General features: G+C 48.3%; 7 protein-coding genes across 13 annotated transcripts; 3 read left to right on the forward strand and 4 right to left on the reverse strand.

Moving 5' to 3' along the window:
* Window positions 1–424: 424 nt before the first annotated feature.
* Window positions 425–50,068, reverse strand: LOC307100638 (putative adhesion G protein-coupled receptor E4P; the record flags this gene model as incomplete). The annotated part of the gene is made up of 16 exons (XM_079773126.1): window positions 425–549; window positions 4,463–4,558; window positions 9,402–9,582; window positions 10,691–10,782; window positions 11,370–11,436; window positions 13,412–13,647; window positions 15,369–15,563; window positions 20,149–20,316; window positions 21,282–21,463; window positions 21,618–21,725; window positions 22,231–22,366; window positions 23,004–23,044; window positions 25,289–25,441; window positions 28,429–28,551; window positions 30,364–30,414; window positions 50,038–50,068. The coding sequence occupies 16 exons, from the start codon at window positions 50,066–50,068 to the stop codon at window positions 439–441; spliced, it is 1,971 nt and encodes a 656-aa protein (XP_079629252.1). The 3' UTR covers window positions 425–438.
* A 14,813-nt stretch (window positions 50,069–64,881) lies between these two features.
* ADGRE1 (adhesion G protein-coupled receptor E1) lies at window positions 64,882–117,151 on the reverse strand. The gene is made up of 22 exons (XM_079770816.1): window positions 117,065–117,151; window positions 115,317–115,349; window positions 106,944–107,090; window positions 104,612–104,767; window positions 104,372–104,491; window positions 101,924–102,070; window positions 99,899–100,048; window positions 96,665–96,805; window positions 96,433–96,579; window positions 95,291–95,379; window positions 94,920–95,003; window positions 93,184–93,361; window positions 90,397–90,516; window positions 89,057–89,256; window positions 87,928–88,098; window positions 85,917–86,111; window positions 84,278–84,513; window positions 79,243–79,309; window positions 76,632–76,723; window positions 72,295–72,463; window positions 72,073–72,177; window positions 64,882–67,353 (listed from the first exon to the last, which is right to left on the reverse strand). The coding sequence occupies exons 1-22, from the start codon at window positions 117,093–117,095 to the stop codon at window positions 67,348–67,350; spliced, it is 2,784 nt and encodes a 927-aa protein (XP_079626942.1). The 5' UTR covers window positions 117,096–117,151; the 3' UTR covers window positions 64,882–67,347.
* Window positions 117,152–138,749: 21,598 nt separating this feature from the next.
* Window positions 138,750–200,667, reverse strand: VAV1 (vav guanine nucleotide exchange factor 1). 5 transcript variants are annotated; one of them, XM_079770147.1, is made up of 28 exons: window positions 200,571–200,628; window positions 200,176–200,196; window positions 164,276–164,392; window positions 163,770–163,828; window positions 163,584–163,652; window positions 163,266–163,374; window positions 163,078–163,173; window positions 162,126–162,194; window positions 161,812–161,915; window positions 161,157–161,256; window positions 160,634–160,729; window positions 160,315–160,383; window positions 159,741–159,827; window positions 159,553–159,638; window positions 159,013–159,145; window positions 158,598–158,707; window positions 157,787–157,888; window positions 157,450–157,547; window positions 157,344–157,366; window positions 157,114–157,159; window positions 155,396–155,532; window positions 154,983–155,048; window positions 153,467–153,498; window positions 148,154–148,270; window positions 145,341–145,428; window positions 143,344–143,458; window positions 141,912–142,063; window positions 138,750–140,479 (listed from the first exon to the last, which is right to left on the reverse strand). In XM_079770147.1, the coding sequence occupies exons 1-28, from the start codon at window positions 200,571–200,573 to the stop codon at window positions 140,426–140,428; spliced, it is 2,358 nt and encodes a 785-aa protein (XP_079626273.1). In that variant the 5' UTR covers window positions 200,574–200,628; the 3' UTR covers window positions 138,750–140,425. The 5 variants fall into 5 exon arrangements, with proteins under 5 accessions (XP_079626273.1, XP_079626274.1, XP_079626272.1 ...); XM_079770148.1 differs by lacking the exon at window positions 200,176–200,196 and having other exon boundaries at window positions 200,571–200,667; XM_079770146.1 differs by lacking the exons at window positions 200,176–200,196; window positions 200,571–200,628 and adding an exon at window positions 199,944–200,163.
* A 618-nt stretch (window positions 200,668–201,285) lies between these two features.
* Window positions 201,286–212,209, forward strand: SH2D3A (SH2 domain containing 3A). Of its 2 annotated transcripts, XM_079770504.1 has the most exons (10): window positions 201,286–202,048; window positions 204,541–204,677; window positions 206,516–206,865; window positions 207,208–207,284; window positions 208,734–209,212; window positions 209,335–209,450; window positions 209,593–209,767; window positions 209,849–209,960; window positions 210,507–210,692; window positions 211,334–212,208. In XM_079770504.1, exons 2-10 carry the CDS (start codon window positions 204,609–204,611, stop codon window positions 211,492–211,494), a joined length of 1,725 nt encoding a protein of 574 aa, XP_079626630.1. In that variant the 5' UTR covers window positions 201,286–202,048; window positions 204,541–204,608; the 3' UTR covers window positions 211,495–212,208. The 2 variants fall into 2 exon arrangements, with proteins under 2 accessions (XP_079626630.1, XP_079626631.1); XM_079770505.1 differs by lacking the exons at window positions 201,286–202,048; window positions 206,516–206,865 and having other exon boundaries at window positions 204,605–204,677; window positions 211,334–212,209.
* A 22-nt stretch (window positions 212,210–212,231) lies between these two features.
* Window positions 212,232–224,690, reverse strand: TRIP10 (thyroid hormone receptor interactor 10). Of its 2 annotated transcripts, XM_079770502.1 has the most exons (15): window positions 224,584–224,690; window positions 223,326–223,441; window positions 223,183–223,239; window positions 222,088–222,235; window positions 221,950–222,012; window positions 221,609–221,713; window positions 221,389–221,517; window positions 220,679–220,825; window positions 220,371–220,565; window positions 219,169–219,336; window positions 218,798–218,907; window positions 213,305–213,437; window positions 212,953–213,098; window positions 212,744–212,862; window positions 212,232–212,644 (listed from the first exon to the last, which is right to left on the reverse strand). In XM_079770502.1, exons 1-15 carry the CDS (start codon window positions 224,605–224,607, stop codon window positions 212,496–212,498), a joined length of 1,809 nt encoding a protein of 602 aa, XP_079626628.1. In that variant the 5' UTR covers window positions 224,608–224,690; the 3' UTR covers window positions 212,232–212,495. The 2 variants fall into 2 exon arrangements, with proteins under 2 accessions (XP_079626628.1, XP_079626629.1); XM_079770503.1 differs by lacking the exon at window positions 219,169–219,336.
* Window positions 224,691–233,047: 8,357 nt separating this feature from the next.
* GPR108 (G protein-coupled receptor 108) lies at window positions 233,048–237,675 on the forward strand (the record flags this gene model as incomplete). Its single annotated transcript, XM_079773072.1, is given in 8 exon segments — window positions 233,048–233,096; window positions 233,099–233,177; window positions 233,284–233,357; window positions 233,777–233,829; window positions 234,127–234,245; window positions 235,467–235,516; window positions 235,713–235,796; window positions 237,644–237,675. Coding segments are annotated over 8 exon segments (540 nt in total).
* Window positions 237,676–243,613: 5,938 nt separating this feature from the next.
* On the forward strand, window positions 243,614–280,308 carry LOC307100051 (complement C3-like). The gene is made up of 41 exons (XM_079772352.1): window positions 243,614–243,736; window positions 244,494–244,686; window positions 245,064–245,229; window positions 245,331–245,401; window positions 248,001–248,095; window positions 248,196–248,278; window positions 248,372–248,462; window positions 250,785–250,887; window positions 251,000–251,129; window positions 251,354–251,469; window positions 251,562–251,711; window positions 252,155–252,364; window positions 252,478–252,681; window positions 253,030–253,191; window positions 253,582–253,711; window positions 253,957–254,028; window positions 254,172–254,372; window positions 256,946–257,054; window positions 257,303–257,388; window positions 262,554–262,696; window positions 262,786–262,998; window positions 264,669–264,735; window positions 264,830–264,916; window positions 265,618–265,821; window positions 266,811–266,886; window positions 267,194–267,353; window positions 268,320–268,418; window positions 270,679–270,835; window positions 272,768–272,931; window positions 274,489–274,647; window positions 274,796–274,855; window positions 274,973–275,060; window positions 275,173–275,224; window positions 277,160–277,247; window positions 277,353–277,445; window positions 278,320–278,425; window positions 278,638–278,727; window positions 278,946–279,029; window positions 279,760–279,843; window positions 279,934–280,069; window positions 280,156–280,308. The coding sequence occupies exons 1-41, from the start codon at window positions 243,663–243,665 to the stop codon at window positions 280,295–280,297; spliced, it is 4,998 nt and encodes a 1,665-aa protein (XP_079628478.1). The 5' UTR covers window positions 243,614–243,662; the 3' UTR covers window positions 280,298–280,308.
* Window positions 280,309–286,427: the final 6,119 nt, after the last annotated feature.

Raw genomic sequence — 286,427 nt, forward strand, 5'->3', positions numbered from 1 at the left:
AGGGGGAGGAGGGGTGTTTTTGCATTCCAAGAATGCAACCCCCCTTTTAATATGTATTCATATGGGAATTACGTATTGAATTATGCAGGTGTTTGAGCAATGTATGATCCTTAGAAGCATGAAATGCAACAGAGAAGCAAGAGGATTGTGAGCTGAACCCAGGTGCTGGCCAATTAGTCTTGGGCAAGGTGGCAACAGCTGGAAGAGGGAAATCCACTCATTTCCCTCGTCATTAAAAAGGATCCCTTGAGCACTTAATTGCACGTAACATGGAATTCTGGGTTCCAGTCTAAGAATGTTCCCATGTTCCCCTTTCTGTCTGTGGCAATAAAAGCCAAAACAGGGGCAGGCAACACAACTCGTTTTCACAGGGAAGATACCCATGATGGTGCCTGTCCAATCCATATGTGACCACAGTGGGTGCCGTCCATGAGCAGCTCAGTGTTCTGTTCTTTGCCAAAAAACAGTGACAGGATGAGTCCGGGGCTGTGATTGGACAGACACAGTGTCTCTTCTGTGGATGAATTCTGATGACTTCCCTGGCTCCTCCTACTTGGGGGAGATAATATGGAGAAAAGGCTGAAGAGAAATTCACACCTCAGAAATTCACTACAAAGTCTAGCATGCAGGGGCTGACAAGCTAGAATTGCTAAGGTCCAAAGATGAATAAAGAGATCCTACCATCTGACTCTACAGCTCCACACCGCGCCCCCACCACCATCATAGATGGCCTTTTTATTTATTTCATCTTTTACAAACAGGTACAGTGCTTCTAAGCACTTAATACACAGGCAGCGTTCTAAGCACTTAATACATAGGACCTCATTTCATTCTCATGAGATAGATACTACTACTCCCATTTGATGGATGAGGAAACTGAGGCACAGACATTAAGTGGCTTGTGCAAGTTCACAGAGCCTGGAAGTGGTACAGTTGGGGGTTTGAATCCAGGCGCTTTGGCGTCATTTAAACGCAACAGTGATGAATCCCTTAAATGCTACAGATGCGTAATGAAGACTTTAAAGTTCAATGTGTGCTTTTTAGAATGCAAAGTGTTGTTCAAAGATAAGGAATTATAGCCCTGGTCGGTGGTTCAGGTGGTTGGAGTGTTGTCCTGTAACCAAAAGGTTGTGGATCTGATTCCAGGTCAGGACATATACCTAGGTTTGGGGTTTGATCCCCGGTCAGGGTGAGTATAAAAGGCAACTGATCAATGTTTCTCTCTGACATTGATGTCTGTGTGTGTGTGTGTGTGTGTGTGTGTGTGTGTGTGTGTGTGTGTGTCTAAAAATCAATAAAAGCATATCCTCTAGTGAGGATTAAAAAAAGATAAGGGGCCCTGGCCAGTGTTGCTTGCTGGTTAGAGCATCAGCCTGTACACCAAATCTATGCTATGGATTCCACTATGTGATATGGTTTTGGTGTCCAAATGTGTGTTGGGACACTTCATTTACACAGCTGAGATAGACATGTCCTTTAACCATTGGTGATTTCGGACAAAAGGACTGTGAAAACAGGGTAATGTTAGGACGCAGTCAGTAGCCACATAGCAGAACTATCCTTGAGGTGAAACTGTGTGTTCTATGAACAGCTGTTCCCTAAAGTTGTTCATCAGAAGTAACAACAATTCTGATAGCAACCAAGGAAAGTTGTCAACATTTGGAGGGAAACAGACCTGTGTTAGAATGCCTCTAACTGACTGAGTAGCTTTAAGCAAACCATTTGAGCTTTCCGTGTTTCTTTCCTCATCCTTAATCAGGAAATGTAGACACAAATTAAATTGATGGACCAGGCATTGCTCCAGGCAAAAGGAAAACAACAGTAGCCCAAACCATGAAACTTACAGAGTAGAGACTGACTAAAACCAAACACTTTGATGTCTTTAAAATAAATAACATATAATGAGATACAGGTATGCAAAGAATTTGTAATTTTAGAGTGAACTTTTAGAGTGACATAGTAAGGGTCAGACTTGACCACTTAGGTAGCCACCTCCCTGTGTGTGGGTGTGACAGATATAACTTACCCCATATTTTTCCTGTACTCCACCCATAGGAATGTCATAGTAATAGTGATAATGATAGGAAATAAGTAAAGAGTGCTACAATGTTATAGCAATAGAAAATAATTAAAGAGTGTTATAGAAAATGTAGAAAAATTACTTCTTGTGAAATATTTATGTGAAATATTAAAGAGCACAGGGAATGACCACTCTGGCCAAGCCCTAGCCGCACCATGTAGATAAGACCATAGCTGAATTCTACCCTTGGGAATGACATACGTAAACCTGATAGACACCTTCTGAGTGACAATGTAACTGATAACCAGCTTGTACTCTGATTAACACTTGTGTGATAACATATGTTACTGATGGCCACCTGAACTGCCGTGGGTCAGAACAGGCTTACAAACAACGAGTCTCCGGCTTCAGACATCAATCATCTTTTTGATCCACGCTCCATGCTGCCTTGCTCCATGTCAGACAGCAGAAGAACGGCCGAACCTCCGATTGTGAGACTTTGGTCGCCCTCCTCCCTCTGACTTGACCCAACCAGACGGCCAGCCACCCAAAGATGGATCCGCCACTGCCTGCAGAGGATGCCACTCTTACCCGGGGACCCCGTTAAGTCTGAGCCCGTGGCACCAGGAACCTTGTGAATAATAAAGTGTGCTGTGTGATTTTCAACTGCATATTTTGTGTGGCATAATTCCTCCAGTAGTCTTAATTATCCTAATATATAAAAACCCAGGGTCTGTAACAACCGAAGGCTCAACCGAACACCAGAAGTCAGTCCTGCAGTCAGTGCTGGGTTGCTGTGGCGACCCAGCACTGACTGCCACCACTGTGGGCACAGCGACCCAGCACTGACTGCCGAGGGGGCTGCGGATCAGGCCTGGAGAGAGAAGCAGGGTCTGATCTGCAGCCTCTGTGGCAGCTGTTGATCAGCCCTTGCCTCTCTCTCTTTCTCTCCGAGCCTGGCCAGGAGCCACATCTCTCTTTCTCTGCGGGCCTCCACGGGGGCTGCTGATCAGCCCCGCCTCTCTGATCAGGCCCAGAGATAGGCCCGGAGACAATGACTGGCTTAGAAACCGACCAATCAGAACCAAATCTGGGTGAACTGCAAGGAGCCAATGGCTGCCTAGGAGGCGGAGCTTCTAACGCTAACTGGCATAGAAACTGACCAATCAGAACCTAATCTGGGTGAACTGCAAAGGCAGAACCTAAGGTGGGGGCTGAGGAGGGGTTTTAAGGGCAATAGCTATTTGGTGTAAGGTAAAAGAAAGCGGTTCAATTTTTTTAATGACTGGTTTGACAGTATAGTGCATATGGCTGGCTATCAGTCCAGAGATATGGATTATGTATTTTTGTCTGCCAAGAGCATCTCCTCCTGCTGAAAATGGCTTTCCCTCCACCCCCCATTTAAGCAATCGTAGCCTATATAATCTATCTATACTAATAAAAGGGTAATATGCTAATTAGACTGGGTCGACCGGCCATCTTCTGGATGTCCGACTTCCTTCCAGACAAAGCCATGGTGGTGGGGGCTGAGGCAGAGGCAGTTAGGGGTGATCAGGCCAGCAGGGGAGGGCAGTTGGGGGCAAGATCAGGCCAGCAGGGGAGGGCAATTAGGGGTGATCAGGCAAGCAGAGGCAGTTAGGGGCGAGATCAGGTCAGCAGGAGAGGTCCATTGGGGGTGAGATCAGACCAGCATGGGAGGGCAGTTGGGGGCAACCAGGCTGGCAGGGGAGGGCAGTTGGGGGTGAGATCAGGCCGGCAGGAGAGGGCAGTTGGGGGCAAGATCAGGCCAACAGGGGAGGGAAGTTAGGGGCAATCAGACAGGCAGGCAGAGGCAGTTAGGGGCGATAAGGAAGGCAGACAGAGGGGTTAGGGGCAATCAGGCAGGTAGGCAGGGGCAGGTAGAGGTGATCAGGCAGGCAGGCAGGTGAGCAGTTAGGAGCCAGCGGTCCCAGATTGCAAGAGGGATGTCCGACTGCCGGTTTAGGCCCGATCCCTGAGAGGGATGTCCGACTGAGGTTTAGGCCTGATCCCACAGTCAGACATCCCCCGAGTGGTCCCTGATTGGAGAGGGTGCAGGCTGGGCTGAGGGAACCGCCTTCCCCTCCCTCCCCCCCATGCACGAATTTTGTGTATCCAGCCACTACCCTTAGGAATGCTAAGTATTAATATAAAATCAGATAATAATGCCTACCGTTGGTCCTGCTTGCTTAGAGTAGTCTCTTTGCTAGCAACTACTTAATGTCCGAATACCTGCATGGTTAAGTTTATCTCAAGGGACACCTTGGATAACAACCCACATACTCTACTTGGACATTCAGCTTCATAATGCAGGAACCTAATGCAATTTCTCTTTTCTTTCAGATCAAGAAACGAGGATGTTCATGGCAGCACAAGATGTGGGGTTCAGACAAGTGTACAGCATTGCAGAGAAGCTGGTCTTACCATTCTGGTGTGGGTAGTAGAGGCAGAGACCTCAGTGCTTTCGGTTTCAACTCCTTTCTGCAACCTACTAAACCATTTCTTGTATTCCATTCGCACCTGTAAGTTTGAGGAATATAGAGGATTGTGTTACATTCAGAGCTTGGTTCAGAAAAAAACAGAATCCTAAAATAGGAGACTAAAGACTAGGCACTGCTCTCTACAGCTCTTTCATTGGTTTTCTGTATAGTCTTGACCAAACTCATATTGATTTATTTTAAGTATATTTTTATTTATTTCAGAGAGGAAGGGAGAGGGAGAGAGAGATAGAAACATCAATGATGAGAGAGATTCATTGATCAGCTGCCTCCACGCCCCCTACTGGGGATCAAGCCCGCAACCTGGGCATGTGCCCTGACTGGGAATGGAACTGTGATCTACTGATTCATAGGTCGACACTCAACCACTGAGTAACACCAGCCGGGCTGATTTTTAATTTAAATTTTACTTTCCTCAGTTGTAGAAAAGGTGTTTACTAAATGTCCAGCACCATAAGGACTCTATATGGTGATAATAATGAAAGTGATGATGAGGATGGTGATGGTGATGGTGATAAAGGTAATGATGGTTGTGATGATGGTAATGATGATGATAATAAGGGTAATGATGAAAATAATGAAGGTAGTGATGATGATGGTGACTACGATGATGGTAGTGATAATGAAAGTGAATAGAACCATGTTAATGATGGTGATATGATGGTAATAATGATGATAGCAAAGATAATGATGGTGGTGGTGGTGATTATGGTGTAAATGATGATGATGAAGATGAAGATTAAATGATGATTGTTAGGTGGAGGCAGGGGTGAAGTCCAGAGCCAATGCATGCATCTGCAAGGTAAATGGTGACAGAGATAACTGGCGCCTTCCTAGACCCCTGGCCTGAGGCAGAAATTCCACACCTCTCTTGCCCTCCACCCTCCCCTCACTAAACAGCTGTATAAAGGAAGTACCTATGCCCCCTTTTGGCGAGAACTTCCCTGGCCCACCCTCGGACCAGCGAGAAACCTCCCCCCTTTTAATCGCCTGGACTCTGTCTTGTTTCCTGCATCACAAACCTTTCAGTGATGATGGTGACAATAATGATGATAGTAAAGGTAATGACGGTGGTTATTATAAGGATAGAAAAAAGCCTTTCCTTTTCTTTGCTGTGGCTTTCCACAACTTATAAGAAGCACCTGGTAATCAAATCCCAAGATTTTTTTTTTATATAGCAAAGGTGAAGATTTATTGAAGAATAAGTACAGATTCCCACATGGGGAGAGGGAAAGAGTCCCACAGAATGGACTCCCACGTAGCGGGGGGGGGGGGGGGGGGGAGGGTCCCACTAAGTTCCTTTCCCTATGGTTTATAAAGGCTGCAGTTCCTGGTGCCTCGATATCCCCTCGGATTGGTCACTATTCCCTTAGACTGGTTACTATAGTAACTCCTGGGCTCAAGGGTCAGACCTCACATGGGACATGTGAGGTTCTCCCCCACCCCCCTCCTTCCTTATTGTTTTCCTGTTCCCTTTGGGCTTTCTTCTTCTTCGGATGAAGGGCTTCCTTCTCTTTATTTTGTAAATATAGACCTTTGCTGTTCCCAGCTCCCTCATTCTATGGAAATGTACCTATTGCAGCTTTTCAGCTCCCCTATTCTATGGAAATATACCTTCCCCTGCTCTGCAGCCCTGTGCTTTCTCCACGGTCCCCTTAATTTCCAAAATTTCTAAAATTTCCTAAACCTGTCCCAGTTAGGGATTTGGGGAGCCAGTATGACTTGAGAAATTTACTGTACCAGGGTTACAGGGAGGGGCTATACGTAGGAGTATCTTGTGGCGTTTCTGGGTTCCAGTAAGGACAGAGAAGGTCTCATCCAGGTACCAGCCTAGGATTCAGGCGACACTTAGGAAGACAGAATAAAAATGGAAACCCCAAGATTGTTGGCTCCTCTGATTCAAACAGTTCCTCTGTTCAAACTGTGGAACAAGATAAGCTCCTCTAAAGACTATATTCTTGCATCGCCCTCCTCCCTGCTGTTTTCACAACCCAGGGATAATCCGCACCAAGGAACCTCTAGTTAGTAGAAAGTTCCCTTCCTTCCTCCCATTCAAACAAGCCTCTTTTGAACCTTCATAACTTTTGTTCTACACGTGTTTTACATTGGGAATTATTTTCCTGGGAAAAATACTGATAGGACATCTGCTGGACTGTGTTCTGGAAAGCAAACAAACTGTAACTTTTCAAGACAACCCCCCTGGTATCTGCTCAACTTCAATACAAACCTCCTCCCTTCCTTGTTGCTTAGCAACAAACAGCCACTGCTTAAAAGAGCAGACCACCCTTTCTTCCCTGGCCGGTATTGACTAGCAATACTTGACCCTTTTCTCTCTTGGAGAGTAAAATAAATTTCCTCTCTGCATCTCTTCTTTCAGTTGTGAATTCTTTCACAGCCCGAGTCACCAGCCAAACTCTAACAGTGATTATGATGATGAAGGGCACCATGTATTGGAAGTTAGTTGTGTTTAATGCACTTACATACAAGACATCATTTAACCCCTACATAAATCCAATCAGTAAATGACTTCTTGTCCCCACTCCCCATTAAAGATGAAGAAGTTGAGACTCTTGGAGGTATATTAACTTGCATAAGGTCTCACAACCAGCACTCAGAATCTTGTCATTCTTACTCCAGAGCCCTGATACTAAGCCACCCAAAGTGACTCCACAAATTGTCTTCCTTTAACCTCCTCAACAGGGTATAAAAAAAGACATCTGAATATTTAATACTCAACATTAATTTACCAAAACACTTTAATTGTATTTTACTTCTTTTGTGTGTAAAGAGTACCAAGTGAAGCAGGAATTTGGGGGGAACATAGGTAGGCTTAGGGATTTTTTAGAATTGGGGTCCAGAGAAAAGCTCAGGTCTGCAGACTGGGAGAAGGTTCATTTCCATAACACAAGGAAGCTAGGTGCAGTTACATTTCCATAAGACAAGGAGGCAGCAACAGGTATATTTACGTAAGACAATGGAACTGGAAGTAGCCAAGAAAGGTCTATATTTACAAAATAAAGAGAATAAAGCCCAAAGGGAATAGGAAAACAATAAGGAAGGAGGGGCGGGGGACCTCACTTGTCCCATGTGATGTTCAACCTTTGAGCCCAGGAGTTACTATAGTAACCAGTCTAACAGAATAGTGACCAATCAGAGAGGATATCAAGGCACCAGGAACTGCAGCCTTTATAAGCCATTGGGAAAGGAACCCAGTGGGACCCTTTCCTACCTTCCTGCTTGGGAGTCCATTCTGTGGGACTCTTTCCCTCTCCTCACGTGGGAGTCTGTACTTGTTCTTCAATAAATTTCCACCTTTGCTATACCACTTTCTGTCTGTGGATTCATTCTTCGATTCCAGCGGACAAAGAATCCGGGTTCCAGTCCAAAAATTCGGTATCACAAGCATTAAGAAGGCACTAACAGCCCAACCAGCGTGGCTCAGTGGTTGAATGTTGACCTATGAACCAGGAGGTCAAGGTTTGATTTCCCAGTCAGGGCTTGATCCCTAGTGTGAGGTGTGCAGGAGGTAACTGATCAATGACTTTTCTCTTACCATTGATGTTTCTATCTCTCTGAAATCAATAAAAGGCTCTAACAGACAAAAGAAATTAACGAGCCATTAAAATGTCTTTTTGTCACTTGCATCTTAATTGCTGGTAGTTCCACTCACTACAAATGAAATAAAAAGCCAGGAAAACCATTCCCAATCTTCTATAAAGAGTAAAATGACAATAATGCCCTTCACTGAGAACTTGGTATATGCCAAGGTCATTACTAGGAGATTTATATTGAATTATCTCATTTAATTATCAACCCTATGAGGTAGGTACTGCCACATTTTCTGATGAGAAAATCACAGCTCAGAGAAGGAAGCAGCTTGCCCAAGGTTACACAGCAACCCACTCATTGGAAAAACTGGGATTAAACTAAAATCTCTCTGAGTTTATCATAGATTTTGCCAAATATTACAGTGCTCTCCATGCAGTACACTTCACTACAGGAGAATTATTCATCCTCTCTCTTGTGCATTCAGGTTTGGCCATGTGACTTGCTTTGGCCAATGAAAGAGAGTTAAGCTTTCCTTTTGCCATGAGAACACATAGGGGCTGCCCCCTCAGCATACATCCTCAAATGAAGATAATGTAGTTCATGTAGCTATGTAACATAAGCAAGAAATAAATATTATTGTTCTCAGTCACTGAAATTAGGGGAGGGAGGCTATTAGTTACTGTAGCATAATCTACCTTATCCTAACTGATAACATGCTCTGCTGCGAACTGGTTTGTGTCCTTCACCCCCAAAATTCATATGATAAAGCTCTTACCCAACAATGAGGGCCAGTGGCCATCATTGTCTTGGTAGGTGACCACTGATGGTTATTTGGAGCTGTGGCCTTTATGGAAGTAATTAAGGTTAAATCAGGTCATAAGGGTAGAGCCCTGATCCAATAGATTTAGTGTCCTTATAAAAAGAAGCATGAAAGCTCTCTCGCAATCTCTCACCCATGTGAGGACACAGCAAGAAGGTGGTCATTTGCAAGCCAACTGGGGGCTCTCACCAGAACCTGACATTAGTAGCACCCTCATCTCAGAATTCCAGAATGCTGAGGAGATAAATTTCTGTTGTCTAAGCCACAGGGCCTCTGTTTTTTATGGCTGCCTGAGCAGATAACTGCATGTTCTTAAGAGATATGCTCAAATGATCAATGTTAAGAGGCTAAATGAAACCCAGAGCACATGGCAAACCCAAGCAGCACCTAAATCTTCTTCTCAGAATCAAGGCAACCCCAAAATATAAAAAGTCAGAAGAGGACAAGAAATGAACAGCTGTTTAATAAAGCTCGGAGACAAAGGAATTAACTTTACCTGGCGATTAAGGAGACAGTATACCACAAAAAGCAAAACCCCCTGCAGGACATTGATGATGGTGAACATGTAGGCAATGACTAATCCGATTGTCTTCCCAACTTCATCAACCATAAAAAAACCAAGGCCCCAAGAACAGCCCAGGGTAAACAGTTGAGCAATGGCTTTAAATGTCATGACTCTGAAAAGGAAAAAGAGTAGTGATTACTACCATTTATCAGGGACTCACTGCTTGTTGGGCACTGTGCTCAGTGCTTTGGGTGCATCACCTTCTTTAAACTTCCTAACAACCTCGGGTGGTTAAGCAGCTTTCACAAAGGCACGTAGCATAAGGATGAGGCAGAACCCATGTTTCCAATTATTGCCCCTGAGAATAACTCTTTCTCCCACTCTTGGAAATGATTTTCCTGCTAAGTCTCTTACCTGGACTTATTGGAAGATTTGTGGAAAGTGCATTCTAGAAATTTCTATTGCAAAAAGTGGATGATGAAGATATCAAGATTATGTCTAGAGTAAGTTGTCGATGGCCATGGGCTAGGCAAGCTGATGTGTGTGTGTGTGTGTGTGTGTGTGTGTGTGTGTGTGTGTGTAAAGAGAGATATGGAGAAACTACCAAGAAGGCTGACATTCCGGCCCTCCAGGATCAAAGAAACTGAGGCTGAGATGTTAGGTTAATTTCATACTTACATGGGATCGATGGCAGGATCTGAAGTTGGACAGAAATGCCTTTGAGTTTTGTCCACATGGCTCACCAATGCACGGTTTGTACCCGCTCTTGGGTACGCTGAACAGTTTGTTCCTCTTATCAATGGGGACATTAGTAGTGCTCACCAGAGAGATTGGCATCATGAGCATTCAATGAACTAATCTTGGTAAACGTCCAACACCTATCAGGTTCCTAGTTAATATTAACTGTTGTCATCAGTATTTTTAATAATTTAGGTTAGCACCAATGGGACTTGAGTTTTTACAACCAAAGACAATGGAATCCCAAAGTGGGTGAACTTTCAGAATGAAAAAGATAATGTTGATAGTCTTAGCATTAATTTTATATGAAGAGTGAGCTACACAAATGAGGTGCACAATGAATATTTCTTGAATAAAGAGATGAGGGAGTACATGAAATCACCTAAAAATTGTAGTTTTTACTTCTTCTATAAGTTGTCCCTGATGTATTCTTTATCTAGTGCCAGGAAATTTTATATCACATTTTTGTATCGGTTTTTCTCTCCCAGGCAGAATTGTCCTGTAGGAAAATCTGGAAACCACTGATTTTGGTAACTTCTTACCTGGTGTCCTGAATGGTGGAAACTTCTTTATTGAGGGAGGAAAGTTTGCTTCTCAAAATCCACAGAATTTGGAAGTAGAACACCAAGTTTATCTGTGGAAACAACATGGAAAATTTACTTGAAATTTCCTTTTGAGGCCATGTCATGCAACCCAACTTGAGATGAACCTAAGACTCTTTTCCCAAAAGATACAGGCTTCATAAGGATGGTGTAGACACATGCTCTCGTGTAAACAGCACACAATATATAACCTGTAGCCCTTGGTGCTTGATTATGGTGACTATGTAACTTATTATTCAAACCAGGACACTTTGAAAGTGAAAAAGTGCTATGAATATCTATACCAGGATAATGGATGTAAATGAAAGTTCCTAACCAACAGAAAAACATGTTACTCTATGCAGAGTAGACACTTGCTAAATATTTGTTGAATAAACGAATGTAGAATTTTTAGAAGAATGCCTGGTAGAGGTTTATATTATATCAAAGCAACCAGTGAGCTAGGCAGAAGCCAGGGAAAGACACATACAGACAGCATTTCCAGTAAGAGAGGGTTGATCACATTAGGTTATATTTCCTTATCTTTATCTCATTTCCCCTTTAACAAATAACAAACACTCCCTATGCTTGGCCAACCCAGGGCAGGCACACCAATACATAACCATCAGTGGTCACCTACCAAGACAATGATGGCCACTGGCCCCATGAAGCTCCAGATGAACCCTTCATCAATCTTGAGCCAGCAGCTGTTGAGAGAAAGATAAGGATCCCCCGCTTAATTCTCAGACGAGAAGCTATTTAATTCAGGCTCCTCTCACCAGATCTGAGCAGTGCCAGAAGCTGTTTAGTTCAGACCTGGGTTTCAGATGGAATCAGACCTGAGTCTCCATCTGATACAGGCTACATGTTCTGAGTCTCAGTTTTCCCAGGTATAAAGTGGTGCTAACAGAAGTATTTTAAAAATTTAAATGATTACTGTGGCTGTCTACCAAGCCTTGAAGTCAGGTTGGGTCAGTTCTGTGACTTAGTTCTTCTCCTTCAACATTGTGTTAACTATTCCAGGCCTCGCTACATAAATATTAGGACCAGTTTGTCAAATGTCCAAAAAAATAATTTTCTTGGATTTTGATTGTGAATGCATTGTGAACCTATAGATCAAGTTGGGAAGAACTAACTTCTTCTTGAAGATAGGTAGTCTTACCACCCATGAACATGGACTACCTCTCCATTTATTTGAGCCTTCTCTGATTTCTTTCATCGTTTTCCTCCTATAGAACTTGTAGGAAATATGAAATGAGGTCATGTGTACACAGTTGTTGGATACAGTTCCTGGCAGTGTTAAGGCTCAGTAAAGGCAGGTATCCTAATAACAGTGAGTACTATAATAATAAGTACTATAATAAGAAAGAGAGTAAAAATAATTTTTTCACTTCAAGAGTGTTATATAATGAGAATCATATGGAATGTAACCTTTGGTGGTGATTACATCTCTATACATGTGATAAAATCGTACAGAACTAAACACACGGAAGTATGAATACGATCGGTGGATTGCTTCAGTGTCAATGTTCTAGGTGCGACCAGGAAGCTTTTGGAGGCGTGGATATGCTTGTTACCTTGATTGTGGTGATGGTGTCACAGTGTATGCATATGTCCAAACTCATAAACATGTATTCATTAAATATGTATAATTTTCTGTATATCAATTGCATCTCAAAAAAGCTGTAAAACAGTAATAAAAATAATAATGTAAATGTAGTTATTAAAACTACAATCAGACTCTGTATTTTGTCATGGCTTATGTTAGCAATGGTAGTATAACTTATTCTGAAAGGGAACCTGGCAGTACAAAACTGGCAAAGATATCAAGCAATCGCCAACACTCATTGGTCAGAAAAGCTCCCACTCTCAGTTCTATTCCAATGGTTGCAAAACTATGACCCAGGGGCCAAATTCAGTCTACCCCTTGTTTTTATAAATAAAGTTTTATTCAAGCACAGCCATACCCAGGCATTTACATATTGTCTATGACTTGGCTGCTTTCATACTACAAGGGCAATGCTGAGTCATTGCCACAGAGACCACATGGCCTGCAAAGGTAAAAAACAGTTACCATCTGGCCCTTTATAGAAAATTTGCCAACTCCCTTCTACCCTTACCATCTCCAGAACCATTCTGGCAGAACATAGGGATCAAGCTGGAGATAAGGTATTCTCTGACTTCAAGACAGACAGCCTCCTACTTGTGTTTTGTTTTGTTTTGTTTTGTTTTGCTTTAGCACATGCATACCTACTTCCTATCCTAAGCCCCATTGCCAAAATACTAGGCTTTGCAAACTTCTTTAGTGAGGCAGCAAAACATGGCTGTTAAAAATACTGCTTTGGGAATTCTGACTTACTTTCTTTCAGATATGACCTTGAGAACGTTTATTAGATGCACTACGGCCCAGATGTCCTGCGCATGACCTGACAAACAATGCCAGCCTCATGGAGGAGTAGATGAGAGTCTGCAGATAGAGAGCACTCTCTCTGACACAGCACAGGACTTTGAGATTTGTTGTTATTGTTATTCTTTACATTCTGTTCTTTCAGAATCCTACAGAACATAAAACCCACGGATTTTTAATGTGGGGTCATCAGTTTGCTCTCTTGCCCCTAAATTTCATGAAGTTGTATTATGGGTACCACTTCCACCATAAACGCCATCCATCATCATGCTTACTGAGTGTATGTTCCATAATTTTTGTGTCCTGCTATTGCAGACACAGCCACAATCAGAGCTGGAATCCCATAGCCTGCAGGGTACATGAACCTCTTCTTGAATCTGCCTGCACTGGTGTAGTTGGCCACCTTGAGGTTCCTGACAGTGAGGAAGAGATGCAGTCCTTCGAGGAGCATCCAGGTAAAGGAGGCCAAGTAGAGGTAATGCAATACCCCTGCGATGATGGAACACAGCACCTGGAAGGGAGAGAAGAGTTAGGAATGTGGTGCCGATGTAGTCTGTACCTGATTATATCCTCAGCACTTATCGGTTTCCTGGCTGGCTGGAATTTTAATTCCAGCACCTGTGACACTTTGCCTGGGGCAACACATTTTCTGGAGGCTTTCACTGGCCATTGAAGTCTGCTTGTCCCATGCGTGAGGCAGGCCAGAAACACCAAGGAATCAATGTCACCAGAGCAGCCCTCAAACTCATGACAAATGAGTATTGGTATAGAAATGCTCCATTGCTCTTGCCCTTTGGGAGGCTGTGATGGTTAATTTTATGTGTCAGCTTGACTGAGCTAAGAGATGTCCAGATAGCTGATGAAACATTTCTGGGTGTGTTTGTGAGGGTGTTTCTGGAAGATTAGCATTTGAATCAGTAGATAAGCAATAAAGATTGCCCTCACCAATAAAGCATCATCCAAGCCATGAAGAGCCTGAATTAGAACAAAAAGGTCCAGGAAAAAGAGAATCCACTCTCTCTTCTTGAGCTGAAATGTCCATCTTCTCTACCCCTTGGACATCGGCAGTCATGGTTCCAATGAAATGTTATTTACAAAAACAGATTGTGGGCCAGAATTGTGCACTGTAGTTGGCCAACTTCTGCCCATTTTGAAATGAAGAAACTGAGGCCCAGGAAGTTGACATTTCTCCCAAGAGCACAAAACTAATAAAAAACAAAAATGTATTTGAAGCCCATACTGTCTGCAGAGGCCATACTTACTCTTAACCATAGCATTTTACTGCCTTTTGTGGGGGTGGGGGAGTGGGGAATGCTGCTTTCATAACCTTGTGAAGGCGAGATCATAGTCTTTAGGGTTGAAAGGATCCTTGGAGAACATCTGCTACTAATTCTTCCTGGATGTGATGATATGATCGTGATCATGACAAAAATAAAAGCTAGCGTTGTTCTCTGGTTGACTAATCCAGACTCTGCGTTCTATCTTGCTAGAGCCCTAGGCTGATGCCCTTGTTTTAGAGAGGGAGATTAAAAAGGGGAAGCCACTTTAATAAGATCGTATAGTGAGCAGGATGAAGAGTTGAGATACAACTGCTGATTGTGTGGTAAAGACACTGTCCACCAAAAATGCAAGCCTCCCTCCACCCGTCAATTCCAGAAAATAGATTTGTCTCTAAGAAATTACTTCCCAGCCAGAGATTATATTTCCCAGAATGCCTTGCAGTTGGGTGTGACCATGGAATGTGAGAGGAAGTGATGTGTACCACTTCCTGAGGTGGCCTATATAAACCTCTCTCGTGGGATTCCACCAAGCTCTTCTCTCTTTTCAGTCAGCTAAAATGGAAAGGACCCCAGGATGACCTTGAAACCACATATGAGCTAGAAGAGCCTCCATCAGCCTGAAGTTAGAGGACAGACACCTTTCAAACATGTTTGCTCACCCTCTACAGATACATACAGGTAAAGTAAACTACTCTTGTGATAAGCCACCGCTTTTTGGAGTTCAATTGTTACAGCAGGTATTGTAAACCGGTCTAATACCATCAGTCTGACTCTCAATCACCTCACTCAATGCCCATCAGAAAGTATGGGTCTTACCAAAATTACACAGGAAGAGAACTGAAATCGGGACTCTTGCGTTTTCCCCCAGGTGATTATTGCCTCTCTTCCAGTCTTTCCTCAAGACAAGATGATAGATTTGGTTACTACAAGGAAATTTGATTAAATTACCTACCTCAGGCTCAGTTTGATCAATCCCAGTGAGGAAGAGGAGGTGGGCCAGGAAGAGGCAGATGCAGAGCTGCAGGTGGAGGGTGGTGCTGATGTTCTGGATGGGTCGGCACAAGAGGAAGGTGAGGGCTGCCAGGAGGAGACACAGCAGAGACAGACTCAGTCCCACGTAGGTGATCACAGTCAGAATGGGATCCGCCTAGGAGCCACCAAAGGAGGGACCTGTTATAGTTTCCAACTCTGTAGTTATGTTCCTGATAGAGAGTCAGATGGGCTTCCTTGCTCAGGCCCTCAGAGGAATGAGTGAACCTCTTTGAGACTTGCTGTTCTCATCTTCAAACAGGGGCATATATAAGAACCGAGAGGCATCAATGTGAGAGAGACACATCAATTGATTGCCTCCTGCACATACCCTCACTGGGACCGGGACCAGGGATGGAACCTGTAACCCAGGTACATGCCCTTGACTGGGAATCAAATCCATGAACATTCGGTGTGGAAGCTGATGCTATAACCAGTGAGCACACCAGCCAGGGCTGGTTAGACTTTTTTAAACTTAAACGTGATCCTCCCCCACGATGATTCTAGTATCCACCTGGAACCATACATAGTTATTACAATATTACTGACTATATTCCCTATGCTGTACTTTAACTATTAAAGTATAGTTAACTATTTTGTAACTGCCAATTTATAGTAATCCCTTCACCCAACCCTCAAACCCCCTCCCATCTGGCATCTCTCAGTCTGTTCTCTGTATCTATGAATCTGTTTCTGTTTTGTTTGGTCATTAATTTTGTTCTTTAGATTTTACATATAAATGAAATCATATGGTATTTGTCTTTCTCTATCTAACTTATTTCACTTAGCATAATACCCTCTAGGTCCATCCTTGTCACAAATGGTAAAGTTTCACTCTATTTTATGGCCGAGTAATATCCCATCTCTATTATAAAAAGCAAGTGGCCCTAACGCCGTCACACTGTAACAACCAAATGGTGGGTGGGCGGGGCTGTGCGCACGGGTGGGTGGGGCCACTTGATTTCACGCACTGGGCTTTTAGTTGTATATATGTACCACATCTTCTTTATATAGTCATCTATTCATGGGCTCTTAGGTTGCATCCATATCTTGGCTATTGTAAATAATGTTGTAATGAATATAAGGATGCATAGATCTCTTTCAAGTAGTGTTTTGAGTATATTTTGAAACAACCCAGAGGCAGAATTGCTGAATTATAAAGTAGTTCTATTTTTAATTTTTTGAGGAACCTCCATACTATTTTCCTAATGGCTGCACCAATTTGCATTCCCACCAATAATGCATAAGGGTTCCCTTTTTTTCCATATCCTTGCCCATGCTTATTATTTGTTAATTTCTTGATGATGGCCATTCTCACAGGCATGAGGTGATATCTCATTGTGATTTTTAATTTGCATTTCTCTGATGATTAGTGATGTTGAGCATCTTTTCATATGTCTATTGGTTATCTGTATGATTTCTGTGGAGAATTATCTATTAAATATTTCACACCAATTCCATCTCGCTGAAAATTTTCTGTTGGGAAATCAGCTGACATTCTTATGGGACCTTCTTGTAGATAAGTAACTGCTTTTCTCTTGCTTCTTTTAAGATTATCTTTGTCTTCAACTTTTGCCATTTTAATTTTGACATGTCTTGATGTGGACTGCTTTGACTTCATCTTGTTTAGGACTCTCTGCTCTTCCTGGACTTATATGTCTTCAAATAGACCTTCAATCCCTTGCTCTCTTTCTTTTCCTTCTGGTATCCTTATGATGCAAATCTTGCTAAACTGATGTCAGTGTAGTCCCTTAAACTATACTCATACTTTTAATGATTTTTTTTTCTTTTTGCTGTTCCAACTGGGTGTTTTCTGCTGCCTTGTCTTCCAAATTGCTGATTCAACCCTAAGCTTCATCTAATATGCTGTTGATCCCTAACCAATTTGGCTCAGTAGATAGAGCATCAGCCTTCAGACTGAAGAGTCCCAGATTTGATTCCAGTCAAGGGCATGTATCTTGGTTGTGGGCACATCCCCAGTAGTGGGTGTGCAGGAGGCAGCTGATTGATGTTTCTCTCTCATTGATGTTTCTAACTCTCTATCCTTCTCCCTTCCTCTCTGCAAAAAATCAATAAAATATGTATTAAAAAAAAATAATAATATGCTGTTGATTCTTCTGGTCTATTTTTTTATTTCAGTTATTGTAGTCTTTATTTTTGACTGGTTCTTTTTTATAGTTTCTATTTCTGTTTTTATGCTTACTATCTCTTTGTGGACGTTTTCACTAAGTTCTTTGACCATCTTTATAACCAATGTTTTGAACTCTGCTTGGTAGATTGCTTGCCTCAATTTTATTTAATTCTTTTTCTGGAAATTTCTCCTGTTCTTTCATGTTTTTTGTCTTCTCCCTTTGACTGCCTGAGTCTGTTTCTATGTATTAAGTAGATCTGCTACATATCCAAGTCTTGGCAAAATGGCCTTATGTAGTAGGTGTCCTGTGGGGCCCAATGATGCAGTCTCTTTGTTCACCTGAGCCAGGTGCTCCACGAGTGTCCCTTATGTGGATTGTGTGTGCCCTCCTATTGAAGTTGAGCCTTGATTGTTGTTGAAATGTCAGTGGATGAATTGACTTTCAGGTTCACTGGCTGTGAGGATTGGCCACAACCACAGCACATGAGCTGTTCTCCAGGGGCTGACCCCATGGAGTAGGATTTGCCCCAGAAGATCCTGGTGCCTGCTGAGACCATCTTTGGGTGTGCCACTTGTGGAGCTAATTAATGTGGTCTGAAGCTAGCCACTAGGTGTGTTGGTTCTGGGGCCCGTTGGAAGGGGCTCTGGTGCAGACCAATGTCAGATGCTGCCTATGATTGGCCTAGGGCTTCCTATTAGGAGCTACAAAGTGACTGTGGTTGGTAGCTGCCTGTGTTAAGTCTGGATGCACATGAAAAAGATCACACTGAGAACCGAGGCCAGCTTCCACCAGTACCAGACCTGGGGCAGGTCATCAAAAGTCACAAAGACCTGCCATCACCTGCTGGCTGCCCATAAGGCTCAGCCACCAAAAGAGCCTCAGGTAGTACTTGAGTTGGGTGAGATAGGGTCTCAGGGAGTCACCAGGTTGGGGCGAGTGGAGTTCACCAGGCAAATGCAGGTTCAGGTTCAGATATGTTGGAGTAAGCTCAACACAGGGACAATGGCTGTCATCCCTCCAGCCCTGACTCTGAAGCCACATAACTCAGTTTCTCTCTGTATGTATCTGGTGGCCCTCTGCCAGAGGTCAAGATGAGTGCCCACAAGTGAGATTTTGTGGGTCCTTTAAGAGGACACCTAAATTTCAAGCAGCCTCCTGTCTGACCTGGACAGACAGAATCCTACTGATTTTCACAGCATGATGTTTCATGGGCTTATCTTCCCAGCACTGGTGCTCTGGGCTGGGAAGCCCAGCATTGGGTTGAGACCCCTCACTCCTCAGTGAGGGCATCAGCAGCTGAGATATCCTATGGATTCTCACCACCACACATGGGTTTGGGGCCAGCCCACTTTATATCTTTGTCCCTCCTACTTGTCTCAATGTGGCTTCTTCTTTATAACTATAATTATAGCTTTATAGCTTTAATTTATATCTTTGTCCCTCCTACTTGTCTCAATGTGGCTTCTCCTTTATAGCTTTAACTTCTGTTTAGCTAGTCTTCAGATGGTCCTCCAGGTTGATTGTTCTATAATTTAGTTGTAATTTTGATGTGCTTATAGAAGGTGGTGAGCACAGCCTCCATCTGCTCCACAATCTTGAATGGAACTCTACACTGCTTCTTAATTTAAATAAATTAAAATGAAATAAAATTTAAAATTTGGTTCTTCAGTCACAGTAGCCACATTTCACATACTCAATAGCTAGCTACATGTGGCTGGTGATCCTATTGGAAAACACAGCACTCAGAAGTAGTTTCCATGAACGTTAGTATTTCTTTGTCTGTCTTGTTCCAGTGCCTGTAACAGCATCTGATGCATAGCAGGCAATCATGTGTGAACTTGGCGAATGAAAAAAATGAGGTCATTTTATTAATTATGCAATAAAATGATTGTCATACAGTAAATATTCAATAACTGGAAGCTAAAAGAAATAGGGGAAGAAGATAGGTAAATTTCTTTAAACCTGAATTATCCTAGATATGGGTGGAAATTCAAGGGGCTTTACTTTTTCGTTGGTGACAGTCAGTTGTCTTCTTCTGGTCTGACTATGAAGGTTTAGATATAACTCTCTCTTGCAGAGGAACAGATGTTTTTTTCTTTTATCCCAGATCGGCTTGGGGCTTTCCACCAAAGGAGCTGACAACCCAACTTCCCAATGTCTGAGGGCTTCCTCTACTAAGTTGAGCTCACTCTGTCATGCCCATGGAAAGTGTCGGAGAATTATTGTCTCCTGGATGTAGCTTTCAACTAACAACTGAAGGGAGGTGCTGTATAAATACCCCAGCTCTCTCACATTTAGTTAGAATGAACTACACTGACTTCCAGAGTCCTCCAGAGGGACAAAAACTCCAATTATCCACAGTGGCTTGATAGTACTCTCTGCGTGGCTTCTGTCCTTTTTCCCATTTCACTTCCTCAGTCCCCTGCCGGTACTTTCTGGAACTACCTCTCAAGTAAGTTATTTCTGCTTGACTCCACATCTTAAGAGTCTTTTTATAAGACATGGAGTAGATGACCTCCCAGGTTCCTGGACACACTCAGATTCACAGGAAGGGACCATGAATCTTGGTACCTGAGGAACAAGAGCCATGAGGACAGCAAAGCTGGAAAGGTGGAAGCACTTGCATTTGGTGTAAGAATCATTGCTGCTCACATGAGTGCAGCCCTCCGTCGACCAGCTGCCTCCCTCCTCTGATCCTTCCCAGTACACACACAGATGTTTTCTTCTCGCACCACCAGGCTGGAAAGAGAATAGCATAAAGTGGCTCTCTTTCTGGTTTTACTGTTTTAACTTCATAGGTTGATCAAGGATTCACTGGGTTGGAAACTGGATGCGAAAGCCCCATCATCTAGAACCCATGTGGTGAAGAGTTTTATACTACACGTGTGTGAACTTTATTCTCATTGATTCTGCCCTGCTCTGGTCATCTCAGAGCCCTGGGAATTGACCCTAATCTACTTTCCCAGGTTGCCTGTCATTGGTAGGACCAATGAGAGGAACTAGTGAGAGATCATTGGATGAGAGCTAAAGAAGCCCAGGTATTTCTTCTATACGTCTTTCTCCAGCAGGGCAATCCTCCTCCATGCCTCCAGCCTTCACTGGGCTCAATAATGCTCATCCCCCCATTGCTTTTTTAGGCATAATCCTTCCTATATAATAAAAGGTTAATATGCAAATCAACCGAATGGCTGAACAACTGGTTGCTATGACGTGCACTGACCACCAGGGGGCAGATGCTCAACACAGGAGCTGCCCCCGGTGGTCAGTGTGCTCCTACCGGGGAAGAGCCACTCAGCCAGAAGTCCCCGAGCCAGGCTCACAGCTGGCAAGCGCAGTGGTGGTGGCGGGAGCCTCTCCCACCTCTGCAGCAGTGCTAAGGATGTCTGACTGACAGCTTAAGCCCACTCCCCACGGAAAGCAGGCCTAAGCCATCAGTTTGACATCCCCCAAGAGCTCCTGGGCTGCGAGAGGGTGCAGGCCCGGCTGAGGGACACCCCCCCCCCACACACACACACACCACAAGTGCAAGAATTTTGTGCACCGGGCCTCTAGTTTGTTAATAAAAGCTTCTCTGGAAGCCTCAATATTTATTGTCAGTTCTCTGAACCCTGTATGATCAGAGTTGGATTAGGTTACCTGCCAGGATCCTGATAAGACACCCATTTAAGGTAACACATAGAGAACCAGCCCTGGGTTTTGCTCACCTGAGAATGTTTGAAGGTCAGGAACACAGGTTTAGACAGATAAACTTTTTCCTTTACACCAATGGTGCCACTCACAACATGAGAGTTCAGTTTTATGTCCAATGTTCCTCTTCTATCACTGAAAAAGGATCCGTTCAGAATATCCCCAAGAGACTGGTAAGTGATAAATGCAACTTTACTCTCTGAGAAAACAGAAGAGAAATCTCTTTATAGGGGGCTTATAGTCTGGTGAATTGGAATAAAAAACTAAGTCACCACATCTTGGCCCAGTCACCTAGAAATGAGACAACAGGCCTAGAATCTGAAGGCCAAGGGACTCCATCTTAGACACAGTACCTCTTGTGGTTCCTTTGAAAGCATCATTGCAGTCGATATCCATTGTGTTATTTCCAGCTTCCAGAACAGTCTTCTTGTTTGTGTCATTGCACCTCTTGGTTTCATAGACTGGAAACATTAAGAAAGTGAGTCCTGCTTGGCTCATTTCTCATGCCTAAGGAACTGAAGAACCCCCTTCTGTGAAAGATCCCTTACTGGTGATTTCATTTTCTGCATACTGGGTAGACCAGATGGTACTCCCTTCCACTTCTCTGGCTGTTGGGAATTAAATGGTCAAAACTGCCTGAGAAACACACACTACCCAACCAACTCAGAGCTGAAACTAGGGCGGGCAAGCTCAACCTCTATGGTCGAATATTTAAAGGCAAAAGCAATTTTAAAATGTGTACTGAAGAACTTAGTGGGGCGGGGGGGGGGGGGGGGGAGGCAGGAAAACTTAAGTTTTTAGCAAAAGAAGCTTAGCATCTAAGATTTCCAAGGAAATAGTCCCTGGAGCAGACTTTCTGCATTTGGGAAGAATCCCTTGAGTGAACTCTCTCCATGACATATAAACATAAAGTCTGACAAAATATCCCCCCCCCCCCCAATAAGAAAAATGCTCAGTGTTTCTTACCTATATCAAGCACAGAATTTTCATACTTTCCTGGAGAAGCAAAACTCTCATTCCATATGGTCAATTCTATGTTTTGAAGTAGTTGGGTCGCCTTTTTTGCAATGTACTCTTTGCTTTCATTTTTCTTTAGAATTGTCTTTCAAAGAAATAAAGCTAGTTAGGTAGACTCTTACATAAACTTAAAAAAAAACAGGAATGTACATAAGTGTGGTTGGGTGAGCCCAGAAGACAATAACATTTATTAAGGTGTAGCTAGGCTCTGTGCTGTCAACCTGATATGACTTTTCTCGTTTATCACTGGCAGCCCTGTGAAGAGTGTATCCTTAGCTTCATTGTATTTTTGAGAACATGAAAGCTTAAAAATGAGGTATCTGGAACCTACAAAGAGTTTCTTATGGAGGAAGATAGGGAATGGGAGGTGGTGAGGCGATGAAATGAGGCTCTAGATGTTTGCTGCAGATCTTCGAATGACACCTTTGCCAGGGTTTCTCAATCTTCTCAACTGACATTTGAGACCAGATAATAATTGTGGGAGGATATCCTGGGCATTATTAGATGTTTACCAACATCCCTGATCTCCACTTACTAAATGCCAGTAACACCATAGTTGTGCCAACCAAAAATGTCCCCAGATTTGTCCCCCTGGGACAAAGGACAAAATCACTCCTGTGCTGCATCTTAAAAGTCATAGGGAAGCTGTGGCAGCATTTGACCAGAAGAATGACGTGGAAGACTAATTAGCTGTTTCCCAAACCTAGCTTCACCTTACTCACCCAAATGGTCTGTGATGGCTGTGTCTTCTCACCAGCGTCCTCTGGGAAAGAAAAGTAGCCATTGAATCAAATATGGGAGATAACACACCCTGGCTCACATCCCTTCTTCTAAGCACCCTCAAGTTGGGTCCTTCCTTGATGCTTCCACATCCTATCCTAGTTTCCCTCTAAGAAGTCCCAAATGCCTTCTACAGTAAAATAAAAAGAGAATTAGGATGGGGCTTCCAGTTCAATCATTCAGTCCATAGTATTTATTGGGCAATTACTGAAAGCCGGGCACAGTGTTAAACCTGATGGATAGAGGTCGACATAGTGGCAAAGGGAATTCCCTTCTAGAATTTGCAGGCTGCCAATAATGGCAAACAATTAATTGATTACAAGGGTCCAAGATGTTAACAAATAGAACGAGATGACTTGGGAGTATACAGAAGAGGCCCCAGAATATCAAGGGTGCAGAGAAAGCTTCCCCAAGGAATGGATGTTAATTGAATTAATAATATAGAAACATATATTATTATAATATTAATAATATTAATAATACTTGCCCTTGTCTACACAGCATGGTATATAAAGTGGCTTCATACACATTAGCTCATTTAAAGGAACTCAAAAGGTTCTAGAACAGAGTTATGTAGCCTAACAGCTAATATTAATTGAGCCTTCCCAAGTGCACGAAATATTTTACATGCCTTAACAATGATAGGTAAAGTATATTCATTTCCTAGGGCTGCTGTAACAAAATACTACAAACTGGGTGGCTTAACACAATGGCAATTTATTATCTCATGGTTCTGGAAGATAAAAGTCCAAATCAAGGTGTCAGCAGGGCTGTGGTCCCTCTGAAGGTTTTAAGATATATTCTTTGCTGTTTCTAGCTTCCAATGGCTGCCAGCAATCATTGCTGTCCCTTGGTCTATGGCAGCCTAACTCCAATCTATGCTTCTATCATTACGTGATCTATCATTACATGATCTTCCAAATTCCCTCTTATAATGACACCAATCATATTGGATTTAGGGCCCACCCTAATCTAGAATGATCTCATTCTGATTTGCTTATATCTGCAAAGACCCTATTCCCAAATAAGATCACATTCATAGTTTCCGTGAGTGGACACGAATTTGGGGGAAGGTATTTCACCCAGTACGTGAGGTAAGAAGTCTCTGAAATGATCTCTGCCTCACATTCCTTTATTCACATCCTGCTGTGTGAATTCACTCCTCCCCCCCCCCCCCCCCCCCCCGACTCAACTCAGAGACTCATTTCTAATGAACAGAATACAGCAAAAGGGAAAAGATGTCACTTCTGAGGTTAGGTTATAAAGGGCTAGGATTTCTGTTTTGTTCACACTCTCTTCCTGGCTATTCTCATGTACTTGTTGTAATAAAGCAAGCTAGAGAGGCCAATATAGCTAAGAACAGAGGGCGACCTCAGAAAGACCATGAGGCCCTCAGTCCAATCATTTTAAAAGAACTGAATCAGCCAGGAATTGTGTGAGTGAGCTTGGAAGCAGACAAACCTTCAGATAAGATTGCATCCCCGACCAATACTTTGATTGTAATCGTGAGAGACCTAGAAGCAGAGGACCAGGTAAGGCACGCTTCAATTCCTACCCTACACAGTCCAGGAGCCAATAGATATGTGTTGTTTTAAGCCGCTAACATTGGGGTCATTTGTTAGTCAGCATCACATAACTAGTATAGTAGATGCTACTCCTATTCTTCCCACTTACAGACGAGGCATAAAGAAGTTAGTCATTCCCCAAAAGTAAGCAGTACTGTAAGAAGTCAAATCCAATCTAACTCAAAATTTGGAATTACACCAGGACTTCAAATATAAGGCAATAGGTTGTGGATAGTGAGGGCCAGGATTTTTGTTGTTGTTGTTGTTGAAGAAAGAAATTACAAATAAGGAAAGAAGGAAAGCTAGATCAAGCCCTGGGGTTCCACTGGGATTGGAGCTATCAGTATGAACTCATGGATTTTAGTATATAGACAGATAAAATGAGTGAGAGAGAGAAACAAGTAGAGAAGTCCAGTAGAAAATTAGAGGTGTCAATTTGGAAGCCTGGGAAAGAGACATACATTTGTAAGGCAGTGATGTAGAGATGATGATTGGTATCATGGGCTTAAACCAGATCTCCTGGGAAAAGATTACAACGATGGGTTGAAGGACAAGGGCCAGGATAGATCTCTGCAATCTTACCCTGGCCTGACATTGGTGGAACTCTCAAAAGCCTTCCTCGCCCCTCCTTGTTCATGTTGGAGAGCACTGGAGGTTCTTACCATAACAATCTGCATAGTTCAATTTAGTAAACCTAGCCACCCAGTTGAAAATAGGAAGATTTGGGACACAGCTGCAGTAGTAACTTCCAATTTCATTTCTGCAATATGATTTCTGCTTGCACTTTGCCAGCCCGGTCTTACACTCATCAATATCTGTGAATCAAGAGAAAAATACCATTTTTCATTCTCATAAAATTATACTATTTTCCCTTTCCCCTTGGAATCTCTACTACCCAGTATCATTCATAAATGGACATCTATTCTCACATAAAATGGCTTCATATTATAAAGATGACAACTCTCCTTAAGTTAATTTACAAATAAAATATGATCCCAATAAAAAATATCTACAAGTATTTTATGGAATGAGATGTATTGCTACTATCATGCAAGAATAGCCAGAAAAACTGAGATAGGGATTGGCCTTCCAACACATCAAAACATACTACAAAGTCAGCGTCCTGTGCAGTGTGTTCACTGGTTAGAGCGTTTGCCCACGGGTTCAAGTCTGGTCAAGGGCATGTATCTGGGTTGCAGGTTCGATCCCCAGCCCCAGTCAAGGCACATGCAGGAGGCAACCAATCAATGTCTCTCACTCCCTTTCTCTATTTGTCTCCCTTTCCCTCCACACTCTCTCTCTAAAATAAATAAATAAATAAATAAATAAATGGAAAAAATATCCTCAGTAAAAATTAACACAAAAACAAAATAACAATGAGATACTGGTGCATGAAGAGAGAGACTAGTAGAAGAGACTAAAGGTCCAGAAATAGACCTAAATATATATGGGGCTTTAGAACCTGATAATCATTACATGTCAAATCATTGGACAACACATTCTGCTGAGCCAGTGGGAAGACAGGCGCTCTCAGGCATTGCTGGTGAGAATACAAATTGGTACAGCCTTTCTGAAATTAAATTTGGAATATCTAGTCAAGCTGCATATGGATTTAGCTGTTGACTCAGCCATCTCACTTCTAGGACTGTACCCTAAAGACATACTTCCACAAATATTAGAACAGCCTAAACATCAAAACAATTTAAATGCCCATGCTCAGGAGAGAGTTGAATAAACTATGGTTTGTCCCAAAGCTATAAAAAAAGAAAATGGGGAAGATCTCTATGAACTGATTTGGAATAAATTCTAGGATACATTTAAGCTAAAAAAGCAAAGTGCAAAAGGGCATCTATGGTGTCCTATCAAAGTGTCATGGTCCCAGAAGACAAGGAACTCTGGGGATCTTTCACAGGTTACACAAGACTAAAGATCACGGAAATCAAAGCCAATGTGGGATTCTGAAATGGCTCCTGGAACAGAAAAAGGCTGGGGCAGGGGGCCAGGGGAGGGGAGGGACATTAGGGGAAGAAATAAAGAAACTTGAAAAAAGTCTGTATTTAGTTAATATCATTGCCTGGTTTTGATCATTGTACTGTGGTCATGTCCTTGGTTAACCTCAGGGGAATTGGGGGAAGGAAATACAGAATTAACTGAGCTGTTTTGGCAATATTGATTTAGGTCTAAAACCATTTCAAAACAAAAAGTTTAAAAAGAAGAAGAAGAAGATATATCCAGTATTGTGGTTCCACTCATAGGAGTACCCTAAGAGGAAACAAATTAACAGACACAAAAAGTAGATGGTGGGAGCCAGCGGCTGTAGGAGGGGATGAGGAGTTAGTATTTAATGGGAACAGAGTTTTAGTTTGGGAAGAGGAGAAAGTTCTGTGGATGGATGGTGACAGTAGCTGCACAACACTGTGAATGTACTTAATGACACCAAAAGATACATCTAAAAATGGTTAAAAAATCAATTTTATGTTGTGTATATTTTGCCACAATAAAATAAAACAAATCCTAGTCCACCATTGTATGCTTCACCTTCTTCATTGACACTAATTCCATGCATAAGATGTTCAGTTCCACCAATCAGATATTCAGGAGTGCTATTTTTCTTTGATATTCAAATGGACCTTTAGAATTTGTGGAAATGAAAAAGAATTTTGGCTGGAGCAGATGGGCGTAGTGAGAAGTGAAATTGGAACACTAAGCTGGGGCCAGATCATGGTAGGTAGTGAGTGCCAAGATACTGATTGATTGATTTATTTGTTCTGTTGGTCAATGTTTTTATTGAACATCTGCTATGTAACAACACTATTCTCTGTCCTAGGCATACCACAATGAACAACACAGAGATGATCCCTCCCCTTGTAAAGTTCTCCAGTAAACCAACATATAAAAACACCAATGCTGAGCTTCAAGAGCCCAGGGTCCTGGGAACTCTACCTTTCTCTAAAGAAAAACCAAGGATTATCAAGCTAGCATCAGAATGACAGCAGGAGGGTGCATAAGGATAGGGACTTCTTTAAGGACTCTGGGACTATCCTATATAATAAAGAGGTAATATACAAATTGACCATCACTCCAACAATAAGATGGCCACCCCCATGTGGTCAAAGATGGCCACCCCCATGTGGATACAAGATGGCCGCCACAAGATGGCCGGCAGGGAAGGGCAGTTGTGGGTAAACAGGCCAGCAGGGGAGGGCAGTTGGGAGGGACCAGGCCTGCAAGGGAGGGCAGTTGGGGGCGATCAAGCCTGTAGGGGAGGGCAGTTAGGAGCAACCAGGCTGGCAGGGGAGGGCAGTTGGGGGCAACCAGGCCTGCAAGGGGATGGCAGTTAGGGGTGACCAGGTTGGCAGGGGAGGGCAGTTAGGGGTGACCAGGCCTGCAGGGGAGGGCAGTTAGGGGTGACCAGGCTGGTAGGGGAGTGCAGTTAGGGGCAATCGGGCTGGCAGGGGAGCAGTTAGGCATCTATCAGGCTGGTAGGGGAGTGGTTAGGGGGTGATCAGGCTGGCAGGCAGGTGAGCGGCTGGGAGCCAGCAGTCCTGGATTGTGAGAGAGATGTCCGACTGCTCGTTTAGGCCCGTCGGACATCCCTCAAGGGGTCCCAGATTGGAGAGGGTACAAGCTGGGCTTAGGGACACACACACCGCCCCACCCCCCATGCACCATGGTGTAAGAATATTGTTGCATCTTTGCAGCACTAACATCCCTACATAACTCAGATAACTCAGGGAACGGGGTATAGAAGGATGTCCCTGCCCCCTTCCAAATGCCAAGATGAATGTGGATTGCATCCTACCTTCACATATCTCATAAAATCCAGTGAAGTACCTCCTCCCAGACCTGGACTGATATCCATCTTTGCAAGCACAGTGGGTTCTGTTGGAGCAGCTGGCATTGTCAGGGCATGTATGACAGGAAGCTGCAGAGAACACAAGATCCTTTAATTCATTTGTTTACTCATTTACTCAAGAAATATTCAGTGAGCACCTAGGATTACCAGACTCTGGTCAAAAGAATGTCCTCCTGGGAATATCTCTGTTGGCATCCTTTTTGCACCCATCCCACAACAGAACACACATGCTCACGGTGCCCAGACCACCTCCCACCTCTGCCACCAACACTTTTTTGACAGTAGAACTTCTCCAGCACCTGTGTTTCTTTACCTGGGGCTATCTTTGGCGCCCACAGTCCTCTTTGCTCTCCACGTGACAGTAGCAATGCTCTCTCCCCACAGAAGCAGCTCTCTCAATCAATGGCTGACAAAAGTCAGTGCATTGAAATAAAACCAGTTATCTTATTATCAAAAATAAACAGAGAGTAGGAGGTGGCAAAATTGTAGTCCTATTGCATTGCTGGTAGGAATGGTGCAGTAAAATGGTGCAGCTCTTGTGGAAAACAGTTTGGCAGTTTCTAAACTAAAAATTATAATTCCTGTCCTGGCTGGTGTTTATCAGTGGTTAGAGCATCAGCCTGTGCACCAGAGGGTCTTGGGCTCCATTCCCAGTCAAAGGGGGATACCTGGGTAGCAGTTTTGATCCCCAGCCCCAGTAGGGGGTGTGCGGGAGGCAACCAGTCCATGTGTCTCTCACATTGATGTTTCTCTCTCTCTCTGCTCCCTCCTCCCTCCCTTTCACACTCTCCAAAAAAAAAAAAAAATCAATGGAAAAATTTCTTCAGGTGAGGATTAACAAAAAGCAAAAACAAAAAAAATTACAATTCCCATATGACCTAGCAATTTCATTCATGGGCTTATAGCCAAAAGAACTGAAAGCAGGGTCTTCAAGAGATATTTGTTTACCCTTGTTCATAGCAGCACTATTCACAGCAGCCAAAAGAAGCCACCCAAGTGCCCATTAATGGATGAATGGATAAACGAAATGTGGTCCATCACATAAAAGAATATTATCCAGCTTTTAGAAAAAGAAATTCCAACACATGCTACAATATGGATGAACTTTGGAGACATTGTGATAAGTAAATAAGCTCATCACAAAAGGACAAATGCTATATGGTTCCACGCATAAAGTCTCTAGGAGTCAAATTCATAGAGCCAAAGTAGAATGGAGGGTGCCAGGGGCTGGGGGAAGGGGAATGGGGGATGAATGTTTAATTGGGGGAGATAGCCTTGAGGTTCATGTTTCTTACTATGTCCAACAGTCCCCATGGGCTCAAGCTCCAGTTGCCCACATGTAACTTGCTATATAATGGACCCTATATTGGCTCCTTGCCTTCTAACCTGACTTCTCACTCCCAAATGTTGCTTCCTAGGATCACCTTCCAGATAAATTACTTGCTCAGGATTTGCTCTTGGGGGTGCCCAACACGAGACATGGGGGGCAAAGGCAACACTATCTCCCAAAATTATTTGGGACACAGGCTTTTGGGGAAAAAAGGACAAAATCCAACATCCACCAGCTGTGTGACCTTGAGTCAACTACTTCTCTAGAGGGCCATTGGTCAAGTAGGGATAATGTCAAAACCATCTTTGCAGGAATGTCATGAGAATTGAATCAGTTGGAGCATGCAATTTGCTTAGCATTGAGCCTGGTGCAATACAAGAGCTAAATAAATGGGTGACAATGGTGATAGTGGAGGAGTGGGAGCTCCAAGGAAAGGGCAGAAGGCATCAGGGATTAATATTCTCTCTCAATGAAAGGACACCTTCCCTCCTCTGGAGTTAGGTTGCAGACCCCAATTTCCTTTCCCTGGCCTTTGACAATCACAGACTCACCTCCAGAATTCTCCACTTCTGATCCTGACAGAGTTAGCAGGACACTGAGGCCTAGAGTAGAGAGAGAAGGGGATAGTTCAGTTGGGGGATGCTCTGGGGCTCTGCTTGGCTGAGGCCTAGGTGAGTTTGGGGTTTTATTTGACATTATTCACTTTACCGTAGACTCTTCCAGGCAAACTATAAACCCAATGAAAGGCATCATTTATTACTGCAGTATGAGAGGTACATCTGATTGCAGCTGTAAAAGTTTGACACCCAATTCTAATGTGCCCTGGGGGGGGGAGAGTCCATACCATCAAGCAATCCGTGGGTACCAACTGGGTGTTTTATGATTCAACTCAATTCTGCCACTGTCTATCCAGAGACATCCACAGATTAAGGGCTATCGATTGGACATTCCAATGACCCCCTCCTTGGGTTTGATTCATTTGCTAGAGTGACTCACAGAACTCAGAGAAACATTTTACTTACTAGATCACTGGTTTATTGTAAGAGGATACAACTCAGGAACAGCCGGATGGAAGAGCTTCATAGGACCAGGTATGGGGAAGGGGTACTAAGCTTCCATGTCCTCTCTGGGCACCATTCCGGAAGCTCTCCGAAACTCATCCTTTTGGGTTTTTACAGAGGCTTCATTACATAGGCATGATTGACTAGCTAATTGGTCATTGATGACTGATTCAACCTCCAGCCCTTCTCCATCCCTGGAAATCAGGGGGTGAAACCATGAGTTCCATGGCCAAAATGGTGGCGTAGGTAAAGGCGGGGGGGGGGGGGGGGTGGCGGAGACACCAAACAGGCTGGTCCCACACCCACATGTGGTGGTTAAAAATAGACTTTAAAACAAAAGACAAAGAAGGACCCAGCAATTGCATTTTGGGGTATTTATTCAAAGAAACCCAAAACCACTAAATTGAAAAGACATATGCACCCATATGTTCATTGCAGCATTATTTACACTAGCCAAGATATGAAAGCAACCTAAGTGTCCATCAATAGATGAAGAAATGGTGCATATATACAATGAAGTATGACTCAGTCATAAAAAACAAAAACTTGTCACCTGCAACAAAATGGATGAACCTAGAGGGTATTGTCTTGAGTGAAATAATTCAGCAGTGAAAGACAAATGACGTATGACTTCACTTATATGTGAAATCTAAAAAACAAAATAGAAACAAACAGATACAGAGAACAGTTTGATGATGGCTAGAAAGGTGTGAAAGACTGATGAAAAAGGTGAAGGGATTAAGAAGTACAAATTGATAGTTACAAAATAGTCATGGGGATATAAAATACAGCGTAGGGAATATAGTCAATAATATTATAATAACTATGCATGGAAGGAACCTGCAACTGAGGTACGTGCCCTTGACCAGAATCAAACCCGGGACCCTTCGGTTTGCAGACCGACGCTCTATCCACTGAGCCAAACCAGCTAGGGTGGTCCACTCAATTTTAAAAGGCAAAGAGAAAACAGGTGAAGTTAATTTCAATAATATATTTTATTTAACCAGCTATAGCCAAAATGTTATTTTAACACACAATCACTATGAAACAGATTATTCGTAAAGTATTTCACATTCTTTACTGTATGTATTAAGTCTTTGAAATTCAGTATGCATTTGGACTGGACTTATTTCGAGTGCTCAGTAGCGACATGTGGCTGTGGCTATGGTACTGGATAGCCCAGTTTTAACCTCTTAATAACCAGTGTATTCTCTGGAATACGCAGAGTCTGAAATAGCATAGACTGTAAGAATCCCAGGGGTCCAAGACTGTGGCCAATTTGGAACAAATCAGGATGTTGTCAGGATGATCTATTTTGAGGATGACCTAAAAATGTCTACCATATGACTAGACCAAATGTCTACATATTGAAGCTGGAGATGAACTCAGAAATGCAGACAACTTTGCCACAAATGTATGAATAGCACTCCCCCATGGTGGGTGGGCTGAATAACCAGCACTGGGAAAAGGCTTTGCCCTTATCCCTCTCACTGCGAGCAGGCTGAGTTGGAATCCTTTGCTAAATTCTGGAGGCAGCTGCTTTCATGGCCAACATCAGCCCTAAAAGGTTTAAGTGGGACGAATAAAATCCAGGTAACTTGGATTTGTAGCCTATGGAAGGGGGAGGAGCAAGGATTAGTTGGATTATCACAGAACAAGACAAGTCCCCTGGACAAGAGATGGTCAACACCTGCTCGTCCTACCTCCTCTGCTCTATATTACTAGTATTGACAAAAACATCATATTTAAGGATTCATACTGATAGGGGTAGAAGGGCAGAATAAAAATCATTGTTTGTTTGTTTTTGTTTTGTTTTCCATTCTTTTCTTCCTTTCTCTTACCTTCCCCTTCCTTTTTACTAACAGAATACTTAATTGATTAGTTAGCTATATATGTTTAACCATATGTTCTGGCTAAGATTTGTTACAGTTCTCAGTTGACCAGGGAAGAACAAAGAGACTTTTAACTCAGCCCTGAACTTCCATCCCTGGCCACCAGGAATGAAGAGAGCGATGGAGTAGGTCTCAGAAACAATGGGATGACGCACACCTGATCACCGCTTGACCAGTTTCAAAATGCTGGCCATCCTGTTCTGGGGACCAGTAAGGAAGACATTCATCAAGACCTGTTGTAGTAATATAAACAAATGTTTAAAAATGTCTAAAAAGGTTTTAGAATGTTTGAGTTAACCTTCCTGAAACTTAAAAGTTTGATATTGAGGACACATACCCCACTACCTTGAACGTGTATATCCCATAGATAAGGATTTGAACTTCGATTACTGACTTAGAGTGACTTGCTATGATAGACCTATGTTCACATAGCTATGTCAGGGGTACAAGTGCTAATCAGCAATTACACAGGTGAATCATGTATGGCATTACTGAGAAGGCCAGCCAACCAAGAAGACAGGGAGCTTACAATCACCCAAAACCTGTTCTGTGGAAGGCGTAGGGGACAGGATTATAAAGGGGGATGGGCTAGGGTGAGGCTGGGAATGGAATGCAGCCACATGCAGCCCTGGAGGTCCGCAGACGTCAGCTATTGTTCTTGGTCATCAAGCGATAAGAGGATGTCTAGATGTGGGGTCGGCCTGACCATGCTTAGTGGTTCTGCTTGCTTGCTGGGTGCATTGTGCATTGTCCACAGCTGAGTCACCTCCTCAATCCCTTTTGCACCAGCCTACGAAATGATACTTAGAAAAACGTAACCCCCCATGTTCACATAAGTATATGTATTCTAGGATTTAAAATTAATATGATTATTTTTCAGATTAATTCAGGTGCTCTATCAGATTATAAATCCCCCCTCCCCATCATTTGTCCAGTAACAGGACTAGCTATAATTATAAGAAATATTAATCCTGCTCTGTTAACCGTGATTGTTCTGTTCTGATTAGAGAAAGCACATCCTAACCTGAGAGCTGTACAAACCCTGGGATATGGGAGCTAACGTCGAATGCAGTCTATTTGAAAGGGGGCAGCAATAGGATTTGGGGAGCCAGCTGGTATTGTGAGAAATATGAATCCCGCTCCGTGAACCACGGCTGTTTCCTTCTGATTAAAGAAGGCCCGTTCCACCCCGGCTGGAGCCGGCCCGGAGACGCAGCCCTTCCTCCCCACGGGGAGCTGCCTGTTCCCCTGGAAGATGAACACCTTTGCTGCAGAAACAGGAATCGCCAGCCCTTTGCAGAACCCAGCCCTTTGCACACCCACAGGCCTTGGCCGACTTCAGCCTGCTCACCTGTAACTGCCCACCTGGCACTCCCATTGGCTACGTCCCCATGTGACCCCAGCCCTTGCCTGTCACTCAGCCCTTTGAAGACCCCCAGTCCTTCTGCATAGCTGTACACGGCCCCTGTGCCTACTTTCCTTTGTGCGTTTACTGTGTAAGCAACTGGCTCATGGCAGGGCGCAGAGCAGACTCCCGGGGCTGACCTGCGGCTCTCCCATGCTGCCCGCAGTTCTGGAAGAAACGCTCATCTGTGATTCAACCCTGTCTCTGCTTCATCGGCTGGATAGGGACAGGCAGCACGGACCCACTGTTTGTCCGGTTACATAATCTCCTTTTCCGAGAACTGCCTGTAATCTTGGAAAGATTAACAATTTAGTTGCTGAAACAATCGGTCCTGAGGCGCCCGCCCTTTGCCCATCCTTTTCGACCCTCCCTCCACCCCTCCCCAAGCCCGCATTGCCTGCAACCTGTAACCATTATATACCTTCCCTACTTCCCCAAGCCTAAGTCCTACTTTCCCATGTAATCTTTGTCCTTCTACCCAATATAAGCAGTTTATGGGGAGGGGTACAGCAGATTTTGTTTGTTTGTTTTTGGATGACCTGCTGCTCTCTCATACTGCCAGCCTTATCGGAATAAACACTCATATATGATTCAACCCCGACTCTGCAATTTAATTGGCTAAAGCAGTAACAGGCAGCCCGGGCCCATTGGTTGTCCAGTTTCAATATGCTTGCTTACATGTTCTTTCAAAACTCCTAGCCTGTATTTGACTCATCTGATGGTATTTTTTTTTTTTTAATTATTACTCCAAATGTAACCGGACAACCAAAGGGTCCAGGCTGCCTGTCACTACTTGAGCCAATTAAGCAGAGACAGGGTTGCATCATATATGAGCGTTTATTCCCATGATGTTGGCAGTATGGGAGAGCAGTTGGTCACCCACAAAAAGCTGCTCTGACCCCCTCACCAGTTGGCGGGTTATATACACATGAGGGAGAAGATAGCTACGTGCAGCTGCGAGCTACAAATCTAACATGGACAGGGGAGGGTAGAGTCTGCAGTCCGGCCATCGTAATATTAACATAAAAAACCATTAAAACCTGTAAAGAATTTTTGTGAGTTTATTTGAGCCAAACTGTCGACATATGCCGGGAAGCAGAACCTCAACGAATTGAGATAATGCTCCGCTCTGGAGAATGGCGGGTTACATTTGTATTTATACATTGCAATCAAAGGAAAGGGACGTAGGTGGGTTACAGGAAATCCATTGGTGATAGACTAGAGAGGCGGGAGAAAGCAAAGGCGGGGGGGGGGGGGGGGTAGGGACCCCTGGGATTGGATAAAAAGTGAAATGATGGACACATACTTAGGTGGGTGCAGGAACAATTAACATGAAAATGAAGGAATTTGTGGTATCTGTCCTGGCGCCCACCACGTTTGGTTGTGCCCCAGGGGCTCCAGAAAAAGGGAAGTTACAAGTTACCCAGACATTTCAAGGGTATGTGATCATAGATGCAAAAAGACAGATAGGCTCAGTGAAGGTAAAGGTCCACCTTGTCAGGGAAGATACCTGCCTAGGACATAACTACCCACCATAACTTCGTTTAGTTAAAGTTTAATTTCAGACCATCCTTTGTGGTTACTTTAGGTCTCTGAGTTTGCAAGACTGCCTTGCAGGCCTCCCCTGGGCTTGTCAGGTCAGCATGTGGCCCCTTTCATCCACAAGAAGTCTGATAACAAGGTGGTTAATCTTCTATGACAAATACTCATTAACGATTACTCGTTTATTTCAGCCCTTTGTATTCAGCAGGTCTCTATGAAATAAACCTACGTTTCTATGAAAATTGAAGCTTTTGGGGTTTTTTATGTTGCTTTTTTTGGGGGGGTGGGGGTGGGGAGTGCTCATAAACTTAAACCTGGCTCATTTGGCCCGGATTAGCCTTTGACTTGTTCTATGATGTTACAAACAGCTCAGCCCGTTCCTGGGACCCAAGAATGGTCAGCGTTCCCGAGGAAAACTCCCTGAGGGGGTCAAGGTCTGGGCACAGCAACCAAACCAAAGCGTGTCCCGTCCTTGGTCTGTTCTCAAAATGTATTTCCCTTTTGAGTCATGGGCCCATCTGGGCTTTGGGGTGTCTTATCTCTCACTGGCCTGTTTCATCCTCCAGTTCCCAGGGTCTGTAAGAAAACTTCTTATCTGGAGTTAGTGAGGTGAATAATTATTAGACGACCGTGGCTCTGTTCTTATTAATGCCCTTCCCCCTAACGCCAAGACCCTAAAGCCCAAGGCTGGGTGAGTGCAGGTCTTTGTAATACACTCACTAAACGAAGGTACGCTCAGGGCGGCCATCCCAGCAGCAGACTTGAAGTGTCTGTCCCCTTATCCTACCGCGGGGGGGTCCCGTCTCCCAGGGTAAGAGGGCTTTTTTCTCCAGCCCGGTGGGGGCAAGCCAGAAAGGTGTGGGAGTTACCCTAGGCGCCGGGCCCAGCCCCGAGGTTGTAACCACAAATTAACATTCCAATGCAGCGATCAGGAGGCTCCGCGTTCTATCTGTTTGGAGGCTGCCGCTGACCTTCTGGTGTCCTGAGAGAATGTCAGTGAAGCCCCGTTATTCTCTCCCATTCACAGTCTAAGGGAAGTTGATTTCGGGGAGGAGGGAAGGCCTGGCGCCAGCCACGAAAACCCGCGGAGGTCGGCAACCCAAACTACCAAGTCCTGGGAGATAAGGCCTCCGGCAGAGAGAGAAAACCTTGGGAAGGGAAGCCACCCTCCCTCCGCCCCTCCTCCTTCCAGACCCCCTTCTCTGGGGGCGCGGCCTTGCCAGCCCCACAGCCCCTCCCCTGGCCTCTGTGTTCCGGTTTCACCTCTCCCCGACCCCGGGTGTCTGAGGACCAGAAGAGTGTCCCGTCTCCCCACTTGCTGGCAACTGGCGTCAAACTCCTCTCCTCCACCCCAGCCCGTGTCTCCCGAGCTCGGCGACAGGCAGAACCGGACTTGGCCACAGGTCATTTCTTTGCAGTTTCAGACTTGACGAGCCCTAGCCAGGAGCCAGTGGGAGCCCCGGGTAAGTCCCCCAGATTTCGGAGGGGAGTCCCCGGGCTGCCGGGTGATTGTACCCCGGGGGCTGCCTCTTTCTTGGGCCAGTCGCCCCCGACGCCCAGCGGAGGGGAGGGAACGGGTTCCTGGGCACTGACGGGGAAAAGGCCCAGCTGCCCCGCCATCTGGGCTCATTCGAACCATCTGGGGTTCCGTGGGAACCCGTTGGCGCCACTTGGGCGGGTGGCAAGGCGTTGTGAGGACATCCAGCCCCCCTTCCCCTTGCTCGGGGATCTGTGGGGAGCACTCGCTCTGGTCCGGCTGTGTGTGGACTTCTGGGTTCCGGATGCTTCTCTGGTTGTGAGAAGGCAAGTGGAGAGCAGGTAAACCTCCTTGGCTTGCATCAGCCAGCCGCCCAAACTGCAACGAGTGTGGGAAGTCCCCAACTTTACCCGGAAGCATATATAGAAAAGACTAGACACCCGCTGGGGGTGCTCAGCCTCCGGAGGGGACGCTGCCGCTGGGACCGTTGTATAGATTGTGGAGGGTTCTTGACCGGGTTCGTGTCTGTGCTTCTAGGCAGGTGCAGCCCTACCCTGTACAACTGCCTCCTTCCCGTTTCACCGGTTCTGTCCTCGGCTAAGTGACCATGGGAACCACGCAGTCCGTCCCGAAAGACAGCCCCCTAGGCCGCATATTAGAGGGATGGCGTGTCCACGGACATAAGCCAATGACAAAGAAGAAAATGATTTCCTATTGTAATAAGGTCTGGCCAACGTATGTTTTGGGGTCCGAAGAGCGGTGGCCCCTGAATGGCTCTTTGAATTACTATACTATTTTGCAGTTAGAGTCCTTCTGTAAGAGGTCTGGGAAATGGGGTGAACTCTCTTATATAGCGGCTTTTATGTATCTGCATAAGAAGGATGCAGCCAAGGAGGGCAATATGTTAATGGTTCCGTGCGGAAGCTCTCTGAAACCTCCCCAGGCAGACAGTGAGCCGAAGCCTCGGCTTGCAGACAGTGAGCCGAAGCCTCGGCTTGCAGCAGACAGTGGGCCGAAGCCTCGGCTTGCAGACAGTGGGCCGAAGCCTCCCCTTGCAGACAGTGGGCCGAAGCCTCGGCTTGCAGACAGTAAGACGCAGAAGGGGGAAAAGAATGAGGAATCGCCTCCTTCGGCCTCCCAGAACCCAGGGACACAGACACCAAGGCAGAGAGGGGGTGGTTATCCACCGCTGCCGCCCCCAGGGTCCCGGGTAGATCTTGGAAATCCGGGAACCCGGGCCGCCAAGGCTCTTCCTTCATGTGATGAGCAAACCGTCTCCCCTTCTAGGACCTCCCAGGGCACCCAGTGCGGACCAGGGGCTCCGCAGACTGGGGTGGTGGTGCCGTATCAGCAGAGACAATTGCCAGTTGGAGGCCCTGATCCAAAGGGCCAGCCGATGGGATATTATTGGGCCCGTACCCCATTTTCAGTTTCAGATTTACTTAAGTGGAAAACTGTTAATCCCTCTTACCGAGAGGACCCCCAGAAAACAACTGATTTCTTTACATTTATTTTCTCAACCCATGAACCTAACTGGGCCGATGTAGAGGCGCTCCTGAACATCCTGCTAACAAGTGATGAGAGAAAGCTAGTAAGAGAGAAGGCCACAGAGGAAGCCTGGCGGCTTTATATAGAGAACCCCAACAGAACCCCTCACCCAGCCGGGGCAGTGCCTCTCGTAGAGCCTCATTGGAATCCCAACAGCGGAGGCCTAGTGCACCTGGAGCATTACAGGAGATGCATACTGGAAGGGTTAAGGAGAGGGGTGACTAAGAAAAACTGCCTCGACAGGGTACTGGCAATACAGCAAAAACCTGACGAGGACCCTGCTGACTTTCTAGAGAGACTTTACCAAGCCTACCGTAAATACACCAATATAGACCCCGAGGCAGCTGAAAATGTGTGGCAGGTCAGTCTGTCCTTCATCAACCAGAGTGCCCCATATATTAGGAGAAAGCTTGAAACGCTGAATGGAGCATTGGCGATGAACCCGCAGCAGCTGGTCAATATTGCCACGTCTTATAGCAGAAGGATGGAACCGCAGAAGCAGGTTATTATTCTCTTAAGGTCTGGAGGGGGATGGGAAGAAACGAGGCGGAGGAGGCCTCTAGGCCCAAACCAATGTGCTTATTGTAAGGAGGAAGGGCATTGGAAAAGAGAATGCCCTAAGTTAGTTCTGAAAGCATTCAGGAATGCTCTTAGAAACAGAATGATTGGGTGGCATTCGGACTCCGATGAGGAATGACGGGACCCAGGGGCTCCCTTGGATATCACCCGGCCCGTTGTTCTCTCCCCACAGGGGCCCTGGGTACAATTGAGGGTAGGGAACCAACCCATAGACTTTTTTGTGGACACTGGAGTGACTCACAGGCAGTCCTCGGGTTACGTCAGACTCGATGGACGTTGTTACGTCGCCATCTCCCATTTATTAAAAAAAAAGTTCCGTCATTTCGACATATATATATGTGCTTTATGTTTTTTATTATTTACAGTATTTACCACAAGTAAAGGTCAGGAATTGTTAACGTTTAAGTCTTTTTTACTGTTTCACTTCATTACTTCTGTGTATGTGCTCCATGTGAGTGAGTGATGTAGGCGGGTTTGAAAATCGCGTTATGTCGCGATGTGGGAACAGATCGCCGACGTAACCCGAGGACCGTGGCAGTGTCGGGGGTTTCAGGAAAACCGTGGAAAGCAAGCTGTCCTTCCAGGGGTCCTCAGACTTTTTAAACGGGGGGCCAGGCCAGTTCACTGTCCCTCAGACCGTTGGAGGGCCGGACTACAGTTTAACAAAAAACTATGAACAAATTCCTATGCACACTGCACATATCTTATTTTGAAGTAAAAAAAACAAAACGGCTAAAACCACCCCCATGTGGCCCGCGGGCCGTAGTTTGAGGACGCCTGCTTAAGCCCTTAGAATGCTGGAGGGAGGCCCAAAGCTGACACACAGCTTTCCTCACCTGCGAGGCTGCCGATTCCTCTGTTGGGTGGGGATTCGCTTTGCAAGTTCCCTGCTCCAGTGACTTTCTCTCCAAGAAGCAGCAGCTCCCCCTGCAGGTGCCCCCGGAACACACACTAAGGCTCCAGATGTTCCTTGCTGAAAGCAGAGGCCCCCAGAGGAATTTTCCCACCCGAAATCTCTGAGCAAGTAAGACCCTGTGGGCCCACGGGACTGGGGCCAGCAGAAAATCTTTCCCCAGTATCTGTTCAGTTAAAGGAAGAGACCGTTGTGCCTGGAGAAAACTACCCACTAAAAGAGGAAGCTCTAGAAGGGATACAACCATCCTGCAGGAATTTCTAACAGCTGGATTAATTAGGCCTTGCAGATCACCATATAATACACCAATCCTGCCCGTTAGGAAGCCAAATACCGTTTTGTCCAGGACCTCCAGGCTATTAATGAAGTTACTCGGGACATTCATCCAGCTGTCCCCAACCCAAACCCCTTGTTGACAGCTGTGTCAGGGAACAGCAGCAGTTGGTTCTCTGTTTTGGATTTAAAGAATGCCTTCTTTAAAAAATAATAATAATAATAAATTGTGTTTTTTTTATTGATTTCAGAGAGAGGAAGGGAGAAGGGGAGAGAGATAGAAACATCAATGATAAGAGAGAAGCATTGATCAGCTGCTTCCTGCACACCCTCTACTGGGGATTGAACAGAAAACCCAGGTGTGCCCTGACCAGAATCACTCGTGACCTCCTGGTTTATGGGTTGATGCTCAATCACTGAGCCAAACCAGCCGGGCAGGATGCCTTTTGTATTTCAATTGATAAGCAGGCACAATTACTGTTTGCCTTCGAATGGCAGAACCCAGTGAGTAAAACTACTACCCAGAATGGTTGGACTGTGTTGCCATAGGGAAGAACTGCTAGCCAAAGACTTGAGAGGCCTATAATTGGACTCTATCGACAACTCTTATGAGACTTGTTTGAAAAATACTATCAGTCCTGCCATTGTGGCTCAGTGGTTGAGCATCAACAATGAACCAGGAGATCACGGTTCAATTCCCGGTCAGGGCACATGCCTGGTTTGCAGGCTCGATCCCCAGTAGGGATTGTTCAGGAGATGGACAATCAGTGATTCTCTTTCTTCCTCTCTGAAATAAATAAAATTATATTTAAAAAATAAAAAATACTACCAAAGTCTTTAACCATCTTGCATCCTGTGCGTTTCAAGTTTCCCCTCACAAGACTCAGATTTGTGGACAAGAGGTGTCTTATTTAGGGTTCAACTTAAAACCATGGGAGAAGCCCTAGCTGGTTTGGCTCAGTGGATAGAGCATCGGCCTGCAGACCAAAGGGTCCTGGGTTCGATTCCGGTCAAGGGCACATACCTCAGTTGCAGGATGCTCCCCCGCCTGGGCCTGGTTGGGGGTGCATGCAGGAGGCAATCAATTGATGTGTTTCTCTCACATCGATATTTCTCTCTGTCTTTCCCTCTCTCTTCTAATCTCGCTAAAAAAAAAAAAAAATCAATGAAAAAATATCCTCAGGTGAGGAGTAACAAAAATAATAAATAAATACATCTATAAATAAGTAAGTCTCTTTGGGGAATCTTTGTTAAAAAAAAAAAATGGCAGACCGAAAAGAAGCCATTGCTGCCACTAACCCTCCTGAGGACCAGAGACAACTCTGGGAGTTTCTTGAAATGGCAGGATTCTGCCACATTTAGATTCCTAACTTGGGGCTAATAGCTAAGCCACTCTATGATTCTTTGAAAGGGCTTGACATAGCCCTCCCCTGGAATTGGACACCGGATGGCAGAGGGCTTTTGAGACACCAAAGGGAAAAACTGACCTCAGCCCCTGCATTAGGATTGCCCGACCCTCAGCAGGCTTTCAAGTTTATGTACATGAAGGGCAGGGTGTTGGACTCTGAGTGCTCATCCAGATGGTGGGAAACTCCCCGAAGCCGAATGCGTATTTCTCTAAGGAATCAGGATGTCCCCTGCCTCGGGGCGGCAGCAGCAACCTGAAATGTCCTTCAGGGAGCAGAAGGGTTTACCCTGGGACAGCCCATCATGTTCGTGCCCCACCAGGTGCTAACTGGGCAGGAGCAGAAAGGGGGCTACTGGTTAACAGCTGGATGAATGGGCACATACCAGGCCATCCTGTTCTGTTAGAGAACCCAAATGTCACCTTGCAGACACCGAATGTTACTCTGTAGGACCCAGCCACTCCCAACTATGAAGGCAGGCTGGGACCTCCATATAATTGTTTAGAAATTATTGACCAGGTTTACTCCAGATGACCAGACCTGTCAGATCAGCTGCTGATAGACTGCGAATGGGACTTACACGCTGACGGAAGCAGCTTCATGGAAAACAGACAAAGAAAAGCCGGGTATGTGGTGGTGACCTATGGCAAGGTAATGGAGGCACATGCTTTACCCACAGGCACCTCAGCACAGAAAGCTGAGCTAAGTGCCCTCACCAGGGCACTGGAACTGTCTCAGGACAGACGGCTCAGTATATATACTGACTCTACACATGCCTTCATGCTAGAACATGCTCATGGGGCAATATGGAAAGAAAGAGGACTTCTCACTTTGGGGAACAGACATTAAACACCCAAAAGAGGCTCTAACCTTACTTGAGGCGGTAAATTTGCCTACTCAAAGTTGCCATTATGCATTGCCCAGGGCATCAGAAGGACAATTCCCACAAAACTGGAGGGAATTAAGAAATGGATAAAGCAGCCCAGGAGACTCCCTTGATTGGGGCTCTAATACCCCACTTAAACTTGACAGAATTCACACCTCATTACACAGGGCCAGACAAAGAATCGGCCATGAGTCGGGGTTTGCTAACACTGACACTAGCTGTTATGGAGAAGCGGTGCCCATGGCATGATCCTGCTCCCCAAAGCTCTGGTATACCCAGTCCTGAGACATCTGCATGAAGGAATGCACCATGGATGGGATACACTGGCTGATTTCATCCGCCTTCCTTAAAGGGACCGAGTTTGCAGAAGACTATTCAAAGAACAGCTCGGGGTTGCTAATTAGATGCTAGAAATAACCCCAAGAGAGAACGCAACCCAGCCGAGAAGGGGGAACAATATAAAGGAAGATGCCCCATTCGAAGCTTGTCAGATTGACTTTACCAATTTGCCTAAAACCACCGGGAATTGCAAATACTTGCTGGTTATTGTAGACACCTTTTCCGGATGGGTTGAGGCATACCTGACTAGAACTGAAAAGGTGACTGAGGTAGTGAAAACTCAAGGAATTAATGAATTCCCAGATTCGAACTCCCTAACAGTATTCAGCACAGGCCATCATTTATCTCTGAAGTCACCTAGAAAGTAAGTCAAGCACTGCGGATCCCATGGAGAGAACACAGGTGTCCTGAAGACCTGTCTACTGGAACTGGCAAACAGCCATGAACCACACCTTGAAGAAAACTTTGGCAAATCTGTGTCAGAGGCACATTGCAGTGAGACCAGGTGCCTCCTATTGCCGTACCCCGGACCAGCGTAGCCCCTAGAAGTGGGCTCAAATTGAACCCTTTTGAAATTATATATGGGAAACCCAAACTCCTGTTCTAGGGACTCTCCCCACTGGGTTAGAACAGGAAACAAAAATTAAACACGCTGTGTTCAACATCTAGGGCAAGTTTTGTTAACCTTGTATAAGTTCGTTCTTTCCAGCTCTTCTTTTCCCACAGAGGAAACTGCCCGCCTCCCCCCGCCCCCCCTTTCCAGTCGGGGACAGACTGAAGACTTGGAGGACCCAAGGACCAGAACAACAACCAGTGGACGGCTCTAGCTTGCAGGAGTGAGACGGGGAGCTGACATGCCTTTTCCAGTGACAGAACTCTACTAAAGCTAGGTAACAATGTCACCCTTCCTATTTCTTACATTACATGCTCTCCGGCTCTGCGGGCATCTGCTTGGACAGATAATGCCTTTGTTTGCTTCTCCCAAGTTATGGCTTCCTTGGCTTATCTGTCACCCTGTTGGATTTGTCATCCTAAGCCTACTGCCGGCTTAGACCATAGTGACCCATTAGTTTTTCCTGTTGAGGTGTCTCCTCCATCCCACCCTGCACTGTTAAGGCAGCAAAGCCTGGGAGCTCCTACTATACCCATCAGCTTAGCTTCCAAGTGCAAACAGCAAAAGCCACTCTCCTTCACAACCCCCTCCTGTGTTAACATGCCTGTAAACATTACTGAAAATTGGAAACGGTAGCCGTGGATTTGAAATAGTAACCTCCATGTTTCCTAAGGAAAGGAATTCATTACTCTCTTGCAGTACTACAAATACTTGGTTTCCTGGAGATCCCAGGATTTGAACCCCCCACATCTCCCTTGGTTTATTTTCATTTTTGTTAACCTTCACCAGGGATTTTTTTTAAAAAATATATTTTATTGATTTTTTACAGAGAGGAAGAGTGAGGGACAGAGAGTTAGAAACATCGATGAGAGAGAATCATCGATCAGCTGCCTCCTGCACACCCCCCACCGGGGATATGCCCGCAACCAAGGTACATGCCCTTGACCGGAATCGAACCCGGGACCCTTCAGTCTGTAGGCCGACGCTCTATCCACTGAGCCAAACCGGTTTTGGCTTCACCAGGGATATTTTTGCCATTGATTTTTAGAGACAGTGGAAGGGAGAGCGAGAGGAAAAGGGGAGAAAGGGAGATTCGGAAGTCAGAGAAACATCGATGTGAGAGAGACACATTAATTGGTTGCCTCCCACACCCAGATACATGCCCTTGACCAGGAATCCAACCCAAAACCTTTTGGTGCCCAGGCCAACACTAACCACTGAGCCACACCAATCAGGCCCACGTCTCCTTTAAAATATTGGGGCTATTTTAAAGAAAACCTTACCGGAGACTGTCCAGACTGGCTAGTAAAGATGGCCTTTGCTCCAGCAGCATCTAACTCTTTAATGCAGTGCGCCTCTGAAGGATATATCTTCATTTGCAGCTACAAAAAACAACCCTGGGGCCTATCCCTGCCTATGGACCAAAACAGACTCTGGCCAGCGTTTTCTTAGAACTCTAGTTACACCCTTGACTGTCCACCCACAGGATGAGACATGGGTCGTTTTTTTTTGTGGTTTCCAGATGAGGACTGAAGAATAGATAGCTCAGACTTCTTGCCCTTCAAAGGCACATTACATAAAGCCTCCTGAAGGGTTCCCAGCAGGACTGAGTGGCGGTTACCCCAGCAGTAACCCCTCATTAACATGATCTTGATTCCCTCCTCTCCCTTCCCTCTCTGACATCCCCACTCACACCCTCTGCCTCCTGGGATCTGCTTACGCCCAGTCATTGTCTCAGTTCTGCTTTGGGGTTGAGCAAGGGAATGATAAACGGGAAATTGGGCCCCCTCCCATGCTCCAGCTCTGCCTCCCGTCCTGTGGGAAGACTATGAACTGTAAGACCTTGGGAGCCTGGCCAGCATCTCAAAGAAAACAGCTAGCAGTTTTGAGCTCCTGCAGCTTGCGGGTGTGTGTGTGTTGGGGGGAGAGGGGGCGCTGGGGGGAGCACATCCCCCACCCCCTGCAGGTCCTGTTTTTCCGTAAAACCTTGTGTTGGGAAAGTCTGAGTGGTGTGAAACGATAGCACGGGCCATGGCATCCTATATAATAAATAGGTAATATGCAAATTGACCATGCCCTTGCACAAGATGGCCAGCCGGGGAGGGTAGTTGGGGGCAACCAGGCTGGCAGGGGAGGGAAGTTGGGGGCAACCAGGGCTGCAGGAGAGGGAGGGCAGTTGCGGGGGACCAGGCTGACAGGGGAGGGCAGCTGGGGGCAACCGGGCTGGCAGGGGAGTAGTTAGGGGCAATCAGGCAGGAAGGCAGGTGAGCGGTTGGGAGCCAGCAGTCCAGATTGGAGAGGGTGCAGGCTGGGCTGAGGGACCCCCCCCCCCCCACACACACACACCCCTAAGTGCACAAATTTCACGCACTGGGCCTCTAGTAAGCCATAATAAGCCCGAATCTTTCACAGCCAGTCCTCTGGTTATTTTTTGGGGGAATCCAAGGACCAAAGGCTGAGGTTTTCTCACCCTCAGCACTTTGCGTAACAACTGGCATAGTGGGCAGGTTGGATTCCAGAGAAATTCCTGTAGAGCTAAAGGCTGGTGAAGAGGATGGATGGGAGGCAGTGTGAAATGTAGTGTGGGGAACCCCACTTTGGAAAAGGAGCTCCCTGTGGCATGAGGGGACCACCACGTGAACTTTTTGGGGAGATCCAGAAAACGCCAGCAGGACCGCTTTCAGTCCTGGTAACAGTGGCGTGGAAGTGCCACTGGCAAAATGAAGGAAAAATTTTTAAATGAGTCTTTTGAACACCTTGAGTCTTCCTTTAGGAGACTCAGAGGCTGCTGTGGTCCCGGGACTTGGGGGATCAGGGCTGCCCCCCAGCCCTGTGCCGGAGCAGTATGCAGGAGGGGAGCGTGGGGGGAAGAATATGGCACACCTTTACATTCAAATTGTTATCTTGGAATGTGACATCTTTCAGAAAAGCCGAGTTCTTTGTCAATTGCATTTTAATCAGATCTATAACCATGTCATTTTAAGTTTGTCATTCACAATCACTGTTTTGCTCTGATGCATTTGCAAAGAGATTTCATTGTAAAGACCCATGGAAAGGACTGACTTATTCTAAAATGGAGTTTTCTGAGAATAAATTTGCAGATCAGGATTATGGGAAAACAGACATGTTCTGGATAAAGAAGAATTGATCAGATAGGCCTGAATGAACTGAGGATAATTATTGTTTTATGACTTTGTTAAAAATATTGCTGTTTTTTTAAAAAGTGTTTTGTTTTCCAGATATAAGCACCCTTGTTTTTTCCTTAGAGCAGTTTGGTAAATTGTACCTTTGTAAGCAATACAAGGCATTTGTATGTTTTCCCTACCTGATCCCTCTAGAATTCTGAAACTCTTAATAAGTGAGTATTACTTAATTGTCATGGCAATATGGTTGTTTGCTCGCATTCAACAAACATCTGTGCGCTTTATCACAAGACGCAGTTGAAAGCTGGTTTTATTGACCAGGACTTTGACTGGCTTGTCATGTTTGAGGGAGACATGCGTTAGACTCTGAATGTCACCAGAAAACTTTAAGGAATTTAAGAATCACTTTGATTCCAAACTTGAAAACTCACAGACAAGAGTATGTGATTGCCAAAAGAAAAAGGATGGGGGGAGGTAAAAGGGGTACAGGGGAAATGAATGGTAATAGAAGGACACTTGACTTGGGGTGGTGAACACACACTACAGTGTTCAGAGGATGTGTTGTAGAACAGTGCACCTGGAACCTTTGTATGTGCTTATAAGGAGAGGACGACAGTGGGACTGGCGGGAGAAGCACCAGCGGGCTTTTGAGGAGGCAAAAGAGCAGGTAAACAGGTACAGGCGCTTGGTATCTATGATCCAGCCCTACCTGGCGAATTGGATGCACATGGAACCCAGGAGGGGGTGTCACGGGGTCTCTGGCAGAGACAGGGGAGACTCCGCCTCCCAAAAGGATTTTGGTCCCAGGTGTGGAAAGGGGCTGAAGAAAGATGCAGCCTAATACAGCAACAGCTCTATGCCACCTACCACCCCCTGCAGGCAACAGCCTATTCCTGGAAGCTTTGCTGTAACGGGTGCCGACCACCTATCCCATCATGGGGTGGCTGCACGACGTGTCTCACACCCTGAAATCGGGCGCAGCACAGACTCGGGCGATAATGAGATGGAGTGTTTTCCTGCAGCAGAGACCTGTCCATTCGATGTCCCCACTTAGCCAGGAATGGCAGACGCGTTGGGCCAGTCACCTTTGTGTCAGAAGGAGATGCTGAAAAGGCACTCAAGGGAGAGCCCATTGGCCCTTCGCCAGGGAGAGCAGGTGCGGTTCCAGTGCCACCTGAAGCCTGGTGTACTGCTGCCCCATGCAAAGGACAGCCCCCTGAGGGGCATGCCCAGGACTGGACTATCAGCAACAGACCCCTGTGGGGGCAAACCATGTGGCTGACGTATGTGCAGACTAAGGAGGTGACCCTGTATCATGTCACAGGACATCAGTCATTCTGTGTCCAGGGAATGATGAAGCGAATGCACTTGCTCCCGTCCGATGGCTAGAAGAGGCCCCAGCAGAAGACCTGGCTACACAGGAAAAGGGCACATACCAGTCAAAACCCTGTGAGCAACAGCTAAAGCCTGGGGGCTCCCATTGGAAACGACGGACATTACAGCTTGTCAAGGCTGTTCTGTGTGTGCGGAGCAGCATCCGTGCCCCTTGCTGGCAATGACCGGACATTACATGCAAGACTGAGCTGAGAGCCACAACATTGAATGGCGACTGCACCACCCTTGCAATCCAGCAGGAGCTGGGCTGATAGAACGCTATAACAAACTCTTGAAAATGCCCTGGAAACCGAGGGACGGTCGTTACAAGGATGGACCACAGGACTCTGACTTGCTGCTAACCATGAATGAAAAGCCCCGACCAGATCAACCTGCAGCAGCAGAGGTGGGTGGCCCACCGAGAGTGCAGATGCCAACAACAGAGGATGCTAAGACAAGACCTTGTTGGGGAGCGGAGAAGAGCCTGTTGCTGCCAGCACCCCCAGGACATAACCCTGGAGCTAGTGTATTAGCCTGGCCCTGGGAAACTCAAACTGGCACCCGCTGGTGCGCTCTCCTAGCCCCACGGGGAGGGTCTTGCCCATAACTGGCAAGTGGCCGGCTACTATTCCAGCTGGCAGATGTGTAGTCCTCTCACAGCTAGCATTCCAGTCAAAGATACGGGATAGGAGGCCAGGGAGACATCTGAGCGAGCCACTGTTCTTACACAGGATAGAGCGATGGCCTGTGTACTACCCACTGGACCTGATTTGCTTCTGTTGGTGTCTACTAAACATCTGCCTTACTCTTCTGAGTTCAGTGCAGGCTAACAGCTTTGCAAGGTGGGCTGATGAGGGGGCTCCCCGGTCCAATGTTTCGGGCTGTTGGGTGCCCCTCTCTGCTACTGCTGGGCTGCCTTGGAAACAAATCCAGTCAACCGGACAGAACGGTCCTGTCTCAACATGATTTGGAAAGTTGTCTTGGGACTGGGGATCTGCTTTATCCACTCTGATACTAGTATGTATAAGTCCGTTATTCCTTGCCTGTGTGTTACATTGTTGCTGTAAAATATGAACGCAGCGTCTCCTCCTCCCTCCCCAGGATATGTGCGGAAGATATAACGGGCAGATTGTACGGGAGTGGAGAGGGAAGGTACCCATGTTGGGTTGGGATGTATGGTAAAAGGGGAACATGGGCCCCTTCCCAGGCTCCGGCTCCCCCTGCCACCCCTTGGGAAGACGATGAAGTCGCATCAGTAAGAACTGTGAGACCTTGGGAGCCTGGCCAGCTCCTCAGTCAAGAAAACAGCTAGCAGTTTTGACCTCACACAGCTTGCTCAAAAACGCATGCCCCTCCCTCGGCGTGCCTGTTTGCCTCTGTTTTCTGTGCTGGGGAAGTCCGGGTGATGGTGGAACAATAGCACCTGCCGGCCGCCCCCGGTGCAGCCCGTCCACGGGCCGGTTGGACTTGGTGGTTCTACTTCCCGGTGGCAGCGGTGTGATGGTACCCTTCAGGTCAGCCCCACTGTTGTGCATGTAAGCCCTAATAAACCCATTTCTTTCATAGCGACTCCTCTGAGGTACTTCTTTGGGGAGCCAGGAGCCATGCACCAAGGTTTTCTGGGCCTGAGCTCTTTGCATAACACCGGCTAAGACTCGAATAGGACAGGCGCACAGTCATTTCTGGAGAAAGTGCCAAACGTGGGGAAGCAACCGAAGCTAGGATGGGCACGGGGTCATGGGGAGGAGAGGGAGGGGGTCTTTGTCCCACTCACCTGAGAGCAGGGGCAGGCACCTGCCCCTCATAGCGCTGAGACACCAGGGACGACAGTCTGCGACGCTCCAGCAGGGCGTGGCGAGGGTTCCTGGAATGAAGAAGCCCCGAGGAGATCAGTTTCTGATGGTCACGGGGTTTAGGAGCCAGGGGGCTGATGTTTGCCAAAACCCTTTAAGTTCTGCCCCATCTTTTTTTTAACAGAACAGGATTATATTTAATACACAAGTTTGATACAATCAAAAAGTAAAATACCAGAGTAAAATACTAACAAATGGTATTTCATTTGCAATGCATGAGAAATAGTTAACATCTTTAGTCATAAACAAGCTCTTACAAACCAGAAACGGACACTATAATAATGCAAGGAAACCAGGGGGAGAAAAATGAAAAAATACAAGTGATGATTAAGCATTGAGCATATATGATTTTGCTGAGCAGTGATGAATAATTTCTCTGCAGTATCAGTGAGCAGAATAAAGACACCTAATATTGTACAGTGTTGTGCAGTTTGAATTCTCATAAACACCAGGAGGCAGATTAATGAGAAGGGTCTGTAATGAGGGGGAAAGCTACGTTTTGAATCTGTACATAAATTTGAGTGTGTTTAGCCAGAGCAATTCCAATGCATTGGAATTAGTTCAACAAGTTAGTTGAATAAATTCAAAAGGAATGATACAAAGGCATGTTTAATGCAGAAAAAAAATGTGTGGCCAGTGTAAAAGCACCTAAAAACTACTTGCCTATCAATGTCTGAGCACCACCAATTGGGTACGCACTAACTCTATTAGTAGTAGATGATAGCGTAGGGAGTACAGTCCGTTATACTGTGATCTGTATATATGGGGCCTGGTGGGTACCAGAAATATTGAGGGGACACTTTACTTTTCAGTATACCTGAAAGTAATACAAAATAATATTGAATTGTAACCTAATTGAAAAATAAAAAGACATGATATGGCATGGGGGGAGGGTAAAATTAAAATGAAAACAAAGGTACATAAGGTAATAACTACATACTTAACTAATTTTTATGTTGCCTAAAATCTAAAAGGAAGATTATTTTTAATGAATACATTTTAAATCTCTATAATAAGCAAAATAGAAATATATGGGAGCCCTGGAGGAGGCCTCGCAATGGCATGCCCAGGGCCTCGGTACTCAGGTCTCCAGCTTCCCACCTCCTGGACTCACTCCCACAGCAACAAGGACAGCAGTCAACATGCTGCTCACAGTCCCCCCCCCCCCCATGCCACCCGCTAGATCACCTTGGACATGAGCTTTCTCACTCCTGTCAGATTGTCTGCCCATCTTTCCACTCAACAATTCCACACGTAGGAAATCACCCCAAGGGCAGGCTCCTGCAGGGCTGATCAGGGCCGAGGAGCTTACAGGAAACACGCTCACAGCCCAGCAGGTCAGGAACACAAGCCGCCCCTGCTGGGGTACCCTGCTGGAATTTAAAATCCTAATCCATTGCAATCCGCACCATCCAGCCTGGGAAGCTGCACAGGACCCACTATCCAGTAAAAAACACGGCACATACATTAAAAGGGACAAAAACATAACAAACCGCAGTGTCTTACTGGACCCCAAATCCAACGAACGATTTTTTTTAAAAAAGGCTGGAGATGTAAGGGCATTAAAGAATGATGGTGCATTTTCCATAGGTATAAATTCCCGCTCCGTTTCCTCACCTGTCAACTCAGGTGACTGCTCCAAAGGTATGCTAAAGGGGCTGTGTTTAAAGACGGATCTTTTGGAGATCTGCACTAAAAACTTTGCAGGTGAAATAATGTGACACATAGAATTTATGTCAAGATATCTGGGGAGGTTTGGGGAGCAAGTGGGAACAAAGATGAGATGAAATTGGGCATTTTTTTTTACAGCTGGGGGAGGGTCTGTGGTTTTCATGATGTTATTGTCACTAAATTAGTATATGTTTGACAAGTTCCCTAATAAAAGGGAGAGAAGAGATTGTCTTAAAGGTGTGCTGTTAAGTAGATAGATAACCAAAGGGCAGACATATGTATGCTAACATTTGTATAATAGGGGCGACAATAAAGAAGATGCTAACATTCTATGCAATTAGAAACGTGTACATATAGTTCTAACGTATTTACATAACAGGGAAACCATCTCTATTTTACACAAATGTTACTTATTCTCTACAATTTACTTGTGTGTGCACTTGGGCATACACAGAGTCATACAGGCCGGCCTTTGCACAAACATAAGCGCCTCAAATGCACGTATATGTATAATGAGTTCGTATTGTCATAAAACGTTCCTGGAAGTTGCCTGAGAAATTCATAACACCTGTTGCCTTTGAAAACTGAGAGGCTGGGAAACAGCATTCTCCAGAAGCAAGGAGAATTTCTCATTCTGCCCTTTCAAAATTTTGATTTTGAACCAAGTGAAGGTATTTTAAATAAGGAAGTCACTCCCCCCCATAACCTAGCATTTGTTAAAACTGAAGACTTGTGCATAAACTTTTGTTGACGCCTAATTATCTAAATTGTAATAGTTGCATTCCGTCCATCCTAGTTACGTTATTCTAGAGGAGAGAATAATGGAAGTACTAGACATCTCTATGAATGAGCCTTTCAAAGAAGACTTTAAAACACAATGTAGCAGAGTTTGCCATGAGAATATCATTTTTATATGTAAAAGGCACTGTTATCAAGTCATGTTGATGGGCAGCTGAGATTTAGGATAAAAGTCCCAGCGCACATTAGCAAAGGTAAGTGCTCTGTAAATCGGTTAAGGCACCCAAAAGTGATGCTAAAGGCACCGATGGGAAAAATATAGCAAAGGAGTTTAATTGGTTTCATAAAATGTCAGCGGAAAGAAAGGCAGCATTTAAATATGTGTAATGAAAATAATTCAATATAAATAAAATAATGTAGGAGGCTATTAAAAGAACATGGAAAACCACCGTGGCGTAGCATTACGATAACAGCAGGAACTGGAGCAAAATATGGAATATCACATGTAAAGAAATTATAAATGTCAATAAGAGAATGGCATTGTAAGTGATTTTAAATCTCCTCTGTTTAACTTCTGTAATTCCAAATTTTATACATTAGCAATAAGAAATTAATAATCGTGGAATATTTTAACAGGAGAAGAAACACAGTGGCTTAAAATACAGCTTCTTTGTCAGCTCCATCCCTTCTCTATTCCTGTTTTGACACAACCGTTCTGCTATATCATTGAGTTTAGAGTCCTTCAGGGCTTCCCTGTGAATCAATTCTTTCCTACCGGGTGCTGGCAATGCCCAAGACAATCTGAGTTTATTTATTTTTTATCCACACCCGAGTATATATTTTTTATTGATTTTTAAAGACAGAAGAAGGGAGAGGAAGAGGGTGAGAAAGAGACAGAGAGACATCATGTGAGAGAGAAACATCAGTCCATTGCCTCCCTTACTCGCCCTAACCAGGAATCAAACCGGAAACCTATATGTACCCTGACCAGAAAACAAACCCACACCTTTTGGTATTAAGGGATGATACTCCAACAGAGCCACACAGCCAGGGCGACAGCCTGAGTTAGAATTGCAAATCTGTAGTGACTGGTTCAGTGGCTCTGAGGTAATGACTTTGTCTCTGAGCCTCAGTTTTCTTACCTGCAAAATGGAGCTAAGAAAAACGTACTTCATAGTATCATTATCCTGATTCAGTGAGATGACCTTTCATAGCATGTGGCACCTGCCTGGCACGTGATAAATGCTGAATAAAGTGAACTGCGATGGGGACAGGACATAATGATGACAGTGGTGGCGATGGTGGTCATAGAGATAATGATAACAGTGATGAAGGCGATGATGGTGGTGATGGTGGAAATGGTGGCTGTGGACAACAAAGGGGCTCTGTAACAAATCTAACCAAATGTAAGTTCATAGGGTGATCTGGTTGTAAATTCCTAAGTGGGCAGGTCACAGTGGGTAGTCACACCCCAGGCATGTAAAAGGTTTATCTTTGTCGTAAGCAAGCCCTTGTCCCTTGTTTTTGTGCATCTAGGTTAGCACACCTTTGAAGCGCCTCTTTTTCAGTCCCCTGGGAAGTGTAACCACCCTCAAGGGAGCACATAATCTTGTTAACTACCCTGTAATCCAAGAGATGTCCCTGCCTTGCTTTCTCCCATGCTCCTGTAATCATCCTTACGTTCCCTCCTTTAGAACATTTTTGAAATGTCTACGACAGGCCAAGAGTTTACTAAGAGTGTTGATGCTATTGTTCTGGGCAGAAATAGAATATAGTTATGGCTACAGTTATAAGAAATATTAATCATGCTCTGTTAACCTTGATCGTTTTGTTCTAAGAAAAGAAAGTACGCTCTAACCTGGCAGGGAGTTGTGCGCCCCTGGGACTTGGGGGCCAGTCTTGGAATGTGGTCCATTTCCATTCGAGAACTGCCTGTTACCATGGGCAGATTAAAAACTTGCTGCCCAAACATGGATTCCTGCCCCAGCCCACATTGCCTACTTCCCCATGTCTGTAATTCCCATTCTTATTCCTTTTGCCCACTTCCCCATGTGTGTAATCTTTGTCCTACCCAATATAAGCAGCTGGTTTAGGAGGGGGAGCAGAGCAGATTTTCCTGGGTGACCTGCTGCTCTCCCGTATGCCAGCCAGCATTACTGGAATAAATGCTCATCTATGATTCAACCCTGGCTCTGCTTAATTGGCTCAAGTAGTGACAGGCAGCCCGGACCCATGGGTTGTCCAGTTTCACTATCATCTCATTGAAAGCTCACAAGCATTCTATGATGTGGATCTTCTCATGATCCCCACTTCTCAGATGAAGAAATTGACACTCAACGAGGTTCTATCATTTGCATCACTTGCTCAAGGTGATGCTACAACAAAAAAATGCTAAACTGAGGCTTGGACAAAGTTAGGCTGAATCTCAAGCTGTTGTGTAACCCCAACACCAAGATCCTAAACCCCCATGTCTCCTAGGAGCTAAACATGGGATACAAATAAATGAGGCCATTGCGGGGAGAATTGGGAACTGTGCCGAACTGGAGGTCATGGGCTCCACCTAAAGTCTTCCAAATCCACTTTTGCCTTAAATGCAGAGCCGGTGGGTATAATCTCTGACTGAAAATCAGATTCTGTCCAATCTTTGAGGAGTGATTCTAGGTCGCTTCCTACATGCCTCCCCTTCCGCCAACATTTGTTTACCTTTTGGGTTTGTGTTTCTCTTTCCTTCCAAGAACATAGTCTAAAACACACCATGGAAACTCCCAGCACAAAGACACCCTGTCTAGCCCCAACCAGTTTGGCTCAGTGGATAGAGCATCAGCCTGCAGACTGAAGGGTCTCAGGTTCGATTCCAGTCAAGGCATGTACCTTGGTTGCAGGCACATCCCCAGTAGGGGGTGTGCAGGAGGCAGCTGATTGATGTTTCTCTCTCATCGATGTTTCTAACTCTCCCTCTCCCTTCCTCTCTGTAAAAAAATCAATAAAACATATTTTAAAAAAAAAAAAAAAGACACCCTGTCTAGAGAAGGACAATTCTTTTTTGAGATCTCATTTGAAACCAGTTTAAATCGGTATTTTATGTGAAAGCGGTGATAATGTTTCCCAGAACAGCTAGACCTCTAACAGTGCTGCTTTGGATGTTTTTTGTTTTCTGTAAAACCACTTTCCTGAGGAATGATTGGCATGTAAAAAGCTATACATGTTCAAGGTACACACCTCGGTGAGTCTGGAGAGAAGTACACACCTATGAAGCCGTCACTACCATCAGGCCATAAACATATCCATCACCGTGTTAGGGGCCGAAACAGAATAGTGGGGACTAGCTCTAGCTATTCAGAAAGATTAATCATGATCTGTTAACCGTGATTGTTTTGTTCTGATTAGAGAAAGCACATTCTAACCTGGCTGAGTGTTGTATGTCCCAGGATCTGGGCGTTTATCTTGGAATGCTGTCCATTCTCCCTATCTGAGATCTGCCTGTCACCTTGGAAAGATTAACAACCTTGTTGCGCCCGCCCTTTGCAACCCCTGCCCATATGGCCAATAATCTGTAACCATTTTACCCATTTTTATTCCTTTGCCTACTTTCCCATGCCTGTGTTACCCATTCTTATTCCTTTTGCATACCTATTCTTATACCTTTTGCCTACTTCCTCATGACTATAATACCCATTCTTATTCCTTTTGCATACCTATTCTTATACCTTTTGCCTACTTCCCCATGGAATCTTTGTCCTTCCCCCCCATATAAACATTTGGCTTATGGAGGGGTGCAGAGCAGATTTTCATGGATGACCTGCTGCTCTCTCTCACATATGCCAGCAGTATTGGAATAAACGCTCAAATATGAGCCAACCCTGTCTCTGCTTAATTGACTCAAGTAGTGACAGGCAGCCCCAACCCATTGGTTGCCCAGTTTCAACCTCCCAAAGTGTGTCCCCCAGCCCCCCTTGTGATGTGTGTGTAGTAAGAGCCACCCTCTTAGCAGATTTTACGTACACAACACAGTATTGTTAGCTATGCATACTATGCTGTATAGATCTCCAGAATGTATTCATCTTCCATCGTTGAAACTGTTTACCTTTGACCATCACCTCCCGTATTTCCCTCTCCCCAGTGCCCGCACCCACATCCTACTTTCTGATTCCGTGCGTGTGACTACTGCCGCTCACAGTTGAGGTCTCACGGGTTTTGTCTTTCTGCGTCTGGCTGATTCCACATAAATGCCAAGGCTGATTTGCAAAGAGCTTTGGCCATGACCCACTGTAAGAAATACATTTTGCACCAGAGATAGCAGGAGAAAGAAAGAGAACTGAGCCAAGTTTCGCAAATCGATATCAACTATATGCAGCCTCTGATATTTTATAACGACAGCCCTTTCCTTCCTCCTAAAATGCTGGTTGGTACTCACTAAATTGGTTTCATGAGCCCCCTACCCTACCATGGGGTCACAGCAGATGGCTGAAAAAAACACCAACCTGTAGATCCGTTGGCCGTAGATAAAATAGACAAGCCTTTCCCTGTGTGCCTGGCACTGAGTGTGTGAGGTGTTTATGGGGGTGAGGTGTGTGGTGTGTGAAAAGGTTTGGTAATTCACTGTGGGACCCCGGGAAAGTCACTCATACTTTTAGATCTTATTTTCTCATTTTTAATAACAAATGAGTTATCTGCTGCATCTGCTTCAGACTGTGTCTTGCGCCTTTCTGATTCAGTCCCCCTTAAGCTCCTTAATCTCTTTGGAGTTTTATTAAAGCAATTCGGGCCCACTCCTCACACAAGCAGAATTGGGCAAATGGACCTGAAGGAGATGCCCCCAACGCAGCTTTAAAAAAAAAAAAAGCCACAGGACTTGTAATGAGGTCTCCTGGAAATTTTTTCAATGCAGAACATTTTTCTAGCCCCCAGGTTACACAGGAAATATTTTCTATTTACTATGAAAAAACACTTAGCCAGTTTCTACTTACCTACAAGATGAAAATCCCTTGATTCTCACCCAGTCTGGGAGCTTCTCAGAGCTAAGAGAAAAAGGAAGTACATGGTTTATTATCTCGACCTCCAGTTTCTCAAGGAGCCTCGTGGGTGGAGCAGGCTGGGGTGTTGGCAGGGAAGTTTGCATAATGCAGGGACCATTAGGTAGTACATTACCCGGGTGGACCATATAAAGTGCCTCAGAAAATGAACTTGGAAATGGTGATGGTGTCCAATGGGGAAACCAGGTAATGGAGAATGGTGCCAGCTTCCACCTACACCAAGGAAATGGATTCAGCTTCCAGGATGCTCCCTTAGGTTGGTGAACTTCTTAGTGAGAAACTTGAAGGCCAGAGTATGAGTCAGTGTACCTACCATGTTACCCAGTTTCCTTTTGTCATATTCCATCTCAGTTTACCACTTTGGGAAAATGGCATGCCTATATTCTTGGTCTTTGAGATAGGGTTACCCAATATAATCACACTCACCTACTTGGCTGGTAAAATTCTTGACTGGTCCCATTAGCATGGTGTCCTGAAATTTTCTTCTCATTTGTATTAGAAGAAACTTGGTAAGATCTAGCAAAAATATGGCCAATATCCCCTACTCTGACAAGTCCAAATACACACCCAGCGATTTACTCCTTATCTTGGTTTTAGTACATTTATTAAACATTGCCTTATTATCTCTAACATAAATATCTTCCTTTTTCAGTGTCCCATTTCTTTTTATAAAATACTTAAATTACCAAAAAATATATATTTAAATTATCACCTGTATATAGCTCTCTAGGTGGGCTGGTCCTCAGCCACTCCATGTCAAACTCAAAGTATTTGCTGCATGTGATACTCAAAAGGTTTCTTTTTCATGGCAAAGAAAGAGGGTTTAAGCCTACCCTTGTCAGCTAAGCTGAACTGAACAGTCTGAATGTTAACCTGAAATGCCTAAACCAACAGTCTCTGAAATTCTGAGCCTCCCAAGTGGGTGTCTGGTTATTCGTAACAAGTCCCTTTCCACCACAGCTGAGTTTATGTTACTGAGGTGCTTTTTGGAAAACACCTAAGGATGGGGGCTGGTTGCCAGGGTAACCAACCAAGCACAGAATAGAGGGTGGGAACTTTCAGTCCACCACCACGCCACACACACCATTTCACCGGAGGGGCAAGGGGCTAGACATTGAATCACTCATCAATGGCCAATGATGTAATCAATCATGCCTATATACTGATGCCTCCATAAAAAAACAACAGAACAGGGCTCAGAACGCATCTAGGTTCCGAGCACCTGGAGATTGGGAGAGAGCGGTGCCTGGAGAGGACATGGAAGCTCTACACCCTTTCCCACATACCTGTCCTTCCATCTGGCAGTCCCTGGGTCCCATCCTTTCCTAATAAACTGGTGACCTAATTAGTAACATGTTTTTCTGAGTTCTGCTCTAGCAAATTAATGGAACTCAAGGAGGGAGTCTTGGGAACCTCCAGTCAATAGCCAGTATGTCAGAAGCACAGTTGACAACCCAGACTTGAGATTGGTGTCTGAAGTGGCAGGGCCGGGGGCAGCCTCGTGGGACTGCGCCCTTGGCCTGTGGACGTTGTCTCCAGGTAGATGGCGGCAGAACTGAGTAGAATTATAGGACACCTCGCTGGTGTTGGAGAGTTGCTTGCTGGTATGGAAACACCCCACACACCTTTTATCTGTCCACACCTATATCAATAGTATCTTCATTTACCCATTTGTCTGGATCAACTGCTTCTTGCCAAGTAGACAACCAATACACACCCTAGCACTATAACCAGCTCTACCCACTCTAACCAGAAGCCAATCCTGTTTTATGAACTGTAACAAAAGAGGAAGCCACATTTCGAGGAAGAAAAAAAAAGGAAATATCATCTTCCATCAAACTGTGGAACTCAAGCAGAAAACATCAATGCCACTTCCTTCTTTGCCAGTCATTTAACGGTTGTTTTTCAGCAACTAACTTTCCGTGCCTTGAAATAGTGGTATTTCCCAGGAGGAGTTACTAGAAATGTGGCGAAGATGTCAAACTAGAATCTTGTACACCTGAAAATCACACCATGTTATTAACCAATGTAACTCCAATAAATTGAATTTAAAATAAATTTTTTATTTAACAAAGCTGTGCACTTTGGCTATTCTAAAAGTCACTGGATTGTACACTTTAATATGGTTAAAGTGGTGAATTTCATGTTATGTGACTTTTCTCTTAATAAAAAATAAAGAAATAGTAAGTAAACTACTGATCCCATCCAGGCTTAAGCAAGGAACTTGGTTGACCCATTTGGATTTGGGCAAAATCCTACCCTTTACCTATGGATTTTGCTAGACATTATTTTCTATAAAATCCAGACAACATTGGCTTTTGTTTTATCTCTGTGGTGATCATGTAATTATTACAACACTCAAGTTCATGGTGGGAAGGGCAGGATGTATTGTAATTCATGCAAAAAAAAAGCATATATTAATCCCCAAAATTTCATAACCAAAGCTTTCTATATTTTCTTTTCATTTCATGTAGAAATAAAATCACAGGGTAGGCTGAAGATGTTTAGGAATTACATGCCATGCTATTGAGAAAACATCATAATGGACAAGGAGTAAGGAATTGTAACTATTAAGACTGGGAGCACCAGATCATGAAGCTGTAGTCATCATTCAAGGGACAGACAGTCCACGGCAACCCACAGGGAGGGGACTAAGACTTTTCCCTCCTCCCTTTTTCTGATATCCTGTTGGTGTTTCCCATTGGCCAAAAGCCCTGGAAACCAGAGCCCAAGAAAGTTCATAGTTATAATCAGATATCAGCATTCGAGGCATCATCTGCATGGATTTGGAGGGGTTCACAGAAGACTTCCAGCCCACTTAGATCTTCATTACTTGTTTATTTACATTAATGAGAATGCAAGTTCCATGGCAGGAAAGACAATGTACAACTTGCTTAGCATCGTAGCCGCAGTTTCTAGAGTAGATACTGAATAAATATTTATAGGACAAATAAATAAATGACTTTGTGACATTTTCTTAACATCTTCGAGCCTCCTGGGTTTTCTGGTCTATGTGTCACTGGTGTTTGGGCTGGACCAGACAGAATTAAACACTCTGGCAAATAATTGGGATATACCTTATATCACCTCCCAAACCTGTAGGAGTAGATATGCATGGAGGTTTTGAGAAGATTCCACTGGAAGGAAAAGAGAGAGAAGACAGAAGGGTGGACAGTCTGTCCAGCAAACCTAAGTGGCTACTTGGAGGTCCCTGAAGTGAACGGGTAGAATGAGAGATGGTGCCGTGATATTTGTGAGTCAGAGGTGACTCTATGCCCAAGTACAACAGCTCAGGAGCCCAGGAGATGGTGGCAGCCCCACGCTAGGGTGTGAACCAGTCAGGATGAATCTCAGCATTCAGTGGACTTGACCTGGCCGTGGATGGAGATCGCTGTGCTGAGCTGGGCAGATACCTGAGGAGAAGGCATGAGAGGGGCTTGGATGAGGATGTAAAGAAGGATGGTGGAAACTGACCCTGAGCAGAGACCAGATAGTAACCCAGCAATACCCACAAACTCCTGAAATGAGATATTTCTGAGAAATAGGGAAGAGGAAAGAATACATTCTGAGATCCTGTGGTCAAAAAGCTCGCCGTGTAAACTGAGCCAGCCCATATTAGCAGCACAGGCAGATGCAGGTTGAGAGTTTCAAATTATCCATGCAATGGATAATTTTATCAACATTGGGAATTATTCATGAAGTAAGGGCACAGATGGGTATATAACAAATATTGATTATGAAGTGATACATCATTCAGGGGGTGAAATGGCAAGTACTCTTAGGTGTCGTACATTATAAAATTTCAAAAGAGAAGGCATGCTCCTCCCAAGATCAGCATTAGAAATATCTCCTGGCACTTTTTAATTTTTTTTTACAGATGAAAGCACTTTATTAATGGTATATATTCAAAAATAAAAGCCATTGCCTTCTAGGTTCAACAAGGCTAAGTGGGTACAAGCTCTCAGATCTTTTAGTAAGAGGAAGGCTTTCCCCGAATGTCTAAGACGTTTGCAGCATCATTTGAAACACTTTTTAAATGCAGTTCAAAATCTCATTACAATAAGCATCAAACAAGTATTTAAGTGATCAGTAAGACTTTTTCATATTAGATAGTTGTGGGGATGGGCCAATGAAGTAGGTATTTTTTTTTAAATATGTTTTTATTGATTTTTAGAGAGAGGGATAGAGAAATAGAAACATCGATGAGAGAGAAACATCATCAATCAGCTGCCTCCTGCACTTCCACTACTGGGGATCCAGCCCACAACCTAGGCATGTGCCCCGACCAGGAATCAAACCGGCCACCTCTAGGTTCATAGGTCAAGGCTCAACCACTGAGCAGCACCAGATGGGCCATAGTCAGTATTTTTTGTTGTTGTTGCTAATCCTCACCTGAGGATATTTTTTCCATTGATTTTTAGAGAGAGTGAAGGAGAGGGAGGGTTGGGGGGGGGGGTGAAAGAGAGAGAGAAAGAGAAATAGTGATGTTGAAAGAGATACATCAATTGGTTGCCTCCCGCACATGCCGTGACCAGGGCTGGGATCGAACCTGCAACCCAGGTACATGCCCTTGACTGGGAATCAAACCCGAGACCATTTTGTGTGTGGGCCAGGGCTGTAACCACTCAGGCACACGGGCCAGGACCGTAGTGGGTATTATTAATGTCCATCCTTAATTCCCTAATGGGGCCAGCTTGTCCCTTCTACAGGAAACTTGTCTCGGCCAAATGGAAGCTGTTAACACCTCTCCACCATGAGGGCATCACACAGCCAATAACTGACGGGCAGGAGGATTAAAAAGGCTGGTCTCCTTGCCTCTAACAGGACTGGTGCTGAGATGCTATTCATGCTCCAGAGCTCATCCTGGGATCAGGAAGAACCCAGATCCTCTCCGACCCCTTTCTGCTTTCGTCTCTTTCCCTCTTCTCAGAGCACTCCTTCGGTAAGTCATAGGCAACAAAATCCTTGTCTCAGGCTCTGCTTTCAAGGAACCTGACCTGAGTTGCCTATTGTCATTTTAGAAATAGTGTTTGTAATGAAATTACTAGAGTACTGCTAGTAGAAACTTAAACAAGAGTATTTGGGTGACTGCAGAAACAAGACATATCAGCCATGCGCTGCATAATAATGACGTTTTGGTCAACAATGAACCGCAGGTGCAATGGTGGTCACAGACCAGCTAGGTCGGTGTAAGTGCACTCTGTGCTGTTTATACAATGACAACATCACCTAACGATACATTTCTCAGAACAGATGCCTGTCTTTAAGCAAAGTCGGCTGTCTTTGTAAAACTGAGAGTCATCCTTCAAACAGTGCCCTGTTCTGACTCTCTTTCCTTGACACATTCATTTAACAAATATTATTGAATTAAACAGTGAACCCAATCTTCTGTTAGGTTATGGGCATACAGAGATAACGCAGTCAAGGAACTTGTGGGAAAGCTGGGGACAAAACATGAACATCTGATTGCCCAGCATGCTGAGTATTACAAAGAAGAGGTTGATAACTTTATGTACAATGGACCAGAAATTTGAAGACAGGAGGCAACCAGATGACTTAGAACCCACAGTGGAAAGCTTTTCTATGAGTAGATCTGTGGAAAACCGCCTATTGTCTTCACTAGCAGAGAGGTGTGGACAAGGAACCCAGAATGCTGGTGACCCTTGAGCCCTGGCAAAGGTCAGAGCTATGCACCCACTGTTTAGTCGAGACGATGGTAACTGAAGCAACTTCCCCACCAGACAGTTATGTACATCCTTACTGATAAGACAGTCTGCCTGTTACTGGAAACTGCCTGCCTAAGGGCTATAGGTGTATCCCAAACTGAATAGAAGGATGGTGAGGCTGGCACCCAAGTGGAAGTCCTTTCTCTTGCATTGGGCTTGCCTGCCTGGCCCCCAATATTTCCAAATTATCATTTCTTGTCTCATCTCTTTCATTTGCGTGCGGCCCCTTCTCCAGATCCTGAACCCTGAACCACGCGGGACGTGGATCCATCACATAGATCTTAAGTTATATCCAAATTACTGTACTTCTAATGTTTTACTTTTTGACAGTTGACGGATTTGTGCAGTTGTTTTTCTTTAACCAGACATCGAGACATCTAAGCTTCCTCCCATGGATAACTACTAGTAACTTCAGCATCTAAATAGAATGCTTAAAATGTACCTCAAAGATGTTTGTTACAATATTGTTCATAATACTGAAAAGTTGGAAATGATGCAAACTCAAGTTAAATACATTATGGCATGAGATCCATAGATTACCATGCAACCATCAGGGGAACAACGAAGTTCCAAAGGTTTGATGAGTTGAAAAGATGTTCTCAGTGGGACAAGTGGGAAAAATAAAGCTTTCAAAATAACATAGGCGTGCCTATTGTAGGTCACCCGCAGGGCAACTTCCTACTTGGCGTGAGACATCACGCACTGCTATGTCATGATTTTCCCTCTACTTATAGACATTTGTGACTACTAGATTATTACAATAACCAGTGTGGTATTTATTTGTGTGTGTGTGTGTGTGTGTGTGTGTGTGTGTGTGTGTGTGTTTTAATATATTTTTATTTTGATTTCAGAGAGGGAGAGATAGGAACATCAATGATGAGAGAGAACCATTGACTGGCTGCCTCCTGCACGCCCCCTACTGGGGATCAAGTCCACATCCCGGGCATGTGCCCTTGACTGGAATTGAACTTGGACCTTTCAGTTCACAGGCCGATACTCTATCCATTGAGCCAGACCAGCTAGGGCTATAATCAAGGATGATAAGCAAGGATTGCCAAGGACACAACCTGGGCATGTGCCCTGACCAGGAATTGAACTGTGACCCTTCTGGTTCATAGGTCAATGCTCAACCACTGAGCCACACCAGCCTGGAAAGTATTTTTTTAATGATTAATATTTTTCTAGAACTTGATTTTGAAAATATTATTGATGAGTTTGCTTCCAAGCAAACCAAGAAGTCAAATTTTAATAAATTATGGTTTGGAGGTTAAATAAAATATTTAAATTTAAAATAATGTTTTATATTCTAATATCCTTACTTTTCAGTTTTTCAATTATTTTGCTGTTAAGCGGGGAGAGGCACATTGTAGGTGGTCAAAAAATATCACTTGAGAGAATAGATCTCTATTTTTTGGACACCGTAAATCATTTGAATTACAGGAGGGCAAAGTTATTTCATATTTATGGAATTTGAGAACCATGCAGTTTTTATTCTGAGTCTCTTCTCCCTCTAGTGGAGGCAAGTGAGACCACAGAGGAAGTGTCGCTTGATGTTACAGTAAAAAAAAAAATTCCTGCAGTGGAGGTCACAGCTTTATTAAATTACATAGGAAATACAGGGTCCCTGAGGGCAACTGTTTTAGAGAAACATGTAACACTGGTAGAGACAAAGCCTTGTGTCAGAAAGAACTTTGTTCAAGCATATAGATTCACACATCCTGATAGCTAAGAGGAAATGAAGACTCAAACCCTTCTTTGTACTCAAATTGTTGCAATCAAATGCAAAATGTTGGCAATCCGTTGGTTGTTATCAGTCAGCAATGTTTATCAGTCAGAAATGCTTAATAGCAAACCACTCCTGAAACGCTGCTGTAAAACCATGATACTTGATTGTCGATCCTGAGGCCATGGGTGGGCATGTGCTGATTTTGGCTGGGCTCACTCCTGAGACTAGTCAGCTACAAGCTGGCTAGGTAGCTGGGTAAGGACAGTCTCAGCTGCTATAATGGGATGACTGAGCCCTCCTCCACTTGTTTTTGTGTTGTTTTTGAAAATCTTTATTGTTGAACCCTCCATTTGTTTTTCACATCCCCCCAGCAGGTTAGCCTGGGTATGTTCTCATGGTGGAGGCAGGAGTGCAAAAGCAAGCAAGGTCAGTCATGTAAAGGGCAAGAAGGAATGCACATCCAGTGTTGAAACCTCTCTTGGACTCCTGTTTGCTAAAATTTCATTGGCCAGAGCAAGCGTCAAGGCCAAGCCAGAGTCAGAGCAGGGAGTGGTTACAAAGTTACAGGGAAGGGGGTATGGAGAGATGGAGACCATTCTTGAGGCCACTGATGCACTCAACCTACCACAGTTGCCTATGATTAAGAACCAGGCCATTTCTTGCTTCAATATCCCTTACAACTATCCCCTCTGCTCTGAACACTCGGGACAAGCCAAGCATTCAAGGCCAACCTATCATAAATGATCTGGTGTCCCAGCTCCCCTCCCAAGCTGTCACTGCCTCAAATAACAAAGACTGAGCCTCCATCAAGTTTCATGATCAAATTGTCTTACACGTGATCATTACTGAACTAATTCAGTCCTAAATAGAAAGGTGACTCAAAGTAAATATTTAATCTTTTCTCTGCAACCCCAAACTAAGAGTTTATAGGATCAAAGGAGAAGAAGAAGAGGGTCAAGGGGTTGGGAAGAACTCCACGGTCAAGAGGTCGAAATCCAGCTCAGCTGCCTGTGGCTGTGTGATGCTGAGGAAGTTACTGAACCTCTCAGAGTCTCAGGTTCCTTGCCTTTAAAATGGAGAGCAATCACTTATTCATCCTATGTTTATGGAGACTCTACTAAGTATAATCCTCTGTACTCATGGAATCTATGTTGGAAACACCCTAGAAAAAGAACAATTCTAATACAGGGCTAAAAAGCATGGAGCGTTAGGGGAGACAGAGAGGTGCCATCTAATCCTACTTCAGATTCAGTGCATGCTTCCTGGTGGAAGTGATGATTAAGCTGAGACGCAAAGTGAGGGCAGAAATTTGTCAAATTTTCAGGAAAGTTGTCCTATGAAGAGGGAATGGCATGTAGAAGTCCTAAACTTAAGATGTTTCCTTTCTGGCTATCATCATGGCAAGCAGAAGAATATTCTAGTATACTCTAGAATATTCATTTATGGATACTACACAAATTCCCTGGGGATCTCGGTAAAATTCAAGTTCTGACTGTGCAGATCTGGTGTGGGATCTGAGATCCTGCTTTTCTAAGGAGGTGATACTGATCCATGGACCAGACTTTATGGGGTGTGGAGAGCAAGGTGGGACAGTGATATCTTTGTGAGCAGGGTAAATCCTGGCCTACTCAGAAAAAAGTTCCTGGAAGGAGGGGAAATGTTGGTTCTCTAAAAGGTCCCAAGAAACCAAAACACTTTCCAAAGGCTGTTGTCATCAAGGGCTTCAACCCCTTCAGGAGAGGCTAGAGTCCTGCTCACCAACCACTCCTACTTACCTACATAACTCTCAGTGCTTCTGTCAAAGTAGCCTATATGTCTCTGTGCTTTGTTTGCCCCCTGGGACTGTCGTGACAGTTTTACTGACCATTTCTTTGAAAGTAGGAATAGTCTTTGTCAAAGGGTAATAAGCCAGTCAAGTGGCAAATCCTTTACTGAGCATTGTGCTGTGTCAGGCAGGTAGCAGGTGTTAGAGAGGTACGGTTGGAGCCACACACCAATGAACATAAGAAAAAACCAAAATGGTAGCCGGATCATCTTGCTCATGCCATTGCACTGAGATCGGTTATTTTCACAAAACCCTGGAAAGGCAAAGATTTGCAGAACACAGAAGGTGAAACTGTCATCTGGAATGGAAACTCTCGCTTCCCACCAGGAACACAAAACGATGGGGAGACTGCCCACCGAGCCACGCTCTGTATCGCCCAGGATGTCCTTGGGCTGGTGTGATCTTGTGTTTTTGCGTTAAGCCAGGAAGAGAAGATTTCGGGACAGGCTCCTGTAGACACTTGCTTTCCTCCAATGTTGCTCCATTCCATATTGGAAAAGCAAGAAAAGGCTTTAAGCCTGTGAAGAGAAATCAGAATCAGCAGCAGGATTAGTACAAATATAATTCCAGGGGTCATGTCTATAAGGGGCATAGGTCTTCTAAATATAGAGATAATACAGCAACAAATATTACAAGGATACGCACTGAAATGTTAACAGTGATTATTCCCAGCGGGGCAGGCCTCGTTGGCAAACTCAAGAGCTAGTCTCAAACTCTTCACCAATGGTAACTCCCATTCTCTACGCTAGAAGGCCAAATAACTGATTTATCAAATGCCTTTACAACTATGTGTGGTCACGTGATGCAGTTCTGATCATTCAGGTGAATTGGAAATCCGCGGGGGTTCCTGGGGAACCTTCTGTATCCTGTTAAAGGGAGAGGCCCGAAAGGAGACTGCTGCTTCTGCGCATCCCTCTTCTTCCTGCCTTGACCAGGGTCACGATGGCTGGAGCTATGGCAGTCATCTTGCAACCATGAAAATAATTTGATGGAAACCCAGCATGCCGCTAGTGGAATGGCAATTTAGGGAGCGTCTAGATCCTTTATAATACTACCAAGCAATAGAACCAATACCAGCAACCCCTAACTCTGGGCTTCTATTCTTGCAAAGAAAAGCAATTCCCTATTTGACTAAACCACTGGATCTTATTTCGCGCGTTTGTAATATATCAGTGGGAAAAAAATAAAACATTCTAGTGGAGGGTGGAAGGCCATGAATCATAAAATAAATAAGGAGCTATAGCATGTTGGAAAGTGGGGTGCCATGCAAAAACAAAAAAACAAACAAAAAAACAGGGTAAAGGGACAGGGAAAACATGAACACCAGGGTAGAAGAAGAGGGAAAAGTTCTAAATAGCGTTGTCAGAGGAACTCCGCAGATGAGAAATGATGGAAATAAAGATTTGGAGGAGGTGAGGGAAGTGGGGGAGTTGGTCCTGTGGGTAGCAGGACAAGAAACATCTGAGACAGTGAGTTTCCAATTCAAAGTTCCTGAGGAGGAAGGGAGCCTGGCATGTTGGAAGAACCCCAAGCAGGCCATACGCGTGGAGCAGAGTGAAGTCGGGGAGAAGAAGAGTCAGAGCAGAAAGGGCTTTGTGGGCCATCTGGAGCACTTCGGCTTTTGCTCTGAGTCAGGTGGGGGCCATGGAGTGCTGTCGGCAGAGAAAGGAGGTGACCTGACTCCTGTGTTCACCAGTGCCCTCTGGCGGCTACAGGGAGAGCATGCCAAAGGTGGGGCAGGGAAAAGGTGGCACGGAAGCAGAAAGACCCCTCAGGAGGCTATTTCCATAATCCTGGTTAGAGGCCATAGAACCTGGACCAGAATAAAAACAGTGAGAGAAGAGAAGTCAGATTCTGTACACATTTGGAGGAAGCGTCAACAGGATTTGCTGATGGGTTGGAAGTGGAGGGTGAGAAGAAACGCAGAGTCAAGGATAACTCCATGGCTTCATGCTGAGTGACAAGACAGAGGGCAAATGGGCAGTGGGAGGGTCAGAAGCTCATTCGGAACATGCTACGTTGCTGACATCTATCTAAGTGGGGGCATTGGTAGGGGGTTGGTTATAAGAGTGTAGAATTAAGGACAGGGGGCTGGATCTCACTCATTTGTGGATAATAAAGAACATTATAATCTGATGAACAAAAAGATAGATACAGAGGCAGTAAAGCATCAAACAGACTGTCAAATTACAGCGGGAAGGTGAGGGAGAGGTGGGGGAGATAAGAGATCAACCGAAGGACTTGAATGCATGCATATAAGAATAACCAATGGATGCAAAACATTGGGGGGTGAGGGCATGTATGGGTGTGAGATGGGGGGGCAATAGTAAGATATGTACACATATAATACCTTAATAAAAGAAAAAAAAGGACAAGGGGCTGGACAACACATTTAAACTTTGGGGGTCATTGCCAATAGATGGTGTTTATAGCATGAGATTGGATGAACTTTGTCGTGCAGACAAAAATATGTGCTTCAACAGAAAACGATGCATTGTCAGAGGGACCCTATGTGGGAGTTATATATAGTATCCCTATATATAACTGTATATATATATATATATATATATATATATATATATATATATGTATATATGTATGTTTTTTTAAAAACATACCACAATTTTTATTGCAAAGTGGCCATTTTTATGAGAGTGGGGAGTTTGATCTCAGAACAACGTTCCATTAAGTTGATGACAGAATTAATACAACTTAATTGGCGTTCCTTTTGAAGGTGGAAAGTTACACTCAATACAAAAAAAAGGTGCTTTCAATGCATAGTGTTATATCCATGCTGTCATGTCACAAAAACAGCCTTGCCAAGGCAGGCATATGTATGAATGCTGGAGCCTCACAAAACTGCAATCAAATGCAACGATAAATAATACTGAATAAAGTTTACCATCTGACCAGGGGGTAATACTTTCCAGGCATTCCATTAGCTTACCCTTTGCAGTACTCTGAGCTAGTCACATTGACAATCACATTCAGCGGGGTGCTTGCTGCAAGGGGGGCATGTAACCAGCTGTTTTGGCTACGCTATCAGGGGAAGGCATTCCTTGGGTTCTACATCAAAGTAACAGTATTGAACAGTCTAATGGCAATCGCTGATAGGCTGCTAACATGAATGATAGCTCCTTCATCCATTGTGTGGGAAGGACCCAGTGGGAAGAGGAAAAACAAAAACCTAGTGCTGTTCCAATGGACTGAGCTGGAGAAAGGGAAGCTCCTTCAGATCCACATGGCACTTGACTGTCATTTTATAAGGGTTTTCCTTCAAGTGAAACTACCACGTTGCCTCCCAATTTCTCTCCAAGTGTTGAACGGTCCTTTATGTCATCCAAGCCATTCACTTGCCACTCATGTTTAATACCTGCTAATTTGTTCTTAATGGCATCGTTAGAGCCAGCATAAATCATCTTGCTTTTAAAAGGTGCACTTTCAGGAGCCCATAGTGCCCACGGCTGTAGCTACACGGCTGGGCTCCGCTGGGCAGCACAGGGAGGAGGAAGATGGGGGGGCAGCGGGGAGCGGCGAGTGCGGGGCATACTGCCCTATGTTTTAAACAACTGTCAGCAATGCAAAATAATTCTGTGGAAAAATCCATTTTACCTCCATTTGCACATTCATTTAAATATTTGTGAAATTATGTACATATGCATTATAATCCATGTATACATATGTGGGATACATATATATGTAAAATTATACACATTATATTATAATTTTATGTATATTTATTACTGCATTATAGTTTTATTATATATAATTAAATGGTATATTTTATATATATAATTATCAATGAGGGAAACAGGCAGATGTAATAACTTGCTCAAAATAGAATGCAAAACCAGCCATATACATATATATATATATATATATATATATACACACACACACATATATATATTACACAGTACATATTACATAATGCATATGTAATGTGTACAACATATATAATGTATACATAATCTTATATAATAAAAAGCTAATATACAAATGATCATCATGCCCTTGTGCCCTTGCACCAGGGCTGGGGGACCTGATGCTGGGTCGAGAGACCTGAGGCCGGGCCAAGGGACCTGAGGCCATGCCCCCTACCCTGGCATCGGGGCCAGGGGACCTGAGGCCACGCCCCCCACCTGGCGGGGCTTGACGGGGGACCTGAGGCTGCGCCCCCCACCCAGCAGGGTTTGACAGGGGTGGGGCCAGCCAGGTCTGGGTCTCACGCGATTTTGAGGTGCGCACGGGTGGGTGGGGACTTGACTCTGGGTCCCGCAGCACACCCCACACTCTGACAGGAGGGAGATTTTCATATACATTTCACTAATTTTCTTTCATCGCTGACACTTCTTTTATAGAGAAAGGGCAAATAGCAATATTAAAATATTTCCTCTAATTAATTCCCTTTTAACGTTCATGAATTTCATGCACCGGGCCACTAGTATATATTATATAATGCATATCTATATGTATAAAAGCCTAAGCAACCTTTCAGTCATTTTGAGCACAATGACCACCAGGGGGCAGACGCTCAACGCACAGAAATGGAAACATGGAACAGACTGACGAATCTCAGAGGGAAAGGGGGAGGGGAGAGAGTAGGAAGAGATTAATCAAAGATCTTATATGCATACTAGAGGCTCCGTGCACAGATTCATGCACCGGTGGGGTCCCTCAGCCTGGCCTGTGGGGATCGGGCTGAAACCAGCAGTTGGACATCCCCCGAGGGGTCCTGGATTGCGAGAGGGCTCAGGCCAGGCCGAGGGACCCCACCGGTGCATGAATCCATGCACCAGGCCTCTAGTGTTAATATATAATGTGTAAAAAGCTTGCATGATATATAATACACAGGTATTATATACAATGCATGTAAAATAGACATAACATATATTACACAATACATATACATGTCTGTACTTACTCTTTTGAGCCAGTTATAACATCTGCTTGATTCCCTCACTGATTAGTGAGTAGAATCAAGATCCTTAACATAAGCTCATTTTATAACTGTATGAGTCATGATTTTATCTTGGTTAAGTCACATAACTACTAAGAGGCAAAGCTCAGATTTGAACCCAGGCAGCCTGGCAGCTGAACCCCCACTCTTCACCAGTGAGCTAATACACGTGGACACACTTAGCTCACTGTAGGTACTAATGCACAGCAGTGTCTAGTATTGCTAAGAAGCAGGCGTGCCCTTCAACAGAACCTGTGTCAAACACCCAGTCTCTCACCGTTTTGGAAGTAGAGGGGATGGAGGACAGTAAGACCCCTGAGGTCTGGGACTGGGAGCTGGGTTTGGCCTTCCTGGTGATCCATCTCCTGTATTCTTCCCGGACCTGAAGTTAGAGACAGACATGGGGCGATGAGTCACTTCCAGGTGCAGGAAATGTGCTCCACAGGCAGGTCCCCTGGAACGGGGCAAGTCAGGGACAGGGAGGGCAGCAGCTGCATACCTGGCGGCTGAGCAGACAGTGGATGAGGAAGATGAAGGCTCCCTGCAGGCTATTGATGATGGTGAACAGGTAGGCCATGACACTGGCGATGGGTCCTACCTGGAAAATGCCCAACACCCAGGAGCAGCCCAAGATGAAGAGCTGGGCAAAGGCCTTGAACGTCAGCAACCTGGGGGAGAAGATTTGCAGAGGGTAAGGTACTGGGAGGTGGCTGTTGTCCTTGTGGGTCACGCTCCCAAGAGTGGTCTGAGGCTGCCACTCTATGACCCAACACCAGGGTGGGAATAAACATGGGGCAGAGTCTCTAAGACTAGAGGTAGGAAAACCAAATTCTACAGGCATCTGAAAGGCAACACATCTACAGATACACCTGGGCACAAAGATGTGTGAACACGTATTTAAAGCAATTGTCTGAAAGCTAGAAGGACCCACATGTCCATGAATTTGGGACACATTTTATCAATAGTAAAGCCATGGTATGAAATACTATAAAGCCCTTTTTTTATTGAGGTAAAATTCACATGACATAAAAATCACTGTTTTTACCATAAAGTGTGCTATTCGGTGGTGTTTAGCATATTCACCGTGTTGTACAAACATCACTACTACCCAGTTCCAAGACATTTTATCACTCCAAAGAGAAACCCATACCTATTAGGCAGTCATTCTCATTCTCCCCTCCCCCAACTAGAAACAACCCAGATGACCATCAAAATATGAATGGATCAACACAATGTGGCCCATCCCTGCACTGGAATACTATTCAGCCATGAAAAAGAGTGAAACGCTGACACTCGCTACAACATGGATGAACCTTGAACACATGATGCTCCGTGAGAGAAGCCAGACACCAAAGGCCACACAGTGTGTGATTCCATTCATGTGACATGTCCACAACAGGCAAAGCCAGAGAGACAGAAAGCAGATTATAAAATAATTTTTAAAATGAAATGAGAGTGACAATATACTATAGAGGATAAGGAATGGTTCATGCTCTGGGTCAGACTGCCTGCAAATAAATTCTAACTGCTTTATGCACTAACTTGTGGCTTTAGTAAGTTACTTCACCTCAGTGTGCCTCAGTTACCCCCACTTGATATAGAGATAATAACACAATGGCATTATGTTATAATAACACGGCAGTACTGCTTGTCCTACAAATTAAATAAGATGGCAAGACCCTAAAGGTGCATAGAACAGTGTGTGGCACAAAATAAGCATTTTTGTTAGTTTTAATCTTAAGTATTACAAGAAATAAACTATGTATTATGTGGGGGGAAAAGTGCTGGATGATATGTAGAGTATCCTGTCACTTATGTAAAATGGGGAGGATGTGTAAGTATAGAATTTTCTGGGAGAAAACTCAACTTGAGGGATAATGGCTGCTTAAGGTGGGAGAGATCTGGGGACCTGCAGTCAGGGAAGGAAGAGAGATTATTTTCCACATGTTCTCTTTGTGAACTCTGAGAAAAAAGACACCTGCTAAGAAGAGCTCCTGGTGGTTAACTGGGCTCAATTTTTTATTTTATTTTATTTTATTTTATTTTATTTTATTTTATTTTATTTTATTTTATTTTATTTTATTTTATTTATTTATTTTAAATATATGTCTTTATTGATTTCAGAGAGGAAGGGAGAGGAAGAGAGAGATAGAAACATCAATGATGAGAGAGAATCATTGACTGGCTGCCTCCTGCATGCTCCCTACTGGGGATTGCGCCCACAACCCGGGCATGTGCCCTTGGCCAGAATTGAACCTGGGACCCTTTAGTGCACAACGCTCTATCCACTGAGCCAAACTGGCTAGGGCCAGGCTCAAATTTTAAAAAACAGCCTAGCAGCCATTTCTGCCCAGGGGCCTCTCACATAAACTGCACTTCATGGAGACATTGGACTGCCTGCCAATAGGCTGAACAGCCTGCCTGCACTGTTTCTGCCGTCTGAGCCTGCCCTTATAAAGGAGTTCCCAGAATCCTACTTCAACCACTAGGAGTAAGACTTTCCCCATCCAGTCAGAGCTGCACAGTTCCAGCTAATCAAACTGTGAGGATTTGGAATCCTCATTTGCATGAGGATGGACCAATCAGACACCAGGGATGAGGAATTCTGTCCATATAAGCCAACTCCCCTCTGGCTCAGAGAGCAAACTTTTCCTTTCCACCCAAGCAGAAGGCTGTGTCTCCCTGGCTGAACGGAAGCACTGACGGTCTCTCAGCAGAGCAGAGCAGACCAGTGTGGTGCAAAGTGAACAACCTGGAGCAGAGCAGAGCTGTCGAGCCAGAGAGGGGCCTGGACCGACGCCGCACAGCCAGGCGGTGTCACAGCTGAACTGTTGTGCACTGAATGTTTCCTTCTTCACCACGCCCCCAACGGGGGATTCCTGATGGCGTTGAATTGGCACCAACAACTGTCAGCCATTGGTTGGCATCTTTCACACTACTTAACTCTTCTTATCGTTGCAAGTCTTAACTTCGACCTTTTAACATTAACTTTTTAAAAATAACATTTTAAAAATATATTCAAAATGGATGAGGGATTGGACGCTGACAGACTAACAAGCAGGTTGCTGACAATAAAACCTACGGTGTCTGGGTTTCAGCAGGTTCTTAAGATGAAAATCAGTTGGGCGATGAAGTTAGGAAACACAAATGGTCTGATAATGGAAGAAATAAAATGGAGCAAGCATTGCTAAGAGAGTCACGAACAGGGAGGTAGGAGGCTCTTAGGGAAGTGGGGCCCCTGCAAGGCTTGTGCCTGGGTTCTCAGAGCTGCTATTAAGTTGCAAATGGGCTGCTGAACTCAGCTCAAGGCTGAGCCATAAACATCCTGGAACTACAAATGGAATTTCCCTCCTCCTTGCAGGGTTTTTATTTCCCATTGCTTTTTTAGAGAGAGTGGGAGGAAAGAGGGAGGGGAGGTAGAGAGAGAGAAGAGAGGGAGACAGAGACAGAGACAGCAGTGTGTTGACATATTGATTGGCTGCCTCCTATAGGCTCCCTGACCAGGGCCAGGGATTGAATCTGCAACCCAGGTACATGCCCCTGACTGGGAATTGAACCCGTGACCCTCCCATGCGTGGGCTGACGCTCTAATCAGCCAGGGCCTCCTTGTTGTTTTTGCTTCCCTCAGTTGCATACTGAAACTAACAAATCCTGGTAACCTAGCCAGCAATCCTTCATTTGTAGGAGAGAATTACACTGGGGGGAGGGGGGTGTGTGTAAACTGTTGATGAATTTCTAATTAAATTTAAAAATACTCATGTTAGAGAAAACTGGTAATACAAATAAAATAGCATTCTGTTTTTGCAATTGTGCACATATAAGTATGCACAAAGTAATTGGAAAACGTGTCAACCTATGTTCAATATATGAAACACTTTTCCTGGTAACCTGTTAGCATCGGTAGCTAGTTAGTATTAATAAAGAAAGGGAACCAAGGGAACCAAACATGAAGCCTAACAAGCCAGGGAGCTGAATTGGATATTAAGCCAGCTTCACTAGGAAGTTACAGCATTCACAGCTCCCAGGGACCACCACATCCTCCACCCTGGGACTTAATCCCCGGAGGATGCAGAAAGCATCTCCCCGGGGAACAAAGCATCTCCCTGGGGAACGAGCGGCCAGGGACCGGGATTATCGCGGGGAGCAGGAGCAAACTCCTTTACTAGGCACGTGCACAGCAGAAGCCAAGATGGCACAGGGGGAGGTCCTTCTACCTTGAGGCATGAGCCATAGGAGCCTAGATGGCAACCACAGCAGGGAGGTACCAAGACTGGGAAAAGAATCAGACTGGATGAGGGCACAGAACCCTGGAAGGTCCACAGAAGGGATTGATTCGGGGGAGGGCCCAGTACAAGCCCAGAAAAACCCAGGAAGTAGGTTGGATAGTTTGAAAGCACTCTTGCCCATATCTACAATAATAAAAGCATAATATGCAAATCGACCAAACAACCGAACAGCAGACATATTATTTTCCTTCATCCCAATAAATCTTGCCACTACATTTAAACTTCTCCCACACAGATGCCCTTTGAAATTCCTTTCTCATGACACCACAAGAATCCATTTTCAAGAGCAACAACTGTGCTAAGTGCTTCATAAGCCACATAAAGTGTGCAACATCAATATCCCCATTCTACAGATGAAGAAACTGAGTTTCAGAGAGGTTATGTAACTTGCCTAAGGTCACATAGCTTGTAAGCGGCTGAGCTGGGTTTGAGCCCCAAATCTAGACACTACGCTATTCTGTCTTGGGTAGAAGACCAGGAAAAGGTACTCGTTTGTGGAAAGAAAGAAGGAAGACTGGGAAAGGAGAGGGAGAGGAGGAAGGGACCGCACCTGGTGTCTTTGAGAGTCGAGACTTCAGCATTGACGCTGGAAAGTTTCTGCTTCAGGATCCACAAAGTCCAAGTCAGGAGGATGGAATTGATCTACAAAGTCAAGCAAAAGGGACTGAGGGGTTGGCTACACAAACTGTTAAGAGGGGGGAAAAAATGGAACAAGCATTACTAAGAGAGAAACTTAAAAATAGATCCAGGAGGCTGCGAGGGAAGTGGGGCCTCTGTACAACTTGTGCCTCAGTTCTCAGAGCTGCTATGAAGTTGCTAACCTGTTGCTTAAACTCAGCTCAAGGCCCAGCCATAAACATCCTGGAACAACATAGGGAAACTCCTAGTTTCACCTCCTCGCTTGGTATTGAAACTAACCAAGCCTGGAAAGACTTCCGCTTTGGGGTTTTTGTCTGTATAGACCCTGCCTCTCTCTGTTCTCCCAATTTAGGTTGATATCTAAATAATCCGTGGCTCCAGGGCTGCAGCTCCTTTTGCTCAAACAAATGCTTTTCGTTTTTCGTCACAGTCTACATTCCATGTTGGTTGGTAAAACAGACCATGGCCAAACCATCTTTCAGAATGGAACGCTGACCCAGTCTTCGGTAACCACTCCAAGAAGCCCAACAATAAGTGCAGTAGCCACTGACTCAAATCAACCCGGACTCGGGTAATAATGGGCAGCCTCCCTAATTTCTGCCCTTGATTGCAGCTTAGGACCAAAAGTAGAAAGCCAGTGTGTGCCGTAGCCCCCCTGCAGGATCCCCCTGCTCACCGCCTCTGATCAGGGCACACCTGAGGCTCCCCTTTTCACCTCTATCAAGCTTTCCCTCCTCCGCCTGCTTTTGGAACTAACACATTGATGATCTGACTCCCTTCCTATAGCAATCTCTGGATACATAGCCTTTGCTGTTCTCATCTGGGTGGTCTTTGTGTATTTCCACTTGATGCATCCGGGAAGTTAGACTCAAGACAGGTGCCCTGTTATGGGTTGAACTGTACCCCACCCCCAAAAGATAGGTGGAAGCCCTAATCCCCAGCACCTCGGATCTTATTTGGAGATCTGGTCTTTGCCGAGGTGATCGCATTAAAACGGGGTCGGTGGAGTGGGCCCTGATCCAGTGTGACTGGTATCCTTATAAGAAGAGGCGATCAGCCCCAAGGAGACAGGCATGCACAGCGGGATGACGAGGTGAGGACACAGGAAGCAGACAGACATCTACAGGCGAAGAAAAGCCTGGGGCTACCCGTAGTTGGTGAGAAAACTGGAACAGATCCTTCCCCAAGGCCTTCAGGGGGAGCTTGGCCAGCCAACGCCTTGATTTCAGAGATCTAGCCTGCCTCCAGCACTGAGACCACAAAATCCCGCTGTTCTAAGCTACCCAGTTTGTGATCTTTTGTTCTGGCAGCTCTAGAAGAGGAATAACATGACCCTGGAAAATCTCATAGGGGTCAGAGCAAAACCCTCGGGAGGAATACAGCTACAAGAATTCCCAAGATTTAGATTGGTCACATATGAGCTCATAACTAACAATGACAAGTGACACAAGGCAACAAGCCACCAGGAGTGACAAAGATCATCTCCCAAGACTGTGGAATCTGGGTTGGCGTCAAGGAGGCGAGAGATGGTTGTTGCTCAACCTCCCTCAGGATGCCGGGATTGCCAGGAATGTGGGGAAGGAAACTGGCGGGGGTTGGGGTGGGGGGGGGGTTGGGGGGAGGGCTGTTGGGCTAAGGTTACAAAGTTTCACTGATTCAAGGTGAGGATTTCCCCAGATCTAATCTACAGCATGGTGACTGTTCTTACCTGCTATTTTCAACAACATGGATAGATCTTGAGGGTTATTAGGCTAATGAAATAAGTCACACGGAAAAGGACAAATGCCTATGATTTCACTCATAGGTAGAATATAAAACAAAAGTAACCAACCAGCAAAACAAAACAAAAACAAACTCTATGATAACAGAATGGTAGTTACCAGAGGGTAAGAAGGGTGGGAGAGAGGGCAAATTGGGTAAAGTGGGACAAATACACGTAATGAAAAGAAACTAGACTTTTGGTGGTGAGCATGCACTAGAATACACCAATGTCATGTTATGATAATACACCTGAAATGTATATACAGCACAACCAATGTTATGGCAATAAATTTAACTTAAAAAAAGGAAAAAATGGTAACTATGTGAGGTGATAGAAGTGTTAATTACCTTGATGGTGGTGATCATTTTACAAGACATACGTAAGTCAAAGTTTCAAGATGTTCGCCGTAAGCTTATAATTTTTATGCCAATTATACTTCAATAAAGCTGAGAAAAACCCTCTACCTTTTCCTTCATTCAACATCTGTGCTCAGAAGAGATTAATAGACCCATTTTGCTGAAACGCAAAGGACAAAGAAGACTGTGGTCCCTCCCAGGGGATTAGCATGCTGCATTAAAAAAAAAAAAATCACAAGTCGAAGATATTACATTCCAACTTGGAAATCTCAAGAATCAAGGCTCAGAAGGGAGAACGTTTGAGCGGAATACGTGACCTCGGCTCTGCAACTCCCACCGGCACTCCCTAATCTCCTGGTTCAGGTCCCTCCTCCAGAGCCCACAGCACCAAGCAATTTGCTTACCAGTATGATTGTGCAAACTGGCCCCAGGAAACTCCAGATAAACCCTGTCTCGGTATTCAACCAGCAGCTACGGAGAGAAACAGGAGGAGTCAGTGCTTGCCTCAGTCTTGACCTTCAAGTTGATTACTCCAGCCAAGTGCAGAAAATTGGGAGATGAGATGGAGATTTAAAAAAATCTCATGATGGGGCAGGTGGCATTTCAGTTTTCTTTGGACTCTAGCAAGTCCTCTATCTGACCTCCTTCCTGAGTAAGTGCTCCTGAAACGCTCACTTCGTGCTGTGGGGAGAGGCCATTCTCAATGCAGAACCTTTGTAATCCCTTTTCTCTCTTTTCAGGACTCTTCATGGCGCACCTTGTCATTCAAATGTCAGCTCAAAAGTCACCTCCTCGGAGAAGCCACTTCTGACAGCTCCTTACTAAGTATACTGTCCCTACTCCTGGTCCCGCTCTGGCAAAGCCTGCTGCCTTTTTTTATGGCGTCTATTTGGATCATAAATATCGTGTTCAGCTTGTTGACTGGCCGATTGCCGGCCTTCCCCTACTAGACTATGAGCTGCTTGAGAATTTAGACCTTGAACGTCTGTTCCTCTCTGAATACCCAGAACTGCTATGGACATGACATTCCATAACTATTTGTTGAAAGAAAGGATCTTGCCATTTGCACCAACACAGATGAAACCTGAGGGCATGATACTAAGCGAGATAAGTCAGACAGAGGAAGGTGAATGACGTCACTTATATGTGGAGTCTTAAGGGGGAAAAAACAAGCTCACAGATACAGAGAACAGATAGGTGGTTGCGATGTGGGGGTGGGGTGAGGGTGGGAGAAATGGGTGAAGGAGGTCAGAAGATGCAAGCTGTCAGTTATAAAATTAACTAGTCCTGGGGGTGTAGTGTATAGCATGGTGACTATAGTTCATAATGTTGTCTATTTTAAAGTTGCTAGAAGAGTACATGTTAACGTAAAAAAGGAAAGTTCTCACAAGTAAAAAGTGTGTAACTAGGTGAGGAGATGGGTGTTAGCTAGATTAATGTGGTGATCATTTCACAATATATAGAAATCTTTTATCTATATGCTGCCTTTATTAAACATGCACCTCCACAGTCAAAACATAAACCAGGCGTTACATGAGAGCATACTCTTCTGGTTTACAAATGACATCGACACATTCTCCAGAAACATACTGACATTCTACTCCAAATGTATGTTGGATTTCCAAAACCCACCCACTTCCAGTGTGTATACCACATGTGTATGTCGGATTGCATCCTGTGCTGTAAGGATGGGCAGTCTAGTTCCTGGAATCCAGGGAAAGCTGGCCTATCTAGGCAACTGATTGCTGTGACCACTGGGAAATATAAGACTTTCAGGTGACTTGGGGGTGTATTAGCTGTAAGAGAACATTCCTTTTTGTTCACAGTGATCCATATGGGGTATGACAGGTAATTAGGGAATCAGAGTTTATAATAGACTTCTATTAGATAAAGCCCTTTTAATCACTTCCTTCAATCTCCTGAATTACTCCATAGTAGCTATAATTGTTTTATGATTTCCTCTGAATGGTCAATTAGCAGTGATTCGCCTGTCTCCCTTTTCCCCTAGCAATAGCACAAACATAGTCATTCAATTGAGTTTATCTTTCTTTTTGAAACTCTACAGAGAGATTGGGGGATGTGACACTGTTGCATCCTTAGCAGTTTCGGTGGTAGACGGGAGTGAGTCTTGGACAAAGTGGGGACGCGCAGTCTCCTTTGCTCTTTCATCTCCCTGTGCTCTGCAAAGCTAACTCTTCCCAGAAAGCCTGGAGAGTGCCAAGCAGCTTTTGATGAATGCAAGGCTGGCTTTACTAATTACTTGTACGGCTTTTCCTGCCATGAACTAGTCACTGTATCATTGCGTGCAGTGAATGGACAGCTGTGTGGACCTTTAGAGGTCATGCAAAGATCCGGAACCTTTCCGTTTTCAGTGGTCACTGCTATGCCTCCCGGGGCTGCGTATGGCTCTCTCTGTTGAGTTTAATAATACAGAGGAATCGCTTGGCTTTCTGTAGCGGGTTATGCTGCTCTATGTAAGCGCATTTACGAAGGGATCCATAGTAGACACTGTGACAGAAGATTTTTGGAAATGTGTATCTGTGCTTCGGAATTAAGGTTTTCAAGCTAGAATGGCCTGGGCTATGAGGAGATGGACAGATTATTTCTGGAACAAAAACATCCATCATTCAAAATTATTATCTCTATGTAAAAACTGTGCATAGTTTTATTTGATTCTGGCTGAGTTTTTTAATGTCCTTCTTGGAGATTCCAGTGAGAATTGCACTTAAATAGTGGAGGAAGGGAATATGCTTGCTCTCTCCTGCTCTTATGAAAAAAAAAAAAAAAAAAAAAAAAAAAACACAGAACACCCATCTATATGAGAAAAACAAGGTGTGGTGTTTGTCCCGGTCTGCTTTTTCTTGACTTCATATTCTTGGCCTTCATGGTTGTAAAGTAAGCAAAAGCAGGGAACTAAAAAAAAGGGTTATGTGGTCATAGGAATCTTAACAAAACGTCAACCTAGTCATAGGACACAGGGACTTGGTCAGAGGGCAGGTTCTCTATGGGTCTGAACTTGGTCTCCTCAAACAGTAGAACTCTACTGCCCTGGTAGTCAAGTTTGACAACCACATGGTCTCTCCTGGCACTGAGTCTCCAGTAGCAGAGTAATAAAGGCAGGAAAATGTTTGCAACCTGAGACGAGGCTGTCCACACCCGGTCAGGACCGACCACTTACGCAAATACTGGCTATGCCCCTCAGCTATTACCACTTACGCAAATACTGGCTATGTCCCTGTGGACTCTGCTTCTCTGCCTGCCGGCCTCAGGGCATCAGACTAAAAGCGCTGGAGACTGCTCTCCTGGGAGCAGCCCCCACCCAAGGGCTGATGGGAGGGAGCTGGCAGGTAAGTGTGCCGGCTCCCTCCCCCTTGGGTGGGATAACGGTAGTGCACACCCTGCACGGTCTCCCCTTGGTACCTTTGGTATTGAACCCGGTGACCCCCAGCAGGACCTGCTCCTGAATTCACTCTGTGTGCGTTCCTGCTCCTCCCTGTCTCACTTCCCCACCCGCTTTCTCGTGCTTCCTGAAATCATCTCAAATCCTTGTCAATGATGCCTTCCTTCCCAAAACTTTCCCAAACCACCTACAGGTGTTGTCCAAATTCCATGCCTACCCCAGTCTCCCCCAGCCTTCTCCCAGCCCAGTCCATCTGTTATTCAAACACACCTCAAGCTCTCCCCCGTGGGCAAACTTTCATCCTCATCCACGCTGCTACCCCCTTTCCTCTTTGCTGTGTACCTTCCAGCAGAGCTTTTAAGACCCAGCTCCTGCCTCCTCCAGGAAGCCTTCCCTGGACTTTCCAGCTTTCAGATGCCATCAGCCTCTGGTCTGTGAGGAGGCTTATCCTACCTGCACCAGCAGGTGGCACTTCCTCGTGGCAGCCTTGCATGGTCACCATCTCCTGACAGGACAGTCAGGCCTGAACTCAGCTTGGACACTTCCTAGTTATGTGACCCGGGCAATTTCTGCAACTGTCCTGAGCCTCGATTTCCTCTGCAGCCACCACTTATTAAGCTGTCACTCCATGTTCGTTTGGTCTCGGGCTGCCATGCACAGCAGCACAGGTTGTGCGCTCCACAAACCCAGGGTACGATGTCTCCTGTGCACGATGGAGACGCTCCCATTTAACACGGGATGTTTGTTGGGAAGCACCAGCGATAATAGTGTCGTAAAGCTTATGAGGTTTAGGTTATGATGGGTGCTCACTGAGTGTGAGTTCCTTTTCCTCGCCTCTTATCCTACGACCTCACCTGAAGCAGGAACCATCATCAGGCAGCGGGGAAACCCGGATCACTGAACACCCCCAAACACGGCTCAGCAGCGTGCCTACAGCACGGGGTGATAAGCAGAGACCCCGGGACTGGAAAGACCCAGATCCAGGTCCTCACATGCCCCCTCTCACTGTCCCAGGGAGAAAGGTTTTCTGAGCCCTTTTCCTCATCTGTAAATTGAAGTAGCAGCACTCCTTCAGGGCCTGTCAGAGAACTAAGGAAGTAACACGGCAAGTTACCATCTCTGCCCTGTCCACCTCCTCCTTGTCCTAGAAGTCACCGGATTTTGTCCTCAAAGTGGACTCCGGGTTTTACTTACATAAACCGTGTCTGTGAAATCATGAGTTTGGTATTCTGGCCATTTTTTTTCTACTTACCTACAAAATAAATACTTTTTAAAATTAGCACGTACCAGCATACTACCTAAAATGATCTCGCAGAGAAACGCGGTAAACACACCCCACTTAGGACAGACAATAGCGTAACAGTGATGCTAACTGCGACATGAATAATGCCTGGCTCTGTGCCAGACCCTGCTTTAGATGTTTTGCAGATAACAACTCGTTTAACCCTCACAACAGCACCCTGATGTCATGCGGCGATTCGCCCCCACTGTACGGGTCAGGACATGGAAGCACCGCTAGGAGGGAGTGGAGCCAAGACTCAAACCCAAGAAGGTGGACTCCAGAGTCCATGATTTGAAAACTGTGCAACCACGCCCTGACCGGGTAGCTCAGTTGGTTGGAGCGTCGTCCCACACACCAAAAGGCTGCAGGTTCGATTCCAGGTCAGGGCACATACCTAGGTTGCGGGTTCGATCCCTGGTCGGGGCGTGTATGGGAGGCAACTGATTGCTATCTCTCTCTCACGTCAATGTTTCCCTCTCCCGCCCTCTTCCTCTCTCTCTAAAATCAATTAAAAAACATACAGTCAAGGTCACTGTGTACATCGCCACCGTTTACCTAGACTCCAGGGCAAACAGGAGCTCCTGGCTCTGCGCATGCGCAACCTGTGCTGCTGTACGCGGCAGCCCCGAGAGCACACAAAAGGCGCACTGACCGGTAGCCACGCTCCTGATAATGCCATTGCTCTTCCGTGGTCCATGTCATGATCACCACGAACCCTGGCAGCAGGGTCTTCAGGGAGGGAGGGGATGTCACTTACCGATTATGCATCCCGTAGCCCTGCGGCTGCACGCCGACCGAGACAGCCACCACCAGCCCCGGGAGCCCGTAGCCGAAGGCACAGAGATACCGCATCTTGACGTTGCGGGAGTTGAAGTAGTTCACCACCCTCAGGTTCCTGACCATGAGGAAGAGCATCACGGCCTCCACCAGCATCCAGAAGAAGCAGGCGAGGAAGAGGTAGTGCAGCAAGCCCGCGAGGATGGAGCAGCCTATCTGAGAGGAGAAGCGCGTGCACTCAGCACTCCCCGCCCCCTCCCAAGGGTCAGGTTCAGAGGAAGAGGGCAGGAGAGGGACTACTTTGATGGGCATTCCCCAAACACAGCCCATGCACTGGCTCATTCATTCATTCATTCATTCATTCATTCCACAAATATTTATGAGAGAGTCTCCATCACGGGCTGCGCCCGCCCTGTGGTAGGGTGACCAATCAGATCATCCTGGTTTGCCTGGGACATGTGACTGTCGATGAGTTTTCGAGGACATGTGACTGTCGATGCTAACACTGGGAGCATTTGGGGTAAAAACGGGTAGAGGATCACCCTACTTTAGGAGATGACTGAAGATATGGGGGCGGGAGGTTCACAAACTACAGCCGCTGGACCGGCCGCCTGTTTTATAAGTAACGTTTCAGGGGCACACTACTTTGATGGGCATTCCCCAAACACAGCCCATTCACTGGCTCATTCATTCATTCATTCATTCCACAGCCACGCCCATTTATGTATCCTCTAGGGCGGTTTTCAGACTAAAACAGCAGATGTGAGTAGTTGCAGCAGAAATCGTAGGATCCGTACAGCCGACTGTATCCTATCTGGGTCTTTATAGAAGCTTGCCCAGTGCTGGCCTATGATGGGAGTGGGGTGCAACCACCAGCATTTCGTTTCCAAAGGGACTGGGAAGCCAAGCATCCCGCAGGGAGAGGGGGCGCTCTGCACAAAGCATGGTCACCCGCCCAAAATGTCAAGAGTGCTGCTCGGGGGAAACTCCGAGAGCCTCCTTTGTTTCGGGCACAGGTCTGGGGGTCAACGGGCCCAAGTTCTTGCTTTCAAAGGGCACACAGTCTACTGGCAAAAGCAGATACACAATAAAACAATAAAGAATCAATATGGCTTCAAGTAAGTGCTGGGAAGGAATGCAACATGGAGTGGTAAGCTGAGTGTCTCCGCTGTAGCCGTACTGATGGCTGTAACGCTATTGCCGGTTATTTTCTGCCTTGAGGGGTGCTGTCCTGTGTGTTGCAGCATCCCTGGCCTCCACCCACGACATGCCAGCAGTACCCTCTCCCAGTGGTGACAGCCAATAATGTCTCCAGATAGTGCTAAGTGTCCCCCAGGGTGGGGGGGCAGAATCATCCCAGGCGAGAACCAATGGTTTAAAGAGTAAGAGGAGGGACCGCCACAATATATAATATGACCAAGGAGATGATTTTAAACTGAGACCAATTATAAGAAGGAGTCAACCAGAGGAGGTACTGGAGGGTGAGTACTCTGAAGAGGGCATAGCATGTGCAAAGGTCCTGAGGTGGGAACTACTATAGAGGGCGTTGGGTAGGGATGAGCAGAGGCAGATGTGGAGACCATGGGGCTGGATGGGGCCTAGCCTGAGGGATGTGAGACCTGGTTGTCGGTCTTGTCTACACCGGTGAGGAAGAGAAACTTGGCCAAGAAGAGGCACACGCAGAGGTGCAGGTGGAGGTAGGTGTTGCGGTTGCGAATGGCACGACACAGCAGGAACGTGGCGATGGCCAAGATGAGGCACACCAGGGAGATGATCATGCCCACGTAGCTAATGACGTACAAGGAGAAATCCATCTGTCAGGAAAAAGATACTCCACTCAGACAGAGAAAAACATTCTCCTGGGCAGGAAACGGAATGATGCAGACCCCTGACTTGGGCAGAAAGAGCTTGGGGAACTTTTCTTCCTCTGACATTAGCATAAATGAGATATTGCCCATCACCATTCTTTGGCATCTATAAGCATCCGTCAGCACCATTCCCACCCCTGACCCATTCCGCACCCGCATATTACTACGGCAGGATGTCTACACACTACACTTCCCAGAATCTCTTGGGGCTAAGGTCCTGGATGTCCTTCAGGTTCTCCCAGGTGATGCATGCATGGAAGTGTGGGAAGACAGAGACCAGCTTTCTGCAGTCAGGCGTGAGCTGTGGCTGGACACCACATTCCAACGGTCCAGTTTTTAATTCTAATAGGTGGGGAGTGGCCTGACAAAAGCAATTTTTATCTTCCGATTGCAGCGGCAGAGGGGTGATCCTGAAGCCAAAATCTGGGGGTCAACGGGCCCAGGTTCTTGCTCTCAAGTGGCAGCTCCCTGACTTCAACTGCTCCATCCCTTCCTGGGAGCACCCAGTTCCCTGTGTTCAGTCCCCTCCTGATTGAGACACCTAGAGCGGTTCCTGTTCCCTGCACTGAACCAGGACTGACGCATACATGTTCAGAGACGCCAGCTTCCGGGAGTGAAAACGACAAGCTGAGTCCTTCCATAAACCATTATTCATCAATCATTTTAAACGAATTTTAAACTTATTCCAGTGCCCTCTGTGCATCAAAGATATGTAGAGGTGTGCCAGGCACCATCTCATGAGCTCCTCTCGACAACGCGGTGACCCCGTAGCTAAGAAAACGTCTACAGTTCTGCTGGTTTCTAGTTGTATGAGCACGAACAAGACACTTAATTGCTCTGTGCCTTCGTTTCTTCATCTGTTCTAAAGGGGATACCAGTAGTAACTACCTTATAGGATTGTTTTAAGATTTTAGGAGCATTCAATGAAAATACTGAAATTACTCACAACTGTGCCACAAGCATATGACGTGCTGTGGAAGTGTTAGTTGTCGTCATTTTTTTTTCTTATTCTCAATTTTGAGATGAAAGAACTGGGTTCAGGCTCAGAGAGGCTAAGTGATTTGCCCAAGGAAACACAGCCAGGATGTGAAAGAGGTAGGACGTAAAACTAGGTCTGTCTTGCTTGGGATCTGATTTTCTTACGTCCTACGCATTGTATTTCTCTAAATAGCATTCAGGGCCCTCCCGGCAGAAAACTGAACCTCAGATCTGGCATGATAGGCAAGGATACTCACCCCGGCACTAAGGAGGCTGTCGTTCCTCTGTCTCAAATCTCCCCGCTCACCAAGTCTCATTTCATACTCTATTTCCTTCCTGATCTATCACCAGCTCTCACTGATACACCTGAATTCCCACAGCCTCTTGCACCATTTGCATAATTTAGTGGAAAGAGACCTCTGGATCCAGATTGTCCCGAGTTCAAATCCCACCTCCACCAATTACAAGCTTCATGACTAGGCAGACTGCTGAGCCCCAGTCTCCCATCCTGTAACATGGGTCTAAAACTAACAAGTTAAAATAAAGGGTCCAGTACATAGTAGGTGCTCATTAAATGGAAGCTGTGATTGGTATTGGGTCTGCACCTATTTAGGGTCATTTCTCATTTGATATATGAGTGTCCTGGCTTCCCAAGCAGACCACGAATTCCCTCTGTCCCCATGGCTCACTCACATAACACACACCATGAGGGGCACACTCAGATGTTGAGTCAATTTCTCCCAATCAGGAGTGGGGAACCAGGGCACAGGGTGTCAGCACTGACCGTGAGCTCCCCGGAAGCCATGATGATGGCCAGGTTGGCCAGTCGATTGCAGCTGCAGACAGTATACATCTCGGAGGCTTCCAGGACCACACAGCCAGATGGTGTCCACCTGCCGCTCCCCACGTCTGTGCTCCAGGAAACGCAGATGGGCCTCTCAGACTTCTGCTTTGGCTGAAAATGCAAAGGCTCTTGGTCACCTGAGAGCCCCTCTTGAATGGACTCAATGTGATCACTTAAGAGTCATTTGGGGCAAGAAGATGCAGGGATGTTCTGTAGGGAATGGAGGGAAATGCTGATATTTCCATGTGCAGTGATGAAAAGAAATGTCTTGGATGCCAGACCTGTCTCTACCACTGACTTGGTCATAGATAATGTAAATAGAGTCCACATGTATGTTCCTGCATCAACGCTACATCATCTAAACTAAATCTTACTGGTTGAGGAATGGAAGAACACCTCATAGAAAGAGAAGAGCTCGGCCCTGGCCAGGCAGCTCGGTTGATTGGAGCATCGTCCTGCACACCAAAAGGTTTCAGGTTCAATTCCTGGTCGGGGCACATACCTAGGTTTTGGGTTTGATCCCTGGTCAGGACATGTTATAGGAGGCAACTGATTGATGTTCCTCTCTCACCTTGATATCTCTCTCTCTCTCTCTCTCTCTCTCTCTCTCTCTCTCTCTCTCTCTCTCTCTCTCTCTCTCTCTCTCTCTCTCTCTCTCTCTCTCTCTCTCTCTCTCTCTCTCTCTCAAATCCTCGAGTGAAGATTTAGAAACAAAAAGAAGTAGAAGAGCCCTAACTGGTTTGGCTCAGTGGATAGAGCGTCAGCCTGCAGACTGAAGGGTCCCAGGTTCGATTCCGGTCAAGGGCATAGATCTTGGTTACAGGCATATCCCCAGTAGGGGGTGTGCAGGAGGCAGCTGATCGATGTTTCTCTCTCATTGATGTTTCTAACTCTCTATCCCCCTCCCTTCCTTTCTGTAAAAAAAATCAATAAAATATATTTAAAAGAAAAAAGAAGAGCTCATTCTTTTAGAATGGGCTTGCGTTGCTAGTCATTGGGCTCCTATGAGAAATGAGAGTCAAGCCTGTCCATCGGCAGGTGGGGGCCCAGTGAGGACCTCTTCACAAACCTCGATGTTCTCCAGAGTGTAGATGACTGGCTCAGAGAACCCATCTTTCTTCTCCCCTGTCATGACGCCCCCAATGATGCGAGAATTCATCTTCAACTTCCTCTTGGAGTTGGTCAAGGGGGTCTGAGGGTCTTGGAAGAAGCTCTCATCGAGCACAGACTCCATACCCGCAAAGGAGACAAAAGCCACCCCAGTGGTTCCTGCAAGTTCCCCAAGGGCAAAAAAATGAATAAATAAATAAAAAGGAATCATTTGCTCAGTAGGTATCACAGATGGCCCAACACATGCAGACACATGTATGCTTTCGTACCCTGTACATCTCTGCACCGTCACTGGCCTGCTCTGAGGATTGACACACCAGTGGATTTCCCGGTGACTCTCAGCAGAACCATAAAAAGAAAATCCCGAGGTGCCATCACCTGGAGAAATCTGGGCAACCTTCACAAAGTAAATTTGAATTTGTACTTTTAAGGGACGGTTTGACTCAGCAGTGGGAACTAACGTCCCTCCCATGTTTTTGGCTATTCTCATTCAGTCTCTTGGGAGGTCTCAATGTTGATGGTCTCCAGGGATGTGTCCTAAGCCTGTCCCCATGCCCTTCAGAGAGCACATAGATCAGAGGGTGGCTGACAATGACCAACAAGCCAATCAAGCCATTGCTTGGGGGTTTTTTGTTTGTTTGTTTTTCCTAAATAAAAGTTGTATTGCAACATAGCCACACACATTCCTTTATGTATTGACGTATTGTCTATGAATGCTTTTGCACTATGATGGCAGAGTTGAATAATTGTGACAAAGATTGTAGTGCCCTCAACGCCTAGACACTGTCACTAGAAGGACAGTAGGAGCCACATGTGTGATTTTAAATTGTCTATTGGCCACATTTTAGAAAAGGGAAAAACAGGTGAAATTAACTATAATAATTTTTAACTCACATGCAAAATAACATTTCAACATGCAATCAGTATAAACAACTATTAATAAGATATTGCACATCCTTTTTTTAAAATTTATTTTTTTGCACCAAGCCTTTGGAATTGGTATATCTTTTACATTTACAGCTTTACCACATTTCAAGTGCTCAATGACCAAATGTGGCCAGTAGCTGCTGCATTGGAGGGGGAAGCTCTCGATCCTGCAGTATTGTGAGAGTATTTATTTCATGTCTGATTTCCCTAGCAGATGGAAAGCTCCTTGAGGCCACGGACTATTTCTACCTCCACCATCAGGAGTCCCTCACTGCCTGGCACAGGTCTTGGCACGTAGTTGGTGATCAATTCATATTTGCTGATTGAACGCACCCAAACCACCCTCCTTGACTCTCACGAGCAGGTCTGTACCTGTGGATTCAGATTCTTTGATTGTGGAACAGCCAATCTTCATCTCATCCCCTTTGGCTTTCAAGTTAAAGGTCACATTCTCTTCAGCGCATTCTTCCTTGATAACTTTGCTCTCAATATCTAAAAGGAGAAAGGGAGGCTTTGCATGACATCAAGCAGAAAGTGGGTCGATGTGGGTTTCAGACACAGGTTCGCATCCCTGGTTGCAAGCCAAGGAGAGAACAGAAAGGCCAGTTGGTCCTGGGAACGCACTTGAGCCCCTACATCAGTGATGGCGAACCTATGACACAAGTGTCAGCACTGACATGCGTAGCCATTTCTGATGACACGCGGCCGCTGAGGCGGCCGCATGCTGAGGATGAAACATTTGCTGCTCCTGAGGATGAAACATTTGCGTGTCCGGAGTGACCTCAGTTGACAAAGTCCTGAGAGGGCAGGTTTCACAAAGTGGCCTGCCTGTTCCCAAGGTTAGTCATACATCCTGTCCCCCTCTTAGGCTTAGAGACCCCTAAGCACAATAGTTAGTAATCACACATTCAGCCCCCTAAAACTTAGTTAACCTTTAAGCACAGTTAATGTATAAGCGTAATTACCCTTCAGCAAGAAGCATGGCTAGACTATATGATGGTAAGGAATTTAGGTGGCGTCAGAGGTGTGTGCATAGGTATAGCCGTTAGGATCTTAGCCAAGATAAGGAGCTTTGTGTAAAGGTCAGTAGGAAACCTTAAACAAAGGGGTATAATCACGCTTACCACATTATAGGAATGATGTAATGTATGGAATGTAACTGACCCTGTATAAAAGTGTGGAGAAAAATAAACTCGGGATGGTAAGCGGGAAGTGCTTCCATCCTCCTGATCCCATCCTGTTCTCTGTCTGTCATTTCTCATCCTCACCCTCCTTGCAGGTACTGTTCGACTGATGCCGGCAGGCTCCGGCATTTGCGAAATAATGTTTTTTCCTCAAAGTGACACACTACCCGAATTATGCTCAGTTTTTTGGCGAAGTTTGACACACCAAGCTCAAAAGGTTGCCCATCGCTGCCCTACATGAACGATAGGTGGGTGGGAGCAGCAAACATGAGAAGCGAGCTCTCACATCGGAGGGGATGTATCGGGGAAAGACGGGGCTGAAGTCGACAGTGGTGAAGGCTAGAGTGTGGAGACACTCCTGCTACTCCAAATTTAGACGAGTTTTCCAAAGCCAAAGAGAACAGGAAGGGACTGGGATACGCCCAGCCTGTGGACAAGGGCTCAGGTTCTGCAGTCAGGTGACACGAACTGGGAGCCCCCGCCCTGCTGCTCACCAGCTGTGTAAACCTGAGCAACGTCTTAACCTCTCTGAACCTCAGGTCTCTCACCTGGAACATGGCCACAAGTACAGGACTCTTCATGAAAACACAATAATGGAACCAGAGGAACCCTTGAAAAATATAAACAATGCCACGCCTGTTCCCAGACTCTCCAATTCTGCCCCCCAGCTTACTTCCAATAAAATCCTGCGTCCCTACATTTATCTACAAAACCTGCCTCTCCCTTTTCTGACTCCTTCTCCTGCAGCTGTTACTGCCCTCTCCTCCACATCAGCCACGCTGGCCTCCTTAGTGTTCCCTGAACTCGCCACGTATTCACACATTTGCTCTTTCTCCAAATATAGGGTGTCCCCCAAAATGTATATATACACACACACACTGAATAATTTATAAAGGCAGTGTTTATTAAAATACATTTCATTTTCAAAAACTGAGCTATCCGCGGTTAAAGTGTGCATACATTTTTTAGGATACCCCATATTTACATGGCTCCCTTCCCTCAGGTCCCTGCCCCACTGGGACGTCCCCTAACTATGCTGTGTAAGACAGCAACACTCCCCCTCATCCTGACCCTCTCTAGCCTCCTTATCCTGCTGCATTTTTTTCTCTATAGCACTAGCTCTATCTGGCATACAGACGTCGGTTTGTCAGACTCAACTCACTAAAATGTAAGATTCATGAGGCCAGTCTTGTTCACTACTGATAGCAGTCCACCGAGTACTCTATTTCCACATCTCGACCTCCCAGGCACCCATCAGGATAGAAATTCCGAAGGTTGTGTGACTGATCCTCGGCTGAGTACCATGAGTGGGGTACCGCTGTAAAAGGTCCACAACGCTCAGGATTCCCAAGTGGTCACAAATCACATATGTTCAGGGTGTAGCAGTCAGGAGAGGATCAGTTGGGCCTCAGTAACAAATAATCCCAAATCTTAGTGGATTAAAAATAACAATCATTTCCCACCAATGCATTGACTTGGGATGGTGTTCTGTTTTGTCCTTACATTGAGACCTGCACAGATGGAGAAACTGTGATCTGAAGCATGACCTGTCGGTAGGGCAGAGGGAAAAAAAGCTCTGGAAGGTCTCACACTGGCAACTATTCCATTCACAATCCACTGATCAGGACTAGTCACAAAATCCCACCTAACTCCAAGCCAGGAAGTACCGTCCTACCATGGGCCCATTTGAACACAGCAAGTGACTATCATCCCTTAACACCTGGCATAGAGCAGGCACTTGGCAAGTACTTATTGAGTGAATTAAGGACACACTCCAAACGCAGTGCCTGGCACCACACACACAGCGCCCAGCACTCAATCCATGAGAAATGTTGATAATATGATTGGAGTTGCTTTGCTATGAGTTCAAAGGTTTGAAACAGTTGGGAAAATGGCATATGGAGAATCACATCGCCGAAGTCACTCCTCAAAACCAGCACCCAGGTGTGACCTTGCCATGAAGGATATGTCCTACCCAAGTGCTCCGTCTGAATAGTCTGACTGCCATTCGTTGAGGGTTTCAGAAAAGCTGCCAAAGTGGTGCTTTCCACACTCTCCAGTAAGACAGTGGCCAGCGTGGAGGTCTCGTCTTTGGTGAAGTTGGACCACGTGGATGTTTGTTCAAGCACAGAGGCAAAGCTCTCAGCCGTACTCTGCAAGGAAAAAGGTGCTTGCTTGCTTTTTCTCTTCCTCTCTCCTCTCTCCTCTCTCTCTCTCAGTCTCTCTGCCTCTCTTTCTCTCTGTTTTACTGTGTCTCTTCTCTCTCTCTCATCCATGAAATAGCAACTGTCCTCTCTCATCAAGAGAGTGTTTTACAGCCCTAGCCTTGTTTTGCTCAGTGGCTAGAGCATTGGCTGGTGGACTGAAGGGTCCTAGGTTTGATTCCAGTCAAGGGCACATACCTCAATTACAGGCTTGATCCCCGGCCCAGTTGGGGCAAGTGGGGAGCAACCAATTGATGTGTCTCTCACACACGTATGTTTCTCTCTCACATCAATATTTCTTTCTCTCTGTCTCTCCCCGTCTCTTTCACTCTCTCTAAAAATCAATGGGAAAATATCCTCGAGTGAGGATTAACAAAAATAAAATAAAATAATTTTTAAAGAGTAATCCAGCCGAAACCGGTTTGGCTCAGTGGATGGAGCGTCGGCCTGCGGACTGAGGGGTCCCAGGTTCGATTCCGGTCAAGGGCATGTATCTTGGTTGCGGGCACATCCCCAGTGGGGGGTGTGCAGGAGGCGGCTGGTCGATGTTTCTCTCTCATCGATGTTTCTAACTCTCTATCCCTCTCCCTTCCTCTCTGTAAAAAATCAATAAAAAATATTTTAAAAAAAGAGTAATCCAATCCCCTATTTTTTAAAAAAATAGATGAGTGGATAAACAAGCTATGGCCCAGCCATACAGGGGAATATTACTCAGCCATGAAAAGGAGTGAGGCACTGACACTCACTGCAGCATGGATGGACCTTGAACACAGATGCTTAGCGAGAGAAGCCAGACACAAGAGGCCACATCGTGTGTGATTCCATTCATGTGACATGTCCAGAGCAGGCACATCCACAGAGACAGGAAGTAGATTAGTCGTTGCTGGGTGGGGGGTGGGGGGATGAGGAGAGATGCTTATGCAGTTTCCTTTTGGATGGTAAGGATGTTCTAGAACTATAGTGATGATGTTAGCTCAACCATGTGAATGTGCTAAATGTCACTAATAGTTTCCCCAAAAAGGGAATGGAGCTATCGATAAACACAACATTAACAACTCTCAAAGGCACTGTGCTAAGTGAAAAAAGCCAGGCGCAAAGGGCTGCATACTCTGTGACCCCATTTATATGATGTTTTAAAAAGATAAAACTATAACGACAGAACAGATCAGGAATTTATCGAGCCTAGTGGTGGACAGAGTATGCGATTATAAAGGAGAAGCCCAAGGAAGTTTGGAGGTGGGGGTGGGGGTGGGGAATTAGAACTGTTCTGTGTTCTGATTGTAGTGGTAGCTACACCCATCTACTCAGGTAATGATAAAACATGTAAGATTGTCCAGAAAAGGGCAATTCTGTTGTATGTTAACTTTTATTGTTTTGTTCTGTTTTTTACTGTATGTTAACTTTTCAAACCTCACAACTTCCAAAAATTAAACGTGAACTCACAACCTAATCATAAAGAGGACTGAGAGATTCAAAACATGAAATACAATTACAACGGCGTCCTTACCTTCAGAGAAACGGCAGTGGTTTTATTTGCACAGTTCTCATCCAGGACGCTGAAGGTGGCATTCATGAGTGCACAAAACGAAACCTGTGCCCAGAAGGAAGAACGCTCGTGAGCATTGTCCCTCCCTCAAGCATTCAAGGTACAGACTGGGCCTCCAAGTCCACTGCATGGGGTGGCTGGCCCTCAGTCCCTGAGGCGCCGTGAGTCCCTGGAATCCTCAGGGAAATACAAACTCACCATATGATCCAAACTGGAGCCACAGCACTTTTCTCTTCCATGAATAAAACATCAGACACACATGAAAGCAGAACGTCATAGTGGGGTGAAAAGATGGGAGGCGTGTGAAAAAAAGTCAGTGGCTAAATACTTACATCTGCAGGCTCCACTGCTGCTCCCACTTGGCAGAGCAGGACCTGTTTATTGTTGGGGATCACATCTTCTTTACACTTGAAGGGAACTCCTAGGAATAGCACAAACGCAACCAAATCGGGCTTAACCACAGCAAGGTATGGCTGAAGCAAGTCTGATTATGCCACGCCCTGCTTCAAGTCCATCCACTGCCATATTCTACAACAGTGGAAACAAGCAAACTCACTCTACCACACGGGGACCCTGAGATGTTCTATAAAGCTCCAAAAACAAACAAATCTAAGCAAGGCATTGCTTAGGAATATATGCAAGGGGAGAAATCTTTATGTAAGCAGGGTAATTATGAACACAAAGTTCAAAATGATTCCCTCTGGGGAAGAGACAGGGGTATGGAATGGGGAAGAAGCAAGGACATCGATGATATTCTACTTATGTTGACAAGGGCCTCAGGTAGATTCACTTTATTACTGTAATTCATTGCTTCCATGTAAGTTACTTATATTTTTAACGTCCCAAACAATCCATAATTTAACATTTTTAAACCTCTTATGGTTTCCCGTTGTTCTTGACGAAGAATTTTCTGCAAAATTGTTTGCACGGTCCACAATATCCTACAGTGTCTGACCGCCGCCCACCTTCTCAGAGACAGCTAATGCCATTTCTCTTGCCCTTTCTCTGTGTTAGCTTCGGGGCCTTTGCGTGTGATCTTCACGCTTCATCTGGAAAATTCCTACCCTTCCTCCAAGCTTCAGCTGAAATGCTATTTTCCCAAAGCATATGAAATATCCCATTAGTCACTCCAAAGTGTTCTAAGATTCTTCAGTGGTCACATTCATCGCGGTCATTAAATAATTATTTATGTGCTCTCTACTTTTTCCCCTAGACTATAAGCTACGTGAGGGCAAGTATCGTGTCCATCATGTCCAGGACTGAATTCTCAGTGTATGGGTCAGTTTGATTCATTAACTAATTAACAGATGCTCTGAAAATAATGTATTGAATGAGTGAATGAATGAATGTGTAAATGAATGAACGAATAAAGAGAGAACATGTGGATGAGGTGAAAGTAAGAAAAGGATCCAGAGGTTGGGCAGAGTGAGCAAGACACAGGTTCCATTGCCAAGACACACAAGGAGATGATTACGTTTGCAGCTGAAGTTGCCATATTTCCAGGAGCCTTCCGGCTTCGGACGAAAGCCCACAATGCAGCCACAGCTGTAGGAGCCCAGGGCATTGGTGCAGACAGAATTGGGGCCACATGGTGATGGATCTTGCTCACACTCATCAATATCTGCAAAGAACGCGAGAATATCAAGCAACCAAAGGAACAAGGAGATGCTTTTTGTCCAGGGATGTCCACACAACCCTCCATTTACCTCTACATTCCACCTCTTGCTCAGTGAAGTTCAGCCGTCCATTGCTTGGTGCAAAGCCAGGGTGACAGGTACAAAAGTAGCTCCCAAGGGTATTGGTGCATGTTGCATTGAAAGGGCACATATCCGGGCACTCATCAATATCTGTGTAGTAGAGAAAGGGCGTGAAGTAGAGTTGGCCAATAATCCAACAAAAGTCATGCTTCCCATTCTGAAAGGTAAGAGTGTTCATTTAAATAATGGCAGCCCAACCAGGGACTACCTTTCCCAGAATCCTCGGCATTTGGGCGGGACCGTGCAGTAACCCACCCCCAACATTCTTTTAACATTGTTTCTGTTACCTATCATATAACTTCAGATAAACAGCCTGTTTGCTTAAGAATTCTAGGAATTAACTTCAAAAGAAGCAGACCCCAACCTCAGTGGTTCTCAACCTTTCTAATGCCGCGACCCTTTAATACAGTTCCTCATGTTGTGGTGACCCCCCCCCCCAACCATAAAATTATTTTTGTTGCTATGGTTGGGGTCACCACAACATGAGGAACTGTATTAAAGGGTCGCGGCATTAGAAAGGTTGAGAACCACTGCATGATCTTCCGGCCCTGGGAGATTTGCTGACCTTCAATCAGTTATCTGAACAGACTGTGCTGACTTGCACGTAGTCCCTTCAATGGAGAACTCTGAACCCCTTCCTTCTGATTTCTTTGTTCTGCTCTGGTTTTTTTGTTTGTTGGTTGGTTTGGTTTGGTTTTGTAATTCCTCTTCTCTCCTTACAAAATCCACTGCCTGCGTCCAATTGTTAAGATGGTCTTTGCAACGTAAGTGCACCATCTTCTCGGGCTGCCAGCTCTTGAATAAACCTACTTCCCTTTCACTGACCCTTGTCTCTTCATTATTGGCTTTCCAGTGGCAGGCAACTGAACCTGGGTTGGGTATCAGTGTGACCAGTCTTCACTTACAGAATGTGAAAAGTATGACATTTGTCACTTCTGGGCCAATATGACCAAGCAGTGGGTGTGCCTTCTCTCTCTTGCCCCACCACTGGCTGGGACCAGGGATTCCAAGGTCCTAAGGGATAGAAAAACCAAGACATGCAAGGAGGTTGGACCCCTATTATCATCTTGAGGAGAAAGGCTGCCCATCGGCCCAGAATATCCATATTGGATTGTTATGAGCATAAAAAATTTCTAAGTTAAGCTAGTGGTTCTCAGCTGGGGGCAGTTTGCTTCCCCAGGGAACCCTGGGCAATGTCTGGAGACGTTTTATTGTCAAGACTGGGGGAGGGGGTGCTACTTGGATCTAGGAGGTAGAAGCCAAAGACACTGCCAAACATCCTGCCATGTCCAGGACAGCCCCCCACAACAAAGAACTATCGAGCCCCAAAAGTCAATAGTGCAAAGGTCGAGAAACCCTATCCTAACAAATACAGAGTGGTGTCAGGGCACCGTGGCAATACAGGGTTATCTCTCCCTCTGAGGGTTTCCTCTCCCTCTGAGGGTTTCTGAGCCACAGAGAATATATGGAATTGAATGCCCCAGAGAAAATAATTAGGGGGGAGGTAACGACATCTCCATGTCAAGTCACAAACCATGAAGAATTGCCCTAGCTTGTTTGGCTCTGTGGTTGGAGCGTCAGCCCTCAGACTGAAGGGCTGAAGTTTCTATTCCAGTCAAGGGCATGTATCTCGGTTGCAGGCTCAATCCCTGGACCCAGTCTGGACAGGTGTGGGAGGCAACCAATCGATGTGTTTCTCTCACGTAGATGTTTTTCTCTCTCTTTCTTTCCCCCTCCCTTCCACTCTCTCTAAAATTTCATGGAAAAAAATATCCTCAGGTGAGGATTAACAACAACAAAACAAAAACAAAAAAAGAATAAACAAGCAGCATCCACTAGTCACTGAAGCAGGTATGTGGCACACAGCACTGGACATTACCATGGAGAGCCGGGACAAGAAGTCCTTCTGATACGAATGTAGACTAATTTGGAGTCATCAAAGTGGCCCACAGCTGAAAGCACGGGGAAGTGGTTTTCCTCTTGGTGTTACAGAAAACATCTCTAACCGAAGAGTGAGCTAGGCAAGCTCTTGTCAGAAGTAGCAGGGAGGGAATTTATATTTCACATATGGAGCTGGACTAGTGCATGATTTTCAAAACGTTTGGGCCAAGAGAACCTTTGTTCCTGTGAAGTGAAACCTGAGTAGGTAAGACAAATGAAAGAGGTGATCGTGTGATGAAAAGTGGGGTGGAAGTCCATGGTTTGGCTTTCTTTCTTTTTTTTTTAAATATATTTTATTGATTTTTTACAGAGAGGAAGGGAGAAGGATAGAGAGTTAGAAACATCGATGAGAGAGAAACATCGATCAGCTGCCTCCTGCACACCTCCCACTGGGGATGTGCTTGCAACCAAGGTACATGCCCTTGACCGGAATCGAACCTGGGACCTTTCAGTCTGCAGGCCAATGCTCTATCCACTGAGCCAAACCAGTCAGGGCAATGGTTTGGCTTTCTTGCCATTGATCGGGATTCTGAATAGGCTCCCAGGAGCCATTGGAGCTGTATTACTCTCTCTAAGGTCCCTTTCGATTTTATCGCTCTACTGTTCTGCTTCTAACAATGTCAGCATCTAGTGCCGATCAATAAGAAGAAATAGATTGTTTCTAATTAAAAGAAGCATGATTTCCCCTGGGGCTGAGGGATATAAAATGTGTTCTGCAGTGTAGTCGATACACTGAGGACGGCCTCCATCAACCCTTTCACTTCCTGTATGCATTGGAAGTATTCCCTCCCAATGTTCCCCCAGAGGGATGGGTGTTTATTTCTTTTTCCTCTGAACCTAGGCTGGCCCTGGGTGTGACCAATAAAAAGTGCTAGAAAACTGCTGAGCCTAGGCCTTATGAGAACTGACATTTCTGCTTTCTGCCCCTTTGAATGTTCCTTCTTGGAGACCAGCTGCCATGCCATGAGGAAGCCTAAGCAGCCATGTGGAAAGGCCCACGATGAAAATTAGGGGCCCAACTAAGCTCCCAGCCAGAGACCAGCACTAACTACCAGCCACATAAATGAGGCCATTTCGGACCTGCCAGCCATCCTGATACCCCAGAAAACCCATGTGGTCAACCTGTAAAATCACGAGCAAGAACAAAGGGTTGTTGTTATATGCCATTGCATTTCAGGGTCATTTGACAACCGTTGAGACTCATTCTGCTCATTCTCTCCTCCTCACGGCTGGGAGAATTACCTGTACATTGGAAAGCCTCTGGTTGCTTGGGGGTCCAAAAATCAGGCGAAATGAATCCAGGCAGGCAGGAGCAATTGTATTCTCCCGGGATGTTGGTGCAGACAGCATTGGGACCACAAAGAGTCGAGTTTCTGGAACATTCATCCACATCTAAGCAGAAAATTGGTCTAAGTCATAAAGATGAAGGATGCTGAAGCTATAACAGCAGTACACAGCCCACCAGGGACAGAGCCAAGGGGTTTCCCTGGCCCTGTCTCACCTTCTTACACATGTTTTCATTGCTATGGAGGGAAGTGTTCAAATGCATGTCTATAACCCACACAACCAGAGGCTTCCCATGGCTCAGGGTAAAACCCAAACTCCTCATTAGCACCAACACGACCCTGAGAGCCTGCTCCCAGCTAAGCTCACCTCCCTCATCTTCTGCTTCTACTCTCTGTATAATGAGGGATCCAGATTCATTGATTACCTGTAGATTCATGAAGACTCTTCTCTCTCACCTGTGTTCCCTCAGAACTCAAGCTCATTCACTCCTTCTTTCCCTGGTGAATGCCTGCCCCTCTCCAAGGAATCACTATATTATCCTATATAATAAAAGCCTAATATGCTAAGTGTCTGGTCATCTGTTCAACCAATCAAAGTATAATATGCTAATGATATGCTAAGGCTGCTCAACCGCTCGCTATGACGTGCACTGACCACCAGGAGGCAGACCCTCTGACCGGTAGGTTAGCTTGCTGCTGGGGTCTGGCCATCGGGACTGAGCGAGATGTGTCAGACACACCCTGGAGACCTCCCATGGTCCGTCCCCAGCTGGCCAACCTCCCGTGTCCCTCCCTGGCCCTGATCATGCACTGGTGGGGTCCCTCAGCCTGGCCTGTGCCCTCTCGCAATCTGGGACCCCTCAGGGGATGTCGGAGAGCCAGTTTCAGCCTGATCCCACAGGCCACGCCAAGGGACCCCACTCGTGCATGAATTCGTGCACTGGGCCTCTAAGTTAATAACAATAACAACTAAGATGTATCAGGGTGGAGGACTGGAGGACAGGACATCTTGGGTGTGAAGCCGCCCCGAGGCACAGTTCAGATGCTGACCCTCCTAACTCCTGTCTATTTGACCTTGGAAGAGTGACTCCACCAAAATGGAGGCTCCGTTTCCTCATCTCAAAAATGAATGTAAAATATCACCAACACTACCAGGTTCTTGGGAAGACCGAAGGAGGTCGGTCACATATGGAAGAGCTTAGGGCCTTGGCTGAGATCCTGCCTCCAGGCCTTTGTACCTGCTGTTCCCTCCTCCTGGAACTCCCTTCCCCAGATACCCAATATCTCACTCCCTTGGTGTCTTCAGATCTTTTTTTTTTTTTAATATATATTTTATTGATTTTTTACAGAGAGGGATAGAGAGTTAGAAACATCGATGAGAGAGAAACATCGATCAGCTGCCTCTTGCACACCCCCTACTGGGGATGTGCCCCCAACCAAGGTACATGCCCTTGACCGGAATCGAACCTGGGACCCTTGAGTCCGCAGGCCGACGCTCTATCCACTGAGCCAAACCGGTTTCGGCATGTCTTCAGATCTTTCTCAAATATCCACTTCTCATTGTGGCCTTTGCTCTAATAAAATCAGAAACCCACTCCAGCACTCTCTATCTGCCTTCCCTGTCTTATTGGTCTTCGTCTCCTTTAACTATTACGGACACATAATACATGCGTGCATTTATTTTTGTTACCTGTCTCCTTCCACATGAGATGATAAGTTACAGGAAAACAAATATTTTTGCCTGTGGTTTTCACCACTGTATCCACCATCCCTAGACTAGTGCCTCACATAAAGTACGTGCTCCAGGACTGTTTGTTGAATGAGTGCGTGAGTGAAAGAAAGAAAAAATGAATGATGATTGGCTTCACCTTTGTAGATGAGGGCTTTGAACTCAGCTGAGATCCACCCTGATTCCTGCCCCACCACTGCTGTCTTTGCAAACAGGCTTGGACCTGGATCACCAAAAGACCCCTTCACCTACCTTCACACATTCCCCCTGGGCCATGGAAACTCCTGTTTCCACTGCCGGATTCAAATCCTGTATTGCAGACACAAGAGTAGCTTCCAAAACTGTTGTGGCAGGTCGCATGCTCCGGGCAAGCTCTGGGATCGGCACATTGATCCACCTCTAACGAGTGGAAATGAAAACCCAGATCAAGCAGGTGAGGAATTGAGGCCAGGAGACTGCAAGCAGGAGACCCCCCTCTACATGTTCCTAACCGGGGGCACACAGTGCTGCTGCTCCCCAATACCCGTGTCCCCCCTTCTTCCTCACCTCCCGGGCAGTGAGACGGGCCCGGGGAGAATAACTTTTGGCCAACAGCGTGTAAGCAAAAGGGTGGCAAATAGTTTCAAAACATAACGATCATCGATTACAGAGGTGTTCATGGTCTTTCACTGCTCCCTGTACCTACACCCTGGGATGTGGGCTCTGCCACTCCTCTCTTTAAGATGTGGAGTTGTTTCCCCACCCCTGGATCTAGCTGGCCCAGTGACTTGCATGGGCCAACAGAATGTAGCGAAAGTGATGTTGATACCAGTTCCAAACTTATACCTCTATAGCAGCGGTTCTCAACCTGTGGGCCGCGACCCCTTTGGGGGTTGAACGACCCTTTCACAGGGGTCGCCTAAGACCATCGGAAAACACAGATATTTACATTACGATTCATAACAGTAGCAAAATTACAGTGATGAAGTAGCAACGAAAATAATTTTATGGTTGGGGGTCACCACAACATGAGGAACTGTATTAAAGGGTCACGGCATTAGGAAGGTTGAGAACCACTTCTCTAGAGGGTTGTTTGTTTCTGCTCATTCTTGGGGCTTCTGCCATATGAACAAACCCTAGACTGGCCTAACGAAGAAGAATAAAAGACAAAGTGGAAGAGAGATGGATGGCCCCAGATATGTGGACAGCCCAACCAAGATCAGCAAAACTGACCCCCAGCTGACCGCAGACCCACAAACAAATCCAGTTGAAACCCAAAGAACTGGCCAGCAAAGCCCAACCTCAACTGCCAAGACATGGAACTAAGAGTTAAATAAATGGAGGTGGTTTTTAGCCACTGACTTTCAGGGTCATCTATTAGTCAGCAATAGCTAACTGCTGCAAATGGACTGACTTCAAACATCTCTGGCTCCAAGGCAAGAAAATATAATGAAGTTTGAGCATGTCATGCAGTCACCCTCTCTAAATGAACATGGAGAATACAGACTCTCTGCCTCTTGGTGAGAATATTCTGACTGCAATGTGGGGGACAGAATCAAAGAGCAAGACAGAGACTGCTGTAAACCATATGGTGTTTGGACCAAAGATGGAGAAGAATGAAGAGATTCCAGATCATTTACCAGGTCAATCACTCAAGACATGATGACTGATTTAATATGGAAGGAGACAGAGGATCAAGGAAAACTCTCAGGTCTTAATTTAAATGCCTTTTAGGAGAAAGTTCTGAAGTTCGGGTCTCTCTACGACAGTGTCTCGACCTTAGCGCTACTGCCATTTGGGACGGGATCATTTTTGTCCAGATGTAGGTGTGAACAAAACCAACTCCATTTCTGCGTCCAGATCTCATTTTATTTTAAGTTTCATGCTGTGATTAACCTCACTGTCCTTAGCAAGCAGATCAAAGCCTTCTGGTTGATGAATATCTATGTTCCTTAAAATATAACCACAAATATTTTTGTTAGTAATGGCTGGAATGCCATGGCAACCAAGATAAATATCAAACTGGCCATCTGTCACAAGACCATAAGGAGATAGGGCCCCTGGCATTGCTGTACTGCATTCTTTGTCCCTTGGTCTTGTCAATCATTAGTACCTGACTTATACTATAAAAAAGCACCATAACAGGGGTCTGGAAGTGGGGAATAATCTGTGCTGGGCTGTCTGTTCTGCTCTGATCTAATCTTCCCATAAGAAAGTAACCTGTAATAAATTCTGTTATATTCTATGAAGTTGCCTGCTTCGTTCTTCAGTCTGAAGTTAACTTCTCGTTATGGCGGCCAGTGCACCGTTGCCCACCATCAGATAATTTTTGATTGTGGGAAGCTGTCCTGTGCATTGTAACGTGCCTTACCCTCTAGATGACAATAGCACACACAACCCCACCATCACCACCAGTTGTGGCCATAAAAAATGTCTCCAGACATGGCCAATGTCCCCTGGGAGAAAGAGCACTGGAGAGCCTCCCATACTCTCAAGTACTTCCTGACCCCACTGCTGAATTCATCGTAAGATCTCAACAGGAGTTCAAATCCCAGTTCTTCCACTTTAACGGCTGTGTGTCCTTGAGCAAGTGCCTTCATCTCTCTGAACCTCAGTTTTCTCAAGTCTTAAAATGAGGATCAGCGTCCCGATCTCATAGGATCATCAAATGAAGTGATGTTTCATTAAGAAGGTAAACGAAGAAGAGCAGGTCCCCCATACCTTCACAGAGAGAGTTGTTAGAGATGAATCCATCTTGGCAGTGACAACTGTAGCTTCCCAAAGAGTTGGCACACTCAGAATGCTCTGGGCAGACTCCACTGTCGAGGCATTCATCGATGTCTGAGGAGCAGCAGAGGAGAGCGAGCAGACAAAAGATTGGCTGTCTACGATTAAATACTCATGTGCCCAACTCAGTGGTAGCTATCCACCAAAGACCCATGCAGAGCCCAGGAGCATTACCTGTACAGGAGAAATAACCTGGATTTTCCGGGCTCCAGGTATCTCCGGTGGAAGAAGAGAAACCAGGCAAGCAGCTGCACTTGTACCTCCCCGGCAGGTTTTTGCAGACTGAGTTAGGACCACATTTTGAGGGACCTGAAGAGCATTCATCTACATCTAGACAGAGAAAGAGTCAGAGTTACAAATCTGCCTCATCTTGAATAAAAGACTGTATTTTCCAAAGATGGTTATAAAGTCTTCCATTCCTTATGCCCTTCATTCAGTGTGAATTTGGTACTCTTTTCATCAAGCAGCGGGTCTATGTTCCCTCCCCTTGAATCTGAGCATGCTGTGACTATGGTGGAAGTGACACTCAAGGTTATAAAAAAGCATGCATTGTTCTCTTGAGATGCTCATTCTTAGAACTCAGCCGCCATACTGTGAGGAAGCCCAACCAATCATGAAAAAGCAGCCCGCATGGAGAAGAACTAAGGCCTACAGCCCACAGGCCTGGTGGAGCAGCCAGCCAACAGCCAGCACCACCTTGCCAGCCATGAGAGTGGGCCCTCTTCAAAGTGGATCCTCTAACTCCCACATGAGCCAACTCAACTGACACTGTGTGGAACAGAGACAAGCTGTCCACACCAAACTCAGCCCCAATTGTGGATTCATTCATGAGCAAAATAAATGATTGTTATTGTTTTAGGCACTAAGTTTGCAGTTGTCTATTACCCAGTCGAGAACACCTTGCAAAACCACCTCTAGGAATTTACTCATTGAAGCACCCATAGAACTGTGCAATTGTGGTACCATGGGGGTGGCCCTGCTCTATCAAGCCACCCTAAATAAACACTTGCTATGTACCTGTCATGCAAATAAAACTTCAAGGCAAATCTCCTATAGCTCTCTCCTGGCAAATTGCACCTCTCCTAAAGAGAAATCTGGAACTCCACTGTCCACCAAGATAAGATCACGGGGATATTCATCCCAGCTTTGCTTGAAGTTATAAAACTTTAGAAACAACCTAAGTGTCAATAACAGGATGATTAAATCTGGAGATGACATAAAGAATAACATGTTCCTTCATTTGACAAATATCTACTGATACACTGTACTGGGGTCACAGACATAGAGTGGACAAAATCCTGGCTGTAGTATCTATCACTTTCTAGATGAGGAATGTGCATTTCACCCCAAATTTAAAAACCAGGGCCCACCAGCAATACTGAGCTCACTGAATAATCCATGAACAACAGCGCAAAGAAAGAGATGTTTGGGGCTCCCTGGGAGCTATGATGATAGGAATGATCTATCTTGTTCAGCCAATTATAGCCCATGGTCAAATTCGGTCCACCACATCCATTTTGTGTAAATAAAGTTTTATGAGTCACATCCATTCATTTATGTGTCATCTACAGCTGCTTTTGCAATACAGCTGGAGCATTGAGCAGTCATGACAGAGACCTGTATGACTTACAACCTCCAAAATATCTGGCCCCACACAGAAAAAGTTTACAGACCCCTGATCTTAATCAAAGGCACAGACAGATCTTTACTGTCAAGCGGAGAACTGGAGTCTAAATATAAGAAATGCAGACAAAGAACTTAGCTCATTCTGGGAACTATTTGCGTTTGTATTATTTATGTTAATAGTAGCTCTTGGGATTGTATATGTGCCTAGCGCACTGCAAACATTATTGCATTTAATCTTCCCAACTATCCTGGAGGTAGATCTATCTACTTTATAGATAGAAACATTGAGGCTTGGAGAGATTAAATTCATTTCCCCAACACCTCAAAACTAGAGTGTGGCAAATAAGTAATGTGTTAAGAGACCACCATTAGAGGCAGAAAGACCTGGGTTTGAACTTCAGTTCAACTGCATGATGCTACACAAGTCATTTCAGCTCTTGGAGCCTCAGTTTCCTCATCTGTCCACTGGAGACGCATCCCACTGACACTCGATCACATGGGGAAATGCACCTAGAGCCCTTGCACGGGGCCTGGCACTCAATAAGTGTTAAAAAATCTTATTATCTACATCGGGAAGGAGGGTCCCCAACAGGAGATCAGTGGATATTGGTAAATAGCATGATCTTTATTTTTTATAATGCTAGTCTCTAATCATTGAAAATTTTAGTGACCAGGAATCATTTTCATGAGAGAGACAGACAGAGAGAGAAAGAGAGAGAGATTGAGAGAGAGAGAGAGATTGAGAGGAAGAAGAAGAAGAAGAAGAAGACGAAGAAGAAGAAGAAGAAGAAGAAGAAGAAGAAGAAGAAGAAGAAGAAGCAGCAGCTTCCACCTAACTTTCTGCTGAATGCTAGAGGATTTTGAGGAGGTGTGCACTCACCTTCGCATTCCACTCCTGGGCCTCTGAAATGCGTCAGTCCGTTGCTGGACAGAAAGCCTCGTTTACAAGTACAGTAGTAACTTCCCACAGTGTTGGTGCAGGTGGCATAAGCTGGACAGGTGGTGGTGTCCCAACACTCATTCGCATCTAGGCAGCAAAAAAAGAAGATCCTGGGTTACATCACCAGAGTGGAGCTGCAGGGAAAACCAGTGTGAGAACAAGAAGGCAACTGTTTTGGGTCAAATTGTGTCCCCTGTGAAGATATTGAAGCCCTAAATCCTGGTCCCTGAGACTATGAACTTATTTGGAAATAGGGTCTTTGTAGATGTCATTAAGATGAGATCATACTAGAGTAGGGTGGTCCCTTAATCTGACATGATTGGTGTCCTTATAAGAAAGGGAGGAGAGGTACAGAGACATAGGGAGAAGACCATGTGATGACGGAGGCAGAGGTTAGAGTGATGGGTCTACAAGCCAAGGAATGCTGGCAACAGAAGAAGTTGGGAGAGGGGCAGAGAACAGATTCTCCCCCTAAAAGCCTTCAGAGGAAGTACCTGGATTTTTGACTTTTGGCCTCCAGAGCTGTGAGAGAATAAAACTCTGTCCTGTATGGCAGCCCTGAGAAACTGATACAGTGACCAAGGGTGCTCATTAAGGACCCTGAAAACCTAAGACCCTTCTTTCTCAAAATGTGGTCCAGTAGGAAGCCTGGTGGAAGCTAAATCTCAGACCCTGCCCCAGATCTGCTGAATCATAATCTGCACTGTAACAAGATCCTCGATGATCTGTGGGTCCATGAAAGTGTGAGATGCACTGACCTGGACCCTTGCTACTCCACGTGTGGTCGCAGATCAGTAGCCTCTGCCTCGCCTGGGATCCCCAGGAGAGCTTGGAATATAAGATGTTGATTTAGCAGGTCATAGACAGGGCCTGGATACACTGTAGCCAGTCCAGCCCTGGAACATGTGATTTCACCTCTGTACCTCAGTTTCCCTGTTTAGCCCTCACCCTCACATCCAGTGAGTCTCTCCCCCGTTGAATTCTCCCTCTCCCTCCCAAATATCATTTTGCATCTACTCACTTCTCTCCATCTCCACGGTTATGTTTGGTACAGATCTTCCTCTGGATTGTATAATTAGTCCCACATCCCTCATTGTGCCCTGCAATCGTCTCTGTATGCACATTTGATTATCCACCCCACCCCTCCCTATAATCCTGCCTGTTGCACTCAGAATTAAAATCCAAATTCTTTAACATGACCCAAAATCGCCCCCAGTGACCAGACCCAACCACATCTTTGAGCCTCATCTCATGTCAGTCTCCATTTCTAGCTTTCCCACCACGGGGCCTTTCTTTGCACGTGCTGCTGTTCCCTTTGCCTCTGCTTTGTCTAACCCAGTGGTCGGCAAACTCATGAGTCAACAGAGCCAACTATCAACAGTACAACAATTGAAATTTCTTTTGAGAGCCAAATTTTTTAAACTTAAACTTCTTCTAATGCCACTTCTTCAAAATAGACTTTCCCAGGCCGTGGTATTTTGTGGAAGAGCCACACTCAAGGGGCCAAAGAGCCGCATGTGGCTCACCAGCCGCAGTTTGCTGACCACGGGCCTAACCAGTTCCTATTTATTCTTCAGGTCTTACTTAAATGTCGCTTCTTTCAAGAAGCCTTCCCTGACTCCCCCATAGCTACTTGGGCTCCTTCTTTGTGACATTCATTACAATTACAATTGCTCAGTTATCTGTGTAACGAGCTCTTCTTTGCCACACTGAGATCCAGGAGGACAAAGCCACAGATAGGAGCAGGCTCCAGGTGCTAAGGAAGACGCTCGCTTGATATTATCATCCCTATGGTCAGCAGAATAATAATGGCTTCCCTGAGATGACCACGTCCCATCCCTGGACCTGGTGAATGTTATGCTACACAAAAGGGGGAATTAAGGTTGCCTATAGAACTAAGATTGCTGATCCGATGACCTTGAGATGGAGGTCATCCTGGGTTATCGAGGAGGAGCCAAATGTAATCACAGTGTCTTTATAAGTGAAGGATGAAGGAGGCAGCGTCAAAGTGATGCAATGAGAGAAAGCCGCGGCCAGCCGTTGCAGGCTGTGAAGATGGAGGATGGGGACACGAGCCCAGGAATACAGTTGACCTCTAGCAGCTGGAAAAGGCAAGAAAACAGATTCTCCCCCAGGACCTCCGGAGAGGAATGCAGTCCTGCCGACGCCTTCATTGCAGCCCAATGAGACCCATTTTGGACTTCTGATCTCCAGAACTGTAAGATAACGTTCTTGTTGCGTTAAGCCACCAAGTGTGTGGTCATTTGTTACAGCAGCAATAGGAAACTGATACAGTTCCCACTGCACGGATGTGGAAAACAGGCTCAGAGAGGTTAAGTGACTTGCCCAAGGACACACAGCTGGTAAGTGGCAGCGCCAGGCCTGTCAACCCCCAAAGTGCATGATTTCCACCCCTGCTACACAAGAAGAGGTAGGTCTGGCTGGAAATGGAATACATTTTCGTGCCCTTCCTAAGACAATCCTATAGAAAAACTTGTAGAATTGGTCGTTTCAAGTCTGTTGTCCTGATGGACTGTGAGCTCCCAGAAGGCGGCGATTTGTTCTCTTGTTTACTACCGTGTCCTGAATGCGTAGAACAGTGCCCGGTACACAGCTGTTGCTCATAAAGACCTTCCTGAGAAGGTCACATCAGAGCAAAGACCTGAGGGAGGTGAGCGAGTGGGCTAGGAAGCTATTTAAGGCAGAGGAAAAGGCAAGGATAAAGGACGATTTCATGGCATTCCAAGGGGGCTGGTGAGGTTGGAGCAGAGCAGATGAGGGATGGCCAGACCATGTAGGATCTGCTAGACCAGAGACAGACGGGAGCCCCTGGAGAGTTTAGAGCAGCGGAGGGGCACAACATGACAGGGTTTACATGACCTCTGGCCACTGGTGGGGAAGATGAGCTGGAGAGGGCCAGAGGCAGTGTGACAAGGCAGGAGGCCTCTGCCCTTGTCCAGGTGAGCGGTGGGAGCAGAGGAAGCAAGAGATTGTGGATTTATTCTGAAGGTAACGCCAATAGGACTTGCCAATGGACTGGGTAGGGGGTGTGAAAGAAAGAGAGGGGTCAACAATATTGCCGACATCAACTGGTAGGAATGGATATCATAGGAAAGCTCTTTATAAAAAGTGCTAGAAAAACATCATCGATGAATTATCATGATTAGGATCTTGAGAGCCGGGGTTGTGTTTTCTTTTGCCTCCTGCAAATGTTTTGTTGATTTCCCTTTCCTGCACTCAGATGGTATCTTTCTTCTCATTTCCAGTTCCTCTTTCATCAGCAGAGCCAACCTTTCTCTCGGCAGACTTCCGGCACATCGCCACTTGCGGTCTCCCAGCTCAGCTTCCCAAAGCTTTCTTCCTCTAGCTCTATCTGCCACGGCTCCAGTCCGCCCCCAACCAGAACAGCTGCCCAGTCCCCTGAGCCTGAGCACCTGTCCACCTCTCCAGCTCATCTCCTGCCCTGTCCCATCAGCCGTGCTCACCTTTGCTCGGTTCCCCAAGTCCTTTCCTGACTCGGGACCTGTGCACCTCACCCTGCAGACCTTGGGACTTGCCAACCGCTGTAATCAAGTGAGCCAACTCCTTGTAATAGATCTCTACATATATGAATGCCTATATCAAGATATGTAGATGTCCATCCTATTGGTTCTGTTTCTCTGGAGAGCCCTGATTAATACAAATACCTACTATATGCCAGGATTCTTCTAGGCATGGTAGACTCAACAGTGGAACAAGACACACAAAATTATCAACCATCACAGAGCGGATAATCCAGAGAGGAGCGGGTGAGTCACACAATGTCAAAAAATAGGGTAGTCACTGCGAAGATGACACAGGAGCTGAAACACAAAGATGATGATGGAGGGATCCATGTGTCTATACAGGGCAAGAGCATCCCAGGTAAAAGGCCCAGTATATGCAAAGGTCCTGAGGCAGGACTGGGCCTGGTGTGTTGGAGGAACAGCAATGAGGCCCACGTGGCTGGACAGAGTGAGGGAGGGACGAGGTGAGGGCAGGGATGGGGCGGGTCATGCAGGGTCTTGTGGGCCTTGGGGAGAACTTCGGCTTCTACCTTGAGGGAGGTGGGATCCCTAGAGGGCTCTGGGCAGAGGAAGGACAAGACCAACTCAGATGCTCACAGGTGCTGTCTGGCCGCTGCTGGGAGGGCAGGGAGCCGGGAGACCAGGCCAAAGGCCACTTCAACAGTCCATCTGAGACACACACGATGCTCAATCATGAGCAAAACAACTTAACTGGTCATCACTTAATTAACCTAAGCAAAAAACGTGACTTAGAGAGGCAGGGAGAGCTTTTCAAGTATAACCAGAACTTTCCTTTTGTAGGTCCCTTCCATGCATTTTCCGCAGTCCCCACAATAACACAGCCAGGTGAGGTGCACAGGTCTTTTTCCCGGGCTTTCAGGGTGTTAGCACCCAGAGTCCAGTGTCCTGGGTCCTCACGCCCCAAATCTGGGACGCCGGGATTGTTGGACAACCTCCTTTTGGTACCTGCTACCACCACAGGGTACAGATGTGGAAAGGGATGCTAGGAGCATTGGGTCAACCTGCCCCGGGTCACACCACGGGTCAGAATGCAAGACAAGGGCCCAGTGGAGTGAACTGCTGCTGGGAAGGAGTCCTGGTCGTTACCCTGGCTGTGCCCCCTCATTGGCTACCAGCTTTGGATGATCTGCAGCCCAGACAATAAGAACCAGAGAATTCCTATTTCTCTGAGGAGGAAATGGAACAGGAGAGAGAGGAGAAGAGGGAAAGGAGAAGAGGAGGAGGTGGAGGGGGGGGGGAAGGGCTAATTTAATTGAGCACTTACTATATCCCATTTTCAGCACTGCCTCTATCTGACCTTCCTTTATCCTCATCAAAACTCTGTGGGATTGGGTGAGCGTGGTTTCCCTTTGTGAGAGGGGGACGGGGGAGGGGACAGGGTACGGGAAGGGGGGGACGGCTCACGGAGGGGGTCGAGGTGGCCACAAGCGGGCAGGCATTTTCCGTGGCGGGACTTGGAGTCACGCGCTGCATTTGAATCGGGCAGCAGTTACGCCTCTGCGTTTGAGGGTGAACAGACGCAGTGGAGTTTGGAAAAAAGCACACACCGACCAGGCCTCTAACCACTCCAGGGGAGCCTGCGTGGCAGCAGCCTGGAACCCAGAGCCTGTCCTGAAGCCGGCATCTTACAGAGAGACCGACCGGGACGCAGCTGAATCTTGAGAGGCCTGAATGCCTCCGGGTGCCCCAGGGGGCCGCGGGGACTAATTCTCTTGGCAAACGTGTGGCCAGGCAAACGACCGTGCTCATGGCCCCGTTATCCTCGGTTACCGCCCAAGATCGGCTCCCAGAAGAGATGCAATGTGGACTATGAAAGGCACCTCCTCCAGATCACCCCAGGGATGGCCACCATGGAGCAGTTAGCAGGGTGACAAAGCAACCACCGCGGCTAGGCAGGCCGGTGGAAGGAAGCCACAGTAGATAGGCCAGTCATGGTGGAAGGAGTGGCCCACCTCACAGAGGAGATGTCTCCCTCCCAGTGGACCAGAGATGGTCATTCTGGAGGCCGCCAGCCTGAACACAGGGACGTGAGAGATGGCTTTAGAAGAAAAAGTGCCCACGCTCCCCGTGATGTCAGAGACCGGTCTCCTCATGAAAGAGAAACCCGTGTTTCAGAGAACCACCCATTGGCCGAAAGGACTCGGCACACAGCAGATCTGGCCCCAGGGTGCGTAGTAGAAGCTTCTCTCCAGAAAGAAGCAAAACGTACTCTTCCCATCCGTCTCAGCCTAGAGAACCCGTGCGTGCTGCTGCTCACGGCACACGGCAGCGTGAAGGAAAGCCAGGAAGAGGTCAAGAGAGACCTGTTCGGTCTTTGAAAACCTCGAGAGGCACTTCCCCCTCCAGTTCCTCAGCAGCTCCTTCATCGGAGGTGTGAGACAACCCCAGTCAGCTCACTCAGAAGGAAGCCGCTGAGGCTGCAGGCGGATAGAGGATCCCACCAGGCGGGTCCTACAACACTCTATCCACTGAGCCAGAATCGTAATGTAAATATCTAGCAGCCTAAGACCATCGGAAAACACAGATATTTACATTACGATTCATAACAGTAGCAAAATTACAGTTATGAAGTAGCAACGAAAATAATTTTATGGTTAGGGGTCACCACAACATGAGGAACTGTATTAAAGGGTTGTGGCATTAGAAAGGTTGAGAACCACTGACTTAAACATTTATAAGATTTTTTGCATTTTGTAGTCATTGATACCATGTGAAAATGTTAGAATTCTAAGTTGTGATCTTATTGACTTGTTGCTTGCTTATCTTAGGCTTTGTAAGTTTTAATATGTTTAAGTATAAGATCCAAATAAACTGAATACCTTGGTATCTTAGAGAATACTTGCTTTGAGTATAAATTCTCATGGCAGTACCTAGAGCACTTAAATCTCTTAAAAGACACCTCACAATAAAATCCTGTTTTCTAAGCAAAGGGACCTAAATTAATGTCTTCTCTTAAAATAATCCTGAAATTCTTGTGTGTGTCTTAAACATCATCATATATAGGTAATTTGAGATGAAGGATGAGGGCCATTTTAAAGCTGAACTTTCTTGTAAAATTTCTAATTGAAACAGAAAAATTTAGAATTTGAGGGAGTAGTAGAGCTACATTTTTATTTATTTTTTTGGCCATTGGCCCATATTCCCTATCTCCAGAAAGAAGACTAATAACATATCCATGATTAAACTATTTACTGATTATGCCTTGGTTAATCTCCTTGTAGTCTAAAGAGTTCTTTGTTTTGCTGCTTTTCTAAGAGGTTCTTAGCCCTTCAAAAGTGTTCTTGGAAGAAACAAAGCAGAGTAGGTAGTAAGCCTCGCACAATGACCTTCCACCAAGCAGTCTGTGTAAGCCATCCCTCGTGAGCTAGCCATCCAAACAACAGGTTAGGAATCTAACTGGGACGATTAGGATATTCCAGTCATTTCCTGATCACTTCCAGCTGTCCAGTGGCATTTAGCCAAAATATATCATTTTGTGGCATTAGTTAGGAAACCTTAAAAATTATGTTTGTTATTAATACCCAATGTCATTACCCTCCCATCCTCTTTCCACACTCTCTTCTCACCTGAATTCTGGCATCATTTTTAGTGGCCTTTATTGGTACCATCTTAACAGCTACCCAGAGTAGATAAACATTTTATTAAATATGGAAATAGCAGTATAAAATAATTTATCAGATCCTGTAATAGGTGCCTCAAAAAATGTATTATGCCATTCCACAAATTTAAAATTGAATTGAAGGCAACAATGATTTTCTTATGTTTCCTATATAAAACCACCTTGAATTGTTATTTTTTGCCATTTGGATGTTGTACATAGCCAAAACTCAACCCCACGTATCATCTCTGGTATTCTTTATTCATACGAGCAATGGTTATGTTTGTTTACAACCACCTTAGAAAGAATAAAAGCACTGATTTTGTTTCTCCCCTGTCCCAAGGGTCTCTTCTCCTGAAGTGTTATAGGTCCAGGATCCATTTTCTTTAGTCAGGATGTCACAATTTAAAAAATAAACTGAGAAACTACCATGGAGGTAAAAGAGTTGTTCACTTTTTGAAATTCATTCAATTATAGGACTTTTACTCACAACTGCATTTAAATGTAGGTTCAACAGATAACATTTAAATGTTTAAAGTGGTTTATAATAAGCTTGCCACTAGCATTATTCTGGTGTTAAATCTGTCTGTATGGTTTTTTGTTTTTAAGCTTTAAAGTTTAATTTTAGGATAGATTAATGCAGATGTGTACCAGAGTGTATATTTTACAATTAAATGTTCTTCATTAAAATTTTTTGTTTGTAAATTATCCATTGTTTTTGAGTATGCCCAATTGATGTGATAACATTTTCATTGTCTTATAAAGCCTTAGTGATCAAAAGGGGAAAGCAGATATTGTGAATCTTTTTGTGAATTTTAAAAGTGCAAAATAAAGCAACTAGATTTAAATAAAAATTTAAAAAAACACACAACTCTGGGATTCACTCCTCTTACCTTCATTTTCATGGAAATTAAAGTCCCTGAAATGTACTAAAACACCCGAGGTCCCCATGGTAATGGCACTGGAACCAAGATTCGAACCCAGGAAGTGTGACTCCAGAGCCCCCTCTGAACAGCTCCACATGAGGCTGAATCCTCACAACTATCCCACCAGGCGGGTCTTACTACACCCATTAATCAGATGGCAAAACTGAGGGACAGAGGCACTTATCCAAGGTCCAACTGCCTTCAATCAGGGGGAGTCTCTTACCCAAATCCGCCTGTGTTGACCAGGGCTGCCAACCTGCAAACAGAGAAAAGAGGTCATTAGATTAAGGTGACCAGACGTCCCGCATTTGGCGGGACAGTCCTGATTTTTAACAATTTGTCCCGCGTCCCACAGCGTTTTAAAAAAGTCCCGATTTTTGGAAAGAATGCACGACAAGCTAGGGAACGGCGGGAGAACGGGAAGGGAATATACGGTTTTCGGTGGCCATGTGGCTATTTAGCCAGAATATGAGTTTTATATTATTTTTGTTAACTTTATAATGTTAAACTTTAATAATAACAAATAATTGTTGAGAACTGATTATCGAGAACTGCTTATCAAAGTTCGCATTGTTGATCAGTTGTTAGAATTCGACCACCATTGTTTGGACTTAATGAACAATGGCATTTTTTGGGATTGGCAACGACGAAAACATTTTGTAACTGTCTCTCAGACAATACACATCGTACTGCGTGCTAGTAAGCTAGTTAAACAAGTGATGTCATTACACATCAGCTATTCAGATAATTTAGGTAAGTAATTTATTTATTTCATAAATACATAAATTTTCTTGAATTTAGCAGACAGTACTTGTATTATTTATATTTTATAGTGGCGGCAAAAAGTCTAGCACCGGCCTTGAAAGTGACACTTACGACTTACGTTACGGCAAATTCAGAGGAAAAATAATACAAGTTAGTATTGTTATTATTTAGAAAGAAATATAGGATTAAAATTAAAATAATTTTTTAAATATAGTTACTTTATAACAATCAAATTAATTTAATTTATAAACTAACAATAAAATATGTTCATGTAATTATGTACCTACTTACTGTGTTTTTAAGCAATATTTATATAATAATTTATAATATAATTTTAATTATTTTTTTTTAGATTTTTAACATAATGAGTAAGAAAAGAGGATGCAAATTCAATGATGATCTAAGAAGTGAATTTCCTTTTATTAAAAAAACCAAAAGCGATTACAATATAGACCAAATTTTTAATCAAGAACCTCCCCCCTCTCCTGGTCAATGGTGTCCCGCTTTACCAATGTTAAAATCTGGTCACCTTACGTTAGATGCACCTGAGATCTGGCCGGGACTCACCCTGCCGCCAAGCCAGTCCCCCTGTTTCCCTAAGTGCCAACAATTTCTTTTTAAAAAATATATATATTTTTATTGATTTCAGAGAGGAAGGGAGAGAGAGATAGATAGAAACACCAATGATGAGAATCATTGATTGGCTGCCTCCTTTCCCCTACTGGGGATCGAGCCCGCAACCCGGGCACGTGCCCTTGACTGGAATCGAATCCGGGACCCTTCAGTCCACAGTCTGATGCTCTAACCACTGAGCAAAACCAGCTAGGGCGAGTGCCAACGATTTCTGGGGCAAGTGATGAAAGCAGGAGGAGTGCGTATGTGACAAGGAAACGCGGGCTCTTCCTGGGGAGCTGCCTACATCAGCTCGTGAGATCTTTACGCTTTGCCAGGTCAGGAGGGGTGGGCAGGGAGCCACTCTTGGCACCCCCCCTCCATCCACTTTACCAGGTGGGCACGGCCACCCCCCAGCTGTTTGGCTGGCCTAGAAGCAGTGACTGACAGAGGCAGGGGCACAGCCTGGCCCCCTTGCCTCCCAGCAGGTCAGCCTCCCCGGTGCCACTCACTGTACAGAGCTCCCTGTGGGTCAGGCTGTGGCTGAGCCTCCCCGGAAAGCCTTCTGAGTTCGACAGAATCTAGCACACTCACCCCAGAAGAGGAGCAGGCTGAACGTCCACATCGTGTTGCTCCTGTCATTCAGAGAGGAGGCCCTTTCTGCATCCTCGGGCTTTCCAATAAAGCAGAGGATGTCGGGGGGGGGGGGGGGGGGGGGAAGGGGAGCAGCGGGTGGAGCCAGAGTTGCTCAATTACTGCCAGTGCCCCATGGGCCTTTTTTGCTGAGTTGCTGCCACTCATGCAGACAGTGTGCAAACTCAAATTCTCCTTTCTCCGCGGGGAAGAGAAGTTGGTCTGCTCTCTCTTTCTCTCTCTCTCTCTCTCTCTCTCTCTCTCTCTCTCTCTCTCTCTCTCTCCTTCCCCCCTGTTCTTTTTTGCTTTCCAACCAACATCTGTCTCCCGTTTCTTATCACCTTGTTTTATTGCAGCCGATACTGAATGAGCTTTGCCACCTGCCCCCAAAGAAGGAAGCCCCAAGCTCCAGGGCCTCTTGGCTCCGTTATCACGTACCAGGCCCTGTGCTAGACCCACAGCTAACAACATTTAACAACATCGACGCGTCAACATCGCAAAGTAGGAATTTCGACTCCACCTATTTTACCAAAAAAAAAAAAAAAAAGAAAGAAAGAAAGAAAGAAAAGGGAAGGCTTTGGAGAGGAGATGTGCCGTCCAAGACTGCTTAAGGACTGAGATTCGAATCCAGGGCCCTCTGCCAGGTTTAGAGATTTGACTATTTCATCTTCCTCAGCTCTCCACTGTGTCTGATCACATCCCTGCCATGGCCACGGTGCACAGCAGCCCTCCCAGCCCTTCCCAGCCCCAACTCCACACACACACACACACACACACACACACAATCTCATCCACATGGAGATCTAGGAATGCCTTCATTAGGGTCCCCCAGCAGCAGACGCTAAGACAGGATTCTAGTGAAAGTAGTTTCTCAGAAAACGCGGGCGGGGGGGGGGAGGGGGGGGCGGGGCAGGTGGGGAGGTAGTGAGACTGGGCAGGGGTCCAACCCACAGTGGGTGTTATCAAGCCACATACATGTGACAACCTGGGCTTAACCTCATTGGGCGCCTCTTGTAGGCGGCATAGAGCCCACTCTGCAGAGTTATCCCAACTGAGGGGCGAGGGAGCTGGGTATTTATCCACCAGCTACTGTCAGTCACGCCTTGAGCCTTGCGGCAACCCACGACACCTCGGGCCTGGTCTCCAGGGAGACAGAACAGGCTCCAGAGACAGAGGTCAGTCTCGTGCGCGCTGAGGATGTGAAGAGGCACCCAGAGCATCCGCCACGAGCTAAAAACGAGGTGCAGGAACCGCCCCAAGTTCCCTGGAAGAAAAGTGCCGCCGGTTCTTGCCTTCTCCCTTTTGCTCTCTGCAAAGCAAAACACCCCTCTTGGAGTTACGGTCACTAAGGCAGATGCACAGTGGTCCCCTGTTTGTGCACCCAGGGGTCCTGCCCCCAGAAGCTGCAGTTAAGAGCCAGTGTGAACATGTGGCAAATTGCACCAAGAGGGAGGATACACAGAGCTGCCTGATGTCTAAGAGAGGCTCTGGAGGAGAAGCGCAGACGCTGCAACCGGACTGCACGTCCCCAGGGGTGGGGTTCCAATCCCATCTCCACCATTGGCTAGTCACGCGGGGTCTGGGGAAAGTTCTCAATCTCTCTGTGTCTCAACATTCCCACCTGTAAAATGGGCCTGATGATAGTAACATCTACGTCCCGGGGCTGACAGGAGCACCCGAGGACTGGGTGTGTGCGGCACACAGGAAAGGCTCCACGTGTTGGCTGTTACGGTGACAGACCTGGGATCGAATCCTGACTCTGCAAGATATTCCCAAAGCGACCTTGGGTGGTGACTTAGCTCGCTGGGCCTCGGCTTCTTCATCTGGAGAATGGGCGTAACGTAGGCTCTGTTTCCGAGGATCACTGTAGGGGGAACGCAGTCCATGAGGTAATGCTGCCACCTGGGAGGGGCTGCTGGGCTTGTATTTTCATCTACAATCCTGCTCAGGGCATCCGGGAGTGTGGGCCCAGGAGGCAGACAGACCAACTCGGCCATTTTAACACATGTCCACAAATGCTTCGATCCTCCTCCCTTGAGTGTGCACTGGACTTAAGAGTTGTTTCTGAGGAACAGGATAAGGAGGATGCGACATCGTGTAACGTCTGAGGTTATGGCATCGGGGCCATCTGAGGTCATAAGAGTCCTTGCCGCTTCCCCCTTGCTCTCTCTTTTCAGGATCACTCGCGGAGTGGCGGGACGGGGAGCCGGTCACCATGTAGAAATGCACACAGTGCTGTGGGGAAGCCCACGTGGGGGGACTGAGGTCTCCAGACAGCAGCGGACGGTCACCTCCGAGAGGCCCCGATCCGCACGCATCCAGCGAAGCCACCGCCGCTTTCCTGACCCTCAGAAACTACGGGAGAATAAACAATGTGTCCTGTAAAGCGGTTCAGCTTTGAGAGTAACTGTTACACAGCAAGACATGATCATCCAACACACCACAAGCAACGGTCCCCGCCGGACAAATGAGGATAATAATGATTTCATGGGGTTTGAGGCTTAATGCGATACAAGTCATAAAACCCTTCCTGGCACAAATTAAATGCTCAATAATAGAAGTTATTATTGTCATTATTAGTCTCCACACTGCTAAGTGATTGTGGCTACTCACAGGAGAAGCCACCAATGTAGAGGCTTGAAACAGCACACATTCATGGTGTTATGAGCTCAGAACCCCAGATGGGTCTTCTGGGGCTGGAGTCAAGATGTCAGCGGGCTGCATTCCTTTTGGAGGCTCTCGGGGAGGATCCATTCCGTGTCTTTTCCAGCTTTTAGAGGCGCCCACATCCCTTGGCTCAGGGCTCCCTCCTTCACCTTCCAAGTCAGCACTCTATCACCTTCCAGCCAATTAAACGCTCTCGCTCGCTCTCTCTCTCTCTCTCTCTCTCTCTCATTAGATAGATGATAAGATGTGTCAATTAACCTTTCTCATGCTCTTTCTGTCATTCTCTCTCTCCCCCTCAAGTTCCCTCCTAAGAAGATGCTTGTCGTCACATTAGACTCACATGGATGGTCCAGAATAATGTCCCCATCTCAAGCCCCTTGACTTCATCTCCTCTGCCAAGTCCCTTTCGCCTGTCAGGTCACATATTCACAGGCTCTGGGATTCTGATGTGGACAGCTTGAGGTGGAGGGGTTTTCCCTACCACGGGTGGGGTCTGGGGTCCTGGTGAGTGAGGACACAGAAGCCAGGTACCCTTCAAACCCAGAGGAGGTGACCCAGGCTACACAATCTGGGCAGCTGAGATCCTGCAGGGACGAGGGGAGAAGAAGGGGAAGAACGGGCTGGAGGAAACGCACAGCTGCTTGCACAGAAGCCTAACCCCCTTGTGACTTTCCCGGCAAAGGGGAAATCTGGGGGCGCTCCCGATTGAAGAAGTCAGCCTGGAGGAGCCCCAGAGACGTCATGTATCCTCACCCTGAATGAGGGGGAATTCCAGGGCAACCCTCCCCAACTTGACCATGTCCCTTTTATGTTCTAAATCCTCCCATGGCTCCCTATTACCTAGGGATGAAGTCCAGGCTCATGACTACATCAAGACCCTGCCAGGTCTTACACTGGTCCCCACCTCTGGCCTCAGTGCTCCCCACCCCCCTGCCAGAAACCCCAGTCATCCTAGACTAAACGAAGCCCCTCTGTTGGGCACGTTGATGCCCGGTCCGGCCATCTGTTACAGCTGGAGCACCCATCCCACAGCTGGAGTGCTCCCTACTAACGGCCCTCCAGTCCAGTGGCTGCATGAGCCCTCAGACCTGACCACAGCCAAGAGCAGACGGTCACAAAGGGGCAAGGGGCCAGCCCTCACCCCAAGGGGAGATCAACTCCATGGTGTTATTCAGGCTCCAGGGCTGCCCGGGGCGTGAGGCCTCTACCCTACTCTGCTTCCCGCACTCCTTTCTGCTAAGCATCCTCCCTCCATTAACCCTGTGTGCAAGAATCCTTACGGGGGGGGGGGGGGGGAGGGTGTGGCTTAAGAACCCCTCCCAGCCATTAAACACTTAGCTGTTTCTGGACCCCCAGCCTGACATGGGTACTCACCTTAAATCCTGTGCATCTCTCCCACATAAATACCACCTCCACCAGGAAGCCCTCCTTGACCCCTCTGCGCTCCTCCCACACCAACACTCCGTAGGACCTATACTTGTTGGAATGTCTGTTTCCTCCCAAAGAATGGGAACATCCTGGGGACAGGGGAGGAATCGTGTTGGCTGTTGTATCCTAGAAAATGAAAAAAAACAAGTGAGGAAGAAGAAAGAAAGAGAAACGGATGAATCTCCTGACCTACCCAATCTCCTGCATCCAAGAGAGAAGACCAAGGATTTGAGGGGGTGGAGAAGAGCAGCAGCTGGCCCCTGCCGGGGAGAAGGGCAGGGGTCCTGGGAGGGAAGCAGTCCCTGAGGGCAGGGCCGCGTCCTCCCCCTGGGGTCAGGGTACCCCAGGCGGGCTCCTGCGGCTCCTGCGGCTCCGGCAAGCAGAGGCAGTCCGTCCACAGGACTGGAGGGCCAGGCCCAGGTTCAAGGACGCACCAGGAGGCCTCACAGCGCTCAGCAGAGTCATCCTCGCGGCGATGACTTATTGCAGCGAAAAGACATAAAGCAAGTCCAGGAAGGGAAAAGGTGCCCGGGCTGAAGCCCAGAGGAAAGCAGCCCCCAGTCCCAGTGGTCGCGTGGGGCCAAGGGGTGAGGGAGGGACAGACCCCCAAAGGGGCTCGAGGACACTTAGGGGGTGATGGGAACGCTTCGGGTCCTGATTGTGGCGGAAGTGCTCAAAACTCAGCCGTGTTTGCACTCTGAAAGGAAGCAGTCCAAAAATCCCTCTGACCAAGCTGGTAAGATTGGCTGCGAATAAAGAGTGCCCACCATTCTGCCCATTTTATTGCACGCTAAGGGACCAGGTGGTTTTATGCTCTGCAGAGGGACCGAGTTACACGCATTCTGAGTTTCTCCACTGATGTGTGATTCCTTAGGTTTTATCAGAGAGCTGGTCTTTTTAAAAAAATAAAAATTAAAAAAAAAAAATATATATATATATATAATTGACTTTTTACAGAGAGAAAGGGAGAGGGATAGAGCGTTAGAAACATCAATGAGAGAGAAACATTGATCAGCTGCCTCCTGCACACCCCCCTACTGGGGATGTGCCCGCAACCCAGGTACATGCCTTTGACCGGAATCGAACCTGGGACTTTTCAGTCCGCAGGCTGACACTCTATCCACTGAGCCAAACCGGTTAGGGCGAGCTGATCTTTTTTTAAAAAAGCTAAGAACCCCATCTAAATGTATACTTCCTTAAAAATAAAAGGAAATAACAAGACCGGAGCAGTTTCCCAATCGCACCCTGGCCGATAAGAAATGTTTCTTGGAAATCCTTCCTCTTCCACCGGCAGCGCCTGGCGAGCTCTGCCTCTGCGCAGCCCGCGCAGCGTGTGCAATGACTTGCTTGGCGATGGTCTGCCGTCCCGCATGCGCATGCGCAGGCGCACACACTCTCCCTCTGCGCATTTCTGCAGAAACTCGGCGTCCCGAATGCCTTTCCTTGTCGCTGCCTCTCGCCAGGGGCAGCAGGAGCAGCTGCAGGGACCGTGGGCCTGGACCTGAGACGGAGAACCAGAAGAGGATGTGCCAGTGCAGGAGCTCCGAGAGGAAACGAACTCACCACATTTGCTCTGCAAACACAGGGCCCGCGCAGCAGGCACCAGAATTTGAGGGAAGTAGGTCTCAGAGAATCTAGAGCAGAAAGAAGATGGGCTGTCAGGCCTAAGCCTCGGAGGAAGAGGAAGGTTCTGGAAGGAGAAGGGCCTCAGAGGATACAGTCCGAATGAGGGACGATATGCTCTTCTGTGAGCTTGGAGGACTGGCTTTCCTGGCGAGAGTACTAGTTGCATGGGATGTGTTTGCTGGGGCTGCCACCCTACCTACCCCCGTCCCGGTGGCTTGAACAACAGGCGTGTATTGTCTCACGGTTCTGGAGGCTGGGAGTCCAAGATGGAGGTGTCAGCAGGGCTGGTTTCTCCCGAGGCCTCCCTCCTTGGCGTGTAGACGGCCGTCTTCTCCTCCGCCCTCACAGGGCCGTCCCTCTGTGAGTGCCTGTGTCCTGATCTCTTCTTACAGGGACACCGGTCATATTGGATCAGGGCCCTCCAAATGGCCTCATCATCTTGACAACCCCTTTCACAGGCCACGCTCCGAGTACAGTCACATTCTGAGGTCCTGGGGGTGAGACCTTCAACTATGCATTCGGGGGGGGGGGGGTCACCATTCAGCCCATTACAGTCACATTCCAGCTCCAACCACTTCACATGTGACCTTGGGACGTGAGGGCCTCTCTGATGCCCAGCTTTCTCGATTACTGAAAACGACATAAATACCGTGAGGACTACATGAAGCAACCCATGGAAAGCGCTTAGCAGAGGGACAAGTGCACAGGAACGACTCATCTGCTACAATCCCGGTTCCGATATACTGCATACGTACACATACAAACGCGTGCATCTATTGTTTCTACAGGGTATTACAGTGGGGCTCTCTCTCAGTTAGGTTGCAGCCCCCAAATCTGGAAGAGCATAACCATAAAAGTTAATAAGAAAGTGTTATTACATCAATCGAGCAGAGCTTGCAAAGGCGACGGCTAAAAACCAGCCTTGTGATCCCTTAGCTCAGTGGTTCTCAACCTTCCTAATGCCGCGACCCTTTAATACAGTTCCTCATGTTGTGGTGACCCCCAACCATAAAATTATTTTCGGTGCTACTTCATAACTAATTTTGCTACTGTTAATGAATCGTAATGTAAATATCTGTGTTTTCCGATGGTCTTAGGCGACCCTGCCAGCAGTTCTCAACCTGTGGGTCGCGACAGGCTTAGCTCAAGGATCAGCCGCATTTTCTGTAAAGGACAGGAGCAAATGTTTTTGACGCTGCAGGGCATCGGGTCTTTGTGGCAATTCTGTGGTTACAGTGTGAAAGCAGCCACAGAGGATGGAACGGCATGAATGGGAGTGGCTGTGTGCCAGTAAAACTTGCTCTGTGGACACCGAAATAGGAATTTCATATACTTTTTAACGTGTCAGGAAATATTATTCTCCTTTTGATTTTCTTCCACCATTTAAAAATGTAAAAACCATTCATAGAAGCGCTATTCCCAATAGCTAAGAAGTAGAAAGAGCCCAAATATCCATCGATGGATGAATGGAAAAACAAAACGTGGCACATGCCCGCCGTGGAGTATTACTCGGCCGTGAACAGGAGTGAAGCCCTGACGCTCTCTACAACCTGGATGAACCTTGAACACATGATGCTCAGTGAAGAAGCCAGACACACAGGCCACGTATTGGATGATTCAACACATAAATTATCCAGAATAGGCAAATCTATATCGATAGGAAGCTGATTTTAGTGGTTTTCAGGGGCGGGGGTGGGGTGCAGTGGGGAGAGACTGTTAATGGGCATGAGGTTTCCTTTGGGGTGATGGAAGTATCCTGGAACTAGAGGACCGAGGTGGTGGTTGCACCACATGGTGAATGTACTAAATGCCACTGAGTTGTGTGCTTTACAGTGGTTGAGCCGGTAATCCTGTTCCCCGTGTACCAGTATCTAAGACTCACAGATGCCCCCTTGTGTACCTACAACAAGCTCAGTCACACTCCCATTCTTTGTCTAGGCCAGTGGTCGGCAAACTCATTAGTCAACAGAGCCAAATATCAACAGTACAACGATTGAAATTTCTTTTGAGAGCCGAATTTTTTAAACTTAAACTTCTTCTAACGCCACTTCTTCAAAACAGACTCGCCCAGGCCGTGGTATTTTGTGAAAGAGCCACACTCAAGGGGCCAAAGAGCCGCATGTGGCTCTCGAGCCGCGGTTTGCCGACCACTGGTCTAAGCGATTAGCTGAACTGCTTGTCCCCACTCACCAAGGGGAACAAAATGCCTGTTAACCAAACTCTGGTTAAGCTTCTCTCCTCCCCTGGGCCCCGGACTCGGGCCCCCTCTCCCCAGCCAGCAGACAACCATCCTTAATCTCCCTCCGATCTGGATCCAGAAATGCGCTGAGAGAGACCGGGTGAAGCGCACACATCGAGAAATGGCAGCTGTGGCGGGGACCCGAACCCTCGGTGGGCAGGGACGCCTGGCTCTGCGCAGGCTGGCCCCTCTGCTCGCAAGTCCGCAGCGGCCGTTCACTTCCCAGCCCCTGTGCATCCATCCGTGTGGCCATGTGGCTGAGAGCCAGCCAACGGGCCAAAACGCAGAAGTGGCAGGCTCACGACCAGTACCACCCAGGAAGCATACCGCCCGTCTTCCAAACCTCCCCTTTCCCTCTGCACAGGGGACCTCTGGGAAGGGCCAGAGGATGACAGGGAGAAAGCCACCCGGGAGAGCCACCAACCAGGAGCACTCGTGGTGCACGACTTGAGTGCCTAAGAAATGAGCATCTTGTTAAAGCCTTTGGGAGTTGGAGGCTTGATGGTTACAGCAGCCAGCACTTACCCTCCCAACCAACACGCCCAGAGTGTTTGCAGAAAGAGGCCGTAAAGCGGGGCATTTAAAGACAGAGGCAGGGCCAGAGAGAGGGTCACACAAAAGCTTGGAAAAGACCAGGGGGTGGAGAGAAGAGCCAGCAGCAGAATGATGGCAGCCCAGGGGCCGGGCCACGGGGTGACAGGTGCCCAGAAGGCGGCCTCAGAAAGACCGCAGCCTGCAAAGCCTGGCCAGCAAGAACGGGCGGAGAAAACAAGAGCCTTCCCTAGGTTCTGAGCACAAGAGGGTGAAAAAGGCGGCCCCAGCCCTGGGCGCCACTGTTATCAAGGTTACAGACAAGGGAGAAAGTGAGAGCTTTCCAATTCTACTACTTTTTATCTTTCCGGCAGAGAGAGGGCCGCAAGGGAGTGAGACCCAAGGTGAATTAAAGCTCTTGAGAACCAGACACATGGTCGGAAAGAACTTGCAAACATCAGTGCCGCTTGCTTTGTTTTAAACATCACGGGGGTCGGGTGGGGGGGGGGGGGGAGACAGAGAACAGACTGGCCCCCTACGTATAAAGATTCTGCTCCCAGTTTTCAAAGATCATCCCTGGAAACCATGCATCAGACACCTGATACGAATCCCAAGTCGACCACTTTCACTCTCGACTCTGAATCTTCTCACAAAAGCCTCCGACCCACGAAAAGGTGCTAAACATCACTAATGAAAGCCACCGTGGGATGCCACTTCATACCGACTGGGTCGGCAGTTATTAAAACAACAGCTAGAAAATGGCAAGTATTGGTGAGGATGTGGAGAAATGGGAACCCCTGCGTATGGCTGATGGGGATGTAAAATGGTGCAGCCACCGTGGAAAACAGAATGGTAGTTCCTCAAGAAATTAAATACAGAGTTATCATAAGGAGTGCGAAACCCCATTTCTGGGTACCTACCCAAAGGAATGGAAAACAGGAGCTCAAACAGAAATCTGCACCCCAGTGTTCAAAGCCGCATGATTCACAATAGCCAGAGGGGAGAAACTACCCAAGTCAGGTGTCCATGATGGATAAACAAAATAAGGACATGAGATGGAGGAGGCCCTGTGTGAGGTCCCTGGAGGAGTCAGAGCCACAGAGACAGAGAGTGGATGGTGGGGGCCAGGGCTGGGGACGGGGCGGGGAGGTGGGGGGGAGAGTGAGTGTGTAATGGGCACAGAGTTTCAGTTTGGGAAGATGCCCAAGTTCTGGAGACGGATGGTGGGGATGGCTGCACGGCGTGTGAATTACTTAATGCTGCTGAACTGTAACTGAAAAGCAGTAGAAAGGATAACATTTATGTTATGTATATTTTAGCATAATAGAAAAATAGCAGTTATTTTATTTATTTTTAAAAATTATCTTTATTGTTGAAAGCATTACAGAAATCCCCCTTCCCCCCCTCAGTAACCCCCTGCACCCTGCTCCCGCCCCCTTCCCAGGCCTTCACCGCACTCTTGTCTCTGTCCGTGGGTTGTGTCTATATACTTATAAATTCTTTGGTTAATCTCTTCCCGCCCCCACCCCCTTCCCTCTGAGATTCATCAGTCTGTTGCATGCTTCCATGTCTCTGGATCTATTTTGTTTGTCAGTTTATTTAATAACAAAGAGATTTTAAATCCTCTGAGACAGGCCAGCAAGCCAGGACAAGTGGAATAGGGAAACTGAGGCAGATCGCTGCACAAACTGGCCGAGCAATTTACAGCAGAGACAAAAGGTCGCCTCCTGAGAGAGAACATCTAGGCCTCCGCGTATTTCAGCTCCAGACCCAGAAAGGCAGTCAAGGTGGGCAATACCAGGACCAGCTGCAATGACTGACAACCCCCTGCCCTGACACTGACCAATCAGTGGAGACCATGACCCTGAAGGAGCACACCTGGAAAACTGATGAACATTCTGTCGAAACCCTCCCCTGAGGCTCCCGTAAGATTCCCACCTGCCAGGGAGAGATAAAACCTCAGGACAGAGGACCCAGCGCATGCTTTCCTCTGGGGAGTAGCTCCGACCATTCTCCTCCCCCTTCTCCTCCCCCACTTCTGCCCCCACAGGCCTGCGTCTCCCAAACTCTAAAGGGCGCCAGGAGGCTTGCAACCAGGGGAGCAATGGGCAGTGGCAGCTCATCCCAGGCTCACCCCTGACCCTGCCCCGAAGCCCCTTTTCTCTGACGTCCCAGAGAGCTAGCACAGCCCAGCCCAGGCTCTCCTGTTGCTTCTTCTAGGCTAGGCCCGTCCTTGTTTTACTGTCCCTTTAATAACAAACGTTCCTTCATAGCCACCTGGACTCGTGTTGTGGAATTTTTCCTGCACAAAGTCAAGAACCCACACACTAGCCCTGGCCAGTGTACTCAGAGGTTAGGGTCGGCGCCCACACCAAAGGGTCGTGGGCTCTATTTCCAGTCAAGGGCACGCACTTGGGTTGTTGGTTTGCTCCCCAGCCCCATGGGTGCACGCGGGAGGCAACCAATTGATATGTCTCTCTCACTTTGATGTTTCTCTCTCTCTCTTTTATTTCTCTTTCTCCCCCTCCCTTTCACTATCTCTAAAAATCAATGGAAAAAATATCCTCACGTCAGGGTTAACAAAAAAATAATAGTCAACCAAAGGACTTGTATGTATGCATATAAGCATAACCCAGGGACATAGACAGTTGGGGGGTGAGGGTATGTGCTGGGTGGTGGGAACAGCTAGAGAGAGGTCAATGGGGAGAAAAGGAGACATATGTAATACTTTCAACAATAAAGAATTTTTTTAAAAAAGATCAATGGGAAAATATCCTCGGGTGAGGATTAACATAAATAAATAAATAAATAAATCCAATAATAATAATCTATACTAATAAAAGGGTAATATGCTAATTAGACTGGATGTCTTCTGGACGTCCTTCCAAACAAAGCTACCGTGGTAGGGGCTGAGGCAGAGGTGGTTAGGGGTGATCAGGTCGGCAGGGGAGAGCAGTTAGGGGCAATCAGGCAGGCAGAGTAGTTAGGGGCAATTAGGCAGGCAGGCAGGTGAGCAGTTAGGAGCCAGAGGTCCCGGATTGCAAGAAGGATGTCCTATGGGATTGGGCCTAAACCGGCAGTCGGACATCCCCAAGGGGACCCCCTCCCATGCATGAATTATGTGCACCAGCCTCTAGTAATCTATATATATATAAGCCTAATATTCTAAGTGTCTGACCATTCGACTGTTTGACCAGTCACTATGACATGCACTGACCACCAGGGGGCTGACACTCCAATAGGTAGGTTAGCTTGCTGCTGGGGTCCGGCTGATCAGGACTGGGCAAGATGGGCTGGACATGCCCTGGAGCCCTCCTGTGGTCCCTTCCCAACCTCTAGAATATTTCTTCTAATTAATTTCCTTTCAATGTGCACGAATCCATGCACCGGCCCTCTAGTAATAATAATAAAAGAACCCACACACTACTTTGGTTCTAGGCAGACCTGCCAAGGGCCAGGTCCCCATTCTGGCAACACCGCCAATAGCTTCCGATGGTAGCCACTGTGGAACTACACAAAGTCTGTGAGAACTCGAAAAAGGTGCCCCCTCCACCATGCAGCTCCAATCCCAACGCGTATGGCTTAGCTCAGGATGAGTTGCAGTCCCCACTTGCGCCCTCAGCCAGGCACCTTTGCACAGAACCCAACTATGTACAGAAGCACTGGATTCCGCTTTGGGTTAGAAAACGATAGTTTTCACCATGGCCCATCCCTACCCATCTCACTTTCTACCTCTCTCCTTGCCCTGTCCACTTCGGCCACTCTGACCTTATTACTATTTTCGTTGTTGTTGCTAATCCTTACCTGAGGATATTTTTTCCATTGCTTTTCAGAGAGAGTAGGAGGGAGGAAGGGAGGGGGGAGAGAGAGAAACATCGATGTGAGAGAGATACATCAACTGGTTGCCTCCTACACGCATCCCAACATGGGATGGGGAGCAAACCCACAACCCAGGTGCCCTTGACTGGGAACTGAACCCGAGACCCTTCAGTGCACAGGCCAACGCTCTAACCACTGGGAAACACCAGCCAGGGCTTATTACCATTGCTTGAGCTCACCGAGCTCATTCCTCAGACCTCAATAAAGTGGTTTTAAAGACGACTAAAAAGGAAATCTGTCCAATGTCTGACTTCATTGCCAGGGAGTCATTCCTTTGGATAAATACATTTCTCGTCTACAAAATATAGGGTACTGACTGAAAAACCACTTGCTGATCCCTCTGCCGGATGCACACATTTTTCCTCCCCGTGTTTCCTTGACGCATTCCCTTCATCACTCAGGTCAGAGAGGTCTTCCCTGGCCACCCGATCAATAGCGACCACCTACATCCATCGAGACACCCGCTAGCCTGCTACTCTGCATTGTTTTTCTCCATGGAGCTAACTGGAAGTAAACTCAAGCTGAGGCCACATCTTTACTCAGCTTTTTCTCCAGCCCCTTACTGCTTGGGGGAAAGAGAGGGTGGAGTGGGGCCAGGACAGGAAGGGAGATGCAAATTAATGAGGCCCTCGGGGCCATCCTAAGGATTCAGCTGGTGCCTGGGCTATCTGCTCTTAGCTGTGCTTTTCCAAAGTGAAGCGGAGACTGGAGACAAGTGGTGATGATACCAGTGATTTGAAATCAGCCACGGTGGGTGTATTTACACCATGGAAGTTGGAGAATGCTATGCCCACTGATTCCATAGCTCCCCATCTTCTTTATCTTAAACCTCAAAAAGCTTGACTTCAAGCCTTCCTCCTCACATTCTGGTCTTTTCAGGAACAGCCTAAACAGAATGCCGCAGGTGCTGATGCTAAATCAGTGGTGGCCACTAGAGGGCAGCATACAGCTTCAGATTGGTGCCTTGGAGACACAATGGGGAAAGATCTCAGGGAACCCGAAGCCCCGGTCTCAAACACCAGGGAAACAGAGAGAGTGCTGTGTCTTTGGTCCCCATAACGCGTGATGTGGCCCTACATGAAAATCCATGGGAGGTGATGACTATGTCTATGGCCTTGGTGGTGATGGTTTCACAAGTAAATACTTGTCCCCAAACTCATCACGATATGTACATCCAATATGTATAGTGTTTTATATGTCAGTCATGCCTCAATAAACTGGTTTAAAAAGGAAAAAGTCTGTCCCATTTTACTCCGTTGGTTGGGCATCATCCCGTGCACCAGGAGGTTGCCGGTTTGATTTCTGGTCAGGGGCACTTGTCGGGGTTTCAGGCTTGATCCCCACTAGAGGGCATTGTGCAGGAGGCAACCAGTTGATGTTGCACTCTCTCATCTTGGTTTCTCTCCCCCTCCCTAAAAATCCATAAACAATTCTGGAAGGAAGGAGGGAAGGAAGGGAGGAAGGGAGGGAGGGAGGGAGGGAGGGAGGGAGGGAGGGAGGGAGGGAGGAAAGAAGTTCCACCATTAGAGAGTCATTCCTTGGGATCAAATATTTCTCTCCCAGAAGATACAGGGTGCTGACTCAACACCCCACATGGAGGCCCCTGGAAGAGACTAAAGACATTGGAAGAGCCTTCAGACCACAGCAAAGGGCCTGGGGAGAGCCCCTCCACCTACAGTATGTCTGTGCCTTCTCAACAGTATAAATATGAACTCACCCCTCTGAGACCCAGATCCAGCCTCCTCCCCCAGGAAAACTCTCATCCCTCTGGGCCAGCAGTTTTCACCCCTTTTCATCTCCCGGCACATAAACTAATTACTAAAAATCAGTGGCTCGCCAAAAAATATATATTTTTTGCCAATCTGACAAAAAATAGGTATAATTTTTATTGGTTTACAAAAAAATAATGATAATTACCCACCCTTTTTGCTCCCAAGTGATTTTTAAAAAAATCAGGTGCCTATACTTGTACATAAGGATTTCTGGTACCGAGAATTAACCAATCAGACACAACCTTATTATACAACATGACCAATAAGATGCAACCCTATTATATGACCCATATATTTATGGTTCAAGACAGGGCATTCACACCGGACGGCTATTGTTGCGTTGGCTGTTGTCATTTTTTTATTTGGCAATCTAAGAGAAAAGATGTCAATGTCCCTGACTAAATAGTCAGGTATTACATGTTTTAAAAATTCTTGGGCCACACAGTTGAAAATCACTGCCATTAAGCAATAATTCTCTCCACTCCTCTGCCCCCAAGTTCCTAATAACATCTAATCTACTTTCTGTCTCTGAATTTGCCTATTCTGGACATGTCATATAAATGGAATCATACTATATGTGACCTTTGTGTCTGCCTTCTTTCACTTAGCATAGTGTTTTTCAAGATTCATCCACATTGTAGCACGTGTCAGGACTTCTTTCCTTCCTAGTACTAAATAATATCGCATTGAATGGATATACCACATTTTGTTTATCCACCATCAGTTACTGGACATTTAGATTGTTTCTACCTTTCGGCAATTGTGAATAATGTTAAAGTGAACATTGGCATACAAGTACCTGCTTGAATCTCTGTTTTTGATTCTTTTGGGTATAAATCCAGTCGTGGAATTACAGGATCAGATAGGAATTCTGTTTCCTGTCTCATCCCCCTTTTTTCAAGTGACAGTAGTATTGTTTGTGGGGCCCTGGCTATGTGCCCGCACTGTGCTGGGACCTTTATCTGCATCAGCTCATCAGAGCCTCTGGCAACTTCCTGCTGTATATGCATGTATCACCCCCATTTTCTAGGAGGGGAAACCGAGGCCTAGGTAGATCCTGCAACTTTCCCCAAATCACACGCCTAGTAAGTGGTGGAGCAGGAATTTGAACTTTAGAGGCTTTGCTACTGCAGCCTTCCTCCCAAATCATGGGATGGTGGTTGGAGGGGGGGATGGAAGGGTGGTGGGTAAAGCCTTCCTCCCCAGAGTGCTGTTCACCCAATAATTATCAAGAGTAAGTGAAGTTCCTTGCTTGGTAGTCCCAGAACCTAAGCCCAATTAAAGGTTTCACACTGTTTTGATGTAAACATCACCATTTGACTGTTTTCTAGGGAGAGGAGAAGGCTGGTAGTACCTTAGGGTAGGAGCCACGTACATCACCAAAAATCAAAATGAAAAGAAAGCAAACCAACGAAACGAAGGAAACTTCTAAATCTTCCTTAACATACTTGGATTATGTTCTGGAAATCAATTCCTAGAAATGGCACTGGCTGGTCCAAATTAATCACCGTGCCGGCTTTTGATAGTCTCTTCGCCGGCGTATATGCTCGTCAGGAACGGACACCTAACTGAGCCAGCTCAAATGGAAGGTGGTTCAGGCAGAGGACAGGGCCTCGGGCAGAGCAACCTCAGGGCTCTCCACCACCGAACTATCATCAGCCTGGGGCTCCCCGGACATGACTCCACCAACTCCATCAGAATGTTTCAACCAGTTCTCCGGGAACAGAATTCACTTGGTAGCCTAAGCCTAGCGAGCGGGCTCCCCGGGGTCAGGGAGCTAGGAGCCAGGCAGCAGCAGGGAGGCCCGTCTGGACTTGGTACCTTCCTAGCACATGAAGTGCATCTTAACCGCGAGAGAATAGAGAAAACATGGCCTCCGTTTCCTGTGTAAATGGACGGCCATGCTCCGGGCACAGACTCATCAGGACTCTTGTGGTTGTGAGCGACAGAAGCCCAGGCCACACAGGCCTCAGCAGGAGTGTGCGGAAGAATCGTTCACACCAAGGTGTTAATAGTAACTGTGTCACGTGATGGGAAGGTCAGGGCTGGGTCCCAGAAGTCCACAGTGCCACCAGGACTCCCTCTTCCCCGCTCCCTGCTCTGCTTTCTCCTGCAACGGAGACAGTTGCAGGCTGACTCTCCGCAGGGTAACGTACGAAGGCCGCCAGCGGCTCCTGTCCTTATCCCACCTCCTTGGCAACCCAGGAGGTAGACTCCCCTCCCACCGATTCCAGCCAAAGTTCAAGCGTTTATTCCTATTGGGCACAACATGACTGAACCGCTCACCACAGCCAGGGGAAGGAATGTTCTGGTGAAAGGCCTGGCCCTGGGGCTGGCTGGGGGATCAGACCCACCTGACCCAGGACAGTAAGTGAGGAGTGAGTAGGACGGGGGGGGGGGGGGGGGGGACTCCTAGAAAGAAAATCACTGCGCTTTTGCCATAAGAAGGGGATGGGTGCTGAGCAGGAAACACGAACAGTGTCGCTACAGAAACAAAGTAGGATTTTGGTGTGTTTTTCCCAGTGGAGGCGATAGGTCTTATTGAGCCACCCTGACTGTTTTCCTATTTCTCCAAAATGAGAAACGGGAGGTTTTGTGAGCTTGTTGAGAGAGGCGGACGGTCCCGCAGAACTTTCTGTGGGATGGAGACTCCGCTATCCGTGTGGCCCAGTACAGGAGCCGCCAGCCACGGCGTTGCTACTGACGCTTGAAATGTGTCCAATGGGACCGAGAGACTGGATGTTAGATTTTAATCACTTCTCATTTAGGCGGCCCCATGAGGCCAATGGCCAGCGTCATTGGACAACACAGGGCCAAAGCCTGCGAACGTCTCCTGTTGGATTGTAAGGGGACGTGAGGTCTTCGATGCATCCTGACCTCAGGAAGAGGCCCGCCCTTGTCTGCTGGTGGGAAGCTTTCTGCGTCTCGGGGAGGTTTTCCCCGGAGCGAGGGGAGGTCTGCGCCGTGTCTGTGGGGCTGGCGGGGAACGGGGCGCCTCGTAATGAAATAACTAACATCATTGTGACTGTGGCGTCGAGGGTCTTCCTTCTCTCCCGGTTTTACCTGAAAAACCGTTTCTAATGGATGCCAGCCCCTCTTGAGTTTGATACAATCAGAGGAGAAAGGGATTTGACGGACCCACGATCTTTTCAAGTTGGCCGGTTGTGCATGAATGAAGTGCGTTTTCTGCCACAGAGCCCCGCCCGGGCCCTCCTGGTTTACTGGGATAACAGTCCTCCCCTCGCGCAGCCCCCATTCGCCCCAGCCTGCCCGGAGAGCTGGCGGCAGGAGGGAGACTCCGAGGGCATCCCCAGCAGCTGCAAGGGAACCCGGATTCTCATACAGACAGTGGTCCGCCCGATGGCAGGGCTATCCGTTGTCCCCGAGTAGGAGGATGTATTCGGGCCTGAGACAGGGAGTGGGATCCGGTTTGGGCTGAGCAGGGTTGGGAAGACGGTGAGGAAGGGTGACTCCAAGTCAAAAGGTCAGGGACTGAGATGGGGCAGGAGGGGAGAGTCAGTGGCAACAATGTCCGGTGTGACGAGCTGGCATCCGGGCGCGCGCCCAGCTCCGGCTTGTGCCAAAGGATGGCCTTGGTGCCTGGGGCAGAAGCAGGTTACAGAGCAATGTGTTCTCTGAGTAAGGACTCGCTTTTGTTTTTCTCTTTTGTCAACACAGGGATGAAAAACTTCTCTCTCCTTCTTGCTTAGCGGGGCAGGGTAGGTGGCAGATAAGAGTTCTCTAGATGGGAGATGGATGGTTTAAAACAAGACGACGAATTCTTAGTTCTCCCATGGAGATGGGGGTGGGCGGTGTGTTTTTCCACTTGAATCTGGGTGGGCGGGGACTGCTTCACCGAGGAAGTCTGGTGGGAGTGATGCTCTGTGACTTCTGAGGCTGGGTCTTAAAACATCACCAGCTTCCATGTACTTGCTGGAACCCTCAGGCTTGGAGATCTAAGCTACCATGTAAGAAGTCTCACCAGCGGGAGGGTACCATGCTGGAGAGGCCGCATGCTGGAGCTTCGGTTGGGGGACTGAGAAGAGCGGAGCCTTCCAGGCATCTGCAGAGAGGCCCCGACATGAGCGAGGTGGGGTGGGGGAGCCCTCTTGACCAGCACACGTGCTAGCTGAATGCTCCTGAGTGATCCCTGTCGGCACCACGTAGAACAGAAGACTCACCCAGCTGAGCCCTGCCCGCATTGCTGACCCACAGAACCATGCAATTGAATACAATATAATCCTATAAAGAGGTAATATGCAAATTGACCATCACGTCCTCGCACAAGATGGCTGCCCCATATGGTCACAAGATGGCTGCCACAAGATGGCCAGCAGGGGAGGGAAGTTGTGGGCGATCAGGCCAGCAGGGGGAGGGCAGTTGAGGGGGACCAGGCTGGCAGGGGAGAGCAGTTAGGGGTGACCAGGCCAGCAGGGGAGGGCAGTTAGGGGCAACCAGGCTGGCAGGGGAGGGCAGTTGGGGGGGGACCAGGCCTGCAGGGGAGGGCAGTTGCGGGTGACTGGGCTGGCAGGCAGAAGTGGTTAGGGGCAATCAGACAGACAGGCAGGCGAGCGGTTAGGAGCCAGCAGTCCCGGATTGTGAGAGGGATGTCTGACTTCGGATTTAGGCCCGGTCCCTGTGGGGGGGCGGGGCCTAAACCAGCAGTCGGACATCCCCCGAGGGGTCCCAGATTGGAGAGGGTGCAGGCTGGGCTGAGGGACACCCGCCCCCCAGTGCACGAATTTTGTGCACCGGGCCTCTAGTAGAATATAATGGCTGTTGTATTCAGCCACTGCATTTGGGAATAGTTTCTTACAAAGGGAGATACCTGGAACAATGGGAAAATGATGTACACAGCTTCTTTTATTAGTAGGCTCTGGATGCCAATCACATAGGCTGAGCCAGGAAAGGCTGTAGTAAGGCGAGACTGGGAATGCAATACTCTTCCTTAAATGACACACTTCCTGCTTGAATTCCAAGGTGTTTGATTCCTAATATCCAGTTGATGGACTGACACTGTCAGGTGTCTGGGGCTGGGAGATGGATTGGGGCTCCCATGTTTTACCACTCCAGCACTCACAGGTCATAGGTCCCACGGCCATAAGGAAAGAGTCCAAACAAAAAGTATAATTCTGAGCAATAAAAATAAGGAGAATGGAGCAAAGGGAATAGAAGTTTCTCAAACTTAGTTCCAGCCGTATTATTGTTTATTTGATATTTTTCTTTAAACTTATTTTTTCTTATTTTACTGACTAAGCTGTTTCTGAAGCCACAGCACCCTTACTAATTTTGTCAGGGAACTGACTGAGCGGGGTTGAAGAGGACAAGGAGTGGTGCGTGGAGCTGAAAAATAAATTCAGCTGATGAATTATTCCAAGTGTTTGAGAGATTTATGTGAACAGAACACAGGCAACTGCTAACTCTGAGAAAAACAAAATGTTGTCGGCTTGCCTGGCCAGCGTGGCTCAGTGGTTGAGCATTGACCTATGAACCAGGAGGTCACGGTTCGATTCCTGGTCAGGGCACCTGCCCGGGTTGCAGGCTCGATCCCCAGTAGGGGGTGTGCAGGAGGCAGCTGATCAATGATTCTCTCTCATCATTGGTGTTTCTCTCTCCCCCTTCCTCTTTGAAATCAATAAAAATATATTTTTTAAAATGTTGTAGTCTTAGTACACAAGGTCTACTTTGTGAACAATATAAATAATCATTATAATATAAACATTGGCTAGTAATTCAATATTTTAATAGACTTCTTTTTAGAAAAGTCCTAGATTTACAGGAAATTTGATCATATAGTTTAGAGAGTTCCCATGTACCAATATCCAGATTCTCCTCTCACTAACATCTTACATTAATATGGCAAATTTGTTACAATGAACAGACCAATCCTGAGACATCATCATCAAGTAAAGTCTATAGTTTATTTAGATTTCCTTAGTTTTACCCGAAGTCGTCTTCTGTTCTGGGAAATCCCCATTACATTTGATTGTCCTGACCCCTTAGGCTCCTCTTGGTTGTGACAATTCCTCAAACTCTCCTTATTTTTTACGTAAAGTGCCATTTTCATCACATTGCATCCAGGGTACATGCTATCAACATGACTTATCACTGTTATATTGACCTTGATCACCTGATAAAGGTAATTTTGTTGGTTCAGTGTTTTTAAAATATTGAAGTTAAAATATATTTCAAAAATTAAGCAGGGCCAAAACTATACTTCGAATATGAAATAAGGGAGTTTGTATGTGTGTAGCATGTGGAGTAGGTGAGGGGAGGACTAGAGAAAGATAAATCTTTACCTTCCATCCTTGAGAGACAATAGATATATGAATGGGGGGGGGGGAGGGATAGAAATAACCAATTTTTTATTTTTTTAAATTCTCACCCAAGGATATCCTCCATTGCTTTTTCAGAGAGAGTGGAAGAGAGAGGGAAAGACAGAGGGAAACATCGATGTGAGAGAAACACATTGATTGGTTGCCTCCTGCACGAGTCCTGACCAGGGCCGGGGCCGGGGAGGAGCCTGCAACCCAGGTACGGGCCCTTCACCGGAATCGAACCTGGGACCCTTTGGTCCACAGGCTGACGCTCTGTCCACTGAGCCAAACCGGCCAGGGCCTAAATAAATATTTTATTGAATAAAATATAGATAATTCAGAGGGGAAAGAGGCCATTAAGAGAGTTAAAAGTGGTTGCTGTAGGGAAGTGAGAGTTCATAACCGGCTGGAGATTTCTGGGGCAGACTCTGTTCCCTGCCTCCTGCCTGGAACACAGACGTGGTTAATAACTTGAGGAGCTGCAACAGCCGTGTTGTGGTCATGAGGGAAAAGCTGAGGAAGAACCATCGGACCTAACGCTGCTGAGCGAGGAGCGGGGGAGAGTGGCAGTGCCACACCATCAGATAGCAGTTCCGCCAGGCAGAGGCAACAGGCTAACCACAAGGACATAAATAACCGCAAAATGTACAAAAGAACTAGCAAGTGATGAGCGTGATGCCTTTATTACCTGTTTGCAATTCAACCTATTCCAGGATGAGATTATATAAAATTCAAAATCACTGCTGTGTGTAACAACCAGCAGGCAGAACTCCTGAAAATTTCACCGTCAGCTTTCATAACCACTGTGAGCTACCTCCAGCATCCCACTGACTTTGACGAAGTCTCAAGGACAAAATGAGGAAATGCATTAAATAATGACCCCGCTCCCTCCCTCCCTCCCTCCCGCTCTCTCTGAAAATCAATGGAAAAATATTCTCGGGTGAGGATTAATTTTAAAAAAAGAGATGGTGCAGTTTCTTCCTTGTGAGCTGGGCCACACCTGAAAGCCTGCAGCTTCCATACAGGCAGCCTGGCGTCCCTGATACCAACATGCTGTGAGCAACCCCCCGCTAGCCTATGCAGAGCCTCAGGGAGGGGCCCTGGGCTGAGAGAGAGAGAGAGAGAGAGAGAGAGAGAGAGAGAGAGAGAGGCCGGGTCAGCACTCAGCTGCCCCGGCTCCAGCTCCACATGACTACAACCACACAAGAGACTAAGCTCCAACCACACATCTGAGACCTCCCGGGAGCTCCGAGGAGGAGGTCAGTGAGGTCTTCAGAAAAACGTTGCTGGGGACGGGAAGGAAGGGACACCGTGTTGGCAGAAAGTCTGTCCCCTGCAGTAACCCGGAGACGAAGCAATGCATGTAACGAGCTCAGTGATATAGCAGAATACTGAGAGTGTCCGCTGGCTTTTTCTTGCTACCTCTGATAAAATGCAAGTGGACATGACTTATGAGCCAACGATTAAATATCAAGGAGCCAGGACCCGCTGGGCTCACCAGCTGAACTGTGCCTCATTGCCAGCTACTCCAGATGGCAACAAATTCTCCAACCGAGAGATCTCGGGCTTTTATTATCGGATTCCAAGACCTGCTCTCAAGCCACAGTAATCGAGACAGAGTGGTAATGGTGAAAGAGTAGACACAGATCGATGGGACAGAATAGAAAGTCCAGAAATAGACCCACGCATATACGGCCAATCGATTCTCAACCAAGGTACAAAGGCATTGTCTTTTTCAACAAATCGTGCTGGAAAATTGGATATCTGTATGTGAAACAAAAAAAAACCCCAATCCTTGTCGAGGCTCTGCCTCTGGAAAAGTCCAGTCTAAGACAGTGACCATATTATGTATCATCCCCACCAGGATGCTTTGGAGAAGGAAAAAGGTTGCAAATGACCACCCCAGGGCAACCCCGGGGGTAGAGTCGTTCCACCCAACCTTCAAGGAAAAACAGCCTGAGAGGGAGGTGGAAGCCACAGAGGAACCACAGGTGAGGCAGAAGCCACGACCTCTCAGCAGGTGGCAGGGTGACAGGCGATCGGCACCAGGTCCCAGTGGTCTCCCCAACACCCCAGGGCCACAGCCCCTGGGATGTCAACATGACCTTGGGGAGAACTGACTAAGGAGACCCAGACTCAACTGGGACGAAGTGTTGACTGCCCAGCAGCAACAGAGGGGCTCCAACTAGCAACCGAGTTCCGTTGTAGAGAAAGCAAACGCGGGTGACGCTTTGTGATCCAGAGTCTGTGAGTTCAAATGCTTTCCTGCTACCTGGGGGTCCATTTCCTTCTTCAGGTCTTTTATATATATATATATATATATATATTATTTCAGAGAGGAAGCAAGAGGAAGAGAGAGATAGAAACATCATTGATTGGCTGCCTCTTGCACGTTGGACCGAGCCCACAACCCAGGCATGTGCCCTTGACCGGAATCGAACCTGGGACCCTCTGGTCCGCAGGCCGACTCTCTATCCACTGAGCCAAACCAGCCAGGGCCTTCAGGTCTTATTTTAAATGGCAGAGAAGGGTGGTAAGGCTGGAAGGCAGGGTTCAGTGGGTGCGTCTGTCTGTGCCCAGCATCCCTTCCCCTTCTTCCCCTCCCAGGGCCCCTGAACAACACCAGTCCCTCCATTCATCATTTTATTCAAAGCGGTTGCCTTGAGCCCCACCTGCCCAAGGAGCCCCAGGGGAAATCAGTGTGTTATAAATTAACCGTGGCTGGGCATCACCCCAGAAGCCCTGTCAACTGGACACAGACCCTCATAGTCCATCTCGGAGTCTCCGTCCGCTGGGACCTGTCACAGCCCCAGGCCACGCAGCCTGCAGCGTCTCGTCTCGTCCTCCTGCCCGGGTGCCAGAGCTAGCAGTACTCGGAGTAATCCTCCTCCACATAGTTAGAGGGGAACCAGCCAATCTGGAAAGAGACGAGGAAGGGGTCAGGACCACCTGTGCACCATTCCTCCCGCGGCTCCTCGACACAGCGGGCAGGTTTCCTCCCACCTCGGGGCCTTTGCACCGGCCATACCTCCCTCCCCAGAAAACACCCCCTCAGACACACACACAGCCGACCACCCCCACCTCCTACCGTCCTCTACTCACACAGTACCTTACCAGTAAGGACTTCCTGTTTAAAACTGCAACCCCCACTCACCCCAACATTCATCCCTTTTCCCACTGTAGTTTCTCCACAGCACTTACCTCCATCTAGTGACTGTTTTATGGACTTGTTACCTGTCTCCTCCCCCCCCCCGCCCCCCCCCGCCCCCGGCCACACACAAACACCACAATATACACTCCATGAGGCAGAGATTCTTGTGTCTTATTCACCACTGAGTGCCAAGAGCCTAGACGCGTTCCTGGCACTCAGTATAAACTTAAAGAATATTTGTTGAAAGGATGCATGGTTGCGTGGATGGATGGGTGGGTGGATGCATGCATGGATGGAATGATGGATGGATGCCAGGGTCGATGGATACATGCTTTACAGCTTAGACCTTCCCAAACACCCCAAAAGGCTCTCTCAAACCCCACTTGTCTTCTACTGCAGACTAACCTTACCCTTCATGGTCTTTAACTAAACTCTTCACACCTAAGCAATATTCCAGGTCACTTTTTCACATGCTTCCCCTCAGTAGAACATAAGCTCCTAACCCATTCTTTGTCTTTATTCAACAATTATTTCTGAGAAACCGTTACAAGTGAGGCAGCACTCTAGAGGTTAGGGGTTCAAAACAAAAATTAAAAAACACCAGGCAGAAACAAACTTTTGTGAGAAATCTCGAGGTACCCTCCTGACAGTCTGAATTCAGGCAGGCGAAAAAGTACGAAAGGAAAAAGTGGTTAATCCCAGCTCTGCCTCTTCATGCACTCAATATTTTATTGAGCACCTACTGTGTGCCAGGCCCTGTTCCAGGCACTGGTGATACTACAGTGAACAAGAGACAAAAAACCCTCAGCGGTCAGCTTGGCCGCCTATAAGCTGTCCTGACCTGCGCCCCTTAGGGCTTTCACGCTGCCCTGCGAGTCCCCACCACAATGTTGGCCATTCCGCATTGTCACTCCTTGACTACAGCTTTGTCCTCTTCACTAGACTGTGAGTTTCATGAGGGCAGTGATTGCACTGTGCTCCTTTTCGTCTCCCCGGCACTCAGCAGGACTGGCACGTAGTAGGTGTTCAATAAGTACTACATGCAAGTTGCATCAATGAATGAAACCTCTATGTCCCTCGCTCCCCTTAACCAGGTAAGGCCTCCCATGAGCCACGCCCCAGCTGCTCCAGCCCCTAGTTCCAGCACAGCTTCACTGTGGCCAGGATGCCTGAGATGCCAAGCTCCGCCCTGACTCACCCGGCCGTAGATCTCCCCTCGCCACCAGCCTTGTTGCCCCTTCTTGTTAAGGATCTTGACAATGTCACCCTCCTTGAGGTTCAGCTCTGAGCGGTCCCTGGCGCAGAAGTCGTAGCGGACTTTGGCTGTGCCAAAATACTTGGTGCTTCCTGCTGTGGAGGGGAGAGCAGACGTGGTAAGAAGCCGCGGGCAGACACCCGCCCACCATCCAGGCGCAGTGGGAGGATAATGCTCTCAAGAGGGTAACACTAGGATGAAGGGTCCTTCAATGCCTCACTGTACAGGGCTGGGTGCCCCGTGCTCCGAGGGGACACAGCTGTACTCCCAAAATCATCCTTGCAGCCCAACCGGCGTCCAAATGTAGAAAATAATACCATAATAATTTTTAAGATGGTTCGTATATATTTATAGTAAAGGAAACAGAGAAATGATGTGGGAAAAATCATTTTAAGCTATTAAATATTAATTATTTTAAGAAGGACCGAGAGTCAGAAAAGAGGAAATGGGAGAAAGATAAGCAGGGGGGTAAAAGACACAGAGAACTTTTCACAGTACAATGTAAGTGATACTGTAGTTAATTTGTAGTATTTCTGCAAATATGATAAGATTGGACATCCCTATCTATGCCAGTACAAATTAGTAACGTGCAGGCTGATAGAAACATTTAGTCGATTTAGTGATGTGAACAGAAACAATTTTTGTCTTGGAGTCCTCTTCTGTTGTTTTGCTTTTTCAGACATAAAATAGTTTAATGATAGTTACTTTTTAAATATCTTTAAAAAACATTTTGGACATAAAAAATTCAGACACCACACAACCCATGTGACTTTTCTGAAAAACATACTTCAGAATGTATGTCAGGAAAACAAAATTTGAATCAAAATAAGAAATTTTAAAAAAAGAAAAAGAAAAACATAGGAAGCAAGAAATATAGGGTCTAAGTAATTCTTGATTCTGTTTTTACAAGTTCAATTCAATTGTTATGAAAGGATTCATAAACATATGCCATAATTATTTTAAATTATAGAAAACTATATCCAACATTCCAGATAATTTCAACAAATCCCGTGGGTAAGAGATGCAAAGGAAAGGGGAAGGTAAAGTGCACTAAAGGAGTTGCCTTGTTGTCGGAGAAGGCTGTAGATACTAGTAAATCCTTGGTATTATTACAAAAATATAGGCTTAAAAGGAACAGGTGAGGAACCTGCTGGTGCCTCGTGTCCTCATCTTCCCCAATATAAAAAACAGAACCCGACCCACCTACACAAACCACTCAAGAGCAGAGGGACGGACAGGAGTAGGAAGGGTCCCTGCTGATTCACAGATAGGACCTCCCCGTGCCCACGGGAAGGAATGTCCATGGTATCCCCCAACTTTCTCTCCACGATGTGAAGGAGCTGGGGCTGCAGGCCCCCAGCCTGAAGCATCCTACCTGTCGGTTTGCTTATGGCTCTCCTCTCGGGCTCCTTGAAAGGGAACTGCAGGGTGGTGTCCAGCGACTTGAAGCAATCCTTCAGGGAGTTCTGCTGGTAAAACTCCACCAGCTCCTGGCAGGGGGGCAGCAGGACAGATGCTATCCCAGCAGGCCCATGCCTGAGGGGCAGCCCTGGAAGGAGCCACGTCCAACTCCTCCCATGAAGCAGGGCCTCCCTGGCAAGTGACTCCTTGAATAATCCCCATGAGCTCCAACCCATCTGCCTCATGACACATTTACACAATAATCAACCTATCTAACGACCACCTCACCAAAATCAAACCGGACCCCCATGCGGGTGGCCAGGAGCCTTATTTTTATAATTAATCCTATGTAATAAAAGGCTAATATGCAAATCGACCAAATGGCAGAACGACTGGTCGTTATGATGCGCACTGACCACCGGGGGGGGGGGGGGGGGGGGGCGGGGCAGACGCTCAACGCAGGAGCTGGTGGTCAGTGTGCTCCCACAGAGGGAGCACTGCTCGGCGAGAAGCTGGGCTCACAGGCTGGTGAGTGCACGGCAGTGGTGGGAGCCTCTCCCACCTCCGCAGCAGCGCTAAGGATGTCCGACTGACGGCTTAGGCCCGCTCCCCAAGGGCTCCTGGACTGCGAGAGGGCACAGGCTGGGCTGAGGGGTCCCCACAGTTATTATTATTAACAATAATAATAATAACTGTGGGGACCCCTCAGTTATAATAACAATAATTAAGCACCTAATATGTGCTGGCCAGAGTGCAACCATACATCATCCAAATCTCCTAATAATCCCGAGGGGAGTATGTTCATGGTACCATGTGTTTTATAAATGGTGAAAATGAGTCACAGAGAAGCCAAGTTCCTTGGCCAGGGTCCCATGGCTGGAAGAGTGTGGATCCAGAATTCAGCCTCTGGGGAGGCAGTGGAATAGAGCAGCTAAGAGCTGGCTTCTGAAATATGACTGATCTGAATTCAAGTCCTAGATGTATTGCACTTAGGAGTATTTATTACACAACTGCTCAAGCTGATTCTAATAATAAGTAAACAACTAAGGGATATTCTGTGAAACGACATGTTTGCATTTTAGAGTTCTAGATTCCAAAGATGCCCATGTGGACCCTGAGAAAGAAAATATCTATTAAGAAGGGCTCCTGGCCTGGCTGGAGTGGCTCAGTTGGTTGAGCGTAGTTCCATGAACCAAAAGGTTTCTGGTTCAATTCCTGGTCAGGGCACATGCTCAGTCAGATGATCATGAAACAGATTAGGCAGAGCTAAATCTTCAAGTCCGACAGAAACAGGGACCCTGCTCTTCTCAGGTTCACCCATCTGTGAAATGGGAACTTGGAGAGTGAGTTTTGAGGGGATTCAGTGATGTCCTACCTATAACCTGTGTGGCACTCAGTAAGTGCTCTGTCAATGCTCACTGCTGCTACTTATTACTATTACTAGAGGCCCAGTGCACGACATTCGTGCACTTGGGGGGGGGGCGGGGTCCCTCAGCCTGGCCTACACCCTCTCGCAGTCCGGGAGCCCTCGGGGGATGTCTGACTGACGGCTTAGGCCCGCTCCCCGTACGGGGCAGTTGGACATCCTTAGTGCTCCTGCCACTGCCACTGCGCTTGCCAGCCGTCAGCCCAGCTTGTGGCTGAGCAGCGCTCCCGCTGTGGGAGCACACTGACCACCAGGGGGCAGCTCCTGCATTGAGTATCTGGCCCCCTGGTGGTCAGTGCGCATCACAGCGACCGGTTGTTCTGCCATTTGGTCGACTTGCATACTACCCTTTTATTATATAGGATTACCATCACCATCATCATTATTGGTCATTAGGGGGTTGCATTTAAGGCCAATTGATCCAAAGCGCCCTTGGAGGGGCCCCTGTGAATATGGATAAGAGGGAGGTCGGCCCAAGACAGAGCTTCAGGAAGGGCCCTGCCTTCGTCCTGGAAAACTGGAGTTAGGGGAGGATCGGCCCTTACCGCCAGCCCCCGGAAGGCCTTCTTTTCTGTGATCCGGTACAGTCCTTCTGCCGTCATGATTTTAATGTGCTTGACCTCAACATTGTACCTGGAGGCAGTGAGAGAGTGGGCGAGATGGTCATGGAGCCCTGAGGCCGGGGACCCAGGCCCACACTCAGCCAAGCCTCAGCCCCAGGCTATACCCCAACCAGGGAAAAAGCAGTCTCAGCTGCTTCAGGGAGGGGGCAGCGCCACGGCAGCCCAAGACTGAAGCTGCCTCCTGCCGCACCAGCCGGCTCCTTCCCTCGGGCCTTTTCTGCTCTAAGCCTCCATTCTTCCTCTAAGGCTCCAGATCTTCCTAAGATAACAGGAGTCATCTTCCTGGACTCACAGGGTTGTTGAGAAGTCAGATCTTGCAAAGAAAGGAATGTTCTAGAACAGTGACTTTCAACCCGTGTGACGCAAGAGTTTTTAAAACAGGCAATACCTGACTCTTTCGTCAGGGGCACTGCCCTCTTTTCCATTAGATTGTCAGATTTAGAAATGACAACACAACAGCCGTCCAGTGTGAATAAATCAAAATTATACTTTTTTTTTGTAAGATGGGCAAAAAAAAATATGTATTTTTTGGTGTGCCACAGAACTTGGGTAATTAGTTTATGTGCCACAAGATGAAGAAGGTTGAAAATCCCTGGTCTACAATAGCTAGGACGAGACCTACAGTGTCTAGCTTAAACCACATGGCAGGCCACAGAGCAGCGAGGACGTGGAAGAGATGGTCACTTTGGCCAGTTTGGAGAACTAGAAAACCAAACCTCCTCCCACACAGAAAACCCCTAGAAATGCCGAGGAGAAAAGTGCTGAGTTCTCAAAAAAAGGGGAAATGCCCAGATGCCAGAAATGAGGACAAAACTAAAGACGAAGCAGTAAGCATGAACTGCGACCCTAAGGATTTGCTGATCTTGGGAACCAGGAAGCTTATGTCTCGATGATCACAGAGACACGTGAAGAGTTACGGGGTCCCTCCAGGTGGAGAGTTGGCCTGAGACCCGCCCATGCCCTGTACGGCTGGACTGTCAAAGAGCTTCGCCTTCAGGAAAAGAGGGGGGGCTAGAAAACCGCCCCCCATCAGCACAGCCAGGATGATAAGCATCTTGTCTGTCTCGGCCCCCAAACAGAAAGCCACCCTTGCGAATTCATAACCTCAGCCTGCCCTCAGGAAGGTCTGCGGTGTCAACCACACGGAGAGGTTCAGACTGACATAAAGAACAAAAGGCATTCATTTAAGCAAAAAGCTGCAGCCCTGGAGACACAGGTTTTTCAGGTATCAACCAAAATTGTGTTCCAGGGGAGAACAAACAAAGGCAAGGTCTGTCAAGGCAAAATCCTCAATGTGAAATTCTTTCTTCCCTGCCGAGTTACCAGAGCTTCGTTAGTTTAAATATGCAACGGAGGGCGGAGGGCGGTGAAAACTACAAGGAGGTCCCATCAAAATGCCAGGATGCAGTTGTTGTTCCAGGATGTTTATGGCTCAGCCTTGAGCTCAGTTTAGCAACTTAGTAGCAGCTCTGAGAAGGGAGGCACAGGACCTGCAGGGGCCCCCCTTCCCTATGAGCCTCCTCACTCTATCTTTTTTATTTTTATTTTTTAAACAATCTTTATTGTTGAAAGTATTACATATGTCTCTCCCCCCCCCCCCCCCGCAGCCCCCATTGACCTCTTTCAGCCTGCCTTTCACCCCTCTCCCCCACCCCCCAGGCCTTCAGCACACTATTGCCCTCACTCTATCTTAAGTCTTAGCCAGGATCATTCCATTTTCTTGTTTCCATCACCAGGAGTCTGAACTTGAGCTGCCGGTGTCGTCTGAGAAAACTAAGGAATCAACCTAAAGGACAATGGACCTGCTCGTGGGTCCCCCAGAAACAAATGCAAAATCTCTGGAGATCCAGGCAGCAAAAGATCCCCACGGGGCAGGCGAGACACAACTACAAAACCTCCGAGGAAGTGAGTCACCCTGAGCCAGCAGCTGCCCTCGGCAACCAGAGAAGCAGAGAGACAGGCTGTGTGTGATTCCTTGCTCTGCCTCTTCCTAGGGCCGTGGTCGGCAAACCGCGGCTGGCTCGCGAGCCACATGCGGCTCTTTGGCCCCTTGAGTGTGGCTCTTCCACAAAATACCACGTGCGGGAGCGCACACACAGTGCGATTGAAACTTCGTGGCCCATGCGCAGAAGTCGGTTTTCGGCCTGGGCGAGTCTATTTTGAAGAAGTGGCGTTAGAAGAAGTTTAAGTTTAAAAAATTTGGCTCTCAAAAGCAATTTCAATCGTTGTACTGTTGATATTTGGCTCTGTTGACTAATGAGTTTGCCGACCACTGACCTAGGGGGTGCTCAATGCCTTTTGGAACTTCCCCAGGAAGCATCTCTCTTTCTTGTGGGTTGTCAGTCATTTAAAGGAAATGAATTTGTTTAAACGCACTCAGGACCCCAGGGGTTGAATACAAGGTGGCTATTGGTGCTCTCCCACCCAGGAGCACACGGTGCCTTCTCTTTCCCCACCCCCTCCCTGCCCCAGGCGCGTGACCATTAGCTTCCTCACTCCCAAGCTCCAAGGGCAGCCCTTGACCTCTATAGCTTGTTTCCTAAGCCCATTTCTTCTAGGAATTACTTTTTCTACCTCTGTAATTTGCCATATAAATGTTCTCTTACAAAAAAAAAAGAAAGAAAGAAAGGAAGAAAGAAAGAAAAGGTGGCGATCGTGACTGTACATTCCCTTCCTCCCAGCCACCCGAGTCACCCAGGTCACAAGGGGAGGTGGGTCAGGGAGGGAGGTATTACTTAATGCTGATGGCAAATTCGGCCGCGTCCTTCACCCTCTGCCGCACCAAGAAGGTCCCGTCGGAGCGGTTGGTGAGGATGCTTTCTGCTCCGGCGCGCTCCATGGGGCCGGCGTACCTGCCAAGACACACCAGGGAGAGAGGTCTGCACAGCCCCCATGCCTGCGCCCCACTATGGCCATATGGGGGTCACGTCTTCGCCTAACCCTTGTGACTTTTTTTTACGTTGGTGACAGCCCAAGTCCAACCGCCCTTAGACACCAAAAGAAGTCCGGAGGAGGCAGTGGCCAGCGTCCAGAAGTGGGCAATTTAAAGGGGAAGGCGGGGTGTCAAAAAATTCAGCCATCAAGATAAATAGTAAGTAGTACTCCACATTGTTGAAAGAAATTGAAGAAGCCACAAGAAAATGGAAAGATGCTCCATGTTCATGGATTGGAAGCACCAACATAGTTAAAATGGCCATATTACTTAAAGCAATATACTGAGTTTAATGCAATCCTCACCAAAACCCCAATGGCATTTTTTAAAATAAATAGAACAAAAAATTATCAGATTTGTAGAGAACCACCAAAGACCCCAAATAGCCAAAGCGATCCTGAGAAAAAAAGAACAAAGCCAGAGATATCAGCCTCCCTGACTTCAAAGTCTACTGCACAGCTACAATAATCCAAACGGTGTACTGGCAGAAAAACAGACGCACAGACCAGTGGAACAAGATTGAGAGAGCCCAGAAATAAACCAACATGTATATGGGCAACTGATTTTTTTAAAAATATATATTTTATTGATTTTTTTTTTACAGAGAGGAAGGGAGATGGATAGAGAGTTAGAAACATCGATGAGAGAGAAACATCAGTCATTTGCCTCCTGCACACCTCCCACTGGGGATGTGCCCGCAACCAAGGTAGATGCCCTTGACCGGAATCGAACCTGGGAACTTTCAGTCCACAGGCCGACGCTCTATCCACTGAGCCAAACCGGTTTCGGCTGGGCAACTAATTTTTGCCAAAGAAGTCAAAAACATATAACAGAGAAAAGAAAAGCCACTTCAATAAATGGTGTTGGGAAAATTAGGAAGCCGTGAAACTAGATTGCTATTTGACACCGTCCATAAAAATTAACTTAAAATGGATTAAAGACGTAAATATAAGACCTAAAACATTAAAACCACAAAGAAGAAGACATGGGTACTAAACTTAATAGACCTTGGTCTCAGAGAGACTTTTATGAACTTCACCTTAGAGGCAAGGGAAGTAAAAGCAAAAATAAACGAATGGGCCTATATCAAACTAAAAAGTTTCTGCACAGCAAAGGAAACCATCAACAAAACATAAAGGCAGCCCAGCCAGCATGGCTCAGTGGTTGAGCGTTGACCTATGAACCAGGTCATGGTATGATTTCGGGTCATGACACATGCCTGGGTTTCGGGCTCAATCTCCAGTGTGGAGGTGTGTAGGAGGCAGCCAATCAATGATTCTCTCTTATCACTGATGTTTCTCTCTCTCTCCTTCCCTCTGAAATCAATAAAATGTATATATTTTAAAAAGAATTATACACTTAAACCTTAGATAATGTTATTAACCAAGGCCACTTCAATAAATTTAATTTTTAAAAGTAATATTTTAATGTAATGTTTTTAAAACTCAAGAAGACTACAAAAGCAGCCATAAAAAGGAGCAAAGTCCTGACACTAGTTACCACATGGATGAACCTTGAACACATGATGCTCAGTGAGAGAAGCCACACACAAAAGGCCACAGTGTGTGATTCCATTCATGTGAAAAGTCCAGAGCAGGCACATCCAGAGACAGGAAGTGGGTTAGTGGTGGCCAGGGGCTGGGGAGGGAAGGGAGGTGACTGCTAATGGGGGCAGGGCTTTCTTGGGGGTAATGAAGATGTTTTTCAGCAAGAAAGAAATAATATACACACATCACTGGGAATGTACTAAAGTGCCATCCTTCCTATATAATAAAAGGCTAATATGCAAATTGTCCCCTCGACCAGGAGTTTGACCAGAGGGTGAGGCCAGCCCACCAACCACCCACGGCCCCTCCCACACTCGGCCCCCCCTCAACTGGGGGCAGGGCTGGCCCGCCAACTTCCCATGGCCCCTCCTCCCTGCCGGCCTGGCCCAATGGGCCCTGATTGGGGTGGGCCAGCCAACCCCACCTGTGCACAAATTCGTGCACTGGGCCTCTAGTTGAATATAATTGTCAATATGGGTATGTTTATGTTGTAAGTGTAAATATATAATAAGTATATTAATTATAGATTATATACAATTATAAATAATATATAAATGTGAATACAAATATATTTATGCTATAAATGTGAAATGTAGCATAAATAATATGGTAATTATAGATAATATATAACTAGATAATATATAAATGTGAATATGTATATATGTATGCTATAAATGTGACTAACAAGTGTTAATTACAGACATATAATTATAGATGATATATAAATGAGTATTAATGTATACTATAAATGTAAACATAACATAAATAGGTATTAATTCTAGATAATATATAATTATAGATGATATCCTATATAATAAAGATGTAATATGCAAATGGTCATTACACCGTGAAGCGTAACAACCAACTGCGTAACAACCAGATCACGGATCAGCAGGAGGGTGGGACAGCAAGCTACAAGCGGGCAGCGGAGAACTACAGGAGGGGCAGGGCAGTAAGCTATGAAGGGGGTGTGGGGGGGGCGCGGAGGGAGCTACAGGAGGGCAGGGCAGCGGGCGGAGAGCTATAGGAGGGCGGCAGCAAGTTACTGGCGAGCTACTGGCGCATGGATTCATGTGCAGGGCTACTAGTATAATTATAAATATGTAATATAAATATAAACATGAATATAAATTATACTTAAAATGGTCAATTTTTTTTAATCCTCATCCAAGGATATTTTTCCATTGACTTTTAGAGAGAGTGGAAGGGTGGGGAGAGACAGAGAGAAACATCGATGTGAGAGAGACATATTGATGGGTTGCTTCCCACATGTGCCCCAACCAGGGTTGGGGATCTGGGGATTGAGCCTGCAACAGAGGTACGTGCCTTTGACTGGAATCGACCCAGGGACCCTTCAGTCTCTGGGTCGATGCTGTATCTTCTGAGCCAAACTGGCTAGGGCTTAACATGGTTCACTTTATGTTATGTGAATTTCACCTCAATTTAAAAAATGAAAGTGGCCCTGGCCAGGTATCTCATTGGTTAGAGTGTCATCCTGATACACGAAGATTGTGGTTTCAATCCCTGGTCAGGACACATACAAGAAGCAACCAATGAGTGCATACATAAGTGTAACAGCAAATCATTGTTTCTCTCTCTCTAAAATCAATCAATAAATGTAAATTTTAAAAATGACTGCAGCCCTGGCCAGTGTGGCTCAGTTGGTTGAGCGTCATCCTGTACACCAGAAGGTTGCCAGTTCGAATCCAGTCAGGGCACATGCCCAGGTTGTGGGTTCTATCCCCAGTTGGAGTATGTGTGGGAGGCAACTGATCGATGTTTCTCTCTCACATCGATGTTTCTCTCTCTCTCTCTCAAATCAATAAAAAAGATATATATTTTAAAAATGAATGCAAAAGAACCCATGATGAACAAAATGTCAACATTTTAAATAAACACACGGTCTGATTCTTCACTTCCCTGATTCAACACAATTCACCTCTTCCTACTCCCAGCCCTGTCATACCCTATCTTTATTTACAACTTTGATGTCTTGCTCATCAAGGATATTTTTTGCCTTGATCTTAATTTTTTAAAATGTTACATTAAAATGTTGTGGCCCTCAATGCCTGAGTTTTTGGGACCCCCTTAGATTTTTCACCCACAGCGAGTGCCTCACTCTCCTCACCCCATTTTCGGCCCTGGCGACCGCTTCCTGGCAGGGGAGAGCAGAGTGAGCACAGCCTGGAGAGACTGCAGCTAGAACCCTGGCTTTCCCCTTAGATGCTCTGTGACCTCAGGAACTGATTTTTCCGCTCTGAGCCCCAATTTCCTCTTCTAGAAAGAGGTTGAGAAGCCCACCCACCGCAGAGGAACACTTTTGGCAGATGGCGATAATGTAGTGGAAGCACCTCATATGTGACATTCACAAGGTGTTACATGCCCGTTGTGTTACTACGACTCTCAAGAGGCAGAAAGGCCGGCCCTGGAGTCAGGCCGACGTGGGTAGAATCCCATCTCTGTCACTTCCTCACTGTGTGACACTGAACAGATCACTTCTCCTCTCTGAGCCTCCGTGTCCTCCTCTGCAGAAAGGGAGTGAAGAATAGCACCTACTTCAAAGGGCTGTGACAAGAATTAAATGTGCTGACGCGTGGTCATAAAACAACACTGCTGTTACGTCAAGTCTAAGATGCCAACAACTGTAAAATGCACCGTTCTTTCATGGACCATTACAAAATGAAAATCACTACCCATAAAATAAGGTAAAGACGGAGGCCTCATTGATTGTAAAAGATGTTAAAATTTGTGTGTGGGGGGGAAGATGAATGAACACTTAGGATCGATGAAATGTGACAATAGCTAATGATAAAAAAACAACAGATAATGAAGTGCCTGTTGTGTGCCAGTTATGAAGCCTCATGACAATCCTGTGAGTAAATATTGGTATTCATCTATTTCCCAGAGAGTAAAGTGGAAGCACAGAGAAGCTGACTTACTAGCCCAAAGTCACACAGCTGGGAACTGTTGGAGTCAGGATTTAAACCCAGGCCAGTGGATTCCAAAAGCAACACTGTAAACCTTCACCCCTCAAAGTTCTATACGTAGTAGGTGCTCCAAAAAAAAGGGGGGCGGGGGGAGACCACCACTACCATGGTCACCATCATTCTCCTGCCAGGAGACTATAATCTCCTAAAGTTTGGGGCTCTCTTTTGTCTGTTCTCTCCTCAGCAGCTTCCGATGCTGGGCTGGACCCAACCGTCAATGCCCAGGGCTCAAAGAGTGGGTAACTGAGGCCCCTCCTCAGGCACCCACCCCAGAGAGACCCCAACTTGAAAGTAAGGAAGGTGGCCCAGCTAGCGTGGCTCAGTGGTTGAGCGTTGACCTATGAACCCAGAGGTCACGGTTCGATTCCTGGTCAGGGCACATACCCGGGTTGCGGGCTCAGTCCCCAGTGTGGGGCGTGCAGGAGGCAGCTGATCAATGATTCTCTCTCATCATTGATCTCTCTCTCTCTCTCTCTCTCTCTCTCTCTCTCTCTCTCCCTCCCTTCCTCTCTGAAATACAAAAAATATATATATTAAAAAAAAAAGAAAAGAAAAGAAAGGAAGGAAGGTGGTTCTACTCACCAGAGATGAACTGACAGGTCCTGAGGGGGACCCTAGGGACAAGAGACCGAGACTTAGGACCAAGAGCCCAGCTTGGCAACAGACTTCAGGGCACTTCGTTCGTTCATTCATTCATTCATTCATTCATTCATTCCTTCATTCCGCTGTCACTTACTGAATGCCTATCATGTACCAAGCACTGAACTGTCCACTGGGAAGACAGTTCCAGAATCTAGTGGGAGCGGCTGGTCCCCTATCACACAAACCAGGGACTGTCCAGACACCTGTTTTAGCAGGACCCCCAAGCTAAGAAAGGTTTTTAGATTTGTTTTAATGGTTGACAAAAGATTTTAAAAGACTATTATTTCCTGGCACATGAAGATAATATGAAATTCCTAAGCCAGGGCCCACAGGTGGGGTGTCATTGGAACATGGCCACGCTCCTCGTTTACAGACAGAGCCTCTTGAGCTGCTCTGGCACCACTGTGGCGGAGGGGAGCAGCCACGATAGACAGCGTCTCACCCGAGAAGCTGAAAATGTGTCCTGTCTACTTACAGGGAAAGCGTGCCAATCCCCGATCTAAATCAATGTAAAGGGGCACATTTCTACCACCTCTGGTCCATGAGGAGGGCTACCCTCAACAGAGACAATAAGAGAGACAGAATGAAAGAGGGGGACAGAGAGAAAATGAGAGAAAGAGGACAAAGAGGAAGAAAAAGGAAGGAAGGGAGGGAGGAAGGAAGGAAGGAAGGAAGGAAGGAAGGAAGGAAGGAAGGAAGGAAGGAAGGAGGGAGGGAGGGAGGGAGGGAGGGAGGGAGGGAGGGAGGGAGGGAGGGAGGGAGGGAGGGAAGGAAGGAAGGAAGGAAGGAAAAAAACAAGTGTTGATGAGGATATGGAACTCTAATTGCATTACTAGCCAGAATGAAAAAGGTACAGCCTCTATGCAAAACCAGACAGCAGCAGTTCCTCAAAAAAATAAAATCGCCACAAGACACAGCAGTGGCTCTTCTGGGTATACACTCAAACAACTGGAAACTGGGACTCAGATAGTTAAACACCCCCGTTCACAGCTGCATTATTCCTAGTCGCCAAAAGGTGGAAGCAACCCAAGTGTCTATCCTCGGATGAATGGATTAGCAAAATGTGGCCCATCAGACCATGGGATATGACGTAGCCTGAAAAAGGAAGGAGATCCTGGCGCACAGCACAGCACGGATGGACCTTCAATGCATCGTACTAAGTGACATAAGCCAGACACAAAAGGACGGATGCCGTGTGATTCCACTCACAGGAGGTCCCGGGAGGAGCCAGATCCACAGAGACAGAAAGTAGACGGGAGGTGCCAGGGGCTGGGGGAGGGGGATGGGGAATTAGTGCCCAATGGGGACAGAGGTCAGCAGAAGCTCGAGTTTGAGAATGACCTGCCATGGCGGGTAGCCCCCTCCCTATCTCAGGGGTCTCCCCAAGCCTGCCTGCCCTCTCAGAACCCCCTCTGGACTCCCCTGCCCTCGCTCCGCCCAGCCTTGAGGCACTCACATGCACGTAGGGCTTGACCCTGTTACAGGGAAACCAGCCAACTTCATTGGTAGCCGTGTTCCTGCCCTAAAACGCCAGGAGGGAAAACATGGAGAGAGAGGTCATAGGCATCTGCTCGCATGTGTGTCCATCTTTCTATTTCATGGCCGCTCTGCCCGTCCGCCGCTGTCCCTGTGACCTGAGGACCCAAAGATGTGCCGAGCAGTATGGACTTCCTGGGAAGACAGCCAGCTCAGAAGGGCCCGGCCAGCCTGGGAAATCTCTACCTACACCATCCTCCCCAGGCGCCTCCTCCAGACCAGCCTTCCCCCGCCGGAGTGCAGTGAGGCCATAACCCCACTTCCCAGGGTCACCCACACCCATGACCCCGCACTCGGGTCCTTCCCCATCACTCCCACAGCCCCAGCCTGTACCTCCCACCAGTTCTGTTCAGCCTCGGCCTTGGTGAGCTCCACGATGTCTCCGGGGTTGAGCCGTAGAAAAGGTCCCAGGGCTCCCGGGGGTGGAGGAATCCCGTAGTACTCCTGGCAAACCTCCATCTTGGGCAGCCCTGGAGGGGAGGAGGGAGACTGCCATCTGTGTACCACAGTGGGCTGGGCACTCAGGGGCGCGCCAACCGGCGTCTCACCGCCCACCGGGGCAGCAAACATCAAAAAGATTGACCAGACCACATGGTGGCCAGGATGGGGGCACCTGGAACTCTCCCACATTGCTGGTGGGAATCCACTTCGGGAAGCTGTTTGGCAGTCTCTGCTAACACTAAACAGATGTCTGCCCAGCGATCCAGCCATTTCCCAAGAGAAATGAAAACACATGTCCGCGAAAGTCATAGGCAACAATGTTCCCAGCAGCTTGGTCCACAAGAGCCAAAAGCTGGCAACGCACCAAATGTCCTCAATTAAATGGGTAAACAGCCCAGCTGGTGTGGGCCAGTGGTTGAGTGTCGACCTATGAACCTAGAGGTCATGGTTTGATTCCCGGTCAGGGCACATGCCTGGGTTGTGGGCTTGATCCCCAGTGTAGGGGCATTGCAAGAGGCAGCCGATCGATGATTCTCTCTCATCATTAATGTTTCTCTCTATCTCTCTCCCTCTCCTTTCCTCTCCAAAATCAGTAAAAATATATTTTTAAAATAAATAAAATAAAATGGATAGAGTGTGATATAATCATACAGTGGAATATTATACAGCAACGAAAAAGAACAAGCTACTTCTACAAGCAACCACATCAATGAATCTCACCAACATTGTGCTGAATAAAAGAAGCCAGATGTAGTAAGGGTACATACTGGATATATGCACACATACACACACTCATATACATTTCCTCCTATTGAGGACATTTCGGTAGTTTCTAACTTTTTACTACTGTAAATAAAGCTGAAATATATATACATGTAGGTATCTACCTAATAAAAGAGTAACATGCTAATTCACCGTACCTTCGCGACATCCACCAGCCAATCAGGAGTGAGTATGCAAATTAACCCAACAAAGATGGTGGGTTAATTTGCATACATAGGCGCCAAGCAGCTGGGGGCGGGGCGGGACACGGGTGCTCTGCACCACCCCAGCTGCTCTGGGCCTCTGGGCAGCATGCGAAGGCGGAAAGGCGGTTCTGGCCAGAGCGAAGGCGGTGCTGTCAGCCAGGGGAAGGAAGGCCCATTCCTTTATTTTTTAAAATATATTTTATTGATTTTTTACAGAGAGGAAGGGAGAGGGATAGAGAGTTAGAAACATCAATGTGAGAGAAACATTGATCAGCTGCCTCCTGCACACCCCCCACTGGGGATGTGCCTGCAACCGAGGTACATGACCTTGACCAGAACCGAACCTGGGACCCTTCAGTCCACAGGCCGACACTCTATCCACTGAGCCAAACCAGTTAGGGCAGAAGGCCCATTCTTGCACGAATCTTCATGCATCAGGCCTCTAGTATCAATATAAATAAGTAATAGACATGAAATCTGATTCTTTACTCTGACTCTGCATGACTATTAGCAAATCGTTTATTTCTCTCAGCCACACAAAATTGTTTTCACTTCTTTCATAATGCTTTGCCTCCCTGCCTCCTAGCCTTTGCACATGCTGTTCCCTCTGCCTGGAATACACAGTGCCCCCTGCTGACTCACCCAGCTCATTCTTCTTTTTGTCCTGTGCCCGGCGATGTAGCCTATCCTGGAGGGAGAGACCAGGAAAACCAGCGTGGCTACCTGAGCCCAGCCTGGGGACTCCTCAGCCCCTATCTGAGCACCCAGAAAAGGGCCATGCCCACTGCTGGGGTCTCCCGGGGCCTCCTGCCATTACCCGCCCCCCCTCCCCCCAGTATTTCCAGGCACACACAAAAAGTATGCAGTCTTACCTTTTTCATAGTTCCAGCGAAATCTATGGGAGGGAAAATAAAGGTTAGGATGGGAAACACCCCCACGCAGAACCAAGCCCACCCCTGCCCTGTCTCCCACTGGTACCTTGCCCATGGCGGCCACAGGGAGGCACCCTCCCCAGACACTCTTTGTGTGCAGGTGCCCGGCACCGATGACAACGGTAGCCCTGATAGAAGGTGCCTCTGGCATGCAGGAGACGAGATAAAGGAGAGTCAGTGATGTTGATGAACACAGCCAGTCATTGACCATTAACATGAAGGGTTGGGTACTCTTTAGAGCAGGAGAGAGATGGAGAAGCTTAAGATCAAAGGAGAGCCTCCCACCTCCCTCCCAACCCAGGGGAGTGATGGCTGGAGGAGCCCCTTTAAAGCGGACGTGCTGACCAAGCCCAGGACCCAGGCCCATCCTCTCAGACTCCCACCTCAGCAGCATCTGGCAAGCCTTGCAGGACGTGGTCTCCTCGAAGGAGAACATCTGGAAGTCATGCCCGTTGGCTGTGGCATTCTCAGGGTAGATGTTGGAGCTAGAGAGGGGGGACAGTTCCAGACGATGGAATAGTGTTCAGCCATTAAAAGAAGAAAGTGTTCATGCATGCTGCCACTTGGATGTGTCAGTACTTCCTTAGTTTTTATGGCTGAATACCATCCCACTGCATGGACATATTGAATTGTGTGTAGCCATTCATCTTCTGATGGACATTTGGGTTGTTGGCATCTTTTAGCCACTGTGAACACTTTGGCCCAGTGCTGTTATGAACATGGGAGGAGACAGAAAGCAGACTGGTGGTTGCCAGGGGCTGGAGGGGAAAGTGGGGAGTAACTTCACGGGTGCAGGGTCTCCTTTGGGGGGTGGGGATGGAAATGTTTTGGAATTAGAGGTCATGGTTGCACAAGAATGTGATGCACTAAATGCCACTGAATTGTACATTTTAAATTGGTTCAATTTGGGTTATGTGAATTTCACTTCAAGGGGAAGAACCAAAAAAAAAAAAGAAAAAGGAGGAAGAGGAGGAAAAAGTTCTAGGCTGGTAACTAAAGCTTGCACAGAACCTTGGCATTCTGGGGAAGCAGACAGCCTTCAGCCTGTCCCTCCCATTTCCCAGATGATGAAACTGAGGTTCAGAGTAGTCCCACAGAATGTCAAAGATGTGAGACTAGACCACAGAATCGCCTCTCAGCCCCTGCACCTGTGAGTCCTCTGAGGATATAAAGACGGAGGAGGAGGGGGCTCACATGGCCATCTCGAACTGTTCCATCCACTTCTTCTTCAGTTCTCGTGTCTTGAAGAACAGCTCATAGCCCTGAGCACCTTGGTCCTCGATCAGGAGAAACATGTGAGTCCACTGCAGGGAAGCAGGGTTCAGAATGAAGTACCCACCCTGCAGAGGGCGGGGCCACATGCCCATCAACCCTACGCCTGTAAGGAGAAAACAGTGGGGCCAGTACCTGCCTCTCCGCCCCCAGGAGAACATGCCTTTACCATAGTAAAGGGATGCCCAGGACACATCCATAAATCTGACCCCCTCCTCCCAAACACACACACACGTCTGAGACAAACGCTCACGGGCATTGCAAAGGCCAAGAGGAGTGTCTCAAGCATGGGTGCTTCCCAGCAATGGGGTCCCCAGTTCTGGCCTCAGAACCCCACCTTCTTGTTGTCACGCTCTCCCGAAGAGTCATCTCGAACCTGGAAGCTATGCAGGTTCACAAAGTCCTTGAGGTCGTAGGAGTCCCCTCGGCGCTTACAGATGAGCAGGGCTTTGTCGAGCAGGAAGGCGTACCTGGGAGCAGCTGGGTCAGGTGCTTCTGCCGGGCTTCTCCCAACAGCCCCGACCAGCTCTCTGCTCGGTTCCTTCCACCCTCCAGGTCCACCCCGCTGTCCATCTAGGTCCTACCATCCTAGGACTCCTGCCCTTCTCTTTGTGGCCAACTTGGCCCCGCCCACCTGCCCATCTTGACCTCACCCATGTGTTCCCTGCTGGCCCTACCATCTGATGGTCTCGGCTCCACACAACTATGCTGTCTTCACCTTGTCCATCTAGATTCCACCCGCTGGTCCAGGTGGTCCTACCCACATGCCTACTTAGAAACCTGGCTCCGCCCATGCCAAAGCTCCACCCAGATGTGTTAACTCCCCCCACCTACTGACCTAAGAACCTGGGCCCGCCCCCACCCAGGCCCCACCCACCTGTCTGTCTTGGAGCGGCGCTCCACGGAGGTGATCTTGAGTTCCCCATCGATCTTGGGCCGGCCATAGTGGGCCAGAGACTGGTCCTAGGCAGCAGGCAAGGAATCCGGCAAGGGGCCACCAAGGAGGAGACCAAAGTCCCTCCCTATGTGGCCACGCCCCTGGCCCTCCCAGCCTCATCCCCTCACCAGGTTCTCAATAGACAGCTGGAAGTTGGTGATCTGCCGCAGCGTCTCATTGTCCCGCTTGACCTCATTCACGCACTGCGCCAGGTCCTGGGGGTTAGCCAGGTGTGAGTCTGAGCACCCCCACCCAGCCCAAACCCCTAACTGGCCAGGGATAGGGGTCAGCCCCCATCGGGGCCAGCAAGCGTCTTAAAATCAGTGTCCAGCCTGTCCAGTGTGGTTCAGCATTGACCTATGAACCCGCAGGTCACAGTTGGATGGTTGGATTCTCGGTCAGGGCACATGCCCAGTGAGGGGCATGCAGAAGGCAGCCAATCAATGATTTTTCATCATTGATGTTCTATCTCTCCCTCTCCTGTCCTCTCTGAAATCAATAAAAATATATTTAAAAGAAAGACAGTGTCCACAGCATGTCCGTGTCCTCAGGAGGACGCTGTGAATAACCTATCATAGAGGCATGTGGCCCTGTGGTGGTGGGGGCGGGGGGTGTTGCCCACGGATGTGACTGTGTCTGGGTGGCGTTGCGCCGCGCTGTCCTGAATGTGTGTGACTGACACCCCTGTGTGTGACCACTCACCCTCATTGCATCCAGGGCCAGCCGCAGGTTCTCCTTCTCCATTGCGTCCTGCGTGTGTTTCACCAGCTCCTGCATGGCCCACAGAGGCAGACATCACCTGGGCCTGTCCTCTCCTCCCAGGCCTTCCAAACCAGCCTGGCCCCCCAGCTCCTCCTCCCTCCTCCTGCTGTCAGGAGGCCGGGCATGGCCCCACTGACCCTCCCAGAGGGTCCTAGAGTCCAGCCTCCAGAAGCCAGCCCCACCCCCACTCCTATGGCACAGGGAGGTAGAGATGCCAAGCCCATAAATCCTGGGACCTAGGAGGTCCCCAACTGTGCACCTGGAGAAGGAGGTGGTACTTGAGCACTCGCTGCATTGGCACCATCAGCAGGTCCCGCAAGGTGAACCTCCCATTGTTTGCTCGCTGAGAACATTCCTGGGGGATCAGAGAACCAGGTAAGCAAGATGAGGTGGAGGCAGGTGTGGATTTTTCTAGAGCGAGAAGCATCCTACCTCCCCTGAGGAAATACGGAAGGAAGAATGTCATGGGGTGGAGGACCAGGACCCGCCAGCTGAGTGGGGCTGGAGAGAAGTGGAGGGACAGGTCTGGAGGGTCCCCACTGTGCAAAGAGGCAGGATGCACGGGGCACCACCCCTGCCCTCTCTGTGCTTCCCCACACGGGCTCAGGTTGGGGCTAGTCCAGGATCGGAGCTCAGCCTAGACTTGGTGCACAGCCAGGATTGGGGCTCAGCCCAGGGCTGGGGTTCAGTTTGGAGTCAGAGTTCTGCCATCTCCAACTCCGTGTCCTCCCTGCTGCCCCGTGAAGGAGTGGGAGAGCCCCCCATTGGGGCCCGGCCCCGACCTCCAGCTTCATTTGCACATCCTCCCGGGCGCTGGCCACGCGGTCCAGGTGCTTGCTGGCCGACTCCACCTGGCTGCAGTAGCGGCCATAGATGAGGAACCTGCGGGAAGAGGGCAGGTAGCAGCGGCCAGACAGGTGACGGTGGCCGGCACCAAGGTCAGGCAGCTCTGGGCGTCAGTCCCACCCGGCCCACCTCTTCCCAGCTGGGTGATGCTGAGCCTCCGTCTCCCCGCCTATAAAATGGGCATAACAGTGGCATTTCCCATATGGGGTTATGATAACATTAAACGAGATAACGCACAAGAAGCTCTTAGCACTGGGCAAATCATCTCTGCTCAATGTTCATTTACTTAATAAACTTATTGAGCACATACGTGTGCCAGGCCCTGTGCTACGCACTTCAGGCATCGTTGACTCAGTCCTGTACCACAGACTTTACAGACACGGAGGCAGAAGCACAGAGACGTTAAGTGGCTTCCCAGAACCACACACAGCTCGCCAAAGGCAAAGCCAGAGGTTAAACCAGAGATGGGCAGCCCCTTGCCCAGGAGCAAAGAAAGAGAAACCCTCCCTGTCCGGCGGTCTCTAAGGGCAAAGTCCCTCAGACCCGGCCTGGGCAGGGCAGGGTGACCTTCAGGGTCCCAGCTGGCCTCACCTCTCCTTGTATTTGATGAAGACCTGGTAGAGGGTAGGTGCGCTCGTGGTGGCCAGGGCTTCCTTCATCTCCTTCAGGAAGTGCGTGTGCACACGAAGCAGGTCCTAGTCAGAGGGAGGGGTGAGGGCCAGGCAGAAGCCTGGGGCTCAGGAGAAGGGTCATCCACTCGCCCTCTGTGTTGTCCAGCTCCCAAACCCCACACTCCAGGGACAGATGGGGCCAGCAGACGGCTCCCGGCTGACAGCAGCCCCGGAGGGGGGATCAGACACCAGGTGAGCAAGATGGGGGGGAGGGCTGGGGGCAGGCCGGCTTACCTCGATGTTGATGAAGATGATCTCTATGTCTTCAGGTTTGAGGAACCGCTGCAGGGGCTTCATGAAGTGCTGCAGGGAGGGGAGAGAGGGATGGGGGAGGTGGGACCCTTCCCCCAGCCCCGTCCCAGAGAGGCAGGGACAGGGAGACAGAGATGGAGAGAGGAGAGAGACAGACAGAGACAAGGAGACAAAGGCAGGCAGAAAAAGAGAGACAGAGATGGAGAATGTGCACAAGCAAACATGGACGTGACCGTTCACGCAGTTACCCACAACAGCTGCAAGTGGGAACCACCCGAGTGTCCATCAGTGGGTAACAAAACGTGGTCCACCCACACACTGGAATATCACTCAGCCATGAGAAGGAGTGAAGGACTGACGCTCACTACAACGTGGATGGACCTTGAACACATGATGCTCAGCGAGAGAAGCCAGACGCAAGAGGCCACAAATCGTGTGATCCCATTTACAGGCAATAGCCAAAATAGGCAAATTCTAAGAGACAGAAAGTAGACTACTGGTTGCCAGGGGACCTAGGGGGGATGGATAAGGAGTATGGGGTTTCTTTGGGGGATGATGAAAATGTTCTCAAATTAAATAGTGGCGATGGTTGCACAACCTTGGGTATATACCTAAGCCAGTGAACAGTGTATGTTAAATGGGTGAATTGCACGGTATAGCAATTACATCTCAATGAAGCTGTTTAACGAGCAATGGCCAAAGGAAAATAGAGAAAACAGAAAGTCAAAGACAATAATGGAGACAGAGATGAGGATGCACAGAGGGAAAAGGAGACAGACGAAGAGAGAAACAAGACAGGGTGAAAGCCACAGAAAACCAGGGAGGAAGAGAGACACACAGAGCAAGGCGTGGCCCCACAGCGCGGGGCAGGTGGGCGCACCTGCCGCCCGCTCCCACGCACGCGCCTGGCAGGGGCTGGGTGGGGGCATCGCACCTGTTGGATGGAGCCCAGCGTGTCTGTGTACTTCTCCTCCGTCTGCTGGATCTCTCGCAGGCAGCAGCACCGCTTGTCATAATCTGTCATCTTGGGCTGAGAGCGGGGAGGAGAGGCCGGTGTTGGGGGACCCGGGACTGCCCTTTGGCCGTGCACCCATCCAGGCCCAGTCCTTCACCCCCACACACCGGCATGGGCACCGGCTCCGAGCGCATGAGGTCCTCATAGATCTCGTCGCCCTCGGCCTCCTCGTTCTCCACGCAGTCATACAGGTCCTCATCCTCCTCCACGGTGTCACTGCAGGACGCAGAGTCAGGCAGGGCCTCAGGAGCCCCCAGGCCAGGGACCCCTCAGACCCCTCCCAGATCAAAGCGGTGGCCCCTTAAACCCCAAGGGCAGGATCATGTCCCTCTCAATCCCCCAGGGCACAGTGTTGTCCCCCCAGATGCTCAGAGCAGGACCTGGCCCCTCAGACCCCCAGGGCAGGGCCTGGCGCAGATACTCACTCAATCTGGTCGGACAGGCCGCTGTAGATGTCTTCATCCCCCACACTCTCCTCCTCGGTGGGGAAGGGCCTGGGGGAGCCAGGATGGTATGAGCCAGAGGCCGGGGGGCCAGGTGGGGAGGGGGGTTTCAGGGACGGGGAAGATGGGGTCAGCCCAAAGCTGTCTGTCACCTCAGTGGTTACTCACATGATCCCCTTGTTCTGGGCAATCGGGGTCCAGGACAGGGCGGACAGGGTGTAGATGACCTGTGAGGAGGGCCGTGCTTTGCTCAGCAAGCCCCTCGCCCACCCACATGCCAGAACAGCCTTGCACTCCAAGCAGCTGAGGCTGCACCTTGAAGTTAGACCCCCAGGCCTCTGGGAGCCTAAATCAGGATTTCCTCCACCTTCCCATCCCCCCATGTCAGCATGCCAGCGTTCCTGTTATTCTACTTAACTCCCATAAGCACTCAAAGAGGATGGGATGATATTATTCCCTAGGACTCAGAGAGGCACGGCCACATATCTGAGGTCCCACAGCACGTGGTGAAGCAGGGACTCGCACCCCATTTCACGTCTCCTACGCCAGACTCTTTGCACCTGGACCTGGTCGGGCACATCGGTCCTTCCCCTAACTGCTCAGGGTCTGCCTGGTGTAGAGGTTCATGGAAATAAACTGAAAGCCAATCTGTGGGCTCTATGCGCCCAGCTCACCTTCCCGAAATCCTGCACATCGAAGAGGTCAAAGGCCTCAAAGAGCTCGCTCCTCTTGAGGCCAAACTTCTCACAGCAGGTAGACAAGAAGGTGCGGATGTTCTTAAGGCACAGGAACTGTGGGCAGAACAGAAATGAGGGCGGGAAACATAACGGGACGGGGAGAAGCTGAGCCCCTGCCCTCTGACGTGGTGACCCGCTCGGGAGGGGAAGCCTAAAGCACAGCCCCTCAGTAAACCACCCCCTCTTCTGATAAAGACCACGCTGCACCCGAAGCCACAGCTACCCCTCGATTATTTTAGTTCACACGACAAAGTTAACCATGAACTGGTAACCAAACATCTATAATAAATACAAATGAATATTATTCAGCTGTTAAAAAGGGATGAAATTTTGATTTATGCTACCACATGGATGAACCTCGAAACATTATGCTCAGTGAAGTAAGCCAAACACATAAGGTCAAGTACTGTGTGATTTCACTCATACGAGGTCCCTAGAGGGTCAGATCCACAGAGACAGGAAGGAGATGGTGGGAGCCAGGGGCTGGGGGAGGGGGATGGGAATTAGTGTTTGATGGGGGCAGAGTTTCAGTTTTGGATGATGAAAAGGTTTTGGATATGAGGGTGACGGTCACACAACAATGTGAATGTATTTAATGCCACTGAATTGTACACTCACAAATGGTTAAAATAATAAATTATCATTTTATTTATCGTTAATATATTTTGATACATATTTTATTTATATTTACAAAACATATATTTATATCATTTTAGTTATAATAATAATTAGTTTAGTTTTAATAATAAAAGTGTAATATGCAAATCGACGGAACAGCTGAAGAGCGGAATGACCTTCCAGACGACCTTCCGGACGAAGCCGGGGCTGCGAGGGCCAAGGCAGTCGGGGCTGCGAGGGCCTACCCTTGCACAAGTTTCGTGCATTGGGCCTCTAGTGTATATATACATTGAGTGGCCAGATTATTATGATCTCTGAACGCATAATAATCTGGCCACTCAGTGTGTGTGTGTATATATATATATATATATATATATATATATATATATATATATATATTAGAGGCCCGGTGCATGAATTCGTGCATGGGTGGGATCCAGCCAGCCTGGCCAGGGGGAGGGGACATGGGCGGTTGGTCAGCCTGCCTGCTGGTCGAGGGAACAATTTGCATATTAGCCTTTTATTATATAGAATATACAGTGAGTGGCCAGATTATTATGTGTTCAGAGATCATAATAATCTGGCCACTCAGTGTATATATGTATGATATATATTTTACCACAATGAAAAAGTTTAACCATTACTCATTTTGAACTATACACTACAGTGGCACTTAGTACATTCACAGCTATCACCCCAGTTCCAAGACACTTTTATCACCCCAAAAGGAAACTCAGTACCCATTAAGCAGTTACTTTCCATTCCCCACTCTTCTCCCTTCCTCTTGGCAACCACTCGTTTGCTTTCTGTCTCTTGAATTTACCTATGTCCATCCACTGATAAATGGATAAACAAAATGAGGTATATCCATACAATGGGACATTATTCAGCCATAAAAAAGGGCCAAGTAGCCCTGGTCGGGGTGCGTCAGTTGGTTGCGCATTGTCTCATGCACTGAACGGTTGCTGGTTTGATTCCCGGTCAGGACACATGCCTGGGTTGTGGGCTCAATCCCCATTAGGGGGCATGCAGGATGCAGCTAATCAATGTTGCGCTCTCACATCAATGTTTCTCTCTCTCTAAAAAACAATTTTTAAAAATCTTTAGCCCTAGCCAGTTTGGCTCAGTGGATAGAGCGTTGGCCTGCAGACTGAAGGGTCCCAGGTTCGATTCTGATCAAGGGTACATGCTTGGGTTGCAGCCTCAATCCCCAGTAGGGGGCGTGCAGAAGGCAGCCAATCAATGATTCTCTCTCATCATTGATATCTCTGTCTCTCCCTCTCCCTTCTTCTCTGATATCAATAAAAATATATATTTTTTAAAATCTTTAAAGAAAGGGGGGTAGTACTAATACACAAAGTGGATATCTTCAAAACCATGAGACTGAGTGAAAGGATCATACAAATGGTCTCATCTTGTGTTTCCATCTAAACGAAATACCCCTGAACTCTTCCAGTTTATGAGCCAACATACTCCTTTGTTGATTCACCAGTTTGGGATGGGATGCTGTGACTTGCAACCAAAAGACATCAGCAGTCAGACACGCAGGTTGTCACACTGGTCTGGAGGGTATTCGGCTCTGTTATAAACAAGCCCTCGTGCCCTTGCATTTGCCCAAGATCATCTCAGTTCAAATGTCCCAATGGGCTCAGCTCTCTCCAAGGTCCCTCAGATATTACAGACTTCTAACCAATCTCCCGAACAACAGCCTCCCCTCTCGTGAAGAGCTGGCCTCTCCCATGACCAACATTCCTGGAGCAGGTTCATCAGGAGAGCTGGTTAAAATGAGTCTCCCAAAACCACGTATTATGTGATCGCACTCATACGAAATGTCCAGAACAGGCAAATCCACACTGAAGTATGACTCAGCCATGAAAAGGAGTGAAGCACTGACAATCACTACAACATAAATGGACCTTGAACACATGACGCTCAGTGAGAGAAGCCAGAAACAAAAGGCCACACCGTGTGTGATTCTATTTCTGTGAAATGTCCAGAACAGGCACATCCACAGGGACAGGAAGTGGGTGAGTGGTTGTCAGGGGCTAGGGAGGGGAGAATTGGGGGTGACTGCTAATGGGGATGGGGTTTCTTTGGGGGGTGATGAAAATATCCTGGAATTAGATAGTGATGGCTGTACAATTTTGTGAATATATTAAAAACCACTGAATTGTACATTTTAAAATGGTGAATTTTATGGTATATGAATTATCCTATATAATAAAAGCCTAATATGATAAGTGTCCGGTAGACCAGTCGGCCGTTCAACCAATCAAAGCATAATATGCTAATGTATGCTAAGGCCGCTCAACTGCTCACTATGATGTGCACTGACCACCAGGGGGCAGACACTCTGACCAATAGGTTAGCTTGCTGATGGGGTCTGGCCGATTGGGACTGAGCAAGACAGGTCTGACATGCTCTGGAGCCCTCCCACAGTCCCCCCCGGCTGGCCAACCTCCCACATACCTCCCTGGCCCCAACTGTGCACCGGTGGGGTCCCTCAGCCTGGCTTGCGCCCTCTCACAATCCAGGACCCCTCTGGGGATGTCAGAGAGCCAGTTTTGGCCTGATCCTGCAGGCCAAGCCGAGGGACCCCACTGGTGCACAAATTCATGCACTGGGCCTCTAGTATCTCAATAAAAATGTGCATCTTCCAGGTCCTTCGCCCTCATACCTACTCGGTCTGTGGACTCCTGAGTTAGGTCCATCCTTCCTCTGCCCACAGCCCTCCAGGGCTCCCACCACCCTCAGGGTAAAAGCCTACATTCTCCTTGAGGTCCACAAGACCCTGCATGACCTCCCCCATCACCTCTCTACTCTCACCTCGTGCCTCTCCCCCCGCCCCCCACTCACTCTGCTCCAGCCACATGGGCCTCCTCACTGTTCCTCCAACACGCCAGGCACAGTCCTGCCCCAGGGCTAGTTATGCCTGCTACTTTTCCCTGTGGTATGGACTGACTTGTATCCCTCAAAATTTGTACATTGATGTTTTAACCCCCAGGTCATCAGAATGGGCCTGTATTTGGAGATAGAGCCTTTAAAGAGGTAGCTGAGGTAAAATGGGGTCACGAAGGCAGGCTCTAGTCCAATAGGATTGGTATCCTCATAGGAAGAGATCAGGACCCAGATACGCTCAGAGGAAAAATCCTGTGAGGACACAGGGAGAGGGCAGGCATCTGCAAGCCCAGGAGAGAAGCCGCGGAAGAAACCAAACCCACTTACGCCTTGATTTGGACTTCCAGCCTCCAGAGCTGTAAGAAATAAATTCCTGTTGTAGAAATCCCCCGGTCTGTGGACGTTGCTGTGGCAACCTGGCAAACCCGGACACGCTGGCGTCCACCAGGTTCCTTGCCACCTTCTTCAGGTCTTTGCTCAAAGGTCACCTTCTCCAGGAGGCCCCCTGTGAGCGCTCTGTTTAAAATTGCAACCTTCTCCCACTCTGTGCTTTCCTGCTCACCTCCCCCAAATAAATTGTCACTTTTAGGAGGGCGGGATCGCTGCTCTGTTCCTTGGAAGACGCCCAGCCCTTAGAATAGTGTAGAGGACCCTTAATAAACATTTGTTGAATGGATGGGTGGCGATGAGGCCTGGAAATCTGTCTTTTAACAAGCTCCCCGAGTGATTTCTGGCCCTGCTAACCCCACTCTGATTCTACAATAACATTTGCATTTTTAGACACCTGTTACCTGTGGTTGGCCATTAGATTTATTCCGCTCTCATGACAACCCTGTGAGTTTTTATTTATTATTTATTTATTTATTTAGTTAGTTAGTTGGTTGGTTTATCCTCACCCAAGGATATTTTTTTCCATTGGTTTTTAGAGAGAATGGAAAGGAAGAAGGGAGGGGGAGAGAGAGAGAGAAACATTGATGTGAAAGAGACACATTGACGAGCTGCCTCCTGCACGAGCCCTGGCCTGTCTGGGGATCGAACTTGCAACCCAGACGCATGCCCTTGACCGGGCATCGAATCTGAAACACAAGCCAGGGCAACCCTGTGAGTTTTCAATGCCCATTTTCCCTATGGGGAAGCAGGCTCGGAGGAGGAAAGAACGCTGGCCAAGATTTTGAACAGCAAGAGGAGATCCGCAGAAGAGTTCATGAATCGAAGCTCCAGGATGCTGTGAATCTAGAGACGGCTTTCTGAATCACAGCATCTCCCTGCCCCGCATGACTGCCAGTCATGGATGCGCTCGATCCCCAGCACTAAGTATTTATTAAAATCAAATACTTTAAAATAAAAGTTATATAGAGACACAAGGTGTACAACATGATGACTGGATATTCAGAGGGAAATGACCGCAGTCCCGCTAATTCACATTATCATCTCACAATCGCCACGTTTTGGTGTGGGATAAATGCCCCGAAACCTACTCTCCTAGCATACGCCAAGTGTTATCGATAACGTTATTAAGGACAGTCATCACACCTGGACGTTACATCGCTATCATCCTCCATCACCGCAAGGCTGTATCATTTCCACCGTGCTACTGCCCTCTGCTTCTATGAGTCTCTCTCGTTCTCGCTCTCGCTCTCTCGCTCGCTCTCGCTCTCTCTTGCTCTCCCCCCTTCCATCTATCAACCCAATGATAGACGACATGGGATCCTCACAACAGTCCTGCAAGGTAAGTACTATCCTTACCCTCATTTTACAGATAAGGAAACTGAGGCAGAACCAGATGGCCAGGATGCAAGCCCAGGCAGCGTGACTTTGAGTACTGGGCCTTAACAGCACATACGAATCAACTCCGCACACAGTGTATCTCACACTGCCCTCCTCAGATCGCCTGTTCTCCATCATTGCTACATCCCTCGGCTATCTAACCCATTCTCTGTGAAGCATGGACTTTGAATTCACTTTAACTTAAACAGATGTATTAAAGGAGAGAACTTTGCATCCCACCATCACAGGAAACTAGGATCATTGGCTGTAAACCAAAGCCAATGCAATATGATATAAATATGACATAAACAGTGCCATTACATTGTGGCTGGACCTGTTCCCTCTCTGCCAACAGAGATTAGCCACAGTTGAGAGACACATAAAAGTCAGAGCAGCAAGTTACCATCCATTCCTGACAAAGAGAGAGAGAAAACCACTCTTGGCAAAGTAGGAATGGAAAGGAACGTCTACAACCCGATTTTTAAAAAGCATCTTCTAAAAAAACCTTAAGCCTTTGTTTTAAATAAAAAGCAAAACATTATACTGAATCGTGAAATGTTAAAACGAGTCCCTGCAAAATCAGAACCGAGTCAGGGGTGCCCGCTATTACCATTTTTATTCCCCGGCGTATTGCAGCTCTTTGCCTGCCCTGCAGTGCAGGATGGAGGGAGAAGAGAAAGAAATACATGGTCATTCTTGTAGATTATAGGATCGTGAACACAGAAAGCCCAAAGGAACGTACAGATAAATAACTAGCATTAATAAAATAACTCAGCTATTATGCCAAGTGAAGTAAGTCACAGAAAGACAAATACCATATGATTTCTCTTATGGGTGGATCTAAAAAACAAATGAGCAAACCAAACAGACACAAATTCTAGATACAGAGGACAGACTGATGGTTGCCAGAGAGAAAGGAGTTGGGGGCTGGGTGAAAAAGATGAAGGGAGTAAGAAGTACAAATGGGCAGTTACAAAATAGTCATGGGGATGTAAAGTACAGCACAGGGGCCCTAACCGATTTGGCTCAGTGGATAGAGCATCGGCCTGCGGACTGAAGGGTCCCAGGTTCGATTCCGGTTAAGGGCATGTACCTTGGTTGCGGGCACATACCCAGCAGGGGGTGTGCAGGAGGCAGCTGATCAATATTTCTCTCTCATCAATGTTTCTCTCTATCCCTCTCCCTTCTTCTCTGCAAAAAATCTATTAAAAATATATATATATATATTTAACGTACAGCACAGGGAATATAGTCAGTATCTATAATAATAAAAGCGTAATATGCTAATTAGACCAGACGTCCTTCTGGACGACCTTCTGGACGAAGTCAGGGCTGCAAGGGAAGCCCGGGTCCCGGGTGCCTACCAGTGGCCGGAGGTCCCGGGTGTCAGAGGGAAGCCAGTGCCAGCAGCCGGGGGAAGGAAGGCCTGCTCTTGCACGAATTTCGTGCATTGGGCCTCTAGTATTGCAATAAATATGTATGGTGCCAGGTGGGTGCAAGACTTATTGTGATGATCACTACATAAGCTATGTAAATGTCCAACCACTACGCTATACACCTGAAACTAATATAACATTGCATGCCAACTATAACTGGAAAATAAGCCCAACCTATGAACCAGGAGGTCACAGTTTGATGCCCAGTCAGGGCACATGCCTGGGTTGCAGGCTCCATCCCCAGTAATGGGCGTGCAGGAGGCAGCCAATCAATGATCCTCTCTCATCATTGACGTTTGTATCTCTTTCTCCCTCTCCCTTCCTCTCTGAAATCAATAAAAATATATTTTTAAAAATAAAAATGAAAAATTATTTTAAAAAATAAAATACTTTCTCAATGTGACTAAGTACAATATCAACACACGAAGTTTACCATGGGTTGGTACATCATCGATGATCAATCAGAGAATGTTTTTTATTTTAAAGGTAACATTTGCAAAATCCTAGAATAAATAAAACTAACCTACGGTGATAGAAATCAGATCAGTGGTTGCTTCTGGGGTGGGGAGGGTGGTGGAGATTGACTCAGAAACCCCACAAGTGATGGAAGTGTGCTGTCCTGATAAGAGTGTGGTTTCACAAGGGTAGGCACGTGCTGGACCTGATTGAACGGTAAGCGGAAGACTTGAGCATTTCGCTGTATGAACAGTGGACTTGGGTTTTAAAAGGGTACCATTCACTATCGCCTAAAAATGTAAACAAACATTCATCTGTCAATGTTTGTTTACATTTTTTGTTTTTTTGTTTACATTTTTAGGCGATAGTGAATGGTAATCTCTAACAAATGGTAATCTCTAACAAATCTAACAAAAAGAAGTGCAAATCTTTTATGGAGAAAAGTATAAAATGCTATTGAAAGACATAAAAAAAGATCTAAATAAATAGAGTGAAATATATACTAATTCTTATCTAGAAAGAGTCAATACTTTAAGTTTTTCAACCCTCTTCAAAATTGAGTTATAGATTCAATGCAACTTCAATTAAAATCCCCAAATGTTGCTTTTTAAAAAAATATTTTTTTTACTGATTTCAGAGAGAGAGAGAGAGGGAGAAAGAGATAGAAACATCAATGAAGAGAGAGAATCATTGATTGACTGCCTCCTGCATGCCCCCTACTGAGGATCAAGCCCTGACCGGGAGTCGAACCATAACCTCCTGGTTCATAGGTCGATGCTCAACCACTGAGCCTCATTGGCTGGGCCCAAAATATATTTTTTTAAAATATATTTTATTGATTTTTTTACAGAGAGGAAGAGAGAGGGATAGAGAGTTAGAAACATCGATCAGCTGCCTCTTGCACACCCCCTAATAAGATTTATTCTAAGCCAGATCATATTCATTCATTTTGAAGTTTGAGGATTTTGGTTCTTTCATTTTTATTATTTATTATGTTTACTGGGTTTTCCACTGAACTTGACAGATGAATGTAAGAATCTGTGTGGAAAAGCACAGAGTTGCAAATAGCCATGACAATTCTATAAGGAAAAAATAAAGTGGGAGTACTGGTCCTACCAGATATCAACTTATCACAAATCTACAGTAATTAAGACACCCTAATTATAGTAGTCAGCCTCCAAGATGGCCCCCAAAGGTCCACAAACCCCGGGATTCATGCCCTGTTTGTAATCCCCTGTCACCCTGAACCTAGACCAGCCCTGTATGACTGACAGAGTATGGCAGAAGCAACAATGTGTGACTGCTATTCAAGGCTAAGGAATACAAGGCATTGCAGCTTCCACTCTGGCCTCCTGAGCTACTCACTGGCCGGCCACCGTGTGATGAGAGCAGTCAGTCAGTCCCTTGCAGAGGTGCATGTGGAGAGGAATCCAGGTCCTACAGACTGAGCCACCTGTGCCCCTCCCCTCCCCACCCCCACCCCCCGCAGCCCGTCAACACCTGACTGCTGGTGTCAGAAATCCGGACGCAAATCGTTCATGAGCAAAATGGCTATTTTAGATGATTACGTTTCGGAATACCTTGTTACTCAGCCACAGGCATAGACATGGATACATTTCAAGAACATAATGTTAAGTAAAAAATCAATTCCCATACATATATTATAATTCTATTTATATCAAGTATAGACATCAGAAAAATTAAGCAATAAAAGGTTTAGGGATACACAAGTAGCAAAACTATAAAAAAAAATATCAAGGAAATTATTGCCCAAAAGTTCAAGAGAGTGGCTACTTTTAGGGAGTGGGGCAAGGGCAGGGTGTGTAATCACGGAAGGGCAAAGAGGGGCTTTTAAGGCTGTTTCCCAAACTGTGGGTCATGAGCCATTAGCAGGTCGCAGAATGAGCGTAGCAGATCCCCCTCGGATGGAATAAAACACGTTGCGATGTTTTCTATGTAGAAAAGATAGGGGTGAAGAACTTCCATTTCAGTGGCGCGTGCTCTTGTGGCAGTGGGCTGGGAGTCATGGGGGGAAATGCATTTCTTACTAAGGTTAAGAGTCTCAAAAGCTTGAAAAACACTGTCTTTATTTTTTCAAGTATATTTTATTGATTTTTTTTTTTTTACAGAGAGGAAGGGAGAGGGATAGAGAGTTAGAAACATTGATGAGAGAGAAACATCGATGAGCTGCCTCCTGCACACCCCCCACTGGGGATGCGGCCACAACCAAGATACATGCCCTTGACCGGAATCGAACCTGGGACCCTTCAGTCCGCAGGCTGATGCTCTATCCACTGAGCCAAACCAGTTAGGGTGAATGAAAAACACTGTCTTAAGGATTCCCAAGAACTGGTAATGTTCTGATTCTTCACCGGAGTGATGGGTACGTTGCTCGTTTTCTTATTCTTTAAACATTTCCTATTTGCTTTCCACATCCTCGTGCATATGTGACAGACTTCACATCAGGAAGAGTATGTGACCACAGAGCTGAGCTGAGACTCTCCAAGGGGAAACAAGAAAGGCTGACAAAGAACCACGGGGGGATGCCTTCACCGCGGGGTGAGCGATGCTCTTTGTGGTGTGTCCGTGGTCAGCCTAGAGCAGCTCAGGTGCCACCTGTAGTAACTGGTGCCACCACGGTGACTAAGTTACTTTACCCTCATCTTTGCTCTGTGTACAGGATGTTACAGTTGTCAGAGGTGTTACTTATGTGACAAATTGAGCAGCATGCTCAGGTTGCATCCCTGTTCTAGTTGGGGTCCCTGGAAGAAGCCCCCGAAAGAAGGATCTGGGGTACACGTAGTAGATCTGGGAGGTGATCCAAGAAGGACTCAGGGCAGCAGGGAGGTGGGGCAGGGAGGAGAAGGAAACCAACCCAGGAGCTGTTCATCAGGACCTGCTGGCGTCAATGGGGGCTCCATCCTCTTGGGGCCTCTGGAGATGAGGTAGACATGGCCAGAATCGTCCCATCTGGGAAATAAGAACACCCTAATATTGATCCCTCAGCTCCCTGCGGCTTGATTGTGGGTGCCTCAGGGGGTAACTTCCCAGCACTTCTAGGCTACCCTGTGCAGGCCACGAACCTTCCTACCCCAGAGAACGTTCTGGGTCAGAGACTCAGGGGGCCATCAGGAACCCTCTGCAGGTGACCTCAGCGCGGCCTACGAACGTCTGGGTGGGGCACCCACGGCACCTGTCTGCCCCTCCCTCTCATCTTGCAGAGCTTCGTATTGTGTTCACTGCAAGAATGGCTGCCACACAAGTGCCTGAAGAAACTGAGATTCCACAGAGTCCACGGGAGAAATATGGGATCAGGAAGAACTTCCCAGAGGTGTGAGGATAGGACAACAAGGCGCTGATAGTGGGAGGAGGTCCAGACACATTTCTCCCATCAGCCAGTTCACTCCGGACTGGGGTGTGACCATCACCAAACGTCAGAGTTTCCTCTCCAGCCTCCTCTCCTCCGCCCCTGGACCCAGGAGGAAGATCCTGGGATGGAGGGAAAGGTAGGGAACAGGATGGAGAACAAACCCCCAACGGGTGCCTAATCCAACAGGACACGGGAAGATCCTCCTACCTTCTGTGTGTCTTGAAGCAAGTCACCCACCCTCTCTGAACTTGCTGGGGATCATCATAATGCCTACTGTGTCCTGTTGTTATAATTCAGTACAATAATCCATGTAAAGGGCTTGGCATGCTGTAAGCCCTCAATCTCTGAAAATGGTCATTATCCGTATCACCACAACTGTCACCATCATCACCATCACCACCATCACCATCACCATCACCATCACCACCATCACCATCATCACAATCACCATCATCACAATCACCATCACCATCAATACAACCGTCACCATCAATACAATCATCATCTGCAGTATCACCATCGTGACCACCCCCCACCCCAAGCCCTGGTTGGGAGGAGGCATCATTTATTGAGAACTTAGCCTTTGCTTTTTTAAACTTTTAAAATAAATTTCAGAGAGGAATTGAGAGGGAGAGAGAAATAGAAACATCAATGATGAAAGAGAATCATTAATCGGTTGCCTCCTGCATGCCCCCCACTGGGGATCGAGCCCACAACCCGAGTATGTGCCCTGACCAGAATCGAACCTGGGAACCTTCAGTCCGCAGGCTGACGCTCTATCCATTGAGCCAGACCAGCTAGGGTGAAAATTTAGCCTTTTCCAAACCTTATACAAAGAGTCTGATCTGCAGAGTTTTAATTCTCCCAAGAGTTGCTACCAGGATCTAGGAGGCAGGCTCTCATAATATCTGTCCTTCCAGTTATAAAGACCCAAAACATTAGAGTTGCTTTGACTCTTCTATTTCTCTATCACTCCACTTCCAGTCCATCAGCAAATCCTGTTGGTTCCACCTTCAAAATATATCCAGAATCCCACCCCTCTCTCCACCTCCACTGCCACCTCCTTGGCTTGAGCCAACATCATTGCTCACCTGGATTATTGCAATGATCTCCTCACTAGTCTCCTAGCTCCTGCTCCTGCACTCCTGTAATTTATTTTCAATACAGCAGCCAGAGCAATATTGTCAAAACCTTCCCAGGACTCTCATCCCACCCAGATGCAACCCCAAGTTCTCCCCGCAGCCCAAGGCGCTGCCCAACCTGTGCCCATCACCTCCCTCTCTCCGCCTTGCTTACTCTGCTCCAGTTGCATGGGTCTCCTCCCTGTTCCTAGAACGTGTTAGGCACGATCCAGCCCCAGGACCTCTGCACTAGCCGTCCCCTTCTGCTTAAAATGCCAGGCCCACATTTAACCTGGTGCCTCCCTTCCTTGTCTCTTTCACACCTTTGATGAAAGTCACTTCTCAGTGAGACCTTCCCAATGGCTCTAAAATGGCAACACATGAACGCATGCACGCACATCCTCCTTTTCTGCTTTATTCCCCACCCCGTGCAACTTACTGTCTACAGCCCTGACCCAGCCTCCCCTACACACTGGAACATCAGCTCCACAAGGGCAGGATTCTCCCTTATTTGTTCGCTGCTGTGGCCTCACTTAGTACAATGACTGACACAGAGTAAGTCTCAATGGAAGTTGGTGAATAGATTCATGAATCCCCATTGGGCAGATGAGATAACTGAGGCTCATCGAGGAGGCATCGCCTGCCTGAGGCCACAGAGGAGGACTGAGGAGCCACACACCAGCTCTCTGGACTCGAAGGCCATGCCCCTGACCACTGCATCCCTGTCTCTTTGAAGCGCACCGGGCTTCCCCCTGGTGTCACACAGGACCGTGATGGAGGTTCGGCATGTGACAAGAACCACATGTACCCTCTCCAGCCCAGCAGCCTTTGCGAGGTCATGGGCTGACGCCCGCCAGGGCTCGCAGGTCACCAAGGGCAACAGCACAGATGGTCTCATCTGGGCTAGGGGAGGAAGTTCCTTCCAGAACTCAGGGTGATCAGCTGAGCCTTGAGACTCCTTCCTCCCCATCATGTGACACCTCAATGTGGGGGAGGGGGGTGGGGATATGACTCATCAGTCCTCAGGGCAGGAGCAGGGCCAGCTGAAAAAGAGGGGCTACCTGGACAGCAGGGGGACAGCAGCAGTGCCTGAGGTGAGACCACCAGAAGAACTTTCCGGTAGCCTGTGACATGGGAGAAGGTGGCAAAGCACAGGAGGCCCTTTAAACAAATATAGGCTGGGTGTATGAGCACATTTCCTCTTCGTTGGGGGACAACCCCTTCAGCTCCCCTCTGCCTGCCACCAGAGTACCAGAATCCGGCTGGCATCTTACCCACATGCAAATCAGCACTCTGGCACTTCCCTTTTGCCTGCAGGTCCCCATCAGGGTAGCGCCTGCCCCAGACGAAGAAAGAGCTGGAAAGGTTAGCTAATCCCCTGCCCTCCTTCAGGGAACCAGTGGGCAGGGATAGACCCCTTTTGGTGGCTGCAGTGGGAGCAGGAGAGGGGACCCAGAGCTGAGCACACTGTGGCAATCAGCTCCCCCACCCCCACCCCAGCCCCAGGGAGAGGCCGGAAACAGGAAATGCCTGTTACCAGGGCTTGCCGGGGAGACAGAGAAAGGGGGGGGGGGGCCCTCTGCCTTCAGCCCTTGAAGCCCCTTAATCTTGAAACTGCAAGACTTCATCTTGCAGACCAGAGAGGGTGGCTGTGCTGTGCACCCTTTTCAAAGCCTGTAAGCAGAGGTACAAAGCATAAACTCACCATCCTGGTCTTCAAAGCCCTCCCTGCGCCAGCCTGTGTCTCCTCTCCCCTCTCCAGCCACCCCAGCACACATCCAACATCTCAAAGCGGGGTCCCAACAGACTCCCAGCCCAACGGCCGCAAGCGGAGGGACCTTGGATGGGTCTCTGCACCTTCTGGTGCCTCGGTTTCCTCATCTTCACATAGAGAATGAGAATACCAACCAAATGAATCGCCCCTCTAGCACCTGGCCCATGAGACAGGGTCGTACATTCATTCAGCAAGCATGTATTGAGTGCCTACTGCAGGGGTCCTCAAACTTTTTAAACGGGGGGCCAGTTCACTGTCCCTCAGACCGTTGGAGGGCTGGACTATAGTTTAAAAAAAAAACTATGAACAAATTCCTATGCACACTGCACTTATCTTATTTTGAAGTAAAAAAAACCAAAACGGCAAAAACACCCGCATGTGGCCCGCGGGCCGTAGTTTGAGGACGCCTGGTGTGTGCCTAACCCTGGACCTGCTGGTGGCCAAGACAAACCCTGTCCTCGCAGAGCATGTCCAGTCTAGTGGGGAGACAGACACTGAGCAGATGTCACCACAGGAGGCAGTGTGCAGAAAAGCACAGAGGGCCCCGGGGTCTGGTTCAGTGGGAGGTGTGTCTGATAAAGCCAAGGACTAAGGGCTGGATGGCAAAGCAAAGAGGAGAAGCAGTCCAGGCAACCCTCGCACGCTGCTGGTGGGAGGCCAGATGGTGCAAGCACTTTGAGAAAAAAATGGTTGGGCAGTTTCTTCAAAAGTTAAGCATGCACTCCCATGCAACCTAAAGTTCATGTTCATGTGGAGACCTGCACACAGATGGTCCCGAAACTTTATCCATGAGAACAAAAACTGGGAGCAGCCCAAGTGTCCAGGCAAAGGGAACAACAAGGGAGGGGGCTCTGAGCATCCAACCACCCCCTTCCTGGGTTCAATCCATAGTTCTTGAGCACCTACTATGCTCCAGGGAGTGGCCCAAGTGCTGGGGATACAGTTGTGAGCAAAAGAGGTACCGATCTCTGCCCCTGATATTCTGGCAGAAGGACACAAGCAACATATTATATGCATACGAACATAGCTTGTCAGGAGGTGGTGAGCGTTAAGAGGAGACAAATGTTGTTCCGTCCACAGAATGGACTACAACTCGGTGATAACGAGTGAAGAAGTGACGCACACAACAGTATGACGAATCACAAAAGAATCATGCCCGGCCAGCATGGCTCAGTGGTTGAGTACTGACCTATGAACCAGGAGGTCATGGTTCAATTCCCTGGTTAGGGTACATGCCCTGGTTGTGGGTTTAATCCCCAGTGTGGGGTGTGTAGGAGGCAGCTGATCAATGATTCTCATCAGCAGAGGTGCAGATTAAAGGGGTCAATGGGGGAAAAAAAGGGACATCTGTAATACTTTCAACAATAAAGATATTTTTTAAAAAGTGAATAAACCTTAAAAAAATGTAGTCACTTATGGGGGAAGGTAGGAACTGGATAAGTGTGGGTATCTGAGGGACAGGACTAGAAGTTAAATTTTTTCCCTGTATGTCAATGATTCTCTCTCATCACTTGAATGATATGGATGCATTATTTAACCAAACTGTTAAATAATCTAAAGATTCTATTGGGCTCTCTGTCCCCTGGCACCGGCTTCTTCTTAACTCAGCACTGCTGACATTGGGGGCAGGATAATTCTCTGTTGTGTGTGGCATCTGTGGGCTGTTGAGCAGCATCCCTGGCCTCTATCCACTAGATGCCAGCAGCATCTCCTAAATGGGGGGCAAGCCCTAGCCAGTTTGGCTCAGTGGATAGAGTGTGGGCCCTCGGATGGAGGGTCTCAGGTTCGATTCTGGTCAAGGGCACATGTCTTGGCTGTGGGCTCGATTCCCAGTAGGGGGCATGCAGGAGGCAGCCAATCAATGATTCTCTCTCATCATTAATGTTTCTATCTCTTCCTCTCCCTTCCTCTCTGAAATTAATTAAAAAATATATACATTTTAAAAAGCCTAATATTGCATGATTCCACTTAACTAAAAGATGCAAACTCATCTATAGTGACCCAAAGCAGATGGGTGATTGCCTGGGGATGGCAGGTGGGGGGGACAGAGAGGGTGGGAGGAAGATATTTCGAAAGGGTAGGAGGAACCTTTTGGAGGGAATGCGTTCACTCTCTTGAGTGGGGCTGGTTTCACACGTATGTCACAATTTAGCAAATAGTGTATTTTAACCATGTTGTCGTTTACTGTATGTTAATAAAGCTGGGTGTTTTTGTGTGTGTGTGTTTTAAAGCCAGTGGGAGACCAGATATCTGTTGTCTTTCCCCTACAACTAAAAGCTTTAGGGGAGCATTTAGGGGATGGCAGGTTGGGAAAGAAGGAATAATGTAAACCATCGTCGGTCAATAATGCAAAAGGTACTCTCCTGTCACATTTTTGTTCCTACCTGATAAAATATACTAAATTAGAGACAAATATGTGCTCTTTCTGTCTGAATAAATCTTCAAGTTGGGTGGGGGAGGGGGGAGAGGGGAGAGAAAAGGTGTTCCAGGCAGAGGAAACAGCATGCGAGGGGGCTCTGATCATCTGACCACCCCTTCATGGATTCTATAAATAATTATTGAGCATCTACTATGCTCCAGACACTCATGCAAGTGCTGCAGATACAGCTGTGAACAAAAGAAATACACATCCCTGCCCCATGAGGATGACATTCTGGCAGGAGGCAAGCAATGTGTTACATGAATATGAACATAGCTTGTTAGAAGGTGGTGTTAAGGAACAAAAATAAGTAGGAAGAGAGGGTGGGGAGTGCCAGGAGGGGGTGCAATTCTAAATAAGGAGGCCCAAGAAGCCTCATTGAAAGAGTGACATTGCGTAAAGGCTTAAAGGAGGGGATGATGCAGGTGTGTGTCTGGGGGAACCGCATTCCAGGCAGAGGGAACAGACAGTGCAAAGGTTCAGAGGCTGGACACTGCCTTGTGTGTTCCAGGAAGAGGTTGGAGGCCAGAAAGAGAAAGGGGGAGTGAGACCGTGTGAATCAAGGGTGGTCTCAGGTGCCTATTTATAAAAACAGGCCATGTGATCAAAAGGGCAAGTGTTGTCACCCTAAACATCCCACCATTCTGCCATATCTCCCAGAATGCCTGCAAGGGAAGCACAAATGGTTGGCAGCTTGTTAAGCATTTTCTCCAACTCCCCCTGGTTCCCTGCTCAATCACAGATTAGCCTGAAAGCAACAGCCCCACATCTCTGGGAGTGCTTGCATGCCGTGCCCATCTGGGGGTCATTCCAGGTCCCCAGGGCAGCCAGGCACAAGACAGCCACCCCGAGGTGGAGTCCTGGAGATGCTGTCCCATTGAGGAGCCATGAAGGTGCTACAGGTGTTCAGCCTGCGCTAGAGGCTAGAGGCGGCTTGGGGGAAGCCGGGGACATAACCATGGTAAGCAGATCTCTGATACATTGTATGGAGGAAGACTGATCAGCTGTGTGCTGGTGGCCCATGACAAGGACAGTCCTAAGAAAGATCTGCACTGGCCTGCTTGCTCTCAGATCCATTCTGCACCCTTCCTCTGCTTTGCTCTGTAGTCAAGGGAACTACATTTCCCAGGCTTCTTTGCACCTTGGCTTCCAGGTAGGTTCAGCCAATGAGAGGCCCCGTCAGGAGTCCAGAGGGTAGGAGGAAGAGAGAAGCCAGGGTATTTCTCCCGCCTTTGCTCTGCCCCTTCCAGCAGCAAATTGTCTATTCCATGGCTTAGTTCCCTGAAGACAGCTGTTGCCCCCGGTTCTAGTTCTCAGTGAATGGCCCTGGACCCAGGTCACACCACTTCCTTTATTGTTCCACCCGCTCAGTGGCTCCTCTCTTAGTGTCCCCCACCTGTCTTCTCGGCTTCCCCCTCACCCATTAGCCAATCCTCTGAATTAAACCCTCTGTTTGAGAGACCTAAGATTATTTCTGCCTGGTCTCACTCCCCGTTTCTCATCTGGCTGAACCCTGACCAGGAGAACCAGGAATCTGAATCCAAGTCTATCTCCATAACCACCTGAAAGGCTCATATGCCCCCTTAAAGAGGCAGAATTCATATAGTATGAATTCTGGTCACAAGTTTTGGGGGCCTGGATACTTGGGTTCAAATCCCAGCATAGCATCGGGCTGCTAAAACTTTCCATGTTTCCGTTTCCTCATCTGCGAAATTAGGATAACATGTAACAGGTTGTGCTTTCCAAAGATGGCCACAAAAATGTCAGCCATCCAGCATGCTGATGCTTGTCACACTCCCAAGAGCTGGAGTCTGACTCCTCTCTCCTTGAATCTAGACCGGCCTCAGTGACTTGCTTAGTCACTAAGAATGCAACGAAGTAACACTGCATGATCTCCAAGTAGGTCAGCAGCGACCTTGCAGCTTCTGTCTTGGTCTTTTTTTTTTTTTTTAATTGATTTTTAGAGAGAGTGGAAGGAAGAGGGCTAGAGAGATAGAAACATCAATAAGATTGGATGTCTCTTGCACACACCCCCCCCCCCCCACTGGGGAGCCTGAAACCTGGGCATGTGCTCTGACAGGGAATCAAACCTGTAACCTCTTAGTTCCTGGGTCGATGCTCAACCACTGAGCCACACCAGCAGGGTGAGCTGTCTTGGTCTTTTGAGGAGCAATTGCTCTCTCTTCATGCTTCTCCTCAAAACCCAGTCCTTATATTATGAGGAAGCCCAAGCCACACAGAGAGGCCACTTCCCAATGCTCCAGTCCACAGCTCACCCAGGCACCCACCATGCCAGTGAAGAATTCTCCAGATGATCCCAGCCCCCAGACATTCAAGGTTCCTCATTATAGAGCTGACAAACCGTCACCACCAGGCCCCATCTGAATCCCTGACAGAATCTGTAAGAATTATAAAATAGTTTTTGTCTTACAACAATATGTTTGGGGTGGTCTGTTTCACAGTACAGAAGTCCCCCTTCTCTACGGTGTTACTTTCTGTGGTTCCAGTTATCCATGGTCAACCACGGCCCAAAAATATTAAATGAATAATTCCAGAAGTAAGCAATTCATACATTTTAAATTGCACGCCATTCTGATATGTGTGATGAAATGTTATGCCATCCTGCTCCATCCAGCCCCAGGAAATAAATCAACCCTTTGTCCAGCATAGTCACACTGTCCATACAGTACAGAAGGTACTCTGAGAGAGGCGGACCACATTCACTTAACTTTTATTACAGTACTAGTGGTCCCGCGCGCAAAATCGCGTGCAGTAGGCCGCCCACCGCTTCCACGGGAGCCAGCAGGAGCCGCAGCACATGGGAGCCGGGGCGGGGGTGAGGGGGGTGAGGAGGGACTGAGAGGTGCTTCATACATCTCCTGGTGACTGGTCACGCATGCAGCCCCACCCACCCGCACATGCCTCACTGCACACACAGCCCTGTCCACCCACGTGCACCTGCTGTGCATGTAGCCTCCTGCTGATGGGTCGTTACACGTGAGGGCGTGACGACCATTTGCATATTAGCCCTTGATTATATAGGATACTATTATAATTGTTCTATTTTATTATTATTTATTGTTGTTCATCTCTTACTGTGCCTAATTTACAAATTAAATATTATCATAGGTATGTATGTACAGGAAAGAACATAGTATATATAGAATATACAGTTTCAGGCATCTACTGGGTGGTGTCTTGGAACATATATCCCACAGATAAGGGGGGATGACTGTAATAGATAACAGAAATAATGGTACCAACTCCATGGGTTTGTTGTGAGAATAAAAGGAATTAATAAGTATTAAGTGCTTAGAACACTTGCATATAGAAAGTGCTCAATCAACAGAACCTGTTTCTGTTGTTATTCATTTATATTTTCTGAATCAATTCCCGTGCACTTCATTAAAACTGCCAAGACCTCAACGTGGATTCGCTTTCCTCTTTGGGCCTGTTAACACTACACCCTTCTAGCTTTACTCCTGAGTCACTGAATTCTCCTCTTCTGACTTCTGGCTGTCTCTTCCTTCTCTCCCTCCCCGCTCAATGCTGCTGCTCCCTAGGGCTCAACCTTCAGGGCCCTGTCCTCCCTCTCTCACCTCCCTCCCACGATGAGCTCACTGGCTCCCAAGGATGGATTTCCCAATCACTACCAGGTACTGCCTGCGGTGCTTTACAACTATTAGCTCATGAAGTTCTTATAACAGCCCTCTAAGAGAGGAGCTATCCTTATCCCCACTTGAAAGATGGGAAAACTGAGTTCCAGAGGGGTTCAGTACCTCATCCAAGATCGCGCAGTCAGGATTGGAACCCAGATGCTCATGCCATGGGATTCCATGTCCTCCAATAGGATTTCTCGGCCTCAGCACTACTGACATTCGGAGGGCTGTCCTGGGCATTATGAAATATTGCCTGGTCTCTAGCCATGAGATGCCTGTGGCACATCTCTCCCTCCAGTGGTGAAAGCCAAAAACTGTCTCCGGACATTACCAAATGACCCCTGGAAGGACATTGTTTCTCCCCCATCCTGGGAACCACCCAGCTGACCACTATTCTGAGCTGCCTCCCATCTTCAGCATAACACAGCCCAATGAGAACTCCCCAAAACGGTTCCTCCCCCAGCCTTCTATCTTAGCAAATGATACCCCCACTCATGCAGGTCCTTAAGCTACAAACTCAGACATTATCTTGTCTCCTTTCATTCGCCCCCACCCTTCTCCCTCATCCCATCTGTCAGCAAGTCTGGTCAGCTCAACCACCAAAATGTGAGCCGGTCCAGGCCACCTTCAGTCTCTTCCTCCCAGGTCTCCTTGCTGCCACCTCCATCACCCTTTATGTCCAGGCCCCACAGAGCAGCTAGAGGGACCTCTTTAAACCAACCATCTGCTTAAACCCACCAAGGACTTCCCATCACATTTAAATTCTGCACACATCCCGCAGCTACTGCCAAACCTCATTCCCCATCACTCTCCCTTCCCTCACTCACCTCCCATCAGCAAATCCTCCATTCAGATCCTCCCAACCACAGGGCCGTTGCATGTCTTTGCCTTCCCTGCCCCATTCTTCCCAGAGCTAGCTAGCTTCTCCTCCTTCAGCTCTCAGATTTCCTTGAAACGACCCCCCCCCCCTCCTAGAAAGCATTCCTCTTCTTTTTTTCTTCTTCTTAACCCCTGGTTTTTGTCCGCAACATATTTTACAATGTTTCATTGACTTTCCTGTTTACTATCTGTTGTAGGTTGAGTGGTTGCCCAAAAAGATGTGTCCCATATCAAATCCCTGGGAAGTCTGAATGTGATGTTATTTGAAATAATAGGACTTTGCAAGATGTAATTAATAATTAAGTGAAGGCCCTAACCGGTTTGGCTCAGTGGATAGAGCGTCAGCCTGTGGACTGAAGGGTCCCAGGTTCGATTCCAGTCAGGGCATGTACTTTGGTTGCGGGCACATCCCCAGTAGAAGGTGTGCAGGAGGCAGCTGATCAATGTTTCTCTCTCATCGATGTTTCTAACTATCTATTCCTCTATGTAAAAAAAAATCAATAAAATATATTTTTTAAAAATAATTAAGTGAAGGATCTCGAGATGAGGAGATCATGCTGGATAATCCAATGACAAGCGCGTTTTTAAGTGATGCACAGACACACACAGAGGAGACAGCCGTGTGAAGACAGAGACGGAGGTTTCCGAGGCGCAGCCACACGCTGGGGAACCGCCAGGAGCTGGAAGAAGCAAGGAACCGATCCTTACCTACAGCCTCCTGATGGAGGACGGCCCTGCCAATGTTGGGATTTCAGACCTCTGGTCTCCAGGACTGTGAGATGACACATTCCTGTTGTTTTGAGCCTCGCAGTTTGAGGTACTTTGTTACAACAGCCACAGGAAACACACACACTCCCTCCCCAGGGCCATGAACTCAGGAGAGAGGAGAGTTCATGTGTGTGCTTTCCCAGAGCCCAGCCACCAGCACAGTGCCTGCTGCTGACAATAATATAAATGAATATTCCAACTCCAAGACGCTCGGTCTCTTCTTAGCCGTCACCTGTCAGTAAGCGTTTACATTCCGTTGGGTCCCCCTGGGATAGGAGGCGCATTCCCCCCAGGGGTGATACTGCTCCCCAGGGGGACATTTGACAATGTCTGGGAGCATTTTGTTGTCACAACACCGGGGGCCAGGGATGCTGTTCAGCATTGTACAATGCACAGGGTAGTCCCCAGGACAGAGAATGATCGGGTCCCAAATTTCAGAAGTGCTGACGCTGGGAAACCCTGGACTAAATTTAGTACTGAGTGCCAATATAAACGGCAAATGCCTCCTAACATCTATTCCCCCTTCTTCTGCTAACAGTCCCTCAGTTTCCCCTTTGTAACTAGCCCTCCCCTCCTCTCAGTCTAACTCCTTTGGGTAGAGTCCAGGCGGCCCCCTCTAGGAATGGGCAGGTGACTCGGCCTAGCCAATCAGAGCATGATATTCTCCTGAACACAGCCATTGGTTCAGGAACGGACACGTGACCTCAGCCTGGCCAATCAGAGCATCATAGTTTTCCTGGTCACAGCAATTGATTCAGGAATGTGACTTCAACCTGGCCAATCAGAGCATCATATTCTCCCAGCCACAGCAGATGGCTCAGGGATGGACATGTGACCCCACCAAAAAAATCATGGCCAATGAAAAACAGATTTTGGCCTGGAGGCCTTTAAATCGCCCCTCCCATTTTCCATTAGACATAGAATTGTAGGAATACAAATCTGAAGCAGCTGGGCACCCTTGTCTACCTTCATTAGGAAAAAGAATGGCTGAGACTAGAGAAAAACACCCAAAAGAGCAAAGTTAAGAGATGAAGGGTGGGGTGGGGCAGATTCCCTGATGTAATAATGCCTGAGCCCCCCTGAATCCAGCCAAACCTGAAGGCAATTTTTCTCCCAATAATTTTAGTTATGTGAGCCAGTTTCAATTGGGTATTCTTGTCACAAGAGCTAAGATCCTTGATTAAAACTTCTGCAGACTCAGCTCAGAATTTCCTCAAACCTTAAACTTCTCCAACTGAACATCCCTTATTTCTTCCATTGTTGCTCAAGGGACCTGACACCCAAGTTTCTTCTAAAGCCCAGGTACCAGCCCTGATACCAAAGGGGAACAGTCCATCTCTGCACTGTGGTAGATCTTTAAAAGGCCCGCTATGAGCCCTAGCCGGTTTAGCTCAGTGGATAGAGCGTTGGCCCAAGGACTGAAGGGTTCCCTGTTCGATTTTGGCTCAATCCTCCGCCCGGTCAGTGCACGTGCGGGAGGCAACCAATTGCTGTCTCTCTTACCTCGATGTTTCTCTCTGTCTCTCCCCCTCCCTTCCACTCTTTCTAAAAAATAACCAATGAAAAAATATCCCTGGGTGAGGATTACCAAAATATACCCCACAAAAATAAAGGCCAGCTATGCTCATACAACATACACTCGGGTCTTGCCCCCTTCCTGGCACCATTCGCATTAGCAAGGGAGACCAAACAGAACTCCTTTTGACTCCTTAAATATACCCCAACTTCCCACACTCTATTAGCATGCCACTTCCTCCAGGAAGCCTGCCTGGTTTCCTCTGGGGGTTCCCTCCCCTCTGCTCCCACAATGCCCTGGGTTCCACCCATCACTGTTGTAACTGCCTATTTCCTTGTCTATTTCCATGAGCTGCATGAGAATCTGTGTCTCATTTATCATGGAATCCTCCATCACCCAGCACATGGCCTAATACAGTGGTTGGCAAACTGTGGCTCGCGAGCCACATGCGGCTCTTTAGCCCCTTGAGTTTTTAGCAAAGGCCAGCTTAGAAGTACCCTAATTAAGTTAATAACAATGTACCTACCTATATAGTTTAAGTTTAAAAAATTTGGCTCTCAAAAGAAATTTCAATCATTGTACAGTTGATATTTGGCTCTGTTGACTAATGAGTTTGCCGACCACTGGCCTAATACAAAGAAATGCCTATGAGGTGGATGGTGTTATCATTATTATTGTTGTTGTTATTATTACTGTTATCAACATCATTTTCCCCATTTTACAGATGAGAAAACTTAGACCCTTGCCCAAAGTCACATAACTAGGAACTCGTAGAGGCAGACTGATCCTAGGCGATCCATACTCACCCACCACTAACCAACTACCACTAACCAACCACCAGTAAGCACTCAGCAGGTGCCTATTACATCAGGGCTCAATCAGCAAACTCTTTCTGTAGAGCCAGAGAGTAATTTTTTTGGCTTTGCAGGTCATAGGGTCTCTGTTGTGACTATCCGGGTAGCAAAAGCAGCTATGGACAATATGTCAGCAAATGGGGTGACCGTGTATCAACTCAATTTTGTTTATAAAAAGAGGCAGGAAGCCACAGGTTATGGTGTGCCGACCCCTGTATTAAATGAATGATGAATGATGAATGAGTAAGTAGAATGCTTAATAAATATTTATTGAGCACCTACTTATGTTCTGGGCGCTGGAGATACAGTTGTGGACCAAACAGACAAAACGCCTTGCCCTGACATTCCAGTGGGAGAAGCAGATAATAAGCAGATAACTAAAAACTCTGATAGGTCAGAGGGTGCTAAGTGCTATGGAGAAAAATTAGACAGGGAAGAGAATGAGACTTGTATATGCGAATGGAGGGGGAAAGGGTGGGAGCCAGGGAAGATCTCTCTGATGGGAAACCTGAAGGAGGTAAGAGAACAATCACAGTGTATACATGGGAGAAGAGGGATCCATGAAGCAAGAACAGCACATGCAAAAGCCCCGAGGCTAGATTAGCTTAGTGGTTCTAGGAACAGTGAGGAGGCGCATGTGGCTGGAGTAGAAATGAGTGAGGGGGAGAGAGGGAGGAGATGAGGGCCGAGAGGAAAACAGGACAAATCTGGGTCATGGTGAGGACTTTGTATTTCGCTCCAAGAGTAATGGGAAGCCACGGGAGGGCTGGGAGAGAGGAGGCACCTCTGTGAAAGCCCTGAGGAGTAACATTTCCCAGTATCGGGCCCAGGATGAGGTCAGGGAACAGAACAGAATGGAATGGAAAAGAAGGAACAGCATCCAATGTTGACTCTTCCAGGCTTCAGTCGTGTTGAGATGAAGTCTTCCAACCAACACAGCCCAACCCACGCAGGCCATTCGTCCCTAACTGAATCCTTCCCCACGGCTTTGTTTCAGGTCCTCCTCATTCCTCATCTTACTAAGCTTGCCGGCGAAACAGCTCCCTCCAGACCCGCATCTCTGAAGCCAGCTAGGTTTCACCTTGGGCTTCTTGGGGGCAGTAACTTCTCTATATCCACCCAACCCATTTCCTTGTCCATTGGCTTCCAGCTGAACTGCATTCCCCGCTGCTCTTGCAGTTGGATGGGACCTTGTGAGCGAGTTCTAGCCAATGGAACAAGGATGGAGGTGATGGTGCCCCTTCTGGGACTAGCCCATTAAAGCCTCCCGTGGTTTTCTTTCTCACACTCCTTCCTTGCCCTCTGGATGAGTAGAGAGGACTCCAAGGGCTGTAGGGAGGATGGGGTCATGAGACGGAAGCAGCTGGGGTCATAGAAAAACTGTAAAGAAGGACCATCTCCTCAACCCCCCACTTGATCCAAACTGGATTGTTATGTGAGCAACAAGTAAATTCTTATTGTCATTGAAGCGATGCAATTTGTCACAGGAACTACCCTCACATACCCTGACTATACCACATCCTACAGCCAACTCAGACCCACTGAAATCAAATTAACCAAAAGAGTGACTCCCGTTAATTTAGCACTTGCTGTATGTCAATCGCCATGATAGGAATTTTACGTACCTTACCACATTTAGTCCTCACACAACCCTCAGATAAAGGTCCTATCCACATCCCCGTTTTATAGATAAGACAGAGCTCAGACAGGTTAAGTAATTTTTGTCTCCAAGATCACAAAGCTAGTAAGTACCTGACTTGAAATTCAAACCAGCCTAATACAGTGGAACCTGGCTTCTCAAATGTCTTCCATTTCAAACAATTCCATTTCAAACAATTTGCTTCTCAATGTAACAACCCTTTAAAAATACACACACACACACACACACACACACACACACACACACACACACTGAGTGGCCAGATTATTATGATCTCTGAACGCATAATAATCTGGCCACTCAGTGTATATCCTATATAATAAAAGGCTAATATGCAAATTGTCCCCTGGACCAGGAGTTCGACCAGCAGGCAGGCCAGCCAACCGCCCATGTCCCCTCCCCTTGGCCAGGCTGGCTGGACCCCCACCCATGCACGAATTCATGCACCGGGCCTCTAAAATATATATATATATATATATACACACACACACACACACACACACACACACACACACACACACACACTGAGTGGCCAGATTATTATGCATTCAGAGATCATAATAATCTGGCCACTCAGTGTGTGTGTGTGTGTGTGTGTGTGTGTGTGTGTATACTAGAGGCCTGATGCACGAAATTCGTGCAAGGGGCTTGGCCCTCGCACCCCCGGCTTCATCCGGAAGGTCGCTCAGCTGTCCAGTCTAATTAGCATATTATGTTTATATATATATATATATATATATATATATATATATATATATATATATATATTTTATTGATTTCAGAAAGGAAGGGCGAGGGAGAGAGAAAGATAGAAACATTAATGATGAGAGAGAATCATTGATTGGCTGCCTCCCGAACACCAGATTGAGCCCGCAGCCTGGGCATTTGCCCTGACTGGGAACTGAACCATGACCTCCTGGTTTACAGGTTGACACTCAAACACTGAGCCACTCCGGCTGGGTCTGACAACCCTTTCATGCTCATACCTGCATGATGAGTAACACATCTCTCAGGCGATAAACAAAGGAGAGAATGCGCAAATATGAGTCAGTTCACCTGTTAAAATCTCAGGATATTGTGCTGTGAATATTTTCGTGTTTCTTTGCTTTTGTTGCTGCTTATAATTATTGTAAATTTTTCTTTTTTTTACTGCACATTTCCTTTCCTTTTTGTTCAATTTTCATTTACATTTCATGTCCTTTTTGTTTTTAAAGTGTTTGTTTATAGGTTAAACAGTACAATAGACATGTACTGTATATAAGAGGTTAAAACAGGGAATCATTTGGGGGTCTGGAACAGATTAATTCAATTTACATTTTTTCTAATGGGAAAAAATGATTCAGTTTTCGAATAGTCTTCTGGAACAAATTAAGTTCGAGAAAAAGGGTTCTGCTATATATAAAGAGCCATGGAAAATCAATAAGAAAAAATGGTCAACAGTACTGGAAGATAAAAAATAATGGGCACGTGATATGATCAAATAATTCACTGAGAGTAAATAAAAACAGCTCTTAAACATAAGAAAAGAGGATCAACCTCACTCAAAAAAAAAAAAAAAAAGATATAAATTGAGCCATAATGAGCTCCATTTATCCCCCAAGTAGCAACCCCAAAAGTGTGACAACGGAACAGTCTGTTAGCAAGGCCATAGAGAACCAAGCACGCTTATGCATTGAAATCAGAGAAGATCTCTCTGATAAGAAAGATCTGGTAAGATCTTTCTTATCAGAGAGATCTTCCCTTACCAGATCTTTCCAGAGTAACTGGAACAATCCATACGGGAACAATCCCACATAGAGAACAATTTCCCCATATCCAAAACACACACTTATTCACTTTGAGCCAACAGACCCTTCTGATAATTTATCCCATGGATATACTTTCCCGTGTGTAAGGCTGCCACAGGAACATTTACATGTAGCCAGATATTTTTCTAGGTTCTTTACGGCGACTTGTTTATCCCTCACAATGATGCTTTAAGATGGGAATGTTTATCTCCCGTTTTACAGATGACGAAACTGAAGCACAGAGCGGTTAAATAACATACCCAAGGTCACAGAGTACAGGAGCGGAAAATGAATCATGGACGAGATTACTGATTGCAGTAAGCTTGTTAGAACAAAGGCCAAGTGTCCATGGATGAAATAGAGGTAGTTTAGAGTAATCGTTGAATATAAGGATCTTGGGGCCAGGCTGCCTGGGTTCAAGTACCCGACTCTGCCACTTTCAAATTGGGTGCCCTGGAGCAAGTTACTTAACATCTATGTGCCTCAGTTTCTCCAAATGAAAAAGGAGGATATTAATACTTTCTACCTCCCAGTTGTTGTGGGAATTAAACGAGTTACTAGTAATGTACAGAAAGCATTTATACCAGGTATCAGTGAGCTTTTTCTGCAAAGATCTGGAGAGTAAATACCTTCAGCTCCTCAGGCCAGACAGTCTTTGTTGCAACTACTCAACTCTATAGTTGTAACTGGAAATCATCCATAGACAGTACATAAATGAATGTGCGTGGCTGCGGGCCAATAAAACTTTATTTATAGAAACATACTGTGAACACATTCAGCCCTCTGATTGTAGTTTGCTGTCCCCTGGTTTAGGCTAAAATCTGACACGTGGCACAATATAAGAGGTTTGTTAAATAAATGAATTATCAGGAACATCATATAGCCATTTTCGGAAAGGAATGAGGACAATCTCTATGTATTGATTTGGTAAAATTCCCAAGATGATTATTAAACTGAGGAAAGCAAGGTATAATGCAGTGGATAGTATATGCTATCGTTCATGTGAAGCAGGCGTCCTCAAACTACGGCCCGCGGGCCACATGCGGGTGTTTTTGCCGTTTTGTTTTTTTACTTCAAAATAAGATATGTGCAGTGTGCATAGGAATTTGTTCATAGTTTTTTTTAAACTATAGTCCGGCCCTCCCACGGTCTGAGGGATAGTGAACTGGCCCCCTGTTTAAAAAGTTTGAGGACCCCTGATGTGAAGAGAGGAGTGTAATAAGTAAGAACATGAATTCTTTTTTGCTTATATTTGCATAAAGAAATTCTGGAAGGACATACACTCAACTTTTAAAAAGTGTACTAGGGTTCCCTTTTCTCTACATCCTCGCCAGCACTTGTCATTTGTTGATTTGTTGATGGTAGCCATTCTGACAGGTGTGAGGTGCTACCTCACTGTCCTTTTCATTTGCATCTCTCTGATCAGTGACTTTGAGCATGTTTTCATATGTCCCTTGGCCATCTGTATGTCCCCTTTGGAGAAGTGAGTATTTAGGTCCTTTGCCCATCTTTTAATTGGATTGTTTGTCTTCCTTTTGTTAAATTGTATGAGTCCCTTACATATTTTGGATATTAACCCTTTATCTGATGTATCATTGCAAATATGTTCTTCCATACAGTGGGCTCCCTTTTTGTTTTGTTGATGGTCTCTTTTGCTGTGCAGAAGCTTTTTATTTTGATGTAGTCCCATTTGTTTATTTTCTCCTTAGTTTCCTTTGCCCTAGGAGATGCATCCGTAAACATGTTGCTACGGATTTTGCTACCTATGGTTTCTTCTAGGATTTTTATGGTGTCCCGACTTACATTTAAGTCTTTTATCCACTTAGAATTTATTTTTGTGTATGGGTTAAGTTAGTGGTCTAGTTTCAGTTTTTTGCATGTATCTGTCCAATTTTCCCAGCACCATTTATTGAAGAGACTGTCTCGACTCCATCGTATGCTCTTGCCTCCTTTGTCAAATATTAATTGAGCGTAATGGCTTGGGTCGATTTCTGAGGTGTCTATTCTGTCCCACTGATCTAGATGCCTGTTCTTGTGCCAGCACCAGGCTGTTTTGATTGGTGGCTTTGTAGTATAGCTTGAAATCTGGTACTGTGATTCCCCAACTTTGTTCTTTCTCAAGATTGCTGCGGCATTTCTGGGTCTTTTTCTGGTTCCATATAAATTTTTAGAGTGTTTGTTCTAGATCTGTGAAATATGCCGTTAGTATTATAATAGGGATTGCATTGAATCTATAGATTGCTTTGGGTAGTATGGACATTTTAATGATGTTAATTCTACCAATCCAGGAACACAGTAAAGGGAACCCTATACACTGCTGGTGGGAATGCAGACTGGTGCAGCCATGATGGAAAACAGTATGGAGTTTCCTCAAAAAATTAAATATGGAACTGCCATTTGGCCCAGTGATCCCTCTTCTAGGAATACATCCTTAGAAACCCAGAACATCAATCAGAAAGAATATATGATATGCACCCCGATGTTCATAGTAGTGCAATTTACAATAGCTAAGATCTGGAAACAGCCCAAATGCCCATCAGTAGAGGAGTGGATAAAAAAGCTGTGGTACATTTATACATGGAATACTATGCAGCAGTGAAAAAGAAGGGTCTCTTATGCTTTGAGACAGCATGGAGGGACCTGGAGAGTATTATGCTAAGGGAAATAAATCTCAGAGAAAGACAAGTATCACATGATCTCACTCATATGTGGAATCTAAAGAACAAAATAAACTGATGAACAAAATAGATCCAGAGACATAGAAGCATGGAACAGACTGTTGAACCTCAGATGGAAGGTGGGGGTGAGTGGGTTGGAAGAAGTTAACCAAAGAACTTGTATGCATATATGCATAACCCATGGACACAGACAATTGTGTGGTGAAGGCCAGGGGTGGGGCGCAGGTGCAGATTAGAAGGGATCAATGGGGGAAAAGAGGACATCTGTGATACTTTCAACAATAAAGTTTTTTTTAAGTGAATAAACCTTAAAAAAATGTAGTCACTTATGGGGGAAGGTAGGAACTGGGTATGTGTGGGTATCTGAGGGACAGGACTAGGAGTTAAATTTTTCCCTGTATGTCTTTTTATGCATTTTAATACTTGAATGATACGGATGCATTACTTAACCAGATTGTTAAATAATCTAAAGATTCTATTGGGCTCTCTGTCCCCTGGCACAGGATTCTTCTTAACTCAGCACTGCTGACATTGGGGGCAGGATAATTCTCTGTTGTGTGTGGCATCTGTGGGCTGTTGAGCAGCATCCCTGGCCTCTATCCACTAGATGCCAGCAGCATCTCCTAAATGGGGGGCAAACCCTAGCCGGTTTGGCTCAGTGGATAGAGTGTGAGCCTGCGGACTGAAGGGTCTCAGGTTCGATTCATGTCCTGGCTGCGGGCTCGATTCCCAGTAGGGGGCATGCAGGAGGCAGCTGATCAATGATTCTCTTATCATTGATGTTTCTATCTCTCCCTCTCCCTTCCTCTCTGAAATCAATAAAAATATATAAAAACTAAAAATAAAAAATAAATAAAAGGGGGTCAAAATGGCTACGGTTGAGAACTACTCCCCTAACCCAATTCCTACCTGTGTGTTATGCTGCCCTCCCTCCCACTACCTCACATCCTTTCTAAAAAGGCTTTTTAGTGAGGGTTTATCAGGTATCAGACACTGCTATGGTAAGTAGTACTGAAATACCATGAGAATCCACCCCTAAATCGGTGACATTTTAATTTACAGTTCACCGAGGGGAAATCAAGGCTCAGGGAGGTGAAGCCAGGAAGTGGTGGCACCAGCCCTTGAACCCACGTCTGGCTCCTCCAAGCCACCGCCCCCAGCCCACCCTCCTGTTCTAACCCTCCTGCCCTCTCCCTTTTCTGCCTCTGCCAGTGGCACCAGCATTCACTGAGCTGGGGACCTTGACATCATCTTGGCCCCAGAGCCTGTCCCCACCCCAAGTCTAATCAGCTCCCATGTCCTGGTGGATCTTTCCCACAATGACTGTCACATTCATCTCTTCCTCTTCACGCCCTTAGCCTTCCAGTTTCATCTCTGCAACCCAGAATGTGGAGTCTCAGAGAAAGAGTTGGGTTGAGCTTCAGTGGCAGAGTTGGGTTGTCTGGTCATTGTGGCCGCTTATGTTAGTAGCATCCATTCTCTCTGGGCCTCAGATCTGAGGGACCTCCCCGCTTGAAGATTCCCTCCAATCAGACCTCACCCATGAACCATTTCCACCAGCCAGGCCACTCACTGCCCTGCAGTGCAGCACAGCCTATGTGGGCATTCACCCTTTCTGACCCCAGGGCCTTTTGCACTGGCAGCATCCCCTAGCAGAAGCACTGTTTCCCCAGATCCATATGGCTCATTCATCCCCTCACTTTCCCCAGGTCTCTGCTCAAATGTCACCTTATCAGTGAGGCGTCCCAGACCCCCTATTCAAAAGTGTGGCCTGATCCCCCTGAGTCCCCTTTCCTGCTTTGTTTTTTCCAGAGTACATACTGCCTCCTGACAATTTATGTTTCCTTCCTTATTTGCTCACTGTCAGTCTCTCCCACTAGAATGCAGGCTCCACAACAAGAGGGGTTTGTGTGTGTCCTGTTCTGTCTTGGCCCCAAGAAGAAGGCTGGCATACATTGTAATTGCTGCCAAATGACTAAATGTTTAAATTTGGCCTTCCCACCCTCTCCCCTGGAAACAACTGAGAAAAAGCAGAAGAACTAGGAAAAGAAAATGAGAGAACCTGGGAAGCACCCCAATTCCAGCCTCCACACCTTTATTTGTGCCGTAGCCCCTCCCCGCACACACACACCCTTCCCTTTTCTCCCTCTGCCCTTCTACATCCATGGTCCTGGCTTCCATCTGTTAACAGACAGGGCCATGCAAGCCCAGGGAGGTTGTTCTTTTGGCACCTCCCTCTGGCTTAATGGTTTAGCTTCCCACACTCATCCCCACCGCGAGCGGGGCAGGGGGCTGAGCTCTGAAGGGGGACACAATGAGCAGGGGCAGGAGGGTGCAGAGCTCCCACACGGGAAGGATCAGGGAATACACCTGCACAGACTGGGGCCTGGCACAGCTGGGTGCAGGAAGCCAGAGCAATGAGAAAGCTCCTATTCGCTCTTCAAAACCCAGTACAAATGTCTCCTCTTGGAGAAAGCCAGACTCCCTCAGGCAATGTCTTGCCTTTGCTACAGGACCCCCAGCCCAGAGATGTGTCCCTCCACCACAGTCCTGACAACAAGGGCCTGCAGATGTCTGGGTCCATCGCCCCGAGTCTGGGAGCACCTTGAGGGTCCGGCCTGGGCCTGGGTTCATGGCATTGCCCAGAACATAGAAATAGGATGGCCCCTGGAGTCGCTGCAGCTGCTCTCCTAAACATTAATGCCACATCCCCTTGCTTTTCATCAGAGAGCAAGCTCTAGGCATGCCGCATGCAAGGGTGGAAGTTCATCCTTATGTCTATCCACTTCACCATTAGCTGCTATTAAGCCTCACTGGGGACCTTGCCTCCCAGCTGATCTACAGGTCGTAGAGCTACTTCCTCATGTGCTGGAAGGAGACAAGCAAATGTAGGCAATTTGGGGATGGCAGGTGTCAAGAAGGGCTGGCCATGGGGGAGGGGCTCTCTAGAGCACCCTCATTCCATCAAGAAATCCTGCCTGGGCTAGGAAAGGGGGACCACCCACCTCTCCACCCATGGCTCTGTCCCCAGGAAATGCCCCTAAGGATCCCCATGGCCCACTCCCAGAGCAGTCACTTCCCCTCCCCCCACCTGCACATGGCAGGTCAAACCAGAGAGGAGGCTACGGGAGGCCCCAACTGCCCCCCACCCCCCGCACCTGCCCCCCAGCCTACAGCTCCTCTGGACAAAGCTTTCATCTGGGCGTAGAGACTAAAGGCCGGCCTATGGGTCCCCGCGGACCTCCATGGCGGGTGGGGCACCCCCGGCCCCCACCCAGCAGCATCCACCACTTCCACCCAGCACCCAGGCGGCCATAGAGAACCAGAGGAGGTGCTACACAGAGAGCATCCAGTCCTGTTCCCTCCCCCACCCAACCGCATTCAAATAGGGACCTGAATGTGTTTCCTGAGCCGGGGGCGGTCACAGTCAAATCTGCCTCCTTCGGGACCCTTAGCCTTCACCGAAATTGCTACTGAGAAAGAGGAGCTATTCCTAGGCTCCCAAACCCCAGAACCCACTCTCGGGGGCTCGGGACCTGGTCCTGCCTCAATGTCCCCCAGGGGGTGGAGGGAGCGAGGAAGAGCAGAACCCTGGGTCACAGGCCCCCATCTGCCCCAGGCCCAGGCAGGAAGCCAAGGGGAAGGAGATGTGAGGGGAAGGAAGGGGCCCAGGGGCCCGGAGGAGGAGACACATGTGGGGAAGGAGGCCCCTCTCCCGTAGCCAGAATCTGGGGGTGGGAGGGGGGGGTGTCTAAGAAAACCTTAGGCACCCTGTTGGCCAACGGGGATTTCTAGGCACCCCCTCAAGACTCCCAGAGCATGGCACCTGGGGCCTTGAACCCCAGTGAAGTCGGCCTGGGGCTCAGGAGCGGCTAACCCCCAGCTTGCCAGTTCTCAGCCTAAAGCTGGGCTCATTCTGTGCCTACATAGGCATTCCTGCTAACCTTTGGCGGGTCACCCCAGAATTTCAGTGTTGGCATCCACACCACCCCCCTCTTCACACACATCCCCCTCCCCTAGGCCAGCCGCGGAGCTGACATATACCCCCTGCAGTGCCGGCCCAGAGGCACAGTGCACTAACCCAGCCCGGAATGCCCCCCCCCGCTTCCAACCCTGGGCCCCGCAGCCCGCGGTGGGCTCACCTGGGACATCTGGGGACGCAGGTTGACCTCGCGTAAGTTGATGGCGTGGGGCAGCAGGTTGTTCAGCAGCTGGCAGAGAAGGACCCCATCCCGAAGGGCCTGCGCCAGCTCGCACACCTGGGCCCCGTCCCAGGTCACGCGGTGGCTGGGCGGCAGCACCCGGCACTGGATCAGCCAGTGGGTACACTGTCGCCACAGCTCCATGGCGCCTGCTTCCCCGCCCGCCCGCCCGGGCCGCGCACCCTCGCAGCCTCCGCCGCCCGCCGCCCGCCCGCCTGTGCTACTAGCTACCACTTCCTCTTCTTTGCCTGTAACTGTCGCGGGGAGAGGGGGTGGAGGAGGAGGAGCCGGAGGGGGTGGCGACGGGGGTAGCACCTGCAGGCCAGCCCCGCCTCGCCCGGCCCCTTCCTCCCGGGGACCTCTCTTTCCCCCACCAGCACACCACCTGGGCACCTGGGAGGTGGTCAGGCCAACAGACGGAGGCCGGCTGCCTTTCTCCATACCCAACCCCTGAGCGGTAACCCCTCAAAGTACTCAAAATCCGCCCTCTGCTCACCCCTCCCCTCTCTGCCTCCACCCTGGTCCAGCCCCATCATCACTCTCCTGGACCAGTCTAGTCTCCTCCGCCCAGGTCCCTGCGCTCTCTCTCGCCCTCTTCCTCCACAGTCTCTCCTCCCCACAACGGCCAGGGGGCGCCTGGGCTCACCTGAGTCAAGTCGGGTGTCCCTCCTCTTGTCACCTACCTTCCTCTTTGGGGTAAAAGTCCTCCATGCAACCCACAAGGCCCTATATGACCTGCCCTCCCTAAACTCTCCCTGCCCTCAACCCCTCCACACCCTTCTCTCACTTGCCACACAGGCTGTTCCTCCAACAGCCAGGCCTTGTCCAGCCCCAGGACCTTTGCACATGCTCCTCCCCCTGCTTTAGGCAACTTCATAGCTAGTTCCCTCACCACCTAAAGATTTTTGCTCAATGTCACCTTTTCATGAAGTCTTCCCAAACCACCCTATTATGAATCACAGCCTTTCATCCCACCCGATCATACCCTGTCCCTACTTTAAGCCCTGATCATCATCAAACCTGATATTTTATTATAGTTATTTATTTTATTTCTAAATATATTTTTATTCATTTCAGAGAGGAATAAAGAGGGAGAGAGCGCGATAGAAACATCAATGATGATCGGCTGCCTCCTGCACGCCCCACACTGGGGATCGAGCCTGAAACCGAGCATGTGCCCGACTGGGAATCCAACCGTGACCGCTCAACCACTGAGCCATGCCGGCTGAGCTATACTTATTTCTCTATTATCTATTTAGAACATTGTCTTTTGTGTGCTGCCGGACCCCCCTCCCCACCCCAGCAGCTGGCACATATACATGCTCCATAAATATTTGTTGAATGAGACTAAGCAAACAAATAAGTGGTTGAAAGCTCTGTTGACATTTATCCCAAATCCGTCCATGTATCCCCACGATCACTATCATCTCTCTCCTTACAGGCTTCACTAGTGTGCTTCGTTGACACGTTTAGCAAACATTCGCTGTCTTCGTAGCCCTTACCACCTGAAATCGTCTTGTCTATGCGGTCTCCCGCCCCACTAGGTTGTGAGTCGCCTCCCCTCCCCGACTCAATTTCCCTAGACCCCCCCTTGCATTTTTAAAATTCTTGTAACCATTAGGGGGCGCTATGCTCCTTCCCTGGACATACCCTCTGTATCAAAATTAGGCGGGGGTGTGTGTGGGGGGGGGGGGTGTTAAGGAAAAGATACTCCCCTCAGCCCCTCCTGAGCCCCTCTTCCACCTGAGGGCGGGGCGGGCAGCGCAGCCTGGAAATGTCTAGCTTGGCGATCTTACAAGCACCAGAATGTTTCACCCCCAAACATCCTCCGCTCTCTATGCGTCCTCTTCCTCGTCTGTAAGATGGGTGAGCGTTTGGAATGATGGAAGGCATCAGAGATGGTGGGGGTGCCAAGACCAAAGCGAGGAAGACAGGGTGGCCTGCCCGGGGCTCCGCGTTCGAATCGACCACTCACAAACCGGCTCCGTTTCCGCATCTGGAAAATGGGGGTGATGAAAGCAGCACCCACCTCGTTCAGTGGCCTGGGACCTAGGTGACAACTAACGCGTTGAGGCCCGTCAAGCAAGCAGTGCCGTCCTGGCATACAGCCAGGGCTCAGAGACTGTTAGCTGCGACCACCGCTTCTTCGTTCCTCCCTCCCTCCTCCCTCCCTCCCTCCCTCCCTCCCTCCCTCCCTCCCTCCCTCCCTCCCTCCCTCCCTCCCTCCCTTCCTATTCCTCCATAAACGTGGCTGGAGCTTCTCTCTCTTATTCCCGATCCCCCCACCTTTCTCATGTTTGTCTCCAGGCATCACGACGGAAGATCCCCCACCTCCTCCCCCCCTCCTGAATGTCCACCCCCCCCCCCCACCATGTCTCTTCAGAGTCGAGCTCCGTCGTGCTGTCACTGGGGCAGGCTGTCGTGTTTTCCCGCATCTCCCCACGAAACCCAACACTCAGCTGGGGTTCCACGCCCGGAAACCCGAGGGGGCGGTCTCGAGGAAGTGCACCCTTCCGCGTCACAGCTGCCGCCACCCCACGCCGAGGGAGAAAACTCGTAGGGGCCGCCCCGCCCCTTCCCGGAACCCGGAGGAGCCAGAGAGACACCCCCCCTCCCCGCGCCCCGAGGGGCCAGGGGTGCTTAGGGCCAGCCGGAGGGTAACGGAGGAGCCCCATTCTCAGAAGAGGGGCTGAGGGCGGCCGGGCGGTGAGTGGGCGTGGCCATCAGCGGAGGCGGGGCGATGCTCCGGGACGGGCCCGCTTCGGGAAGAGCGGAGTTCCCCAGGCGGGTGCGGTCTGTGCAGGAGGCACCGTGCTATTCAAAGAGGGCGTGGCCAGTGCAAAGCAAGGTTCTGAGGGGGCGGGGCGGGAGCGAGGGGGCGGGGCGAAGGCCTAGGAGACTCCAGTTGGGGGCGGGGTCCGAAAGGGGCGGGGTCTTGGGGCGGGGTCTGAAGGGCCAGGGCCTGGTGATTGGGCTGGGCTCTCACCTGGCCCGGTGGAAGGGGCCCGGAACCCTAGAACCTCAGACTGGAGTCCGGCCCCAGCCTCTTGGGAGCTCCGTGGGTCCCGACCCAGGTGAGTGAGGGGCGCCGGGCGGATCTAGGACCAGGGGATTACTCGGGTGAGGAGTCCTCTCTTTTCCAGGTGGGGTCACCTGCACGCAGGGAGGATCTGGGCGCCTGTCCACGCGCGTCCGCGGACGTAGACTGGGTCGCCGAATGCCTGATTGGATCGCTGTGCATCATGCGTGTCCGTGTACCTGGGTGTGCTCCGCTAAACGTGTTTCCCTTGCCACACGGAGATCCTCGCTGCTTTCACGTTTGCCTGACGTCTTTTTAAACCACTGACCAGATTGCGCCCCTCCCTCTCTTAAAGCCCTTCCTATTCCATCCCACTGAGCTGAAAATTTGGGGTCCACCAATTCCTGCATTGTCTCACCCCAGCCGACCTCACTGGCTGAGCTCCACTTAGCTCCTTGCTCATTGCATTCCAGCCACACTGGTCTCCTCAATAATATCAAATGTAAAAAGCAAGCTCCATCTTCCCTCTGCATTTGCTGTACCCCTCCCTGCACCTGAACGGCTCTTTCTCCAACTCTTTGCATAGCTATCTCCTTCCCTTTCCTGAAGTCTCAGCTCCAATGTCACCTTCTGGGAGAGACCTTCCTCACTACGCTATTTAAAGCAGCCTGCCCCCTCCAGCCATCTTACCACAACTCCCTGTTTTAACATCTTCATTGATTACGCTTAGAATTTATTCCTATTTTGTTGTGTGTCTTGTTCAGCGGACGGTCCAGGGTGAAGGCGGGTCTCTATCATCACTCTATTTCCAGGTCTAGAACAGCACAAAGTAAGTGCTCAGCCAATTGATGATGGTTCAATGTCAAGTTTGTCTCTCGGTGTCCATGTGCCTGTGTGCTGGTGGCTGCTCCCTGTGATGTGTACACATGTATATGGTCTATAGGCCATGAATACCCCCTCCCTCCTTTCCCCATGTTTGCCCCTACCTCACCTCCTCTCCTGATTCTGCCCCCTTCATCTCTCCCCTGCCCAAATATCCAGAAATTATTCCCAAAGACACAGGGCAGGAGGATGACTTAGCCTATGGCTGACCTGTGCCCACCTTGAGCTTTCCCCCCAACTAACCGGAATTTTGTCAGTGACCCACCTTGATGCCCACTAAGGGGGACATGAGTCAGAGGAACCTGGAGTTGGGGGACTCTTAAGACAGAGGCTAGGCCTGGGCCAGGAGACAAACAGGAAGTGCACAGGCATCCAAGAGACACACCTGGTGTTCAGGTATGTGTCGCCTAGAGCCAGCTGCTGGCCCTGCTCCCCACCCCTAAAGTCAGCTAGGGCTGGTCTGTGAACTTCCTGCCCTTTTCAGGCCCTCAGCCAGGTTGACTCATGATGTAAGAATCCTGGTGCTGTTTTTCTGCAGACCCTGACCAGGCCACGAAGACCCCATGGGGTGGAGAGAGTGACCCCTTGCTTCACTCCTACCCAGGGCGGGTTTTCACCACCAGATACTTGAGACAGGTCTGCATGATAATCAAGGGAGTCCCAAAGTGTTTGAGCCCTAAATTTGACAATAATAATAATAATAATAATAATAATAATAATGAAATGTATTGGCTCCAAAATTGCATTTGCTGACATTTCAACATCCTTAAATGTGGTGTTACATTGGAAAGCCATGCATAGGTTAGATTTTCTTACACCCTACAAATCCTTTTGTCTGCACAAGGATTGCTTAGAAGCTATGCACATTAGTAAATTAAATTACCTTCAGCCTGGAATGTTCTTTTACTCTGAGAACCACAAGGCTTGTTCCCTCAAAATCATTCCAGTTGTACTGACTGAGACCTTCCCAGGCCACCCGATGGAAAATCTGAACTCCACCCCTAGGATCTTGGCTCTCTCAGACCCATCTGCACGTTCATCCACTTGTTTATTTTATATATATATAATTGATTTCAGAGAGGAAGGAAGAGGGAGAGAGGGATAGAAACATCAGTGATGAGAGAGAAGTCATTGAATGGCTGCCTCCTGCACGCCCCCTACTGGAGGTAGAGCCTGAACCCTGGCATGTGCCCTGACCTAAAATTGAGCCCTGACCTGTTTCCTAGGTTGACACTCAACCACTGAGCCATGCCCGCTGGGCTATTTATTTTCTTAATCGCTCTCTTCCACACTAGACTGGCAATGGTCTCGTTTGTTTTGTTTACTGCTGGGTCTCTAGCACCTGGAACAGCGCTTGGCACACAGTGGGTGCCATATAAATATTGGTTTGAGTAAATTAGTTTATTAAATTTCTATAACATGGATCATTATGTCACCTGCATAAAATGCCACTCTATTTTAAAGCAGTGCATAGATCTTCTCCCTTTGCAAAATCCCAGTGAATGCATGGCTGTTTCCATGAAATCACAGCCAATTCTAAATTAAAGTGATTCATAGCCTGATTTTATATGTACCAACAATTGACCCCGGGACAACATGGGCTTAAACTGCACGGGTCCACTTATATGCAGATCATTTTCTTTTATTTATGCAGATTATTTTCAATAAGTTCTCTAAATGTATTTTCTCTTCCTTATGATTTTCTTAATAACATTTTCTTTTCTCTAGCCTATTTTATTGTGAGAAGATAGTATATAATACATATAACATACAAAATATGTGTAATTGCCTATGTTATCAGTGAGACTTCTGGTCAATCATAGGGTATTAGTAGTTATGTTTTTTTTGGGGTCAAAAGTTATGTACAGATTTTCTACTGTGTAGGGGTCAGCGCTCCTAACCCTTGCATTGCTCAAGGGTCAACTGTAATCTGGCATATATCTATACCTACATCTATATCTAGATCTATATTGCTGGTTTATATACATACACACACACACACACACACACACACACACACATATAATCTGACTATGATTAACTTGTTTAATTTATAATATTATATATGTATGTAATATATATATATATATATATATATATATATATATATATACATATATATACACACACATATACACAGAGAGAGAAAAAAAATGCATTTTAAGGTTTGATAGGATATGGGCTGCTGTCTCCAAAACTAAGAGGAACACAAAAACAAATTTTAAAAAAAACCAACTGTGCTTGCTTCGGCAGCACATATACTAAAATTAGAACAATACAGAGAAGATTAGCATGGCCCCTGCACAAGAATGACACGCAAATTCATGAAGCGTTTCATATTAAAAACAAAACAAAACACTCAACAACAAAAACTAAGAGGAGCATAGAAAGGCTGACTCAGCCACTCAGGAAGCAGGAATAATTATTCCCATTTTACAGATGTGGAAGACTGAGGCCTGTTGAAAGTGCAGAACTCAGCCCCAACATTCATTGCCCCCAAAAGCTTCATGCAGGTGCCACAGAATGGAGAGGACTTTGCCAGCCAACCCTGGTACCACGGCCTCCTGTCCCGCCAGGTACTGCCTCCTGCAGGCCCTCAGCACCATGTGATGGGGAGCCTCTCCTGCCCATGACCTGCCGGAGACTCCTAGGCCCTAGATGTGGGATTTAGGATCAAGGCCTGTTGGAAGAGGTGGCTGGGGGACTGAGGATTGTCTTGAAGCTTGGTTGGTGTGGCACATCACTCCTTATATTTAAATTATCACTTTCTTTGGGATGGTGTTGAGGATGGTAAAGGAGATTGAAGAAGATCCTAGCTCCCTCAAAGCACCCCTTGGCTCTGCTTGTCTCCCTCTTTCTCTGGGTCCCAGGCACCTGTGGCCACCATCTTCCTCTCAATTCAAGGCCCCCTGCTCTCATCTTCAATTCAGGTGTCACTCTCAGGAGTCCTAGGACCCTGGGCATCCAATCAAATCATGAGAGGCAGTATAGCTAGTGGTTAAAACCCCACACTTTAGAGTCAGACATCCTGGGATTAAATCCCAGCCCTACAGCTTACATTCTGTGTGTCCTAGCCTAAGGTATTTAACTTTTCTGGGCCTCAGTTTGCCCATCTGTAAAATGGAAATAATAGCACATACCATTTAACTTTGGTAAAGGATTAATTGAGTTCATGTTTTACACCTAAAGCAGCAACTGGCGTCCAGTAGGGCTACACATGTGTCCACTGCATGTATTATTCAGTCCCCGGCCCCTATCACCAACTCTGCTTTGCCTCTCTGGTGTCAGAGCCCTCAGCCCCTGTTTGTTTTCACACTAGTTGTAAGACAGCTTGACATTTTTATACAGGATTTATAGGTCACACACTGCAAGAATCCAAATAATGGCTTATTTTGAAGTCACATTTGCAAAGCAAGCCAGTATAGTATATTTTCTCAGATTAGAAGCAGTACCAGTCAACATCAGCTAGCAACTATAACAAACCCTTCCAAGATGTCACTGGCTAAATACAATACACAGTTAGGGCTTGTTCATGTCACAGTCCAAGGTGGTTGAGGAGTGAGGATGTGGAGCTCCGGAAATCAGTCAGGACCTTTCTATCTTGTGACTCAGCCTTACCCCAGGGCTTTGGTGACATCAGCTGACAAATACGGGACAGAACCTGTAGGATTTAAAAATATTTTTTAAAATATTTTTTTATTGACTTTAGAGCAGGGGTCCTCAAACTTGTTCAACAGGGGGCCAGTTCACTGTCCCTCAGACCGTTGGAGGGCCGGACTATAGTTTAAAAAAAAACTGTGAACAAATTCCTATGCACACTGCACATATCTTATTTTGAAGTAAAAAAACAAAACGGCAAAAACACCCGCATGTGGCTCGCGGGCCGTAGTTTGAGGACGCTTGCTTTAGAGAGAGGAGGAGAGAGAGTGAGAGAGAGAGAGAGAGAGAGAGAGAGAGAGAGAGAGAAACATCGATGTTTCACATCCATGGGTTGCCTTCTGCACCCCAGCACACTGGACAGGGGATCCAACCTGAAAACTGGGTATGTGCCCTGGCAGGGAATCAAACCAGCGTCTTTTTGTTGCACTAGATGACACTCAACCAACTGAGCCACACTGGCCAGACCAGAACCGGTAGGATTTTGCAGGAGGGTTTTTATGGGCCAAATGTGGATAGTCCCCACTGTACTTCTGCTCTCATCCTATTGGTCAGATCTTGTCACATGATAGCTCTAAGTGCAAGGGAGCCTGGGAAATGTAGTCCAGAGGTGTGCCCATGAGAAAAGGGTAAATGGTTTGGTACCAAACTACCCAATCTCTGGGATGGCTTTTTTGGGGTAGGGCTGTTGAAGTACCATGAACTATTGATCTGGGCTCGTACCTAAACCTCCTGCCCCCCTGTTCTCCATCCCCAGAAGGCAGAGGCTCTTCTTCAGCAAGATGGTGACTTCCTGGTTCGTGCGTCTAGGACCTGTGGGGATCACCCTGTGATCTCCTGCCGCTGGCGGGGCTCTGCCCTGCACTTTGAGGTGCTTCGTGTGGCCTTGCGTCCCCGGCCAGGCCGGCCCACAGCCCTCTTCCAGCTGGAGGATGAGCGTTTCCCAAGCCTGCCTGCCCTGATTCGCAGCTATGTGAATGAGCAGCGTCCACTGACCCAGGCTACAGGGGCTGTGGCCTCCAGGCCGGTGATGCGGCAAGGGCCTATTCAACGCAGCTTCAGTGAGGACACCCTCCTAGACAGCCTGTCTCGGATAGAGCTACTCAGGTACTCACAGGCTCCCGACCTTCCTGGGGCCACCCAAGTGTCACCTTGGCACTATTGACACTGGGGGCAGATCATTCTTGGTTGGGGGGAGGGGGGAGCTGTCCTGTGCTTTATAAGATGGTGAGCAGCATCCCTGGTCTCTATCGACTAGATGCCAGTAAAACCCTCCCCACCCCAGTCCCTAGTTGTGACAAACAAAAATTGTCTCCTGACGTTGCCAAGTCCCCTGGGGGTACAGCACCCTGGTTGAGATCCAATGGTCCTGAGTAGGGGTTTGGGGCATTGGTGGGGGTGGCCCTGCTTAGGCTGGGACTTCACATCTATCCCATCTCTGTCCCCCAGGGCTAGGAAGTGGAGTGACAGTCAGCCTGCAGGTTTGGAACATGTGGGGTGGTCAAGAGAAGGCCACTCTGAACCAGGTGAGAGTCTGCCAGACAGCCCATGGCTCAGGAATCTCGTTGCCCCTCATCCCTTGAGTGACCTTGGGCAGGTGACTTAATCTTTTGGGAAATGGGGACACTGATACTCTCAAAGTGGTTAAAAAACACATAGGAACTTTGTAGGTGCTTACAATGTGGCTTTACAATTATTCTAAGAAACCCTATGTGTTCTGACCATGGCTGGCCTCCCTAATAACTCTGCCACATGCCCTCACTCCAGTCACACAATCTTCCTTTCAGTTGCCAGAACATTTCAAATTTGTTCCTGCCTTAGGGCCTTTGCATGAATTATTCTTGCCCATTCCCCTAATCTTTTTCTGACTCCTTCTCACCCACCATGAGTTCTTCAAAAACCATTTACCCTAATCATCCTACCTAAAGGAGGTCTCCTCCTCCCTCATGCCCAGTCTGCCTCGTCTGCCCTGTCCATCCCCCATCCCATTCAACAGGAGCCCTCTCTGTGTACCAGGCACTGCATTAGGTGCTGAGATACATCGATGAATGAAAAAGACAAAGATTTCTGCTCTAGTGAAGCTAACATCCTGTTAGAGGAAGACAGACCAAGAACAACAAAATAAGTCAATTATATATGATTTGGGGTAAAAATTAAAAGTACAACAGAGTAGGGGAGACTTTAAGTGGTAGTCAGGAAAGGCCCCGTGGAGAAAGATTTTGAGAACGTAAAGAAAGGAAAGATGTAGATAACTGGGGGCTGAGAGTGGCCTAGGGAGAAGGAACAGCAAGTGCAAAGGTCCTGGGGCCAGAACAAGAGTTTGAACTATTCATTCAACCAAAAGGAGGTGAGTGTGGCTGAAGCAGTGGGAGAGAGGGGAGAGTCAGAGAGAGATCTGGGGCTCAGATTTTGCGAGCTTTCTGGGCTACTGTGAGGACTTTGGCTGGTATTCAGAGTGAGCTAGGAATTGTGGGAAGTTGTTAAGCCCCCATAACAAGGTCTATTGAAATGCTTTGTAAGTACAGAACCTCCCAGAAGTCTGGGTGCCCTTTTAAGTTTTAATAACCTTGGAACTCAACATGCCACACACTTAACCAAAGACATCATTTGAAGGTTTGATAAATTACATTGCTTTGATGTTTATGCAGTTTTGTGAATTTTGATTAATATCTTTTTTTATTTTAATTTTGTAACGTCAGTGCTTTACCATCTTCAGTCAGAGGGGCAAAAACCAAAGGATTCAAATTTAAAATGTGGTATTCAGAATTCGCAAAACTATTTAAGTGTCCAAGAAAGTTTATTTTCAAACCATTGGTGAGTGTGTAGCGTTTATACCGGAGAATTTGGTAAAAGTTCAAAGCCACACCAAGATAGGTAGGGGTGCCCGGGTGTTGACTGAATGAGTGGATGAACCAGGACGCACCCAACTATCTTCTCTGCGAACCTCCTGCACCCCCCTCTTGTGTGACCCCCAGGAGCCTCCACTGGGCCCACACTTGCCCTGTCTTGCATGGGCAGTGACCCTGAGTTGCTGAGGACCCCGGCTCCCCTGGGATCCATCGCTGACAGCCTCAGTGCCTCAGATGGGCAGCTTCATGCCAAGGCGCCCAACAAGCCACCTCGCACGTCCTCACTGGTGCTGCCGGATGCCTCTGAACAGCCCCCAACTTACTGTGAGCTGGTGCTCCGAGCGCCCAGCGCCCAGGGAACACCCCCTGGCCACCAGTGCCCAGAGCCGGAAGCCCCATGGTGGGAGGCCCAGGAGGAGGAGGAGGAGAAATGTTTTGCAAGACCACAGGCAGACATCTCTTTCTGCCACCCCTGCAAATCCTCTGGTCTTCTGGACCCCCAGAATCGGCCCCTGGAGCCCAAAGTCCTGCATACTCTCCGTGGCCTGTTCCTGGAGCACCATCCTGGGAGCACTGCCCTCCACCTGCTGTTGGCAGACTGCCAGGTGAATCTCATACCAGATCCCTTCTCCCTAGGCAGGGTCTGAGGCCCAACAGTTCCTCACATCCATATACTCACTCTGTTCACCTGTCCTCCCCACGCCCCCCTCAACTCCCCTACTCCCAGGCTGCCGGCCTGCTGGGAGTGACCAAGGCTCAGCGGGATGCCATGGGGGTTGCCTCCGGCCTGGAGCTGCTCACACTTCCCCATGGCCAGCGCTTGAGGTCAGAGCTGCTGGAAAGGTGAGCCAGCCACCTGGAATCCCCACGATCTCCGTATCTCCCTACTCAGAGAGGGGGGTGGGCAGTGCCACCTCCCGTCCTCCCTCACCCCCAAATACAAACCTCCCCACTGCCCCCAGACCCTTGCCCTCTGCCTCCGCAGGCACGAGGTGCTGGTGCTGGCCGGTGCGCTGGCGGTGCTGGGCTGCACGGGGCCGCTGGAGGAGCGCACAGCCGCCCTGAGGGGCCTGGTGGAACTGGCGCTGGCGCTACGGCCTGGGGCGGCGGGGGACCTGCCCGGACTGGCCGCTGTCATGGGCGTCCTGCTCATGCCCCAGGTGCATGGGGTGCCGGGATGGGGTGGAAGCCCGAGTGCAGGTGATGGGGAAGTGGAGGCATGCTCAAGATTTTTACCCCAGGTGTCCCGGCTGGAACAAACGTGGCGCCAGCTCCGAAGGAGCCACACCGAGGCCGCAGTGGCCTTCGAGCAGGAGCTGAAGCCGCTGATGCGGGCGCTGGATGAGGGCGCCGGTGAGTGGCATCATTTGGAGTTGCGCGCCAATTCAAACTCAGAATCCTAACCCAGTCCTCGGCCAAGTCGCGGCTCCGGTCGTTAGCCCCGCCCCTCCACCCCAGGCCCTGCCCCCTTCGCCCCTAGGCCCTACCTTCCACACAACTGGGCCTGGGATCCAATCCCTAGGCCCCGCCCTCACTGTGCCCTAGGCCCCGCCCCTTTATCTAAGCTCTGCCTTCTGCACCCTATGCACTATAGTCCTGGCCCCAGCCCTTAGGCCCCGCCCTCACTGTGCCCTAGGCCCCGCCCTCACTGTGCCCTAGGCCCCGCCCCTTTATCCTAAGCTCTGCCTTCTGCACCCTAGGCACCCTGGCCCCAGCCCTTAGGCCCCGCGCCTGCGTTAAACCACGCCCTAGACTCAATCTAGCTCTGCTGGGCTCAAGCCTGCTGACCCAAGTCCTGCTGGTTACTTTAGTCCTAGGGTGCCTGGCCCAATGTCCCACCCTCTTCACCCTAGGCCCTGCCCCCTGTCCAAGGCCCACCCCAGACCCTTCTCCCCACAGGACCCTGCGACCCTGGCGAGGTGGCGCTGCCTCACGTGGCCCCCGCGGTGCGCCTGCTGGAAGGCGAGGAACTCCCTGGGCCGCTAGACGAGAGTTGTGAGCAGTTGCTGCGCACCCTGCAGGGGGCGCGTCAGATGGCCCAGGACGCACCCAAGTTCCGCAAGGCTGCGGCCCAGCGCCTGCAAGGTGAGTGCCCCCTCTGCGCGGGGCTGCCAGAGGGTCCTGACCTTAGGAGCAACCCGCATGCTCTAACCTGGTGCCCCCAAACCGTGCCAGGGACCATAGTCTCCCACCACGCCTCCCAAAGTCTCACCCAAATTGGTGAGCTCCTCTCAGGGGCCCCCAAGCCAGCTCTGAAACCAGCAGTGATGACAGGAAGTGCCCTACACTCAAAGGGGGTGCCCCCCTCCGCCACACCCACGGGTCCCACTGCCACCCATCCCAATTTCCAAGTTTGTCTCACAGGGTGGCCCAGGACCCCGAATCCTGCCCCTGGGGCGGCTCCATCTCCAGACACAGCCTCTAAGGTGGGGCCCTTAGCAGCTCAAACTAGGAACAGAGTGTCATCCCCAGGCACCCTGGCTGAGCTCACCTCCACTAATCAATCCCCTCAGCCACGCCCTCTTCCCCCCCCCCCCCCCGCCCCCAATGGCAAAGGCCCTTGCAGCCCCGCTTCCCACCAACCCCACCTAACTGTCCAGAGTACTTGGGGCAGAGTTCCTCCAGGGCCCTGCTGGGTCAAAGTCCCCAGGAGAAAAGGCAGATATGAGGAGGGGCAATGTAGGTCCCTGGGCCCCACCCCTAGTGCACCTGGCCCTTCCCCCCAGGATTCCGGCCGAATCCCGACCTGCAGGAGGCCCTGACCACTAACTTCCTGCGGAGGCTGCTCTGGGGGAGCCGGGGTGAGGGGGCTCCGAGGGACAGTCGTCTGGAGAAGTTCCAGCAGGTGCTCAGTGTCCTGTCACTGCGCCTGGAGCCCGACTGCTGAGAGCGCAGACCCCCTTCTTCACACTCGGACGCCCAGACTTCTGGTGACCCCAGCAGGACACCTAGGGAATCATCCCAGTTTGCTCACAGAGCCAAACAGGGTGAGGACCCACACCCTGGCTTGCAGAAGGGGGGGGGGGGGGCAGGTTTGCAAGAACCCACCCTGCCCCCTAAAAATATACAGGGATCCTGGGGTGAGGGGCAGCCTCCCCCCCCCCCCCCCCCACACACACACAGGAGAAGACCCAGGCATGTGGAGGCCCTGGCTGCCCTCTCCCGGCCCCACCCCCACACATATCCCACAAATGGTGAATGTGTAGCTTCTAATGATAAGAGAACTTGAAGCTCTGTGAGAGGCCAGAGTTCAAATGCCAGCAGATTGCTTGGCTTCTTTGTGCCTGCCTTCAACATAAAGTGAGCCTGTACTTTCTAGGCGTTATTATGGGAATTAAAGCTCAATATTTACATGAGATAATGGGTGGAGAATGCTTGGCACACAGTAGGTGCTCAGTAAATGCTACCTGTTCTCAGGAAGTTGCCATGAACATGGAAGGGATGTGTGCCACCCTTCTCCCTACATTGGTCGCAGACAAGGGCCCCATTCTCAGGAACAGAGTGTGTCCAAAGTGTGCCCCGATTCCCCTTCCCTTCCTCATTCCCTGTGTGGCCTGTAAGGAGGGTGGCATTTGAATATCCAACCCCAGTATCTCAATCTCCTAATAAAGTATGGAATCCAAGAACTTTACATATATTTTTTATATATAAAACAAAATGGCCCTAGCCGAGTGGCAGGAAAAAGATTTAAAACACGAGTATGTACATCAATGGTAGAAGGCACAGCGGGTCCATCTGACGTGAGGCGTCGGGTGGAGGTGGGGGCAGCAGGTTACACAGGTCTCAGCTGAAGCCACGGGGGCAGAAATAAAGTGCGTAGGTCCTGGGGCCCCCTGTGGCCCAGAAGCAGCAGCCGACAGCCCCCCCTCTCCCCACCTCTGGCAGGGTTCAATTGAGCGTGACCCGGAGGTAGGAGGTGGGCACGTAGCCTTCCCCCCCCTGTTTCCGCCTGACCCGAGTCCAGCCATCGCCTTTGTCCTCTTCCATGAGACTCAGGTCTTCACCCTCAGCCATGGATATGGTGCCCTCGCTGGACCCTGTCATGGGAGTGGTGGTGGGCTCAGGCCTGCTTTAGGGGCATTTAAACAGAAGCTAGCCTGACGCCCCCCACCCCTGCCCAAGCAACTGATGCTCACCTTCAAAGTGGTAGATGGCCACACAGTGACCTATAGGGGATGCACACTCCTCAAAATCCTCATCGAACTCTGTGTAGATGGGGGTGTCCTGGCCTTCCTCCAAGGGGGGCTCCTCAGAGCTGGGAGGGGAGAGTGAAGCAGGTGAAGACAGCCCCGCCCCCCCCCCCACATCCCGGGGGAGGCAGACCCACTGTGGCCACCCCACTCACCTCTCCTTGTTCTCCTGTGATCCACTGTTACTGCTGCTGCTGCTGTCGGGTGGGGCGCTGGCTGGGGGGTCCGGAGGCCGGGTGTGCCGGCTCAGGCTGTCTCCCCGGTTGCTCAGGACCCGGCTCTCAGCTTCCGCCAGCCAAGCCTGAGAGGAGGGGACCATGTGGTCAGTTCCAGGGCAGGGCTCCGGGGTCAGCCCACTCTGGGCTCAGATGTTTCCTGAGATCACCCATGCACACCCAAAGCTGTGATGAGAAACAGCTGCAGCCTCCCCACAATACCTCCCTGTCCCCCAGGCAGTGACTAAGCCCGGCTGGCCGGCCCCCGCCCCTCCCCAGGGTCTTCCCTGACCTCATACTTCTGCACTTCCAATTTCAGCCGCTCAATGTTGTTCAGGGTTTCTACAATCTGGGGCTCCAAGCTAGTGGGGTCCCCCATCTGGGGTGTCTTCTCATACACATCCTTCATTTTCTTCAGGGCTTCCCTAGGACCAGACAGACAGACAGATGAGAAAGAACAGACCCATGTGAATCAACAGGCAAAAAATATGGGTTTTGCCCTGGCCAGTGTGGCTCAGCTGGATGAATGTCATCCCATGCACCAAGAGGCCCCTGGTTCAATTCCCAGTCAGGGCACCTGCCCAGGTTTGGGGCTCGATCTGGGGACCATGCAGGAGGCAGCCGATGTTTCTCTCTCCCTCTTCCTTTCTCTCTCTCTGAATCAATAAAAAAAAATTTAAAGCTCACGTACTAGTGCTTCACGGACTGGGCTTGAATTCCAGTCTGGGCATTTCCTGCTTGTCAGTTTGGGTTGTTACGGAATCTGTCTCAGTATGCTAACCTTGGAAATGAGGATAACGATACATACGTGGGAATCGTTGTGAAGATTAGAACAGTGCCTTTGTTTATTCAGATACACAAAGTACTGCATAGCAGGCACTGTCCTAAGCAAGACAGTCAGGACCCTGCCTCTGCTCACACACAGTCTCTCAGGAAAACTTGGGAACTCCAGTGAATCCATGTTTGGAATAGTGCGTGGCATACAGTAAGTGCTCTGTAAATGCTAGGTGTTATTATTATCATCAGTCCTTGGTCCCTAGTTCCTCATGACTATATGTACAAGCAGAAATAGTTATATGAACATAGACTTCTGGAAAATGTCAAACCTGGGTTCAACTGCTTTCCAGTCTAAATAGTACCCATGTTACCGATGCAGAAACTGAGGCACAGAGAGACAAAACAGCTGGAATTCAAGGCCAGTCTGCCTTGACTCTAGAGCATGCACCTTTAGCTCTACTTCATAAAAACTCAGGAAATTCCACATTCCTAATGGAACTTTACACTGATAAAATCTGTTTTGTACAAGATGGCAAAATATAATTTGTCTGTCTGTCTCCAAGTGGCAAACGTCATTTCTATTATGTAAGAGGACTGGAAAGAGAATCTTGCTGTCTGGAAAGAATGAGTAAAAATTTCTTTAATCTGGCAGACTTTTTATTGTTAATATTTCAAGTGTTTGAGTTAGTAAATAGATAACCATATGCTGTTATTGTTTTAGCCAATCAATGTGGTGAATGAGACTGATTTTTTTTCTGTTTTAGAGACTGTAGTTGATACTCTTTTTTAAAATCATTATTGTTGAAAGTATTACCTATGTCCCCTTTCCGCCCCCCATTGACTTCTCCAGCTCGCTCCTACCCCCACCCCAGGCCTTCACCACCCTGTTGTTCATGTATATATGCATACAAGTTATGTGGTTGATCTCTTCCTACCCACCCACCCTCCCCTGCCTTCCCTCTGCGATTCGCCAGTCTAGTCCATGCTTCTATGTCTCTGGATCTATTGCATTACTGGGGCAACATCCAACTGTCTCATGATTTTTTTAAGTCTTAAAAAAAAGAAAAGTTTTTCCAGTTCCCTGTGCTTGGCAGTGGCAGTGGTCAGTGTGAAAGCCTGGTGCCAGCGTGAGGCAGGGCAAAGCGCAGAACCAAGATGGCAGCATAGGTAAACACCAGTACGCGCCACCTCCCACAACCACATCCACAACTGCCTGAAATCCGGCAGAATGAAAGTCCTACAACTAGAGAAGTAAAGAAGAAAGTGCACTGAGACTGGTAGGAAGGGCAGAGGCGCTGAACGGGCTGGTCCGACACCCATGTGTGGTGTTTCTTTAATTGGGAAGGAGATCTCCAAGGCCTCCTGTAAGAAGCAGGGGATCCCAGCCCCACACCAGACCCCCAGTCCAGGGTTCCAGAGCAGGGATGAGAAGTCCCCATAACTTCCAGCTATAAAAACCAGCAGGGATTGTGGCTGAGTGACATGGAGGCTGCTGGAGTCCCAGGTGTTCCTCTTAAAGGGCCTGCAAGTGAGCTTATACAGTCACAATTCCTCTGAGCTCCAGTGCAAGGCTACGGCTTTGGGGAAATCCAGTGACATACGAGGAGGAACTGGACTGTCTGGCATTGGGCAGGAACTCAGGGGTGGTTTTCTCAGGTGCTTACAAGGGTCATTGTTCCTGTGCTGGGACCTGCCCCATCATAGAGCTGACTGGCAGCCATATCTGAGTTTTCATCAGCGTGGCCCACACTGTTTCACTGGTCACTCTGCCTGGTGATTTCCTGAGACCTTGCCCCATCCAATTTGCAGACCCACCAACGCCATTTGTAGCTGCTTTTCCACTTGAATGGCCTATCCTGGCTCAGGCTTCAGACTTTACTAAAAATCTCTTAAACAAGCAGCAGCTGGAGGCAGTGTACCCCAAACTTGTCAATAAAAGGCCCAGCACCCAGCACTAGCACCAGCCTGCCTTGCCTCACTGCTGGGCCTTGCCTGGGCACTTCCTAGCCCAGTACAAACAGTGGTCATCTCCAGATCTCTCTGTAGCTCCTGCTAGGTGGCACCAGGCAGTGGCTGACTTTGCACCTCCCAGGAGGCCCTAGAGTCAGTGGCTCAATAGACAGATTCAGACCATAGCAGATTACAACTCGACACATCCGCAAGTGACACACTCAAGGGGCAGACTCAGTGAGCACCAAGCCCCACTGAAGCAAGTCTTGCTCCATACAGGTGTCTCCTGCATAGCATTCTTCCACTGTAGATGCAGCTGGTCCTCACAGCCATTTGGCCTGGAGGCCAATTCCTCCCAGTGACGCCAATTCCTCCCAGGGACGCAAATCAAGGCTCAACTACAAAAAGGCTATGCACACAGCCCACATAGGGTTGCACCTAGAGTGCCCAGCTCAGGTGACTGGGGAGGCTGAACCACTGGGCCCTATAGGACACCTATTACACAAGGCCGCTCTACCAATTCCAGTAGACATAACAGCTCTACCTAATACATGGAAGCAAACTCAGGGAAGCAGCCAAAATGCAGAGACAAAGAAACATGTTACAAATGAAAGAAATGAAAGTAAGCAAGCTACTGGATACAGAGTTCAAAACAACTGTTATAAGATTACTCAAGGATCTTAATGGAGCTTTAAGGGACTTAGTGAGACTCTCAAGGATCTTAGGGAGAATGTCAAAGATATAAAAAAAAGACTAGTCAGAAATTAAGCATTCACTAACTGAAATAAAGAATAATTTACAGGGAGCCCTAGCTGGTTTGGCTCAGTGGATAGAGGGGTTTGGCCTGTGCACTGAAGGGTCCCAGGTTCGATTCCAGTCAAGGGCACATACCTGGGTTGCAGGCTTGATCCCAAGTAGGGGGCGTGCAGGAGGCAGCTAATCAATGAGTCTCTTTCATCAATGATGTTTCTATCTCTCTCTCCCTCTCCATTTCTCTCTAAAATCAATAAAAATATATATATTTAAAAATAATAATATTCAAGACTTCAACAGTAGAGGATTCCGAGAATTGAATCAAGGACTTGGAATATGAGGAAGCAAAAACCACCCACTCAGAAGAGCAAAAAGAAAAAATAATCCAAAATTATGAAGATAGTGTAAAAAGCCTCTGAGATAACTTCAAGCGCATCAACATTTGCATTATGAGGGTGCCAGAAGGAGAAGAGAGAAAGCAAGATATTGAAAACCTATTTGAAGAAATAATGACAGAAAATTTCCCCTACCTGGTGAAAGAAATAGACTTAAAAGTCTAGGAAGCACAGAGTCCCAAACAAGAGGAACCAAAAGAGGGCCACACCAAGACACATCATAATTAAAATGCCAAAGCAAAAGACAAAGAAAGAATCTTAAAAGCAGCAAGAGAAAAACAGTTAGTTACCTACAAGGGAGCGCCCATATGACTGTCAGCTGACTTCTCCACAGAAACTTTGTGGGCCAGAAGGGAGTGGCAAGAAATACTCAAAGTGATGAATAGCAAGGACCTACAACCAAGATTACTCTACCCAGCAAAGCTATCATTTAGAATTGAAGGTCAGATAAAGAGCTTCACAGACAAGAAAAGCTAATGGAGTTCATCACCACCAAACCAGTATTACATGAAATGTTGAAGGGTATTCTTTAAGAAGAGGAGGAGAAGAAAGAAGAAGAAGGAGAAAGAGGAGGAGGAGGAGGAGGAAGAGGAAGAGGAGGAGGAAGAAATATGAACAATAAAATGACAATAAATACATATCTATCAACAATTTAATCTAAAAATCAAACAAGAAATCTAATGCACAAAAATAAACTAATGAATAAAATAGAATCAGTGGCATGGAAATATGGGACTGACGAATCTCAGAGGGAAGGGGGGTGGGGAGGAGTGGGAAGAGATTATTCAAAGATCTTATATGCATATATGCATTACCTATGGACACAGACAATAGGGTGGTGAAGGCCTGGGGCCAGATGGGAACTGGGTGGAGGGGGGACAATGGGGAGAAAAAAGAGAGGCATTTGTAATACTTTCAACAATAAAGATTAAAAAAAATTTGTTTTAATGTTTTATTATGATAAAATATACAGAACACAAAAATTCCCATTTGAGCCATTTTTGGCTCATTTATGCCAAATGTATAGTTCCATGGCATAAAGTACATTCACATTGTTGTGCAACCATGACCATTGTATTTGCTTGGCTAGGATTTTGCATCGAAGATCATAAGTGAAGTAAAATGGGCCCATACTTCTATTTTCTTGAATTCTTGCTAAGTGATTTTAAAATAGAGATTCCACCAGACTCCAAAATGTGCTGGTGGCATTCACTCATTTTCTGTGTGCTGGAATGAGTTGTGTAAGATGGGAAGGAACTGTTTCTTACGAGCGGGGTAGGAATCACCTGTATAACCATCAGAGATTGGGGCTTGATGGGAGATGTTTGAGTACCATTTCCATGTACAGATGATCCTGCAAAAACTATAACCATTCAGCAGAACTTCGAACTTTGACCTTTGCTAGGGCCAGTGATAGGCAGTGTGATACTCTGTCGTGATGCTGGCAGCAGCAGAGAGCCAGAGCTCCCAGTCAGCCAGTCATGGAGGCAAACAACCGGCACTATGCACTGCAGTACTAAATGCATTTTGACTTTTGGTATTTTCAATTCATGATGCGATCATTGGATGCAACCGCATGGTAAGGTGAGGAACATCTGTAAGTCTTTACTATTCTGTTGTTGTTAATCCTCACCCGAGGATATTTTTCCATTGATTTTCAGGGAGAGTGGAAGAGAGAGGCAAAGACAGAGAAACATGGACGTGAGAGAAACACATGGACTGGCTGCCTCCTGCAGGAGCCCCGACCAGGGCCGGGCTGGGGAGGAGTCGGAAACCGAGGTACGTGCCCTTGATCTGAATCCAACCCGGACCCTTTGGTCCACAGGCCGCGGCTCTACCCACTGAGCCAAACCGGCTGGGCTGTCTTCACTATTTTACTTTCTTCTCTGCCTGCCTCCCTCTCACCTTACCTCTGGTCAATCTCTTTCTGTAGCTCACGGTTACGCTCCTCCAGCTGCTGCTGAAGCCGCTTTCTCTGCTGCTCCGGGGGCAAGTGGCTGAAATCCTCAGTCACCACTGTCTGCAGGGAGGAAGGGAGCTGAGTTTGGGATTGTGGAGTGTGAACTTCCAGGCCCCAGGACACTCATAAGACACACCAAGTCCACCTTCCGCCCCACCCGAGGTTCCTGGGGGCAAGGCCATGCACTGAGCAAAGCAGGTCCGAGTCACGCAATGGGAGGCGTGGGTCCAGCCTGCAGCAGGAAGCGAGCCCAGGGTCCCGCCTCCCGGCCGCTGGGCAGGCTGGGGGGCCCCCTCCTCCACCCCGGGAGGCCTCACTTACCCCACGGCTGCCTCGAAGGCTGCGGAAGGATGCTAGCCGCGGTTTGACTGACTTACTGATCTCACTCAGTATGGCCAAGGGGTCGAGGCCGGAGCGGGGGGATGGGGATCCATTAGGCAATGCCGAGGGCAGGGGGCCCCCCAGGGGGGAGAGGGGTGGGGGATGCGGCTACCGGTGGGGACCGTGGAGGAGGTGTGTGGTGGGGTAGGGTTGGGGGGTGGGGTGGGGTGTAGAATATAGAGAACGAGTACAATATGGACCGATGGAGGGATGCAATAAAGGAAAAAACGAAATGGAAAAAAGAAAAAAAAACGGTAAGAAAACCACAACTCAAGATGCACAATCACACAGAAAATGCATGCAGAGAACAACACAAAAACCTGGGAGGGGGCGGGGGGAGAGATTAGACTGTGAGCCAGAAGGCCAGACCCCTCCTTCCCCCAGTGTCTCCCACAGCCCCTGCATCCCGTGCCCAGTACCTAGGATGGGGTCTGAGGGCGCAGGGAAGCCCATGTGTCTGCCCCCCCACCCCCAGCTTTCTGGGCTCACAGTCCACAACACGGAGGGAAGTGCATGCAGAAATCAAGGTCTCATACAGGTATGGGGCCACAGGAGTCAAGGGCAAGCTGAGAGAAGGGTCAAAGGCGTGAAATATCAGAGAGTTAGGGGGTGCCGGGGGGGAGGAGGGGGTTCCGCTGGGTAGGGGAACACAATTTATACATTGAAGTGGGGTATCAAGGGCCAAAGGTATAAACTAGGGAGAGGGCAGTTGTAGCAGCTATAAACCAGGAGTGTCCAAGTATGTGCTTGACATTGAAAACCAAAAATCCCAAGAAAAACCAGCCTGAAGGTCCGGACCCAGCCTCATGGGTGGGATGAAGGGAGACCGGGGGAGTCCCCACGGCCAGCATCCGAGGCCTCACCCAGCCCTAAATCTCACAAGCAGGTCTCCCCCGAGCATCCCGAGAAGCAGCAGACACACACCACAGCCACCCACCCTCCCTTCCTGGCCCCCTGTCAGCCTCAGGGGACTCACCGGCCAATCACTGCTTTCCCTCTAGCCTGGGCCGGCAGCCAAGAGGAAAATTCCTGCCCAGGACTCAGCGTTCCAACGGCTGGGGCTGACTCAGTGCCCCCCCCCCCACACACACACCGCTGTCCCCACTCACTCACACCCCCTCCCCAAAAGCCCTGGCCCCCACCTTGTTCTTCTTGCCAAAGGGCCAGCGTTTGGCACGGCTGCGGCCTGGGCCCCGCAGCTCAGGCCGGCCGTCGGAGGGGGTGCCCAGGCTGCTGTCCGAGTGCGTTCTGTTCATGGGCTGGCTGAAGTCTTCGAATTCCACGTCGCCCGGGCGGGCAAAGCCTGACTTGTTCAGCTCAATTAGGACCTGGGAGTCCTGCCGGGAGGACACGGGGAGGGGGAAGGGCAGTCGGAAGTCAGACGAGGTGCCGCACCTTCAGGGTCCACCTGCCCACCCCACAACCCACTGGCACACGACCAGGCACTCACGTTCTTGCTGTCCACAGCAGCCGCAGCCACCTTCATGCCCTCCAAACACTTGGTGATGATCGGAAGCACCTGCAGCTCAGCCTCTGACAGCAGCCCGTACCCGGCCCCCAAGTGGGTGGCCCGGCGCTCATCCATGTCCTGTAGCTTCTACAGGGACAAGGCAGGGGGTGCTGCTGGAGGGGCCGGAGCACAGATACTTCCAACCCAAGGTGGTCAAGGGAGAGACAAGGGGCCAGGTTGGTTTCAGAGGGGACTTTAAGGACCAACCCCCCGTCCCCCCCCGTCCCCCTGCCCCCCCCCCCCCCAGCCCAGGGAGTCAAGAAAGGCTTCTCAAAGGAGGTGACCATGGAGCCAGGGCTTTGAAGGAAAAGCAGACCCAGCGCAGATATTGCCAATCCCAGGATTAGGACAAAAGAGTGGCACATAAGGCTGAAAAGGGAGAGGGAAAAGTCAAGATGTTTCAGAGGGGTTGTTAGAGCTGGGACTTAGAATAGGATGTTCACGAGAAAAGGAAGCCATCCCTGGCAGAAGGAACAGCTTGAGTGAAGGCAGGGCTCACTATTACCATTTGTTTCTAAAACCCCTTTCAATGTAGAGATTAGGGCATTGCAGCTGGGGTTTTGACAAACGTGTAGGAGATGGTTAACAGTGGGTGTGTTGTTGTTGTTTTTGGTGTGTGTGGGGGGAAGGTGGGGGCTTGGAACACTCACATCAAATATCTGAGGCATCTGGGAAAAGTAGAAGTGGGCCTGGTCTCGGTTGAAACGCTGCAGTTGGGCTGCGTACTCATTTTTGCTTTCTTCTGCCATATGACTCCGGAGATGGGCTTGTTGCTTGGCCTGAGGAACGTCAAGGTGGGGGTCAGTCACTTGTCAGGTTCTGACCCCACCCCACCCCAGCCTCTCAGCCTTCCCCAGACCCCACAAGCACCTTCTCCACATCAGCCTTGGTGGCATTGATATCCTGGTCTAGCCGCTCTGCGGTCTGGGCTGCCTTCTCAGCCTCCCGGCAGTCCCGCTCAAATTTACGCTTACTCTGTGCGGTGGACAGAACCAGAATGAAGGAGCTGCCATCCCTGATGGCAAGGGGGTATGGGAAGCCAAGATTCCAGCAGCTGGCAGGAAGTCACCCAGCAAGTGGGGGGCAACGGGCATTCTGGAAACCTTTGGGGGGCGGGGGGAGAGGTTCTAGCCAGACAAAAGGCTCTGTGGGTCAGCAACCCTCACCCTGCTCCCTGGGACCAGAGCCACCGTCCACACCCACAAACTCACATTCTCCAGCTGTTTGAAGCCACTTTCCAGCTGCTGCTGGGCCCGACGTCCTTCTTGGAAGTGCTGTGGGAAAAAGAGTGACAGGCTCACCCGGGTCACGGCAGGGCCCCCAGGAAGACCCGGGAGGAGACCACTCACCATCTTTCTCTCCTGCTTCATCTCTTGCGAGTATTTGGCCAGCTCAAGACACACGTGGACGCTGAGGTTCTCAGCCACCAGCTCCCGCTGGCCCGCAAAGTCATTTACTTCCTGGAGAATCTGCACGAAGGACTGCTGCTGGCTGAACCTCAGGGGAGAGAGGGGACAGCCAGCCAGAGGTCAGACCCCAGGACCCACCTCCACAGGAGAAAGGGGAAGGCCCAAGACATTCACTCCTGAAGCAGTGACAAATTCTGGCCCGTATCCCCTACCCCTACCCCTTGCTTGAGTGAGATGCATTTCGGGACTTAGAATATGTTGAGTTTTAGAAAGGAGATGCAATGCTTATACCATCTTTTGTCTATCATCCCAGTGGGGACAGGGACAACATCCTGTAACCAGACACTACCAAGTATTTTTGCAGAAAGAAGGATTAATATTCATACTAAGTGGGATAAAAACCAAGCCCATAATGGACCTGATCCACATCAAGTGAGTTCAGATCAGAGGTGGCCTCCAAATAAGTTACCAGAAAAACTTTTGATTTCTCGAACCTTTTGGGTTCTGAACAAGAGACCCATAGGGGCTGGACACTGTTTTTTTTTAACACATTCATTCAGTTAATCTTCATGTGAGCCCCCCACAAGGTCATGGTCATCATGCCCATTTCACAGATGAAGAAAACAGAGGCACAAAACTTAAGTCACTTGCCCAGAGTCACTCACTTAGTAACTGCTGGTGCGTCCCCGGTTTAATAGGTAGAGGAAAATGGAAGCAGAGAAGTTGAGTCAATTGCCCAAAGCAGTTTGGCTAGAAAGTAGTGGACTTAGGATTGCAACCCTGGTACCCTGGAGCCTGTACCTGTGAATTTTTTTTATTTTTAATTGGTTTTAGAGAGAGAGACGGGAATCGAACCCTCCCTTTTTTGGGTCACAGTGGCCAGGGCCTATACTCTTAACTCGAGGTAGGAATCTAGATAACAAGCGAGGGACCTGATTGAGGGACTCAGCTATGGGAGAGAAACCGAGACAAAAGCCCCCTGGCTCCTCCCCTCCCTGCTCCCAATCTAGCCCCACACCCTCTCCCCATCCTTACTTGGATTCAGGGTCATCTTTCGCAGGTCTCTTGGGCAGATATTTTTTCACCAGGTTCCTAGGGGGAGAGAGGCAGGAAGGCTGAGCCCCCAGCCCCCGCACTGCACCCTCTAGCCCCAGGGCCTGTCCACCCTAGGGTCTCACCGCAGCTGCTTCGCGTAAGCCTGCTCCACCTCCGTCCGCTCTTTCACGAACTTCACGTATCTGTCCAACAGGTCCAGCCCCCACTGCGTGTGCCGCTCTATCACCTCAAATTGATCCTGACGGGAGGATGCGAGGGTGGGGGAGGACCGGGTCAAGACCCCGCAGCCAGATAGCAGGGAGCCTCAAGGCTCTGAGCTCCCTCCGAGAAGGAGTGGCTTCCCGGACCCGCCCCGGCTCGACTCCGCTGGAGGTGCGGGGGGAGGCAGGAAACCAGCGGGAACCCCCTCCCCTTCCCGGGAAGGGCCAGGGAACAGGGGCGGGGCCCCAGCCGGACGCCGACAGGGTCTCTCCGTCTCTGGACAGCCAAGAGGGGTGTGGAATGGGGCAGGGCCACTCCCCTTGCTCCGACTCCCCTAATCCCCCCGGATTCCGGAAAATCCGGCAGGCCCGGCGTGAGTCAGGGCTAAAGGGGCCGGGTTCCCTGCATCTTGGGGGTTAGGAGGGGCAGAATGGCCAAAGGGCAGGCACCCCGATGTACTCAGTTTCCCCCCACGAATTCCACTGCACCTCCAAAAGAAATCCCGGCGTTGAGGAGGGGGCAAGGTAGTTACCTCGCTGCACCCGGGGACCCACAGCTGCCACCGCCTCCAGAAAGAGGAGGGGGTCGGAGGTCCCGGCTAGAATTAGGGGGAAATTCCTGGGACTTCCAGAACTGAGGTTAGAGGCAGCCTGGAGACGGCCCCTCCCAGCGCCTGGAACAGAGGAGGCCAAGCCTCACAGCCCCTTCCCCCACTAGAGCGTCCCTAGCCCCTAGGTGTTGATTGGAGGTGACGCAAAGGGCAGTCAGGACTTCTAAGTCCCACGTGGGGTTGAAAGTGGCCAGAGGGTCCCCTCCCCCTCACCAGGCGGACAGGCGGGCGGCGGGCAGGAACCCAGGGGCCGTAAGATAAGCCGCCCGCCCAGCCAGGGTGCTCAAAATAGGTGACCTCGCTCGGCCGCCCCGGCCTGGTCCTAGGATTTCGTCTTCCTCCCCACTCTGAACCCGGTGCCTCAGTTTCCCTACGCCGCACCTGCAAGGTCGCCCCTTGCCCCCGGGCTTCCTGAGACGTCCCGGGAAACTCCGAGAGAGGGCGGAGCGGGGACTACAGGGATCGGTGGAAGGGAAAGCGTGGAGCTTCGGCTAAGGAACTGCAGGGGCCAAGGGGAGCGTCTGGACCCCAGTAAGATAAGAGCTTGGAGTCAGGCCGATGGGACTCACCCACAGCTCGGTGCCCCAATCCATGCTGCTCCCGCCGAGGCCGCCACCGAGGCCGCCGCACCCGGTCCCCGCCGCCCGCCGCCCTCCGCGGGGAAACTCAGTCGAAGGCTATGCGCCCGACCCCGCCCCGCCCAGGCTCCGCCCACTCGCGGCTCTGCCCCGCCCCTCAGGCTCTGCCCCGCCCCGGCCGGCGAGGATCTCCAGCCCAGAAGCCTAAAAGGCGGGGGGGAGAGGGGGCGGATGGAACTGGACAGACGCATTAAAGGATTCCCACCCATTTTCCAAATCCCCGGGCCCCTCTTATCTTCCCCAACATGCCCGGTCTCGGACTGTTCTAACTTTCCTCTTTCTCTTCAACCGTAAGGGTCAAGACACTAAAACCCCATCCAAGAGGTCCTTCCCCACCCCTTCGCCGGGAGAACCTGAGGTCACCCAGCTCTTGCGGGCCGGCGCGGCTCCAGACGTCTATGCTCGTCCCACAAATGGTCTAGTCCCTCCCGCCGCAGGAAGGATCGGAGGACTTCGATCCTGTCCAGGACGCGGCTTCGCCAAGGCCGGGTCCATTAGCGCCCCCACCGCATCCTGCCTTCCCTCCCCTGAAGTCTGCACCGGGAAACTGAGGTCGGGCCGTCCTTGGGGCGCCGGGCCCAGGCCTTTCCTCAGCTCCCGTCCAGTTAGGGCTTGCACCTGCCCATGTTTTCCAGTCGCTTCCATCAAGACCCAATTAGGTTTAATTGTCTGTACTGGGATTCCAACTCCGCCCATCCCTCCACATTAGGGCCTGGGGCTGGGAAGTCTTCGGGCTCCCTCGTAAAAGTTTGTTCACACTTTGTGTTAATCCCTTTGAGGCACTGGGATGAAAAGGGAGAGATCCCAGCAGTCCCACCCTTATCCTCTCCCGCCTTTAATGCTTTCTAGCTACAGAGGTGACAAGCGCTCTGCTGGAGCTGGGAGCTCTGGCCCTAGGGACAAACTAGGCTCCCAGATGCCCACTACAGGTACCAGGGAGCCCTGGGGGATAGCTTCAGGAGCTCACACTAGGAGAGATGGCTCTGTGGGGACCTGGCCCCACCTGCTGGTGGCTTCTGAGCTAGAAATCCTCAAGTTGCAAAGTGGGCTGTGCTCCAGAGTGTGAGGGAGGCTGGGGTCTGGGCACAATAGCTCAGCCTGGGATTAGGGTCTCAGCTCTGGTTTCGAGCTCAGATTTATGCCCGGTTGGGACTGAAGTTGGGATGGGATCTCAGATGGGTCAGAGTTTAGCAGAGGGGTCAGCAATCCAGTTTTTTTTTTTTTTTTTGGGGGGGGTGTCTAATACTCAAACTAGGGTCCTGTGGTCTGGCTTCATCTGGGATCAGGTCTCAGTCCAGGTGAGGGTACCAAACACAGATGAAGATTCAGTCCGTGTAGGTCGGGGGTCAGAAGGGCGTAGGGAATTTGGGTTTCGGGCTGAGGTCGGGGCTCAGCTGCAGGAAAGGAACTCAGCCTAGGATCGGGGTTTTTAAGACCACCTGGGGGTAGGACTCCAGTTGCTTCACTCTAGGATAGGAGGCTTCACCTAAGGCTGAGTCTCAGCCTGGGGTCATAGGTCATCTAGGGTCAAGATAGATAGAGCCTGGGGCCAAGTTTGGGCTTCTGGGTTGACAAAAATGGTTAGAACAGGATAGGCGTCGGCAGATGCACATGTTTACCAAAAGCTTGAACTCCCGCAGGGAGCCACATCTCGAGGGTAGGAAAGTGAAAGCCCGTCCTTGGGAATCCTGGGAAAGGTAGTTCACTTAAGCCCCTGTTGCGCAGTCTGTTCCCTCTGCATTCTGGGTACCGTAGTCCTGGGCCCGTCTATCAGTTAAGAGTGGGTGGAGACATGCTTTAAGGGTCGGATGTCAGATCTATTACAATTGGTTAGGTGAATTGTTTAGCAAATTATTTCCGGGATTACTTTTCTCGTGATTGGTGAGAGTAAAGGCGGGTTAAGCGTTATCAGCACTTTCATTCGGAGCCAGTGCTGTCCATTTGGTGTCGTGAGGGGCGGGTTTGTGAGAAGAGAATCACTGATTGGTTTGGTGGGCTGGAAAAGCCGCAAGGTCGGCCCCCACCGTGCGGCGATTGGCTCGTCGGTAGGCGGGCCTGGGAGCGTCAGAGGCGGTGTCAGGGGCGGTGGTGGCTCCGGGGGTGGCACTGAGCGAGAGGCGGGGCTCGCCCGCGGGAGCCCCGGGGAGCGGGGCCCGCGGCTACTTCTGCTGCTCCAGTTGGGCTGCTGTTCTGGGCGCATCCACTAGCCGGCGCTGACGTTGAGTCACACCGCGGGCGGTCTGGGCGGGGAACGCATCTTTGTCCCAGAGAAGCCTCCGGCTTGCAGTGGTCTCTTCCTATTTCCCCCGCTACTTTCGCGGGATGGAGCGGTCCAGCGTCCCGGCTTCCAGGGCCAGAGAGTTCTCCTTCCAGGAGCACCCCCAGTCCACCGGATTGAGTGGCCCGGTGAATCACGTTGGGGTCGTGCCGCCCATCAGGGGCGGGGCTTCATCTGTCCGCACCCCCAGACGCTTAGCTCTCTAAATTCCTGGGATCTCCTTGAGGGCGCTAATGGCTCTTGCTTGGCTGCATCCAGGAGTCCCCGGGGTCCTCTGGGCACTCATTGGGATCTCAGGGGCTCCGTTGAAATCAGCACCGTGGGGACTCAGTTTGGGGTCTAAAAGTTGTCCGGGAGTTGAGGGCCAGACACCAGAATAAATAACTGTGTTTTCAGGGTGGTGCTCACCCGGTGGTGGTGGTGGGTGGGTGGGTGGGTGGGTGGGGGCGGAGAGGGTACTGCCAGGTGCCCCAGGCTTTCTTCCTGGAATCTCAGAACAGTGGCGGGAGGACACGGAACCACTCTGTCCCTGCCTAGGATTGGTCTGGGGACACCACCTCCAGGGAGGCCCTCGCAGCCTGTTGTGTCACCCCTTTGGAGCTGTCCTAAATAAAGGAGTGCCAGAAAGGGGCCACCCGAAGCCCTAGGGGGAGCCTCGTGCCCGAGCCCTAGGGCTGGGCCAGTGGGAAGAAGTCTGAACTGCCTTTAGTCTCCTTGGTGTCCGGTAGGGGGAGACGCGACCAGTCATCCAGCCAAACAGCTTTGGTTTCTATAACCAAGGGCTCTCTGGAGGTGAACCTGAGCCTCCTGTGGCTGGAGCTTCAGGAAACGAAAGAGATCCCTTTGGTGAGAGGCTTTGAGGAGTTTGCTGCAGGAGGGTGAAGTGCACAGGTGTCCAAGCCCACCTCTCCCCAGTTCTGGATTCACATCTTAGTTCTGCCTCTCACCCATATGATCTTGAGCAAGTAAGTCCCTTGATCTCTCTGAGTCCCCTTTTCCTCATTGGGAACACGGGAATAATACTATCTCATGCAATATGTGTTAGGAACTGAGCTGCGGTGGGGGAGAGGGCATAGCAATGAACAAGACAGCCCCAGTTCCCACAGTCGAAATGAATAGCTAGCATTTATTAAATACCCACTCGATACCGGGTACCATGCAAAGCAATTTCCATAAATCGGTTTCCTCGTAGCCACCTTTCAGGGATGCTGCAAAAGCATCCTGTAAAGCCAGCTTTACACAGGCTTGGAGGTATGTGGCTAGCTCAGAGTCACAGAGCCTGCATGCAAATCCAAGTGTGCTGGATTCCTGAGTCCCAGGCAGGAAACCATCAACATTTAATTGATTTTTAAAAAAAGAAATGATTTCTTCCCCTTGGCCAGTATGGCTCAATTGGTTAGAGCATCATTCCGTATACAGAAAGGAGGTGTGTTGGATTCCCCGTCAGGGCACATACTTAGGTTATGGATCCGATCCCCAGCATGTGGGAGGCAGCTGGTCCATGTTTCTCTCTCAAATTGATATTTCTGTCTTCCTCACCCTTCCTCCCTCTTTAATACCAATAAAAACGTATTTTTAAAAATTTATTTCTTTTTTTAAAAAATAAATCTTTATTGTTCAGATTATTACAATTGTTCCTCTTTTTTCCCCCCATAGCTCCCCTCCATCCGGTTCCCACCCCACCCTCTGCCCTTACCCACCCCCCCACTGTCCTCATCCATAGGTGTATGATTTTTGTCCAGTCTCTTCCCGCACCCCCCACACCCCTTTCCACCAAGAATTGTCAGTCCACTCCCTTTCTTTGCCCCTGATTCTATTATATTCACCAGTTTATTCTGTTCATCAGATTTTTTTATTCACTTGATTTTTATTTATTTATTTTTTAAAATATATTTTTATTGATTTCAGAGAGGAAGGAAGAGGTAGAGAGAGATAGAAACATCCATGATGAGAGAGAATCATGAATCGGCCGCCTCCTACAAGTCCCCCACTGGGGATCAAGCCCACAACCTGGGCATGTGCCCTTGACTGGAATTGAACCTGGGACCCTTCAGTCGGCAGGTCAATGCTCTATCCACTGAGCCAAACCAGCCAGGGCTATTCACTTGATTTTTATTTTATTTATTTTATTTTTAAAATATATTTTATTGATTTTTTATAGAGAGGAAGGGAGAGAGATAGTTAGAAACATCGATGAGAGAGAAACATCAATCAGCTGCCTCCTGCGCACCCCCTACTGAGGATGTGCCCGCAACCAAGGTACGTGCCCTTGACCGGAATTGAACCTGGGATCTTTCAGTCCGCAGGCTGACGCTCTATCCACTGAGCCAAACCGGTTCCGGCTCACTTGAGTTTTAGATTCACTTATTGATAGATATGTATTTGTTGTTCATAATTTTTATCTTTACCTTTTTCTTCTTCTTCCTCTTCTTAAACAATACCTTTCAGCATTTCATATAATACTGGTTTGGTGGTGATGAACTACTTTAGCTTTTTCTTATCTGTGAAGCTCTTTATCTGACCTTCAATTCTGAATGATAGCTTTGCTGGGTAGAGTAATTCTGGTTGTAGGTTCTTGCTATTCAACACTTTGAATATTTCTTGCCACTCCCATCTGGCCTGCATAGTTTCTGTTGAGAAATCAGCTGACAATCGTATGGGTGCTCCCTTGTAGGTAACTAACTGTTTTTCTCTTGCTGCTTTTAATATTCTCTCTTTGTCTTTTGCTCTTGGCATTTTAATTATGATGTGTCTTGGTGTGGTCCTCTTTGGATTCCTTTTGTTTGGGGTTCTCTGTGCTTCCTAGACTTGTAAGTCTATTTCTTTCACCAGGTGGGGGAAGTTTTCTGTCATTATTTCTTCAAATAGGTTTTCAGTATCTTGCTCTCTCTCTTCTTCTGGCACCCCCATAATTCGGATGTTGGTACGCTTGAAGATGTCCCAGAGGCTCCTTACACTATCTTCATATTTTTGGATTCTTTTTTCTTTTTTTCCGGTTGGGTGTATTTTTGCTTCTTTGTATTTCAAATCTTTGACTTGATTCTTGCGATCCGCTAGTCTGCTGTTGGATCTCTGTATATTATTTTTAATTTCAATCAGTGTATGCTTAATTTCTAGTTGGTCCTTTTTCTTTTTCTTTTTTTTTTAAATTTCTTTATTGATTAAGGTGTCACATATTTGTCCTCATCCCCCCATTCCCATCCCACACCCCTCCCCACGGATGCCCCCACCCCCCTGTTGTCCTTAACCATTGGTTAGGCTTGTATGCATGCACACAAGTCTTTGGTTGATCTCTCCCCCCTACCCCCACCCTCTCCTACCCTCCCTCTGAGGCCCGACAGTCCGATCAATGCCTCCTTGTTTCTGGGTCTGTTCTTGTTCATCAGTCTATGTTCATCATTTCCCCTAGATGAGTGAGATCATGTGTTACTAGAGATATACTTATAAGAACTGAATGTGAGACGAGCAATAATAGTTATGCTGACAGGCAAATGAATCAGTCTGTAGTGAGTTTCTTTCTGGACCAACAGTTCTTTTGAGACCCAATTTCAATGTCCACCAGTTCCTTATGTGTACATGTCGGCACTGACTTTTCAGTTCTGGATGGTGGACAAATGGTGGTAATGCAGGTCTGACTTCCTCTGGTTTGGTCTCGCCCGGACCCAGGGGCGTGGCCTTACCCGGACTCAGGGGCGCGCGGCCTCACCCGGACCTGGGACCCAGCATCACCCGGGCCCCGGGGCGCGTGGCCTCACCCGAACCCAGGGGTGCATGGCCTCACCCAGACCCGGGCTCCAGCCTCACCCGGACCCAGGGGTGCGCGGCCTCACCCGGATCCAGGGGCGCACGGCCTCCCCCGGACCCAGGGGCACGCAGCCTCACCCAGGCCCGGGATCCAGCCTCACCCGGATGCAGGGGCGCGTGGCCTCTCCTGGACCCAGGGGCACGCAGCCTCACCCGGGCCCGGGACCCAGCCTCATCCAGACCCAGGGGCGCGTGGCCTCTCCCGGACCCAGGGGCGCGACCTCACCTGGACCCAGGGGCGCACGGCCTCACCTGGACCCGGGACCCAGCCTCACCCAGACCCAGGGGCGCACGGCCTCACCCGGACCCAGATCCAGCCTCACCCGGACCCAGGGGTGCATGGCCTCACCTGGACCCAGGGGCACACAGCCTCACCCGGACCCGGGACCCAGCCTCACCCGGACCCAGGGGCGCGTGGCTTCACCCGGACCCAGGGGCATGTGGCCTCGCCCGGACCCAGGACCCAGCCTCACCTGGACCCAGGGGCGTGTGGCCTCACCCGGACCCAGGGGCGCGCAGCCTCACCCGGTAGTTGGTCCTTTTTCATATCCTCAAGGGTCTCACTAAATTTATCGGCCTTTTCTAGAAAATTCTTGAAAAACCTTATAACTGTGATTTTGAACTCTATATCCAGTAGTTTGTTTTCCTCCATTTATTTCATTTGTGACCTGTTTCTTTGTCTCCGCATTTTGGCTGCTTCCCTGAGTTGATAGAGTGGCTTTGTGTGCTAGGTGTCCTATAGGGCCCAGTGGCTCAGCCTCCCCAGTTACCTGAGGTGGACACTCTTGATGCACCCCTTTGTGGGCTGTGTGCACAGTCTTGTTGTAGTTAAGCCTTGATTGTTGTTGGTATCACTGGGAGGAATTGACCTCCAGGCCAATTGGCTATGAGGATCTGCTGTGTCTATGATGGGAGAACTTCTGTGCTGGAGACACCCTTATGAGGCAATACTTGCTTCAGTGGGGCTTTGGTACTTACTGAGTCTGCCCCCTGAGTGTGTCCCTTATGGATCAGGATGGTCCTACTCTGACCTCTGGGTACACTGGCTCTTGGATCTCCAAGGAGGTGCTAATTTAGCCTTGGCCTGAGGCCACCCAGCAGGAGCTATGGAGAGATCTGCAGATTCCTCTTCTTTGTTTGGGTTTTGGAGGTGCCCAGATGAGGCCCAGCTGTGAAGCAATGCAAGCTTCTGTGGGACCTTGGGCCTTCTTTTGGATGTTCTGGGTCTCTGACTCAGCTGCAGTTTGTTAGGTAATTTTAGATTTCAAAGGACTCGGCCATTCATATGCAAAAGCCTCTGCACACAGTTTGGATGGGGCAGGGTCTCAGAGCGGAGCAAACAGCAATGGCTTCCCGTCAGCCCTGCCCGGGTCTCAATGTCCCTTGGTAATCACTGTAAGCACCTCTGAGAGAAAGCCGCCCTTGAGTTCTGCCCACTGCCAGACAGTCCAGTTTCTCCCCAAATGAGTCTGGGTCCCCAGAGTCTTGCCTGGAATTGGAGTTCAGAGCAGTCGGGAGCTTGTGTCTCCCTCCAGATTGAAAAAGCCAGCTGCGTACTCAGTTGCCAGCCCTCTCCGCATGCGCGCCTCCGTACCTCTGCCTTTACTTCCGCAGTCCTCTGAGTCTCAGTGTGCTTTTCTCTTTCTTTCTAGTTGTAGAATTTCCACTCAGCCAGCCTTCCTGTGGCTCTGGATGATGTCCATTTTGTCTTTTAGTTGTAGTTTTGAAGTTGTTGCGTGAGGCAGCAGTTTAGGTATTTACCTATGCCGCCATCTTGTTTTCTCCAAGATGTATTTCTTTTTACATCAACATTTTAATTGGGGCGGGGGTGGGGGGGGGAGGGAGAGGAAGGTATGGGCTAGGTCCAGAGGACCAGCAAAGGTCTCCCTGAGGAAGTGACATCCAAGTTGAGTTTGGGTGCCTGTGGGACCCCTCACTCCAAGCTGAGGCTGTCTCTCTCTGCCTGTCCCCACCACCCAGTTCCACATGGTAATTGGCTTGAGGGCCAAGGAAGGCCAATATAGTCTCAGTTTCCACAACTACTACAATCTGATGCGGGGACAGGAATGCCCATTTGACATCATGTTGAGTGGATGGTTGGGCAACAGGTTCACAGAGCCCTAACTACAGTTCAGCTTCATCAAATCCTCTGGGTAGCCATGCTATGAAATTAAAGCTGATGTACCCATTTGGGAGATAGGAAGACTGAGGGGGAGTTGGTCAGTTAGAGAGTGGGAGAGCTGGAGGTTCCCAGTGATGGTTCTGCAAGTTCAGAGCTAGCGTGCAATGCCGTCCTTTTCCCCCTCCCCAGAAATGATCCAGGAGAAGAACCCAGAGGACTTCCTATTGGCATTGGAAATTCCCCTTTCAAGCTCTATCTGGTCCTGTCTGCCTGTTTCCTGGCCACTGGCATTTTTTGGGTATCCGTCCTCTGCAAGATCACATGATAATCTTGCCCCTGGGGGTTCCAACTTCTAGCCACCACTCCCTCACATCCCTACCCCTGACTGATACCTCCATACCACTTTCTGTCCTTGACTCCCCATCAGGTACAGTGTCTTTAAGATCCACTCGCTCATGGTGGCCCTGGCTTTCACCAGGAGTATCTTGCTCCTTTTCCAGTGTGAGAACCTGGGCCTGGAGCAGGGGGCAGGCTGGGCTCCCTGGGTCCAAGATGCAGTCTGAACAGGCCACTCCCAGCTCTCTGAAGACCTTGGGCGTGGCAGTTCCATGTGTCCATCTGTTTTATCATTGTGGCCAGCTGTCCATCCACTTCATCTGTCTATCTGCCCTTCTGTAAAGCTGTGACTGCCTACCTGACTGATTCTCACTCTCCATCCATCTAACTATGATCTTTCCTCCATTGTTGTGGCTGTGACTGCCCATTTCTGAGTCCACTCACCGTGCTGATCATAACCATCAGTTCAGTCAACTTTCTAGCCATCCATCTCACAATGATTGTCCATGTTCCTAAACCACCACCATCCACCCATTTGTAACCACTGCCCATCTCTCTGCCTGTCCATCTATCTGTCCACCTCCACATCAACTACTACTTTATCAACAACCAGGGCCATCACATCAAAGGCCTTGCTGTCATGCATAACATGACACACTTATGAGTGACCTTCTCTGCTGGGAAAGGTGGTGGGCAGTGGGCAGGAGAGGGCTGGGTGCCCCTCTCACTACTCCCTCTCCCCAGCCTCTAGGATGACGGGTGCCCTTCTCTTCACCATTTCCTTGATCAGCTCTGGCTGGGCCTTTGTCCAGTGCATGCTGTCCAACAAGGAGAAGATCTTGGGATCCTGATCCTGATACAAGTACATCTGAGGCCCTAGGTGGGCACGCCTGCACACATGGGCATACCCGCCCACCCTATACCTGCCCTACAGGTCCTGGCTGACCTGGCCTACGTCGTCATCACGTCCTATGAGGAGGGTGTCAGTGACTGTGGGCTTCTCTTTCTGGTAGATCTTATCTGCTGCGATACTATCCTTTTTCCTGTGGTCTGGTGAGGACTCTACCCCTGCCCTCCCCCAGGCCCAGACCCCACCCTCATGGACATGGGTGGAGGCAGCACTGACTGTTCCTTGTGTGCCCCTCTCCTTCCCAGGTCCATCCAGCATCTGGCCCCAAGGAAGGGTGAGGCCCTGCTCCCTGGGACCCACTGTGTCCCCAGCAGCCCCCATTCTGCTTCAGGTCCTTCGGGCTGACCCCCAGATGTCCCTTCCTTACCCTCTGACTACCCTCTCCCTCTCCTCCATCCCCTTCACTGTCTAACTGGACATCCCCCTCTAGACTTTCTGCCCCATGTCCTCCCCGACCCCAGCCCTACACCCCTCTCCCCATGGTTATATATATATATATATATATATATATATATACTAGCATTCCCGTTGCAGGAAAAATCCTGCAATAGGGTTTCCTGCTGCACTCTACCCTGCCCTGCCTGCTCTCCTCCCTTGTCCCCTGCCCCGCGTTTTCCGTCAGCCCACCTGCTTTTCTAACTTCTCCACCAGCCCGCTCTCCTTCCTTCTCCCATGGCCCCGCCTCCGCTCCTCCCTTCTCCCCCTGCCCGCCTTCTCCGCCAGCCCGCCTGCTTTTCCCTTCTCCCCCGGCCCCGCCTCCGCTCCTCCCTTCTCCCCTGGCCCCGCCTCCACTCCTCCCTTCTCCCCGGCCCCGCCTCCACTCCTCCCTTCTCCTCCCCCCCCCCCCCCCGGCTTGCTTGCTTCTCTGCAGCTTTGCTCTCTTCTGCAGCTCTTGGCTTCTTTCTACGCTGTCTTGATATGCAAATTAGCCGCCATCTTTGTTGGGGTAATTTGCATATTCCTCCTGATTGGTTGGTGGGCGTGGCTTGGCTGGTGGGTGTGGCTTGTGTGTAGCGAAGGTGCGGTCAATTTGCATATTGGCCTATTATTAGATAGGATATATATATATATATATATATATATATATATATATATATAATTGATTTTTTTACAGACAAGAAGGGAGAGGGATAGACAATTAGAAACATTGATGAGAGAGAAGCATCGATCAGCTGCCTCCTGCAAACTCCCTACTGGGGATGTGCATGCAACCAAGGTATATCCCCTTGACCAGAATCAAACCTGGGACCCTTCAGTCTGCAGGCTAATGCTCTATCCAGTGAGCCAAACCAGTTAGGGCTTTCCCCGTGTTCTTGCCTTCAGCTTCCGTCCCCTGACCCCCACTCTCTGTGCCCACCTCTCAGTGGCAGTGAACCTGGCCAAGCTGAAGCTGTTTCAACATTACTATGTCATGGTAGGAACCTCGTTCCCACTCTGAAGGAAGTTTTGAGGGGAAGGACAAATAGCCCCTTGGTACACTCTCCCTAACCCTTTTTTCTGCTGTACCTCTGAACCCCACCACTCAGCCCTCTGCCTTCTATCTGTGGGCCCCACCCCAGGCATCCCTTCTGATCTCACTGGGCCCCTGTGCCCAACAGTGTCCCTTGCAGATCATCTGTTGCATCTACTTCATGAGGATGATCGCTATCCTGCTGTGGGTGGCCATGCCCTTCCAGTGGCAGTGGCTGTACCAGGTGAGCACAGAGGCCTGGGGAGGGGTGGAAAGGTGGGCCAGACAATGGAGGTGGAGACAGGGGTAGGTACCTGACACTTTTGCTTGGGCCCCCCGCCCTAAGCCCATCCCCCAGCTCTTGCTTGAGGACTCCACTCTCACCTCTCTTTACTCACCACAGGTTATAAGTGCTGCAGGCAGGCAACAACCCCTGCAAGTGTGAGCCCCCAGACAAATGGTGGGGCTATGGTGGGTGGAGCGAAGGCCTAGGATTGGGTGGAGTGGGGTGGCGGGGCCTGACAACCCTTGGGACTGCCTGGCAGTTCCGGGGTGGGGTGGGGTGGGACTTGGACAGCTCTGGGGACGGGGCCTGGCACCCATTAGCTCCGATCGCCTTGTGGCTGCTTTTTGAATGACCGATTCTGGGTTCCTGGAAGGCCTGTCCAAAGTCAACAAAACAGCCGATGTCCCAGAGCTGTTGTGATCACCCCCCCATCTCAGACCATGCTTTTTCACCCTCCTTCTCTGCTCACACACATTCCTCACTCCAGCTTCTCTCCCAAAGTGTGGGGGGTTTGTAGAAAGGGGGCCTGTGGGTATAAGGTGCCTAACTCCCTGGGAGCCATGTTCCCAGAGCCCATTCAGAAGAAGACGGACAGTTCCCTCTTCCCCCAAGTATGGGGCAGCCTTGTTACCACCCGGGACCAGGGACCATGCCCAACTTGCAGCTGTAAAATAATAACCTATCTGTTTTGCTCCCCTGGTTTCTTGCCTTTCTGGGGGTTGAGGTCTAACACAGGGGTTGTGTTTACAATTTAGAAACCTGCATTCACGGGAGGAGGTGGTTGTAGTATTTATTGCTTTACACATGCAATTAATATGAATTGAGCAATTACTGTGAGTGGGCCCTATGCCGAGTGCTGAGGACAGAGAAGTGACCAAGACCCACCCAGTCCCAACACTCAAGGGGCTCTTAGTCCTGGGAGTAGGAAGTTGGAGAGGAGGACAGAGAGAGGGACATGTTATCACACAGTTTCATCACAGGGCCCTGACCCGGCCTGGGAAGTTAGGGAAAGTGAATAGCGAAGTAGTGGGAAGGATATGGGCCCAGATGAGGAACAGCATGTGAAAAGGCTGGAGGTAAGAAAAATAATGATTGAAAGACCTGCAAGTGGCTCAAGCAAAGAGTATAAGTAGTAGTAGCTGCCCAGCTGGTATGGCTCAGTGGTTGAATGACAGCTCATGAACCAGGAGGTCATGGTTCAATTCCAGTCAAGGGCACATGCCTGGGTTGCAGGCTCAATCCCCAGTAGGGGATGTGCAAGAGGGTTCTCTCTCATCATTGATATTTCTATCTCTCTCCCTACCTCTGAAATCAATAAAAACACATATTTTTTTTAAAAAGTAGTTCCTCTCTGAAATTAATAAAAACATTTTTTTGAAGTAGTAGTAGCTATCCATGGACCTTAACTCATTAAAAAGCTTCTGGCCCTAACCGGTTTGGCTCAGTGGATAGAACGTCAGGCTGCGGACTGAAGGGTCCCAGGTTCGATTCCAGTCAAGGGCATGTACCTTGGTTGCAGGCACATTCCCAGTAGGGGGTGTGCAGGAGGCAGCTGATTGATGTTTCTCTCTCATCAATGTTTCTAGCTCTCTATCCCTGTCCCTTCCTCTCTGTAAAGAAATCAATAAAAATATATATTTTTAAAAAAGCTTCTGAGGCACAGAGACTAAGTGACTTGCCCAAGGTCACACCTCTAAGGCATTGGCGTGAGACTCAATAAACAAAAAGCCAGGGACCACACCTCAGTCTTCCCCTATTTTGCTACATGGCCCTAGATAAGGGGTTTAATCTCTGTTTTCTCACAGGTCAGATGGGGGTCATTGAGTATCACCTATGAGTGTCTGGCTCAGTGCAGTGCCCAGAAACACAGCCATTTCTTTCCTGGACTGTCTGAAACTAGAGGAGTGACCTCAGGTTAGAGACACACCTGTGCACACACCCGTGGACAGACTCCCAAAATGCATTATGTCCTTCTCACCCCCTGACCTCACCCTTTAACCAGAGCACCCAGGACCCCTTTTGAAGCTTTGGGAAACATTCCTCAGTGGGGGCCACAGGCATGGGACAGGGGTAGGGAACCTGCTTCCTGCAGGCGGAAACAAGTGTAACTTGGGCCCAGATGAATAAATAGCCCAGCCAGACAAAGAAGGAAGTGGGAAGGCATTGCAGCATGAGGAAGTTGGGTGAGCAAGGTGGAGATGCCCAGAATAGCCTGCAAGTCCTGCTGCAAGGTTGTCAGGGGCCAGTGGGAGGGCAAGAGCAGCTGGCAGGAACCTCAAGACAGGCAGACAACTGGGACTTTGTGCTGGGACCCATAGGTGTCAGGGAAGAGTTTCAAGCGGGAAGGGACATGCCATACAGGGTCTATGCTTTATCCACATGCACTCTGGGTAGGCAGAGTCATCACTCCCAAAAGATGTTCACATGCTAATCCCCAGAACCTGTGAATATGTTACATTTCTTTTTTTCTTTTTTTCTTTTTAAATATATATTTCTTTATTGATTTCAGAGAGGAAGGGAAAGGAGAGGGAAATAGAAACATCAATGATGAGAGAGAATCATTGATCGGCTTCCTCCTGCACAACCCCCATTGGGTATCTAGCCCACAACCCAGGCATGTGCCCTTGGCTGGAATCGAACCTGAGACCCTTCAGTCCACAGGCAGATGCTCTATCCACTGAACCAAGCCGGCTAGGACAAATATGTTACATTTCATGACAGAAGACACTTTGCAGAGATAATTAAGTTAAGGGTCTTAGATTGAGGGCTTATTCTAGACTAGTAGAGGCCCAGTGCTCGATTTCGTGCACCAGTGGGGTCCCTCAGCCTGGTCTGCAGGATCAGGCCAAAACTGGCTCTCTGACATCCCCTGAGGGGTCCCAGATTGCGAGAGGGCACAGGCCAGGCTGGGGGACCCCACTGGTGCACCTTCAGGACCAGGGAGAGACACGGGAGGTTGACCAGCCAGGGAGGGACCATGGGCGTGTCCAGCCCATCTTGCTCAGTCCCAATTGGCGGGACCCCAGCATCAAGCTAACCTACCAGTCGGAGCGTCTGCCCCCTGGTGGTCAGTGCACATCACAGCAAGTGGTTGACCAGTCAACTGTCTGCCCCCTGTGGTCAGTGCATGTCATAGCGAGTGGTTGAGTGGTCTTAGCATATCATTAGCATATTATGCTTTGATTGGTTAAACGGCTGACTGGTCGACCGGACACTTAGCATATTAAGCTTTTATTATATAGGATTCTTCAGGTGGGCTCAATGTCATCACAAGGGTCTTGATAAGGAGGCAGAAGGATGAGGGTCAGAGAATGAGATGTGATGATGGAAACAGCCTGGAGTATGTGCTTTGCAGAAGGAGGAAGGAGCCATGAGCCAAGGAATGCAGGCAGCTTCCAGAAGCTGGAAAGAGCAGGGAATGGATTCTCCCCTATAGCCTGTCAACCTCTCCATTTCATACTTCTGCCTCCAGGACTATGAGATAATTAATAGATGTTGTTTTAAGTCACCTCACCTGTGGACATTTGTTATAGCAGCAGTCAGAAATTCACAGATTTTAGGGGCACGAGCTCTGGAGTCCAGCTGCCTGGGTTCAAATCCCAGCTCTTACCAGCTAGAGGATCTTGGGCAAGTGCCAAAGCCCTCAGTTTCTTCATTCGTAACGTGGGGCTAGAAATAGCACCGATGGCATGTGAAACAAACCAGATGCATGAAAGAGGCAAGATGCTGCCAGCTGAACCTCATGGAGACATTTGCTGTCGGTTGCACGTCTTCATGCATTGTACATCATAACTTTGCAGAGAGAATACAAAGGTGTGTTCTAGGGAAAAGCCCCGGTTAATGTGATGTAGATGAACTGGAAGAGGGGAGTCTATAGCAGGGAAGCCAGGGAGCACAGAGTGAAGAGAAGGGATAGGCTCAGAGAGAGAGTCCAGGGGTTGGTGAGGGCTGGACACAGAGGCGAGGGAGAAGGAGGAAGGGAGGACCTTGGCTGGGAGGCCTGTTGGGCTATCAAAGACATCAGGCAAGAGGGAGGAGGAGGAGGTATAACCAAACCAAAATAACATATGTGTTTCAGGCACATCCAGCGGTCGCTACGTGCGGGGTGCCACGCTAAGCATTCTGCTTGCCTGTTGACCTGGAGGGAGGTACATGATTGTGAATGTCCAGTGTGCAGATCAGGAACAGGCTGGGAGAAGTCAAAGCTAGAATAAAAATCTGCCCACTGCCCTGACCGGTTTGGTTCAGTTGATAGAGCGCCGGCCTACAGATTGATGGGTCCCAGGTTCGATTCTGGTCAAGGGCATGTACCTTGGTTGTGGGCGCAACCCCGGTGGGGGGTGTGCAGGAGGCAGCTGATCGATGTTTCTCTCTTCTGATGTTTCTGGTTCTCTATCCCTCTCCTGTCCTCTCTGTAAAAAATCAATTAAAAATATATTAAAAAATCTGCCCACCATGTCCTCCCAGGATGCGGGTCTGGTGCCCAGGACTCTGCTGCGTGTTCATGAAAGCATGGGGGAAGGAGCCATAGGGCAGATGGGTTAATTCAATCAGGTCAAGGTTACCTATGAGTTAATGAGTAATGAATGGAGTGTGTGGGGTGAGGGGAAGACCTGGCTGCATGGTGGTGGAGACCAGGCTGCCTGGCTGTGGGTTGAGGAGGGAAACTCTCAGAAAGCAGTGTAGCAAGGACCCTTCTTGGAAATGGGGGGCCAGGAGTGAGGGAGGCTTCTTGCTATTTCCAGGCCTGGCAGTGCCTGTGGGGAAAGGGTGGGCTGCAGCAGGGAGATCACTGCACCCAGGCAGGTGGTGGTGGTGGGGGGTGTCCCAGGCCTCCCCACTTTCATCCTCTTCTCTCCTTGCATCCCAGCTAGTGTTGTCAGGCAAAATACAGGCGCCCAGTTAAATTCACATTTCAGGTAAATAACAGGTACTTTGCTAGTAAAAGTTCGTCCCCAGATGGCCACCTAGGTCATCAGGCAGCCTGGCTCCACCACCCTCGGTGCCTGAATGCTGGGCCAGGTGGAAGTCCCCTCATAAGCCACCTTCCCTACCCCCTCCCTTCTGGCTTATCTTGCCCACCCCCCTCCCTCCCAATCTTCACCCAAAAGTCAAGAAGCCTTCCTCCTGTCACCTCTGTCCTCCCAATGGGTGCCTCGCTGCACTCCCCCGCCCCTCCCTCTGGTTCAAGGGCTTCTCAGTTCCTTTAATTGTCTGAACAGCAGGGACTGTCATCAGTCTTATCTCATCCTTCAGACGGATTCACTGAGGCGCTGAGAAAGGAGGAACCAGGCCTTGCAGGGAGACAGAGGCCAGGCCAGGAACTCCTCAAAGCTGTCCAACCACAAAGCCTGAAGGCTCTAATAACATCGGGAAGTGGGGTGGGAGTTTGGGGGCACCAGGGGAGGGAACAAAGGCAGTATTGGGGGCTGGGGAATCCTAGCAGGCACCCCACCCCAGTTTCAGAAGTTCAATCCCAATTCTGAAGAATAAGCAGGTCTGTTTGTACTCCCTCCTCTTCTAAAGAAAGGGTGTTGCAATCGCAGCAGACAGAGGTCAGGTTTGTTCTGTTCCTCTGTGCCTCCCCCACTCTGGGCACAGCCAGGAAAAGCGCAAGAGCGTGGTTTACAGGAACTCAGAACCAGTTCCCCTTCAGTGGGGCTTTGGAAACCAGCCCTCCAGGAATCAGGATCCCCATCCCATTGTGCCCGGACTTCACATACAGCCCAGATGCCCAACCTTGTTGGGAATCAGAGAGATGCAGGTTAAAATGATACTGAGGCAAACATTCAAAGCTTTGCCACCATGATCTCATGGTGGGGGGCAGGGGGTTGGCGTGCAGTGGGGCAACTGACAGTTTTCTGCAGGGCCAGTAAGTATGTAAATCAGTACAATTATAGAGGGGAATTGAGCGCTATCTAGTAAGATTACCAATGCCTGTAGACTTTGATCTGTGTTATCTCCTTTCTTTACAAAACACGCCTGTAGAGTGGGCAATGTGATAAGCCCATTTTACAGGGGGAAGCTGAGACGCAGGGTGGTTCTCAGGGGCTTGAGACCACCAGTAAGTGACACAGCTGGAAAGTGACACAGGCTCATAGCTCACTGGCAAGAGTATGGTTTGTAATCCATGAAAGTCTGTCCATCAGTTGGAGGACCGTAACTTTCACACAATGTAATATGACGCAGTCTTTTTAAGAACAAGGAAGTTCTCTGTGCACTGGTAATCAACAGCCTCTAGCTGCTTATAAAGAAGCAAGGTGTGACTCAGGGAGACCAGGAAGAATTGTATGTAGAGCCTGCCAATATTTGTTCCTACAACTGTGTGAACATTTGTAAATGCAAACAATATCTTTGGGGGAAAAAAAAATCATGATCCTTCATTACATGGTCATGTCTGGGACCTGGATGGCTGGTAACAGGCCCAGGAGGAAAATGATCTTTTCCCTATATATACTTGCACTTTTTTTTTAACAGTGTATTTGTAATTTTTATTTTTTTTTAATTTTTATTTTTTTAAAATACATTTTTATTGATTACAGAGGGAAAGGGAGACGGAGAGAGAGATAGAAAGATCAATGAGGAGAGAGAATCATTGATCAGCTGCCTCTTGCATGCCCCACACTGGGGATCGAGGCCACAACCCGGGCGTGTGCTCTGACCGGGAATCGAATCGTTACCTCCCAGTTTATAGATCGATGCTCAACCACTGAGCCATGCCAGCCAGGCTATACTTGTATCTTTTAGATATTAAATCATATGACTACATTACTTATTTATACAAAAAATTAAATATAATTTTAAATAATAATATCCTAAGAGGATGCTGATATAAGACAAATACAAAAGTTAGCAATGGTCCACAAATATTACTTTTTAAAAAAATATATATTTATTAATTTCAGAGAGGAAGGAAGAGGGAGAGAGAGATAGAAACATCAATGATGAGAGAGAATCATTGATCAGCCACCTCCTGCATGCTCCCCACTGGGGGCGAGCCAGCAACCGGGGCATATGCCCCTGACCAGAATCGAACCTGGGATCCTTTAGTCCACAGGTTTAAGCTCTATCCACTAAGCCAAACCAGCTAGGGCCGCAAATATTACTTTTTAAATTATCATAGCTATTCAGACATCCTGACAAGAGTAGGTGAAGGGAGCTCCATGCTGCTATTGCCCTATTAAACATGCTCACCTGGACAGTGAACTCCTATGCATACTTCAAAGCCCAGCTGAAATGTACCCTCCCCCAAGAAGCCTTCTCTGACCCTCCAAGAAGCAGAGCTCTTCTTCTCCACATGAGATCACACTGCAGAGGACTAGCAGTGTCTGTGCTGGAGTCTGTCCCCCACTCTGCCTCAGCATGGAAGACCCTGAAGTAGACTCCTAGGAAGGATTTGGTTAATAAGTACATGGATGAAACTGGACTGGGCCAGGTCCAGATGTCTGAGGTGGGGCGGGGGTCCTTTGTGCTCAGAGTTCCTCCACTACAATGTGTGTGTTACAGGAAATCTCCCTGTTCACCCCTGGCCTTGCCCCTGAGGAAGGTCAGGGCAGGGGGCACTTGTGCTGCTGAGGAGGACATGCCCTCAGGTTATTTACCCCAGGACTTGCTGGCCCAGGAAATGAAAAAACTTAGGAAACGTTATTGAGAAATCTGGGGCAATCCCAGGAGAGGCCAGGGGGAGCAGAGGGCTGGGCTGAGTGGGGGAAAGGCGGGATCCAGATAAAAGGAGGCTTCCAGCAGCCTCTGCTCAGTCCTCCCTTTCCTCTCCCTCCAACCCTCAGTCCCTCTGTCCCTCTGTCCCTCCACTGTCCCTGTACCATGCGGCCTGCCTCAGGTCCCAGCCTCCTGCTGCTGCTGCTGAGCAGTCTCCCCCTGGCCCTGGGGGACCCCATGTGAGTAGTCATGAGCCTACCCCAAGTGAGGCAACTTCTGAGGTGGAGTTGGCATTTGTGGGTTCAGGTCCTTGTAGAATTCAGGGTGCATTATGCCGGAGGAAGAGGAGTTAGTGGGGAGAAATGCTCATAAATGGGGCTGCCTGTGACTTTGAGAGTTTATGGGTTGGGTGTTTGTGAAATTCAGGCATTGTGCAGAGGTGGTGTGGATGTTTATGAAACTGGGGGTCCGCAGGTTTAGGGTGCATATGGTGTTTGCTGATTCTGTGGATGTGGTGGTTTGACTTTACATGATTTGGGAGTTTGTAGTATTAGGATTTATGGGTTTCAGTGTGTGTAGAGCTGTGGCATGGGGTTATGTTGGCTGGGGGTGGGGGTGGATTTAGTTGTATTTATAGGCCTGGGTGATAAAGGTTTAGGTAGAGGCGTGGGGTTTTCAAGGATTTGGGGTTCAAAGATTTGGTATATGTGAGTTTGGCTATGTATAGTTGGATTGCCTGAGAGTGTTTAGACACTTAGGGTGTGTAAAGATTTAGCTATTCCGGATTATGTATGTGGGTTCCCCAACTGTGGGTTTGGAAATTTCGATAATTGGGGGACTTGCTGGTTCTGGTTTGGAGGTTCAGGGGTTGATGAGACCTATAGCTCCTGAGCCATTGCTGGTCACTGGCTCCCCTCCAGGACCAGGGACTGGGGAGACCCCTGTGCGGGCTGGAAAGTCGGGTCCGTGGGATGACCCCGTGCACTCCTCCCGCAGGTTCTCCATAATCACCCCCAATATCCTGCGGCTGGAGAACGAGGAGACGGTGGTGCTGGAGGCCCACGATGGGACAGGTAACATTCCTGTCAAGGTTACGGTACACGACTTCCCAGCCAAGAAGCAGGTGCTGTCCAGCAAGGACACCATTCTGAACAGTGCCAATGGATACCTGAGCACCGTCACCATCAAGGTGGGTGCTCACTGGAGCCACCCCGCGGATGCCCTTTCCCCTCCAAGCCCTCTCTTCCTTCAAGCCCCTCTCCTCTCTGAGTCTCCTCCCCTTTCTGAGCCCCCTCTACTACTGAGCCCTCCATCCTCTGAGCCCCCTCTCTGATCCCCCTTTCCATTGCTCTCTCTGACTCCTAGCCTGTCTCTTGTCCTTGCCCCCTCGCTGAGTACCCGCCTCTCCCCAAACCCGGGCCAACCAGAGAGACCGGGCAGGAGTGAGGGGCAGGCTCTGTTGTGAGGAGGGGCAGGTGTGGACCCAGCAGAAGGCCCAGAGGTTGGACGGTGGGCAAGGGGCCCTGGGGCAGACCCCTCCTCACACCCTCCCCGATCCATGCCTAGATCCCGGCCAGCAAGGAGTTAAAATCACAGAAGGGGAACAAGTTTGTGAGTGTCCAGGCGGTCTTTGGGAATGCTCCACCGGTGGAGAAGGTGGTGCTAGTCAGCTTTCAGAGCGGGTACCTCTTCATCCAGACGGACAAGACCATCTACACCCCAGGCTCCACGGGTAAGGGGCTGGTGGGTGGCTCCGAGGCTGGGGCTGGGGCTGGGTCATCGGGAGGGGCAGGGCCTCACTGAGCTGTCCCTTTCTCTCCCGCCACCTCCCAGTCCTCTATCGGATCTTCACTGTGGACAATGAGCTGCTGCCCGTGGGCCGGACGGTTATCGTCAGCATTGAGGTACCAGACAGCCGAGCCCCCAGACACACTTGGGGCAGACACTCAAGGAGAGACTAAGAGAGAGTTTGAGACAAAGAAAGAGACAATAGGAAAGACCCTAAGGCAAGCATGTCAAACCCAAAGGCTAACACGGGCCAAATAAACAAGGTGTAAGTTATGTGGGCCGCAAAAAAACAAAAGCTTCAACTTTCATAGAAACGTAGGTTTATTTCTATAGAGACATGCTGAATACAAAGGGCTGAAATAAATGAGTAATAGTTAACATGCAAGAGAACATTTTAATAAAAATTAATATTTTTTTGAACATTAACTTACCAGACACTGAATAACTGCACAAATTAATAAGCGTAACACAAATAAACCTATTTTTCTTGTTCTCCAAAAGCAAAATATTTCCTGTTGTGCACACCAAACAAGTCAGTACAAGACTAATGACATGGCAATCGGCTGCTAAAATATTCACTGCTAGTATTAGTGGAGAGAAACGGTGCGCCTGCAAAAAAAGACACACAAGGCAAATGAATGCAACAGGATTATAGTGATCAGTCACTAGCAAATGTTGCAGTTCGTTACTAACAATTATGTATAACAGGATATTGTAAAAATTAAGTTACGAAATTGTTATTAAAACGTTTCTTACATACCGTTATATTGGCGGGGCCACAAAAGTATTCCTTGTGGGCTGCACGTGGCCCACAGGCCTCGAGTTTGACATGCTTGCCCTAAAGCAATGAAATATAGACAGGCACAAACACAGAGGTGGGCGGGGACCCATGGGGCAATGCTGGCACCTGTGAATTCCACCTCCAGATAAACCGCTGGTCCCTGTGACTCTGGCCAGGTCTCTCACCTTCCCGAGCCTAAGTTTTCTCTTCTGAAGACTGGAGTAATTCCATAATGCTGTGTAGTAGTCTGTTCCACCTACTGAGCCAGGAGGCACCTGTGAGCACCTGAGTCTGGTCCAGCCCCTCCTCTGCTCACAGTCCTCCAGGACTCCTCCCTCCTGCCAAGATAAAAGCTCAAGTCCTGACTCAGTGGTTGAGTGTCTACCTATGAACCAAGAAGTCAAGGTTGGATTCCAGTCAGGGCACATGACCAGGTTGCAGGCCAGATCCCCAGTGTGGGGCATGCAGGAGGCAACCAATCAGTGACTCTCTCTCATCATTAATGTTTCTATCTCTCTCTCCCTCTTCCTTCCTCTCTGAAATCAATAATATATATCTATATATTTTTTTAAAAAAGCTCAAGTCCTCCCCGTGACTTACAATGCCCTGAATGACCTCCTTTGTCCCTTTCCTGCCCTTACCTCCTCCCACTCTCCCTCTCACTCACTCTGCTCCAGCCACACAGGCCTCTTCCCTGTTCCTCTGACACATGAGGCAGAGTCTCCTGCCCCAGGGCCTTTGCACTGGTTGTTCCTTCTGCCCAGAAAACACTCTTTTTTCCAAATATGTAAACTATTTGCCCCTTATCTCCTTCAAGACTTTGCTCAGATGTCACCAATGCCCCAATGTTACAGTGAGGCCTTTCTGAGCACCTGTAAATTTTCAACCCCCTCCCATTCACACATGCACTCCACTCTCTCTTCCTGCCATCCTTTTGGCATCCTGTAAATTGGATTTATTCATTTATTAATTGCCCCCTCCACCAACCTCTGTGGAACCTCAATTCCTTAACAGGAAAGAGATTAAAAAAAACAACACATTTTTATTGATTTCAGAGAGGAAGGGAGAGGGAGAGAGATAGAAACATCAATGATGAGAGAGAATCATTGATCAGCTGCCTACTGCACACCCCCTACTGGGGACCAAGCCTGCAACCTGGGCATGTGCCCTTGACAGGAATCAAACTCAGGACCCTTCAGTCCGCAGGCCGACGCTCTAGCCACTGAGCCTAACCGGCCAGGGCTACAGGAAAGAGTTTTTATCTGTTTGTTCAGGGCCTTATTTCCTGAATTCAACAAAGTGCTTGGCATATAGTGGGGCTTAATACAAAGTGATGGAAGAAAGGAGGCATGGAGGGAGAAAGGAAGATGTGAAATGTCACCTGTGCCAACAGGGTGGCATTTTCCACAGTTACTTACCCTGGTTTCCAGGAGAAGCCAGAGAACCAGATTTCTATGTGGGGTCTCCCAATGTTTAACTGTTGACAGAAATGAAATAATATGTGTACAGGAGATTGCTATTCTTGCAGAGCAAAAGGTTGAACAGAGAAATTATGTATGGCTTAACACAAATCAAATGCTCAGCCCAGGGCCTTGCACAAAAGGAGGTAATACATTCTAGTGATTCTTAATATCAGGGGGCCACTCATAATGATGAGCTCCTGCTACATGAACTCTGTCCCATGCCAGAGGGGCTGTATTTATCTCCTGTTTTTAGATTGTGCACATTGAGCACAGAGAAGTTAAGTTACTTGCCCAAGGTCACACAGCTTGTAGGTGGCACAGTGGGATCTGAACGCAGGCTGACCAACACAGGTCCATGTTCATAGCCGCTGCTGCTGTGGACATGACAGAGAGTGTCCAGACACAGAGAAGGAGAGGGCCAAGGGCCTAAGCCTGCTCTGAAGAACCACACCCCTCCCTGTCTATCTACAGACGCCCGAAGGCATTCCCATCAAGCGGGACCCCCTCTCTTCTCAAAACCACTTTGGCATCTTGCCCTTGTCTTGGAATATCCCGGAGCTGGTCAAGTACGTCAGGCCCTCCGGGAGTGGGTTTGGGGCTCCCCTATCCCAGAAGGAGTGGGGGGCTGCCAGGTCTGAGCAGATCACTCACCTGCCTTCCCCACAGCATGGGGCAGTGGAAGATACGAGCCCACTATGAAGATTCGCCAGAGCAGGTCTTCTCCGCTGAGTTTGAGGTGAAGGAATATGGTAAGAGAAGAAGGGAGCCAGGGTGTGGGCCCCATAATGCTGGGCTCAGTGCTGGCTCCTCACCAGTGCTCTCCTCCCCCCCGCCCCCTCCAGTGCTGCCTAGTTTTGAGGTCCAAGTGGAGCCTGCAGAGAAATTCTACTACATTGATGACCCTAAGGGCCTGGAGGTCACCATTACAGCCAGGTGAGGGGATAGGTGAGGGGTCAGGTGAGGGCCAGGTGAGGGGTCAGGTGAGGGATCAGGTAAAGGGGTCAGGTGAGGACCAGGTGAGGAGTCAAGTGAAGGGTCAGGTGAGGAACAGGTGAGGGGTCAGGTGAGGACCAGGTGAGGGGCCAGGTGAGGGACCAGGCAAGGGGCTAGGTGAGGGACCAGGTGAGGGCCAGGTGAGGGACCAGGTGAGGGATCAGGTGAGGGGTCAGGTGAGGGCCAGTTGAGGGGTCAGGTGAGGGACCAGGTGAGGGCCAGGTGAGGGGTCAGGTGAGGGATCAGGTAAAGGGGTCAGGTGAGGAGTCAAGTGAAGGGTCAGGTGAGGACCAGGTGAGGGGCTAGGTGAGGGACTAGGTGAGGGACCAGGTGAGGACCAGGTGAGGGACCAGGTGAGGACCAGGTGAGGGGCTAGGTGAGGGGCCAGGTGAGGGACCAGGCAAGGGGCCAGGTGAGGGCCAGGTGAGGGACCAGGTGAGGGACCAGGTGAGGACCAGGTGAGGGGCTAGGTGAGGGGCCAGGTGAGGGACCAGGCAAGGGGCCAGGTGAGGGCCAGGTGAGGGACCAGGTGAGGGACCAGGTGAGGACCAGGTGAGGGACCAGGTGAGGGACCAGGTGAGGGGCTAGGTGAGGGACCAGGTGAGGTCCCAGGTGAATGACTAGGTGAGGGATCAGGTGAGGGACCAGATGAGGGGCTAGGTGAGGGACCATGTGAGGGACCATGTGAGGAACCAGGTGAGGGACCAGGTGAGGGATCAGGTGAGGGACCAGGTGAAGGATCAGGTGAGGGACCAGGTGAGGACCAGGTGAGGGGCTAAGTGAGGGACCAGGTGAGGGCCCAGGTGAATGACTAGGTGAGGGATCAGGTGAGGGACCATGTGAGGGACCATGTGAGGGACCAGGTGACGGATCAGGTGAGGGATCAGGTGAGGGACCAGGTGAGGGGCCAGGTGAGGGACCAGGTGAGGGCCCAGGTGAGGGATCAGGTGAGGGGCCAGGTGAGGGTCCAGGTGAAGGACCAGGTGAGGGGCCAGGTGAGGGACCAGGTGAGGGCCCAGGTGAGGGCCCAGATGAATGGCTAGGTGAGGGACCAGGTGAGGGGCCAGGTGAGGGTCCAGGTGAAGGACCAGGTGAGGGGCCAGGTGAGGGGCTAGGTGAGGGACCAGGTGAAGGATCAGGTGAGGACTAGGTGAGGGACCATGTGAGGGACCAGGTGAGGGATCAGGTGAGGGGCCAGGTGAGGGTCCAGGTGAAGGACCAGGTGAGGGGCCAGGTGAGGGACCATGTGAGGGACCATGTGAGGGACCAGGTGAGGGATCAGGTGAGGGGCCAGGTGAGGGTCAGGTGAGGGGTCAGGTGAGGGGCCAGGTGAGGGACCAGGTGAGGGTCAGGTGAGGGGTCAGGTGAGGGGCCAGGTGAGGGACCAGGTGAGGGGCCAGGTGAGGGGCTAGGTGAGGGACCAGGTGAGGGTCAGGTGAGGGCCCAGGTGAGGGGCCAGGTGAGGGACCAGGTGCGGGATCAGGTGAGGGACTAGGTGAGGACCAGGTGAGGGGCTAGGTGAGGGACCAGGTGAGGGCCCAGGTGAGGGCCCAGATGAATGGCTAGGTGAGGGATCAGGTGAGGGACCAGGTGAGGAACCAGGTGAGGGATGAGGTGAGGGACCAGGTGAGGGACCAGGTGAGGGACCAGGTGAGGGGCCAGGTGAGGGATCAGGTGAGGGGCTAGGTGAGGGACCAGGTGAGGGACCAGGTGAGGGGCTAGGTGAGGGATCAGGTGAGGGACCAGGTGAGGGATGAGGTGAGGGACCAGGTGAGGGACCAGGTGAGGGGCTAGGTGAGGGACCAGGTGAGGGGCCAGGTGAGGGACCAGGTGAGGGGCCAGGTGAGGGACCAGGTGAGGGGCTAGGAGAGGGACCAGGTGAGGGATGAGGTGAGGGACCAGGTGAGGGGCTTGGTGAGGGCCCAGGTGAGGGGCCAGGTGAGGGGCTTGGTGAGGGGCCAGGTGAGGGGCCAAGTGAGGGGCTTGGTGAGGGGCCAGGTGAGGGGCCACGTGAGGGCCAGGTGAGGACCAGGTGAGGGGCCGGGTGAGGGTCAGGTGAGAGTCAGGTATGGACCAGGTGAGGAGCCAGGTGAGAGACCAAGTGAGGGTCCAGATGAGGGGTCAGGTGAAAGACCAGATGAGGGGCTGGGTGAAGGTGAGGTGAGGGGCTGGGCATTCTGGGTCCTCTCCATGGCCAGTGGAAGTATGGGGGGAGCCTTAGTTTTTCAGGAGGGAGAATCTGAGACTCTCCTCTCTGCACAGGTTCTTGTACGGGAAGAATGTGGATGGAACGGCCTTCGTCATCTTTGGGGTCCAGGATGGTGACCAGAGGATTTCACTGTCCCAGTCACTCAAGCGTGTTGTGGTACCTACCAGGGGCCCCCAGAGCTTCCTCCACTCTGAACCCTTCCCTCTTACTCTCTGAATCCCCTCACCGCTGAGTCCATCCCCCTCTGAGCCCTCATTCCCTGTCCCAGATCGAGGATGGCACTGGAGAGGCTGTGCTGAGCCGAGAGGTCCTGCTGAGTGCGGCCCCAGAGCACCCGCGAGAAGCTGCCCTAGTGGGAAAGTCATTGTATGTGTCTGTCACCGTCATCCTACACTCAGGTGAGGCCTGGGCTGAAGGTGGAGGCTCAGTACCACCACGCAGTCTGGTGTGAGAGGGGAGGCCCAACTGAGGGAGGAGGCCCGGAATGAAGGTGGGATCAGTCCTATGATAGAGGCCTGGTCTGAGGAAGGAGGTCCGATATGAAGGCAGCAGGGTCCAATGCGGGGGAAGCCTGGCCCTGAAGGGTGGCCCAGTAGCCCACCCTCACAGCTGGCCCCCTCAGGCAGCGACATGGTGGAGGCGGAGCGCAGCGGGATCCCCATCGTGACCTCCCCCTACCAGATCCACTTCACCAAGACGCCCAGGTTCTTCAAGCCCGCCATGCCCTTTGACCTCATGGTGAGACCCAGGGCAAGGTTGCACCCCACTCCTAAGCACTGGCCTTGTCTCTTGGTCTGCTGAACCCCCTCCACCTTTCCCTGTACCCACAGGTGTATGTGACGAACCCTGATGGCTCCCCAGCCGGCCGCATCCCTGTGGCCACTCAGGGCTCCAATCAAGTGAATTCTGTGACCCGGGATGATGGCCTGGCTAAGCTAACCATCAACACACACAAGAGCCAGAAGCCCCTGTTGATCACTGTGAGTCTGCACCAGCAGGACCCCACCCCAGGGAAATAGAGGACTTTATTGGTACAGCGGGCTTCTAATGATTGTACAAAGGGGTCTTGTCATGTGCATAGCGGGGGTCCTTTCATTTTCATAAGTGGATCATGCCATTCACACGGAGATGTTTCATTCACATAGCGGAGTGTTGTCTGCACATTGGAGTCCTGCCATCTGGGTAGAGGGTCCTCCTGCCATTTACACAGGGCCTCCTGTCATCTGCATGGATGTCTTATAAGGACCCTTGTGATGACATCAGTGCGCCTGGGTAACCTAGAATAGTCTGCCCATGTCCAGATCCTTAACTCCATCCCATCTGCAAAGTCCCTCTTGTCACACAAGCTGCCATATTGCCAGGTGCAGAGGGTAAGACATGGACATCCCAGGTAGGCAGCATGCCTCCCTGTCTCCCTGCTCAGGTCCGCACAATGAAGAAGGGCCTCCCAGAGGGCCGACAGGCTACCAATCAAATGCAGGCCCTACCCTACAGTACGATGGGCAACTCCAACAACTACCTGCACCTCTCTGTGCCCGCCACGGAGCTCAAGCCAGGGGACACGCTCAATGTCAACTTTAACCTGCAAATGGACCCCGGCCAGGATGCCAATGTCCGGTACTTCACCTACCTGGTGCGTGGCTTCCTACAACCCCAGGTCTTCCCGCTCCTCACTTCTCCAGATCATTCCAGATCCCCCATCCTCCCTCCCACTGTTCTGATCCTTATGCCAACCTGTCTCCCAAGGTCATGAACAAGGGGAAGCTGTTGAAGGTGGGACGCCAGGTGCGAGAGGCTGGCCAGGTCTTGGTGGTGCTGCCTCTGACCATCACGACAGAGTTTATTCCTTCCTTCCGCCTGGTGGCCTATTACACGCTGAACAAAGGAGGCCAGAGGGAGGTGGTGGCTGATTCCGTGTGGATGGATGTCAAGGATTCGTGTGTGGGCACGGTAAGCGTTGCTGAGTCTCTGTGCCCATCATGTGACTCTCAGCCGGCCATGGCTTTCTCTGTCTGCCTCTCTCTGTCTTTCTGAACCCATTTCTCTCCCCTGCTTGTAGAGTTCCTGCCTCTCTATTCTCCTTTTCCATCTAGTTTTCTTCCCTGTTTTAGTCTCAGTCTCTCTCTTACTCCCAATTTTATCTTTTCTTGACTTTCTACCCGATGCTGGTTTTGTGGGTCTCTCTTCTTCTCTCTCTCTCCTTCCAGACCAGACCAGGACCCCTTCTGTCCTCTACCAACCAAGGCTGGGTCCCCGCTGGGCTGACTTCTCCCTCCTACCCCTCCCTCCTCCTCACAGCTGGTGGTGAAAAGTGCCATGAAGGAGGACAAGCATCAGCATCTACCTGGACAACAGATATCGCTGAAGATCGAGGGTAACCAAGGGGCTCGAGTGGGGCTGGTGGCCGTGGACAAGGGCGTGTTTGTGCTGAATAAGAAGAACAGGTTGACTCAGAAAAAGGTATGTCCCCATGTCACTGAGGTTGGGTAAAAGATGGCAAAGGCAAAGAGATGGCCTTGGGTTGAGGTGGGAATGGCGGTGGGGATAACCAGTGACGTGAGGTTGAGTGTGGGTTGAGTGCAGAGGTCAAAATGGACACAGACATGGGGATGGGATGAAGTTCAAGTTGCAGATGGAAATGTGGATGGACAGGGTCTGTGTTGGGGATGGTCATGGTAATGGACACAGATCTGCGTCCCACCGCAGCACACTCTGATCACCCACTGTGGAGTGTCTGGGGCCCGGCATGAGGACAGTAGTGAGGTTGGGTGGATGTGTTGGTGCGGTGACCTAGGCCCTGCTGGCCTGGCCTCAGCCTGCCCTTCGCCACCTCCCCTTCCCACCCTGCAGATCTGGGACACAGTGGAGAAGGCAGACATTGGCTGCACGCCGGGCAGTGGAAAGAACTATGCAGGCGTCTTTACGGATGCCGGGCTGGCCTTCCAGACCAGCAAAAACCTGCAGACCGAGCAGCGGTCAGGTGAGGAGTCGGCCAGTGGACACCCAGGGAGGGGCAGCACTTCTACCTCCCAGATAGGATCCGGGACCCTGGTTTCCAGTCCTGCCTCTACCACCAACTAGCAAATCGCTCTCCTCTCTGAGCCTCCATGTCTACATCTGTTAAATGGGAGCAATAACACTCCCACCTCGCAGCTACTGTGAGGAGTAAACCAAGGACAGGCAGTCAGTGTTTAACCCATCTTGTTCTGTCCACCCGCCCCTCAGATTTGGCATGCCCGAAACCAGCCACCCGGCGACGCCGCTCGGTGCAGCTCATGGAGAAGAGGATGGGCAAAGGTGGGAGCCCTCCTCCGCCTCCCCCACCCTTGCACCCTGTCCACTGAGATCCCAGCAAAGCGGGAGGAGGGCACGGCCTGGACCTGGGCAGGTCCTCCCTGCGAGGCCCTGTGGGGACTTGCCTGGGGTGTGTGTTCCCACAGCGGGTGAGTACCCCAGCAAGGAGCTGCGCAAGTGCTGTGAGGACGGTATGCGGGAGAACCCCATGCAGTACCCGTGCCAGCGCAGGGCGCAGTTCATCCTCCAGGACAAGGCCTGCGTGGACGCCTTCCTGGACTGCTGCAAGTACATCACCCAGCTGCGGCTGGAGCTCAGCCGGGACAGCGACCTGGGCCTGGCCAGGAGTGAGTGTTGTGGCCTGGGGGGCCCTGCCTGAGGGCTGGTTTGTTGGGGGGCGCCCATCAGTGGGGACGGGAAAAGTGTGGATCAAATTTGGTTCAAAGAGCAAAGGCAGGTGTGAGCGGCTTGTGAAATTGAGGGAAATTACGTTATCAATTAAAGGATGAAACGTAACAAAAAAGATGCTTCTGCTTAAAACCTAAGGAAGATTGGGAAACTTGCCCAGTGGCTGGCTGGCCGACCAATGCAAAAATAATGATCTTGTTTTCTTTAAACAGCCTTTAACTTACAGACAAACTTGTGTGGGTTAAAAACCTTCCCCCGCATTGAGCTGTTTGATGCCCCCATCATTCTGAATAGTTTAGTGTGCATTTTTTGGCAGCAAAGATATTCTCCTAAACACCACAGCACAATGCTCAGCATCAGGACATTACTGTGGATTCCTTCCCACAATCTAATTCACAGACTCCACTCAAATATTGCCACTTTTTAAATTTTTTTAGTTCTCTCTAGGAAAAGGACCCAGTTCCGAATCACACATTGCATTGGTGTGTCTGGCTGTGTCTCTTTAGCCTCCTCGTATCTGCCCAACCCCCAGCGGCTCTTCGGTCTTTCTGTGACTCTCACGTTCTTCACGTACAGGAGGTACACAGGCCAGATCATTTGAAAGTTGTTCAGCCCCCTGAGTCTGCCTGATGTTTCTCCTGCTCACATTTGGGTTTTGCATTCTGGGCAGGGCTGTCCCAGAGGAGATATTGTTCTTTCCTTGGTGCCTTGGATCAGGAGGCAGGTAGTATTGGCTTGAACCATCATTGGTGATGTGAACCTAGATCACTTGATTAAGGTGGTTTTGCCCTGTTTCTCCATTGTAAAGTTCCTCTTTATTCCTCTTATGTATTTTTTTATTATTCATATGAGAGGCCCGGTGCACGAATTCATGCACCAATGGCATCCCTCGGTCTGGCCTGTGAAATCGGAGATCGGGCAGAAACCGGCTCTCCGACATCCCCTGAGGGGTCCAGAATTGGGAGAGGGCGCAGGCCACGCCGAGGGACCCCACCAGTGCATAATCAGGGTTGGGGAGAGATGCAGAAGGTTGGCCAGCCAGGGAGATCAGAAGGAGGGCTCCAGGGCAAGCTAATCTACCAGTCAGAGCATCCGCCCCCTGGTGGTCAGTGCATGTCATAGCGAGCAGTTGAGTGGCCTTAGCATATCATTAGCATATTAAGCTTTGATTGGTTGAACGGATGACCAGACACTCAGCATATTAGGCTTTTATTATATAGGATGATTGATTTCAGAGAGGAAGGGAGAGGGAGAGAGAGATAGAAATATCAATGGTAAGAGAGAATCATTGATCGGCTGCCTCCTGCACACCTCCTACTGGGGATCGAGCCCAAAACTGCATGTGCCCTTGACCAGAATCAAACCCCTGATCCTTCAGTCTGCAGGCTGACTCTATTCACTGAGCCAAACCAGATAGGGCTGAGTTTTGTTTTTGAACATCTTTTAAAATTTAAGTTAAGAGAGCTGTTCCCAAAGATCAGTATCACTTAGTCTTTAAGATAACAGATATGGATGGATACCTTATGTGGCAACATGTGATTTTTCTGAACATGTGTACTTTGGGGGGTGGGGCTTAGGCAGCTGTTGCCATAGTGGAGAAATATTTCTACATTTTTTTTAGCTGGAAAGCTCGCATCCCCTTCACCCCTCCACCCACAAAAGACACAAAGATTCCCAACACACGTGAGCAAATGACTATCTTCAATCTCTTTGCAAATGATGACAACTAGGCAGGCTGCTTCCTACTCCTGACAGAGCCTTCCTACTGCAAAGAGAAGATAAGGCTGCTGAGGGAGTTAGACCTCACTGATCTGCTGGGCTGTAGTTTACACCCACGGGGAGCTTTATTTCTCAGAATTGTGTATGCTTTTAAGTCAAGTGGGGGTGAGACAGAGGATGGCTTAAACGTTAGTACCGCCAAAGGCACTTTGATGGATTATTCCAGAGCAGGAATGGATTTAGGCATCTGTGCAATTGCACCTACTTTGTTGTTAGACACACCCAGAGCCAAGTTAAAGTCTGTCCACCATTTCTTGAGGAGATCCCAGCTGGGGGTGACCCCCTAGCCACGCCCAGTGGTGTTTACTTGCTGGTGGTGCCCAGCTGCAGTAGAGGCCACTAGGGTCTCCATCAGTCCAGAATCTCCGCTCACCTGGTTGCTCTCAGGACCAAAGTCACTTCTGATGCAGCAGGCACCGTGCCAGGGGTCAGGGTACCTTTAGAAGCTTATGAAAATGCTTTTGTTTCTTGGAAATCAGGGGAAATGAATATACTCTAGCCTGGATTATCCTTGCCTTTATACCAACGCCATTGTATAAAATATCACTTTTAACATTTTTATGGAGGCAGGAGCCCTCAAAGGGGAACAGCCTTTAACTCACAGACAAGTCGTCATTTGTCTGTGGGTGTGTTTTGCTGCCAGGAACCCCTCCAGGGCTGTAGAAATGAGTATCTAAGGGGACAGCAGGGGAAGTGGGTCTGCTTTTAACCCAGATTGCCCCCACCTGCCCAGGTGACCTGGAGGAGGACATCATTCCAGAAGAAGACATCGTTTCCAGAAGCCAGTTCCCTGAGAGTTGGCTGTGGACAATTGAGGAGTTAAAGGAGCCAGAGAAAAATGGGTAAGGCTGGGCCCCCCTCATTCCAACCCACCCCCAGGCGCTTCCATACTCAGGACCAGAACATTTAATTTGCATGCCCCCCAACCTCCTCTGTTGTCTGGGATCATAGTGCAACTCCACAACCCAACCTGGAAAAACCAAGAGGTGCCCACACATGCGCCCTCCAACCGGTCCCTTTGGAGCCCCTCATTACCTGCTCTCCCCTCCACCACATCTTCTCCTAAGGCCCCCATTTCTCCTCCATCTAGAATCTCCTCCAAGACCATAAAGGTGTTTCTGAAAGACTCCATCACCACCTGGGAGATCATGGCTGTGAGCTTGTCCGACAGGAAAGGTGAGATGGTGGTTTCGCAGCCCCAGGGCCCTGGGCATTTTCTGTTTCTCATCCATCCCAAAGCTCCTCTGCTTCTTGGTGGCGACGCTCTGCCCCCTGGTTACTGGGTGGGGTGGGTGCATCAGAGTCTAGATGTGGGTGTCAGTGCTTTTTATTTTATTTTTTTAAATATGTTCTTGATTTTTTAAAGAGAGAGGAAGGGAGAGAGACCAGAAACACTGATGAGAGAGAAACATCAACATTAGCTGGCTGCCTCCTGCATGTCTCCTGTTGGGGACTGAGCTCAAACCCAAGCATGTTTCCTCAATGGGAATCGAACCAGTGACCTCGTGGTGCATGGGTTGATGCTCAAACCCTGCGCCATGCCAGCTGGGCAATGCTTTTTATTTTTTAAATTGATTTTATTTTTAGAGCAGTTTTAGTTTCATGGCAAAATTGAGCAGAAAGGCCCTGGCCAGTTTGGCTCAGTTGGGTGGAGTGTCGTCCTGTACACCAAAAGGTGGCAGGTTCGATTCCTGGTCAGGACACATACCCAGGTTTCAGGCAATTGAGGCCTGTGCTCGAGGCAACCAATCAAAGTGTCTCTCTGACAACAATGTTTCTCTCTCTCTCTCTCCTTCTTCCTTCCATTCCCTCTAAAAATCAGTGGGAAAAAATATCCTCGGGTGACGATGAACAAAAACAAAAAATATTCTATTAAAAAAATGGAGCAAAGCTCTAGCTGGTTTTGCTTAGTGGATAGAGCATTGGGCTGCAGACTGAAGGGTCCCTAGTTCGATTCCAGACAAGGGAGCATGCCCAGGTTTCAGGCTTGATCCCCAGTAGGGGGCATACAGGAGAAAGCTGATCAATGATTATCTCTCATCATTGATGTTTCTATCTCTCTCTCCCTCTCTTCTCCTCTCTGAAGTCAATAAAAATATAAATATTAAAAAATCTTGAGCAAAAACTACAGAGATTTCTTATATACTCTCTGCCATCCCCCCTCCCCTGCACAGCCGCCCCCACTGTCAACATCCCCCACTAGAGTGGTGCATTTGTTATAGTCAATTGTGAAACCCCCAAGTTCATAGCTGACAGTAGGAATTCACTCTTGATGTTGTACATTCTATGCGTTTGGTCTAATGTTTTATGACATGAGTCTACCATTGTAGTATCATACAGAATAATTTGCAACCACAAAAACTTTTAAGGAGGTGCTGTCGACATGATAGTGGGTTAAGTGATTAAGAAAAAGGAGGAAGCAGGATGAAATGGGGGATTGAAACATCGGTGGTCAGATTGTGAAGTGTGACAAAGGTGGACCAATCCCCGGTCACCCACAGCTGGAGTGAGACCTGAGGAGCTCTAGCTAAATGGGGATGGTTTACAGCAGGGCCAGGAAGGGTGAGAGAAGGAAGGCCCCGACTTTTAGTACAAAATATAAGTGGGTGGCAAAAAGTCAGCATCAAGATAAATAATATCTCACTGCAATAGTTTTCAAAATAAAAGTGAGTACAAAAAAAATCTATGGTGAACAAAATATCCAAATTTTAAACAGAGACCAGAGCCAGGGCAGGTTCTATGTATAATTTAAAGGTTAAATTTGTTAAAAAATATTAAAACATTAAAAGGCAGGTGTATTAAAACTCATTATATTAAATGTAAGTATTTTATTTATACCACAGTCAGAATTTATTATACTGTATTAATCATTTTGTTAAGTTATAATATATAATAAATTAAGCTTTATTATCATTTTACTTTCCCGACTTCAAGATTTTAAAATTCTGCTTCTTTGCTTATCTCATTTTTATTTGAAGGAATTGAAATTTCTGCCAATTTCTTTTATTTAAGAAAAATATATTTTTATTGATTTGAGAGAGAGAGAGAGGAAGGGGAGGGAGGGAGAAAGAGAGAGAGAGAGAGAGAGAGAGAGAGAGAGAGAGAGAGAGAGAGAGAGAGACATCCCTGAAAGGAAAACATGGGCCATGTTTTCATCCTGCACTCCCCCTGCTCAAACATCCTGCACGCCCCCTACTGGGGATGGAGCTCAAAACCTGGGTATTTACACAGGGGCACATAATTTCCTTTTGCCTGGGACTCCAGTATGACTCAGCACAAGCCACTGTGTGGCCTTAATCAAGTTACTCAACCTCTCTGTGCTCCTCCATAAAATGGACATGATAGAAATACCATGTACTCAAAGCATTTTTGGGAGAATTGTTATGAGTTAATACAGGTAAAGCCCTTATATTAGTGCCTTGAAAAAAAGGAAGGAAGGAAGGAAGAGGGAAGGAAGGAAAGAAGAAAGGAATAAAGGAAGGAAGGAAGATAAAGGAAGAAGGAAGAGGAAGGAAGGAAGGAAGGAAGGAAGGAAGGAGGAAGGAAGAAAAGAAGAAAGGAAGGAAAGAGGAAGGAAGGAAGGAAGGAGGAAGGAAGAAAAGAAGAAAGGAAGGAAAGAGGAAGGAAGGAAGGAAGGAGGAAGGAAGAAAAGAAGAAAGGAAGGAAAGAGGAAGGAAGGAAGGAAGGAAGGAAGGAAGGAAGGAAGATAAAGGAAGGAAGGAAGGAAGGAAAGAAAAAAGAAAGGAAGGAGGGAAGAAAGGAAGGAAGATAAGGAAGGAAGGGAGGAAGGAGGAAGGAAGGAAGGAAGGAAGAAGGAAGAAAGAAAGGAAGGAAGGAAGGAAGGAAGGAAGGAAGGAAGGAAGGAAGGGAAAGATTTAATGTGGGATGGTGTTTTATTTTCTATTTCTGGTAGCCCCATGAAAAAGAAGTATGATGAAACTGATTTCAGGAATACATTTTATTTCACCCAAATATATCCAAAATGTTATAATTCCCACATTTTATAAAAATTTGCAAAACCACTATCACACTAATAATAATGTTAAAACAATAAATTCATTACTATTTAAGTAAAGCTTATTTTTAAAAATATGTTTTTATTGATTTCAGAGAGAGGTAGGGAGAGGGAGAAAGAGCTAGACACATCCATGAGAGAGAATCATCAATTGGATGCCTCCTGACGCCCCCTCCTGGGGATCAAGCCCGCAACCTGGGCATGTGCCCTGACTGGAAATGCAACCATGATCTCCTGGTTCATGGGTTGACACTCAACCACTGAGCAACATTGGCCAGGGTAAGATATCAAAATTTTTAATGACTTACTTTACTTCTATTTGTAAGCCTTTGAATCTGGTGTGCCTTTTATACTTAGAGTGCATTTCAATTAGGAGGCAAGCTTTTCATTGGAAACATTTATACACACACACACACACACACACACACACACACACACACATACTAGAGGCCCGGTGCACGGATTTGTGCACTGGTGGGGTACCTTGGCCTGTCCTGTGGAGATTGGGCTGAAACCAGCTCTCTCATATCCCCTGAGGGGTTCTGGATTGCAAGAGGGTGCAAGATTGGGGCCAGGGAGGGACCACAGGAGGGCTCCAAGGCATGTCTTTCCAGACCCCAGCAGCAAGCTAACCTACTGGTCAGAGCGTGGCTCAGTGGGGGGCATGCAGGAGGCAGCCTGGTGGTCAGTGCACATCATAGCGACTGGTTGAACAAATGGTCGGATACTTAGCATATTAGGCTTTTATTATATAGGATATATTTTTTAAATTTATTTCAGAGAGGAAAGGAGAGGGACAGGGAGATAGAAACATCAATGATGAGAGAGAAATCATTGATTGGCTTCCTCCTGCACACCCCCCAACTGGGGACTGAGCCTGCAACCCGGGCATGTGCCCTTGACCGGAATCAAACGTGGGACCTTTCAGTCACGGACCGAAGCTCTATCCACTGAGCCAAACCAACTAGGGCTCATTGGAAACATTTTGATCTCTATTTTAGGATTCATAAAATTTGCAGTTGAAAAAGCAGCTGGACATATTCAAGTTGTTCCAAACATAGTTTAAAAAGTTTTCCAATCACTAAATCAAGCATCATTTTTTGTTATGTTTTTAAGATTTTTTTTATATATATTTTATTGATTTTTTACAGAGAGGAAGGGAGAGGGACAGTGAGCTAGAAACATCGATGAGAGAGAAACATCGACCAGCTGCCTGATGAGAGAGAAACATCGACCAGCTGCCTCCTGCACACCCCCCACCGGGATGTGCCTGCAACCAATGTATATGCCCTTGACCGGAATCGAACCTGGGACCCTTCAGTCCGCAGACCGACGCTCTATCCACTGAGCCAAACAGGTTTCGGCTGTTTTTAAGATTTTTAAATCAATTTTTAGAGAGAAGGGAAGGAAGAGGTGGGGAGAGAGAGAGCGAAAGAGAGAGGTGGATGTGAGAGTGAAACACCGATTAGCAGCCTCCCGCAGTCCCCCACCAGGATGGAAATCCTCAAATGGGCATGTGCGCTGAGCAGAATTGAACCAGCAAACTTTTGGTGCACAGGACGATGCCCAACCAACTGAGCCACACTGGCCAGGGCCAAGCATCACTTTTTAAAACATGTATCTTCATTGTTGAAAGTATTACAGATGTCCGCTTTGTTTGTTTGTTTGTTTGTCTTTTCCCCATTGACCCCCTCCCCCCTGTACCCGCCCCTTCCAGGCCTTTACCACTCTATTGTCTGAGTCCATGGGCATCTTTAAAAACTCTTTTATTGTTGAAAGTATGACATCTGTCCCTTTCCCTCTGCTGTCCTCTCCCAGCCTGCCCCCATGGCATTTTTAAATCGAGATATAATTTACATTCCATAAAAGTCACCCTTGGAAAGTATATGATTTCAGTATATTCACAAGCACTGGTTTGAAAGTTTAAACCTGAGTTAACTAAAATGAAATAAAAGCAGAAATCCAGTTCCCATTCAAGCTAGCCACCTTCCAGTCCCCAGTGACCACATTGGCTTGGGGCCACCATTTTCGGGAGCACAGATGGACCCTTCAGTGAGGCTGACTCACTTTCCTCCTCCACCTCTATCTCTGAGTAAAATTCCAAAGAAATCACTAAATCCTGACAACTCCCAGCTACCACTATCATTTGTAATTCATCATCATCAACACTCTCTAGTCTATGGGCTTCTCCAAAAACAAGCTGAGCTCGGGACAGCTCCCGTGTCAGGGGTAAGCCTTGAGAGGCAGGAACTTCGGGCTGAACTTGGACCCTGTCCACCCTGCCCATCCCCTACCCCTGACACTGATGTTCTGTTCCCCTGGGCAGGCATCTGTGTGGCTGACCCCTATGAGGTGACGGTGGTGCAAGATTTCTTCATCGACCTGCGGCTGCCCTACTCTGTGGTTCGTAACGAGCAGGTGGAGATCCGAGCCGTCCTCTACAACTACCGGGAAACAGATACGCTCACGGTGGGTCCTTGGAGCAGGAGAGGCACGAGGGGAGACCTAGAGAGGGGACCATGGTGCGTGCCCCTGGCCTGATACTCTCTCCCTGGCAGGTGAGAGTAGAAATGCTCTACAATCCAGCCTTCTGCAGCTTGGCCACTGCCAAGAAGCGTCACCTGCAGACTGTATACATCCCTCCCAAGTCCTCGCTGGCCGTGCCTTATGTCATTGTGCCCCTGAAGACTGGCCTGCAGGAGGTAGAGGTCAAGGCCACTGTCCATCGGTTCTTCATCACCGATGGTGTAAGGAAGACTCTGAAGGTCGTGGTGAGTCCTTGGGGCACCTGCTGCCTCTTGTCCTTCAGGAGGGACTCTTGCTCTCCCTGTGCTGTCAACTCAGTTTTGAGCCCCAGGCTCTGAGACACTAATACTGTCCGTGTTCAGCTTAGGAAAGTTAGGAGCCCAGAGGTGTGAAAGCAGGGCCGTGTGAGGCAGCGGAGACATTCTGCACATAAAGTTCTAAGGGGGTGCCCAAACCTCAGCAATAAAGATAAAAAGTTGTTTTCCTTAAAATATATTTTAATATCAAATATGATTTTTTTAAACACATTTCAGTATAGGAGTTTTGTTTTGACTTTAAAATTTTTGGGGAAACATATTTCACAGACCAAATTTTGTAAAGCAATAATATAGGATATAGGCAAGTTCTACTTTTGGAAATGTATGTTTTTATTGATTTCAGAGAGAGGAAGGGAGAGGGAGAAAGAGAGAATCATCAATGATGAGAATAATTGATTGGCTGCCTCTTGCACGCTCTCTACTGGGGATCCAGCCTGCAACACAGCCATGTGTCCTAACCTGGAATGGAACCCTGACCTCCTGCTTCATGTGTCAACACTCAAACACTGAGTCACACCAATCAGGCAGCAAAGTTCTGTTTTTACCAGTGATTTTATAATTTTTAAATTTTTGAGTTTATTGAGCTAAGTGGACTAACATGTGTTGGGGAACAAGATCTCAAATGTTCCATTACCTGTGAATTTTAGCCTTAAAATACACATTAACAGTTACATTACTACTGTTTCCCACAGTTTGAAACACTTTCAAATATAATAAGAGAAGAGATAGGATCATCAGTAAAAGGCTTTTGTCTTTTTTTTCCTCTTGTGAATATTTTTATCACTATTTTTTTTATTGTTTAAAGTATTACATATGTCTCCTTTTCCCCCAATTAACCCTCCCACCACACCCACCCCCCAGGACAAGCCCCCACCGCCCCAGTGTCCGTGTCCATTGGTTATGCTAATATACATGCATACAAGTCCTTTGGTTGATCGCTTACCCACCCCCTCCCCTGCCTTCTCTCTGAGGTTGGACTGTCTGTTCGGGGTTACATAGTCTCTGGATCTATTTTTGTCCATCAGTTTATGTTGTTCATTATATCCCACATACGAATGAGATCATGTGATATTTATCTTTCATCTATGTGAGAGTAATATATACATCGGCTAATTTTTGTGTGCCCTCCACCTGGAATCAAGCCTGGAACCTGGGCATGTGCCCTGACCTGGAATCAAACCAGCAACCTTTCTATGTAAGGGACAAGCCCAACCAACTGAGCCACACCGGCCAAGGCCCGTTTCCCCATCTTTAAAATGGGAATGATAATAGCAGTACCCTAAACAAGTTAATCCGAGTAAAGAAAGCTTCTAGGCACATAGGAAGATTTCTAAAGGCTTTGCTGTTTTATTATTATTAGTTGACAATATTGTTATTAAATCATACCACAGTATGAGGTAGATGTTTGTATTGCCTCCTCCCTAAAAGGAAGGAAGCTGAGACACAGAGGGGTTAAGTAACTAGCTCCCAGTCACACAGCTAAGACTGGCAGATGCCATCTAGGCTACAGTAATCCCCAGAACAGTGCCCTGCTGACCAGCTGTGTCTCTGTCTGTCCTTTTATTCACCCAACTCCCCCTTCCCTCAACACTGTCCAGCCTGAAGGAATCAGAATGAACAAAACTGTGGCCGTTGAGACACTGGATCCACAGCACCTGGGCCAGAGTGAGTCAGCGCAGGAGTGGAGGTGAGGCCTGGGTGGTGTGCAGGGTCTGGTGAAAGGAGGCTGGTGCCAAGGGTGTCTCCCATTCCACCACAGACGGTGTGCAGCGAGTGGAGGTCGAGGCTGCAGACCTCAGTGACCAAGTCCCTGACACAGAGTCGGAAACCAAGATCCTCCTGCAGGGTGAGATGTCCTTGGTCCAACCCCATGGGGCCCGGGAAGGTGTGGGAGCCATGACCCCAAAGAGGGCACCTGGTTCCATTGACTTCTGGGAATATTGAACCATGGCGCCTCTCTCCTTCTTGTGTGCTAGAACAGCCTCTCCTTGGTGTGTTCGCAGAAGGCTCCAGGCAGTTCTTAGCTTCTGCTGGTAAAGAAGCTTAAATGAGAAGTGATAGAGCTCAAGAACAGAAATTCTGGAACTAATTGCCCAGGATAGAGGACTGGGGCGAGAAGGCACAGGAAGGAGCCAGCAAAGCACCTTGCACCCTCTGTCTGAGCTCTTAGGTTTGGGGTAGAGACTCTTGGTATCCTGATCTGTGATGAAGGCAAATAGTGGTGCCTGTTTCGAAGGGTTGTTGCGAAAGTTAAATGAGATACTACATAGTGTTCTCTTAGAAGAGAGCTTGGCAAATGGCATTAAGCCTGATAGACATATTCATGACCATTGGTCCTGGAATTATGTTACCACTGGTGGAGCATGAGGACCTGGGGACAACCGCCCTGGCCCCCCGCAGTCACAAGCCTCCAGCCGCCAGCTGGCCCTGACTCCCTGACTCTTTGGCCCTGGCTGGTTGGAGCCTGGGAAGTCTGGGGCAGCCCCGACCCTCTTCACCCCACAGTGGGTCTCCTTGCCTGAACGCCATCCTTCCTCCTGGCTGCAGGGACCCCAGTGGCCCAGATGGCAGAGGACGCCATCGATGGAGAGCGTCTGAAGCACCTCATTGTGACCCCCTCGGGCTGTGGAGAGCAGAATATGATCGGTGTGACACCCACGGTCATCGCGGTGCACTACCTGGACCACACCGAGCAGTGGGACAAGTTTGGCATTGATAAGCGGCAGGAGGCCCTGGAACTCATCAAGAAGGGTATGTCCCCTTCCCCTGTTGGAGGCCCTCACTCTGAGGCCCCTCTCTGAGCTCTTTCCTCCTCTGAGGCCCCAACCCTCTGAGGCCCCACCCCCTTGATGCCACACCCCCTCTTGAGGCCCCACCCCCTTGAGGCCCCGCCCCTTCTCTGAGACCTCCTGCTCTCCCCTCTTTGAGACCCTGGTCCCTCGGAGTTCCCTCTCCCACTGAACCCCCCTGAGAGCCCTTTTCTCTCTGAACCCCCTCTCCTCTGAGAAGCCTGTCGGAGACCTGCTCTGACAGAGAACAGGGTAATCCTGAAAGTAGGAGACGGTGACGAGGAAAAAGAAAGAGAGAGAAGCAAAAGCGGGGGTCAGGAGGACCAACAACAGTGATGCTGTTGAAGGCAAGTTTATTCTCAGAGAGCAGTACATTTATATCCCAAATTTTGGCTCCCCTCCCGAACTCCCAGGCGTCCTGCTATAGGTCTGGGCAGCGAGCCACACGCACCTCCTTGTGGAGACAAAGCAATCCTTGAGACATGGACTCTCAATCCAATCTTCCTTGAGCAAAGTTCACTCCAAAAACACTTAATTTCAATATCTGTTACTATTACAGTTTGCTTAAATAACATTCATGTGACCCCTTTCCAAGGACAGGCAATCACGCAGCTGCCTTGGAATAAGAACACCAGTTAGAGACAGACCCTTTTCAAGGCCCGTCTATCCAGTGCCCTTATAGGGAGGCCCCATGAATTTTCCCACAGAAGCCCTTACCCCTCCTCTCTCTGATCCCCGCACCCTTTCAGTGTCCCTCCACCCTATAAGCTCCCCTCCCCTCCAGACATTCCTCCTGGTCCTGAGCCCTCTTTTTCCTCTCTGAACCTCACCTTCCTCCTTCACAGAATCCTTGTTCCCTCTCTAAGCCTCTCTCCTTCCTGGCATACCCACACCAGCCACTGCCTCCACTCAGCCCTCACTCCCCCAGTGACACTTCTCTCTTCCCTGCAGGGTACACGCAGCAACTGGCCTTCAGACAACCCAACAAGGCCTTTGCGGCCTTCCTGCATATGAAGTCCAGCACATGGTGAGCCTGCCCATCCTTGGCCTTGCACACACTCAGCAGGTCCTGGGTCCTGGCCTGGGGTGATCTAGGCTGGCTTCCCCCACACAGCCCTGTGCCTCTGGACCCCTCCTCCTTCAGAGTCAAGGTCCCACTAGCTGAGTGACCTACCATCACTAAGCACTGCCTACATGCAACATTGGGTCCTGAGACCTGACATGGGAAACTGGGCACCCCTGAGCAGCCCCGTCCCTCTCCGCTCCCTTTTTTGGCTGGGATGGCAGTCTCTGGATTCAGAGCCAATTGGCTCATGCTCTGTGCCCAACCCCAGGCTGACAGCCTACGTGGTCAAGGTCTTCTCTCTGGCCGCCAACCTCATCGCCATTGACTCCGAAGTCCTCTGTGGGGCTGTCAAGTGGTTGATCCTGGAGAAGCAGAGGCCTGATGGAGTCTTCCAGGAAGATGGGCCCGTGATACACCAAGAAATGATTGTAAGAGGCCGGGATTCAGGGCAGGCTGGGGGAGAGGAGTGCCTGAGTGCCCCAGCATGGACAGGAGACAGGCTCCGTCTGCCATTTGCCCAATTCCCAGCGTGGGATGGACCGAGAAATAAAGGAGCCACGATGGTCACTTCTCCTTTGCAAAAACCAGAGACCTCAGAGTCCAGTGCAAAATGGAAGTTCCCTAGCTCCCATTGCTTTGATAAAAACCTGAGAAGTCCTTAGAATTGTGGTTCTCAAACTCCGATCTCCAGGCCAACAGCATCAGCATCAGCTGCAAGTTTGTTAGAAATGGACCTTCTTGGGCTGGATCCCAGATGCATGAGTCAGAAACTTTCAGGGTGGCATCTAGGAATTGGGGTTTTAATAAGCCCTGACTCCAGGTAATGCTGACGTGTGCTCACATGAGCGAACCACGGCTTCAGCCTGACCTTTCGGGCTTCCAGCCTCACAGCCTTACCTCTCCACATTCCACTGTACTGCCTGGCACCTTGCTCCTGGACACAGGGCCTTTGCACATGCTGTTCCCACTGCCTGGCATGTTCCCACTGCCCTCTTTGAGAGTTGAGTCCTACTCACTCTTCAGATTGTGGCTCCACCTGTCATCCCTCGGGGACACCTTTCCAACTTCCCTGACATAGACACTCCCCCACTATCGATGCTCACTGCGCAGCACTCATCAGTTTGTAACGATATATCTGTTGATGAGCTGGTTGGCTCATGCCTGTCTCCCTATGAGATGGGGAGCTCCATGAGGGCTGGAGCCATCTTACCCACAGCACCAGCAACATTTACAGAATGAGTGAGTGAATGAATGACTACTAGAGTATGGCCCTCCTGTGAGACACTGGGGAGAGACCCACCCCTGCCCTGCCGCGCTGACCCTACAGGGAGCAGAGTGGTTGACATGTGGGGCACACAGGTGACCCCATCCTTACTTCCTGCTCCACATTCTAGGGTGGCTACAGGCATGCTGAGGAGAAAGATGTGTCCCTCACAGCCTTCGTTCTCATCGCGCTGCAGGAGGCTAAAGATATTTGCGAGGGACAGGTCAACGTAAGTGTGCCCTCCCTCTCCCCCGCCCTCTCCCCCTCCTCCGCAGGCACAGCCATCGTGGAGGTTCTATAATTGGCATGTGCTTTGTCCTGCGTTTTGAGAATGGGTTGCTTGAACTTTAGCTTTCCAAGTGGGGGACTCCAGGATCCCAACTTCACCAGCTGCTTCTCCCTCCTCAGGACCCAAGAAAAGAGAGGGAGGAGAGGACGGCTGTGACCTTTAAGACCAAGGGGAACACAGGTCTTTCTGATTCAAACTTGCAGATTTGAAAGAAATCATGGTAGAAAAGAGACAACTCTGGGGGAATGGGGTCAGATAGATCTAAATTTAGATCATAACTCTCACGCACTTGCCTTTCCTGGGCCTAAGTGTGTGCAAATGTAAAATGGGTATAATAATTTTTGTATTTTTTAGGACTCTCTAAGTTGTTCTAGATGTAACACACATGTGAGCTACATTATGCAAAAACACAGGGTGGGGCAAAAGTAGGTTTACTGTTGAGTATGCATAACTCAGAGTTTATTGTTGTCTTATTATTCATTAATTCTTGTATTATTTTATGTACAAACAACTATAAACCTACTTTTGCCCCACCCTGTAGATGCGGGGGGGGGGGGGGGGTAACTTTAAGAATCTAAGAATTTATCAAGTGCAAGGATGAAAGGAACCTTGGGGACTCGACCAGGGTGCTTTGTTCCTCTTTCCCGTGTCCTTCATGCCCCTTTTGCCCAATAATTCAGCTTTCCTGCCATCCAGCCTACCTGGCAGGACATAATTGCCTTCCTTGGGGAAATTCCTAGACCAAGGCTAGATCTTCCAGATTCTTAGGAAAGGATTCTGATTGGCTCAGCCTGGGTCAGGTGATCACTCCTGGATCAATGAGCTGAGACCAGAAAGTAAGTCTTCCTGGGCAAATATGACTGTTCCAATGTGGCCATGTCAGTGACAGGAAGGAGAAGGTCCTACAAAAGTCAAGGGTGGATATAGGAGAACAGAGGGCAGGCAATAGGATTAGTTTCTACTACAACATGGTGACATTTTCTCCTACAACACAGCACCTTTATAACGGAGGATGGTGTAAGCTGTGGAACTAGACTGCTGGGGTTCAAATAAAGAGCTTGCTGGAATTAGCTTGATAAAACCAATGGTTAGTATTCCAGGAATATTGCAAGTTGATGGTTGAATGCAATCATTATTAAATATTAAAGTATATAAACGTACCTTTAAATAAATTAAACTAAACACTACACATAAAAACAAAGGTAGTAGCCCTGGCCAGGTAGCTCAGTTGGTTGGAGCATCATCCCATTATGCCAAGGTGCAGTTCGATCTCCAGTTGGGGCACATACAAGAAACAACCAATGAATGTATAGCCAGGTGGAACAACAAATTGATCCCTCTTTCTCTCGCTGCCTCTCTCTCCCTAAAAATCAATTAAGAAAAAAACAACAACAAAGGTAGTAAACCCTCAAAACTCATCATTTCTTAATTATTTTACTACCTTTTATGATTATCCATGTTCTTGAGGTTATTTATGTCTGCCGTATCTATATGGTGGACATACTATATAATCTCTTCCCAATTCTACAGTCAGTGACTCCATGCTGGTAGGCTGAAATCAGCCATGGTTGTATTTACACTATAAAAATCAGCAAACTCTTTAAAGCATATCTGCCTCTGCACCTCATCTTATGGGTCTCAGTATTCTCCTCTGTGCAGTAGGGATGATGATGAAAATAAAACCTACCTCATAGGATTTTGAGATGAAATGAGTGGATATGTGACTGGCACATAGTAAGTGTTAGCTACAGTGATGATGATGATTAGATAATAGGTGGACCCAGTGGTGTGCTAACCCTGGGTGCCTATTTGGGGCATCTATTTCCCACTCTGTGTTAAGGTATGTCACACTGGTAGCTTGAAATTTGCTATGGCAGAGGTATTTACACCACAGTCACTGGCAATCAATAAACCAGCTTCCCTATCTCCCACCTCCTGCACTGACTAGACAACTGGTTATGAAATATTTACTAGCACACCACTGGTATACAGACTGCACCAGGAACATGATAGGTACTCAGTAACAGAGCAGTGCACAGTGGCTAAACTGTCTGGGGAACCCTTAAAAATAGACAGATACAAGACAAATATGTACCAAGCCAGAAACATAGTGCCCAGGAAGTGGTGATTATGTGATCCTTGCCAGCTCTCTGGGGCAGCAGTGCCCACCTGACCAGAGTACCCAATCTTTTTCTCATAGAGCCTTGGGGGCAGCATCAATAAGGCTGGAGAATTCCTTCAAGCACAATACAGGAACTTGAAGAGACCATATGCTGTGGCCATTGCTGGCTATGCCCTGGCCCAGTTGGGCAAGCTGGAGGGCCCTCTCCTCGACACATTTCTGAAAGCAGCCACAGGTGAGAGGCAGCCTGGCGGGGTAAGGAGAGATACGTGGCTGGGGGTTGAGGGTGGCCATCTTAAGCTGGGCTGCATGGCTCCAAGCTGAGCGGGGATGAGTGAAAGTCCTCATTGTAAGTGACATGAAAGGTCCATTGCATGATTCAACAAGTATTGTTGAGTACTTGCTATGACACAGGAGCAAGGACATGGGCTCTGACATCAGACAGATTCAAGTTCAAAATCAAATCACCCTCAGCCACATTCTCACTGTGTGATCTTGTACAATCCACATTGTGTATAAAACGATACCGACATCACAAGATTGGTACGAAGATTAAATGAGTGATGCAGGTAGAAGAAGGTCTAGCACATAGTAAGAGATCTAGCACTAATGTTGTTAGTGCCTTTAGTATTATTAATAACAGTAGAGGCCCGGTGCATGAAAATTCATGCACTGGAGGCGGGGTCTCTCAGCCCGGCCTGTCCCCTTTCACAGTCTGGAAGCCCTCAAGGGTGGGAGGTGACCCAGGTGATCAGGGGAAGGTGATGCCCCCATCACACCTCTGCTGCTGCCACTGCTGGCAGCGCAAGCCTTGGCCGGCCCTGGTTACCTGAGCCTCAGGCGTGCCCTGGGCAGCTGGGCAGCCGCCATCCAAGGCTTACCTTAGGCCGGCCCTGGGAGACTAGGCAGCTGACATCTGAGGTTTGCCTGCACCTTGGCTGGCCCTGCTTGCCAGATCTTCAGTGAGTGGGGAGTGCAGGAGGACCCAAGGGATCCGGCAGGGCTGAGGGGACTCTGGCAGCAGGTGCCAGGAGCGGCCGGGCTTGCCCCCCACCCCAACACCCCTGTGGATGCTGCCATCTTGTGACAGTGTGATGGTCAATTTGCATATTACCTCTTTATTATATAGGATTACCATTATTTTAAGGGTTATTAGGACTAGATAAGATAATGACACAGGAATTTTAGCACATAAGTAGCACCTCGTGAGCACTTAATCACTGGTTCAAGTGATGACACCTTATCAGGTTTATGCTCACCTCTGTAACATATCTGAGTGTGTACTGAAGTAGTTTCACACACAGAAGTTGGTGTCTTGCTGTGTAAGAAACAGCGCAGTGCGGGGGGTCCCAAGTTGGTGGACAGCTCTCCTCTATACAGTGATGCAGGGATCCAGGCTCTATCTTCTCATGGCTCTGCCACCTCAGGGCCTCGGAATCCCTTCTCTTAAAGCAGAAGGGGAAACAGGAGGACTGTGCAAGGGAGGTAGACCAGCCATGGAAGGGGCCCCATCAATTGCTCTGCACATTCTATTAGCCAGAGCTCAGTTATGTGGCCCTACCTACCTGCAAAGGCCTCTGGGAGATGTAGTCCAACTCTGTGCCCAGGAAGAGGAGGGGATGGTTCTTGGTGACTGTCTCTGTCATGAGTACTTTCTTAGGCACTTGGGACATCACAGTGAATATGGCACAGCCCCTGCCATCATGGCCCCACGTTCCAGTTGAGGAAAGAAATGAGTTAATCGATTTCTGTAGAGCATCATAGTACTGGGACAGGAGAAGCACAGGATGCTTTAAGAGACAGAAGGAAGGGTCTCACTCTGTCTTGGGTGCTATTGAAGCCACATTGTGCGGGTGGATAAGAATAACCAGGGGTAGGTGGAGGAAAAGGTGCTTCAAGACAGGAGAACAGGATATGCAAAGGCTCAGAAGTAAGAATGAACAAGGCAAACGTAGGAATCAGCTCCCATAGGTCGGAGGGTCTGCAGTTCAGAATTCAAATGGAAAAGTGAGGTTGATGAGGGAAGAGAGTAAGGCAGGAACCAGCAGACTGAAAGCCACACATGTGGGCCAGGACACCTGAACATGACGAGGTCTCATACAAGTCTTTTTTCTGAGCTTTCTCTGGACAGGGAAGTGAGCCTGGGGGTTGTTATTCTCTCTTGTAGATAAGAACCGCTGGGAGGAGCCTGGCCAGAAGCTCTACAACGTGGAGGCCACATCCTATGCTCTGTTGGCTCTGCTGCTGCTCAAAGACTTTGACTCTGTACCTCCTGTCGTGCGCTGGCTCAATGAGCAGAGATACTACGGAGGTGGCTATGGCTCCACCCAGGCAAGTGGTCCCACATTCCCCATGCAAATGCATCCTTACCTCCTCTGGCCTGACTGGCCTCCCTGATAAGATGCTGAGACCAAGAGAGGCAGTTGATTGGAATGAAGTTGAGAAATCAGGTTTTTGTTTTATTTTTGTTGCAAATTTATCTATAGATTCTAGAATAAATTCTGGATGCCCCAAGCTGTGTTCTGAGCCCTCTTTCCCTCCTGGTGTCCAAATGACGTTCTCAAGGCCCAGGTTCAGGGGTGAGCCTCTCTCTGATGAGTTCTAGACCATGTTTCCAGTTCCACCAGGCCTGCCATCTTATCCTGTTCCACTGGTGGGTTCTAGAGCAATTCTGAATTATTACCGGGAATCATCAAGTCCATCTCTCCCTCTGGCGGGTTCTAGACCATGCACTCAGTTCCACGAGGCTCCCAGTGTTATCTTGTCTCACTGTGGGTTCTAGACCATGTTCTCAGTTTTCTAGAGTATTATCAAAGCCTGCATCTCTCCCTGCTGGGTTCTAGACCATGGTTTCAGTAACCTCAAGTCTAACAACCTCAGGCTTCAGTTTGATCCCCTTTCTCTCTGGTGGCATTCTCAGATTTTTTAAAACATCCTCATCCAAAAAGATGTTTATTGATTTGAGAGAGAGAAGAAGGGAGATAGAGAAAAAACAACAACACATTGATATGAGAGAGAAACATCGATGTGTTGCTTCCCATCTGTGCCTTGACCGGGGATGGAACCTGCAAACTTTCGGTGCATGGGATGATGATTCAACCAACTGAGCCACCTGGCTAGGGCTCAGTGTCACTTTTTGGATTCTAGATTATATTCTCAGTGTCCCCAGGTTCCAATTTTATTATTTACTCACAAATATTTTCTAGATACATTCTCAGTGTCTCCAAACCCCTTTGTTAGACTATTCTCTGGATGGGTCTAGACCACATTCGCAGTGTTGCTAGAACTTCAGTCATTTTTTTTTTTTTTTTTGGTAGCAGCTGTTGGCACGTTTTCATTGTATTTATTTATTTATTATTATTTTTAAATATATATTTTTATTGTTGATAGTACTACACATATCTCCCTCCCCCTCTACCCCATTTCCTTCTCCTCCCAGCCCTTACCACCCACCCCCAAGTCTTCACTACCTTATTGCCAGTGTCCATGGGCTAGGCATATTAGACCTCCATTCTTACGCCTGCATTTTCTCATGTATCTAGACATGCTCAGTGTCTCCACACTCTTGTGTAAGCCTCTGTCCTTTGGCAAATTCTAGGAGATGTCCTCAGTGTCTAACGACTCCCAGTCTTAGCGTTGTGCCCTCTGGTCCCTTCTAGGTCACAGTCTTAGTGTCAGCAAGCCCTAGACTGAGCCTCTCTCACTGAGAGAGTTCTTGAACATGTCCTCAGTATATAACAACCCCCATTCTTATTCTCACCCCCTCTGGTGCATTTTAGGCCACAGTCTCAGTGGCCCAGCTCAAAGCTGAAACTTTTCATCCCCCAGCAGGTTCTGACTGCTTTCTTAGTCTCTCAAATCACCCTCTTTTTCTCTCATGGGTTCTAGGCCACTTTCATGGTGTTCCAAGCCTTGGCCCAATACCAGAAGGATGTCCCTGACCATGAGGATCTGAATCTGGATGTGTCCATTAACCTGCCCAGCCGCAGCTCTGCGGTCACACACCGCATCCTCTGGGAATCCGCTAGTCTCCTGCGATCAGAAACGGTACAGCTGCTTGGCCAAACCCTTGTCACTCTCATCCTCCATTCCAGTCAGAGTCTGCAGGAGGCAGGAGGGAGGGAAGGTGGTGACCATTGCAGCCGGGCGAAGGCTTGGCTCCCAACACCTTCTCTTCTCTCCCCACTCCCTGCAGACTAAGGAAAATGAGAACTTCACATTAACAGCTAAAGGGAAAGGACAAGGCACCTTGTCGGTAAGGACCAGAGCCCACCCCTGCTCACCACCTTCTCTCAGCCCTGCTGCCCCAGAGGGACCATCTCCTTCCCAAGTCAAGTGTGCTGACACCTCATCTCCCCTGCCATCGCTCCAGGTGGTGACAATGTACCAGGCCAAGACCAAAGGCGGATCCCCTTGCAAGAAGTTCAGTCTCAGGGTTAACCTACAACCAGCCCCTGAAGGTAGAAGGAATAAAGACCCTCTCTGGCACCCTTCCCCCACTGCCATTCTAGTGTCTGCCCAGCTCCTGAATCAGGACCCAGCCCTCCATCCTTCTGTCTTCTGTGTTTCTAGTGAAGAAGCCTCAGGACGCCAAGAGCACCATGTTACTCAACATCTGTACCAGGTAAGAGATGCGTCACTGAGGTTCATCTTGCTCATCCCTCTCTCTAGCAAGACTTCCTGTAAATAACATCCGAGGTACCTACCACTCTCTGGGAATGTGTTGTGTGTGTAGTGCTGTGCTGAGCCCCCTCCAGGAGGTAGACAGCACGGCATGGTGGTGTGAGACTAGCCGTGACCACATAAGCTGAGACGGTGAAGTGATGTTGATAATCAATGAGGAAGATTAAAATTGTTACAGGAATTTTACATTATTATTATTTTTAAATTTTTATTTCTTTCAGAGAGGAAGGGAGAGGGGGAGAGAGATAGAAACATCAATGATGAGAATCATTGATTGGCTGCCTCCTGTACACCCCCTACTGGGGATAGAGTCCTCAACCAGGGCTTGTTCCCTGACCAGGAATTGAACCGTGACCTCCTGGCTGAGCCACACTGGATGGGCTTATATTATTATTTTTTTTATCACAACATTGAAAACTCTCATATAGGCAGTTATAAAAGTATAGAGTAATGAAAAGTATAGTTAAGACGAGTATTTTTGTAGTGCACTGTCATTTAAAAGGTCAGAACATTGTACCCTAGCCGGTTTGGCTCAGTGGATAGAGCTTTGGCCTGTAGATTAAAGGGAACCTGCTTTGATTCCAACCAAGGGCAGATACCCGGCTTGCAGGCTCAATTCCGCCCCCAGTAGGAGGCGTGCAGGAGGCAACCAATCAATTATTCTCTCTCATCATTGATGTTTCTATCTTATCTCTCCCTTCCTCTCTGAAATCAATTAAAAAGTAACATGTCAGAACATTGAGACTGAAGTGGGTTTTGATTTTTTGCGAAGCACTTATCCAAGGCCCTGTGGTTTGAACAGTGCCTCCCTTCTTCTCTGTAGCACTTACGATATGGAGCCAGCATCTGCTCTGTGACGCTGTGAAGTGTCATGTTCCCTTCTAAGTTTAGGGCAACTTCCCACATGTAATCCTCTGAGCTTTCGTTGTCACCAGGTATTTAAGAGTTCCTTCACAGTGAAGTGTCCTGCCAGTGTCACTTCCTCTGGGACATCATTTTTGGCCACAGCCACTTTCTTCATTGATGTTGATGCCCTTGCCTTCACTAAGTGCCTCTGGCCCCATGATGGTCTCTCCAAGGGCAGCAGGTCCACATTCCCACCATCTGCTGATTCTTCTCTGGCTCCATTTAGGTGCTGCTGAAATTTCACTCCCGGTGTTACCACTCTCATTTCTGTGCTGCACTTTCATCTTTGCTGGCGATTCCCTTTCAATTATCCATTTTGGTAAAATCTCACATGGTGTTTTTTTTTTGTTTGTTTTTGTTTTTTTTTTTTTTTTACCGAGAGAGAAGGAAGTGACACTGCCACACACGTGCTTGAATGATGAGTGTGCGGTGACCCATCACTGACAGACTTTGAAAGAAGTGATGTGATTGGCCATTGATTGTAATGCTCATTTGTTTATGTAGTGATGGGTGGACTGAAGAGCTGGCAACTAGATTTGTCCATTAGGCATTTACTCATTAATATATTGTGGTACTGGGATTAGACCGTGTTGCTGAGGGACTGTTATTATTAAACTAGACCGAGATAATGGAATCACGCAGTGAGACCTGCCTGTACTCTTGTCTTCATTTTCTAGAAGAACTGAGGCCAGAAGAAGTGAAGTGACTCATCAAATGTCACATAGAGCTGGGATGTGAACCCATGTAGTTGGGCTTCAGAGGCTGAGCAGTTCTTTGCCTTAACCATCACACATCTTTCCTTTATTCCCCTGTGTGTGTGTGTGGGGGGTGTTTCCTAAGATCTGACATCCTCTATGCTGCTGTGTGGGAACCAGAATCCTCAGTCACTGATCAGACTCCCTTGTCCAGGCACTGACCCCTAGGAATAACCCCACCTGGGACTCAAACCCTCTCTCCATTCCCCATCCAGGTACCTGGGAGACCAGGATGCCACTATGTCCATCCTGGATATATCCATGATGACTGGCTTTGCTCCCGACACTGCTGACCTCAAGCAGGTGTGAAAATCCTGGGCTCAGGGGCTAGGATTAGTGGGAAGGAGCCTGGGGTCTGGAAGAGGCTGAGGGAAGGAAGGGATTTTCACAAGCTCTTCCCTCCTCCAGCTGAGCAGTGGCACTGACAGGTACATCTCGAAGTTCGAGTTGGACAACAAGGCCTTCTCCAACAAGAACACCCTAATCATCTACCTGAACAAGGTGAGGCTTCCATTGGGACCTTGACCCATAGGTCGCTGGCCTTTTCCTTCTCTATTGGTCTTTGTCTTAGAGTCCTCTGCTTGATCCATTCCTTCTAGAAGAAAAGAGGATTGGTTGTGCAAGAGATGGGTTTTTAAAAAACATTTTTTCATTTTCATTTTTGTACTTTAAATTTTTATGGAATTCCAACCCTACAGAGCAATTGTAGAACACTATAAAAAGTTCCACACACCCTTTACTCAGATTAATTAATTGTTAGCAATTTCCTCCAAATATACATGTCTACCACATATACATACATGTCTTCCTTCCTTCCTTCCTTCCTTCCTTCCTTCCTTTTTTCCTTTCTCATTTATTTTCCCAGATTTATTGAGATGTAATTGGCATATAACACTGTGTAAGTTTAAGGCATACAATGCAATGATTGGATACATGTACTTTGGAAAATGATGACCATAGTAAGGTTAGTTAGCACATGTACCACCTCATAGTTTTAACGTGTGTGTGTGTGTGTGTGTGTGTGTGTGTGTGTGTGTGTGTGTGGTAAGATCTTTTAAGATTTACTATCTTAGCAGCTTTCAAATACACAGTGCAGTATTGATAACCATGGGATGTTTGTAGGGGCACAGATAGCAATTCATTGGCCAGAATTCAAATTCATGGTCACACCAAATGGAAAGGGAGGCTGAGAAGTGTAATCTAGCCATGAGCTTTGGAGAAAAGGAAAACAGATTTGTTGACCTGCTCATTAATCTTTGCCACTCCTCACCCCCCACCTATCCACTCCATGCAGATCCCTCCTTGGTCCCCCATTTCTCCTTATGCTGGACTCTCTCCCATGTCGCCCCACTGACTTACCTCCTCCTTTTTTCAGATCTCACATGATCAAGAGGACTGTATATCCTTCAAAGTTCACCAATACTTTAATGTGGGGCTTATCCAGCCGGGGGCAGTCAAGGTGTACTCCTATTACAACCTGGGTGAGTAGCCAACCTCAGGTCTGGGGTCTGAGGACCCCAAGGTTCTATAAGATGGGGTCCCAGGGCTTGGTGATTGGGGACCTGGGAGTCCCAGGGTTCAGGACCTAGAATCTCCAGGTCTGAGGGACTGGAGTTGGGAATCTGAGCCCCACAGGCATGGTCTTGGGTGGAGGCCTTAGCTCTCTAACGCCTCCCACTTCCTCTGCCCACAGATGAGACTTGTACCCGGTTCTACCACCCGGAGAAGGAAGATGGACTGCTGAGCAAAATCTGCCACAATGAAATATGCCGCTGTGCTGAGGGTGGGTGCACAGGAGCCAGGAAGTGGCAGGGCAGGCCCACTTGATACCCTGCCCGCCCCCACCCCACCCCTTTCCATGATGTTGATGCAAGGGGCCCCAAAAGCCCACACCCAGGGGACACCAAGAGGGATGGGCCTGGGGATGACCACACTCATGGGTGGTGGGTCCTGGGTGAGAAGTGGAGCTTAGATCATGTACCCTCCCCACCCACCCCGCAGAGAGCTGCTTCATGCACCATTCAGAGGACCAGGTCACCCCAGAAGACCGGCTGGACAAGGCCTGTGAGCCAGGAGTGGACTATGGTGAGGAGGGGATGGGAAGATGCACGTGCAAGTGATTGTATGTGAGTGATGGTGTGTGTGGCTGTGGTTGTGTGGGTGAGACTATGTGATGGCAGGTGTGGTCATGGTTGTGTGTGTGACTGGCTGTGAGGGGCCACAGGTTCATGTGTTTCAGGCTATGGTTGTGGGTGACTAGTGTGTGTTTTATTAGAGGCCATGATTGCTGGGGAACCGTGATTATGACTGGGCTGGGTATGTGCAAGTTTGTGAAAAATGGTGCTTGTGAGTAGATGCGGTTGTGTGTGTCTCTGAGAGTGTGATTGTAAATAGCCATGATTGTGTGATGGTGACAGTGGATAGGCATAGCTGTCCCTGTGTATATGATGAGTTGTGAGTGGCTACAATTGTGTGCATGGCTGTAGGTGACTATGTGTGAGATGGTGTTGTGAGTGACTGTGACCATATGTGGCTGTGTGTAAGGGATGGTGCTTGCAGGTGACATGGGATGAGTTGTGGGCGGCTCTGTGTAGGAGATGGTTGCCCTTGTGTATGGGATGAGTTGTGGGCGGCTGTAACTGTGCACATGGCTGTGGGTGACTATGTGAGATGGTGGTTGTATGACCCTGTGTGGCTTCATGTGGCTGCTTGGGAAGCCTACCTGTGCCCTTACAGGTAGTGTGCCCTGCTGTCAAGCCTCCCCATGACCCATGCTGGCCTACCTTTCCTCCCCTTCCCCCCGACCCTCCCGCAGTGTACAAGACCAGCCTGCTCAGGAAGGAGCTGTCCGATGATTTTGATGAGTACATAATGGTCATCAAGCAGACCATCAAATCAGGTCAGCCCTGGGCTGCCTTCTGTCTTGCTGCCTTCCCCTCCCTTCTCCTGCCTCCTCCACCCCAGCTCAGCGTCCTTCTCTCCCCTCCAGGCACCGACGAGGTACAGCCTGAACAGGAGCGCAGGTTCATCAGCCACGTCAAGTGCAGAGCAGCCCTGAAGATGCAGGAGGGGAAAAACTACCTCATATGGGGCCTCTCCTCGGACCTGTGGGGAGAGAAATCCAAGTGAGTGCCCACCCTGCTCATTGTATGCTCGCCCCACCCCACCTTCCAGGACCCCTCCTGACCTGCCATGTGTCCCTCCTCCCCAGCATCAAGTACATCATTGGGAAGGACACCTGGGTAGAGCTGTGGCCTGAAGCGGACGAATGCCAAGACGATGAGAACAAGAAGCTGTGCAGGGACCTGGCCAGCTTCACAGAGAACATGATCGTCTTTGGCTGTCCCAACTGACCCCCATCCGATCCTCCACGCCAATAAAGCTTCAGTTGTATTCCATGTGATCTCCCAAAGTCTGGGGTTTTTGTTAGAGGGAAAGCAATGGCCTGTTCCCTAGCTGCCTCACCTGCATCTCAGCTCAGTCCTTACTTGAAACCCCCAAGAATCTCATTTGCATTCTCTCCTGGGCACTGATGCCCTCACCACCCTCACCTGCAGCTCCCTGACCCCTCACCTGGGTTCTCACTTACTTGCTTACTTGCCTTCTTGCTGCATCCTCACCTGAATTTTTTCCACATTCTCATCTGAATCTTTTCCTCCTCTCTTCCCTGTATCCTTGACTACCCCCACCTGCATTGTTTTGCATCTCCACCTGGCCCCCCACCTACATGTCTGTCCATAAACTTACCTGTATCTTTATTTACATTTTCACCTGCATCCGCACCTGTTCTCATACTCCTCATTCACAGTTCACTATCTCGAATGACATTCTCACCTGCATTCCCTTTTGTCCTCTAGGCTCACCTCCCAGTAACCACTTTCTAGATAGGCCTGAGCAGACTCCTCAATGCTTCTGTAGTACCCAGTGGGGAGGTTGTTCCCAGCAGGGGGCGGTAAGGGGCAGGCAGGATGTTATTTCTGCTGGGGAAGCCTGAGTGAGTGTGGGGAAGGCATGAGTTAGCAGTTGAGGAGAGAGTGCTGGGGCTGTTGAGGTCACAGCATCACCAGAACTGAGTGAGGTGGTGGTTGGGGATGACAGCCACCAGGCTGAGTGGAACTACTGGTTGCAAAGTGAAACTGGGACTCCAAAGGCCTCATCTAGTCTCTAGATCCTCGAAGACTGTTGAGAGTGGGACCCAAGCGCAGGGTTCTGGATCCGGTCGTCATGGAAAAAACCCTACATCCTGGAAGTCACCCAGCACAGCCCCCTGGCCCTAGAGCCCCTGGTCCTAGAAACCCCCACCTTCGACTTCCAGGATTGTGGGGGAACACATTCACAGCCCAGCCCTGCTTCCTCCAGCCCCCACTTGCCAGAGACTTTCATGGAGGGGACACTCAAAGACCCTCATCACTCACTAGCTGTCCCAGCTGACATCCGCCCGCTGCCCGCTTCCCCAATGTCCATCTTCTCATTTCTTTTCTTGCCTGTTTCCCCTTTCTCCTGCCCTGCGTCCATTGTCCTCATTTCTTTAACACATGGGGTTTAGTGTTGCTTGAGCACCTATGGTTCTAGGCTGTGAACATTCTGAAGACAGCAGAGGGTTGATTTTAGACAGCGATGAAAGGAGAGCAGGGCAATGTGAGCAAGCCTGGCTGTGATGGGGCCACCAGTAAAGGTCTTTTACATGAGGGATGGTTCATGTCCTGTGTGAACTTAGCCAGGCCATGGAGACCAGCTGTTAGGTGAAACACCAGCTAAATGTAGCTAGGAAGGTATTTTAAAAATGGGATTCACATCTATTGTCAGTTGACTTTAAAAGCAGTTTACCTTTGCCCAGCCAGTATGGCTCAGTGCTTGGTCATTGCCCTTCGAACCAGGAAGTCACAGCTTGATTCCAGTCAGGGCACATGCAGCTCAATTCCCAGTAGGGGGGTGGGAGGCAGCTGATCAATGATTCTCTCTCATCACTGTGTTTCTATTTTTCCCTCTCCCTTCTTCTCTAATATATATATATATATATATATATATATATATATATATATACACACACACACACACACACACACACACACACACACACACTAGAGGCACGAAATTCGTGCATGGGGGGGTGGGGGATTGTGTCCCTCAGCCCAGCCTGCACTCTCTCCAATCCGGGACCCACTGAAGGATTTCCGACTGCCCGTTTAATTGGGCAGTTGGACATCCCTCTCACAATCCAGGACTGCTGGCTCCCAACTGCTTGCCTGCCTGCCTACCTGATTGCCCCTAATCGCTTCTGCCTGCCAGCCTGATCACCTCCTAACCACTCCCCTGATAGCCTGATTGACGTCTAAATGCTCCCCTGCTGGCCTGATTACCCTCTAACCACTCCCCTGCTGGCCTGGTCACCCCCAACTGCCCGCCCGTGCTGGCCTGATCGCCCACAATTGGCCTCCCCTGCTGGACATCCTGTGACGGCCATCTTGTGTCCACATGGGGTGGCCAACTTTGACCACATGGTGCGACCATCTTTGACCACAGGGGGTGGCCATCTTGTGTGTGGAGTGGTCAATTTGCATATTAGCTCTTTATTATAGAGGATATTTGAAAAAGCAGTTTACCTTTGATAATGTAGGGGGTCTCATCCAATATACTGAAGGGATGAAGAGAAAAAAATATCAGGTTTCCTGAATAAAAGGGGATTCAAGACAGCAGTGTAGAAATTCTAGCCTTCAGACTAAATGCTGCGTCAACTCAACTGAATATGTAGCCCACTGGAGATTTCAAACTTGCCGAGCCACACAATTGCATGAGCCAACTCCTTAAAATAAATCTGTTTCTCTGTCTCCCCATATACAAATAGATAGATGGTACAGATTAAATATAGGTGTAAATCTGATATAGAAACCCCTGCCTAATGCAGATGGACAGGGAAGTCTCCTGTGAAGGAGGGGGATGGGGGCGGGTTCTTGAGTCAAGACATAGATGACAAGGAAGACGTGGGAAAGACTGTCTCAGGCAGAGGGAACAGTACATGCAAAGGCCCTGACATACCTGTTGCAAGGTGAGCGAGGGCACAGGAGCTTCAAGATAGTGACACCCACTTAGTGTCTAAGCTCAGGGGATGGCAAGCTTTTTCTCTAAAGGGCAAGATAGTCAATATCTCAGGCTTTGAGGGGTGAGAGGTACAATGGGAGCTATTATTAAGGCACTTCCACCCTGCCATGCCCTCTTTGCTTGGGATGGGCCACTGGAGTGATGGCGTGACTTGAGGCCCACTGCTGGAGACATTCTCTGGATGAAGAGTGATCAATCTGAGGCTTGGCAATCTAAGCAGAGGCAGGAGTGGGGGTGACCCCCCAAGGCCAGTTTCTCTCTCTGTTTCAGATCTCAGCCAGCCTGTCCCTTAAAGGCCCAGATCTCTCATCTGGATTGCTGGCCAGGCACAAGGCGACATGTTGAGTCACCCACCCCCAGAATGAGATTCACCCACTCAGTCACAAACAGAGGACATTCCAACATGTTGGGGTGATCAGTGTGACCATCACAGAGCATGGACAGTGATCAGGTGTGGGCTGCTGGTCAAGGACGCAGAGTGGGGTTTAGGGGCAGAGGAGAACACCCATCTGTGTCTCTACAGCTCACTAAAGTCCCATCCCTGAGAACTGCTCCTGTAGCTGTACAGAAGCAGGAGGTCCACCACATTTGGCCTGCTTATTTTTGCTAATAAGCTCCATGGGAGGCCATTGAAAGATTTTATATATTTTTTAATTTTGTAAATATATTTTTATTGATTTCAGAGAGGGAGGGAGAGGGAGACAGAGAGATAGATATATCAATGATGAGAGAGAATCATTGTCCAGATGCCACCAGCACACACCCACTGGGGATGGAGCTGCAACCCGGGCACATGACCTTGACTGGAAATCCAACCATGACCTCCTGGTTCATAGGTCGACACTCAGCCACTGAGCCACACTGGAAGGCCACTGAAAAATTTAAACAGGATGGAGATGAGAGGTGCCTTAAATGTTAAAAAATATAATGCAGGCCATTTCCATTCTAGTTATATACCCCAAACAATTGAAACCTGATATCCTTACAAATATACTTGCATGCAGGCTCACAGCAGCATGATGCACAGTAGCCAAGAGGTGGAAACAACTTAATGTACATGAACAGATGAATGGATTCACAAATGTGATCCTTCCACACAATGGAATACTCTTCAGCCATAATAAAGGATCAAAGCACTGAAACTCACTATGATGTGGATGAACCTTGGGAACATTTATACTCAGTGAACAAAGACCACACATCACATAATTCCATTTTTATGAAACATTCAGAACAGGTAATTAGATAGAGCAAAAACAAAGAGTAGTGGTTGCAAGAGGCTGGGAAGATTGGGGAATGGCACGTAACTGCTTAATGGCTATGGGGTTTCCTCTGGGGGCATTGAAAATGTCTTGGAACTAGATAGAGTTGCACAACATTGTAAATGTATTAAATGCCACTGTGCAGCCTGCTTTTAAATGGCTAGTTTTAGGATATATGAATTTTACCTCAATAAAATAAAATATAAATAACTAAGGAAGGTCACACTAACTAGAGGATAGAAGGTGAGCAGCTGTTCTCAACCTGAGGGTCACGATCCACAGGTTGAGAACCGCTAGCAGGGTTGCCTAAGACCATCGGAAAACACAGATATTTACATTACGATTCATAACAGTAGCAAAATTACAGTTATGAAGTAGCAACGAAAATAATTTTATGGTTGGGGGTCACCACAACATGAGGAACTGTATTAAAGGGTTGCGGCATTAGAAAGGTTGAGAACCACTGCTTTTCAGTGTTTTTTTTTTTTTTTAAATTCTCACCCAAAGATATGTGTTTTTATTTAATAGATTAGGAGAGGTGAGAGAAACATCCATCCGTTGCCTCCTGTATGTGCCCTGTTGGGTGATCAATCCTGAAACCTTTTGGTGCATAAAATGACGCTTCACCCAACTGAGCCATCTGGCCAGGGTAGTATTTTACATTCTTTTTATTTCCCCCCATTCCAGGTCTTCAAATTCTGCACAGCATTTTACACCAATAGCACATCTCAACTCTTACCATCGCATGTTTGAGTAGTTCTGTCATTTTTTCCTCTTCATTAATTGTGAGACTATGTTTTTAAGTCCATACACATTTAGAATTGTTATATTTTTATGACAGAGACATATTTATCTCTAGTAATGCTTTCTACATTAAAGTCTATGTTGTCTGATAATAACAGGGTTAAACCAACGTTCTTTATGGCTATTTACACCCTTCAATTGGCAACTTGTTGCACTGCTTATATTTAAACTAGAAAGCCAGTGCATGAAATTCATGCACTGGGGGTGGGTGGTGTCTCTCAGCCCAGCCTGCAACCTCTCCAATTTGGGATCCCTCTCACAATTTGGGACTGCTGGCTCCCAACCGCTCGCCTGCCTGCCAGCCTGATCACCCCAAAACCACTCCCCTGCCAGCCTGATCAATGCCTAACTGCTCCCCTGCCCACCGATTGCCCCAATTGCCCTCCCCTGCTGGCCTGATCTCACCTCCAAGTGCCCTCCCCTGCCTGCCTGATCTCACCTTCAATGGCCCTCCCCTGCCAGCCTGATCTTGCCACCAATGGTTCTCCCCTGCTGGACTGATCTTGCCCCCAACTGCGCTCCCCTGCCATCCTGATTGCCCCTAATGACCTCTGCCTTGCCTCCAACAAGATGGCTTTGTTTGGAAGGAAGTGGGAAGTCCGGAAGATGGCTAGTCCACCCGGTCTAATTAGCATATTACCCTTTTATTAGTATAGATAGATTATGTAAGATAGGATTGCTTAAATGGGGAGGGGGGGTCTTTTCCTGCAGGGGGAGAGGCTCTTGGCAGACAAAAACACATAATCTCTATTTCTGGACTGATAGCCAGCCATATGTACAATACTGCCAAAGCAGTCCCAGATTAGGTTCTGATTGGTCAGTTTCAATGCAAGTCAGCATCAAAAGCTCTGCCTCCTAGGCAGCCATTGGCTCCTGGCACTTCACCCAGATTAGGTTCTGATTTGTTGGTTTCTATGCCAGTCAGCATCAAAAGCTCCACCTCCTAGATTTGTGCTAGTTCTTGAAGGAGGAAAGATTAAAAGAAGTGATGAGAAATGGTCTCAGGACTGGGAGAATGAGCTTGAGAAAGTGTATGCTGGAGAGAATGGGATAAGAAGAATTGGAAACACTGCAAATATGTCCAGGTAATCCAACAGATGACACTAGGAGCACTTTGACTTCCAAAAGGCACTGCTGACTGCAATGGAGGACCAAGCCATCTTGAAGGGGAGAGTGGCTATTATCGGAAGCCTATACTTCCCTGGAATCTACAACAACAATACCCAGGGAATAGCTGTGAACCCAGGAACACTGGATCTCAAGCAGCGTGAATACACAGATTCAGAGGAGCTCTGCACCTTCTCACAGAAAGGAGAGA

The sequence above is a fragment of the Cnephaeus nilssonii genome (genome assembly GCF_951640355.1).
Source record: "Cnephaeus nilssonii genome assembly, chromosome: 5".
In the NCBI taxonomy this organism is placed as follows: Eukaryota; Metazoa; Chordata; class Mammalia; order Chiroptera; family Vespertilionidae; genus Cnephaeus; species Cnephaeus nilssonii.

Bases quoted from the DNA above. Each gene is read 5' to 3' on its own strand.
- LOC307100051 (XM_079772352.1), top strand. From the start codon at position 243,663: ATGCGGCCTGCCTCAGGTCCCAGCCTCCTGCTGCTGCTGCTGAGCAGT. The intron at 248,463-250,784 runs GTGAGGGGATAG...CTCTCTGCACAG, and splicing joins GAGGTCACCATTACAGCCAG to GTTCTTGTACGGGAAGAATG. The intron at 251,130-251,353 runs GTGAGGCCTGGG...TGGCCCCCTCAG, and splicing joins CACCGTCATCCTACACTCAG to GCAGCGACATGGTGGAGGCG.
- TRIP10 (XM_079770502.1), bottom strand. From the start codon at position 224,607: ATGGATTGGGGCACCGAGCTGTGG. The intron at 223,442-224,583 runs GTGAGTCCCATC...TCCTCCCGTCAG, and splicing joins ATTGGGGCACCGAGCTGTGG to GATCAATTTGAGGTGATAGA. The intron at 212,863-212,952 runs GTGAGTGGGGTG...CTCCCCTCCCAG, and splicing joins TCACAGGAGAACAAGGAGAG to CTCTGAGGAGCCCCCCTTGG.
- SH2D3A (XM_079770504.1), top strand. From the start codon at position 204,609: ATGCAGGTGCCACAGAATGGAGAGGACTTTGCCAGCCAACCCTGGTAC. The intron at 204,678-206,515 runs GTACTGCCTCCT...CTCCATCCCCAG, and splicing joins ACGGCCTCCTGTCCCGCCAG to AAGGCAGAGGCTCTTCTTCA. The intron at 210,693-211,333 runs GTGAGTGCCCCC...CCTTCCCCCCAG, and splicing joins TGCGGCCCAGCGCCTGCAAG to GATTCCGGCCGAATCCCGAC.
- VAV1 (XM_079770144.1), bottom strand. From the start codon at position 198,344: ATGGAGCTGTGGCGACAGTGTACCCACTGGCTGATCCAGTGCCGGGTG. The intron at 163,174-163,265 runs GTGTGTGGGGGT...CCCCGCTCTCAG, and splicing joins CGGAGCCGGTGCCCATGCCG to CCCAAGATGACAGATTATGA. The intron at 153,499-154,982 runs GTGAGTGCCTCA...TCTTGTCCCTAG, and splicing joins GGGTCAAGCCCTACGTGCAT to GGTCCCCCTCAGGACCTGTC.
- ADGRE1 (XM_079770816.1), bottom strand. From the start codon at position 117,095: ATGTGGACGTTCAGCCTGCTCCTCTTCTGGG. The intron at 102,071-104,371 runs GTATGGGGGACC...TCCACTCGTTAG, and splicing joins TAACAACTCTCTCTGTGAAG to AGGTGGATCAATGTGCCGAT. The intron at 95,004-95,290 runs GTAAGTATTTAG...TTCTGGGCACAG, and splicing joins CAGCAGTGGAGCCTGCAGAT to GTTTCGTTTTGTGCACTCAT.